Source organism: Schistocerca nitens, chromosome 1, assembly GCF_023898315.1.
Source record: "Schistocerca nitens isolate TAMUIC-IGC-003100 chromosome 1, iqSchNite1.1, whole genome shotgun sequence".
Taxonomy (NCBI): domain Eukaryota; kingdom Metazoa; phylum Arthropoda; class Insecta; order Orthoptera; family Acrididae; genus Schistocerca; species Schistocerca nitens.
Genome location: NC_064614.1, coordinates 598,296,710 through 598,566,332, shown reverse-complemented (window position 1 = coordinate 598,566,332; position 269,623 = coordinate 598,296,710). Strand labels below are relative to the sequence as shown.

At 41.2% G+C, this 269,623-nt stretch overlaps 1 protein-coding gene across 2 annotated transcripts; it reads right to left on the bottom strand.

Moving 5' to 3' along the window:
- Positions 1-32,199: 32,199 nt before the first annotated feature.
- Positions 32,200-218,344, bottom strand: LOC126256239 (uncharacterized). Of its 2 annotated transcripts, none has more exons than XM_049955465.1 (9): positions 218,119-218,344; positions 187,194-187,348; positions 153,033-153,113; positions 119,613-119,702; positions 110,904-111,025; positions 68,476-68,571; positions 54,046-55,853; positions 45,819-45,894; positions 32,200-32,770 (listed from the first exon to the last, which is right to left on the bottom strand). In XM_049955465.1, the coding sequence occupies exons 1-9, from the start codon at positions 218,236-218,238 to the stop codon at positions 32,376-32,378; spliced, it is 2,943 nt and encodes a 980-aa protein (XP_049811422.1). In that variant the 5' UTR covers positions 218,239-218,344; the 3' UTR covers positions 32,200-32,375. The 2 variants fall into 2 exon arrangements, with proteins under 2 accessions (XP_049811422.1, XP_049811423.1); XM_049955466.1 differs by having other exon boundaries at positions 45,828-45,894.
- Positions 218,345-269,623: the final 51,279 nt, after the last annotated feature.

Genomic DNA, 269,623 nt, shown 5'->3' with positions numbered 1-269,623 from the left:
GTGTGTGTGTGTGTGTGTGTGTGTGTGTGTGTGTGTGTGTAGTGATTTAATGTGGACCAACCACGCAAAACTTATCATAGGAAAGACACACAAATTCATTGGAAGAATCCTCAAGAAGTGTAGTTCAGCCCGAGGAAGATAACTTACAAAATCCTTGGGGACTTCAATGTAGATTCTCTGAAAGAGGGTAATAGGAAAAATGACCTTGAAGTATTTCTCAGTTCTTTCAATTTGACACCCGTTATTGATTTTCCTATTCAGGTGGTAAAGGATAGCAGCTCACTGATAGATAACTTCTTTATAGACCAAGATAACTTTAACCAGATAAATGCTCAGCCTGTTGAGAATGGTCTTTCTGATCATGGTGCACAGCTAGTTACAATATATGACATAGCTCCATTCAGCAATACTAAACAGTCCTCCAAAGTAGTACGTTCAGTCAACAATTTAACAATTGCAAATTTCAGGGAAAGTCTACAGCAGTTAGACTGGGATGAGGCGTACCATGAACCTGATGCCAATTTAAAATATAATTTATTTCATGACACTTTTGTAAATGCATTTGAAAACTGCTTTCCCAAGAAAATAGTTAAATATACTCGTAAGAAACCTTGTAACAAACCATGGCTTACTAAGGGTATAAAAATATCTTGTAACCGGAAAAGGGAAATGTATCTGACAGCAAGAAAGAGTAGTGACCCAGAAACTATCAAACATTATAAAAACTACTGTGCTATATTAAGAAAAGTTATTAAAAAATCCAGAAGTATGTGTATCATGTCTGAAATCAGCAACTCTGATAATAAAATTAAAACAATTTGGAATATTATTAAAAGAGAAACAGGTCAACCAAGAGCACAGGAAGACAGTATTACCATCAAATTGAATGAAAACTTTACGAACAAAAAGTCAGAAGTTGAAAATATTTTTAATAATCATTTTCTAAATGTTGTGGATATAGTAGGATCCAGGTGTTCATTAGAAGATGCTAGGCTGTTAATGGAAGAGGCCATACCTATGCAATTTGATACAATTGAAATCTCACCCACTTCTCCCTCTGAAATTAGGAAAATGCAAAAACTCACATGGAATTGATGGCATTTTCAGTAAAATACTAGCTTCACATATCTGTAAAAATGAAGTACTAACAAAATGTCAGTTTGGTTTCCAGAAAGGTTTTTCAACAGAAGATGCCATATATTCTTTCACCAATCAAATTTTGAATGATCTGAATAACCGAACACCACCCATTGGGATTTTTTGTGATCTCTCAAAGGCTTTTGATTGTGTAAATCATGAAATTCTGATAGACAAGCTCAAATATTGTGGCATGAGTGGGACAGTGCACAAATGGTTCAATTCGTACCTAACTGAACGAGTGCAGAAAGTTGAAATAAGCAGTTCTCATAATATGCAAAGATCAGCACATTCCTCAAACTGGGGAACTATCAAGAATGGTGTTCCACAAGGGTCAGTCTTGGGTCCTTTGTTGTTCTTAATATGTATTAATGACTTGCCATTCTATATTCATGAAGAGGCAAAGTTAGTTCTCTTTGCTGATGATACAAGTATAGTAATCACACCTAACAAACAAGAATTAACTGATGAAATTTTCAATACTGTCTTTCAGAAAATTACTAAGTGGTTCCTTGTAAATGGACTCTCACTGAATTTTGATAAGACACAGTACATACAGTTCCACACAGTAAATGGTATGACGCCATTAATAAATGTAGAGCTTAATCAGAAGCATATAGCTAAGGTAGAATATTCAAAATTTTTAGGTGTGTCCATTGATGAGAGATTAAATTGGAAGAAACACATTGATGATCTGCTGAAATGTTTGAGTTCAGCTACTTATGCAATAAGGGTCATTGCAAATTTTGGTGATAAACATCTTAGTAAATTAGCTTACTACACCTATTTTCACTCATTGCTTTCATATGGCATCATATTTTGGGGTAATTCATCACTGAGGAATAAAGTATTTATTGCACAATAGCGTGTAATCAGAATAATAGCTGGAGTCCACCCAAGATCATCCTGCAGACATTTATTTAAGGATCTAGGGATATTCACAGTAGCTTCTCAGTATATATACTCTCTTATGAAATTTGTTATTAACAACCAAACCCAATTCAAAAGTAATAGCAGTGTGCATAACTACAATACTAGGAGAAAGGATGATCTTCACTATTCAAGATTAAATCTAACTTTGGCACAGAAAGAAGTGAATTATACTGCCACTAAAGCCTTTGGTCACTTAGCAAATAGTATCAAAAGTCTGGCAGATAACCAACAAGTATTTAAGAAGAAATTAAAAGAATTTCTGAATGACAACTCCTTCTACTCCATAGAGGAATTTTTAGATATAAATTAAGAAAAAAAAGAAAAAAAAAACAAAAAAATTATTTAAAAAAATAAAAAAGAAAAAAAACACAAAAAATAAAAAATTTGTTGTTGTTGTGGTCTTCAGTCCTGAGACTGGTTTGATGCAGCTCTCCATGCTATTCTATCCTGTGCAAGCTTCTTCATCTCCCAGTACCTACTGCAACCTACATCCTTCTGAATCTGCTTAGTGTATTCATCTCTTGGTCTCCCTCTACGATTTTTACCCTCCACGCTGTCCTCCAATGCTAAATTTGTGATCCCTTGATGCCTCAAAACATGTCCTACCAACCGATCCCTTCTTCTAGTCAAGTTGTGCCACAAACTTCTCTTCTCCCCAATCCTATTCAATACCTCCTCATTAGTTACGTGATCTACCCACCTTATCTTCAGCATTCTTCTGTAGCACCACATTTCGAAAGCTTCTATTCTCTTCTTGTCCAAACTATTTATCGTCCATGTTTCACTTCCATACATGGCTACACTCCATACAAATACTTTCAGAAACGACTTCCTGACACTTAAATCTATACTCTATGTTAACAAATTTCTCTTCTTCAGAAACGATTTCCTTGCCATTGCCAGTCTACATTTTATATCCTCTCTACTTCGACCATCATCAGTTATTTTGCTCCCTAAATAGCAAAACTCCTTTACTACTTTAAGTGTCTCATTTCCTAATCTAATCCCCTCAGCATCACCCGATTTAATTTGACTACATTCCATTATCCTCATTTTGCTGTTGTTGATGTTCATCTTATATCCTCCTTTCAAGACACTGTACATTCCGTTCAACTGCTTTTCCAAGTCCTTTGCTGTCTCTGACAGAATTACAATGTCATCGGCGAACCTCAAAGTTTTTACTTCTTCTCCATGAATTTTAATACCTACTCCGAATTTTTCTTTTGTTTCCTTTACTGCTTGCTCAATATACAGATTGAATAACATCGGGGAGAGGCTACAACCCTGTCTCACTCCTTTCCCAACCACTGCTTCCCTTTCATGCCCCTCGACTCTTATAACTGCCATCTGGTTTCTGTACAAATTGTAAATAGCCTTTCGCTCCCTGTATTTTACCCCTGCCACTTTCAGAATTTGAAAGAGAGTATTCCAGTTAACGTTGTCAAAAGCTTTCTCTAAGTCTACAAATGCTAGAAACGTAGGTTTGCCTTTTCTTAATCTTTCTTCTAAGATAAGTCGTAAGGTTAGTATTGCCTCACGTGTTCCAACATTTCTACGGAATCCAAACTGATCTTCCCCGAGGTCCACTTCTACCAGTTTTTCCATTCGTCTGTAAAGAATTCGTGTTAGTAGTTTGCAGCTGTGACTTATTAAACTGATAGTTCGGTAATTTTCACATCTGTGAACACCTGCTTTCTTTGGGATTGGAATTATTATATTCTTCTTGAAGTCTGTGGGTATTTCACCTGTCTCATACATCTTGCTCACCAGATGGTAGAGTTTTGTCATGACTGGCTCTCCCAAGGCCATCAGTAGTTCTAATTGAATGTTGTCTACTCCCGGGGCCTTGTTTTGACTCAGGTCTTTCAGTGCTCTGTCAAACTCTTCACGCAGTATCTTATCTCCCATTTCATCTTCATCTACATCCTCTTGCATTTCCATAATATTGTCCTCAAGTACATCGCCCTTGTATAAACCCTCTATATACTCCTTCCACCTTTCTGCCTTCCCTTCTTTGCTTAGAACTGGGTTGCCATCTGAGCTCTTGATATTAATACAAGTGGTTCTCTTCTCTCCAAAGGTCTCTTTAATTTTCCTGTAGGCGGTATCTGTCTTACCCCTAGTGAGAGAAGCCTCTACATCCTTACATTTGTCCTCTAGCCCTCCCTGCTTAGCCATTTTGCACTTCCTGTCGATCTCATTTTTGAGACGTTTGTATTCCTTTTTGCCTGCTTCATTTACTGCATTTTTATATTTTCTCCTTTCATCAATTAAATTCAATATTTCTTCTGTTACCCAAGGATTTCTATTAGCCCTCATCTTTTTACCTACTTGATCCTCTGCTGCCTTCACTACTTCATCCCTCAGAGCTACCCATTCTTCTTCTACTGTATTTCTTTCCCCCATTCCTGTCAATTGTTCCCTTATGCTCTCCCTGAAACTCTCTACAACCTCTGGTTCCTTCAGTTTATCCAGGTCCCATCTCCTTAAATTCCCACCTTTTTGCAGTTTCTTCAGTTTCAATCTGCAGTTCATAACCAATAGATTGTGGTCAGAATCCACATCTACCCCTGGAAATGTCTTACAATTTAAAACCTGGTTCCTAAATCTCTGTCTTATCATTATATAATCTATCTGATACCTTTTAGTATCTCCAGGATTCTTCCAGGTATACAACCTTCTTTTATGATTCTTGAACGAAGTGTTTGCTATGATTAAGTTATGCTCTGTGCAAAATTCTACAAGGCAGCTTCCTCTTTCATTTCTTCCCCCCCAATCCATATTCACCTACTATGTTTCCTTCTCTCCCTTTTCCTACTGACGAATTCCAGTCACCCATGACTATTAAATTTTTGTCTCCCTTCACTACCTGAATAATTTCTTTTATCTCGTCATACATTTCATCAATTTCTTCATCATCTGCAGAGCTAGTTGGCATATAAACTTGTACTACTGTAGTAGGCTTGGGCTTTGTGTCTATCTTGGCCACAATAATGCGTTCACTATGCTGTTTGTAGTAGCTAACCTCCATTCCTATTTTTTTATTCATTATTAAACCTACTCCTGCATTACCCCTATTTGATTTTGTATTTATAAATCTGTAATCACCTGACCAAAAGTCTTGTTCCTCCTGACACTGAACTTCACTAATTCCCACTATATCTAACTTTAACCTATCCATTTCCCTTTTTAAATTTTCTAACCTACCTGCCCGATTAAGGGATCTGACATTACACGCTCCGATCCGTAGAACGCCAGTTTTCTTTCTCCTGATAACGACGTCCTCTTGAGTAGTCCCCGCCCGGAGATCCGAATGGGGGACTATTTTACCTCCTGAATATTTTACCCAAGAGGACGCCATCATCATTTAATCATACAGTAAAGCTGCATGTCCTCGGGAAAATTTACGGCTGTAGTTTCCCCTTGCTTTCAGCCGTTCGCAGTACCAGCATAGCAAGGCCGTTTTGGTTAATGTTACAAGGCCAGATCAGTCAATCATCCAGACTGTTGCCCCTGCAACTACTGAAAAGGCTGCTGCCCCTCTTCAGGAACCACATGTTTGTCTGGCCTCTCAAGAGATACCCCTCCATTGTGGTTGCACCTATGGTACGGCCATCTGTATCGCTGAGGCACGCAAGCCTCCCCACCAACGGCAAGGTCCATTAACTTAAGTATGTTGTTAAATTAACTTAATTATGTCATGTATTGGAAAATTTGACTCGTTCCACATCATTACGAAATATCGTATTCACGATCCATGGAACTAGTATTAATCTAATCTAATCTAACCTTGTTTAGGTAACATGTATAATTCTTTACTTTGGGACCCGTAACGGATAGGAACGATAGATGAAATAGAAAAGGTCTAAAGAAGAGCAACATATTTTGTCACAGTTTTGTTTAGTAAAAGTGAAAACTCGCAGAGATGTTCCACTGGCAGACACTAATGAGAAGTATTGTGCATCACAATGTGATTTGATATTAAAATTGCATGTGTGTACATTCCAAGACAGTTAACCAATATTCCTTTTTCCTACCTTTATCTTACAAAAGTAACATGGAGGTACAAGGGATGATCAGAAACTAGGTTACAAGACCAATAGTTTGGAGTTTAGTCTGTTATAAAGAAATTAGTAGTGTGCGATAAGTCTGATACAAATGGTTGGTAACTGCATAGAGAATCCCAATTAGATTTTACAAAGAGTACTCTACAGCATTGGCCCCTTGCATTTATCGGGATACTCTCGTCTCGTACAAAGCTCTAAGCAACTGGAAAAAAGTGCAGATGACTCCAGTATGTAAGAAGGGTAAAAGAACGGACCCGCAAAATTACATAGCGATATCCTTAACTTCTGTTTGCTGCGGAATCCTTGAATGTATTCTCAGCTCGAATGTAATAAACTTTCTTGAGACTGAGATGTTTATGGCCATGAATCAGCATGGTGTTAAAAAGCATCACTAGTGCAAAACTCAGCTTTTCTTACATGATATACTGCAAATAATGGATGAAGGGCAACAGACAGATTCTACATTTCTAGATTTCTAGAAAGCATTTGACATGGTGCCCTATTACAGGCTGTTAATGAAGATAAGAGCATATGGAATAAGTTCACAATATGTGGGTGGCTCGAAGGCTTCTTAAATAATAGAACCCAGTATATTAACCTCGACAGCGAGTATTCATCAGAGACAAGGGCATCATCAGCAGTGACCCAGGAAAGTATGATAGGACTGTTGTTGTTCTCTAAATTTATAAATGATTTGGCAGTTGTTTGCTGATGATGCCATTGTTTATGGTAAGGTATCAAAGTTGAGCGACTGCAGAAAGATACAAGACAACTTAGACAAAATTTCCAGTTGGTATGATGAATGGCAACTGGCCCTAAATGTGGAAAAATTTAAGTTGATGTGGATGTGGTCAATTCATTTACATATCTGGGCATAACGTTGCAAAGTAATTTGAAATGGAACTTTTGTGCCGTCTCGTTGTCACTGTAGGCTTGTACCTAGGGAAGCAAGGAGGGGATGTTATTTGGTAGCTGGTATCCTCTTTCTGTAACACAACTGCATGCATGTATTAACAGAGTACTTTATTAACGTAAACAGGAAGGTACTTAAGATAGTCCAGGTGTTGTGGTACAAGCTTCCCATAATGGTCCATGTTAGCCTCACGGCTGGTGAAATACAAGTCCCTCTACGTACATTACTCTGGTCACTAGGTACTGACTGATTCTGACTGTGAATGGGCTGCAAGTGATGACTCGACTCTTTCTGTGACTGTAATTGTGACTGACTGGACCCTCCGGTCCACAGCAGTGATCTAAATACTAGCAGTCAAGATGCTGTTGGCAGCATGTTTCTTGCGAGTTTGTCTTTGGCCTCTTTCCTGATAGGTTCACTGGCTCCAGCACCTACTAACAATTTTCTCACAGCCTCTTGGCTGTCTGGTGTGCTTGCAACAGCTTACACCAGCACATTCCTCCCCCCTGAAATACCATGCCATTTTCGTGTAGTGAGCGTTCCTGGATCACGCCTCTTTCCCAATGCCCATGGTTGCCATAAACCCTTAAAACTTAAAAGAACGAGATCACATGGCACAAAGTAATGATTGAGGACCACTGGCGGCACCGGATGCTGCAGTGGGTGTAGCAAGTGGAGCAGCATCTGTTGGCAGTGGCCATGCAGAAGTTCCGCCGGTGATGGTCTGTCTTGTGGGTGGGAGTGATAGGAGGCGAGGAAGAGTTGCAGCACCTGTTGCTGAGTGTGGGTGGTGCAAAGCTTGGCCAACTGTTGTTTGAAAGTGCATAGAAAGCATTCTGCTTCTCCGGTGGAATGCGGGTGAAATGGAGCACTTGTGAGAGGGTGAATGCAATTCCGTTCACAAAACTGTTCAAAATCATGTGAAGTGAACTGTGGTCCACTGTCCAACACAAGTTCTTCTGGCAAACCTTTTACGCAAAATATGGAGGACAATACTTGAATGGTGTTACGTGATGCAGTAGAAGCCATAGGCACCACAAATGGGAACTTGCTAAAAGAGTCTACCACTATGAGCCAACAAGTGTTCCAAAATGGTCCTGCAAAGTCAATATGCATGAGTTCCTCACGATGAGGTAACGGATAAGTGTCAACTACTGCCTGTGGGTTGACTGTAGACTTGAAGTCAGCACAAATGGCTTAGGCAACCAAATGAGAGGACTTGCCCATTGAATAGCTAGAATGGGAACAATTACATCATTATCTTGCAATTCTTTCAGTTCACTGGCTACTTTGGCTCTGAAAGCAATTGGAATGGGAAAGGCCCGGAAAAACTTAGGAAAGTACATTGTCATGGATGCTAATTCCAAACAAATCAAAGGCATTTAAACTGAAAATGTTCTCACTGTGTCTTGATTTCAACACAGTAAAATTCAGTATCCTGGAGCGAGACTTATAAGTGGCAGGCAAACTACATTGCCCAAGCACTGGAATTACTTGTCCATTGTAAGCAGTGAGACACGTGCTAGATTTAGAAAGGCTTGGTGAGCCTAACTGTTCGTACATGGCACAATTAAGCAGAGTTACTAAGGCACCTGTGTTCAACTGAAAGTTCACATGATGGCCAGCAGTTCTTAAGGGGACAAATAGTTTGATAGAATGCCGTTGCACAGCACTAGGGCGAGAATGTGGCACAACCTTCATTTTACTTTTGGCAGAAACTGTTGTACACTTTGTAAACATAACATTCATTGCATGTGCACAAACCTGTTTTTTCTGGGAATGGGCAAAATTGGTGTTTTTGTGCCATTGAAAAAAAAAGTGCTTTGACATGGTCTTTTTTTCCGTATGTGTAACATGTTGCATTATGTGATGGGCAATCCTGTCTTTTATGGTGAGCAAACCATCTAGGGCAAGACTTCATTAATTGCACAGGTCTGTTTACCATCCTACATGGCTGTCCGCACAACTGTGTATGTGCTAGTTGTTGTGGCTGCTCGGAGCAGTCGCGAGCATGGAGAGACTCAACCCAACAAATTGGAGCCTGGTCAAACTTATCGGCCGCTCTGGCACTCGAATCATATTGCTCTAAGATTTGCAATACTTGAGGAAGCGATAGATCAGAGTACTTTAGGATCTGTTCCCATATTCTACTATCTGGGACATTGAATGTTACTGCATCTCTAATCATTAAATCACTGTAAAAGTTGCCACAACTACACTTAAATTTACACTTCCTAGTCATGCTTGTCAATTCTGTGTACCACTGACGGTATGTCTGTTCCGACTTTTCCTACAAGTGAAAAAGCTGATATCTGGCTGCAGCTACTTGGACTTGCTGGTCATAATTGAGTGAATGTAGTGATTACTTCATCATAGCTGAGTTTGTTAGGAGACATGGTTGGGAATAGTTTTTGTATTAACCTGAACACTGGGGACCTTGCAATTGACAGAAAGTATTGTAGTTTCACAGTACCTTAGACTCAATGAACTTCACAATGTGCTAGGAACTGTGTCAGGTATTTGAGCCATTCCCCTTCTGTGTCGTTAAATTGCCAGAACATTGGTATGCTGGTCAGTGGCACTATTTGGGCTGGTCATTCAGTTGGTTGTTAGTGTGTGGCCAATGCGGCTTTGCAGCCAGTAGTTGTTGTACCATAATCAGTAAGGTAGCAATTTATTGGTTCTGAAACTGAAAAATTGGTATTAGATCCATCACATTGGCCGTCTATGACTGAGGCACAGGGTAGGGGCAGGGGGTGGATGAGGTGGGGTAGCCATGGTTTACACAGATATGTTATAGCAAAAAGATAAGCAAAGCCTCTGGAAAGAGAAATTTGATTAGTTTTGCAGTTCCCCTCCAGGAATACATGAAAGAACACAACAACATGTTAGCAAATAGAAATGAGCACATGTGCAAGCTAAACCACAAGAGAAACAAGCAAAATCTGCACTGAATTATACTCGTCGCTGGTTTTTGTGTCTTCCCATTTACACTGTAGGCTTGTATCACTGGAAGAAAGGAGAGGATGTTTTTTGGTGGCCGGTATTCTCATTTTATAGCACAACTGTATGCATATACTGACAGGGTTCTTCGTTTGGTGGCCGGTATTTTCATTCTATAACACAACTGTATGCATATATTAATAGGGTTCTTCATTAACACAAAGAGGAAGCTATGTAACTTAAGATAGTCCACGTGTTGTAGCATAAGCTCTCTGTAATAGTCCACATTAGCCTCACGACTGGTGAAGTACAAGTCCCTCTATGAACACTTCTCTGGTTACTAGGTGCTGACTGACTCTGACAGTGACTGGAGCACAAGTGATGACTCGACTCTGTCTGTGACTGCAATTGCAACTGACTGGACCCTCCAGTCCACAGCAGTGATCTAAATACTGGTGGTCAAGAGGGTGTTGGCAGCACATTCCTTGCGAGTTTGTCTTTGTTGTCTCTCATGAGAGGTTTGCTTGCTCCGGCACCTACTATCGATCTCCTCGCAGCCTCTTTGCTGCCTGGTGTGCTGGCGACAGATTGTGCCAGCACAGGAACGAACATGTGAGAACTGTGGCAGGGAAGGCGAATGGTCAACTTCAGTTTATTGGGAGAGTTTTAGAAAAGAGTGGTTTGCCTACAAAGGAGACTGCATGTAGGACACCAGTGTGACCTGTTCTTGAGGACTGCTTGAGTTTTTAGGATCCATACCACATTGGATTGAAAGAAAACAATGAAGCAACTGAGAGGCAGACTGCTAGATTTATTATCGGTAGGTTCGAATGACACGTAAGTGTTATGGAGATCCTGCAGGAACTCAAATGGGAATCCCTGAAGGTAGAGCGACACTCTTTTTGAGAAACACTATTGAGAAAATTTAAAGAACTGGCATTTTTAGCTGACTGCTGAACAAGCCTACTGCAGCCAACATACATTGTGCGTAAGCACCATGAAAATAAGATATGAGAAATTAGGGCTCATAAGGAAGCATATAGATAGTCATTTTTGCCTTGCTCTAGTTTCAAGTGGAACAGGAAAGGAAATGACAAGTAGTGGTACAGAGTACATTTTGCCATGCAGTGTACAGTGGCTTCTGGAGTATCTATGTAGCTGTAGATGTAGTTTCAGTCACCAGCCACCTACATTGTTACTTATAGGCAAAAACAAATGGCAACTCACTTGGAAAACTGGTCTCAGAAAGCAGTCTGATGTTATTTGATTTCTGCGCACAAAACATGTAACTGTGACTGAAATTTATTGGCAGCTGGTGGAGGCTTATGGAGAATATGTTGCAGAATGTCAAATGTTTGCAGCTGGTACAGAAAAGTCACCAATAAGGATCACAGTGACTGATCCAGCATGGCTTCAGCATATCTGAACACAGCTCATGTGGAAAAGCTGATTCAGAACAACAGGAGGGTTACATTATGGTATATGATGGTAGAATTTGGAATGTCATTCGGAAACAGTCATCACACTGTTCATCATAATTTGCAGCACCAGCACAGGTACTGTGAGACCTCGACACGATTGTGAAAAGGAATCATGAGGAAATGGCCATTGCTTCTCACTGAAGGCATCATCTTCCTTCACAACACACAACCGAATACAGCCAAGAAATCTACCATGCTACTGAGACAGTTTCACTGTGACTTCATCGACTACATGCTGGACCTTGCTCCTAGCAACTTTCATCCTTTTCCTCATTCAACGTGTGTATGGAGATTACGGGCACTCAGTGGCAAGGTTATAAGTGCCCTTACACATATTAAAAGAAGTGAATCAGGAAATGACTAAAATTGTTGACACATAGTGAGAAGGAAACCTACAATATGATGCTTACTCACTCCAACCTCACTTGAGTTGACCACACAATCACTCTATGTCACATGCTGTATGACAACGGAGAAAGAGTGAGAAGTGCTATTCCTGGGATTAAAACATAAGTTTAATGACTGAGGAGTTAAAATAACAGCACACGGAAATTTGACTGGCTAACTGCTTAAAATAAAAAGGACCAACATGAGTGAGCCAGTCAATGTATTAAGGGCATCTCCCTAAAATCTTAGGAAACACATTGCACAAAATCCTAACCCCAGTTTCATTTGAAAGTCACTTAAAATGAAGGGCAGAGCTGTTGGCAAAGCTGCTGCTGCACTCTGTTTTGAAAATGAAGACAGTACAATAAAATGTGGTGCACAGTATCTATATGTCACTAGCAACACACATTGCAGGATCCTTTTACCAGTGCAAAAAGTCATGTGTCACAGGCCTGTGGCCCATGTGAAGACACGTAAAGATGACCTTGTCCCACCTGCATCACTGGAAGGAAGTATGCCATGGACGCATTGTGGACTTAACTAGACACAGCTTCTTATCTGTCACTTCCAACTCTTCTTCTCATCAAGGCAAGACTCTGTATCTCAACAGTGAGGAGGCAGCATCCCAGGGGATGGCACACTGAACTGAGGATCAAAACCCACCTCCTTGGCTGCTATATCCATCCTTTCATTTGCTGCAATGCCCATGTGCCCTGCACCCAGAAGAAATATATCTCCTTCTTCAGTTTTTGTAAGTGGAGAAGGGCATCCTGGATATTATGGACTGCTTTATTGGCAGAGAGTGTTGCAGAGATTCAAGGGTACTTGGGAAGTCAGAACAGAAGAGGAATTTACTAAGTATGGCACAATTCATCTGCTCCAGTGCCCTTAAGATCACAGATAATTTGGCATTGTATACAGTGAACTCTGAAGGTCATCAACTCTTGAGGACCCAATTCGGACAAACAACAGAGCAGCCAATGGAATCCCATGGTTTAGACCCATCTGTGAATACAGCTACATAGTTGTGGTGCTCATTTAAAATATTGGAAAACGTTGTATTAAAAACAGAAGCAGGAGTTCAATCTCTCCTGTATTGCACAAAATCTAAAATTACTTTGGGCCTTTGCAGTAACCTGGATGACATCAGTTAAAACCCTGGATTTGAGCCTGTACATGCCCCACATGAAGGGTCTCCAGCATACATTTTCTATGGGTCCCAAATGGCCTCACTGCTGATGGACAAGTGGTAAAGAGGTGTTCCATAGCTGGAGGAGCAACAGTATGGTATGCTGGGGAAGTGGGAGTAGTGAGGAACATACATGCCTGGTGCACCATGGGAAGCTGCTGTTGGATGATAAGTGACAGTTCACCAGGCTCAGCATGGAGGTGGGTATAAGGCTGGTCCTGTAAGTGCCTGATGCCCTCTTGGTGTACAATATCAATTATCTTCAGGTAAGAAGGTCTCACTTACCCTTACACTGTCACCCATAGTTCAGCTGTGATCACATGAAAACCCTACAAAACTGAAGCACATGTGCCCTTTGCACTTCCCAAGACCTGTGGCTAAGATACTTCCAAATGGTCAGTATCCCCTGGACCTTTGCCCTCATGTGTGGTAACGACTACAGTTTGGTGTAAAAAATGAGACCACACACACACACACACACACACACACACACACACACACCTCCAGAAAATGTAAAACCCATCTAACTAGTCTTTGCAGCCCATTCCTCCAGCCTTTTCACTGCAAGTTGCAACTGACAAGTTGCTATTGCAGTAATGGAGGAGGAACAGAAACTGCAAAATCCTCCACTCATTAAAAAAAATGAAATGATTATGTGGCATTGTTGGCCAGGAGGCCCCTATCTGGGCAAGTACAGCCACCATGTCACAAGTCTTATTTCAGGTGATGGTACATTGGGCGACTTGCGTGTTGCTCATGATTATGATGAGGACAATGCAACACCCAGTCCACGAGTGGAGAAAATCTCCAACATGGCTGGGAATTGAACCTGGGCCAGCTGGTAGGTAAACACGTTCCACTCAGCTGAACAGACAGACATCCACAAATAAGGAGCTCCTTACTGTAATGTGATACTGTTGATGGCTGTGGCAAAAAGGGTAACAATTAAAATGCTGCCCTGAGGAACACTTCTCCTGCCCAAAACGATTCAAATACATTTTATTTAGGAGCTGCCTGGTCTCTAACATCCAGACCAGACAATTGTTATCATTTGCTCCAAGGACTTTTCTACACAGCTCATTAAGGCAACAGTCCAGTAACTACTGGGATACATGAAGTCATTTCTAGGTTTGAGGAATAGTATCAAAACTGCCTTCCTCCATGAGTTGTAAAAGTGGCCTGCTGCCATTTTGAACTAAAACATTGTAAGAGGAGTTCCTTTGACACTGTTTTCAAGTTCTGCAGCATGCTTTGTCATATTTGGTAGCGACTCGGCGCAGTATAAAGAGCCGCAGATAATGCCGAAGCCATCTCCCACATGGAGCATGGGCACTTGTAGGACTTGGAATTCTTCGACCTGAAGTCCAACTCACCACTCTCCATGATTGCACAAAAATGACAGACTGCTGGATTCTGGCTGGCGGTGGCAGTACTCATTGCAAAATATTTAGCCATTGTCTGTGCGATGCCTCCAAGTGTTGTTTGGAGACACTCATTTCAACAACACTATAGGTAACTGACTGCCTTCACCGGAAATCCTCTTTGTGGCTTCCCATACTGTAGCAGAACAAGCAGAAGGGTTGACAGACTCCAGGAACACTTGTCATCATCTTTCCTTGCTCTCCTTCATGATTCATTGAGCATTTGCCCTTGCTAAACGAAAGGCTCTGAGTTTTTCTGCAGTCGGTGGCACTTAACGTTGCAGAGCTGCATGTCTTACCTGGATTACTGAACAGCACTCATCAGTCCACAAAGGTACAGTTGACCTCCTAAGACGACAAGGGGACTTGGAACTGGAGAATTCAGTGGCACGACGGATCACTTGTGTGATGTATTCCACCCACCACTACACGCTATTGCAGCATTCAAACACAGCCAGCTGACTGAACAGCACCCAGTTGGCTCTGCTGATCATCCAATTTGGCTGTGTCCTTTTAGGGAGGACTCCATCCAGTACGTGAATCCTGTGTGGAAAGTGGTCACTGGAATAAAGGTCATCAGTGACTTCCTGCTGAGCAGAGTCTGCAGGGGCTGGCGAGCAGAAAGAGAGGCCGATTGCTGAGTATGACCCAGTAGCAGCACAGAAACAAGTGGGATGAGCACAGCTCGTGAGACATCATGAGGCTCTCCAAAACCCTGAGGGCAAGCAGACGCCGAGCTCCATAATACATGATAGGCACTGAAATCTCCCAGTGGGAGAAACAGTCGGCGGAGTTGTCCTATGACACCCATAAGAGCCTCAGAGTGTCACATACTGTGGAGATAAGTACAGCGAGCAAACTTTGACTCTCTGACACACATGAATTTCTACTGCAACTGCTTGTTTGTCAGTAGCCAGGGTGAGACCAGAGGAGTGGTGGGCATTATTGACAAACACAGTGACCCCTCCCTTTGCTCTTTACTATCAGGTCATCCTTTTAATGGAAGGTATAGCCCTATAGTAAAGGGGTTTCCTGCAAACACAAGCACAAGGGATGTTCCTTCTATGAGTTTCACTTCTTCCACTGTAGTACGGGAGCTATTTATCAAGGAGGTAGCACTTTCACCCTGTCTTTCTGCCAGGTAGGGAATTTCGTAGTGGGTGAAGGCTCAGTCTTAGTATGAGATGAGTACTCCAAGCCAGTAGCAAGGTCCAGTAGCTCTGAAGACAAATCATGAGAGATGACAAAGGCAGAGCAACGTTGACATAAACTGCTGACTTCCCATCCTCATCAGTGGTTGATTCTTCGCCTCTGACTATGATTTTTTTTTTTTTTTTTTCCCCTGCGGAGGCTGTGGAGTCACAATCACCACAGCCTCTTCTGATGTTCTGTTGGGAGGTACAGGAGTTGAAATAACTGCAACAGCGCAAGGGCACTGAGAAATACAAGCACTAGTGCTAACACTAGCGACCTCATTTTGTGTAACAGAAGTGATTTCTGAACTGGTTATTGAAGACTTTAGCACAGGAGACAGCGAACATTGGGGGCTGCATTGCCTTATAGATGTTTCTGGCATCACCACATGGAAATGTACTTCAGTGTTGTAATCTCCTGTATCTTCTTTAAGGAAGGATCACCATCCACCCTTTCTTTAAGGAAGACATTGCAGTTCCTACTCCAGGCATGTGATCCCCAGAGTAATTTACACACTTTGGAGGAGATCATCAAGCAACATCTTCATGGGCAGCCTTGCCACAAGTGGGTTCACCACTACATCCTGAGATGGTGTGCCAAAAGTGCTGGCATTCAAAAAACACATTAGGTTGGGGACATACAGCAGCACACTTAAGCAAAACAAACCTAACTTGACATGCTCTGGAAGTTTCGTGCAACTGAAAGTAAGGATAAATGAGTCTAATTTGATCAGATCACCATCCAACCTTTTCCTTGTATTTTGGACATCCGCGTTGCCATGTTGGACCCACTCAGTTGTCAATTCCTCTTAGGGAATACGAGATCTGTTCAAAAACTTCTGGAACATTTGTAATTTCTTGCCAATTGTGTGTTGGAGCATGTGTTTGATGTGTAACTGCCAGAAGTTTCATTGTTGTACGTCTGTTAGCTATTGTTCAGTGCTGCATTCAGTAGAATGTTATGTTGCACAGTTCGCAAATTTAGAGATCGCAGAGTTAGAGGAGTAATGCACCTGCATCAAATTTTGCATGAAACATAAGAAAACCTTTAGAGAGACACACCCAATGATGCAGGAAGCCTACAGTGATACGTGTGTAAGTCGTACTTGGTGTTACAAGTGGTTCACAAGATTTAAAAATGGCTGGATGGAAGTTAAAGATGACCCTCATTCAGGATGCCCTTCGACATCTACCAACAGTGCTCATGTCTGGAACGTTAACGAAATTGTTCGTGCCACTCGAATTCTGATTGTCTGAGAGACTGCAGAAGAATGTAACTTTTCTGTTGGATCATATCATGAAATCCTGACATGGGATATTGCAATGCATTGTGTTGCTGTCAAATTCGCCTCATGGTTCACGAGTCCAGACCTGAAAGACCTTCGCCTTGCAATATGTGAAGAGCTTCTGGATCATGCAAATGAGAATGAGATGTTCCTTCAGAGAATCATAACTGGTGATGAGACATGAGTCTACAGTTATGTTGAGACCAAGGTTCAATCTTCACACTGGGTTGGGAAAGGTTCTCCAAGACAAAAAAACTTGTCAGGTGAGGTCAAATGTCAAAGCCATGCTGATAGTTTTCTTTGACTTTGAAGGGTTTGTTCATTATGAAATTGTGCCACAGGGACAAACTGTTAATCAAGGGTACTATTGGGACCTATTTTGATGTCTGCAAGAAAATGTGAGAAGTAAATGGCCTGAAATGTAGCAAGATAATTCTCGGCTCTCGTGTCACGATAATGCAACCACATTTTTGTCCATGTTGGTACATGACTTCTGGACAAAAGAAAAATCATTGTGCTGCCTCATCCTCTGTACTCTCCAGACCTGATCCCTGCAGACTTTTTTTATTTTCAAAGTTGAAAACCACATTGAAAGGATGAAGATTTTCAATAATAGATGAGATAAAAGGAAATTTGCAGACAGTGATTTGCGCGATCCAGCAAGAGGCATACCAAGGCTGCTTCTGGAAGTGGAAACAACGTTGGGAGCGGTGTGTCAATTGTGGAGAAGAGTATTTTGAAGGAGACCATGCACAATAAGGAAATGGTAAGTGTAGAAAAATTCTGTGGACAACGTTCTGGCGTTTTTTGAACAGAGCTCTTATCTACATCCCTGCACAACAACACCTTTGCCAGAGTTCCCGACGATGTGTAGCTCTGTTTCAATCACATATTTGCTGAGGCAGTTAGCTTTCTGGAGGTTCATTGCTTGCTGGGAATTAGAAGTTTCCATTAACAGAGTCCCACTGCACAAGCACTTGTCAAATTTTGTGCCACAGATTCCCTCTAAATGCGTTTTGATATAGAAAGCTGAAACTCTCACACAATTGTCCTTTCGTTTGGCTGCTATACACACTTTCTGGCCATTGTGTTACTATAAATGGCAGCACTCTGAATAATTACTGAATCAGGAATGGCTGGAGGAGGAAATTTTGAGAGTTCCACCTTGGTCCCATGAGTAGCTAGGGAATAAGTGTCCACTCAGACAGAGCCCACTTGCCTGAGTAAGCCTTATACAGCTTAGATACAGCAGTTTCCTCAGAGGCTGCCTGGTAATGATTGTTCCACCTCAACAGCCACGCATCTCATTGGCACGCAACACGTCTTGAGATAGGGTTTTACCATCTTTGCGATCTGGGCTGTCAAGCTGAGAACCCCATTCCCTGTGGCACATAATATTCCCCTGCCATGCCATGCAGTGGATTTATTCCAAAAACTGTCATTATTTCAAATTATAGAAGTGTGAAAGTTTCACATGGTTTCCCTGGTTCACCTTACTGAAATGTACAGGCAGATAGCAAGTTTATGGAAATGTAGCTTTAGTTTGAAAATGGTGTATCATGTTTAATGGCTGATGAGTGAATATTTATAATGAAGAATGACAATGCTCACAGTGAGGAAGGATTAACTTTGGCATATAATGTGGGAAGTTTTTTGAACAACAACCTTATAGCCACTAGTGATTTCCATCCTTGAAGGATTTTTTGGGTAGGAAGCACCTTGAAAATGAGAACAAACTAGTAGCAACAGTGTATGCTGAAGACCTAGAAAAGCTTGTGGAGTTCTATGACATATCTTTAATGTTGAAGGGTAAAGATGTAGGAAAATAGCTAAGGCATTAAAATATATCGTAGCATAAGTTATCTTTCATTATCTTGAATAAATATGTCTGGAAAAACAAACTTCTTTTACTTTCAGAATTACCACTGTACACTGGTAATGCTATCCAAACACGACTCATGGCCTGCCATCACAGTTTTATTGTCTCCTACATTCCAAATTGCACAGTAATTCTCCTGCATAGGTTGGTTTGGGGAAGGAGACCAGACAGCGTGGTCATCGGTCTCATCGGATTAGGGAAGGATGGGGAAGGAAGTCGGCCGTGCCCTTTCAGAGGAACCATCCCGGCATTTACCTGGAGTGATTTAGGGAAATCACGGAAAACCTAAATCTGGATGGCCGGACGCGGGATTGAACCGTCGTCCTCCCGAATGCGAGTCCAGTGTCTAACCACTGCGCCACCTCGCTCGGTCTCCTGCATACCTTGTGGGACTAGTACTCCCTTCTTCCAGGATTGCTAGTCCCACAAGATACCCATGAGAACTTATGTGAAGTTTGGAAGATAGCAGATGAGATGCTGTCATGAGTAAAACTGTGAGGATGGGTCGTGAGTCGTGTTTGGATCACTCAGTTGGTAGAGCACTTGCCTGTAAAAGGCAAAGGTCACAGGTTCAAGTCCCAGTCCGCACGGTTTTCATCTGCTAGGAAGTTTCAAATCAGCATTCATCTGCAGAGTGCAAATTCATTCTGAAAACATGGGCTTGGTTTCTTACACCACTTGTCTGGAAAACTGTTTGATGCTAATAGCATGTGAAGCTGAACAATGCTTTTTTCATTGTTTAGTATGACTCCTTGGTTATAAATGTATACATAGTAATCACAGCAGCTAAATTTTTTTCTTGCCATGTGCTAGCTGACGTGTTGGCATTTGTGGCTAATATAAATTCTAGTTGAGCACTGTTCTTATTAGCATTATAAATATTAATGTTTTCATTTATTAATAACAACTTTGAACCATAAACTAATTTCCAATAATCATAGGGTGGAGTCTTCTAGGTTCTTGTTCTTCCCTTCTGCAAAAAACATAAATGGCTCTGTATCCTTTACTCTTCACACATGCTTCTTAAATAATCATGCAGAACCTGTACTTGCTATGGAACTATGCACAATGGCCATTGTTACTGACAGAAATACTGCTGGAAAAAATCTTGAGTTCTTTCTTATCTTTAATGATGTCTGATCTTGCACTATGTTGCTTGTCAAAATGCTTGATTTCATGTGGTGCTGATCTTAATGGGGTGGGTTGGTCATTCAGATGTTGGTGGTACTGATTTGTCCAATACTTCAGCTGATTGACAACCTGCTAGAGAATTTCAGTGGGTTCCTGCTGATGACGCTTATGGTTCTGTAGAGAACTAGAATCCTATCTCATATTTTCCGCCCTTCCAATAGATTCCACTTGACAAGATGAGATGTTTATAGGGTGTGAACCTTACTAATTTAATGAAGCAGTATCAATAAAATCTGGCAATGAGTAATACAATGCCACTTATTGAGGGAAGAGCACACACTTAAACAACTCGGAACAAATTGGTTAGCAGATAGTGTTTGTAAATGAGGGCACAATGAGCACTTTGCAAATTAACCCAAACAGTTCACAACAATCACAGCAACTTCCACTTCTAAAGTATGGCCATTAGTAGGCACCTGCCTGCCAGCATTTGACTTCAATACTACCGATATCTAGGATACCATCAAGCAATATGCGCATGGTTTGACCCACCTCTGAGCAATTCCATGCATTTTCGAGTGGTGGTTATGTGATGAAAATGAATTGGTTTGTAGTGAAATGTCCAAAACATTTCATGTATTTGTGAAAATACCTTGGAAGTTACAAAATTCTCATACAATTAAATATGCATGATGTACAAATGGATAAGTACAGAATTCAAATTAAGAACCATGATCCCGGACAGTTTCTATATGATGGGCACACCTGCTTCACGTGTTTACAATGTGATTTTGTAAATGTCTCTATGGCAACACCTCCTCATAGCTTTCTACGCAGCTACTGGTTTCACCTACAGCTATTTGCACTTAGCAGTTGAAAGCTGTCAAAAGCGCTGCCAGGGCCAGGAATTTTCTTAATTTGACACAACTGCGTAAGTGTCTTAGTAGTGAAGAATAAATCTATTAAAACTTTGTGCATGATGCAGCAATCTTCCATGTATCTCATTATTTATGACACCATATCTGTTGTACTGTATGTCGTAAAATGATGTATTTGTGAAGATACATTCAGTGGCATATTTGGATACTGTCTGGAAAATGTGTTAAGAATAGAGTTAGTAGAAAGGTAATAAATTTAAATGTCATTGTTTATGATATCATATCTCCTGAACTATGTGTGGTACATGATATGCATTTGTTAGTACTTTTAATGGCGTATGTGGATACTGTCTGCGAAATTCATTGTGGATACAGTTAGTAGAACAGAAGTAATACATTTAAATGTCATGTATGATGTGGCAGTTTCTCAAGCATCTCATTGTGTCACGTCTCCTGAACTATTTTAGGCAGGTGAATTCTTACTTCCACAGTGATTATTGCCTGACAGTAAAGGCTGCATGTGCCAAGTTAGATTTAATTGCTACAGTGGTTTAGGAGGAGGTGTGGAAAAACCACACACACATTCTCTCTCTCTCTCTCTCTCTCTCTGTGTGTGCACGCACATTATTTAGGTAATAAGCATACACTACGGAAAGTATAAAGTACAAGAGTACTGAAAGTTCAGAGTGGAATACAAACAATGGGAAGAGTAAAGATAAGCATTCACCACAGTGGCAGACTAAGGGATGGGCACAGAAGGCATTGGGCAGCAGTACCAGACATTTTTAATCAAATTCCAAACACCAAAATATGTTCAGTAGATAAGGAACAGTTTGGACTTCGAGGCCCCAAATGTATGTAAAATATAAACATAGGTACCTACATACCTATTATCAGACCCATGCAATTGTAATGGGTGTGTTCGGATTGCATGAAACTTAAAAACTGTAGAATGATAACCAGTTGCCTGCTAGTAGCAGTTATTCTGCATGAAACTTTTTTAATACCTATGCCATCTGAAGATGTGTACTACAAGTACAGTTTGAAAATACGAGCATAAGTACTGTGAAGAGCTTGTCAGTGATCTATTAATTTTTTTTAACTGGAGTATTAAATTCTAAAAATTACTTGGCACAGCACTTGCCCGCAAAAGGCAAAGGTCCCGAGTTCGAGTCTCGGTCTGGCACACAGTTTTAATCTGCCAGGAAGTTTCATACTTTTTTAAAGGTTATATATAAATATTATATAATTTGTTTTATGAATATGAAAACCCAACTACATGAATTAGACGAGAGTCCTCTAGATTTAAGCAATGATTTTTACCAAATGTAGACATCAAGATCAACACTAGAGTCACCTAAATTTTACATGCTGGAACTAACCATAGATAAACATTTTGTAGTCCCCCCCACCCCCTGAACAAATCCAGTATCACACAAATCTTTATCTAGTTATAGTCAGCACCTTAGAGGTGCACACTGTGCCTCTATGGTGACTTCTGTGCGAAACATAAATACCACATTTCTAATTAGGTTATTATTATTTTGAACTTTTCTAACACATACAATCAGAATCAGAAATGCATGGACAGTTAAAGTTCTATAAACCCTTGCCAACATTAGATTATTTTTTTACACTCTTTTACAGAAAATAACAGTTTGTTTTAATATCAAAATGTGTTACAAATTGTAGAATCATGATATGTAACTAACGAATAATGGTTTATTAAATAGTAAAATAAAAACAATCTTTTTATGCATTGAAGATTTCTGCTTTATTGTCAACCACAATATAAACACTACACACAACATGCATTTGAAAATGGCCATGTATTTAGCCTACAGGCTACGTGGAGAGAAAATAATTACTGTTAATGGATGAGTAGGCCATGATCTGTCACTGAAATAATATATAGTGGCGAAAATGATAAAATCTGAATCTTGCTCCAATGTACAGATAGTTGTTGAGACTACAGACACAGACGAAAAGCATACTGCATGTGATTTTAATGAAGACTTTGACATTAGTGAACTGAAATTGATGAGAAAATTTTGTAGCATTGGATAAACTGTTAGAAATTTGTTTAATAAGGCACATGTGCTGCAAGAAATAAAAAGGTTTCACTGGCATCTATGAGGGCATTCTGAAAAGTAATTCCTCTGAATGTTCTATGTAAAAACTCATAAAGGTTTTTAAATAAAACAAAAGTTATTAAAATCCTACATCTTTCATCTTCATGTCTACACGTTTCTTTCTCTGCCGACGCCCTGGTGATGAATGCACTTCTCCCAATGAGAGGCCAGTTTATTGATGCTGTCATTGTAGAATATTTGACTTTGCTGATGGAGCCACAATCTTACACCACTTCATCACTATCAAAGTAATGTCCTCAAATGTGTTCTTTAAGTTTAGGAAACAGATGAAAACTGGGGCCAAGTTGCGACTGTGTAGAGGATGGTCGCCCTACGGTCTGGTATTTTCATGCTGGAGGAGAGGGTGCTCCATGTGGAAACAAACTCTTTAAACTCAAAACTCGATTAAAGCACACTGTTTCTCCACCTTGATGTCACTCTTTACAATTCGGAGCTCGCTACTGGCTTAGGACTGCAAATACACTACTGGCCATTAAAATTGCTACACCACGAAGATGACGTGCTACAGACGTGAAATTTAACCGACAGGAAGAAGATGCTGTGGTATGCAAATGATCAGCTTTTCAGAGCATTCACACGTGTTTGGTGCTGATGGTGACACCTACAACGTGCTGACCTGAGGAAAGTTTCCAACCAATTTCTCATACACAAACCACAGACGACTGGCGTTGCCTGGTGAAACGTTGTAGTGATGTATTGTGTAAGGAGGAGAAATGCGTACCATCACATTTCCGACTTTGATAAAGGTCGGATTGTGGTTCATCGTATCGCGACATTGCTGCTGCTCGAGATCCAATGACTGTTAGCAGAATATGGAATTGGTGGGTTCAGGAGGGTAATATGGAACGCCGTGCTGGATCCCAACGGCCTCGTATCACTAGCAGTCGAGATGACAGGCATCTTATCCGCATGGCTGTAACAGATCGTGCAGCCACGTCTCAATCCCTGAGTCAACAGATGGGGACGTTTGCAAGACAACAACCATCTGCATGAAAAGTTCGACGACGTTTGCTGCAGCATGGATTATCAGCTCGGAGACCATGGCTGCGGTTACCCTTTCTGGATACAGAAAATGTTCGACTGCTGCCCTGGCCAGCACATTCTCCAGATCTCTCACCAATTGAAAACGTCTGGTCAATGGTGGCCGAGCAACTGGCTCGTCACAATACGCCAGTCACTTCTCTTGATGAACTGTGGTATCGTGTTGAACCTGCATTGGCAGCTGTACCTGTTTGACTCAATGCCCAGGTTTATCAAGGCTGTTATTACAGCCAGAGGTGGTTGTTCTGGGTACTGATTTCTCAGGATCTATGCACCCTAATTACATGAAAATGTAATCACATGTCAGTTCTAGTATAATATATTTGTCCAATGAATACCCCTTTATCATCTGCATTTCTTCTTGGTGTAGCAATTTTAATGACCAGTAGTGTATGTAGTAATGAAGAATAAAGATTTACAAAGCAAATAAAATTTATTTGATTTAAAAAGCTTTCAAGAGTTTTCACATAAAAAATTTGGAGGCATAACTTTTCAGCAAGCACTCACACATGCAACTGATGTGAGTGTGGATGTTGCTGATAGATGAACAGTCCAAGAAATGTTTCACTTTTTAATTAAATGGGACTTCAGTGAATCATTACCCTGTACATCACTTACAATACAATATTTCTCGACCACCTGCGTCTCAGTTCCATCATGCGAGAGGTGTTTTTCTAGGCTGAAACCGATAAAAAATTATCTTTGATCTACGATGAATCAGTAATGACTAGCCAATCAGTCCATTTTATCAAATGAAAGAAAAAAAGTTTCAAATGAAATAGATTTCAATGATGTTATTGAGAATTTCAGTAAAATTAAGGCATGAAAACCAACTACAGGGTGTTGCCCCACTCGAAATAGGCCTCACAACCGTGTGTAGTAATTCTACTGAAATTTTGCGATGTAATTTGTGACATTTGATGTAGGAAAACTGCACTCTGCGTCATTTGACGCAATAGTGTGTTTCTGCATGTCAATGTGGCTGGAGCTCAGCAATCAGCGTTTAGTGTCAATGTATCATTATTCTGTTGAAGAGCGTGTTTTTTGTGAAACAATATTGGATTGCTGGTTCCATTAAGACAATGTTTGTTAAATAGTTTGGTGACCAGTTGGTGAACACGATGGAGAGCAGTGGAAAGGTGTTGGATCTTCACGGCAGGTGATGGCCGCCATTATCGGAAGAAAAAGTGACTGACATGAAATGCTTATTGTTTGCCTCTCTTGCAAAGCCTATTCGACATTTATCTCAGGAATGTGGAATGTCATGCAGAACATGTCACAGAGCTGCAAAGAAAGCCGTCATGTATCCATACAGGTTTATGGTTGTTAAGGAACTGAATGTCAATGACACAGACAAACACATTACATTTTGCTGTTGGCTTCAGCAATTTAGTGCTCAGAGACCAGGAATATTGCAGTTCACATGGTTCAGAGATGAAGCGTGGTTACACCTCTCTGGCTATGTAAGCTCTCAGAATGTGGTGTAATGAAAATCCGCATGCATTGGTTGAGCAATCCCTGCACTCACAAAAAACTGGCATGTTCTGTGCAATATCACAGTGTCGAATCATCGGACCAATTTTTCTCGAGTCTACTGTGGCAAGTGCAGTTTACATCAAAATGTTTTGGGAATTTGTGAACCCAGCAGGACATTGAAGAAATTAACCTCGGATGTTACCAAAGGATGGCGCCACACTTCTCAAGTGACCATGGCTGAGGTCGAATTATTTTTCCTCTGCACAGTGATTTCGAAAGGACTGTGTTGCCCGCAAGGTCACCTGATTTAACACCAACTGACTTTTTCCTCTGGGGTGGCCTAAAAGGCAAGGTATGCACGAATAAACCACACAACTTGGAAGCTTTACAAGAGAATATCATCTGTGAAATCCAGGCACTGATACCAGAGGTTCTACCAGCAACATTTGAGAATCTGCAGCATCATGTTCAACTGTGTTTACAAGTTGGGGATGGTCACTTCCCGTATGTCTTGTGATTCACCTTTATTTCCCCATGAACAAGGTATGACATGTTCATTTCATTTTATTTCATTTCCTCGTTTTTATGCAAAGCCTTTACGCATAATTTAAGCAAATGTTAGTTTGTGGGGCTTCTTTCGAGTGGGACACCCTATAGTTATGAAACTAACTGATACTGTAACTGTACAATCGTAGTTTCCAGATACATAACATAAAGATAATGATCTTACTCTATTCTTTATTGTTTCTTTGCACTCTGCCTGATGATTGCTGTGCTAAATGCCGATTCACATTCTGAGTTTCTTGCTTATATATTTAAATATGTATATTACAGTTACTGTGAGCATAGAGTACACACCTTATAAACGGAACCTGTACAGAAAATTGGAATAGAGATCAAAATAAACATAATTTCTGCCCTTTTTATTACTCATGAAAACCACACACTGCATGTTGTACCACCATACAGCGAGAACTTCAGAAGTGGTGGTCCAGACTGCTGTACACACCGGTACCTCTAATACCCAGTAGCACATTCTCTTGCACTGATGCATGCCTGTATTCATCGTGGCATACTATTCACAAGTTCATCACGGCACTGTTGGTCCAGATTGACCCACTCCTCAATGGCGATTTGACATAGATCCCTCAGAGGGGTTGGTGGGTCATGTCATCCATAAACAGTCCTTTTCAATCTATCCCAGGCATGTTCGATAGGGTTCATGTCTGGAGAACGTGCTGGCCACTCTAGTCGAGTGATATCATTATCCTCAAGGAAGTCATTCACAAGATGTGCACGATGGGGGCGCAAATTGTCGTCCATGAAGACGAATGCCTCGCCAATATGTTACCGATATGGTTGCACTACCAGTCAGAGGATGGCATTCACGTATCACACAGCCGTTACAGCACCTTCCACGATCACCAGCAGCGTATGCTGGCCCCACATAATGCCACCCCAAAACAGTAGGGAACCTCCACCTTGCTGCACTCGCTTGATAGTGTGTCTAAGGCGTTCAGCCTGACCGGGTTGCCTCCAAACACGTCTCCGCTTAAAAGCATATGCAACACTCATTGGTGAAGAGAGAATGTGACGCAAATCCTGAGCGGTCCATTCGGCATGTTGTTGGGCCTATCTGTACCGAATTGCATGGTGTCATGGTTGCAAAGACAGACCTCGCCATGGACTCACGGAGTGAAGCTGCGCATCATGCAGCCTATTGCGCACACTTCGAGTCATAACACAACGTCCTGTGGCTGCACAAAAAGCATTATTCAACATGGTGGCATTGCTGTCAGGGGTTCCTCTGAGCCATAATCTGGAGGTAGCGGTCATCCACTGCAGTAAAGCCCTTGGGCAATCTGAGCGAGGCATGTCATCAACAGTTCCAATCTCTCTCTATCTCCTTCATGTCCGAACAACATCACTTTGGTTCACTCTGAGATGCCTGGACACTTCCCTTGTTGAGAGCCCTTCCTGACACAAAGTAACAATGCGGACACGATCAACCCACGGCATTGACCATCTAGGCATGGTTGAACTACAGACTTACGGGCCGTGTACCTCCTTCCTGATGGAATGACTGGAATTGATCGGCTGTTGGACCCTCTCCGTCTAATAGGTGCTGCTCATGCATGGTTGTTTACATCTTTGGGCGGGTTTAGTGACATCTCTGAACAGTCACTGTGTCTGTGATACAATACCCATAGTCAACGCCTAGCTTCAGGAGTTCTGGGAACGGGGGTGATGCAAAACTTTTTTTGATGTGCGTACTTGACTGTTTTTTGTCAGCTATTAAATCTACATTATTCATGTTTTACAAAATATACACTACAAATAAATCAATTTCCAAGCAGACTGAGGGTCTCATTTACTTTCGCCACTCTGCATCTCCGACGGGCTTAGTCCGCCACTGACTCACCATATAGCTGTTTGTTAACCCTGTTTACAAAGTTTAGATACAAGGTCAATTTTGTTTGTGTGTCTGTCAAACAATGACCATCTCTACTACCAGTATATGAAGGCGTCCTTAAGCTGTGTATTGTCTGTCAGCCAATATAAAGTCTGTGAATTGTTGTGAAAGATACCTCAGTTAAGCTCGGGGAAATGTGAAAATTTCTCACTAAACTGCCATAAACAGAATATATACAATACAAAAATGAAATCATACTTAAGATATGATTTTTATTTTGCCTGCAGCAATTACAGCTGAAGCAACTGAAATGTTTGCGCGGCGACTGAGAAGTGATATTCCATGTTGTGGTTAAGAAGGAAACTTTAGGCAAATGAAAACTGGAACAGTAGTATAATGATTTTCAGACTATATTAGTAACCTACAGAGAAATAACACCTACACAGAGATGACATCCTGGTCAGAGTGCATCTCATGTAATTTTGTATCCACTATATTTCTCCAAGCAGACATTTGGCTCAATCAGGCTAAATGATATTTTCACAAGTTCACAGTATGAATAACAATAAAAAAATCATATCTGTAATTCCTAGAATGGTGTTATACCTTTTATAATAAAGAATTTCAACTCAATTAATATGGAAACATAAAAATATGGCAGAGGTTTCTTGAATATCAAACAATAAGCAAATGGGCATAGTATATCCTAGGCTAACCTATACATGGGCCATCTAGGGGAATTCTTCAAATGACTATGGATCCCAAACCCCTCATCTGGTTCAGATTCAATGATGACAACTTTGTAATCTGAAAAAGAGCAAGACGATACCCTATTCACATTCCTTCAGAACCTCTATAACTTCTCCCCCATTCACTTCACCTGGTCGTCATCAATCTTTCCTCGATGTTGACCTCACCTCAAAGAAAGCTACATCAATACCTCTGCCCATATCAAACCTACTAACTCACTGAGGCCTTCACAGATTGTAATTACTCTCTCAACACTGTCAGAAACAGATATCTCATGCCTTATCTCTCCCGTCACTCACCAGCTTCCAAAGTCCCACCGTCTGCCCACAGAGCAGCATTCCCATTATGGCTCAGTACAACCCAGGACTGAAGCAACTGAATTACATTCCACACCAGAGTTTCAACTACCTCTCGTTATTTCCTGAAACAAGGAATGTCCTACCCACTATCCTTCCCACCTCTCCCACAGTGGTGTTCTGGAGCTCACCGAGCCTACACAATACCCTTGTCAATAACTACTCAACCCCTGCTCCCAACCACTTGCCTTATAGCTCATATCCCTGTAACAGACCTAGATGCAAGACCTATCCCATTGAAAGCAGGGTTAGCTGCGGAACATTCATATCATCTTCAAGCTAAGCAGCAACCACTGGGCTACATTCTACGTGTGCATGACAACCAGCAAGCTGCATAAATGGGCACCGACAAACTGTGGCCAACGAACAGCTGGACCAACCAGCTGCTAAGCACATTGCCTGAGACAGCATTCTTCATTTCAATGACTGCTTCACAGCTTGCGCCATCTGGATCCTTCCCACCAACACCAGCTCTCCTGAACTGTGCAGGTGGGAACTCGCCCTACAATATAGCCTATGTTCCTGAAACCTTCCTTGTCTCAACCTTCGTCAGTCACTGTCCTTCACCCACCTATCCCCTTCCGTGTTCCCCACTCCAGCACTACACATCCTGCTATTCCACCAATGCACCCACAATCTTTTTATTTCTCTTCTTTTCCATTCCCCAACCTTTGACTACCATCCTAACTGCACCTATCTGCCCTACCTTCTCCCCTCCTCATCCCTGTATGCTCAAACACAAGTAGTACTTTACTGTCTTTCACCCCTATCCTGCTATCCATCTCCCTTCCTGTCCCAACCACCTCCTGCCCCCATGACGCGCTGCTGTTCGCAGTCTGGCCTCAGTAGCCAATGACGGTGCTTATGTGTGTGAGAGTTGTGTTTGTGTGAATGTGTGTGTATGTTGTCTAATTCAGAAGAAGGTTTTTTGGCCTAAAGCTTACTTGTTTAGCAGTCCTTTTGTTGTGGCTGTCTGTGACTCAACATCTCCCAATATGGTGAGTACGCAGACATCTTCATCACTAAATTTCATGTTCTTCTGTTGAGTGTGCAGTTAATAGTAACTGATGCAAAACTGATTCATATTTTTTGCATGTGGGATAGTTACGATTCTACAAGATAATTCTTACAATAAAGTAAACACAGCAATCAGCCACTGTTAATAACCTACACTACTCTCTCTATACTACTATATTAAGACAAGTTGTAGTTTAACATTGTTACCAAAAATCTTGAATAATTCTCACATTTTTATTATATACTGTAGAAGTAGAAAAGATTGTCAGCAATAATACATTCTTCACTGTTTTATGTCAAATTTTTACATGATACTGTAATAAACAATAGGGCTGACAAAGGCTATATATATTTTAATATACACAATATATAAACACATATATAATATGCAATGGGGAAACGTTGTACCAAAAATCTTGAAAAGTTCTTTACTGATTTACTTCAGATTGTTATACGATACTGTGATGAACATTGGAGACAGGTCATACATTTTTATAATATAAATATATATGCGACACACAAGGGGGAAACATTGCTATCAAAAATCTTGAAAAATTCTTGACTGACTTACTTCAAATTTTTACACAATACTCTAATGAACATAGTCTACAGAATGCACATGAGCTACATATTTTTTAAACAATGTACAAGTATTCAGTTAAAACTGACTCCAATTAAGAAAATACTGTGCTGTAATCTGATGTGAAAAGGAGCTTCCTCGTAGTCAGAGAAATGGTTTCTCCCATATATATTCTTTCCCATTACATTCATTTTTAAAAAACTGTATGTACAATAATTTGTAATTTTGTTTTCTTCTTCGCAATCTTGGTTTTCACAGAAAACAGAAAGTTCTGAGTATGGCTTACAATTAGCATTGTACTAGGGAACACAGACTTGCAGTAACAATAAACAAGGCTCAAGGTAGGGGAAGAATAGAAGAGGAGATGGAGAGAGAGAGAGAGAGAGAGAGAGGGGGGGGGGGGAGAGGGAGAGAGAGTGGGGGGGGGGGGATGGACATAAAGAGGGGGAATGAGAAGATGGACATAGAGAAATGAGAGCAGTAGATGGAGAGAGAGAGAGATGGACAAGAGGAGACAGAGTAAAAGTGAAGGAGGAGGTGATGGACAGAGAGAAGGGGGAGGAGGAGGAGGAGGAGATGGACCAAGAAAGGATGGGAGGAAATGGATAGAGAGGGAAGAGAAGAGAAGAGAAGGAGATTGGAATGTGTATCCAATTTCCATATGTATTTAGCAATTGCAAAGCACTGCTGGGTTCATTAGTGCTATATATTTGTAAAAGTTGCGAACTGACAGGCTTATCATCATAAGGCTCTTCACATTAGAATTCTGGATAGTTTATGCTGCATGCAGTATGAAATGTATGGAATTTTAAATGTGAACAATTGTATGATGATGAATGTGTCAGTTCAAAACTGGTCAAGTGCTATTTGTTCCAAATTAACAGTGGCTGGTTTTACTTTACTGTAAGAATTAATCTCACTATGACCATTTTCAAGAAAATAGCAGTTATGATTCTCTCTCCAATTCCTCACAAACAATATTAGTTTAGCACCTGTCATCTTGGTGTGCAAGTCAGTAGATATACTTTTCACATACATGAGAAACCACATAGTAAAAATGTATTGTTCCAGAAAGAGAGAGGATGTAAATCAGATCCAGAATGAGGAATATATAACTTCTTCTGCTACGGTCCCTTCAAATGTTGCAAACACTTCAATACGTGTGGTTTTTCAGCAGTCACTTGTGAATGTTCAGTGTCCCAATCATATATATTATTTCGTAGTTTTAAGTCTCGATTGGAAAGATAGTCTTCACTGCAGTGATCAATATAATAAATGACTAAGCCAATCACTAAATTCAAACACAATTTGTTTTCCATTTATTGAGTAAGTGCATCACTGAGAACACTTCCTTATTAAAATAGGACTGACAATTGTGATAACTGTTAAATTTAATTGCAATGGAAGGAGACATAGGGGAGAAAATATAGTTGAGAGGTTATTTATGGCCTTCAAAGCCAATAAAACAAGCAGCCTTTACACAGAATTTAGTGGTTAACACAAAACTTATACATCAGAATATGAAACAGCAAACAGTTTTGTATTTTCAAATGAGTGATCAATGGGCAAATAGTGTATCAACTTTATCAATTAAAATAATAATTTTAAATTTGTTTTATTTTTTCAAAATTTTAAAATTTTATTTTGTAGCTGCAAATGCAGTTTGTACTTTAGTGGTGCAAGCTATGAAATAATTTACAACAAATAAACTTTATCAATAGATTCCACAGTTTTAAATATCCCTTCACATACTATTCATTATCTGAAACGTGTGTTACAAAATCAACAGGTGGTGAATATCCCTCATATCTAAGTTCTTCATCTTCAGTTGATCTACTTGTTTCCTGATTGATTGGTGTATACCCTTGTGAAGACTGATTTCCACCTTCATCATCCAAGAGGCTGACCTCATCTTCAATTGAGATACTTAATTCCTGCTTGATTGGTACAGGTAAATGACAAGAGGCTTGTGGAGTTTGACTTTCCACAAGGATATCACCACTGTCACAACTTTCGTCAGAGCATTGTACTTGGTTTTGTACACAACATAATGATGTCACATGAGATATCTGTAAAAATGGCTCAGTTCTACTTTTTTCATTGTTCACAGATGAAATATTTCCAGCATAAGACTGAAGGCGGCATGCTGGAAGAAAGAAGAAGAAACATTATTTTTCTTCATTATCCTATAATATCAAAAAACAATAAAGAATGGATTGGCAGATTCCTCTAATATTACAGCCAAACAAATAAAGGAAAAAGACGCGCCCACAGGATATTTCTCAGTAATGTTCTGCATGATACAAGTAACAACCACCTTGCAACTTTTTATGTGTACCTAAAACACAGACGTGACCATATAAATAATATAAACAGTCTCCTAACAATAAAAGCAGCCTGGTAACATTTCAGTACGAGACTTGCATTCCAATGCATATAAATTCAATACATGGTTCAGTATTGCATTCAACTGCACAGATGCAGCAGGCACAAAAAACAATGAGTAGAGTGCATTCATTCATTTCATTCACACACTGTTTTCCATAAATCCCATAATGAAGAGGAGCCTTTAGGAGTGTGGAGTGAGTCAAGTTACACATTAACAACCAGAATCATAGGAAGAAGCAGGCTACTTCTGTGAAGAAATTATAACTAATGCTAATCTGATCGTACTCACAATTATGAGAACTATTACTAGATTACTGTAGTCATGTATATAAGGAGAAAAACAACCACTTTGGGAGGAAAAACTATTGCTCCATTTTTTAAACTAGTCAGTTGCTATATTTATCTAAAGTGCCAAACAAATCCTTTACTTCATACAGACTACAATCGGATGCCTATACACAGGCAGGATCTAGATCTACCTAATATGAACATTAAAACAATGGAAAGTCCAGGATGGAATAACAACAATATGAAAAGGATAGATTCTATTTACCCCATCATAGTGGAGATGTTAAGCTGCTGACACATACAGTACAAGAGACTGCTAAACATTTAAGCTTTCGGATAAAAATGTACTCCCCAAAAAAGCATGCACACACACACACACACACACACACACACACACACACACACTGCTGTTGTGTGTGTGTGTGTGTGTGTTTTCCACAACTGTGCATTGTGACAATATATATTTATTATATATATTAGATATTATTTAAGATGAACAACTAAATGAAAAATATATTAAGTTTAGTTGTGTTCACTACCCAAGTATGAGGGGCATTTGTAAAGTCTGTGCAAAAATAAAAACTATTTACGTGTTTGGGGGTAAACCTTTTTTATTTTTCAACTTAGTCTCCTTTTAGACTTCTACACTTCGTCCAACACTGTTCTAATTTGTTGATCCCTTCTGAATAATAGGAATTGTCCAAGTCTGCAAGATAGCTATTAGTTACTGCAATCACCTCATCATTTGAATAAAATCTTTGTCCCATCAGCCATTTCTTCAAATTGGGGAACAAATAGTAGTCTGAGGGAGCCAAGTCTGGAGATCAGGGGGGATGTGAAATGAGTTGGAATCCTATTTCCATTAATTTTGTAACCACAACTGCTGAGGTGTGTGCTAGTGCATTGTCGTGATGGAAAAGGACTTTTCTGCGGTCCAATTGCCGGCGTTTTTCTTGCAGCTCGGTTTTCAAACGGTCCAATAACTTTGAATAATATGCACCTGTAATAGTTTTACCCTTATCCAGATAGTCAATGAGGATAATAACGTTGAATAATATGCACCTGTCATACTGGTAGTTTTACCCTTATCCAGATAGTCGATAAGCATGAGCCCTTTTGAATCCCAAAAGACAGTCGCCATAACCTTTCCGGCCTTTTTTGGTGCAGATTCTCCCTTGGTAACCAATTGTTTTTATTGTTGTTTGGTCTCAGGAGTATAGTAATGTATCCATGTTTCAACCACAGTGACGAAACGATGCTTAAAATCCTGCGGATTCTTCCTCAACAGCTGCAAACCAACCTTGCAAAACTTCACACGATTCCATTTTTCGTAAAGCGTGAGCAATCGGGAAACCCATCTTGCAGACAGCTTTCTCATGTCCAAATGTTTATGCAAAATATTACTTACCCATTCATTCGAGATGCCTACAGCACTAGCAATCTCATGCACCTCAACTTTTCAGTCATCCATCACCACATCATGGATTTTATCAATGATTTCTGGAGTTGTAATCTCCACAGGGCGTCCAGAACATTCAGCATCACTTGTGCCCATATAGCCATTCCGAAAATTTTGAAACCACTGATAAATTGTTCCAATCGAAGGTGCAGAGTCACCATAATGTTCATCAAACTTCTCTTTAGCCTCCTGAGGCGTTTTGCCTTTCATAAAGTAATGTTTATTCACCACACAAAACTCTTTTTCGTCCATTTTCTGACAGTCACTCAACTTCATTGATTCACACGAATGCCACACACAAAGAAATAGACCAATATGGCTAAAACTTGGTGTGCGTTCTTTCCAAAGATGCTACTAATTAAACATGACCTCAATACATGCCGGTGGTGTCATTTCTTGGACTTTGCACGGAGTTTTCAAACGCCCCTCGTATAATGGGAACAGAAACTTTAATGTGAAATAGGATATCACTGCAATATTGTTTCCTCTAAATTGATGAAAAAATTTATAGCTGTTCTTTATAAAGTATTAACTAATACATTTTCTATATTTAGTTTTGTTGTCCTTACGAAAACGTTTATGCTAATACTTCTAAACTCCAGATACAAAATTAGACTTGCAACTAGTTATTATTTCTGGAAACAGATTTTTACCACTGAAACAAACAAATTTGGTGGTGTTTAAAAATTACAAATCTTACAAGTTTGGACTGGGAAGGATGGGTGTCAACCAATTGAAGAAAGCTGCAGTTACCAGAGGAAAGGCAACGCATGTGCAAGCTGTAGCTAGAAGTCAAATGAACTATATTTTCCAAATTCTGCCCGATGCACTCAGCCATTACAGAACCTAAGGCAAGTATACTATCAAAGCACTTATTCTAATGCAGGGCTTCCCAACCTTTTCAGCTGGCAGACCCCTTCTTCAGTCGAAAATCCATAGCAGACCCCTAGTCACTCAAGAGCACAGTAACTTTAAATTTCAGAGCGAAACCCATGGGAACTGAAAGCTTCTTAATGCAAATGCCATGTTCCCAGTGACACGACACCCTCCGAAAGTATCAATAGTCTTTGGTTTAGAGATGAATGAAAACAACTTGAAATTAACAATCCAATTTGAATTTCCACTGTATCCAGACACCTACCAGTGGATTTACTCCCATTGTTGAACACACTGTAGCCTGATTAAAATTACTTGGTAATTGACATTTCACACGTTGGAGCTGCCTTCCTCCAAGAGCGATCAACGTCACGTCCAAACTGTTCGCTGTTGACAAACTGTCACTTGTGGTTTGTTCAATTCCACTGTTTGACTACTGTTGTGTAAGGAGCATTTCATAACAGGCGTGTGTGTGTGTGTGTGTGTGTGTGTGTGTGTGTGTGTGTGTGTGTGTGTGTGTGGTTTTTCATGAAATCCGAAGAAAAATGTTAAAATGTATGTAAAATCTATGAGACTTAACTGCTTAGGTCATCAGTCACTAGTCTTACACACTATTAACCTAAGTTTAACTTCCGCTAAGGACAACACGCATGCGCGCGCGCGCGCGCGCACACACACACACGCCCAAGGGAGGACTCGAACCTCTGGTGGGAGCGGCCAATCCACAACGACATGGTGCCTTAGACTGCGCGGCCATTCTGCGCGGCTGTGAAGGAAAGAGGCAGACCCATGACTCGGGATACAAACACATCACGAAAGAAAAGAGGCCAAGGAATTGCCTTTAAAGGACTATTGTGACATCAGTTGTGCAATGTGTGGGATACATTAACCCAGTTTACATGCGTTTCCAAAACCGGATTTCGTAAGCCGATGTCCCAGTTCCGCTTTTGGTTGGTCAGGTAAACACTTCAAAATCAGTTCTGGAAATCTGCTTTTATAAAGCCATTTTCCAGTTCCACAATCGATTTTCGTGCCCGTGTAAACAGCTCGGAAAGTCTAATTATTTCTATGTCTTTGCGTATCTACTGAACGGCAGCTGTCAGTGCACAGCCGACAGTTAGCAGACGGTGTTGCAACAGTGTACTGTCAGTTGGTAGCTGGCAACTGGCAGTCGGTGTGGCAACAGTTTAGCCACACTTGACAACTTCAACTACTACTTGGACACTATATCATGGCAGTCAGCCTCGACTGTAAACAAATTAGGAAAACAAACAAACAGACACTCTTATTTCTATATAAGAAGACAAAGCATTTCACAGAACGTAAGACTTTTTTTCTCAAAGGAAACAATTCTGGCAGAGGAGGTTTACCTTTAACAAGGTGGCATGTTACAAGTCCTCATTTGTTTATGCTCACAGCCAGTTGCCACAATATAGTGTCAGAGTAATAGCAAGTAATTGTAATTGAAGTATAGGCAGGCCATACTTTTAACTGAGAGGACGGAATATATTATAAAGAAAAGAAATTAGCTTTAGAGATCATTTTAATTTTCATAACAAAAATATCAATGCCAACAGAATTCAATTGATAATTATTTTGTAAATGATAGATGACAGAAACAAAATTCCTCTAGTGTTATAGTTCAGGTACGTTCACTGAGCATCTACGAAGAAAAATGCTTTCTTCTTTACTATAGATGAGCCTGTAGGAATAATAATGGAATCCTAATGTGATGGTTGAGGGTGCTTCTGTTGACACAATTTTGAAAAGTTGTGTCCAATTCTTGACGACTGGAGATGGATGTCTGGTTCCGCATCTAGACAGCTTCGTATTTAGTTTTGTGGGCAGCATAGATTGAGAATCTAGATTCACACATGTATGTTGTGGCAAACGGAAGAAGTACACGTTTTGCCTTTTCAACAAGGGGGTAGTATTTCTTGCTATCCAAGTGGATCCAAAAGTGTGAGTAACCGTCAATGTCAAAACTTGATTTCAAGGTAGGGTCTGTGGCAATTTCTAACAACAACTCATATTCATTTGATGATAGAATGTTCAGCTTTTTGGATACAGTGAATGGGTTGACCACCCATTCGTATTTCTGCAGCTTCTCATCTTCAGTTGTCGGGAAATAATGCTCCAACAATGACATAAAGCTTCGGAGATGTTCCAGGATTTGATGAAACAAATTCTTCCCAAGCACCAATGTTTTTTGTTTTTTAAAACCTCCTTGAGAAGAGGAAAACACTTGACCTCCCCTTCCTTGACACTATCTGCCCAAAAATTGATTTTCCTCTTGAATGCTTGAACTTTGTCAATCGCAGTGACCTTTGTTTCACTTTGACCTTGGAGTGAAATATTCATTTCGTTCATTTTGGAGAAAATATCTGACAAATAGGCAAGTATACACTGCCAATTTTTGTCGTTAATAAGGTCTGCTAATTTGGTGTTATGGTCCAAAATGAAAGCTAAGACTTCCAATCTTAATTCGTACAACTGAGAGTGTGCATTCCCATGTGAGAGCCACCTCACTTCTGTGTGGAGAAGCAGGGTACGATGAAGGCTTCCCATATCTTCACACAGTATTGTGAAAAGTCTTACTTCAACAGCCTTGATTTTATGTAGTTAATGATTTGAATGGATTCGTCTAAAACTTTCTTGAACGAAACAGGCATTTGTTTTGTAGCTAAAGCTTATCTGTGGAGAGCAAAATGACTACTGCCGCAATTCTTGGCGTTTTCTTTTATTTTCGTTATTGCTCCGACTGTAGGGCCTGTCATAGCTTTTGCACCATCTGGGCACACATCTATGCAATTAAGACTATGAAACTTCATTAGTCCTTAAAAAATCATCGAACAGATGGAATATTTCAGCACCTGTTGTGTTGGCAGGTAGGGGTCTGAACAATAAGAGGTCCTCCTCAAAACATCCAGAATATTCATAATGGACAAAAGCCAATAAAATTGCTAATCCTGCAACATCAGTGGATTCATCTATCTGCAGAGAAATTGAATTGTGTTGGATGCGAGAAACAAGAGTGTCTTTCACATCATTTGACATGTCAACAATGCGTCTCTTGACAGTATTGTTTGATAATGGCACCGAAGATACAAGCTTTACTGCCTTTTCGTCTAGCATGCAAGAAACAATATCACTAACACACGGCTTTATGAGATTTTCTGCAATGGTATGAGCTTTGCCTGTTTTTACCACTCAATAACTAACCAAGAAAGAAGCTTTTAATGAATTTTCATTAATTGTTTTTGCATGAGTTTTCATGCAATTCTGAGAAGCAGCTAGTTCAGCAATCTTCCTTTTGAAAAAATCAATGTCTTTAGCCTGGAAATCCGGGTGAGTACCTTCAAAATGACGGCGCAATTTAACTGGAACCACTGAACTGTTCGGAAGGACTCGCGCACAAATTACACACTGAGCTTTACCCTCCTAAATAGCTTTTGTTGTACTTACGCTTCTTGGTTATTCCACTTCCAAAGGATATTGCAACCAATAGGGTACTTGCAGCATTTTCATGTAATAAATCCGGCTGTGGAGCTTCTTGTGATTGTTCTTCCTTCGGTCATCCTCCCTTCTCATTCATTTCAACTGGAAACTTCCCTTGTGAAGGCGATGGAGAAACTGCACCCTTCTTCAATGATCCTGACTTCCGCCACCAATCCATGTTAGAGGTAATAAACTAGTCAAAAATCAACTTATGAAATAGGTAGTGCACTGACAACGCAAGTTTAACATTTAACGATGCCTTGGGCTGTATACATGCCAGCAAGTGCTGTGACTGATCGACAAAGCTCACTCCGCGCATGCGTATGAGGTTTCAGCACATATAGCGCCGTGAGCCGGCACACAAATGATCCCCGTACTGTTGCAAAACAGTCACAGAGAAGCTGCATTCTCCGGCACTAAACTGAGTATGCATTCTCACTTAGGAACCGCAAAGGCTGCTTGGGAATACGACCTGAAGTAAAAGTACACGTCTTTCACACGGAAAAAAAAGTGATGAATTTGATTTTCACATTTTTATTCAATAATTTTACTCATTATTTTACACGATTTGGTGAAAGGTGGCCACGGACCCCCTAGAAATAGTCGGTGGACCCCTAAGGGGTCCGCGGACCACACATTAGGTAGCCCTGTTCTAATGTATGACCCAACTCTGATGTTTAACTTTACCCTAATTATTCACATTTGGTATTGGTAATAAATCACTATCTACAATTTTTTACTTCTTTATGGCTATAAATAGCAACCACTACTGGTGTCCAGCCTATTCTTGTGATGTAAAGTCTATTCATAATTGAAGATTGCATTGCTATTCACTTCTGGGTAAGCCAGCTTTCTTTTCCTGGTAATACTATGTTTGCATTGCTATTCACTTCTCATTTCAGCTAGCTTTCTGCTCATAATAGTACTAGGTCAACATTATTATTATTAACAACAACAAAAATAAATAATGGTGATGATTAATAATAATAATAATAATAATAATACAATGGAAAGCACAGGATGGTGTGACAACAACAGCTGTGCCACACAGTTGCTAAACAGATGTCCAACACAATCTGCTTCACTTCAATGACTGCTTCACAATTTACACCATCTGGATCCTACCGACCAATACCAGATTTTCAGAGTTGCACAAGTGAGAACTGTCCCTTCAATACAAAATTAGCTATTCCCTGCCCTCCACTTATCTAACCCCTTCGCTGCTTCCACTACAGCAAAACACAGCCTTCTATTCCACTGGCACACCCAGTCCTTTCGCCCTTCTTTACTTTTCTCCTTTCAACCACCACCCCTCTCTTCACCTTGTTAAAGTTCCTGACTGCACCTAACAGCACTACCCTATCCCCACCACGTCTCTGCACTCCCATAAGCAGCACTACAGCTTCCCACACCACCCTGCTATCCATTCCTCCCTCTCCCATGCCACCTCCATACCCTCACTGCTGGATTGCTGCTTCCATCAGGCAGAATTACAACGCAGTCCACTCACAGTGACTAGAGACAGCTGTCATATGTATGTGTGTGTGTGTGTGTGTGTGTGTGTGTGTGTGTGTGTGTTCCTACTTCAGAAGAAGGTCGCCTTTTGGCAGAAAGCTAAAATGTAAAGCAGTCATTTCCTTGTGTCTGTCTGCAACCCTATGTCTCTTCTATATGGTGAATAGCAATCTTTCATATTGTTGTTAATAACAATAATAATAATAATAATAATAATAATAATGAGTCATGTGACCTTACCCTGGATACTTGGGCAGTTAACTAACACAATAACGACCTTTTCTCTTTCTTTCTCGCAAAGACAAATGTTGTTCCTCTGATTAATGGTTGGTGAACTACTCATATTTCTGAGCACAGTACGAAATGGCCCATTCTAAGATTTCTCTAAATTAAAATCCCAAAGATGCATGATACTCACAGTTGATGACTCCTGAGGGCATTTCCTGCACGTGGTGCACACTTCACTCACTGAGAGGGACCTATGTGTCTTCACTTAACTGAGTGAGTCAAGAAATACTCATCCACAATAAATGCACACTATTCATAGTCTCTCATTCAAGCCCTCTGCCTACCACCAAGCTTGAGGACTACTACCAGTTCTGAGAATGCTGCTGCAGATTGAATTCTGTGCTTCTGCCATGCAAGTATGGCTACTGGTTTTCACTGCTTCAACCAAAACCTTAATGGAAACAAATCAAGGTGATAGGCAATCCTGGTACTGATACAAGCCATTAGTTGCAGCTAGCTGCACCCAGTGTGTTCAACAGCCACCACCCCAAGAGTCTTCCATCTAATGTTTTGGTGAGATGGCTTGCTATAGCTGTCAGGAACTTAAGCAACTGCTTTCCAGCCATCAGCCGTATGCATTATTCTTCATTCTTTACCAGTTTCGACCAAAACAATCATCATCACAGTAAGAAAAAGGAGTACATCAGATTGATAAGCAGTTCATTTTATCTTAAGAAGAACTGCAAATTCTCAAAGTTACAAGATAACCATGTCGTACGCCATGATTCTAAACAGAGTAAATTTGGCTGCACAATAACTCATAACCAAGAACCAGAAGAATTCGCATGAGGACTGAGATCAGTCTTCATATACTCCAACACCCACCTAATGCCGGAGCTCCCAGTAACAAGTATATCCACTCATTGCTTTTGTATGGAATTGGGGAGAAATTTATTTTCAGCAGTGGGCAACACCTCATACCCATTGTGAAAGTGTACCGAGACCACTATGTGGCTGGTGCCGTAATCACTTCCTGTCATAATATTCAATCCTTCCATTGTCTGCCAATCACCATTATGTGAGTATTAACTATCCAAGTAGTCAATCATATTGAAAGACAAACAGTCAGCAATAGGGAGATGATGTCATACTGACACGTAAGGACATAACTTCATTTTGATGAATGAAATGTTTATCTTAAGAGAGTTTATGTTGCATGGACACACATGAATGAAGACATCACACAAGTAAATGAAGATGATGATGATGATTGCGATGGGATGCATGATAACATACTTATTAGTGCCAAAACGTGAATTTATAAAATAGCAATGCGGGTATGTTAATGTAGAAAGCCTTTCAACAAATTTTGCTTGCCGAGCTGGCTAGAATCATTCTGTCATGCAAAAATAAACAATGTTCTGTAACAATACGAATTAGATGAGAATCTGTATAAAAATTTATAGAGTACTTGGCATATGATGCGTGATTGCAAAAGTTCCCACACAAATTAGGGACGATCCTCAGACCATAAAAAAAGCATTCAAACAAAATGTGGCCTAATGATGTCTGCACACAAACTGAATGGTCCACATTACAAAAAAGACTCACACATCCAGTAACAGAATTTTACTTTAATGTAACTTAACCTTGCCTCAGTGGCTAGAAGATACACCACTAAGGTTGGTTGGTTGGCTGACTGCCCTCAACACGTTATCTTTCACTTACAGCAACTTACTCTGTCACTGACATTACATGTACCTGAACACAGTACGGTCACTTCACGTAGAACATGGGTCACCTTTGGATCACACTGTCAACAAAATGTGGAATGTATCTGTTTCTACAATTTCTTCCTTTAAACTAGATTAAAAATTCATTCTAGTAGTCATTAATGGGAACAAGATAAGTCCTAATGTACTTTTGTAAAACCTGTGTTTTCATTACACAGATGAACAAATGATTTCAATGAAAACACCATAGTTTGCATGGAGTGCAATGTATAAAGGCATTTTAACACAAACTATTCACGGTATTACAGACATCTTTCTGAACATGCAAAAACGCAAAAGTAATGCCAAATGAAATTTTAGTTGGAGAAGTAGCAAACTATTTTTATCAAACAGAGCAAAAATAACCAGATGACAACAAGTTAGTCTTTTGGTCACATACAAATTGTAAACAGGGCCAAATGAAGAAATGTGTGCTTGCTGTGGCCAATATCACCTGTTCAAACAACAATAAGACTTTTGAAAGTATCAGCATATCTAGTAATAATACTGAGCTAAAAAGAGGACACACAACACAATTTGTTTGAATAGTCGAGGAGACAGAACACAATTTGTCCGAAAAGTTGATGCATAAGCATTAATTTGATGGAACTCTTTCACATCAGCTGCTCTTCCCAAAAGGCTGAAATTTTGAGTTTGTCAGAACTTCTTTAGTAAGAAACTCATAATCAACTCATCTACCCGTCCCTGTGAGTCAAAGTCTCATGGTCCCCTTTTACTTTCCCCTCCGCCTGTTCTCTGACAGTTCAGATTCTGGGTAAGGCTTGGTTTCTAGTGAACAAACAGAAAAGTTTGTCCAACCCATATGCAGAGGGGGCAGCACGTACAACATCAGTAGGGCTAATGCAGTTCTCCTAGCTGCATCTGTCTTTTTGTCACTTTGGTCACCTCAAATTCCTATGCTATACTCAGCAGAATAACACCTTTCTTAGCCTCCAAAGGTAAAAGATGTGGACCCCTGGATGGCCTGGAGTGCTTGTTTTTGATGGGAACATGCAACAGGCTGCACTCAAGTATATAGCTTGTATGCATACATGGAATGGTCTCCCTAGATTTCTTGCAACAGGAATGTCAACACACCACACCACCTTGGAATCTCCACATCGCAATGAAGGAAGAGTCCTGAATGTATACAGATCATGCATTTCTGCTTGCAGCTGAAACCCTGCTTGCAGTTGATACCCTCCTTGCATTCATGGAGTGATAAATTTTTGTCATGGTATAATGCTGTTCCCAGTACAGCTTTCATTGTGTGTTTCAGTCTATTATTAACAACTCCTGCCACAAGAAGTGAATAAAGTCTGCATATGCTCCAGATACTTGGTCTCTTCCTGTATGCATGCACATGTTAACAAAAACTAGACAAAGTACAACTGATCCTTGGCAATTAACAAACCGATGTAGGACCCAGATTTTGATATGAAGTAAACAGCTGTTTTCTTGAATAGATCTTTAGGCAAAAAGATCACTTGTAATACATAAATAGTTCTAATGGAACGTTCACAGTTACAGTCACCCGACACTCAGTATGTCCCCAGGAAAATGTAAGTCTGTCAGATCAATAATTCACAGTTACATTTCCTAACACAGGTGAAAGATAAGGAATATATCAACATGAAATACTTTGTTACCAAGATATATGTTAAATGTAAGTGGCTACACTTCACTTCATTAACTGACCAACTTAAAATGTAACACAGTGGAATAACCAGACTTGCTCTGACACCACTCGTAATATAAATAATATCTGCTTTGTTTCTTTTACGTGAAGTATCTGTATGCAGTATCTATGCAAGTAAAAATCAAAATAATGATGCGAACTCTATTTTTGTATTAATTTATTCTTCAGTTTGTAACTGAGACTTGGTTGATTACAAAGGTATATATATTTTATATAGAAACATTTTATTTAAAGAAATATTCAAAATTTAACATTCAGAATGACTGGTGCACTTGAAAATGTGACTCCACAAACAACTGTTTGTTTTCATACAGACATACCTAATTTGAAAGTCCTGTTTCTCTGCTATACATTTTCTAGCTTAAACCATTTTGCCACAAGGTTAATGGTAATAATTGCAGCTATGGATGTTTGTAAGATTCAGTAATGTATACTTTTACTAGAAAAACATGTTAGTAAAATATATTAATTTTGTATTCTAGAATATTCTTAGTAGGCTTTATTAAAAAGCATAAGAGAAAAACGCATGATTAACCACCTCCTCAGAAAACAGAATGTCACATTAATGCCATTTTATGAAAACACACTTAATAATTAAATGAAATAACTTCACTGCTGGATGTGTAAAAGCACTTATTAGAATTCTTGCATTTTCCGTTAATCTTAAAATAACATTTCTTAAAACCTTCCCATGTGTCTTTAAATAAGCAATGTGTACCATGTCACAGTTAGTCACTGCCAAGCTACAGTCCAGTAATGTCAATTGCATAAGTTCCATTCTGCTGCCTCTTGGCAATGCTTCTGACTAACTGCTACTGACTTGTATCACACAGATTGTCGTGCTATTCTGGCAGCAACATTTGTTTTTTCTATATATTTTTTGTTAAAGTTTTCCGCTAGAATATTTGTGCAATGGTAGAAAGTTATATTTGACAGCGCCATCTTTATTATTCAGTTTTTCCAAGCACATATCAATTCATCCACTGAACAGGAAAAGAAAACATCATTGAGGTTTTTAAGTTCAGTAGTCATAGAAACTCTCCTAGATATACATATTCCTCTGATATTTCACCTACACTAGGGTAACAGTAGGGTTCACAGACCTAAATTTTGAAGGTGCTCCTCTTAGACCAACAAACTTCACTGAAGTAACTGTCACCCCTTATCCACCATATGCTTTGTTCCTCACTCTGGCTCTCAGCAGTAAATGCACCTACTACAGTTATGTTGCATCATCCAAAACCATGTACAACTCAAATACAAATATACCAACACCACAATGAATGTGTGTGTGTGTGTGCACACGTGCGCACATGCACGGGATGGGGTGGGGTGGGGTGGGGTGGGGTGGGGTGGGGGGGTGGGTGGGTGGGTGGGGGAGAGGGAGGGAGGGAGGGAGGGAGGGAGGGAGAGAGAGAGAGAGAGAGAGAGAGAGAGAGAGAGAGAGAAGAATAATCAAAACAAGTATTACCACTGTCACCTTTAGAGCCAGCAGCAGTAGGCCGATTCAGAGGTTCAGCAATTCTTTTGTCTACGTCGTTGCTATCCTGTAACAAAGGTAATGCTGAAATTGGGAAGACTGCGATACATCCACAATGATCCTATCTTCATGACTACTGTAACATTTAAATAATCAATCTTGCTCAATTTAGATAGTAAAACACACCACAAAAGAGGTGAAAACATCGTTAGCGATGGTAGTTATTCTAAGAAATTACATCAAAACAAGTCAAATGATGACAAAAATATCATATCATTACACTGAAGTTGCTGCATAAAAGAGAGAGAGAGAGAGAGAGAGAGAGACTGCGTGTATCTATCATTAAGGTAGAAAGGCACAACTCTGTAATTCCGACCACAATAATGAATGATGAAATAAATGAGGATCTGGTAAATAAAATTAGAGGCAGAACTGATCATTCACTTAACAGATGGTCATAAACAATAAACATTATTTTCCAGATTATCCAATTTGTTAAAAAAGAACAAATGTGCCTAAAATAGTAGGCAAGTTATTTACACAGGCAAGGCATACAGTCTTAGGGGATTTTTCAATTTTAATTTAATTTATTGCCATGAATTTTTGACCTATCATTTTATAAACTCTAAACAGGTCGTACACATTCAATAATCACGGTGACATACAATAATTTATATTTGTGTGTAGTAGTAAATTATATTAACAGCAACCATTTGCAATATTAATGTAAAAATAAGACATAAAATTGAAAATAAGAATAATAAAAAAGCATAAAATAACAGGAATTAACTCTAGTTCCAAGTGAATAATTTCCAGCTTATATCACTAGATACGTTTCTGGCAGCCTCGGAATAACTCGAGATTTGCTTACTAGCCACAACTATATGTACTTCCAAACCGATTGATGCTACACTATTCTACACTGCTCACACTGGTACATGTATGCATCAGCAATCCTCGAGTCTGCACAAACCTGTGTGGGTGTCTATGGATTTCTTTCTTTTTTTTATGTCCCTAAAGTTTCTCTTAATTAATTTATATGTACCTGTCACTGTAATGGAGGAAATGCTTCTTGTGATCTGATGACGATGTTTGGATATTCAGAGCATCCATTTTATCTTACAGACTGAAAGTTAAGCTGCTGCCTTTTAGAAACTCTTAAGTGCTGTCATACTGACTGTAGTCCACAAGTTTTGATCACTTACAATTGTTTGCAGATCGTACGCAAACTGTCTGCATTCTCCTTTACCCAAAGATGGGGGCATCTGGGAACGACATGATCAGTAGAGCCTTCCTCTCCACATTTAGAAATTGGTGTGTTACTACAGCCCAGTCGATGCAATGTTTGGGATATGGACCATGACCTGTTAATAGGTGCATCATACGTCGAGTATGGGCGATGTCGCACAGTTTGGGCCTGCCCCAACACTTGTGAATACACTGTAAACTCGCATTACAGTGCTTCTAGTATATCAGTCAGGCTTCACAAACTTCCATGCTCAGAAATGTCTTTTATCAGTAATATGAGTACCTTTTATCTTGTATACACAGTCTTATTGTCCATGCCCCAACCAATGCAGCACTGCCCTATAATGTATCACGGTATCCATCAGACATATTCCAAGGGCCAACAGTAATCCATCAACAGGTGTAGTGCGAAAGGCACCAATGAGCATCAAACGTATGCACTGTCAAATTCGTTGCAGTACTGTTTTATAGCTGCCGCATCAAACATATGCACTGTCAAATTCGTCGCAGTACTGTTTTATAGCTGCCTAGTTGATGGCGATTTTAAGTTCCCAAAACAAAGGACCACTTATGGAGCCTTGAGGACAGCCCTTGGTAACTTTTTTGATTACCTTGCTCTGCCCAAAGCTGCTATTCAGAATTTGGGGACACTGAGACCTAAGAGGCATGCGGACACTAGAGGGCACCAAAGATTATTGAATGTGCCACAATGTCAACCATGAGTGTGACTGTTTACATTGATATCGAATTTTCTACGATATGAGGAGCTCTGTCAATCACATCATCTGTACACTTCCCTTTTCTGAAGCCATACTGACACTGGTTTAGACCCAAGACTTCCCTGTGCACCTGCAACCGATCGCAGAGTAGACGCTCCTGAACTTTGGCCAAGACATTTAATAAGCAATTAGATTTATAGCTTTTCAGTAATGTCAGGTCTTTATCCTTTTCCTTTTGAGTCACTACTGCTCTGGTTGTTTTCCGTATCATCAGAATCATACCTACTTGCAACACCTCATTTAGTAAGGCTGTCAAATGTTGCACCATCCGTGGAGCTTCCTGTGGCATGATCTCAGTATAAACACCATCTAGACCAGATGTCGTTCCAGTTTTAAGCTTGAAAATTGTGACAGCAACTGTTTCTTGAACGAAAGGTATCACCAAAATCTGACTGTCAAATTCATTATCTAGTTCACTTCTAGGTTGTGCATGTATTTCAGTCTCTGTGTTAGTGTTATCATTAGGAAGTAGAGCGGTCAGCACATATTTTGCTGGTTCCCTCCATCCAGTCATAATTGAGCCATCCTCCTTACGAATTGTGGACATGATAGTAGGTTCCTTAATGTTTTCAGTCAACAGTTTATATCGTTCCCCACAAGTCAAATTGCAGTTGCCTTCATAGAAACTTCTTCTAGTGTATTATTTTAGTTCCTGAAGCAATGTTTTGTAGTATATCTTAATTGCGCTGTATTCAAGGAACCTTGCAGTGCACTCTGATTGCCCTAAAGCACATTGATCAGCTCTCCTTCTTGATCTTACCCTTTGCTTCAGTGTGGAAAGTTTGGGGCTCCGAAGGATTGTAGCCTGACTTCTTACAATTTTCTTAGGCATATAAATGCCCTATGCTCTTTGCAAGAGTTCAGTTAGAAGCTGCACACACAAGTCAACATGTAGCGAAAGCAATTCCATTGGAAATGCTGCAATGTATGCAACTAAGCCACTCCAATCAATTTTCCTGATGTCTAACCCAATCAGGCTTTCCTCTCTTTGTGTCCCTCCATTACCACCACTTTCCCTTTGATGACAATTGAATTACGGTCACTGGATTGTTAGAGACTGAAGCACCTGCCAACAATTAATCTTAGCTGCTGGTATGTGGTTTGTTAAAGTAACATCTATGTTGGTGGCTTCACTTGCTCATTCCTTGAATGTACGGTTTGACTGCTGTCTCACAGAGAGAATTTCACATTAGTATCTGTTGCCACTAGGAGACACTCTACTCATCCATATTAAGATACTACCCGGAGTTTATCTACATAAGGTATGATGGGATGGGAATACTGCATGCATATGCTTACGACAATCCACTTTGGCTGCACATCCTTCTCTTTTACTGTGACCATGTGCCTGCCACACAACTGAGCTACCTTAGTCACAGTGAATTTCCTACTTGTAGTAACAAGGCAGACATTGTCCCATTGTGGCTTGTAACTATTAACATACCCACAGATAAATAAGGGAGCCTATTGTTTCTACAGTATGGCTCTTGCAACTGGTATGCTGCTACTGAAAGGGCATTTTCCCAAACGAATAACATACGGAGCAGTGACAAAACACAACTTGTTGTAGAAACTAGAAAAGTGGTGTTGGTGACTACAGTGAATTATGATGAAACTTGAGTTGAATGTTTTCATAATGCTGTTGAAGAATACAGACATCATGGTCAAAAAAATTTACAGCACTGATGAATATAACAGCATGTTATAGTCTTAGGTGGAGATTTCAATTTACCAGATATAGACTGGGACACTCAGATGTTTAGGACGGGTGGTAGGGACAGAGCATCGAGTGACATTATACTGAGTGCACTATCCGAAAGTTACCTCGAGCAATTAAACAGAGAACCGACTCGTGGAGATAACATCTTGGACCTACTGATAACAAACAGACCCGAACTTTTCGACTCTGTATGTGCAGAACAGGGAATCAGTGATCATACGGCCGTTGCAGCATCCCTGAATATGGAAGTTAATAGGAATATAAAAAAAGGGAGGAAGGTTTATCTGTTTAGCAAGAGTAATAGAAGGCAGATTTCAGACTACCTAACAGATCAAAACGAAAATTTCTGTTCCGACACTGACAATGTTGAGCATTTATGGAAAAAGTTCAAGGCAATCGTAAAATGCGTTTTAGACAGGTACATGCCGAGTAAAACTGTGAGGGACAGGAAAAACCCACCATGGTACAACAACAAAGTTAGGAAACTACTGCGAAAGCAAAGAGAGCTTCACTCCAAGTTTAAACGCAGCCAAAACCTCTCAGACAAACAGAAGCTAAACGATGTCAAAGTTAGCGTAAGAAGGGCTATGCGTGAAGCGTTCAGTGAATTCGAAAGTAAAATTCTATGTACCGACTTGACAGAAAATCCTAGAAAGTTCTGGTCTTATGTTAAATCAGTAAGTGGCTCGAAACAGCATATCCAGACACTCCGGGATGATGATGGCATTGAAACAGAGGATGACACGCGTAAAGCTGAAATACTAAACACCTTTTTCCAAAGCTGTTGCACAGAGGAAGACCGCACTGCAGTTCCTTCTCTAAATCCTCGCACAAACGAAAAAATGGCTGACATCGAAATAAGTGTCCAAGGAATAGAAAAGCAACTGGAATCATTCAACAGAGGAAAGTCCACTGGACCTGACGGGATACCAATTCGATTCTACACAGAGTACGCGAAAGAACTTGCCCCCCTTCTAACAGCCGTGTACCACAAGTCTCTATAGGAACGGAAGGTTCCAAATGATTTGAAAAGAGCACAGGTAGTCCCAGTCTTCAAGAAGGGTCGTCGAGCAGATGCACAAAACTATAGACCTATATCTCTGACGTCGATCTGTTGAAGTATTTTAGAACATGTTTTTTGCTCGAGTATCATGTCGTTTTTGGAAACCCAGAATCTACTATGTACGAATCAACATGGATTCCGGAAACAGCGATCGTGTGAGAGCCAACTCACTTTATTTGTTCATGAGACCCAGAAAATATTAGATATAGGCTCCCAGGTAGATGCTATTTTTCTTGACTTCCGGAAGGCGTTCAATACAGTTCCGCACTGTCGCCTGATAAACAAAGTAAGAGCCTATGGAATATCAGACCAGCTGTGTGGCTGGACTGAAGAGTTTTTAGCAAACAGAACACAGCATGTTGTTATCAATGGAGAGACGTCTACAGACGTTAAAGTAACCTCTGGCGTGCCACAGGGGAGTGTTATGGGACCATTGCTTTTCACAATATATATAAATGACCTAGTAGATAGTGTCGGAAGTTCCATGCGGCTTTTCGCGGATGGTGCTGTAGTATACAGAGAAGTTGCAGCATTAGAAAATTGTAGCGAAATGCAGGAAGATCTGCAGCGGATAGGCACTTGGTGCAGGGAGTGGCAACTGTCCCTTAACATAGACAAATGTAATGTATTGCGAATACATAGAAAGAAGGATCCTTTATTGTATGATTATATGATAGCGGAACAAACACTGGTAGTAGTTACTTCTGTAAAATATCTGGGAGTATGCGTGCGGAACGATATGAAGTGGAATGATCATATAAAATTAATTGTTGGTAAGGCGGGTACCAGGTTGAGATTCATTGGGAGAGTGCTTAGAAAATGTAGTCCATCAACAAAGGAGGTGGCTTACAAAACACTCGTTCGACCTATACTTGAGTATTGCTCATCAGTGTGGGATCCGTACCAGATCGGGTTGACGGAGGAGGTAGAGAAGATCCAAAGAAGAGCGGCGCGTTTCGTCACAGAGTTATTTGGTAACCGTGATAGCATTACGGAGATGTTTAATAAACTGAAGTGGCAGACTCTGCAAGAGAGGCGCTCTGCATCGCGGTGTAGCTTGCTCGCCAGGTTTCGAGAGGGTCCGTTTCTGGATGAGGTATCGAATATATTGCTTCCCCCTACTTATACCTCCCGAGGAGATCACGAATGTAAAATTAGAGCGCGCACGGAGGCTTTCAGATAGTCGTTCTTCCCGCGAACCATACGCGACTGGAACAGGAAAGGGAGGTAATGACAGTGGCACGTAAAGTGCCCCCCGCCAAACACCGTTGGGTGGCTTGCGGAGTATAAATGTAGATGTAGATGTAAATATCGTGTGTCTGCTCACACTCCTTCATCTTAGACGGTACTAATAAAATACAGATTAATGCACATTTTGTAACAAAGTAAAGTGAGAATTTGAATTAATTAGATTCTATTATGATTTTCCTTGCAGTGTAAAATTTTTTAATGTGTTGCAAATTTGGCTCTAGAAAATGTGGTCACCTTAACAAACAGAACTTTGTTAAGAGGCTACTAGAATCTTAGATATGTATGAACATTATTCCACAAACCATGCTTTTCCACCTATCCCCATTTCTGAAATATATGTGATCAAAGTTGTAAGAGTGAGAACCCACAACAATGAGAAGCCATCAACAATGGGAGATTGCATACGCTATAACATCACCCCAGCCACCAGAGAACTGATTCATTTACGTATGTTTATATTCCTTACTGCAATTTAGTACTGTGTCTGAACATGAACTTCTCTACAATGTGCTTTCACAAATCCTTGTCACTCTCATGTGTAATTTATATCTGCTGATCTGATGGAGGTGCAGCCTGCTGGCATTGCTGGCACTGAAACCCAAGCGAGAAAACATTCACCCTCTCATGTCCCCAATCGTTGCGCAACATTGTGGCCATCGACCAACTTATCCTCTACAGACTGTTTGTGTTCGGGAAAATAATCCGATTCCATTCAGATGTTAGGGGTTTTGAAGTTTTTGTCTGGGGTTGGAAATTTATGTGATGGCAGGCCTACCCAGTGATATGTCAGGTTAAGTAGTTACACATTAATGGCCCCTGGAACAATTTAATCCACAACAATATTTCAGTTTTAAATGATGAAAAGAAAAAATACTCCATTCAGTACATAATTAAATGAACTTGTATACTGCTTATTTTAACTTAGGCATACCCCTGAGATATGCCTCCACTTAGGGCCACACACTGTCAGTATAATGTAGCACTGCTTTAGTTCAACTAAATAAATTACTGCAGGCTGGTTTCACAAGAACAAATGGATAGCCCGGTCATATAAAATACTAAAAAGTGGTTTCAGTTAGAGAACGAACACGTGGTTCAACTGACAGAAAAACTATTGATTGTTTTCACTTGAAAAGAAAGAATGAATAATTCAGTCAATAAGCAAAGCTACCATGATGTCAAATCTTTTCATTGGACTGCTACCTTGAAAAAAGAAAATGAATAATAATCCAACCAACAGGTAAAAATAGATCCAACTGGTTGCTCACACACACTGGTTTCATTCAAAAGAATGAATGAATAATTCAACTGATACAAGTAACTACAACTGAATCAGTTTGACAACTGAATGAATCCACTGTTTTCATTCGGTTATTCCCATCACTAGTTAACTCTGAATAACTAAATATAAATTTAATTGTTAGGAAGTCTTCTGTGAAGGTGTATCAAGTGTAACATTGTTGAGAAGTGAAATGTGGACGATAAGCAGTTGAGACAAAAAGAGAATAAAGTTTTGAAATGCGATGCTACAGAAGAATGTCCAGATTAGGTGAGTTGCTGACTAACTAACGAAGATGCAATGAATTGAATTTGAGGGCAAAAATTATGGCATAACTTGTCCAAAAGAAGGGATCGGTGGATAGGAGACATAAAGGAATTGTCAATTTGGTATGTGAAGGAAATGTGCAGGATAAAAATTGTAAAGAGAGACCATGGTTTGAATACAGTAGGCAAGTTCAAATGGGTGTAGGCTGCAGGAGCGCAGAGGTGAAGAGGCTTACAAAGGATAAATTAGTGTGGAGAGGTGCATCAAGGCAGTCTTTGGGCAGACGACCACCACAGAAACAACAGGTCAACTGTGCAATATGTCTTTTATGCGAAGTCAGTTTCCTGACATTGAAATACTCCATAGTGAAGCTACTTCATAAAAAGGGGGAAAGATATAATACAGACAATTACCAGCATTATTTTTATTATTTGTATTTTCAAAAATTAAATAAACAACCCTCAAACATTTGTCCAGCACTATGTAATGACATTTAGTATACATAGCCTGTCCAATTAATAAGTGAATTAATACCAGTATAAGAACTGTTATTAAGCATAACATGGCAGAAATGTACAAGATGACAGTAGAAATAGAAAACTAATACTTACTGGAGTTTCTGTTACATTCGGCACTAAAACTGTCATTTTCCTTGAGTCCTCAACTGAGCTGCTGTGAGACAGTTCCCCAAAATCCACTCTCTCTGAAGCACCTATTACACAGACTAATTTATCTTTTAACACATTACTTTTATTAGAATTTGAAGAAATAAATTCACTGTTTACAACACTGTTAGACTCTTTTGCTCCACAACGAGCTTCAGTAATTACTTGTTCATCTATTTTGGAAATTTCTTTTTGAACACAAAAACTTTTATTTATATATGTTGCAGCACAAGAATTCTCTCCCTTTAAATTATTGCAACTGTTATTTTTACAGTAATGATTATCTCTTTCACTTGAAGTTGTTATTTCTTTTAGTTTCTCACTGAATGATGGCAATTTGCTGATGTTACCATTTTCATAGTAGTGTACAACAGAATTAAGCCACTGTTTCACATAAAAATCTTTGTAATTTGACACATGCTGGCAATGTTTGTCTCTATCCAGTAGAGAATGTCGTTTGCTGTTTGAATGCTTCTGATGGTATGCTGGTGAAGAAGATTTATCTTTTTCTGGCACTGTAGAATGTTGTTTAGCAGGAGACTCTTCATCCTGGTGTCTATTTGAATACAGTATATTAGTAATTTCAAACTGTGATTTGCATTGCACTTCATTGCTGTCACTGGTTTGCAATTTACGATATTCAGATGACATCTGGCTATTAATGCAGTCATTTACATGATTTGTAGATTTTTCCTCATTCATTTGCAAACTAAGTCCAGAGCTTGTGCTACTTGTACTGAAAGAGGGTGAAACAATACCTTCCTCTGTTTCCATCATGTTTTGCATTGATTTTGCCTTGCTGCATTCCGAAATACACACATTGTTGTTGACAAACCTCCTAGATTCTGTTTTGTTAAATACCTGGAATGCCTTTTTGGGATCTGGAAGTGTTTCCTTAGTTTTGCTTGAATGGTGTGTAAGCTTAACAATTCTTAAATGATCAACAGTAGCTGCAGCTTTGGTTCCTTCTCCGAGCATGCCCTTGCTGGAATAAGCTGCAGAGCCATTCTCGTTTCCATACGAATGGCAGCTTCCATAGACAGTGCTACCATTGTCATCAGGACAACTATTCTGATTCTGTGCTTTGTTATTCAATGTTTCTGGGGCTACAGTGTCACTCTCAGTCACTTGTTTATCAAATCCTGCTGAATTAACAGGGGTAAATATCTGAGGCCACCTCAGAGGAATGCTGAATTTTTTATGGACACTGTTTTTTTTTATGAGACTGATATCCCCAGAGCTTAAACTGACATTAATATCAGATGATGGTAAAACATACAATTTGCGCCTATGATTAGGTTGTGCCCCGTCTTTTACTGTAAACTGACTTTTTGTTTTATGAAATGGTGAACTTGTCTCTCTAAAGTAACGTTTTGGTTCAGTTTCCATCTCAATCTCATCATCACTGTGTGTACTGCTTGCACACGAAAATGATTCTACACTATTTGTATGACACTGTTTCACATCCAGTGGCTTCCCATTTCTCACATAACTTTCTTGGTTTTGCTTTGCTTGAGACTGGACACTACAAGAAAATTTTCTACCAATGCTCTCAACTTGCACCAGTGCTTCACTTCCAACGGCAGTTCCTGCTTGTACCTTCATACGCTGGCTGCAGTGACAAGAGCATCTTAAGTTTTCACTTTCATTTGCAACCTCACAGCCATTTAAAGCCATTTTAGGACAACAAAAGCAACATTTGCCTTTAGAAACTGAGACGGTCAGTGAATTACTATCCTCAGTTGTTGTTTTACCTGAAAAATAAATAAGAGATTTCCATTTAGAAACAAACTCTTGTTCTTCTAAAACATAAAAATAATTGATAACTGAATTTGTTAATCAAATATAGCATATACAAACAGCTGGAGTAAGGAATCCAAGGTAGATGAGGCAGACTTGGTTTTCGCTAAATTTATTAAAACTATATTTATGCAAAATTACATCTGATAACATCTTTATACACAGGGGAAACAAACTCCACTGACGTATGTTCAAATGTCGCTTGTTGTTCAAGGAGGGTTGACACTGCATTTACCGGACTATAAGATGTCCCCCACCCTCCCTTTTCTTATGAGGCTCCTTGAGAAAAATTTATTTTTAACATATTCTGGCTAATCAAAATTACAAACCGTTTTACTGACAAAGTATTTGCCAAAAAGTTAACATTATGGCTATCTTTTACTGTAAACCGACTTTTTGTTTTATGAAATGGTGAACTTGTCTCTCTAAAGCAATGTTTTGGTTCGCTTTCCATCTCAATCTCATCATCACTGTGTCTACATTTTGATAATAATAAGAGAAATAAAACAAACATAAAGAAATAGGTTACATTAACCTTTGGACCATTTTCTTCTCTACATTTTCTGATTACTAACCATGCAGTCTGTGGTATCACTACTTTTAATAATAATAATAATAGTAGTAATAATAATAATAATAACAATAATAACACATTCACATCTAACTAAATTATTTAACAGTTACATTCTCTGATACACTTACACATGGAATAACTTATCTGAAACCTAAAGATCAAGCAGACACACCAAACCCAGCAAAATATCGCCCCATAACATGCCTACCAACAATATACAAAATATTAACTTCAGTCATTACACAGAAATTAATGACACATACAACGCAGAACAAAATTATAAATGAAGAACAAAAAGGCTGTTGCAAAGGAGCACGAGGATGTAAAGAGCAACTGATAATAGATGCAGAGGTGACATATCAAGCTAAAATTAAACAAAGGTCGCTACACTACGCATACATTGATTACCAAAAAGCTTTTGATAGTGTACCCCACTCATGGTTACTACAAATATTGGAAATATACAAAGTAGATCCTAAATTGATACAGTTCCTAAACATAGTAATGAAAAATTGGAAAACCACACTTAATATCCAAACAAATTCAAATAATATCACATCACAGCCAATACAGATTAAGCGTGGAATATACCAAGGAGATTCATTAAGTCCTTTCTGGTTCTGCCTTGCTCTGAACCCACTATCCAACATGCTAAATAATACAAATTATGGATACAATATCACTGGAACATACCCACACAAAATCACACATTTGCTATACATGGATGATCTAAAACTACTCGCAGCAACAAATCAACAACTCAACCAATTACTAAAGATAACAGAAGTATTCAGCAATGATATAAATATGGCTTTTGGAAAAAACAAATGTAAGAAAAATAGCATAGTCAAGGGAAAACACACTAAACAAGAAGATTACATATTGGATAACCACAGTGACTGCATAGAAGCGATGGAAAAAACAGATGCCTATAAATATCTAGGATACAGACAAAAAATAGGAATAGATAATACAAATATTAAAGAAGAACTAAAAGAAAAATATAGACAAAGACTAACAAAAATACTGAAAACAGAATTGACAGCAAGAAACAAGACAAAAGCTATAAATACTTATGCTATACCAATATTGACCTACTCATTTGGAGTAGTGAAATGGAGTAACACAGACCTAGAAGCACTCAATACACTTACACGATCACAATGCCACAAATATAGAATACATCACATACATTCAGCAACAGAAAGATTCACATTAAGCAGAAAGGAAGGAGGAAGGGGATTTATCGACATAAAAAACCTACATTATGGACAGGTAGGCAATTTAAGAAAATTCTTTATAGAACGAGCAGAAATCAGCAAAATACACAAAGCAATCACTCATATAAATACATCTGCTACACCACTGCAATTTCATAACCACTTCTACAACCCTTTAGATCACATAACATCAACAGATACGAAGAAAGTAAATTGGAAAAAGAAAACACTACATGGCAAGCACCCGTATCATATAACACAGCCACACATCGATCAAGACGCATCCAACACATGGCTAAGAAAAGGCAATATATACAATGAGACGGAAGGATTCATGATTGCAATACAGGATCAAACAATAAACACCAGGTATTACAGCAAGCATATTATTAAAGATCCCAATACCACAACAGATAACTGCAGACTTTGCAAACAACAAATAGAAACAGTAGATCACATCACAAGCGGATGTACAATACTAGCAAATACAGAATACCCCAGAAGACATGACAATGTTGCAAAAATAATTCATCAACAGCTTGCCTTACAACATAAACTTATAAAACACGTTCCTACATACAAGTATGCACCACAAAATGTACAGGAGAATGATGAATACAAATTATACTGGAACAGAACCATTATAACAGATAAAACAACGCCACATAACAAACCTGACATCATACTCACCAATAAAAAGAAGAAATTAACACAACTAATCGAAATATCCATACCCAATACAACAAATATACAAAAGAAAACAGGAGAAAAAATTGAAAAATACATCCAACTGGCTGAGGAAGTCAAGGACATGTGGCATCAGGATAAAATTGACATTATACCAATTATACTATCAACTACAGGAGTCATACCACACAATATCCACCAGTACATCAATGCAATACAGCTACATCTAAACTTATATACACAACTACAGAAATCCGTAATTATTGATACATGTTCAATTACCCGAAAGTTCCTAAATGCAATGTAACATATATCGTACAGTTAAAAGGAAGTCACGCTTGATCAAGGTCCGCGTCACTTTCATTTCGAACCAGACCTAAGGTCTGAGAAAGGAAAGAAATAATAATAATAGTCCCCATGCTAATAGTACAGTAGTGAAATTTATACATTTGTTGTCATGAATATTTGGTTGTTTCTTCTGAATATGTTGCTATTTTTGAGGCTGTTATTATGGTGGGACCTCAGAACACAGCTCCTTTTTTTCCATATACATATTGGATTTTGCTTCTATACTGACTTATGCTATAATGTCTCTCACTTCCAAACATACAGCCTGCCCTCTGCTCTTTCGTTGGCTGTGTAGAAATAGCTGACACACTCATTTCATTATCGTCATAACTCATGGAGAGTGTTGACAACATTGCAGCAAGAAACACGTAAAGTACACCAATGGCTACTGTCTAGGCTTTTAACATTTCTTGCAGAGACAAATACTACTGCTGAGTATTTGTCCAATTTTACAGTCACTTCAATTCCAACTACAAATGGATTAAGGCAAACTGCAATTCTAACATGGCAGATGCTCTTTTTGTCTTCTTTAGGGCCAGCAGCATAATATATATCTTATAATGACATGATTATTAGAGTAGATGCACCAAATTGCTGCTATAAATAATAATTTTTATTTACGACAGACTGTTTCGGCTTTATCGTCATTTTTAAATACGTCTAAATTGACGTGACGTCCATATTACGTCGTTAGTGGACTGTCTTATATCTGTCACTGTTTAATAAGATGATAAATAATGTCAATATGTTGAAAATAAAATGTTAATTACAATGTGACAGTAGTTTGACAGTTCCATTCTTATGATGCTATATGTTTACAAAGATTGTGCAGAATCTTTGTAAACATATAGCGTCATAAGAGTGGAACTGTCAAACTACTGTCACATTGTAATTAACATTTTATTTTCAACAACATAACATCATCATTTACCATTTATTAAGACAGTGACAGTTATAAGAGTCCACTAACAACGTAAATGGTTGTCACATCAATCTAGATGTACTTGAAAATGGCGACAAAGCCACAACAGTATGTCATAAATAAAGATTACTTATTATAAGCAGCTGTTTGGTGAATCTACTCTAATAATGGTAGACGTTCATAATAAGCCAAAGTACATGGTATAGATCCTATGGTTGGCAACATGAAGAAATCTGCTGCTCACTCACCGCTCCCCTCCCGCAATCATCCAAGTTCTAAGCCAAACTGGAGTCACTGTTAGCCTTCCAATCCTTCTATAGTGCTGAGCTTGAGCAAATGAGAAAAACAGACTGTGGTATCTTCTAATGTGCTGGTCATATGTAAAAATGCTAATACACAAATAAAAGATCGCAATTGTGATTCAGTCCCATTCTCAAACTTTAACTTGTTCTGCAGTCTAGTGACATGTGTTGGTATTATCTCCATGACAGATCTTGCCACTGTAATTTATTCTCACAATGACAATTACAGTCAGTTTAATATGATTAATTTATTTAAAGACATTTTACTCTGAATTAATTTTCCTTCTTGTTTCAATTGAATGTCTAAAGCTGATTAAAAGCTGGTAATGTTTTTACCCGGTATTTTTAAAACGAGAACAGCAACCAAACTTCTCATTTGCAATCCACTTAGTAAATCATTACAGTCTCTCATAACCAAATAAAATATCTGTCTGGGTTCTGAATCAACTAATGTTTTTCGAAGGACAACATTTCCATTTTTGAATGTTACCTTTGCTTAAAAAGCGGCATTAATGTCTCCTCCCTGATCTCATCTCCCATCCTGTTTATTTGCAGCCCTCTGCCAATGGATCTATCTGTCTTTTCCCACCTCCCTGCCCCACAACCACTTGATGCTGCGCCTGTTGGCAGTCTAGTCCCTGCAAACTCCACCAGATAGCATTCGTCTCTTTCCCCACCCATACACTACTGTCCCTTCCCCTTCCCTGCCTCACTCCATCCTGCTGTTTGCATCCCATGTTATGTTGCATTCCGGTCTGAGATGCGGAAGTTGGCAGTTGTGTGTGGGTGAGGTGTGGTTGTTTCTGTGTGTATGAATGATGTGTGTTTCTTTCTTTTACTGTCAAAGGCTGTGGTTGAAAGCTTTATGTGAGTGTCTTTTAATTGTGTCTGTTGCAACCTGACATGTCTTCTTTACGGTAAGTACCAATTTGTTTTTTCCTACATTGCTGATATTCCTACCTCGAGTCTTCATCTTTTTATCTTGGTGTTGTGACCTCAATAGCCAAAGCTTCATTCCTTATGTAAGATGACCCCCATAAATGTAAGACTACCCTTATAAACCACAATAAACAATGTAAAAATGTTGACCTCAGCAGCAATAGGTTAATCTGTGAATATAAAACAACCCTGTACTTTTTGAATGATGATTTGGAAAAAAGACTTATCCTATAATCTGGTAAATACAGTATAAGGAAAACATGGTTTCCAGTGAATCATTACTAAGAAATATGTTGGCTTTATCTTTCAAGATTGTGGTTTGATTTATTTTCAATATTTAAATTTACATATCAACTACTCAGAACTTCCTGAAGACTGCATATACAGTAACATGAATAGATAACATGAAATTACAAAATAAATTGCATGAAAAATACAAAAAAACTGTCCAGCAATCCAGCAAAAGAGACCCCCCACTCCCCACCCCCAATACAAGCTACAAATCTCTTTAATCAGAGCACACTATGTCTTTAAAGTAGCTGAAAAATACAAAAAAACTGTCCAGCAATCCAGCAAAAGAGACCCCCCACTCCCCACCCCCAATACAAGCTACAAATCTCTTTAATCAGAGCACACTATGTCTTTAAAGTAGCTGTTCAGAATGCTATCATGCCCAAAACAGAACATAAGTGAATATATTAAGGAAGTAAAGAAGGAAGGAAAGAGGGAGGGAGGAAGGGTAAATCCTTATGTCCTGTTAAAGATGAAGTCATAAGAGATGTGCAGTTTCAGGTTGGGGACGCATGTGGAAGGAAATTTTCCTTTTCAAAGTAGCCATTCTATAATTTGAATTTAGGGAAATCAGGGAAAACTTAAATCTGGATGACCATATGGAGATCTAACTGCTGTCGTGAATGTAAGTTCAGAGTCTTGTCACTGTGCTACCTTCCTCAATGAATACATTACAGGTCTGCATACATGTTCTAACTATTCACAAGACTGCTGTACAGCTGCCATAATCCTAGGAACCAGGCGCATGCTAGTGCTGAGATTGTTAACTAAGTTCCTCACACACAACCCTCACCCACCTAAAATCCATTGACATTGCATGATGATCATTTACAAAGCTGTGGAATGGGACTACACCAATAACATCATCACTGCCTAAAGATAAGCAACACTGAAGTTGTTTGTTAAAGAGAGTGTACCATGAGAAACTTGATGCATTTTGTATGCAACTATGACATTTATTATTCCCTCAACAACATATGTATCAGTTTAAGTATGAACTGAACAAAATGAACTTTAGTACCTGACGATTGTCCTTTGGAAAACTGAACCATTCAACAAATATTCCAGAAAAACCATCAATAATTTGTTACAACAGCTCATACCAATGGTATAAATGTGATTAATTTTCTAAAACAATGCTTCTATGTCTTGCGGTATAAATCTGTTTACATTATCGGATACATAAAATTTATTACAACCCAAATCCACCTGGTGAAAGAAAATTTTTCTGTAATTAAATTTCTATCTGTGAACTCTACAGGCAAAGTTACTGGGTACCACGTTCCTTAGAAATGATAATCTGTATTTGACAACCACCAGTCTCATGAGCATGAAGATTTGATGGTTAAGGACTTTTGAATGCAATGCTGGTTTTAAAATGCGAAGTCTGTTCACAAAGACTAAAGAGGGAACTGTAAACATAACCAGGGTCATTCCATGTCAATTCAACCAATCTGAGAAAATGTTCCAGCTGATAGTCTCAGATTTGGCTGAAATTCAGCACACCAATGCTACCAAGTGTGGAACACTCATGTACAAAATTTTTTAAGTTCCCCTGCCAATTAGTTCCAGAATTATGGCTTATGAAAGAAGGTGGCGTGACCTGGAAATTGCAACCCGCATCCGGCAGTCTATCTTCAGACCCAACTTCAGGTCTTAATTACTTTGGAACTATTCCGCACAGTCCAGTGAAATTTTTACAAGCCAGTAACATCCACTTAGAGAACACACTCTATGAATCAAAACACCAACAACATATATCTGAGGGAAAATAAAAAATTCCAAAATGTGATTAAAACTTGTTTCTTATAAACAATGGACACACATGGATCACACAAGTCTTGAAACAAAGCAAAGTACAGGATTTTGTTTAAATGTGTTGTCAAAAAACAGACAAACTGACCACACACCGCTTCACAGTAACAGCACAATCGGCTTATCTCCAGTTTTGTAAGGATAATTTGAAACAAGATGAAATTATAATAATATTAGACTTTTCTGAAAATTATGCATTTATAGTTCAAGATGCTATGCAAGGATATCACTGGGACAACAGTCAAGCAACTCTCCAGCCACTTGCGATTTACTATAGAGGTGAATCAGGTGATGTGTCTGTCATGAACCTGTGCATTTTTAGTGACAGTTTAATTCATGATGCCATTGCAGTTCATGCCCACACTTGCACTGTCATGGCATATGTGAAAAACAAGCTGCCTCACATACATTTTGCGAAATACTTCAGTGATGGGGCAGCTAGTCAGTGCAAAAACTGAAAAATCTCAAAAATTTATGCATGCATTACCATGATTTACAGATTCATGCAGAATGGAATTTTTTCGCAACAAGTCATGGTAAATATGTATGTGATGTTATTGGTGCCGCCATTAAGTGCATGGCATCATGAACTAGTCTGCAGCAACCTACAGAGGGTCACATTCTAACACCTCTTCAATTATTTACCTGGGTACAGAAAAATATTTCTGGCATACAATCATTCTATGTTTCGAAAGATGAGGTGAAATCAGTCAAAGAGTTTCTAAAAAGCAGACTAGAACACATTAAAACTGTTGCAGGCACAAGGAGCCACCATCACTTCTCTCCAGCGGACTCTGACAATGTGCAGATGAGCAGACTGACCTGTTATAACTATAGGTTCATGCACAACATGTGTCTTCACAGTGTGTCTGACTCAGGATTCAGAAGCAAAATACAACCAGGTTGCTATGTTATTGCTGTTTATGATGACAAATGGTACTTAGGATGTGTTGCAGAGTGCTGTGAAGCACAAGGTGATGTATTTGTGAACTTCATGTGCACCAGCAGGACCAGCAAGATCATTTCACTGGCCACGTTTGGCACACAGGTGTTGGATTCCTTTTGAACATATTCTTATGGCAGTTCCAGTTCCTACCACAGTGTCAGGAAGACAGTACAATTTGCCACTCAATGTACAGAGTACAGTAGCTAAAGTGTGGGAGGACTTCTGTTCGAAGCACAATCGACTGGTTTTTAGCAGTTAAGGTGCAGTAAACATTAATGATAGGTTGTGTTAATCTGTCTATATGTTTATGTTTAGTGATTAGACAGTTTTGGGAGAGGATAAGAAGAGGCAGAACAGTTTACAATATGTTTTTACAAAATTGTGTTGTGGAACAATGGCCACATCACCAAATACATCTGTCAACTTCCATTGTACACAAATGTCTTGCAATAACATGATGAAATTTTGAGATATATATCATTATGGTCTACTTATGCAGTGTGTGAAATTTGGCTTGGATACCACTTGTCCCTTTTGTGCTACCACACTTCGAAATCCATGCTTTTCAGGTAATTTTTCAAATTTTTGTATTTTCATGTGCATGTAACTCAGTTTTTGTGACTCATATGGGCATGATGAGTTCTGTGTGTGTTTAGGACATATTAAGCTTACCACAAAAAAATGTATACCCTTTTTGAGTGAATTATATTTGGCATAGAGAGCACCTACAATATGTACCTTTTAACGTATTACATTTTTTTAATCACATTTTGGAATTTTTTATTTTCCATCAGAAATATGTTGTTGGTGTTTCGATTCATGGAGAGTGTTCTCTAAATGGATGTTACTGGGTTTTAAAAATAACACTGGACTGTGTGGAATAGTTCCAAAGTAATTAAGACCTGAAGTTGGGTCTGAAGATAGATTGCCAGATGCGGGTTGCAATTTCCAGGTCACGCCACCTTCTTTCACAAGTCATAATTCTGGAACTAATTGGCAAGGGAAACTAATACTTTGTACACGAGTGTTCCACATATGGTAGAATTAGTATACTGAATTTCAGTCAAATCTGAGACTATGAGCTGGAGCCCCTGGTTGAACTGACATGAAATGACCCACCAACACTTTTTTCATCATAACACGTTATTGTACCTGCATTTATTTGAATTATGAATCCATTAATAACTGGGAAATACTGCAATCTTACCGTGAATACAGTAGACTGTCGGCAATAACAACAGTTCAACTACACTGACAAAGAGTAGCCAAAGATTACTAATTTCATGTCATTGAGAAACTATTAGATTTATGCAATAAATAGCTGCTATATACAGATCAACTTATGTATAACTAATACAACATGGGAGAAGATGCTATTGTTCATGCTACTTGTACTTTCCAGACAATGGTTAGCTTCTGACTAGACTTAACCACACCTTCCCAATAAAAGTATTACAGAAGGTATTGTGTTTGGTGATCATGTAAAAAGCTATAAAATACAACTAACCCCACCAAGACTTCACTGACTGTATGGACATGTAACACTGAACTTCTCTGTCAACAAAAAGAGAGTACCATGAGAAATGAAACTGATGTAATGAGAAAATATGAAAACACAGCAAATGAAGCAGGTGAAAGGGGATACAGACATATATAAAATGAGTTGCAGGAAGTTCAAAGTAGCAAAGCAGGAATGACTAGATGAGAAATGCACCCATAGCTACGGGAAAAACAGATTCTGCCTATATGAAAATCAAAGAAATATTTGGACAAAAGATAAACAGCTGTTTGAATATCATGAGCACAGATGGCAAGCCAGTACTAAGAAAACCAGAGAAAGCTGAAAGGAATACATAAAATGTCTACACAAGGGAAACTAACTTTAAAGCAATATTATAAAAAGGAAAGAGGAAATAGATGAAGTTGAGATGAGGGATATACGGTACAAGAATTCGAAATACCACTGAATGACCTTAAAAAAAAAAGAGGCCCCTGGAGTACATTATATTACCTCAGAATTATTGAGATCCCTGGGAGGGCTAGACATGGCACAAGTTATTGACAATATTGAATGAAAAACCCTCTTTAAAATTACAAAGATAGCAGGGATATGTTATTTACAACTCATACAGAAACCAGGCTGCAGTTACAGTCGAAGGGTTCGAAAGGGCAGCAGTGGTTGAGAAGGGAGGGAGACAAGTTTTAAGCCTATCCCAATGTTATTTGATCTTTGCACTGAGCTCAGCAAAGGAAACAAAGGAGAAAATTGAAGAGGGAATTAAAGTTCAGGGAGAAAAAATAGAAACTTCAAGGTTTGCCGGTGAACCTGTTATTTTGTCAGAGACGACAAAGGACTCAGAAAAGCAGTTTAGTGGAATTAATAGCGTCCTGAAAAGAGACTATAAGATGTATATCAATAAAAATAAAGCAAGGGTAACTGAATGTAGTAAAATGCTGATGGAATTAGATAAGGAAATGAGACATTAAAAGTAGTCAATAAGTTTCATTATTTGGACAGCAAAGTAACTGACAATGGTTGAAGTGAAGATGATACAAAATGCAGACTGGAAAAAGTAAGAAAAGCATTTCTGAAACAAAGAAATTTGTTAACACTAATATAAATGTAGGTGTTAGTAAGCCTTTTGTGAAGGCATTTGTATGGAATGTAGCCTTGTACAGAAGTGAAATGTGCACAATAAGCAGTTGAGGCAACAAGGGAATAAAGCTTTTGAAATGTGTTGCTACAGAAGAATGCTGAAGGAAAGGTCGGTAGATCAAGTAACTAATGAGGAAGTACTAAACTGAATTTACAAAAAGAGAAATTTATGGCACAACTTGACTAAAAGAAAATATCTGTTAATAAGGACATAGCCTGAGGCATGATGGAATCGTCAGCTTGGTAATGGAGTGTGGGGAAGAGGGGGTGGGGGTAAAAATGATTGATACAGTAAGCTGGTTTAAATGTTTTTCAACAGTTACTCAGAGATGAAGAGGCTTGCACAGGATAGAGTAGCATGGAGAGCTCCACCAAATCACAGTCTTCAGACTGAACAACAACACAAGCTGAAAGGAATATAAAAATGTAACACCATAACATCTTTTGACTAAGACCTTAGTCATAGCTCCAAGCAATGTAATATGATCAAATGAATGTTTCACTAAAATACAGATAATTTCATAATGCAAGGTTCAGTCTTTGGGAGAAACAATACTCATCAATAAAACCGAGCATGACATGAGACTGGCTTCAAAATAGTGTAAATCAATGAATACAAAAATATTTCCCGTATTCTTTTATTCAGACAGGCACTAGTAAGCCTATACAGTGCATCTTCCATGATTCTGTATTTTCTTTTTATTCAATGAATGGTCTCACCAATATTATATGATCAGCTCCATGAAATCAGTGCTTGAAAACATGCAATAAGTAATGGGAAAAAAGAGATATCAATGAAGAAATACTGTAAGATTTACTGACAATGTGTATAAATACTAAAGATAACATACAAATACATTTGAATGATTCTGAATGAAAAAGGTGGGAAAATCCTTCAATAAAAATAAAATAATACATATATATAAAACCTTCAATAAAAAGCAGTACTGACACTACATAACTTAATGGAACTGCATGCTGATTCTTAGATTACATTCCCCATGGAGAAATTTTGATTACTGCTACCTTTCCAAAGAAATTTGCTACATATTATCACATTGTCATGTGGGAAATGACACAAGATTGCAATCTTTGGCCATTTAGATTGGGCACAAGCATAATACACATGTTTTGATTTCCCTCACAGAGTAAAGAAAAAACTGAAAATAACAGAATAAAAATCTGTAACACAAGGAAAATTTGTAGCCTTGACCTGTGAGGCAATAGACTGTTCTGTCGATTCAATTATGGCACCCAGTAAACTAAGTGTAAAAATGTCTAAGTGCACTGTAAAAGTGAACATGAAACTATGAAGCACTAAACATTAACTTAGAAGATGACTCAAACAGAATCTGTAATAATGCTGATAATTTATGTGCTTTCTATACTGTAAATCCAGAACGAAACCAGCAGCTAATTAATAAAAGTGAGGGAGCAGCAGTTTTTTAAAGAAACAGATTTGTTGTTAACTTTACTGTCATATGTTGTCTGAAAACTTATAAACAGTCTATGGCAAACTAAGGTCCCAGAAAACAGCTGTGACGCAATGAAGGAATGTGAACTCTCTTAGAGTGGGATGAACTATTGCACCTGCTAATACATAACTAAATACCAGTGTATTAGATTTATTCTGTTGGATACTTTTAACACTGACAATAAACAACAGTTTTAAAAAAATACAATCATAAGGAAGCTATAAAACTGTATTCCTAGGATGTGGTAATTCCCAGCTGATTCATAAGAAAGGTATCAGACACTTTATAAGAAACAGACATGGAAGGTAGAAGCATGATAACATGCAAGTATTTGACAAAGAGTTGTTCAGAAAGAAATAATAAAATAAACCAAAAATGTTTTTCCTTGTGATAAAGCATACCTCCAAGCTTTTTTATATCTTCATCACTTAGGTCATACCTTTCTGGATGGAGACGTATAATACGGAGGCGATTTTTCATTGACTGCCAAGATCTGTCTGAAAATGGAAAACCAAAATGTCAAGCAACTAAGTCTGAAAAGATGGCAATTCAATCTGATCCAAAACATTAAAAGATTTTAATACAAAGGCTTCTGCAAAGGGTGTCAAAGCTGCACCATCTTATAAAATACTGTTAAAAGCAGAGCTGCATAAATTCCATCAGCAGAAACCTATCCATGCAAACAGGTACCTATACACTGAAATCCACCATCATCTGGCTTATAGGTGTTCTGTCTTATATACGTGTACACTGATCATCCTAGCCTACCACATCAGTGATATTCTATGTTCAGTTGGAGCAGCACAACAGATATGCACTAGTGAAGCTCCATCGCAATTGTGGGCAGGCTCTTAAGTTCTGAGAAGCATACAAGACACAATGGATGCACACTCATGAAGTCAGAAGGGTAACTGAAATCCTTAAGCAACTTGACAATTTTAACAGAGAAGACGGCTACAGGCTTCCAGCATCCTGGCTGTGAGCAATTCCAGTAAGATAGGCTGCTTATGGATGCAGGAAAGTAGCCCCAGTAGACACTACTGTGACATGCTGAACAGTCAGTCATTGTTTCTCTGCAACTAACAGCAGGAAAACATGACCTTCAGAAGTTTATCACTGATTTATATAGAGATCTACCAATTACCAGCGTGTCATGTAACCCGCAAATAGTCTGCCACATATCCCCTCCCACTCTTCTTACATCAACCAGTGGCATTTAAAGGTCTTTTAAATTATAAGAAATGTGACATCATTGGTTATAAATGCAACATGTTGAAGTGCCCTACACCCCCCCCCCCCCTCCTCTCCCCCAGTTAATAAATTTATTGCCCTGACAAAAGCCACTGCAAAATGTCTTTATTTTAATATTTTAACATTTGTAAGTATTTATAAGATGATGCAGTAGCACAATCATACGGATTTTAATGAGGTTAAAATGTTTGTTAAGATTATAACACAATGATACTTAAGGATTTTTTCTTTAAATTGAATTACATGCTGGAAGAGTTATTTATATAAATTTAATGTTACGACTGACTCATTGTGAAGATCCGTTCGTTGTACACTAAACAGATATAAACACACTCATTTTATCCCTATTGCAGCTCTGCGTCAGCGAAAACTGTTATAGTAATGCACAAGTAACAGAGAAGCTTCTGCCAAAAGACATTTGTAATAACACTGCTATCAAAAGAAATATATAGGCCCTACTAGAAGGTCTATTCAAGACTTGAAACAGCCTTTTAAATCGAATAAGAGGATCTTGCTGGCCCATGGGAGTACCTTGACATCACGCAGACAGTTCATTGAGACATATGCCATGTGTGAATAGCAATGCCCTATTGAAAAACAGCAACACAATACTGTCACATGAGAGGTTACATACTGTAGAGGCAACTTCTGACACCGAATGTAACAGCAACACCAAATGTAGCGGGAAGAAGTAGAAGGCACCATATTAAGACTCGTCTGAGCTTTCCTAGTGATTTATTGTTTCCAACTACAGTACCGCGTCTCCCTCGTTCTGCATCATCGGGTCCTGCAATGCTGAGGACACCACATCGCTGACTGCGAAACGGCTAGGCGTGGAATGGCTGCCTCAGTGACCCATGCACACAATGCTGTGTATTGGCCTTGTACGGCCACGACGTCAGGATGTGCCGGTAGCCAACTCGGGGGTCTTTGCCTCTGCTGCCTCAGTGCCGCACGCTGCAAGGTAACCCGCAGCGCAGTCCCTTGCCGGCATGGCTAAGAACATGGCGACAATGAGCGCCCGCAATTCAGCAGCTGAATCTGCGACCTTCGCTTTGGATATCTCTGGTGCGTGTTGGGAGCCAAGACGACTGCCCGCGGTAGCGAGTTGTGGAGTGGCCCGTCGCTGGCTGGCTACGGACACCGCATCGGCCTCAGAGGGTCAAACCAGTGACCTGCCGTGGACTGGAATGCTGGCGCCCCATCTGCTGCTGCGTGTAGCCTGTGGTGTGACATGCCCCACCGTCCAGGAGAGCTGCCACACTTGAATGCTTTGTTAGTGAACCGACACCTATTTATATGCGGCTGTGCACCTCTGTTTTGCTATTAAACGCGCCGCTCTGCATCACATACTCATAACACTTAGGTTGGCCAGTGGACCCCTTCTGCCTGTGACTTGCGCCATGCAAGCCGCTGCCTTTTCTGTTTCTGGCAGTGCTACACCCCTGTGGCCTCTATTTTACTTCACAATTGCTGGTGAGCGTAACTCACTGTAAACAGGCCCGCATCTGGCTGTAACTTGTGCGCTCAGAAATATTGTATCAAAACTGACTTTTCCTATCCCAAACGGTAGTGCCACTACATTATTCCCCCCTTCAGAAAGACCCGGCCCCTGGGTCGACCTTCAACTAACTCTTAACTTGTTTGGGTTGGCACCTATGACATACTTCCTTACTTTTAGAAAACTTACATGTGGTCTAGTGCCCCTTAAAACACATGACATGAAACCAAACGTAAAAATTCCTTTCTGGGCGACCACTGCTTGATCAACCCCTTACCTACTCGTCTCACGTCCTCGGTAAGCAATCCACTGGGACTTGGACTATGCTTGGTTCCCTCTTGGAATTGGCTCTCAGACTGATCAGAATAAAAACGACACATAAAAAAGTTAAGGCTGCGAAGGCACCTGGCACAGAGGTGCTCAAACAGATCATTATTAGTCTTGGCCTTTCCCTACACTGAGCGACATGTTGCACAAGCTGTTCGGCTGATATGCGCCCCTCTTGCTCTAAAATGAACCGGTTTACAGATCTCAACAGACCTGGCTCCATAGTTTGATTTAACAAGGTCAGATTCTGCCTTGGCAAAAACTCTAAAGTGGCTTCTGGTCAGTACAGCTGTGGCTGCGTAACATTCAATTGCATGACTCCTGAAATTGACGCTGGCAGGTTGGTCCTATTATGTTACATGCCGCTCTGCTGATTAAAATTCTGATCCCCTCGAGCTCTATACGTTTCGCTTCTGCAAATACTCCCTGCTCAAAACAACTTGCTACTACTATCAAATTTTCGTAGGTGGAGAAGATCCAATGCATCCTGACCTGTTGCAAGCTCAATTTTGGCTCCATGATGTCCCTTGGACAGTCTATTTCTTCCCTCCTTGCTAAAAATAACTGCACCTTTCACATGTCCGGATTGGTGCTTATCGCCCTGGCTGGACATACCATTACCTTCCCTCAATGGGAGCTTCATAATTCCTCCCTTGTCATCTTGGCCTACCAGCTGTTAACTGCTGAGGTCAGCAATACCTCCTCAGTTTTTTACTTCTACCAACTTGCTCAATGCTCCCTTTTTCAGTGACCTGAGGACAGGGATCACCATCACCCTTCCTTCCTCTTCAAAAAGACTGTTGTCCCTAGCAGGCTCACAATACTCGAAAACACACACACCATATGAAAATACAATGCCTAATTAATCTATGCAAACCCAATGATACATAAAAAGAAAACAAAAAACTACAAATACTACTTTCTCGATCGCAAAGTATACAGTATGTCATGGTGTACACTATCTACCTGGTTTTCTCTGCACTGAACACTCTTCACTCTCTCTTTCTTGCTCTTCCCTTCCTGCGAAATGCCTGAAATCACATTGGGACAACCCTTAAATGGCTGCAACCACCCAATGTGTACTATCGTTGTTCTAGTTGGCAGCTGAAGCTTAACATTAACGGGGGATGTGGTTTCAACTAATTGGTATGGCCCTTGATACCTCATGAGGAACTTCTTCGATTTTCCTTTTGGCGGATAGGAGCTGGACAGCATTACCCATTGCCCCATTCTAAACTGCAGTAAACTTCCTTTCCGCTTCAATGCATCTTCCTGCCTTTCCGAAGCCTTCGTATTCGCCTTTTGCACCTATTTCCAAACATTCCGAATTGTTCTCACTAATTGACGTACAGATTCACTGGTCTTTCCTTTCTGTAGCCTCACCAAATCAAACGGTGATGGCATTTTTCACCCGTACACTATCTCAGATGGAGACAAACCAGTATTTGTATGGATTTTTGCATTATATGCGCATACAATATGCTTCAAATACTCATCTCACTGTTGGTGATGAGAATCCACATAAAAACTCAACATCTTCCCGAAATTCCTGTGTACCCCTTCTGTCCTTCCGTTCACCTGTGGATGCAATGCACTCATCCTCAACTTCTTTACATTCAACAATTTACAAAGTTCCTTAATTAAATCCAACATGAAGTTGGTCCCTTGGTCAGTAATTATTGTCTCTGGTACACCAAACTTCATAATCCAGTTGTTTACTAACGCCTGTGCGACCACTGCTGCCTGTTGATTTGGCATAGCCACCATCTCCACATACTTTGAAAAATGGTCTATTATTGTCAGAGCGAATCTGTTCCCCAATGGTGTTTGCCTGAAAGGTCCTAAGACATCAACCCCCAACACAGAGAATGGACATTTCCCTTCCAGCAATGACATGTCGCTTCCAGCAATTGTTGTAGCTGAATCTGTTTCTGACTCAAACCTGCTCTCTGCGCACATGGTATACAATTCTTAGCATATTGATCCACATCTCCACCAATACCTCTCTGCCACTCTCCTATTCGTTGCTCTACATCCGCCATGACCAGATAACATGTGATCATGTGCTTCCTTTAAAACATCATCTCAGTTTCGCTGACACTACTATGGCCCTAACTTCATTTCCCTGCACAGAAGACTGACGTGCATCTTAAATTGTGATTGTATCCGATACAATTTACAATTGTTGTCCGCGCCCTGTAATTCTTGCTGTACTGCTAGGTCATAACCTATGACTTCTACTTTTACCACCTTCCTACTTAGTGCATCCACATTACTGTGCTTCTTCCCAGGCTTGTGCACCACCCCGTAGTCGAATTCACTAAGCCTCACAGCCCACCTAGTGAGTCTAGTGGATAGATCCTTCAACCCCAACAACCACTTCAACGCAGCATGATCTGTCACTTCCTGAAATCTTCTCCCATATAAATAACATTTAAAATATGTGATTCCATAGATTATGCTAAGCATCTCCATCTCTGTTGATGAGTAATTCCTCTCTGCTGCATTCAACTGCCTAGACGCGTAAGCTACAGGATGTCCTTTCCCATCAATTTGCTGACTAAGAACACACCCTAATGCTTGATTCGATGCATCGCTTGCTAAAATAAATTCCTTTTCAAAATCTGGAAACACAAGAACCGGAATTGATGTTAACACTTCTTTCAATTTGTCAAATGCTTTCTGACACTCTTCTGTCCACTCAAATTTCACACCATTCCGTAACAATCATGTCAATGGCTGTGCTAAATCTGCAAAACCCTTTACGAACTTTCAATAGAAATTGCAAATTCCGATGAATGATTGCACTCCCTTAACTGTTTTCAGTTCTCGAAAATCCCTTACAGCCTGTACCAACTGTCTGTTCGCACTCCGTCCTTACTGAAAATATGACCCAAATATTTTACTTCTTCTAATGCAAAATGACACTTCTCCAGGCTCAACGTCAAATGAGCTGCTCTTAACCTCATAAACACTTCCCTTAAGTGCTGTATATGTTGCTCCATACTACTTGAAAACACTATAATGTCATCCAAATAGACAAGACACTGCCATGGTTTCAAACCCCTCAAGACACTGTCTAGCAAACTCTGAAACATTGCCGGACCATTTTTCAAACCGAATGGCATTCTAATGTGCTGGTAATGGCCCCGGGAGTAGAGAACGCAATTTTTGGACGATCCCCTGGAGCCACCTCTAACTGATGATAACCACTTGTCAAATCCATTGTAGAAAAGTACTGGCACTGTCCTAAGTGATCCAAAGCCTCCAATATGTTTGGAATGGGGTATGCGCCCATTACTGTCTTATTATTGAGGTATCGGTAGTCACAACAGAACCTGTATTTCTTAGTTCCATCCATAGATATTTTAAGCACAACAACAATGTCCACTCCACAGCAACTATTACTGTGCTCTATAATGCCATCCACAAGCTGTTGATCAATGAAATCCTCCACAATCAGCTGCAAATACATCAGTATTCTGTATGGTTTACATTAAACAGGTGCTTTATTCCCTGTTGGTATCCTATGTTGAACTAATGGAGTTGTTGGCAACGGCCTTTGTGGAAAAAACAAATCCTGAAATTCCCACAATAATTCTTCCATATGCTCTCTTTCTCCTCCTTTCAAATGCTTAATTTTGTCACGCAATGCAGTTCTATCAGCAGTTAGTGGTTGATCGCTTCGCCTACCTCTCGAACACCAGTCTTTGTCATCTGGCACATGCAAATTTGCTACTTAATCTCCTTTTCTCAAATTCACGTCTACAGCACTAAAATTATCCACATTCATGGGAACTACTCACCTGTCGTCCCCTTCCTGTATGCGTACAATACTATGTTTCACAAAACAGCCCAATGGACCCAAAACTTCATTATCCTCCAATGGTTCAATAACACATGCTGTACCCACCGGTAGATTAGATTCCACACTTACCCAAAGTGACTTCCCGGTGCCACCAGACACACACTCATGCGAATTAAGCCTTAATGCTAATGTACGCAGTTCAATTGGTTTGTTCATTAAGTTGAACGCCCCTTGCGACAGCTCTGCACCGACAACAGTTTCCCCTAGCTGAAATAACATTCCACCAAGTTCCACAGTTTGTTGTCGAAGGTCAATTTTGGTATGATGTTGATGCAAGAAATCTACTCCTAGGATAATGTTGTAGCCCTCGTTTACCAATGGTACTACCACCACGCATGCATCAAATCAGACTTTCCCTATGGGAAAGTCAACTGTCACTGACCCCAAAGGTGTGACCTCCTTATCCCCCACTCCACACAACCTATAACATGGTGGGTCTTAACTTCCTCCATCCTATTAAACTCCTAGTAGCTACTGACACTTGCACCCCTGAGTCCAACAAAATCTTAAACGTTTTAGTTCCTATGGATCCTAACACTGAACATTCCACCTCTGCATACATATTTGAAGCATTGAAATTAAACGGGAGCTCCCTTAGGTGGGTCTACATCTACATCTACGGTGTACATCTGACGGTGTGTGGCGGAGGGTACCTTGAGTACCTCTATCGGTTCTCCCTTCTATTCCAGTCTCTTACTGTTCGTGGAAAGAAGGATTGTCAGTATGCCTCTGTTTGGGCTCTAATCTCTCTGATTTTATCGTCAGGTCTCTTTGCGAGATATACGTAGGAGGGAGCAATATACTGCTTGACTCCTCGGTGAAGGTATGTTCTCGAAGCTTCAACAAAAGCCCGTACCGAGCTACTGAGCGTCTCTCCTGCAGAGTCTTCCACTGGAGTTTATCTATCATCTCCGTAACGCTTTTGCGATTACTAAATGATCCTGTAACGAAGCGCGCTGCTCTCCATTGGATCTTCTCTCTCTCTTCTATCAACCCTATCTGGTACGGATCCCACACTGCGGAGCAGTATTCAAGCAGTGGGCGAACAAGCGTACTGTAACCTACTTCCTTTGTTTTCGGATTGCATTTCCTTAGGATTTTTCCAACGAATCTCAGTCTGGCATCTGCTTTACCGACGATCAACTTTATATGATCATTCCATTTTAAATCACTCCTAATGCGTACTCCCAGATAATTTATGGAATTAACTGCTTCCAGTTACTGACCTGCTATATTGTAGCTAAATGATAAGGGCTCTTTCTTTCTATGTATTCGCAGCATATTACACTTGTCTACATTGAGATTCAATTGCCATTCCCTGCACCATGTGTCAATTCGCTGCAGATCCTCCTGCATTTCAGTACAATTTTCCATTGTTACAACCTCTTGATATACCACAGCATCATCCGCAAAAAGCCTCAGTGAACTTCCGATGTCATCCACAAGGTCATTTATGTATATTGTGAATAGCAGCAGTCCTATGACACTCCCCTGTGGCACACCTGAAATCACTCTTACTTCGGAAGACTTCTCTCCATTGAGAATGACATGCTGCGTTCTGTTATCTAGGAACTCTTCAACCCAATCACACAATTGGTCTGACAGTCCATATGCTCTTACTTTGATCATTAAACGACTGTGGGGAACTGTATCGAACGCCTTGCAGAAGTCAAGAAACACGGCATCTACCTGGGAACCTTTTGGCCCTCTGAGTCTCGTGGAGGAATAGCGCGAGCTGGGTTTCACACGATCGTCTTTTTCGAAACCCATGCTGATTCCTACAGAGTAGATTCCTAGTCTCCAGGAAAGTCATTATACTCGACCATAATACGTGTTCCAAAATTCTACAACTGGTTGACGTTAGAGATATAGGTCTATAGTTCTGCACATGTGTTCGGCGTCTCTTCTTGAAAACGGAGATGACCTGTGCCTTTTTCCAATCCTCTGGAACGCTACGCTCTTCTAGAGACCTACGGTACACCGCTGCAAGAAGGGGGGGCCCCCTCTGCTATTTAAGATTGCCCACCTCTACTGACTCCACGTCTCCATCCTCCACACTGCTGATTTCCACCCCTTCCTCTATTCATCGGTGACTGGGTACATTGCCTCTGCACATATCTTGTATGACCACACTTTTTTTATCCCCACTGTAAACTCTGTTTGTCTATCACGTACCCCTGTTGCCACGTCTATTTCCTCACATTGGATTGCCAGCTGAATGGCCGAATACAAATCTTTCGGAGTCATTTCGTGCACTTTTCACAATATATACACCGGTAAACCCCTCAAAAATACATCAAGTGCCCTTTGCTTGGTCTCCTGCGACAGAACACCATTCGTAAATATATTCATTAACTTCTCTTATTCTGTCCGCAAATTTCTCTACCGTCTCCCCCTGTCTCTTCGTCATTGTACTCAACGTCTCCCTAAAGTACCGAGCGCTATGCTGCTTCTTGTACCTCTGTAAAAGCCCCTCCTTCAACTGCTTACACTGTCCTGCCTTCCTTAAGGCTTCAGAACACCTTACATATGTCTTCGCTTCACCCGTTAATCTAATCTTGGCCACATGTAACAACTGTTCATCCGACCAACCATTCATCACAGCTGAAGTTTCCAAGTTCTCCACAAAGAAATGCACATCCTCAGATGCCTTGTCAGTAAAAGGAATAATCAAACTTGCGGCAGCTGGATCAATCTCCTGCTGCGGCATCCTAGGCAACAACGACTGATCCGATGTGGTTTCCCACTCACTTCTAGATGTTAATTCACTCCTCAACTGCATACTGTCCACTGTCAACAGTGCTAATTTTTCCAACAAAATCCGTACTGCTTCTGGTTCTGACACACCTCCCATTCCTGACTCTGCCATTCTGTTGCTTTCGTTCCCCGTTAATCCCAAAACAAAACAATTAAGCACAAAAATAACCCAACTCCCTACACCTCAGAATCATACTCAAACCATAAATAAGTCTCACTGCCCCAAATACACTAACACTTACTTGCAAACAAAAAATACTATGCCCACACAAAATATCTACAATGGCCTGCCATGAGCCATAATCAAAAACACAAAAAAGAAGGAAACGTCCAACACTCAAAAGAAAACTGGTCAAAACTCACCACATCTTGTGACTGTAATGCAGGCAGTGGGCTCAAACATCGTACTGTACAGACAACATCCACTATTCTGACACCAAATGTAGTGGCAATTTCTAACACCAAATGTAACAGCAACACCAAATGTAGCGGGAAGAGGTAGATGGCACTGTATTAAGACTCGTCCGAGTTTTCAAAGTGATTCATTGTTTCCACCCACAGTGCCGCGTCCCCCACAGTCAGCATCACCAAGTCCCGCAATGCTGAAGACACCACTACGCTGACAGCAAAACGGCTTGGTGTGGAATGGTTGCCTCAGCGACCCATGCACACACTGCTGTGTGTCAGCCTTGTACGGCTCCAACGTCAGGATGCGCCGGTAGCTGACTCAGTGGCCTTCGCCTCTGCCACTTCAGCATCGCCCGCTGCAAGGCGACCCGCGGCGCACTCCCTCGCCGGCGTGGCTAAGGACACGGTGACAATGAGCGCCCGCAATCCAGCAGCTGAATCTGCGGCCCTCACCCTGCATGTGTCTGGTGCATGTTGGGGGCCAAGACATCTGCCTGCGGTAGCGAGCAGTGGAGTGGCCCACCGCTGGCTGGCTACGGACCCCGTGTCAGCCTCAGAGGGTCGAACCAGTGACCCGCCGTGGACTGGAACGCTGGCGTCCCATCTGCTGCTGTGTGTAGCCGGTGGTGTGTCATGACTGCCGTCCAGGAGAGCTGCCGCACTTGAATCCCCTGCTGCGTTGGCCTCAGGGTCGAACCAGTGACCCGCCGTGGGCTGGAATGCTGGCGCCCCATCTGCTGCTGCGTGTAGCCAGTGGTGTGACACGTCCCACCATCCAGGAGAGCTGCCACACTTGAATGCTTTGTTAGTGAACCAGCACCTATTTATTTGCGGCTGTGCACCTCTGTTTTGCTAATAAATGCGCCGCTTCATGTCACGTACTCATAACACTCAGGTTGGCCAGTGGGCCCCTTCTGCTTCTGACTTGCACCATGCAAACCGCTGCGTGTATTTTTCCGGCAGTTCTACGCCCCTGTGGCCTCTATTTTACTTTGCAACTGCTGGTGAGTGTAACTCACTGTAAATAGGCCTGCGCCTGGCTGTAAATTGCACACTCATAAATATTGCACCAAAACTGACTTTTCCTATCCCAAACGGTAGTGCCGCTACAATACACATAGGATGTCCACAACATACTATTGTGCCATCAGAGTTCCCTCAATCACTACCAGCTGTGACCTGAAGTACACCTCGTGGCTCCCCACAGCATGATGCCATGAGTAACACCACTGAGCCTCTCCAAAACATTGGAAAACTGAAATCTCTCCCCAAGAAACCAACATACTTGCCGACGATGGTCATCCAGGATAGTGCAGAACTGTTACTCATCACTGGACTCAATGTGATGCCGTTCATCAGCAGCCCACACTTTCCAGTCACTCAACCAATCCAAAAGCTGCCAATTGTGTAGGGGCATTAATAGTAGCCAAAGCATGGGATGTTGATAATTCCCTAAACTAGTTGCTGCTGGTCTCTAACCAACATAGTGGGATTACACAGAATGTTGCTTTGAGTCCATCATATGTTCTCAGATGACAGATGCAGTATGTGAAGGGGTTATGAAGTGCTTGATGATGATGGTGTTTGGTTTATGGGGCGCTCAACTACAAGGTTATCAGCACCCGTACAAAGTCCCAATTTTTACACAGTTCATTTTCTTTTCACAATCCAATATAGTCACTCTCACAAAGGATGATGATGATGATGATGAAATGAAGAGAAAAAGACAAACATTCAGTCACTGGGCAGAGAAAATCCCCAACCCAGCTGGGAATCGAACCTGGGACCCCGTGATCGAGATGAAGTGCTTGACACACAATACCGAGATCTTCTCTTGTGGTGGTCAGATTTGGCTGACGATAATGTTGATGGCAAGTACCCCTGCTCTTTTCCCGGGCAGTCCAACATTGGGCCACTGTCACATCAGAATGCCCCACAGAACAAGACGTTCACGATTCGACAAGCTGGCCCAAATGGAGATTCACAATGAAGTCCCTTTCAAACTCTGTCAGGTGCAGATAGTGCTGCCTCACATGAGCATGAGTCATCTCCATGTCCATAACATATGACACTGTTTTCACACCTTGCTTACCCTACCTGTTAGCAACACTAAACATGAGCAACATTAATGCACTCTAGTGACCATTCTACACTTCACAGAGAATTCCACTTCTAATCATTTACATACCTGCCAAGGGGGTGTGTGTGTGTACAAAGTTACATTGCCATCCAACCAAGTCTTCTGGGTGCTTCACTTTTTTTTGTCAGGAGTGTACTTTGGCAGTGGTCCATACATCATGATAAACTGCATGGGCACAATTGTGCAACAGATGCCCAGAGAAATCTGTCAAACAATTTGCCTTAGAAAATTGTTGAGCCATAGTGGTGGCAGAAATCACAGTTAATAATGTTGCTATAATCATGCACATGCATCTGTAGTTTTTTTGTGCAATACTATTAGAGTTGATTAAGCTGTCTTTATCAAATGAATGCTTTCTAGACTTCACTGTGAATGGATTACTGGCAGCAAGAACTTTGAAGATTATAACTCGCAGCACCTGACAAAGTCATTAAAATATTGCACTGAAAAATACAACCTTCAGCAAGGATACATATCCTGCAATAGATCTGTCAATCACACTGGGAATCCCACTGTTACTATACACAGAATATAGCAAGGTTTGTGATCTGTCAGCTCGCATCTGATCAGAAGTATATATGAAGCTTGATTTTTAAAAAGCCTCTAAATTAATATCAAGCCAAATACGATGTTTGGCTGCAACAAAGTGGTACATGAAATGTGGGGCATTTAAAAACAGGTGTCACATATTCCTACAGGAGGTAGTAGCAGTCAGAAGCCAATTTTATTGAGATACGGGCCTTTTTACTAGTGACAAATAAGGTGTAGTATTTGGTGGTGTAGGCTGTCTAACTGTTGCAGTTCACTGTAATGAATAACCAGTACTAGTGGAAATAGCACCTTGTCACCCCAACACTTCATGGGCAACGGACTGATAGAGAAGGTACAGTTGCATGACCTCATTCATCAGACCTGATCCATTGGGCTTCTGGCTATGAGGACATTTAAAGGCATTGATGTATACCCAACATATTGACAATGTACATTCTTTGATATAAAATCAGACCAGTGGTTGGCCACTGCAGTCTAGGTCTGCACCAATCGCAACATGGGAAAGTAACATGGCCATCCTGATAATTATCTCAAGTCCCAAACTGGCAACACTGTATGGAGGAGGTCTTGTATTCCTTTTGAGGTATTTTGTGACAATGAAGCCTGTGATCTAGCAGTAAACTTCACGTCATTTGAATGCAATGTCTCGCAATCAAAACCAATCACTGCTACAATTTTACAGTGCCTTTCGTCTGAACGCTGAAGTCTTGTGCATAATGGTAGCACAGCGACAATGTATCACACTTTCTGACACACTGGTAATAATAGTTCTGTTCACTAACATTTTCGTGGCAGACATCTAGGCAGCCAGCCTATGAATACAGCATGTGTCACAGCTCTCTAGGATTCATTTGCTAGACAACTGGCAGGAGCAGCAGCAGCAGCGGCGGCCCTGTGCTCCTTTGGCCTTTGTTGAAAGCATCAGCAATTAATCATCATTTTGGACAGTATAAAATGCTATCCTGTTATTGAGTGATGTTAAACAGAAAATGAGTACAATTTGCATCTCATGCTCAATAGCAATGGAGGCACAGTAATATCCAAGAGATGAGTATGGCTCAAAATTAATCTTATAATTGGTGAAACAATTAAAATACCTCAGTAGATTGTTTAATGCTATTATTAATGCTTTATATTTTGTTTCTTTTCCTTTTTGAGGCGAATATTCATGCCTTTTTTTCGTCAGGAATTCATACTTGTTCCTCATTCCACACTGAATTAGTGTGTTGTTTGATTTCTTACGGTAAATGTATGCAATAAACTATGTGAATACCTTGCAGTGCATGCTCTATAAGTGACACAGCACGCTCCACATTTTTTGGCCCACGTTTAGGTTCATGGAAAACTTAACACTGATCAAAAGTGATATTTAAGGTATTCAACTGGATTCAAACCAACAGAATTGCCAATTTTTGAAGATGCCCAGAGTGATAGGAAGTAGCTAATGCTGGTGTCAGCAAATGTATATAGGGATGCCTAATTGTTATTACAAAGATTTAGCACAGAAGAATTATATTCACTTCAAAACTACTCCCCTGACATACACGTCCTAAGTGACGTACAAAACTCAAATTCATATTGTTGGTGGTCGAATCGCAGCTCTTCAGAGACATCTGTACAGTGAAAACGCTTTGTAATCACGAAGCAGATAACTGTAACCATTAAAAAAAAGTTTACTGAGTCAAGCCTGTGAGAAAACTTAACGTGTAAAAGTTTTCTTCAGATTTTGAAACAGAATTTCTTTTAGCAATTGCAGCTCCATTAAGTAAATTGGAAAATAAAAACATAGAGTGCACTGGTCTGTACCGGGATTGAAACTGACAATTCACACTGCCCTTGCATTGCGAGACATCTGCGGAATCACTCAACTAATGAGACACTGCGGGGAGCATGTTTCCCTCTCATTGTAATATTGGTCACTAAGCATCATAATGCAATGTTAAAAATAAGAACGGCTGTTACTTGTGCAAAGTATGGCATTTCTGCAATCCTAAAATTAAATTCTCTGTCTCAGTGTCTCATCTTACATGATAATTATGTAGCACAAGTCGTCAAACTGGAGAGGGAATGCCATGCGAATTTAGCAGAACAATTCAGGGCCACATGAGGATGCAAATGCACTACCACAAGGTTGTCAAATATTTGCAATGGTATTGCCAATTCTTAGCTGCATTAGGGGCAACTATGTAGCAAAATGCTTGATATGCTGCTCTTACACACGCTCTCAGAGAGGAGACACGAGAGCATTTGGTTTTTATACAGAGTTATCTCCTGATTGTTTCTAATGTCACCTTTCAGGTTCTCTATCTTCAAGCCTCTCAATTACATATAATATAGAAATCATCGTTTTTGAAGCTTTCGGGGTGGAATGGGGCAGTTAAAGACAGTGTTATATAGTTTGAGCACAGGGATAGCAAAATTAGTGATACTTATTTCTCCTCATGCAACATACAGCATGTGAAATATTGAGATAAATAACTTTTTAGACATGATTACAATTTCACCAAAATACAAACAAATCTACATTTACATCTACATCCATACTCCGCAAGCCACCTGATGGTGTGTGGTGGAGCGTACTTTGAGTACTTACTTTAGTAGCCTGCAATGAAAACTTATTTCAGTGGAATAAAAAGTAATTGTATATTAACCTTGCCCCACACATCATGAAACAGTAAGATATCAAACACTCTGCACCTCAAAATTGGCTGTGTTTATGTGTTCTCTTGTTCCACATACAAATAGACTTTCATGACTACCACAAGACCTGAGAAGTATTACGGTGGAGATAGAAGAAAGAAGAAACGTAGTCAACTAATTATTCAATGCCCCACCAGTAATCAATTCATTTGAGGATTCAGAAGAGAAGAATCAGAAAATTATGTTGGTTAACACACGAACTAAACTGTAAATGGGGGTGATGTTGAATTCTGTGCCTTCACTTTTTTTTGTGTGTGTTGTTGCTGTCTATTCTTAAAGCAGTCCACAATGCCTGCTCCCATGAGGTAATGGTTCGAGGTTGCCAGAAGGCTTACAAACTGTATTCAAAATCGACTGTCACAAGTGAATCACACACTCAATTATCCAGAATTTCCATGTTACTTTACACAGCTGGGTGAATAAAGGAAAGAAGAAAACCTAATTTATCCACTGGCATAACTCATCCAAACAGCAACAGAACAAAATTATCTAAATTACGTCTTCCATTTACAGTTTAAATAATATAATCAGAAGCTGAGCCATTGGTAAACCATGGTTGTAGTAATAAATTATTAGCTATTCTGTAGCAGTGCCCTTGCACTCCATGCATATTCAGTTGTTGCGTAATATTCTGAGACATCAATTTATCTGTTGTCATGGCGTTAAATCAACAGAAATTGTTGGACAGCATTGCCTGTGTTGTCTTTTCATATTGGGCTTTTCCTACTGTCCGGGAAATGAGACACAGAGAAAAATGTGTATATTTTGTGTGGTGAAACATCCAGGATTCCATTTTTCCAAGACACACTGGTCATGTGTATTGATACCAAATAAGATCTTGCTAGTGAACAAATAACAATAATAATAGTAACAATGACAAAACAATATTGAATGAAGTTTATTGGATTACAGAAGGTTGTCAATTAAAAATAAAAATAGGCTTATGTTCAGTTGACGCAGCACAAAGGTTTTTTCAGCATTTTATTGCTGAGTTCTGTTATGGCTATTTGTAGAGGGGGTGGGGGAGAGGGGGTGGGGGAGGGGGTGGGGGAGGGGGGGTGGGGGAGAGGGGGTGGGGGAGAAGGGGTGGGGGAGAGGGGGTGGGGGAGAGGGGGTGGGGGGAAGGGGTGGGGGAGAGGAGGTGGGGAGAGGGGGTGGGGGAGAGGGGGTGGGGTGGGGGAGACTGATGCGATAAATATAGGTAGTCAAACGATACCCTTGCACAAATCACAAGACAAGACTGGAATCATGGATCGAACATGACACTACTTAATTTTGTTATTTGCCGTTCCTCTGGCGGTTGTTAATGCAGACAGAGCACAACATGACATGCAGCACATCAAATCTAGTGCACATTCAGCTATGCGGTGTGGTCACTAAAAAGAGCAGAAATCCGAATAATATTCAATGAGTGTAATTACCATTTCTGTGACTCTGATTGTAAGTAATACTCAGCTAGTAATATAGTTTCTCTCTACTGACAACAACCTACACCATTTAATAACAACATTCAGGCTGCAAATACTTTCATAAAAATCTTCCTAACATTCAAATTTATGTTTCATGTTAGCATGTTTATCTTTTCAGAAAATCTGTTCACGCTTTTGCTAGTCTGTATTTTATATCTATGTTACTTTTTCTGCAATAAGGTATTTTGCTGCCTACATAGCGAAACTCCCTCTGTGTAGTCTCACTTAATTTGAGTACAATTTACTGCACTTCAATTTATGTCTATACATCACTTCACTCAGCAAGCTTTGCCAATAAATGTGAACAGCATTGTTAAACAAACTTTTCAATTTGCAGTCTACTTCAAACCAAACGAAAAAAATAAAAAATAAATAAATAATAGGAGCAGCAGATTTACCAACTTGAATGTGGGTAGGGTCAAAGCAGTGCCCTGAATTTGATACATTTTCCTCCCAGTTTACTACCTGGTTGCTCATAAAGGCATCGTTAGAACAAAAATATCAGCACTTTCATACAGGAATTATTATTCAGGTGTAATCATTAAAGTACCTTGCTACATTCCTATTTTGCTGCAAAAGCTGTATTTTATCACTTCCTTTTGCTGCTGTTTTAATTGCAGTGCTAAGTGTCACAAGTAAGTGGTGAATCTTAACACTCCATGAGATTTGTCTCCTGGCAACCTCACTTGACTGCTTTGTGAATATAAAGTTACATCACCAACAAAACAGGAGAAAGTGCCTGACCAGATTCGAAGCAACTGTCAATGGTATAACACATACGACAAAAAAATTGTGGAAGCAATGGACGAGCTTGTTAGTACAGGGTGTGGAATGTAAAACTGCCCCTTAAAGTCATCACATGAATTAACATAACTGACACTCCTCTTCTCTCAAGTTTGAATAAAACTCCTCCAGGATTACCAGATACATGTCATTGTTCACTGTCGTCTCAAAGAATATGGACCCCACAACATATGTGATGGAAATGGCACACCAAACACTAATCTTCTCATCATGCAGGGTACCTGGTGGATAATGTGTTGATTTTATATCGACCAGTACCAGTTTTTTGGGAATTTATGTATGCAGACAGGTGCAGCCAACCTCGTCACTCATGATGAGTCATAGTGGGTCCAAGACACCACTGACATCATTTCTTGACAGCCATGAACAGGAATGCACCCTCCTCTGCAGGTCAGGCTCCTTCAGTTCTTGTACAACACTTATCTGGTACGCTTTTAACTTCAGTCCCCTTGAAACACGTATGCAACTTCTCTCACTTGCATGAATCTGTTGACTCAGTCTCCTGGTTGGCTTACAAGGACTTCTTGCCATTATCTTCTATACCTGCCTCTTTACTTCAGATGTGCAGATGGGTGGTGGTATCTTTCTGGGAGCATTTCGAATGTCATATTTCTGATATTCTATCTGTATATGACACAAGGCTGGACATAGACACAATCTGTTTGTGCTCAACAGTGGATAGTATAGTATGTTTCTTGACAATTTGGAAAAGATTTTTTGCATACATCTTTAGTTTTGCTAAAATAAGCTTCCGAAAAAAGTCGAACAGTATAAGTATGCAACTCATTTGTATTTTTCAATTGCGTAATCTGCTTTCAGTTTCAAGCCATTCCTTATATCGGCATCTGGTAGTGTAGCTCCACTGAAGGCTGGGTGGAGCAGGCTGTGGATAGCAGTGTGGACATTATGAGCTGCCCGTGGAGTAGTTCATATTGCTACTGCAGATGAGACTTGGCAATACTGCTGACGATTTTTTGGTGTGTGTGTGTGTGTGGTGTGTGTGTGTGTGTGTGTGTGTGTGTGTGTGTTAGATCCTATGGGTGCTCAACGGTGAGGTCCTCAGTGCCATTACACTCATTAAAACAGACAAATGTGGAGGGAAGTTGCTATACACGAAATTAAAACACAGAGAAAACAAACCACAGAAGAGCTAAAAGAAAAGCCCAGGGAAATGTGACTGGCTGACCACTTACAAAAAACTTGGATGAGTCCGTCACCCTGTGAACACATCAAAACCACCTCCCTAAAATCTTTGGAAAAATGTTGGACAACTCACAAAACTTTAAAACTGGAACCACATTCGTTTGAACGTTTCTTAAAATAGAGTGCAGATCTGTCGGCAAATCTGCCGCTGCTCGCAGTTCAGAAAATAAAACGCAGTCCAATAAAATGTGGTGCACAGTGATCTGGACACCACAAGTACCACACATTGGAGGGCACTCTCGCCCGAGTAAAGAGCCACCCATCACAGGGCCTCGGCCTATCCAAAGACGAGTAAGAAGGACCTCGTCCCATCGAAGTGGTTGAAAGGAGGTACGCCAGGGCAAGTTGTGGGCTTTACTACATGGAGTTGGTCACGTACATCCACTTGTCTTCCCATCAACGCATGACTTTTCACCTAAACAGCGAGGTTATAGCATGCACAGGGATGGCATACTGAAATAACTGAGGATCACAACATGCTTCCTTGGATGCTAGAACTGCCCTTTCATTCCCTGCAATACACATGTGCCATCGCACCAAGCAGAACGACACCTCCTTCCCCAGTCATTGTAGCTGGAGGAGGGCATCCTGGGTTCCTTTATGAGCTGGATACAAGTGTTCGAGAGAGTGAAGGGCACTCAGAGAATTGGAACAGACAATAAATTTAGCACTTTAAGAACATCTCATCTGCTCCAATGCCTGCAAGATTGCATATAATTCTGTGTTGAAGACAGGAAATTCTTAAGGTAGTTGGACCTTGAGGACACGGTCTGGGAAAACAACAGAACAACCAATGGAGTCTACCAGCTTAGACCACCTGTAAAGATAGCTATACAGTTGTGGTGCTCATATTAAATGTCAGAAAATGTTGCATTAAAAACAGAAGCAGGAGTGCAATCTCTCACATAATGCTCTAAGTCTAAAATGACACTGGGCCTCTGCGGTAACCAGGGCTGCAGGTGGTTAAAAACATGAATTTGGGGTAGCATGTTCTCCACACCAAGTGACCCCAACACATGCTGCACGTAGATCCCAAATGACATTGTGGCTTGTGGATGGTTGGAGACAAAGCATTCCAGAGGCGGATGACCAACAGTATGGTATGCAGGTGAAGAAACTTAGTTACCTGCTGTACCACGAGGAGCTGCCACCGGGTAGTGAGTGGCAGTTCCCCAGCACAGTGACTGGGTGTGGGACTGGTCCTAGACGCACACATGGCCAGCAGAGTCCACTCATGGTGAACAGCATTTATGATTTTCAAAAAAGAAGGCCTCATTGATCTATACACATGAAAGCCATATAAAACTGGAGCAGATATGCCCTGTCCATTCCCCAAGACCTGTGGCTAAGGCACTTTATGATGTTCAGTGCCTCGAGGGTTCTGGGTTTCAGGTCTCTCAGGTGTGGCAACCGCAACAAATTGGAGTAAAAGAAGAGGCCCGGAAACCTCGCTGTGTCTCTAAAATGTAGGATGGTGTCCCTCATACGCAAGTCGGGTAAATTAAAAATACAAAAACAATTGAAATGAACATATACACAAACTTATCTGTGGAAAACTTAATACCCCTCTTTGCAGCCCACTCCTCTAACCTCCGCACTGTAAGCAGTAACTGATGGCTTGCTGTTGCAACACTGGAGGAAGAAAAGAAAACAGCAAAATCATCCACTAATAAGGAGCACTGTACAGGACTCCTTATCATAGACGTGCTACTGTTTATGGCCATGGCAAAGAGGGTAACACTTAAAACACACCCCTGAGGGACACCATTCTCCTGCTCAGAACTATCTGACAGCGAGTCACCAACTGGGTCCCAAAAAACTGGTGATACAGGAAAGACCATACGAAGAAGGGAAGAGGCCACAAAAGCTCCACTGATGAAGACGTGCGAGAATATGGTTTCTTCAAGTAGTACTGTACACCTTACTGATATTGAAGAATATGCCAATACGGTTACGCTTACACAGAGAAGCCTGCTGAATAGTTGCCTCTAGCAGGGTCAGTTTGTCAACAGTGGACCGAAATCTCCAGGAACCACACTGACACAGCTAAGGAGTGGCCTCGTCTCTAACAACTTGACCAGATGAAGGTTAAATGATTAACCATTTGCTCCAGGTCCTTCCCACACAGCTGGTTAAGGCAATACTCCAATAACTACTGGGACATGTGCGGTCCTTTCCTGGTTTGAGGAAAGGTGTCAAAAGTCCCTCTCTCCACAAATTGGGAAAGTTACATGTCTGCAACATAAGATTAAAATATTCGAGGAGAATTTCCTTTAATCATGCTGGCAAATGTTGAAGCATGCAGTACTGGATTTAGTTGTGACTGAGTGCAGTATAATGAGTCTCAGACAGGGCCAATTCCAGCTCCCACGTGGAGAAAGGGTAGCTGTAGATAAGTCTCAGAATTGTTGGATCTTAAGTCCAATTTTCCTCTCTCCACAGTCACATGGCTGCAACTAAATGACGTATCTTGTCTGGCATTGGCCGTATTTTTTGCAAAATGCTCTGCCAGCGTCTGAGCGATATCTCCAGGTGTTGTTTGGAGATACCGCCATTTCAGTACTGCTGCAATTGGTAAACAACTGTCTTTATCGGAAATCCACTGGATGGCTTCCCATACTTTCACAGAACAAATGGAGCAGTTTATAGAGTTCAGGAACGCTTCCCATGGCCTTTTCTTGCTTTCCTGATTACTTGTGGAGCCTCGGTTCTCATGACTCAAGAGGCTATGAGGCTGTCTGCTGTAGGGTGGTATTTAAACCGTCGAAGAGCTGTACCAGTGTCCTGGACTGCTCAATGGCACTCATCTAGCCACCAAGGTACAGGTTGCCCCATAAAGTAACCTGAGGACTTAGGGATGGAAAAGTCAGCGGCATGATGGTGATGTGGTCCATCCATTCCTGAATGCTGTCACGATGTTCAAACACAGTTGGCTGGCTGAACAGCATTCAGTTAGCCCTGCTGAATATCCATTTTGGTGGGTTTTGTTGAAGCAATCTTCTACCCAGTAGGTTAACGCGGAGTGGGAAATTGCCAATGGAATGAAAGTCATGGTGGGAAATGGTAACTGCATTAATGACTTCCCACTGAACAGAGACCGCAAGGGCTGGAGAGCATATATATATATATATATATATATATATATATATATATATATATATATATATATATATATATATATATATATATATATAAGATGGTGAGACTTACCAAACAAAAGCGCTGACAGGTCGATAGACACACAAACAAACACAAATATACACACAAAATTCAAGCTTTCGCAACAAACTGTTGCCTCATCAGGAAAGAGGGAAGGAGAGGGAAAGACGAAAGGATGTGGGTTTTAAGGGAGAGGGTAAGGAGTCATTCCAATCCCGGGAGCGGAAAGACTTACCTTAAATATGTCTGCTTGTGTCTGTATGTGTGGATGGATATGTGTGTGTGTGCGAGTGTATACCTGTCCTTTTTTCCCCCTAAGGTAAGCTGGTTTGGAATCGGTCGGGCATTGGGAAAGGTAGTGTTCAATAGCGGTAAGGCCATGGGCATTATGGACATTAGTGTAAAGGAAGGTGGCATCAATAGTGATGAGCAGGGCACCGTGTGGTATACGGACAGGAACTGGGAGAGTTGGTGGAGGTAACTTCCGGACAATAGGTTGAAGGTGTTGGTCTACAAGAGCAGAGATTCTCTCTGTGGGGGCACAGTAACCAGCCACAATGGGGCATCCTGGGTAGTTGGATTTATGGACTTTAGGAAGCATGTAGTAGATAGGAGTGCAGGGAGAGGTTCTGGGATGGGTCTAAGGATTTGAGGAGTGACTGGAGATTCTGCTGGATTTCTGGGCTGGGGTCACTGTGGCAAGGTTTGTAGGCAGATGTACCTGACAGATGGCGGAGTCCTTCTGCCAGATAATCCTTGCAGTTTGAAACAACAATGGTGGAGCCTTTGTCTGCAGATAAGTTTATAAGGTCGGAATTAGTTTTTAGATGGTGGACTGCACTTCTTTCTGTGGATGTAAGATTAGTTTGCATGTTGAGGGATTTGGGAAATGACAGTGAGACAAGGTTCGAGGTTGAGAAATTCACATTTGAATGAAGGAGTGAACTGAATTAGGCATGGTTCAACTTTGGTCTTTGGTTTAGTCTGATTGGTAGGGTTGATAGAGAAAAAGTGTTTCCACTGTAGGGACCAAGAGAAGGCGAGAAGGTTTTTAACGAGTCCTACATGATTGACTGGGTGTGGGACAAGAGGTGAGGCCTTTGGAAAGGACTGATACTTCTGTGGGGCTAAGGCTTCTGGAGGCAGGGTTAATGACAGTGTTTTGCATTTGTGTAAGTTCTTGATTGTGTGTGGAGGCAGAAGGGATTTTTGGTGGGTGGGGTAAATGTTGTAGGTCTGCAAGAAGTTGTTTGTCAGATACGAGGGGACGTGGAGGAGGTCTGCAACTTGTAGAGCTGGTGGACTGTGGTACTCCAAGGTAGGAGTAGGAAGTGAATAGGTTGGAGAGCTTTTTGAGGCTGCATTGTGCACGTTGCTATAGTTCCTGGAGGGCAAGAATTTCAATGTTTCTTATGGGTTCCAGGAATTTGGGATTGCATACCAGGAGAATTTTGCTGATGGAGAGAAGATACTGCAAGAAGGTTTGGTCTTGGTTGATATGGTTTTGCATGACTATGTTGGTGAGGGCTAAGGACTGGCGGAGTCTGAACAGGTGGATGTCACTGTGGAAGGAGGGGTGGCAGCCGGAGATGGGTAAATTGATGGTAAGTCCATTTGCATTTGGGGGGGATTTACAAGAGCCAAGTAACAACACAGGAACAGTATGTGGGACTGGGTTCTGGCTAGGGATAAGGAAACTTTTCTGTATTGATGCAGATGGAAGGAGCAAGGATCTATGGTGGTGGAAAAATGAGAAAAATTATGTAAATAACGTAGAGTTATGTACCTAGCGCTATTGAACACTACCCTTCCCAACGCCCAACTGATCCCAAACCAACAACCTCCTTACAAGTTGCCGTGACCAAGTACATCGTCATCCACAATTACTTCTCATTTGAAGGCATTACATACAAACAAATCCAAGGTTTGGCTATGGACACCTTGTGTGGCATAATTCTATTCATGAAACATCTAGAGGAATCCTTCCTATACACCCATAATCCTACACCCCTCACCTAGTTCAGATTCATTGATGACATCTTTGTGATCTGGGTCGAGGGTGAGGACACACTTACACATACCTCCAGAACCTCAACAACTTCTCCCCGATTTGCTTCACCTGGTCCTACTCGACCCAACAAGCCACCTTCCTAGAAGCTGAACTCTACCTCAAACATAGCTACATCAGTACCTCCATCCACATCAAACCTACTAACCACCAACAATACCTCCACTTCGACAGCTGCCAAGTCCCTTCCATACAGCCTAGCCACCTATGGTGGTCACATCTGCAGTAACAAGCGGTCCCTCTTGAAATATACTGAGTGTATCACTGAAGCCTTCACAGACCGTAATTCTCCTTCCAACCTTGTACAAAAACAACTCTCCTGTGCCTTACCTTTTCAGTCTCCCTACCACCTCCCAAAGTCCAATTGTCCGGCCATGGAGGATTATTCCCCTTGTAACTCAGTACCACCCAGGACTGGAGCAACTGAATTACATTCGCCATCAGGGTTTCGACTACCCCTTGTCGTGCCCTGAAATGAGAAATGTCCTGCCCACTATGCTTTCCACCCCTTGCACAGTGGTATTCCCCTGTCCAGCAAACTTACATAATAAACTCGTCCATCCCTACACAATCCCTGCTCCCAACCCTTTACATCATGGTTCATACCCCAGTAATAGACCCAGATGCAAGACCTGTCCCATACATCCTCACACCACCACCTACTCCAGTCCATTCAGAAACATCACCTATCACATCAAAGGCAGGGCTACCTGTGAAACCAGTCATGTGACCTACAAGCTGAGCTGCAACCACAGTGCTGCGTTCCACGTGGGCGTGACAACCAACAAGCTGTGTGTCTGCATGAATGGCCACTGACAAACTGTGGCCAAGAAACTAGTGGACCACCCGGTTGCTGAGTGCGCTGTCAAACATGACATCCTTCATTTCAATGAATGCTTCACAGCCTGTGCCATATGGATCCTTCCCACCAACACCAGCTTTTCCAAATTGCGCAGGTGGGAACTTTGCCAGCAAAATATCCTACATTCTCAATATCCTACTGGCTTCAACTTTTGTTAGTCACTGTCCTCACCCACCCATCCTCCCTGTTCCTATTCCAGCACTATACAGCAATCATTCCACCATCGCACCCAGTCTTTTTACTTCTCTCCTTTCCACTACCCCTCCCCCCTGCCCGCCATCTAACCTCCCGACTGCACAAAACTGCCCTACCCTCCCCACCTCGTCCCTGTGCACTGCTCAGCAGCACTGCACTGTCTGCCATTCCCACCCTACTATCCTTCCACCTCCCCGCCCCAGCCTGCTCCTTACCCCCACCCAGTCGCCACTCCCATCATGCACTGGTGCTGCTGCTTGCAGTGTGGCTACAGTTGCCTGAGACGGCATTCGTGTGTGTGAGTTGCATTTGTGTGTGTGTGTGTGTGTGTGTGTGTGTGTGTGTGTGTGTGTGTGTGTGTGTGTGTGGTCTATTTTTGACAAAAACCTTATGGGCCGAAAGCTTTATTTGTTTTAGGCTTTTTGTTGTGCCTATTTGTGACTCAGCATCTCTGCTATATGGTCAGTGGCAATTTTTATTATATTGTTACATTCCAACCTGGATTTTCCATTGATTCGTTTACTTTTAGAATCAATAATAATGAGGGTAGGTAGCAACTCACCATAAATGTGATTGCTGAGCTGTAGACGGGCATGTGGAAAAGACAATCTCACTCTCAGAACGAAATTTTCAGTCACAGATTTTGTCAGAAAATATGTGCGCGCGCGCGTGCGCACACACACACACACACACACACACACACACACACACACACACATTAGCACAGTCACTCAGACACAATTCATGCACACATGACTGCCATCTCCGGCTGCTACATCTCAAGTCTCTGAGAATCAGATCCAAACAAACCACTCCTCATGCCTCCCTGCCTCTCATCGGCAGCTGCTAGGCTATAGTTCAATTCTTTTATCTTGGCAGCTCGCGCATCCCCGCCTAGACGCGGGAGATTGCTGCGTTGCCAGTTGCACACGACGCATGCGCCAAGAGAAGCAGCGCCATAGTATAGCATAGTTCGCAAGCTTACGTTTAGGGGGGAGCGCGCAGTTCATGAAGTAAAGCCACCACGGCCGCATTAACCCTTTCGCTGCTACAAAGACGTGCTCCCTGCATTCCGCGCTGTGGGCGATTTTGTCACTGCACTGCTCGCCTGTGCAGACACATTGTGTTCCGACTGCTTTGACACTCTTTATCATTTGATTCCACAAAAACTATTTGGCTCAAAAATTAGATTTTTACCTATCTTCTTGACTGATACCTTCCCCCCATAAATGACTTAATTTTGTTTCGATGTTCAACGCAGTTATTATGCAGCATTAAATATAGTAAACCATTGCATGAAATTTTGAAGAGTTTGCAGAGGTAAAGTCCATAGAGTATACTTTCCGGATGGTCGATTTTAGTTGCCACAATGTTGAGAATGAAATGTGGACAAGATACCTATATATTTCATTTAATTTAAGTACCACATAAGTGTCGTATGTAATATTGAGAAATATTCCACCTTCCGTGACTGTAACAAAAGTTTTACTTACACTGGGCACGTTTGGCTTTATTTTAAAGCACTTCAATCAACCAAAAGGAAGTAGACAAAATACATTAAACAAAACTGTGGACTTACAAAAACATTAGGACTTGAATATACCGTCTGTCAGTGAAGTGCTCAGAGCTATGTCAAATATAATTTTGTGTGTGGCACACACAAACAGCATTTATTTGCTAAAACACTGATGAGCCAACACAAACGTTGAATATTGTGCTACCGCAGCACAAAACTACGAAAGGTTACTTGGCAATGGAGGACACAAAATACAGTCCTCTTATGATGCTTCAAAAGAGAGAAACGCGTCTGGTCTAAATAAGTCGCTTATTACAGTTGCAGAAGAGGGATATATTTCAATACCATTGGTAAAACTGCGACTGTGGGACAAAAACAAGAAATAGAACATGAATACCATTGTGTATGTGCCATACCTTTCACCGATGGAAGTGCTTTAAAATAAAGCCAAACGCGCCATGTGTAAATAAAACTTTTATTACAGTCGCGAAAGACGGAATATTTCTCAATATTACATACGACACCTATGTGGTACTTAAATTAAATGAGATATTGTTATACAGTAAATATTATATGAAATTTAGGTATCTTGTCCACATTTCATTCTCAACATTGTGGCAACTAAAATCGACCATACGGAAAGTATACGCTATGGACTTTTACCTCTGCAAACTCTTCAAAATTTCGTGCAATTGTTTACTACATTTAATGCTGCACATCAAAACAAAATTAAGTCATTTATGGGGGGAAGGTATCAGTCAAGAAGACGTGTAAAAATCAAATTTTTGGGCCAAATAGTTTTTGTGAAATCGAATGATAAGTGTGTCAAAGCAGTGGGAACACCATGTGTCTGCACAGGCGAGCAGCGCAGTGATGACAAAATCGCGCACAGCGCGGAATGCGGGGAGCACGTGTCTGCAGCAGCGAAAAAGTTAATGAAGAGGCAAAGCACTAGAAATTTCATTCAAACAAATAAAATTCGTGAAGTAAGGCACTCCAATATTGTTTTTAAATAAAGAAAATATTAAGCACCGCACAAGGTTTGAACTCATAACCTTTCACTTGGCAGCCCAACACCTTAACCGTTCCGCTACCTCAGCTCATTGAACAGTGTAACTCCATATGGACTCTAACACCTCACGCAACTACTTATAAACACTGCTGGTATGACTATGAATTACTCACGCTTTGTCGAAGTACAATAGGAAATAAACAATTACCGCTGTTCTTTATTGCGAAAAAGCAGTTCGTGAGATTGAAACAAACACCTTTCCTTGCTATCGCCTGAATTAGGAGTCTTATTGCTTGTTTGGTTTAATTAATAGAATATGAAGCAATTGGTACAAAGAATGCTTTTTCCAAACTTTCTATAAAAGAAAGTCTGCTATCAAGACATTGCTTTTGTTCTATTACTTTATTTATGACTGAACGTTTCTAAAACTGAAGACACTCGTCCGTGCTCTGCACTGCAGTCGAGATCTGGCAACGTCGTTCTCTGTTCATTGGCTGACTGTGTTTTGTGACGTCAGATGCGCAGAACGAACCTAAACTCGGCCGCCAAGATATATGACACGCACTTTAGTGGCAAGAAGTGGTGGCAGCACTGACTGTAAGCTGACGGGTGTGTTAGGAAGGAGTTTAGGAAGGAGAGAAGCAGTAGTAATGAGGGAGTAGGAAAGTAGCGCACGTACTCAGCTGCATCCAGCTAGTGACGATACATGACTCCTCAGTAAACAAACAGTTTCATCTAATGAGACAAAAACAAGATTTTTCCAGTTCTTTTTTTTCCCCTCCAAATTTCCCTGATGTGTTTGAAGTTCCCTGACATTCCCTGATTTCCAGAACGTGTGGCAGCTCTGTTTTGGAATAAACTCCTGAGGCAGGAGGGTTGGCTACAAGAGTTCTCTAGTTATATTGGGTGTTAGTACCTTCCAGCGGCCCACCCTTTGCACTGGGAGTTGGCGAAAAGAAAATTTCAGATGATCCATTTCGGTTCCAGGTGCAGCCAGGGAAATAAGAGTACACTCAGACAGATCCCCGCATGCCTGAGTAAGGCATATACAATTGAGGTGCAGTAGGTTCCCCAGAGATTGCCCACTAATGACTGTTCTACCTCAACAGCCATACATCTCATCAGCGCGCAACGAAACCTGAGGATGAGTTTTTTTCCTATAGAGGTTTATTCTGTCCTCATGATCCGGACAGTCAAGCCAAGATCCCTGTTTCCTGTGACATAAAACATTCCACCGTCACATTGCACGCTGGTCACTGAAGCATGCCCAAAGCTTATGGTGACAGGACTGGTAGTGCTTACCAGTCCCCAGCTCTGGAACCCTGGGGTCACACCAAGCCTGTACCCAGCAAATGAATGCTGAGGGCATGATTTTTGACACCTCATGATTGTTCACTCACTGTTGGGATTGGGGCCGAGTGATGCTGCTAAATTCCTGTAATATTCTCTTTTCATACAGATGACATAATCTGAGTAGTCACCGTGTTTATATAAAGTGTAATGTATCTAGGAAAGATGAAAGAAAAAATATTTTGTCTTTTTTTAATGATAAATTTATTTATTTTTGTAACATCTTAAGGTAAATTATACATGGTCATAGAATTAAGAAGACATATTATCTTTGCAATCATAAACAGAAGTCAAAGATTAGGCTACATTTAATTTTTTAATAAGCTTCTTTTGATTATTTGAGTCACTGCTGGAGTATGTTAAGTGAATAAGCCATATTTAATGACATGTAGTAAAAACTTCATCTTTAAAGGGAAAATATAGGCGTCTTTAGGAACACAGATATTATTCAACTAATTTCTTTACCAACTCGAAATGAAAAAAAGGATTTCTAGTGGAAAGAAGATGCAGCACGGTGAGATGAAAAAGTATGTTTGATTATCGAATCCAGGCCACACGAGAAAAATGCTAGATTCATTTTGGAGGACCATGATTAAATTACAGAGACTGTAAACCACAAAATGAAGAGGTGAAGCATCAATCTGAACTACTTCCAGAAAAATCAGCACCTATAATTATTCCAGAAAGGGCAAACCCTACAAATGTTAGCATTGTATAAAAATCTTTGTAGAAAATTTTCATTGTTCTTTTAGTTTCTGTAAGGTACACCTGTTGTTGTTGTTGTTGTTGTTGTTGTGGTCTTCAGTCCAAAGATTGGTTTGCTGCAGCTCTCCATGCTACTCTATGCTGTGCAAAGCCTCTTCATTCTGAGTAACTACCGCAACCTAAATCCTTCGGAATCTGCTTACTGTATTCATCTCTGGGTCTCCCTCTATGATTTTTACCCTAATACTTCCCTCCAGTATTAAATTGGTGATCCCTTGATGCTTCAGAATGTGTCTTACCAACTGGTCACTTCTTCTGGTCAGGTTGTAGCACAAATTTCTCTTCTCCCAAATTCTATTAAGTACCTCTTCATTAGTTATGTGGTCTACCCATCTAATCTTCAGCATTCTTCTGTAGCAAAGGGACACCTAAAACGACTTAATTCATTGGTAAAAATCAACATAACAGTATAAGAGGCGACTTTATGACTGTGCCTATTGGATTTTGTAAGAACAATTTGATTCAACTACGGTAAAGAATTTGATTGTTCTCATAATAATGATGTGCATTTTGTTCATAGAGAGAGAGAGAGAGAGAAAGAGAGAGAGAAAGAGAGAGAACTATATGAGTACAGAAATGAGCACACTAGCGGAAGTCAAGGTAGAACGTAGTATTATCAATTATCATAATCATTAGCACTCATACCCAGATTCAACAGCAGTAGAACCTTGCACTATTTGTGTAAAAACTAATACTCAAATAGGTAATGACTTTCAGGCCATTTAATATGGGCTCAAGAGAACCATAGCAATATTGTTGCACACAGCTAGCATACTAGAATTTTCAATGAAAATTGAATATAGCTTGTAGTAATATAAACAATACTTAAGTGATCTCTCTCTCTCTCTCTCTCTCTCTCTCTCTCTCACACACACACCACACACACACACACACACACACACACACACACAACAACAACAATAACAAAATGGAACCAAAAGAAAGCAATGGAATAATTGGAAATATTTTTAATAACCAGGAAAAGGAAATAATTAACATGAATGAACAGACTGAAATAACTTATGCAGTTAGGCAAGAAGATGACAGCTACATGAGCAAAGTCATGATTTCAATTTAACAAAAATTTCAGACAGAAACATTTTATTAGGAAATATTTCAATGCAGGCAATAGATGAATTTCTGACACAACAGTCAACAAAAAGTGCTTTTTCACCTAGTAGTTTGGAAGGAGGCATTGTAGCTAATGCTGAAATTTTTGATAGCTCAATAATACACGAACAAAGCATGTTTACAGGAAAAAGGGGATCACCAATATCAGGAAACTGCATGGTACCTGACCCAGGTAATGAGAGCTGAATAATGCTATGTATGCGAAGTATGTTTGCAAAATTGTATTAAAAACTTTCCAATCTGTCGAATGGATTAGTACATCAAGTTTGACAAACGATTTTCCAACTTTTCCCATGATTTCGATCAAAAGTTATCACAGTTATTAGAGGGAAAAAAGAACAAAAAAATGGTTCAAATGGCTCTGAGCACTATGGGACTTAACTTCTGAGGTCATCAGTCCCCTAGAACTTAGAACTACTTAAACCTAACTAACCTAAGGACATCACACACATCCATGCCCTAGGCAGGATTCGAACCTGCGACCGTAGCGGTCGCGCGGTTCCAGACTGTAGCGCCTAGAACCGCTCGGCCACCCTGGCCGAAAAAAGTACAGTACACAGAAGTTAAACGACTTAACCAGAGTGCAAAATAACTTAAAAGGTGTGCATGACGAGCCTTCTAAAACTGTCTCTGCAGTTTGAACAAATGTTTCACAATTGCCATCAGTATGTTATGAGACCCACAATAAGTAGAAAAAATGATCAGAAAAGATTATATTTATGAGAACAGAGCAGAGTATTGATACCATTATAAACAATTGAAGAAAATAGTAGGATAAGTGTGATTTTGCAACATTTTCCATTAGTTTCCCTATGATATACAACACAATATGGGTTCAACATGATTTTTTTTTTTTAATTTAAATGAAAAGTTAAATTTTTAATTTCTCAAAAAGTGCATCTTAAAAAATTTTCAAAAAAGTAGATATAATGCTTCACATTATTGTTAACTAATTCCCTAAGTATGAAAGTTGGACTGTTTAAAAAAACAGAACCATTCAGCGAAAAGCATAAAGGGACTAAGAAATGTGCCTGAATGCATATGTGATATTTTTCCCGACATTCCAAAGATATCAAAAATTTGTGATAATTGTAGGAAGCAGGCTGACTCATTGACAAATTTGAAGAACATAATGATTGTAGAAAATCTTCAGATGATGATGAAAAAAGCTATGTTCTTCCACCTTGAGCTGTTCTGGAGACACTAAATACATCCCTCTAAGAATTAGGAGTATCTCCTGTACGTAAGTCAAAACTTCAGATGAAGCAGTATTCCACCAAAAAATAACGAAACATTGAGTTAGCACTTAAAAAAAAAAAAAACAGTTGCTTGCTAATGCAGAGGATTCCTCAGAAAATTACTGTGAGTCATTGTAATAGTCTGCAATAGGTAACCTGAAAGCTAGTTTTCTTTCAAGTAGTAGAAAAAAGAAAGTAATGCTACTCATTTGTTAGCTTTAGTCTTCGAATATTGGGAAGATAATGCATGAATTCAACGCTCCCAACTACATGGTACGTTAGGAAAAAAAGGGTTTTGAAGGAAAGAGGTATATTAGAAAGTCCTGATCAAAAATGCGGGAAAGAATTTGTCACAAGAAGTTGTGCAAACAGTGCACAATTATTGTTAAGATAATAACGAAATAAGAGCAGAGTGGTGTCAGGGAAGAAGGACAGTGTAATTGTTAAGGGGGAAGATGGAGGTAGAACAGTAATATTTTGTGCAATTTAAAAGCAGCATATAAAAGTTTCAAAGCTGAATTTCTGGAATGAAGATCGGGTTTTCTAAATTTGCAGAAGTGTGCCAAAAACACTCAGCATAATTCCATTGCATATGGGAAACTGTAGTTCTTGCCCAGGAAGGGATCCAATAAAAGAACACTTCAGAATGCATTTGACAATAACATGGTTGAAAGATCACTTTTCGGCAGTGGGTTTCAGTAGACAGATGCAACTTAAAAATACAGAAGACCTCATCGGAGTTCACTGAATTATTTTCTGAAAATCTGATTACACTAATACTCCATTATTTTCCAGCAATGCTCTTTTCTAAATGAAATATAAGAACACTTGAATGAGAGTGAATGTGTTGTTATATGTGACTTCTCGGGGAAATTACACTTTTGTGATCCAAGATGAGGCCCAGGGTTATCACTGGTCAAGTGATCATGCAACAGTGCATCCCTCTGCAGTGCATTATAAAGGAGAGAACAAACAGAGCACAAGTATGTCATGATTTCTGTCTAGAGCATAATATCACAGCAATCTACTGGTTTCAAAAATGGCTGATTCAGTTTTCAAAAAAGAATTTTCAGCATGATACGAGGCGTGTTTTTTTAAGTAAGTACCATTTTGAAATTAAAAAAAGACGTGCTAAGATATCTCGATAATTTTATTTTTACATGAAAGCCTGTACCTTAATCTACGTTTCCGCATAAGTTCCGTCAATATTGAGGCACTTGTCGTATCATTGTACCAGTTTTTGAATACCCTTCTCATAGAAGTCTGCCGCCTGACTTGTTAACCATTGCATCACCACTGTTTTGACTTCGTCATTGTCTTGAAGATGCTGACCGCCCAGGTGTTTCTTCAAGTGCAGGAACAGATGGCAGTCACTGGGCACAAGATTGGGACTGTATGGAGGATGATCTAGAGTTTCCCATTGAAAAGATGTGATGAGATCTTCGGTCTGATTCACCACATGCGGATGGGCATTGTCTTGCAGCAAAACGACGCCCTTACTCAACTTCCATGGACTGTTGCTTTGATTCTGGTGTTACCTAGGCCACCCATGTTTCATCGCCCGTAACCGTTTGGCTTAAGAAATCGTCACCGTCATTGTGGTACTGCTCAAGGAAAGTCAATGCACTGTCTAAACAATTTTTGGTGATTCAAGTGCTCAGTCACAATGCCATACAAAACACTACAAGAAACATTAGGAAAGTCATCCCGCAAGGGGGAAATCGTAAAGTGTCTATTTTCTCTCACCTTATTGTCCACTTCCTGCACCAAACTTTCATTAATGACCAAAGGATGCCCACTCTGTTGTTCATCATGCACATTTGTGCTGCCATCTTTAAATGCTCTCACCCACTTTCTTACCATTCCATCACTCATAATGTTTTCTCCGTAAACTGCACAGATCTCACTATGAATATCGATCACTTTTAGGCCTTTAGCAGTAAGAAATCTTATAACAGCCCGTACTTCAGAGTCGGCGGGACTCACGATTATCAGAGGCATCTTAACACTCAGTACACAATGTAAACAAGGAAGAATCAGACTGTAATGGCGTCAGTGCGTAGATTGTACAGGCTTTCATGTAAAAATAAAACTAATGAGATATCTCGGCACATCTTTTTTAAATTTCAAAATGGTACTCACTTAAAAAACACGCCTCGTATAAAGAAGATATGCGATGGTCACTCCAAAATCCATCTTTTATTCTACATGTTTGAAAGTTTTACAGGAACAATATTTTCATTTCTCCACGTAATTTTACAGGAACAATATTTTCATTTCTCCACATAATTTCCATCCCTCTCAGCTGCCTTACGCCGTCTTGGAAACAGCACCTGTATACCCACACGGTAAAATTCTGAACCAACCTGTTGGAGCCACTGTTTGGCAGCGTGCACAATGGAGACATCATCTTCAAACCTTGTTCCACGAAGAGAGTCTTTCAGTTTCCCAAAGAGATGATAGTCACATGGAGCCAGGTCAGGACTGTAAGGTGGGTGTTTCAGTGTTGTCCATCTGAGTTTTGTGAACGCTTCCATGGTTTTTTTGACTGACATGTGGCCGTGCATTGTCGTGCAACAGCAAAACATCCTGCTTTTGCCAATGTGGTTGAACACGCTCAGTTGAGTCTGAAGTTTCTTCAGTGTTGTCAGATATGCATCAGAATTTATGGTGGTTCCACTTGGCATGATGTCCACAAGCAAGAGACCTTTGGAATCGAAAAACACCATAGCCATAACTTTTCCAGCAGAAGATGTAGTTTTGAATTTTTTTTCTTGGGTGAATTTGCATGATGCCACTCCATTGATTGCCACTTTGTCTGTGGTGAAAAATGATGGAGCCATGTTTCATCACCTGTCACAATTCTTCCAAGAAATTCATCTCCACCATTCTCATACTCTCCAAAATTTCGCTGCATACTGTTTTTCTTGTTTCTTTGTGAGCCACTGTAAACATCCTGGGAACCCACCTGGCACAAACCTTTCTTAACACCAACACTTTCAGTATTCTGCAAACACTTCCTTCCCCTATCCCAACGTAGCGTGACAATTCGTTCACTGTGATGCGTCTGTCAGCAGTCACCAATTCATTAACTCTCTGCACATTGTCTGGAGTGTGTGCAGTACGATGCCTGCCACTGCGAGGACAATCCTCAATATTGCCGTGCCCGCTTTCATCACGTAACCTGCTTTCCCACCGACTAACTGCAGTGCGATCGACAGCTGCATCTCCATACACCTTTTTCAACCTCTTGTGGATGTTTCCCACCATCTCGTTTTCACAGCACACGAATTCTATGACAGCACATTGCTTCTGACGAACGTCAAGTGTAGCAGTCATCTTGAAGACATGCTGTGATGGCGCCACTCACGGGAACAGGTTGAACTAAGTTTGAAAACCAGCAGGAAGGATGTATCTACACACTAAAACTTTCACACATGCAGAATGAGAACTGTATTTTTACAAAAATAGTGTGCATTTCTTTTGGAGTGACCCTCGTACTATTTTTCGGATGGTAGCGCAGACCAGTACAAGAATAAAAATAATTTTGTTAACTTATGCTTCCACAAAGAAGATTTTGGCATTGAAACAGAATGGCATTTTTTGCCTTTGTTCATGCAATGGGACCATGTTATGGTGTCGGTGGCACTGTTTTAGAGAGTAGCAACAAAAGCAAGTCTGCAGAGGCCATACGATAGCTAAACTCTTACTCCACAACAACTTTTTGATTGGTGAGTTAAAAACATTATATCTGTACATTTTGCGTATTCAACACAAGAAAAGTACACTGAAACTGAGAGATTTCTGGAAGAGTGTTTTAGTCAATCTGTTTCCATAAAAAGGACAAGAAGTTACATGCTTTTACACCAACTGTGTGAAGTACATCAAGACTTTTTTAAACACAACAGAATCTACTGTTGAAACAGTTGCAAAATCTTCAGAAAGACTGGTTTTGAAAGACATTAATGGATATGTTATTGTTGTCTATGAGAAGAAGTGATGGTTAGCTTATATTTTAACAAACGATGAAGATCTCAATGAGGTTAAAGTTACTTTCCTTCACCTTTTACTGTCTTATGCATATCCTATATAACTAGATGTTCTGAAGTTATCTATAAGTGATATTCTTTGTAAGGTAAACTGAGCAACACGAACACCAACAGAAGAATATATCAGATTCCTGGGGACAAAACTGCAAAAACAAAAGAAGCATTTAACAAGGAACTCAGTCTTAAAACACAGACTGTTTAACTCAGGTTTTGCTAGTGACATTTTGAATGTGTGTTAACATTAACTTTGAATGTGTACGTAGATATATTAAGAATGAAATTATGCATATTTCTGATTACAGCTATAAATTTTACAAAAATACCTTTTCTTCCAGTGAAACATGAATTTTGGAAATTTTACATAGGTGTGAACCCATGACTGCCTCACTTTCATACTTAGGGAATTAGTTAACAATAATGCGAAGCATTTAAATTTTAAAAAAATTAATCTCGAACCCATCTTGCAATGTATGTCATAAGAAAGTTGATGTCAAGCTGTTGGTATGATATCGTCATATCACTTGGAACGGTTCATTACCCCAGTGATCTATGCTAGACTGCTACTGCTGAGTTCTTTCACACACACGATTCAAAAACATAAAAGTATCCCATCAGGCCCAGTCACTTTTCCTCTGTCAAGTGACTTTAGCTGACTTTGTATCATGCAGTCACTGACTGTGATATGTCATTTTAGTGTTTGAGTGAGAACTGAAAGCAGGAACTGCAATACAATCTTCATCTGTTTAACACTTTTAAAAAATGGAATGTCACCTTACATTTTGGAGCCATTGTGGCAACTGAGTGACTTGGAAGTAGCTTTTTCCTGGTTACTGATTTAAATAACACTGAAGCCTCTAAGATTTTTTTTTTTTTCAGATCAGCAGATAGAATTTTACTTTAAAATTTGTTGGACACTTCCTGCATGATTCTCCTTAGACTCATTTTGACTTAATTTTGTTCCTGTTTGCCCACAAGACGTGGTTACATTTAAATCTGTGAAGAAAAGTTCTTTGCTTTCTGAGCAGCTTTTTAATGCAGCCATTGAACCCATTGTGGATCTTTTCCAACCCTCACAACTTCATTCACCACATAACTGTCTTAAATGTATTGAACAATACTCACGAACTTTTTCCATTTATTCTCAAAATTTTAAGTCTTGAAGATGAATTGACTCCTCACATAAACTGAAAACTGTTTCTTGTCACACTTACTGAATAGAAATGTGTTTCTACCTATTCTTACACTCATACTTACATCTATAATTAGCATTGCTATAACAGCTTTATGATCATAGATTTGCTGCTGTGTGTTAACCAAGTAAACAATTTGTGCTAGTCCCATACATTTAATGTGTTCTACAGATTGCCTCCCCCCCCCCCCCACACACACCTTCAAATTATTGACAATCAGCCACAGCACACTGGAGTTGATTGCTGGAATCACTGATCACGCATAAAGAGTATATTATTTTACAGAGTGTTCCAAAATGAAAATCGGGGTTTTAAGGCTTTGTAGTATTTATTACATTCAACTTACAATTATAGATAATACATCAAATGAAAGAGCAAGTCAAACAGTTTTCCTTACAAGTGTTCAATGTGGGTACCATTCATCACATGGCACACATTGAGTTGATAGGCAAGTTCTTCCCGATCAGTGTGTCTGGAGTAATTGTTGCAACAACTGCTTCAATCCTGTTTCTTAAGTCGGGTATCAGCTGGTAGCAGAGGTACATACACATGATCCTTTATGAACCCCAAAGGTAAAAATTGCATGACATCAGATTTAATGAACATGGAGTCCAAGCGAAACAAGCTCTGTCATCCGATCCGTTTCCTTGCAGCCAATCCAGCGGTCAGGTACAGTGTCATTTAACCAATCATGCTGAGTTATGCCAGTGAGGTGGGAGGTGGTGCACCATCTTGCAGTCATATAAAGTTCTGTGTTTCAGCTTCTTCCATTTGAGGGAAGAGCCATAGTTCTGGCACATCAAGATAAGAAAAACCAGTTACTTTTGCCTGACTAAAAAAAAATAAAAAAGCCAAACCAAAGACTTTCTGCGGGGTATGACTAAAAAAACTCAATTTGAGGAAGTCCTGTTGCAACTCTACCATCTCATGGGGATTTGCTGATCCCTAGATGCACACACTATGTGTGTTCACATTTCCACTTAAGTGAAATGTCAACTCATCACTGAAGATGACGCATCCAGAAGATCTTCAAGCTTGGAACAACTGCATTCGACACTTTCATTTGATGTACAACATCTAACAATAAAGTTCGGTTAATGAAGTCAGAACTGTCGATCGGGCAACACTGGCAACTCACAACGCTGTGTAGCGTGTGTGCACCTGTGTAGCGATCGGTGTTGACAACCTGCCCCCACCGTAGTTCAGTTGAGCAACATGCGCGTTCTATGTTCGCCCTGCTGAACAAAGTGCTTCTTTAATGCGATGGTTCTGAGCTAAGAACAGGATAATGAACGAGCAAAGGCTCAATAAAGTTTTGTTTTAAGCTTGGCAAAACACTGAAAGAAATGCATGCAACACTGGTATGTGTTTATGAGGATCAAGCACTGTCCATGAAGTGAGTGTACAAGTAGTTTGGCCATTTTTGAGGAGGCCAGGAAAGTGTTTCTGATAATCCCCACAGTAGATGACCTGAGACTGCTGTCAGTGAGGAAAACACTGAGAAAGTGAGGATACTAATCGCGAATGACTGTGTGCATGATAATGGATGAACTGCAGATGAACTGTGATTCCATGCAACAAATCCTTACCCAGGAGTTAGGGAAGAGGAAAACGTGTTGTCATCTTGCGCCACATCACTTGACTGACGATCAGCTTGAACCGTATTGTCACTGGTACGATCCTGAAATGAATCGGCAGAGCATGGAATGGCATTCTCTGACATCACCTCATCAGAAAAATGTCAAAGCCAAAAAATCACGCATCAGAACTACGCTAATCACCTTTTTCGATAGTCGAGACATTATCTACAAGAAATTTCTACCTGAGGGAACAAAGTTGAATGCTGCACAGTGCATTGAAATTTTGATCCATTTCATGCAATGCCTATGCAGGGTACAGCCCCAGTATGCACAACAAGGTTCCTGATTTGTTGTTCATGACAACACTCGCCCATCCACAGCCAATATCGTCAAACACTTTCTGGCAAAAAAGGGGCTGGTGCAACTTGTACATTCACCATACTCGACTGATCTCAATCCTCCAGACTTCTTCCTATTCCCTTGACTCAAACTCGCTTTGAAAGGAAAGAGATTTGATGATATTCCTGACATCCAACGAAATGTAATGCAGCTTTTGAACACAATCCCAAAGGAAGACTTTGTACAAAGTTTCCCGGACATGTACTGCAGTGCTCAGTGGTGCATAGTTATGGGAGGTGACTGTTTCGAAGTATAGTACGGTAACTGTAGTTCATAGTTCATCTACGTTAATGTTACACGACTATTCACTGAATTTTATTGTCAGGGGTTTTATTATTTGTAAACATAAGTTAATGTAATAAATGCTACAAAGCCTTAAAACCCCAACACTCATTTAGAAACACCCTGTGTATCGTATATATCATGAATATCTGATAGCTTTCAGGTAAATCCATTGATAAAAGAAATGGTCTTTGGTACTTGATATAATGTTTCAACAACTGGCCATTAAATGAGAGTGTGACTGGACCATAGTGTTGTGTAATTAAAATGGTGAATTTCTACAGCGTCCTGTAATTGTGAAAGGAAGGGTCTACTATAGTGGTTAATGGAGAGATCAGCTCCATCTATAAAGTAAGCTGTGTCTTATATGAGCTGGTGTGTAAACATTGTTCGGCTTTTATGTTGGCATGATACCTGCTAAGTTGTCAGTGAAAGGGAGTCTACACTGGGTATGCTGTGCTGATAAGTGCAACTGGTGCCAACAACTACCAATACAATTTACATTATGGTGGCAGTAATCCAGTCCATGCGAGACAGAAATTCAATCTGGAGAGGTCACACTAGCAGCTCGGGTGACACCTGCGTCTGGGCCAGCAACAACTCCAAGACGTGTGCACCTAACTATTTCCTGCTTCTGCTGAAACTAAGTTTGAGCCAATCAAACAGAAGTGTCACTCTGCAAGATAACTATTTAGGCCTGTGCCGTGACGACAGCTGTCACATTGGGAAGATCTAGCATGGACAATGAGCTACCCTGATCAACTCCTCTACTCTTCGCCAGCACTGTGAAGCAAGACTTTCCCAACAGGACATTGCTGAGTGGAGAGGACTTGGTATTCTGTTTCCACTACATCTCATACACTTGGAAAGAGTCGGACTTAGTGCCACTTTAACAATCTTCATTCATACAGACTCTAGAGGATTCAACCTGTGATTTTTGGAACTCAGTTTATTTGAGCATTCATTCAATCAAATAAGTTTCTGTGTGTTTTCTTTTTCTTCAGAAGGTAATTACTCTGTTAATACCAAATTTTTAAGCTACTTCTTGTGTTGCAAATCAAATTGTTTAATGGTATACCTGGTGAATGTTATCTGTGATATAAACGAAGTAAGGGACAATATGAAATTCTGTTCTAGACAATGCTCGGCAAGTAAACAGCTACAACCTTGTTGTCTGTTTCAGTATACACAAAATTCTGTTCCTTTCTCCTAGTACCAGAATGTCAGAAGAAAACAAGTGATTTGCTTTAACCCCCCCCCCCCCCCCCTCCAGACACACACATGCTTAACTTCGTCACTGTCCTCCCCTAAACTTTTTTTTTTTTTGTGGTATATCTTATTACCAATGTTCTTCCATCCCCAGGCCTTCCCCAATAACCTAAAATATCTGTCAACATTTTACACTTAATTCTTGTCCAGAGACATCAGCGAACTGCAAGAATGCAAAAGAAAGTTTTATGATTTGTTGTGTAACACAAGATGAGACAAAATTAGAAATGAGAGCATTAGGAATGACATGCAAGTGACCTGTGCATGGTTGAAATGGTTTGTGCCATGAAATACTTCCATGAATATCTTATCATCTTATTTAAACTTAATTTCACTTGAATTTATAGCTTAGGTTATCATTCGCATTGTTCTGTTTACATTCATGTAATTAGTTCACATTATGGCATTCATAATTTGAAATATAATAAAGTGATATCAGTACTACAGTTTGCAACATGCAAAACTCTACGAGGTAACCAGTATATTTGAGAAAGTTGACCCACACCAACATAAAGTCTCGCAGTCCTGTTTTCTTGTAAAGTATTTTGTATCATCACAAATTAATTAAAGTATGAAATAATTGATGTCAAAGTTCCAGATTATTAGCATTTTTGATGGCAGATATTGTTATAACAATTATTAGATTCCAAACTTTGACTGTGTACTTTTTTTACTTTAATTTTTCTACACAAAATGACATATGCATTGATAAATTAAATTTTCATCGCATATATGTAAGGAAAGGGATCCACACTGCAGAAGAATAATAGTGTCAATGTATTTTTGTAAATTTTTAACCAACAAGATTTTCTGTTAGCCAAAATAACATTAGTTTTGCTAGTTCACCCAAAGTAGTAAAATCCAGCCTAGATTGTTTTCAAAGCATAATGTAGTTTATGAGATAATGGAAATAATCAACGTTTGAAAATATAATGTAATTGGAAATATAAAAAATCTACTCACCAAGTGGCAGCAGAACGCATATATAAAAGATATTACAGTTTGCAAGCTTTCAGAGTCCGTACTACTCCTTCTGACAGAAGGACTGAAGGGAAGGAAGGGGAGAGAAGTAAAAGGACTGGTGAGATTCAGGAGAAGGGGTAGAGTTTGGGAAAGTTGCTCAGAAAGCCAGATCAGGGGAGACTTACTGGATGAGTTGAGAAGGAAGAGTCTTTCCTGCTCTGCCAGACAGCACTCTTCTGTCCCCTCACCTGTACCTTGCTATATCTTCCTTTTCCCCGTCCCCTCCTGATTACTGCTTCTGTTTCACATGTCAGTCGCATTCTGGTCCATGCAGCCGGAGATGGCGGTCGTGTGTGTGTGTGTGTGTTTTCCTTATATTGTTGATATTCCAACTCGGAGATACATAATTATCTACGACTTCATGGAAATGTTTATTCATTTTAAAACTGATTGGTGAAGTGAAAAAATCTGTGGGAATCCATACTGTGTACAATCTAACACAACCAGAACAGCAGGTACCCAGTGAGTAACATATAGAAATCATTTTTTGCCCTACTAAAAGCTCCTTGCTTGGTGTTATCAACAGACAATGCTAGGTAACCTAGGCAGTCTTATTTTTCTATTTTTCACTTCTGGTGTAGCTAACCACTCGGTGAGGAGGTATACCTGCTTACACACACCATCGCTCTCACAAAGATGTGTGTCATTACCATGTGCTGATGATTGTACAGTAGGCTTATGTGGACAAAACAACAGTGAATTTAATTTCTTTCTGGTATAACCACTAAGATGGTCAGCAATCCGAGGAAGAAGATACTTACCTCTTAAGACTTCCTGCAATTCCATCTCTTTCCATAAAGTATTAGTTCCTGCCTTTTTATAATTGTTATTTTTCAGTAAATATCTAATGATGTTTACATCCTCTTCTCTACTATAAGTTTCTCTGAAAAAGGAGAATGTTGTGAATTAGCATGTAAGGTTCCACATCTATCACAAGTTCTATGTTTTTATTCCATCAACTATTAGAGAGAGATATGATTAACCTCATATGTGCAAGTTTTTACTTTATTTCCCCTTTAAGATACAATGGGACATTTTGTTTCCAACAACAACATATGATAGAACACCAGCAGATATCATTTCATTCATCAATATGTCTTTATTATGAAGAAAGAAAAATAGTACTAACAATATGTAAGTAATATTATTACATTTATAGGTGTTCAGGCATGTGTGTGTCTTGTCTTATCCACTGTAGTTTCCCTGAGTCCATTCTCAGCACAATATCCGAATGGTTCATGTGGAGGGAAAAAATCTAGATTCTTTCTTCACCTTCAGCCACATCTTGCATCAGCATAAACATACATCTCAAGACAGATTCTCTCTGTGTTGCACTGCAGTGTAATGTCTAAGCACTAATTCGACAGCACCACATTCCCTCTTGTATGTGCATGTATTGAATGACTTTTATCCATCTTCCAGACTCTGCCACGCATTATGGCCTTCAACTATATGCACTCATGCTGCCCCTACACATTTTCTAATACACTACTGGCCATTAAAATTGCTATGCCACGAAGATGACGTGTTACAGATGCAAAATTTAGCCGACAGGAAGAAGATGCTGTGATATGCAAATGATTACATTTTCAGAGCATTCACAAAAGGTTGGCGACGGTGGCGACACCTACAACGTGCTGACATGAGGAAAGTTTCCAACCGATTTCTGATACACAAACAGCAGTTGACCGGCGTTGCCTGGTGAAACGTTGTTGTGATGCCTTGTGTAAGGAGGAGAAATGTGTACCATCACATTTCCAACTTTGATAAAGGTCAGATTGTAGTCTATCGCAATTGTGGTTTATCGTATCGCGACATTACTGCTCGCGTTGGTCGAGATCCAATGACTGTTAGCAGAATATGGAATTGGTGGGTTCAGGAGGGTAATACGGAACGCCGTGCTGGATCCCAACAGCCTCATATCACTAGCAGTTGAGCTGACAGGCATCTTATCCGCATGGCTGTAACGGATCGTGAAGCCACATCTCGATCCCTGAGTCAACAGATGGGGACGTTTGCAAGACAACAACCATCTACACGAACAGTTCGATGATGTTTGCAGCAGCATGGACTATCAGCTCGGAGACCATGGCTGCGGTTACCCATGACGCTGCATCACAGGCAGGAGAGCCTGTGATGGTGTACTCAATGACGAACCTGGGTGCACAAATGGCAAAACGTCATTTTTTCGGATGAATCCAAGTTCTGTTTACAGCATCATGATGGTCGCATCCGTGTTTGGCGACATCGTGGTGAACGCACATTGGAAGCATGTATTTGTCATCGCCATACTGGCGTATCACCCGGCGTGATGGTATGGGATGCCACTGGTTACATGTCTCGGTCACCTCTTGTTTGCATTGACGGCACTTTGAACAGTGGACGTTACATTTCAGATGTGTTACGACCCGTGGCTCTACCCTTCATTTGATCCCTGCGAATCACTACATTTCAGCAGGATAATGCACAACCGCATGTTGCAGGTCCTGTACAGGCCTTTCTGGATACAGAAAATGTTCGACTGCTGCCCTGACCAGCGCATTCTCCAGATCTCTCACCAACTGAAAACATCTGGCCAATGATGGCCGAGCAACTGGCTCGTCACAATACACCAGTCACTACTCTGGATGAACTGTGGTATCGTGTTGGAGCTGCATGGGCAGCTGTACCTGTACACGCTATCCAAGCTCTGTTTGACTAAATGCCCAGGCGTATCAAGGCCGTTATTACTGCCAGAGGTGGTTGTTCTGGACACTGATTTCTCAGGATCTATCACCCAAACTGCGTGAAAATGTAATCACATGTCAGTTCTAGTATAATATATTTGTCCAATGAATACCCGTTTATCATCTGCATTTCTTCTTGGTGTAGCAATTTTAATGGCTAGTAGTGTACTATCTTCTCACCTTGCTTAGTCCATCTGCCATTTGCTTTAATTTATTTATCATTACAATCATAATTACATCTTGTACCCCAGTATATTCCTTAATCCATATGTATCCACATCTCACTGGCACCCAAGCTGATGACACATGGCAATTAAAAAACTTTGATTCTGTTTGAAGTACAACTGAAGCTTAGTTTAGAAAATGTTATTTATTTTGGGACACCAGATCATTTCTATTCTTCTGTTTACTTCTTTTACTGTCCATTCCCAAAACTGTCTGAAATACAAAAACTCATCCACTGTCAAATGACAACATTGTTAATCTGCACATATTTTTTTCAGTGTGTTGATTAAAAATTATTCTGATTTTACTGCAGCTGGTTTTCAGTCCTATTTTTAAAATAGTTTCACCATGGTTATTTGTTCACTGGTCTTGTTCATCTGAACTAGAAACAAAATGAATAATGTCATCAGCAAACTGAAATGGGCTCAATTTTGCACCAATAACCCTCTGGTTGCTAGAGACATGCTTGCTAGATGCTGTCTTGTGCACAGCTTTCTTACTGCCTACCTGCCCCAAAAGTCTTATGAGTAGACAGTTTAGTTAAAATTATGAAAACTGTCAGAAATGTTTGAAGGCATGAAAGCTTGTCTTGCTGCCAAAAGGAGAAAACTCATAACAAATGATAATAATTTTGTTTCAGTTTATTTATTACACTTCCTTTCACAAATACCATGATTTCACTTACTTTCTCAGATCAATGTAGTTGCAGAGCAACCAGTCAGATTCAAGTGCTATACACTGTCATAAGTCACTAAACTTACTACTGACGTTGCAGAATTGATCGTAACTGTTAATTGTGGTTGCTCCAAGATTTTTGTCCCATATGATTTGCTTCACAAAAATGACATTTGTTTCAGCTAACCAATGTTCTGACGGCAACTACGATAAAAGAGTCCCATACAAAGCAACAAGGGACCTTAACAATAAATCACAACCACAATCAAGCAGTCCGAACTTTGAAATGCAACTGGGAAGCAGAGTGAAATTCAGCCTGGAATGTTAATTTGTCTGCAGCAAAAAAGTATAATTTCTTCTTGTTCCACTTCATTTCTTCACCTATCTGATATCTTCAAGATCTTTTACTCTTTCCACAAACATCTTTGTGAAACTTTCCCCCTTTGGTACAGGACAAAATAATTTCCATTTTCCAAAGTGAGGAGCATGGTTGTTTAATGAGGTCAACTTGAACACCCTTCTCATGACAGCCACCACAGATAAAATTTGTATTTAAGTGAATCTATTGTTATATGTAACTGATCTTTATTTCAATTTTTTTGTGTCATGTGAGTGATGTGACACAGAAACAGACCAACCATTGTTGCTGCATTTCAGGCAGAGCCAGTCATCCAGAATTAAGAAACAACAGCCAGTGTACATCAGAAGAGGGATAAGTGATGTCGTACTACATTGCCCACTGAAACTTCCTGGCAGATTAAAACTGTGTGCCGGACCGAGACTCGAACTCAGGACCTTTGCCTTTCGCGGACAAGTGCTCTAACAACTGAGCTACCCAAGCATGACTCAAGCCCCGTCCTCACAGCTTTACTTCTGCCAGTACCTCGTCTCCTACCTTCCAAAATTTACAGAAGCTCTCCTGCGAACCTTGCAGAACTAACACTCCTGAAAGAAAGGATATTGCGGAGACATGGCTTTGCCACAGCCTGGGGGATGTTTCAATCTGAGAACTTTGCCCACTATTGATAACAGTTATAAAAACATATTTGTTGTTTATCAACACACAAAACTATCAGAAAAAGTTCACAACCTTCTTGTTTGTTATGAAGTCAACATATTCTGTTTTTGTATGTGTCACTTATGAGTTAAATGCTGTGCTAAATTATTTGAAATAGTGACAGTTGATGCACAATATACCAGTGACTGTTTGCTGTAACTTTTATTTATGGTGATATTGCATGGCTATTTGCAAGACATTATTGAGACCCCATTATGTGAAGTTGTGGGAACATATATGCTAAAGTTCCAATAAGAGAGGATAGGTAACACTGATTAATAGGACATATTATAGCAATGTAAATTCTACACATATGAATTTCACAGAAATATCATTTATGAGTTTAATGTTATCATTGGTGTGAAAAAATAATAAAGGGCAGTTTAATTATCTGCAGATGATTACAACTTATGAAAATAAAGGTTTAAAATTCCACAGACTTACATGTCTCATTTACAAGCTTAATAGGGGTAGATTTTTGCTGTCAATATCTCTTAATTTCTGTAGCAGTGTGTTACAATTGGAGTTAATGAGAACTGCATCATATGGACAGATAATTAAATTCTTCTTTGCTCTCATCACTGTGAAAAGAAGCTATGCATGACTGTGGTCTTCTATTTACTCCAAAGAGCACATACAATATGGGGGGAGGGGGGAGAGGGGGAGGGGGGAGAGAGGGAGGGGGGAGGGGGGAGAGAGAGGGAGGGGGGGGGGAGAGAGAGAGAGAGAGAGAGAGAGAGAGAGAGAGAGAGAGAGAGAGAGAGATTAGATATTAAATGGATACTCTGGGAAATTAGTGAACAAGCACTGGCAGAGGACGCTGAAGGAAATCACATTGTCAATGAAGTTGAAGCGATGTAGGTGTGCCTGTGGCCAACAACACAGAGCAGCTCAACACTGCAGCCATCACATTAAAAATGCCAAGGTTACAGAAGAGGATTAGTAAATGACAATAAGAATTCAGTATGCAGTTCAAAAAGTAGCTCACTGATTCTCAAACTGATATTGATAAAAAATCTGTGAAGTTTGATATAAATTCACCGAGTTATAAAATGAAAGGCTGTATTTGCCCAACCACAAGACTAGGAATTTTTCCAAATTCATCATTTGAAAAATACAAAGTCATCTTACATTTACAAATACAACAGTTGTTCCTTAGGTCAAAATTTTCTCGTTATGTAATAGCTTGGTACAGGGAGTGTGTCACATTTAGATATGAAGCTTTGGCAATAGGCTGTCCTCCTACATTAAAAATATGGACCGCGGTGGCCATGCGGTTCTAGGCGTTGCAGTCCGGAACCGCGCGACTGCTACGGTCGCAGGTTCGAATCCTGCCTCGGGCATGGATGTGTGTGATGTCCTTAGGTTAGTTAGGTTTAAGTAGTTCTGAGTTCTAGGGGACTGATGACCTCAGATGTTAAGTCCCATAGTGCTCCGAGCCATTTTGAAGCATTTTTAAAAATATTGTTCGGATTGTTGTTATTCTGATTGATTACAACATTTAAATAGCATTTACAGTCAATGTTCTCACAAAATATTTGTTATTTTTGTGCAATTAAAGCTTAAAAATCATTAAATATAAAGATCTGGTCACGTGATTGAAAACGCTCTGTTGTTGGCTGATGATCTCATGACGTTACAGGCTAGGAGTAAGACAAAGCTATATGTGCGTTATAGCAGGATTAGCCGAAGTTATGAGGTTTTTACCTACTTTTCTGCAAACAGTTTAGCTATTAAGTGATGGAAAACTCAGTTACAACTTTTAAGTAACGACTGAAAGGAATTTTGTGAACACTGATAGTGGAAGTCTTGCAAAAATCGATGCATTTATGCTCCACCCATTTCAAGTGACGGTATGTGTGACGACGAACATTCTTTTCCCTGCTCCTGGCAACATTATTAAACTCGCTCGAAACTAGGGAATTGAAGAATTTTTGCAAATGGGTCCATATATTAAAACTAAGATTGTCAACTATCAGTCACGAGCTTCGACCTAAAGCACAATAAAATTATTCTTGGCAAAACTTTGCACTGATTTCCTCTGTCAAAGACACTCAGCAGAGAGCCTATTTCTAGCAGGCGTTCTGTGGCACAATGGATAACGCATCTGACGGCAGAGAAAGAGGTGACGCATTTGAATCCTGGAAGAGTAATATATTTTTAAAAGTTTTACATTAAATACAAAAATAGCGTTAGCAACAACTGATTGCAGCTGTTGTTTCGATTGTGGGATGTATTATATATAGCTTCACATTACTGTTAGTCTGAGAACTGGACAACGGAGGATAAACACATTTACTTTGCTTTTGGAAAGCACTGCTAGTAGTGAAGATATTGCCATATGCCTAAAGTACAATGAGGTGTAGGATGATGAGGTTATATGGAGAGATATATAACATGTACAACATGCAGGTGACACAGACATAAGAGTTGTGATGTTTGTGAGAGTAAACTAACATTGTAGTCTGAAGCAGACTTAGTTCATTTTTATTTAAGTTGAAGAAACTGCAAAAGTTTAAACAATAAGAATCCTAGCTGGTCAGTACAAAGATAAAAACATTGTTTCTCATAAAGTAAAAAGTGTGTGGTCACATTAGATAGAAAATAGCTTTTTTGAACATGAAGTGTGTGAATAGTGATTGCAAATGTAAGCGTATATAAACAGCAAGGAAAATATAATAATATTATGTTTCTGATCGGTGTGGTGAAGTTCTGTGATTGTGATTTGGTTATCATATGAGATGAGTTTTAGTCATTTTACAAATAAGTTAAAATGTTCTTTCGTGTTAGATTCGAACCAGCGATCTGTGGACATCAATTCATATAATTCAATGGTCTACACTGTAACAAGTGATCTACCAAAGCTTTTCCACTGACTTTCAGCGGATCGCACAAACTGCTGAACAATATCAGTCAGTACAACTGACCAAGTATTAACATTAGGATGGGTTGGCTTCATAATCCAAAATCAATTTCAGATGCTGTAGTACGCAAATATTACGTGCAACACAACCTTCCTCTTCAGAATGGTATAATTTTATTGCATGCTCCTCTTGAACAAATGTGAGTCACAATTCCCGCATCACTGCAGCAATATGTTTTGGAACTGATATCCAGAAGACTTTGGGGAATCACTAGAACTAAGCAGTTGGCACAAGAGCACTGTACGTGGCCCGGGCGTGACAATCAGCTAGAACAGATGGTGGCCCACTGCTATGCTTGCACAGATAACTGGCAGCATTGCACCAGGAATTTTTCAAGTGGTCTCGATCTAACGGTCCTTGGCAAACGCAACCCCAGTGATTTTGCTAGTCCTTTCTGGAAAAAATGGTGGCTGATTACCATTGATGCATATAGTATATGATTTTGAAGGCCTTTTCTGGAACACACGGTGGATGGCCATTATTGATGCATACAGCATGTATCTATTTGTCATTTCCATGAATTTGACAACTAGCACTGGCACTAGCAGAGAAAGAGCTTCTGTCTTTTGTCTAGAAGGTTTGCCAGGAACAATTGTTTCGGACAAGGGGCGACAGATTCTTTCATTGGAATTTCAACAGTTATGTCAACAAAATGGGATTTTTCACATGCGAATAACACTGTTCTCTCCTCAATTAAATGGTGAAGCCAGACATTTCATTCACATTTTCAAGGCTCACATGTCCAAACTAGATGCCCCACATTCAAGGGAAAATGCTTTGTTGTTGTTTCTCATCACCTATCGTGCTCTGCCTTTTTGTAACACTTTGCCAGCAGATTTATTATATGGTCATTGTTACCACATTAGCTGCATATATTTAACCCCTCACAGCCTACTTTAGATGCCAACATCACAATGACGTTCCACACAATTAACAAAAAACGCTCATACTGCTGCCCAGGAACACCTTGCAAGTGCCCGACGTTCATGTGCATGTGTCATCAGATGACTTTGCCTTGGAGATTGACCCCTGTCCATCTATGCAGCCACTGCCTCGGCATCTGTTGCTATTCACAGTTAGGTCAGCCACGGACATCAAGTCTGCATCAGCCATACAGCATTTGGCATCCACAGCAGTGTCAATGTACCCATTTATGACGTTGGAGGGATGTGCTCCCTCCAGTTCTTTGGCGAATGTTCCTGGTGGTTTGCAAGGCAAATGTGGGGATGCAGGTCAGTTGTCAGTTGGTGAAATTTGCCATTACACAACAGCCAACTCCATCAGCAATCATGGCACAGACCTCTCCCATGCTGTTGCCCAAACTAAAACTATGGGACAATAACGCCCCCCCCCCCCCCCCATCACACACACACACTACTCGGTTATAATGTTCTCATCTCCACACTCGGTTATAATGTTCTCATCTCCACAGAAAAGACATTTGAACTGGCTGCCACTGCTACAGAGGGCTCAGCATATGCTGCCAGGTGCTGCTATGCACACCATCAGATGACACTGAATTCACATTGCATCTGCAATTGTGACTGGACCATGTGTCAGATTACTCTAGGGTCTCACTAAAAGACTTGCAGGGATACAAATCAATGTTGCTACTCTGACTGCTAGTGAATATTGTAATCTAGTACTAGTGGAACAGAGATACTTGAAAGAAATTCAAAGATGCAAAGTTATGTATGCTTAATATTGTATATACTGTAAGGAAATATACTTATGTTTAAATCATTCTACAGTGTTCTATTATAGAAAAATTTTGTTGTGGAACTTTGTGTTGACTAATTCAGATTGCAACCTCAAAAGACGGAATCTAATTTTATTCATTAGCCTGCCTGTAGTTTTTCTTACCTCCATTTCCTTTTCCGTGGCAAAAGCTCTGAATCTCGGGTTTCCTTTACCTTATTAACTGAATTATTTTGGTTTGAATTTCTGAGGCATCTGTGAGAAGAAAACATGGATAATTAATAAGAGGCTTAAACTAATTGTTACCCATGCAACAGGGATAAAATGTAATCCTTAGCAAAAATACTGTGCACAAAATGGCATGGAAGCATAGATCACAGTGTCAGTGCACTTGACAACACTGTGCCATTACTTGTAATACTAGCAATTAACCTTTAAGCTAGATGCAGCCCTCTAATCCTTTTAAACCTGATTTGTACAAATGTGCAGGTCACTTTGTAAAATTATTTTCTGAATTTCCTTTCACTTCAACACCGGTGAAAAGATAATTACTTTTTTGAGAGTGTCACTTAAAACAGTTTTTCAAAAATAAGCCTTAGTCCGTAGGTTTGAAAAGTTTTGTAATCAGGTAATGGACTTCAAAATATACAACGGTGCTTCAAGAAATCTGGATGATTCAGAGCTGGGACTTGGTCCTTCTGTGGTTCTTTGGATATTACAGATCATTCCTTGTGGAAGCTACTTGTATTTCGACAGCTATTTCACTACAATATCCTTGTTGGAGAAATCTGTTGACACGGGATATCATGGAACAGGATCAAATATAACAACCAGGATAGGAGTAAATTCCCATGATAATACGAAATTAAGAAGAGGAGAATCAGCATAGACTGTTCGAAGCGATTAAAAGACTGTTGAATTCACCCAGAACAGAAGATGGATTGGTGGTAACACATTCATTCCACGTATCTCTGTTGTACGCAGATATAACCAGTCAATGGGGGTGGAGGAGGAGGGGTGGTGGACCTCTGGGATCAACAAATGGAGTGCTACCAAAGTTGGTTTTGGGCAAGGAAATGGACTTTTATGAACATTCTCCAATTCCTCAACTTGGTTTGAGTGAGCAGCTGGATGGAATACAGAATACCTGAAAAATGACCCAAATTTCACAGAAAGATATTCAGGACAAAGCTTGAGTCTGAGACATTTGAAATATTCAAATATTGCAATCCTCCCGCCCTTGTTCCTTGCAATGAGAAGAGATTAGATGGTTATGATCATTTCCTTGTCACTGATCATTAATTTCCCTATGAATGCTTAGGTTAACATCATGTAACAGAAAAACCAAAAACCGTTGTAAAAAGTGTGTTTTGTATTTATATCTTTTGAGACACGAAAATTGTTTCAAGCAGTCACACAAAGAAGTACTGAGCTCTTGGTCTGTTATTGTCGATGATTTTTCAATTATTGTTTTCCGGCTACTTTAATCAATCACTTAAATTTCTATTTTAGTATGCACAGAAACTAAAACTAATAACATAGTACACAATGGTATATGGATAAGACAAGAACACAGTTCATCTATCAACCACAGTCCTGTGCCTGTCCTGGCCCATTGGTGCCAACCGATTGCCATGTCATCCTCAACAAATAGGTGTCACTGGATATGGATATAGAGGAGCATGCGGTCAGCACACCACTCTGCCAGCCACTGTCAGTTTTTGTGGCCAGAGTCGCTACTTTTCAACCAAATAAGTCCTCAGTTGGACTCACAAGGGTTGAGTGCACCTGACTTGCCAACAGCACTTGGCAACTCCAGGCGGTCACCCATTCAAGTGCTAGCCAAACCCAACAGCATTAACTTTGATCATCTGACAGGAGCTGTTGTTACCAACGAGGTAAGGGGGCTTCCTGTGTACTAGTGAACCCTAACACAAATACTTTATAAATAAACCCTAACTTGCACGAATGGGTGGGTCATCTTTTTAGTAAAAAGGTTTAAAAAAAATATGAAGCACCGTAATGACTCACAAATTACACAAGTTTTTGTAGATAACCAACCTACTTCAGAGGTCTGAACTGTTTTTAAGCATGTCTCAACATACTATATTTCCTACGAATAGTAATGTAACCACTTTATGTTATGAAATATTAACTAATATCTAGGATTTTATTTGTTATTAGTGTTAATTCACAAAATTTCTATACACAGACTAGTAGGCATAATCCGTATCACTTCAGACAGGAGGGTTACCTTCACAGTTTCAGATGTTATTGAATTTAGCACATGTTAAAATTCAGGAGTAAGTAAGAAACATGTATTTTTTTGTTTTCCCCCCAAAAAATTCCTGCCCCAAGATACAGGCCTCCAAAAATGACACTGCAAACATCATTTTGAAGATGCAAAATTTGGAAAAAAATTTTAAATGTTGTATCTCTGAAATATAATTGCTTTATGATTACAATGGTATCCTCCATTGGGACATACCTATCAAAGTTCTTTTATTGTCACCTTCTGATTTTTTTTTATAATTTACAGAATTTTTTTCCTAAAAAATGCCAATCCAGAAAAGTTAGATTAAAATGATTAGTACCATGTAGTGCTATATTGTCTGTAAAGGAGTGCTTCCACTTTTAAGTTGGACAGGTTTTATTTTAAAAATCATTTTTTTTTAATTTTCAAGGTTACAGTAACTTCACTGAAGTCGTTTTTTACTAATTTCTTTGTTGCAATGTTTATTTCTATTGTCTTTGTTGCAGTTATTTCTTATCACTTTCTTTGCTGCAATTATTTCTTTTGACTTTCACTGTTGCAGATATTCTTTACACTTTGTTGCAGTTTCCAGTCAGTTTCTTTGTAGTGGTTGTTCATTGCAGGTTTCTGTATTGTAGTTGTTCAGTGCTAATTTGTTTACTGAAGAGGCTTCTAAGAAATCTGAGACCATTCAGTGAGTTCTGTGTTTTGGTGAAGAGTTTGCCAGTTGACATAGTTGCTGTGTGTTTTATGAAAAGGACTGTTTCAAATGTCCTCTGACTGGCTGACCTTTGCATATCCATAAAAGAGTGATATGTAAGACAAACAAAAAAACAGACTTTGTTCAGGTTGTGAATAAGTGTTCGCGTTTGAAGACTCTGTTTCGAGGTGAAGACATTTCTCATGCTGGCTTTTTGTGTTCGAAACATTTTGACAGAATAACAACAATGATAGTATCTGAACAAGGTGATGCCTCCCATGGTGCAGATGATGCAGATTTTGCACCAATAGAGGAAGAATTAAATACCCTGAATCAGTCAACGACAGAGGTAGGTGTGAGTCCTGTTAAGAAACCATGGTCAGTGAAGTCAAGTCACAAGCTCTACGCATCAAGAAAGTGCAGAGAAATTACTAAAGCTATTGATGAATAAACTACAGCAAAACTGACCACACTCTTCAACTCTTCAAAGTAGAAATTCGATCTTAAGTAGAAAATGAACCAAAGCACTCTTGCACCTCTTGCCAGGAATTTTTCACAAATATCAAATCAGCTGTTGAATATTGTGCCTAGTGAAAAGGTGCAAGTTTGAACTAATATAACCACGTTCCATCAGTATCAAAGTACATGGTAGACAAATCAAGAAATGTGAGGTCTGTAAAAGGAGTCTTTGGACGACCAAACCCCTATTACGGTCATCCTGTAGAAGCAGCCCATGTTCAAATAGTGCAGTCATTTTATCTGGAAGATAAAAGGGACTGTTCTTGCCAGAGTGCCAACCAAAAAGGCACTATAACTGCAACAGTTCAAGGTCAAAAAGTTGTGAAAGGGAAGAGGTACATGACTCGCAGTATTAAAGAAACTTTTGCAATTTATAAGAGCAACAATAAAACTTCACATACTGAAAGATCAAAATTTTATGCACTATCACCTAAGGGTAGTCCCACACCCACCTAGAGATGTCTGTTTATGTGTGTACTGAATGAATTTTGAACTTTGTGTGGTAACTTTGAAGAACTTACTGGAGCACGTGACATATGACACCCCTTGGTCGGATGTGTGAAGTCATTAGTAGTCTGTAACGTAAAGTGAGAGATTTGTTTGTTTCAAGAATGCGGTGACTTCCCTGGAAAGGGAGGACAGTCTGTGACACTTGGCCTGGAAGACGTAGCAGGAAACTCTGCAGAAATTACATATGCGACATGGGAGCAAAATGAACTATTTAAGAAAGCTGTTGCCTTTGACAGTTTCATTGATGAACTCGGTAAATGGTCAGTGAACGCAGTAACAGACCAGTGTCTGAAGAATTTGCAGCAACAACACATTGCTGAAGTGAAAGGGTGTGTGCAGGCTGCAGAACTATATTTAGTACTTCACTGTGATTTTGCTGAGAATTGGTCTGTAATTCTCCCACAAGAAGTACAAGGATATCACTGGCGTAATGACCAGATTTCAATTTTTACAGGAGTGACACATTTTCAAAACAAGACCAAAAGTGTTGCAGTTATAAATGATGACACAGAACATGACTCAGCACATCCTTTGCTAGCAATGTGCAAAATTCTTCAACTGCAAACAGGAGCAGAGGAGATCATCATCAGTTCTGATGGTGCTCCTAGTCATTTTAAAAATCGTTACTAGCTGTTTAAATTGAGTTAAGTCACTTGTGCCAACTGACAGGGTATACAGTGCAACTGCTCACGGGAAGGAGCCTTGTAATGTTGAAGCACCATGCTACAAAACATAATCTTTCCCGACCAAATACAGCTGCGATTCAGAATGCTTATGATTTTACGAGAGTCGTGAAATCTTACACACCCACAACCCTCATTCTTTTGTCCAAAGAGAAAATCAAAGAATTCCATGAACAGAAAAAAGAAGAATGGTCCAAACAAACTACTCCTGTAAAAGAAATTTAGAAGACACATTTTTGGACTCAAAGTGACGGGCGAACTCATATTGCATGCACTTTAGAACGCAAAAAAGAAGAAATTTCGTTTGTTCAGCGAACAACTCAGAAACCGCAGGATAACATTAAGATTCACAATCTGAGAAGCAGGTGTTTGTGGCATGTATGTACGACTGTGACTAGTGGATTATTTATTTATTTATTTATGCATTTATTTTACCTGGCAAGATTAGGGCCTTCAGGCCCTCTCTTACACCTAACCAGGCATACTCAAATTGAACGAATTTCAGTTTGTACAGAACATTGAGGACATATAACGTGTTATACAGAATTAATGTTAAATAAGAAAAAAATAGAGATTACAACAGTAGTACAATGATAATTATAACAATCAAAAAAGTAATTATAACAATCAAGAATAATAATAATAATAATAATAATAATAGTAATGACTATGTATATGAAAGTAATCATATTTTTCTTTTATGAATGTCTGTCCTATTGCTAGTTGGGAATTTTCTCGTTATGTTCTTGCAGCTTTTGAGTTATTCTCATCGAGCAGAGACATGAGACGATAGAATGGGGTGAAAGAGATATAGAAGAGGTAGCTAGGTTAGAGGAGGAGAAATAGAGTGGTAAAATTCGAAGCTATGATGAAGAGGAGAAAGAAAGAGATGAGAGGGGCACAACAATGGTGGCTATACCGTCCCTAATATGTAAGTTTTGAGTTCCCTCTTGAATGCTGAGTGGTTCTGGATAAGACGCAGATCACAGGGGAGCGCGTTCCATAGTCGTATGGCTGAGATGGAAAATGACACGGAGAAAGATTTTGTGTTATGTAAAGGTACCGCCAAGATACTAGACATATCCGATCTGGTATTGCGGTTGTGGAATGATGATAGGGGTTTAATGTGAGAAGATAATTATTGGGGGCACCAGTGGCTAAGAAATCGATGAAGTAAGCACATCGTGTGGATATCGCGTGGGCGCATCCAGCCTAGCTGGGAGTATGAAGGACTGATATGATCATACAACCGTATATTGCACTTGTATCTAACGCAAGCATTCATCACTAGCTCGAGGCATCTCGAATTTTCACTATTTGTGCCGTGTTGAACTACATCACAGTAGTAGAGATTAGGCAGGACTAGTGTTTGGACTAATTTTTGTTTAACATGGGTTGGAAATATTTTTCTAAATTTTTGGAATGCATGTAGGGAGGAGAGCGATTTCTTGCAAGCCGTGACTGTTTGTTCTTCCCAGTTTAGGTGTTCATCCAAGATTATTCCAAGGTCTTTTAATGTTTTTTGGTATGGTAGTTGGGTACCATTGGGGAGTATTTGAGGGACTGTTTCGCGAAAGTACCAGCTGATTAACTTTGGATGAGATATATGAATGACCTGGGATTTCTTGGGGTTTAGTTTCAGACCTAGGTTCTGTGCCCATCGAGAAACGGAGCAAAGATCTGCATTCATACTCGCTACTGCGACAGCAATGTTCTTGGGGCTTGCACTTATGTACAGTTGGATGTCATCGGCATATACATGGTAGTTGCAGGAGTGAATCACTGAAGAAATATCATTAATGTACAGTGAGAAGAGTAATGGACCAAGGACGGAGCCTTGGGGAACTCCAGAGCGCACGTTTTTCCATGATGACTTCTCCGACCCACAATTGACTTGTTGACTTCTGTTTTTGAGGTAGCTGTCGAACCAGTGTATTGCGCTGTTTCAGACATTCAGCTGTTTCATTTTAATTAGTAATATATCAAAGTCAACTGTATCAAAAGCCTTGCTAAAGTCAAGCAGTGTTAGGATGGTAGCTTCACGTCTGTCCATAGCATGTTTAATGTCATCAGTTACTTTGATTAATGCAGTTGCTGTACTATGGTGCTTTCGAAAGCCTGACTGATATTTATCATGGGTGTTATGAGTTTTGAGGTAATCCGTCAGCTGTTCATGGACGACGTATTCTAGGGCTTTAGATATTGCAGGTAGTATGTTGATCGGCCTGTAGTCACCTGGCGACTTAGGGTTGTCAGTCTTGGGTATAGGTTGAATTAAACTTTGCTTCCACTCAGTAGGATATGTGCTACTGACAAGAGACAGGTTGAAGATGTCTGTGATAACTGGAATAATAGTGTCTACGACGATTACAGAGATTATAGACACCAGTTATGATTAAATGAAATTGTAGTGAACTTTATGCTACCACATGGACCAGCTACAGGATATAGGTTTGCAGCTAAAGGACAGCAACAATGCCATCAGTGCTCATTTCCTGTTCACTATGTTTTGAAGACTGTAAGAGCTCCAGTTCCTATTGGTTCAATAGAAAGGCTCATACTCTATCACAGGAAGATACTGAAGCAGTGGAACACATTTTTAGTTCATTGATTGGCTAATTTCAGTACAAAACAGAGTGCACAGACGTTCTATAAATTGAAACCTTTAACTCTTTGGACCTTTCACATACATTTTGGAACCATTTGAAGTGCTGGAAAAATGAGTCTGTTACTCATCTTTCGAAACTAAAATTAAGTTACAATAAGGCTAGGTTTTGATTTTTATGAGCCTGTTATGGGATAATGTGGTAGTAAAACAGGTTTTATGTATGGCAAAAATTTCAACTGTTTATAAAACTTGTTCAATCTAAAAGTGGAAGCTCTTCTTTTCAGGGAATGTAGAACTATATGGTAATAATCAACAGAAAAAAAAAATCAAAATTTTATGGATTGGTATTTTTGGAAAAAAAAAAAGAATTCCATAAATTACAAAAAAAAGTTCAGAACACTATGGTAGAAGAACTTTGACAGATTAAGTCCAAATGTAGGATTTGTTTGTAATCATAAAGCAATTATCTTTCAAATTAAAACACGCAACAAAATATCTAGAACTGTTCCAGAGATACAGCATTTTAAAATTTTTTCCAGAATTCGCATCTTCAAAATGGTATGCGCAGTATCATCTTTGAAGGGCTGTATCTTGGAGCAGAAATTTTTTTTGGAGAAAACAAAAAAATACATGTCCCTCACTTAGTCACTCATTTTAAATATGCTAAATTCAATAACATCCGAGACTATGAAGGTAAGATTTTTTTTTTTTTTTTCCTAACCTGCCTGAATTGATATGGACTATACCAGTAACAATATCGAGTTTTGGCAATGGTAAGAATGGTAATTAATGAGAAACTAGAATCGGAACATAAAGACCAAATACTAAATGCACCACATACACAAATATGACCTATTTCAACACTATATGGTCCTGATTATGATTTTCATTAAGCACAGCCTGTGGCTTGTGGTTCAGATAAAACTGTCAATTATATTTCTGAATATGAAGCACTACTACTATTACTATCACTAATACTACTACTGTGTACATGATGTACACATTAAATTATATTGGTAAAGATGTAGGGCTACAGATATAGATAAACCTGATTCACCATAAACTCAATCTATGTCAGGAGCATGCACACACGCTATAATCTCGAAACTGACAACAGTGTGCTTTAGGCCCTTATGGTTTGCAGCATTTCACAGACTTCCTGGCCTAACTGTACACAATAAATCAAATTAAATGTAGAAGTTAATGAACTTAAAACAAAAATAAATAAATGAATAAATAAGTATAGCAAAATAAAAAATCAGGACAGAGATGGCTAAAAGTTTTGGACCTGGGAAATTTATTCAGTTTATTATTATGCTGCTCTGTTCACTATTGTTTATCTCACTGGAAAATGCATGTGTATGTGTATGTGTGTGTGTGTGTGTGTGTGTGTGTCAGGAGCGCTCAGCGACGAGATTATCGGCACCCTTATAAAATTATTAAAAATGAATGTGGTCAAAACAGCCAAGATGCGAGAAAAGAGAGAAAAAGCAAACTGAGATAAAAATACACCCACTTACCCAAAATAATCTGCACAACCATGCTGGCTCGCATAAAGGAAGATAGTGTTAAAATTGTTCAGGTGTTCTAAAACTGTTAAGTAAAAGATACTAAAATAGGTGCACAGGATTACGTGGCTGCCTGACATGAAAAACTTGGATGAGCCAGCTGCCCTGCGAACACATTAAGAAAGTCTGCCTAAAATTTTAAGAAACAAGTCGAAGAATTCAAAAATTTTAGAAGCTGAACTGTACTCATTTTACTTTCAACTAAAATAGAGGGTAAATCTGTCGGCACATGAGCTGCTGCTCTATGATCTGAAAATCAAACGCAGTCTAGTAAAATGTGGCACATTGTGATCTGTACACCACAAGCATCACACATTGGAGTGTCCTCCCACTGCAGCAAGAAGCCATGCATCATGAGGCAATGGCCTATGTGAAGACGAGTAAGGAATACCTCACCCTGACTGCATGCCTGGAAGGAGGTACTCCACGGCCGTGTTGTGGTCTTTATGACACACAGCTTATTGTCCATACCTTCCAGCCACTCATCCTCGATGCATGACACTCTATTTCAACAGAGAGGCGACAGCATGCAGGGGGACGGCACAATGAATGAACTGGGGATCTTGACACAGCTCCTTGGCTGCTACATCCATCCTTCCGTTCCCTGCAATACCCAGGTGCCCTGGTACCCAACAGAAAGGAACCTCCCTCCTCAGACTTTGTAGACAGGGGATGATGTCCTGGATATTATGGACTACTTTATCTACTGGGTGCAAGCACTGTAGAGAGTGAAGAGCACTCAGGCGATACGGACAGACAAGAAATTTCACACTCAAAATATGTCTCATACACTCGAGTGAGAGAAAGCTTTTGACAATGTCGACTGGAATACTCTCTTTCAAATTCTGAAGGTGGCAGGGGTAAAATACAGGGAGCGAAAGGCTATTTACAATTTGTACAGAAACCAGATGGCAGTTATAAGAGTCGAGGGGCATGAAAGGGAAGCAGTGGTTGGGAAAGGAGTGAGACAGGGTTGTAGCCTCTCCCCGATGTTATTCAATCTGTATATTGAGCAAGCAGTAAAGGAAACAAAAGAAAAATTCGGAGTAGGTATTAAAATCCATGGAGAAGAAGTAAAAACTTTGAGGTTCGCCGATGACATTGTAATTCTGTCAGAGACAGCAAAGGACTTGGAAGAGCAGTTGAACGGAATGGACAGTGTCTTGAAAGGAGGATATAAGATGAACATCAACAAAAGCAAAACAAGGATAATGGAATGTGGTCGAATTAAGTCGGGTGATGCTGAGGGAATTAGATTAGGAAATGAGACACTTAAAGTAGTAAAGGAGTTTTGCTATTTAGGGAGTAAAATAACCGATGATGGTCGAAGTAGAGAGGATATAAAATGTAGACTGGCAATGGCAAGGAAAGCGTTTCTCAAGAAGAGAAATTTGTTAACATCGAGTATAGATTTAGGTGTCAGGAAGTCGTTTCTGAAAGTATTTGTATGGAGTGTAGCCATTTATGGAAGTGAGACATGGACGATAACTAGTTTGGACAAGAAGAGAATAGAAGCTTTCGAAATGTGGTGCTACAGAAGAATGCTGAAGATAAGGTGGGTAGATCACGTAACTAATGAGGAGGTATTGAATAGGATTGGGGAGAAGAGAAGTTTGTGGCACAACTTGACTAGAAGAAGGGATCGGTTGGTAGGACATGTTTTGAGGCATCAAGGCATCACAAATTTAGCATTGGAGGGCAGCGTGGAGGGTAAAAATCGTAGAGGGAGACCAAGAGATGAATACAATAAGCAGATTCAGAAGGATGTAGGTTGCAGTAGGTACTGGGAGATGAAGAAGCTTGCACAGGATAGAGTAGCATGGAGAGCTGCATCAAACCAGTCTCAGGACTGAAGACCACAACAACAACAACACTCGAGTGCCCACAAGATCATGTATAATTCCACATTGAAGACAGTAGAGTCTTGAGGCAGTTGGATCTTGAGGACATGACCACGGAAAACAACAGAGCAATCAATGGAGTCCCCCGGTTTAGACCCATCAGTAAATATAGCTCCAGAGTTGTTAAAATATCATGAAATGTAGAATAGTGTCCCTCATATGCAAATTGGTAGATTAAAAATACGACAAGAATGATTAAGATGCACACACACTTAACTGCAGAAAAATGCAAATCCTTCTTTAGGGTCTATTCCTCTAACCCCTGCACTGTAACCTGCAACTGACAAGTCACTGTTGCAATACTGGAGGAGGAACAGAAGACTGTAAAATTGTCCACAAACAAGGAGAATTGTACAAGACTCCTTACTGGAGAAGTGATACTATTTATCGCTACAGCAATGAGAGTAACACTTAAAATGCTGCCCTAAGGAACACCATTCTTCTGCCCAAAACGATCTGACAGCGTATCATCAACTTGGGACTGAAAAACATGCTTAGACGGCAAGGACCACATGAAGATGAAGAGGTGGACATGTAAGCCTCATTAGTGGAAATGCCCTAGAATACGATGTCTTCAATTAATGTTATACTCCTTATTGATACCAAAGAATATATCAGGACAGTGATGTTTACGTAGTAAAGCAAGAACCACAATCCAAGATTAGTAAAGGCCCCTATGGGAGGGAGTCCAAGTGAGTGATGCCAGAGAAAAGATAAGACAGTCAGAAAATTATTGCTGCCGCACCAATTCTCATGAACTCCCAATTGAATGGGGGAGGGGGGGGGGGGATATCCAGATATCCAGGGTTGTAGACGCAAATACCAATGGCCAAGAAAGTGCCAAGTGCCACATCAGAGTATGTGGGGAATCCAGAGTTGAGGAGGTAGAGATCAAGCCCTGCCAGCAGGTCTTCAACAACCCTGTCCCAGTCAGTGGTCGTACTGTACTAAGGGTTATGGGTGTTAAAATCCCCCAGGAGAAGGAAGGGGGAGGCAGCCATCGAAGGAGGGCACGAAGAGCAAGAAGTGTAGGAGGCCAGTCCAGGGGTACATAAAGATTGCACCTCATTACTGCGGAATCTAAATGGATATGAACAGCCACTGCTTCCAGCACAATTTGAAGAGGAACCCAGGAACTAACAATGTCCATGCAGACGAACAAACAGACACCACTGGAGGCCCACTAAGGGCTGATCCGCTTCTGGAAGAAGGCATGGAAATCACACAGAGTCGGCAAATGAGAATCCCTAAAATGAGATTCCTGCAATACAACACAAGCTTCAGAGTAGAGAGAAAGAAGAGACTACAATTCTAGAAGGTGACGACAGTGGCCTCTTACAGATCCATTGGTGGACAGTAGTGCAAGAGGCCAGATAGATTTCGAAGGGCCATAATCAGTCACTGTGCCGAAGCAGTGCCCACCATCAGTAAGAATGGAGAGACATCCATGAATGTGAGTTCAGATGCTGATTGAGAGGGAGGAAGTGACATCCCCTGGGATATGAAAAGGGGGGGGGGGTAGAGGGGGGGAGAGGCCTCATCTCAAGACTTACGCATCTTCTTCTTTTTCTTCTCCTCCTTCTTCAGAGGGTGATTCCTACAGGGAGCCCCATCCCAAATGCGTGCCAGAGAAAAGGACTTCTGCTCCGGCTGAGGAGAAGAAGCAGTTCTGGGAGGATACGGAACAGGTACTGACAGGGAGGGTGAGAGGGAAGGGAGACAGGATGGAGGTAATGAGGAAAGAGGAGGAGTGAAGGACACAACAGAAGCAAAGGTAGATGTTAAAAGAAACTGGGCGGAAATGGAAAATTTCTCTCAAGCCTCAGAGCAGGACAGATAGTCAAGAATTTTAAATTCCTGAATTTTCATTTCCTTTTTATAGATTGGGCAATCTGACGAGCAAAGAGAATGTGGGCCAAAACAGTTCAGACTCTTGGTTGGTTGGGTGCAAAGACTCCCCACATGGAGAGGACAGATGCAGTAACTGCAACCAAGGTTCACCTCACATCGCGAAGACACGGGATCAAAACAGTGACACTGAAAACAGCACATGGGATGCTGGATAAAGGGTTTCAGGTCACAACAGTAAACCATAATTTTGACTTTTTTTGGAAGAGTATCCCCCTCAAAAGCCAGGATGAATGCAACAGTATCAACGTGACTGTCCTTAGGACCTCTTTGGACTTGCCAGGTGAAATGAACACCGTGCTGTGCAAGATTAGTATGGAGTTCCTTGTAAGGTTGAAGGTGGAGGTCGTTGTGGAATATAGTGCACTTGATCATATTTAAGGACTGGTGATGGACAATGCATACTGGGATGTCTCTTAAGTTATCACAAGCACAAGGGGAAGCTAATTGACTGGCAGAAGAGGTTTAAATCAGTAGGGAACCAGATAGCATCTTACTAAATGAGTCAACTTCACGAAACTTACCTTCAATATGTGTTACCAAAAAAAGCAGTTTGGTAGCAGCAGAAGTCTCCCCGCCTGTCCTGGGTCAAACCAAGTCAGGGGAAAGGGTTTTGCCCCAAGCCGGCGGGCCTGTGCTTCCTCCAAGGGGTGGAAGGCCGAGGAAGCGAAACTAGGAGCAGAGGGAAAATTGTTCCTGTCTGAAGAGACAGCTGTGGAAGAGCGACCAGAAATAAGGAGCTTAGCATGTTTCATGTGCGCAGTGCCCACACCGGTACCACCCACGCTGATCAGGGACTCACCCGTTGGGTGCCATCCAGCCGCAGCAAGGGCCACCTGGTACAGCGGTCAATGCCATGAGTTCCAATGTCCCAAAAAGACAAGCAACCTCTCTTAGGCATACATGAGGCATTGACAGTTCAGTTGCTCAGATAGCAGAAGTGTGATTCCTGTGCTGTCAGGGGGCTCAGTCAGATTGGTACATAACAGTCCCTCTACATGGGCTTCCTATGTGTGCTGGCGACCCAGCAAGCGGTGGGGCAGGTAAGGGGGGGGGGGGTTTACAGCATGGAAGGAAGGGGGGTTTGAGGGGGCAGGCAGAGGAACCCATGCTGGAGACGACAAGGAGGGAGTTGTTCTCCAAATGGCTCACACTACCGAAACAGAATTCAGAAAGCAAAGTCAAACCCCGAGACCAGGGGGGAAAAAATAAATAAAAAAGGTGAATGGAAACACGAGACACAAAAACAAAAATGAATAGCTAAACCGAGGGAATGGCTGGGTCGCCATAAAAGTAAACACTGAGGGAGAAAGGGAGGAGCTAGGATGGGAAGAAGTGGATATGGAGAAGCATGCACACCACACAAGAACCCACAAAAAAGCTGTGGGCCACCTATCACGAGAGGGGAAGGGGGGGGGGGTTCTGTTGGGAATGGTTGACAGAAACTACTGCAGCAGTGGTAGAGGCAATGCTGGACTGTTTACTATTCTCTGCCTTCAGAGGTGTTGGGAGCTCTGCAATGCTGGCAACTGACTTCTCGAAAGGGGGTATAGACTCCAAAATAACTGCAGCTGTAAAAAAAGTATTTACAACTGCAGGTACTAGTGCTGACACTTGCAAGCTCTGTGTAGAAGCATAGAAATGAAGTAAAAGATGTGGATATGTATGGCCACATGGCTTTATAGATTTTGGCCTCACCATATGGGATAAGCTTTGTTGTTTTCAGCTCTTGTATCTTACATTCTTCAAGGAAGATACTGCAGTCCCTACTCTAGATGGGATGATCCTCAGAGTGACTGACAAGTTTCGGAGGAGATGGTAAACTGACTCCTTCTTCAGCAGCCTTACCACATTTGTCACAAATGGCTTCTCACTTACAACTGAAAGTAATATGCCCAAGGTGCTGGTATGTAAAATAGTGCACTGTGTTGGGAGATATGGCAACACACTTAGGCAAAGGAAACCTGCCTTGACTTGCTGTGGAAGCCTTGTGCTGTTGAAAGTAAGTATAAAAAGAGTCTGATTTGATCAGATAGCCATCCACCCATTTCATTATATTTTGCACAGAGCCTTTCTAGGACCACTCAGCTTTCATTTCCTTTTTTGGAACATCTACCAGATCTCTGCATGACACAACACATTTGCTGTAGTTCAAGGTGTTGTATAGCTCATTTGTGATTGCATACTGTCCGAGGCATTTAGCTGTAGATTCTTTAGTTGTTGGGAACTAGAAGTTTCTACCAATAGTATCCCATTGCACAACCATCTGAAAGATTTTAAAGTGCCAGCAATGCCTTCTAAATCCTTCTGAACACATCAAAGATCCTCTCTGTCATTTTAACTATTAAAAACACATTCTGACTGGCAGCTTTCATACAACTGAGGTTCAGCAGTCTCCCCAGAGATTGCCCTCTAATGACTGTTAACCCTCAACAGTCAAGCATCTCATCAGCGGGCAGCACAGCTTGAAACTGAGGCTTTTTGTTTGGAGGCTTTTACAATCCTCGTGAACCTGGCAGTCAAGCTAAGATCATCATTGCCTGTGGCACACAATGTTCCACTGCCGTGCTCTTTGTTTGTGTCTGAAGCTTGTCCAGAGCTTATGGTGATGCAGGACTGACAGTGCTTACCAGTCCCCAGCTCAGGAACCCTGAGGTTGCTAAGCCCGTAACCAGCAAATGAATGCTGAGCCCCTGAGGGCACTCTAACATCATTGTAAGCACTTGAATGGCACTGTTTCACACGAAGTTCAATTATACACTGGACTAATAGAAATACTGCAAATTCTTAGTAATACTCAAGAAAACAAATTGTGAATCCAGCAGTACAGAGAGCTGACTTGTTCACATTACTTTTGAGACAGTCAAGTGTGAATTCCAATTAGTGTGCAATTCCACCTCATGGAGAAAACCTGAAAAAGATCATGGATAATGTCTTCACAAACTGATGAAGTGACATACTATAAATGTCACAAAATTTATTGACAATAAAACAGAGAAAAGAGCAATACTGCATGTTTGAAAATGTTAAAAGTTGGTTAAGGGGGGTACAACTTTTTAATCTTTGGATGGAAGGATACAATGTCAAAGAGCGAGATTACATTATCTACTCAAAAAAAAAAAAAAAAAAAAAGTGATGATCCCACAGTAAATATTCTATTAACAGGTTGCATAATTGTGTTATTAGGCAGCAATTTCTACAATACTATGAAGAAATGCTAAATCTACAAAAACTTCATTGTTTTTGTTGCACAATACTTGAAGATTAATGAAAACACCATCAAAAAAGTTATTCCATGTGGGGTATTCAATTTTTGAAGGAGCCAAATTACACGAAGGAACATGCAGAACTGCAAAACAATTTTGCAGAGAGAGCACATCTGGGGTTCCTATGAAAAAATGAAGCACAATATTTCAAAAATTTTAATATGACATGAATCTACTTATTACATGGTGAAAAAATAGTGACAAAGTGAGAAAGATAAACAAATTTGCTAACAAATGTTTTGTATTCACGGTGTCTTGCAGACTTTGTGCAGTTGATAAACATTTTTATTGTATATAGAGACAAGGCTGCTCACTTATAACAGGAAATATTATAACATTTTGCTCTATTAGAGAAAACAAGCACGCTAACTAAAAGGAACCTTGGAAAGAAAGGAGTACACAGAGGGAGTGGGATAATAAATTTATTTGCCAAAGATGGTTAGTCTAATTCTACTCTGGGGGTACAAACATCAGTTACAACCTCAGCTCATAATATGGAGACTGAGGTGTGTGTTGTGAATGATATTTTCAATAAATATCCAAATTAATACACTGAAAGTGTGATACAAGACACAAGGCAATAAATATATAAAAATACATTTATGATTTATCAGATATGACAAAAATATCATGTACAGTACTCATAAAAGTCAAGACAGAACTTTCATTCTTGTAAACAATGAAAAAAATATAAATACAATTCACATGTAGACTCTGCATCCTCTTTTATAGTTCACTAAGGAGTTTTCTATTCTGGCACAAAAGTCTATATTTTTGTAGTTAATACAGACACAAGGCAGGAACCTTGCCAGTAGTAGCAAATGGGAGGCATATCTTTCTTACCACTTAAAATCATGGTAAATAATTTTAATATTTTAATTTTGGTAGCAAATTTTTGATACTTCTGTATTTAACAATGTACCACACAACTCAAATTCTGAATGAATTTTTCACTCTGCAACAGAGTGTGTGCTGGTATGAAACTCCTTGGCAGATTATAACTAGGTGCTTGACTGAGACTCGAACTCGGGATCTTTGTTTTTCGTGGGCAAGTACTCTACCAACTGAGCTACCCAAGCAAGACTCATGACCCGTCCACGCAGCTTTACTTTCACCAGAACCTCATCTCCTACCTTCAAACTTCACAGTTCTCCTGTGGAACTTGTGGGACTAGTATTCCTGGAAGAAAGGATATTACAAAGATATGGCTTAGCCACAGCCTGGGGGATGTTTCCAAATGTTCCTGGAAACAGCCTCCAGGCTGTGGCTAACCCACATCCTACAATATCTTTTCTTCTAGGAGTGCTAGTCCCGCAAGTTTTGCAGGAGAACTTTGGTGAAGTTTGGAAGGTAGGAGATGAGATATTGGTGGAAGTAAAGCTGTGATGACTGGTTGTGAGTCATGCTTGGATAGCTCAGTTCGTAGAGCATTCACCAGCAAAAGGCAAATATCCTGAGTTCGAGCCTTGGTCTGGCATACCGCTTCAATCTGCCAGGAAGTTTCAACTAAAACCCTACATTACACAGATCAATATTTTAGTTCATTAACACACAATGATGATCTACAGCATCATCACCATGTGCTTAATACTGTGTTTTCCCACCTTAGGAATGCAATATGGTCATTTGTGTGGCATAGCTTCAACAAAGTGCTCGGTAGGTGGTTAGTGGGTGCAGTGCTGATGCCTGATAGTGCCCCAGATGTGTTCCATCAAGTTCATATCAGGTGAATCTGGTGGTCAAGACATCTATATGTGTTCACTATTATGCTCCTCAAAACATGGTAGCACGTTTTTGGCTATATGACATGGACAGTTATCCCGCTGGAAGATGCTAATGCCTTCAGGAAGACATCAAGCACGAAGGGATGTAAGTGTTTTGTAAGATGTCATGGTGCCTTCAATTAGTAGCACATTTCACATGGTAGAATACTACATTGCTGCCCCTGCCGGCTCACACCGATGTGTTAGTGCTTTGTATTCCTTGTTGCTTCTTCAATTCACAAATTCAATGGCAGTGGAGACAACGAGTAACCTAGCCTTAGACCTTGCGTGATGTTGGTCTCATGGCATTCCATGAGTGCTGCCTAACACTGTTTGCTTCACATAGAGAGAATGGATTACCTTTCTATCCCTGCAGTTGATACAACACTGTCTAAGAATGGGAAACATTTTATTTCATTCCACATGATTAAAAGCCATCTACAAATGTCATGTATGTTCCTTGGGTTTCCGTAACCACTGACTATAATAAGCTTCACTGTAAAAATTACTTCTCAATTGCCACTGCTTGTAATATGACCTAACTGGTTCTTCCCTAATCTACTACTAATTTTTTTCTTCATTTTTTTTAAATAAAATACTTTCATGAGCATTTTTGATGCACACAATACTAGACTGATTATGAGGTAACCAACATGATTATTTAAACATGTCAGATGAATATTGTGTGAACAGAGTGGAGTAGATTTATGACTGCAGTACAAGGCATGGGGCTGAGAATGCAAGATGCAGCCCTTTATATGAAGTAAACAATAGTCAGATAATTTGAGGAAATCAGTCCATGCAGGATAGTGCAGGGTTCCAGCATGTTCCAAAACTCTGTGTGCAAAAATGCGATTTTTCAGGTGGTCATACCTCAGGTTCTATTGATCGTAGAGATAGAGGTCAAGTGTTCTGGACAACCCAATCATTTGTATACTTGTCAGAAGAATGGGTATATTGTAGCTATTTTTGTAAGCCCTTGTCACCAGTTTAGTAAAGGCCTCATTGCTACTGGTGTGGAGGCCAAGTTGCCACTGTTGTTACAGTAGGCCAAGTGTGAGATTTTGTGAAACAGCTTCTGGTGTAGTACACCGCTAAGACAATTTCTCCCTGTCAATATTACGCAGCTATGCCCCAGGGGCAGGTAACAGGATAGGAGAATGAAGGATCTATAACACTCCAACAAATTAGTAACAAAGTCACACAATTCAGCTAAAAAGGTTTACTTATATTTGTGACTTGTCGAATAATGAAGTCTGGACTACTGCATTAATATAACACAAAAAAGGCCCTCAATGGCTAAGTGCAAATAATCATAGTAAACTTCACAGCACATAGCAAAATGAATTTACAAAAATGTCTGCTCAGTTTTAAGAGATCATTAAATGTTGTTCCCTGTTTAAGTAAGGCCTGGACAATGATCTATAACCAAGTGGGTGGAGAGCTGCTCTTCTATCTGCCAAATAGTCTTCTCCGTTATCATCCAGTCATTGGCACATTGTACTCAGCTGGCAACAGGCCGAGGCAAAGTCGATATCTTCATCCGCAGCACCACCCGTGGCGAAGGTGGAACTCGCGCAAGTGGCACATCTCTATGGCACTGAAACCACCTTGCATCTTTGTGCCTGTGGCGCTTTTGCCATGGCTGTGTCTTGTTCGAACGACACAGCATCTACCCTACAGTACAGGGCAAAATTCACACATTAACACTTCCTCCAGCCCAGATAAATTGAGCAAATTGGTTGGTTCCTTAGCATTAGTTGTGATCTATAGTGGAGTTTATGCAGCATATAAATGCACATTTGTTCATTGGTGGTTCCTGAGGAGGGTGAATGGAGGACGTGATTTTTGGCTACCAAAAGTACCAATCATCGGGATGACCACTTCTATAATTTCTACTCATGGCAAATCGTTGAAATTTTTAGCATATGTTCTTAAGGTGATATTCTTGGGAAAATTCAAAACTTTTTTCAATATCATGATCTGTTACTGAGATCCAGTGATTCAAATTTACCGCACTATCGCAGAAAATGTCAAAAACCTGTTTTTTGATATGGTTGCACCTTGGGCCACAATTACCTGAATATCAGCATAGCAAATGGCTCAAATTTCATTCAAAAACACTGTTTTCCCATTTTCTAAAATCGGTATCTGTGACCAAAATACACCCAAAAAACCATGATTTTTGGATACGAAAAGTACCAATTGTGTGGATGGCTATTTCCATCATTTCTATTCTTGGCTATTGTTCAAATTTTTACCATATGTTCTTAAGATAATGTTCATGAGGAACCTTGAAACTTTTTTCTATATCATAATCCATTACCAAGATTCTGAGGTAAAAAGTTACCATACTCATGCACGTATCACAATATCCAGTGTGAGGCACGAATGTAGTATTAACTGATGTAGTGAATACGTGGAAAGGGTTCTAAGGTCATTGCAAGGATCTGTGGTCACCAAACTATGTTTTTAGTCAGAATTTTTTCACCAATATAACTTTATGACCAGAAGTCTCTTTATAATGGGCACTTTACACCTATACAAGTATGCCCACAACGGTACTGTAGTGACATAAAATGGGCTAAAAAGAATCTTAACATCCCTGAAAAGAACTTTCAATGTAAAACAGAAAAGGTTGCAAATTCAGTAATGTGTTTCTAACAACATTTTTACTCTTTTAAGATACAAATCATAAGGTGGGTGATTTCAGTGAACCGTGATCAATGAGTAAAGTATCTAGAAAAAATGTAAAGCAAACAATTTTGTGTTAACCTTATATTACATGTATATTATGAAAAGGATAGATTGCTACTCACCATATAGCAGAGATGTTGACTCGCGCACAGGCACGACAAAAAGACTACTAAACAAGTAAGCTTTCGGACAGAAGGCCTTCTTCCGAAATACACACACAAACACGCAAACACACAAACACACACACACACACACACATTTCACACACGTCAGCACTGTCTTTGGCTGCTGAGGCCAGCCAGACACAGTGGTCATGTGTGTGAGCTGTTTGTGTTAGTGTGTGTGTGTGTGTGTGTGTGTGTGTGTGTGTGTGTGTGTGTGTGTGCAGCGCACGCACGCATGTGTGTGTTTTTCAGAAGAAGGCATTCTGGCTGAAAGCTTACGTGTTTGTAGTCTTTTTGTCTTGCCTGCCTGTAACTCAACATCTCCGCTATTTGGTGAGTAGCAGTCAATCCTTTTCATATTATTGTTGTTACTGCAACTTGTATTTTCCATTGTTTGCTATATTATGTGTACTCATTTGTTGCCTATATGTACCAAATTAAATAAATGTATAAAAGTATATAAATAAACTGCCAAAACTTTACTGACCTACATAACTATTAATATATAAGCACCAAACCCTGATCTAGCAGGGAAAGGAAGGGAACCAGCAGAACAATGTTCCTGTAGGAGCACAAAAATGGTGATTATGTTCCTCTTAAAACACTCTTAACTCTTACAGAAAAGAGAGGAACCAGCTGCCTCAATCCTCATTCCATTTTCCTCAGCAAAAACATTATTGCATGCAAACAACGTTCACACTTTATTGTGCTGAAAGACAGTAGCAGAGAATGAGAGACAATGGAAGAGGGATGAGACAGTGCCAGTGGAGAGAGGAGGGAGGGAGGGAGGGAGGGAGAGAGAGGGGGACAGAAGTGAGAAGGGGGGGAGAGGGGAGGGGATGGAGGGAGGGAGAGAGGGAGGGAGGGATAGATAGATAGATAGACGAATGAAGACAATAGCAGTGAGAGCAAAGGAAGAGAGGAGATACTGGAAATGGAAAAAAAAGAAGGAAAAATACAATTTAGTGGAGACCATACATAGGTTTAGCGGTGAGGGGACGGGGGGGACGGGGGGGGGGGGGGTGAGGAGGGTAGGGAGTGATGATGTTTGGACCCTCCCAGACCAGCGAACTCTGACACCTAGTTTTTGAGCTATTGAGGTATGATGGAGACAATGGCACTGAGAAAGAAAGACGAAAGGAGACAGTGCTAGTGAGGGAGGAGGCAGAGGCTGTGAAACATACTGAGAAAGACGAAAGGAGACAGTGCTAGTGAGGGAGGAGGCAGAGGCTGTGAAACATACTGAGAAAGAAAGACGAAAGGAGACAGTGCTAGTGAGGGAGGAAGCAGAGGCTGTGAAACATACTGAGAAAGAAAGACGAAAGGAGACAGTGCTAGTGAGGGAGGAGGCAGAGGCTGTGAAACATACTGAGAAAGAAAGACGAAAGGAGACAGTGCTAGTGAGGGAGGAGGCAGAGGCTGTGAAACATACTGTAAATCAAAGACAGAAAAAGGAGACAGCAGGAGAGACACATTATGCATACAGTGGCAGTGAGAGAGAGATGCTGACAAGGGAACCTCCCCATCGCACCCCCCTCAGATTTAATTATAAGTTGGCACAGTGGATAGGCCTTGAAAACTGAACACAGATCAATCGAGAAAACAGGAAGAAGTTGTGTGGAAGTATGAAAAAATAAGCAAAATATACAAACTGAGTAGTCCATGTGTAACATATGCAACATCAAGGAGAAGGTGAGCTTAGGAGCGCCGTGGTCCCGTGGTTAGCGTGCACAGCTGCGGAATGAGAGGACCTTGGTTCAAGTCTTTCCTCGGGTGAAAAGTTTAATTTTTTATTTACAGTGTATGTCACAAACTCCTGTTTTCATCACTTTTTTGAGGGGTGATTATCACATCCACAAGAAAACCTAAATCGGGCAAGGTAGAAGAATCTTTTTACCAATTCGCCAAGTGTATATATTTTTTTTTAGTCTCATTTTGTTCGCTTTCATTCGTTGCATATGTTCGGGGTGGTCGTCGTAAGACATCCGTTTAAGTTCGTTGTTGATCGATTAACTCAGTATTTTTATTACAGAGGGCTGCTAACACTCTGACCGAACACGCTGAGCTACCGTGCCGGCGAATACGAGTGGGTCGACAACATATTCCTGTCATGTGACGCACATGCCGTCACCAGTGTAGTATAGAATATATCAGACGTGTTTTCCTTTGGAGGAATCGGTTGACCTATGACCTTGTGATCAAATGTTTTCGGTTCCCGTTGAAGAGGGACGTCCTTTCATCTACTAATCACACGTTTTTGCTGTGCGGTCGCAAAACACACACTAAACTTATTACAGTGAACAGACGTCAATGAACGAACGGACAGATCATAACTTTGCGAAAATAAAGGAAGTAAAATTTTTCACTCCAGGGAAGACTTGAACCGAGGACCTCTCGTTCCGCAGCTGCTCACGCTAACCACGGGACCACTGCGCTCTTGAGCTCTCACTATCCTGGATGTTGCCTATCTTACGCATGGACTACTTGGTTCGTATATTTTGCTTATTTTTTCATAGTTCCACACAACTTCTTCCTGTTTCCTCGATTGATCTGTGTTCAGTTTTTCAAGGCCTATCCACTGTGCTAACTTATAACTAAATCTGAGGGGGGTGCGATGGGGAGGTTCCCTTGTGAGTAAGAAGGTGTAACTACAAAGAGAGAGCGAGTAAGAGGATTTTGAATGTTCTGTATTAAATGAACACAAATATGTTCGCACATCCAAATTTTTGGTGAGGAAGGCAGAATGAGGATTTAGGCAGCTTGTTCTCCACTTTTCTGTCTGTCTTTTAAAGAGGAACGTATTCGCATTTTTGGGCTTTGACAGGAGCATTTTACCTCTGGTAGTAGTAATATGCATGATTAAAATGGGGAGCACAAGAATATCTTCAAAAGAGGAATGAACATAAGACAGAATTTTTCTTCTATGGAGAATAGAGAATTTTGGACCTAAAGTATGGAATTGGTGAAGTGTGTGTGTGCGCGCGCGCGCATGTGCAACAGATAGATAGAGGTAGATAGATAGATAGATAGAGAGAGAGAGAGAGAGAGAGAGAGAGAGAGAGAGAGAGAGAGAGGGCAGGGGGCCTGTAAAAGAAATAGATTTGAGTCTGACAGTTCAATTGCTCTGAACTGTACTATGAAAGTGCACGAAACATCCAGTTATGATAATATTACAAGGTGTACAACTTTGCTCCCACCATTTGCCGATAGGTGGCGACAACGGTAAGTAGCAGGCGAAAGAAACAGATCGCAGACATCAGGCAGCTAGCTTGGACCTCTGTCAACATAACTTCATTCAAACAACAGTCAATTTATGTCTGCATCATAAAGTTGTTCTTGATTGAAAATGTCAGTTTACGAACCTATTCTCATCATTTGTGGGAGGTGTTACTGTTTTGTTTCAATATGAAGAAAACAGCGGCTGACTCTCATCGAATGTTCTCAGACATGTATGGTAAGGATGCTATTACTGAAAGAACATGGCGTGAGTGATTTCAAGCTTCAAGAATGGTGACTTTAACGTTGTAGACCGGCATAGTGGCGGAAGAGACAATGTTTTCAAAGATCTAGGTTGAAGACATTGCTGAGTGAAGACTTGCATCAAACTCAAGAAGAATTGGCACAATTAGTGGGAATGACACGGCAAGCCATTTCAAAATGTCTCAAGGCTATGGGCATGATTTAGAAAGAAAAAACTTGGATCCCATGTGAGCTGAAACAAAGAGATGTTGAACGGTGTTTGTGTGTTAGTGAACAGTTACTTCAGAGGCAAAACCGGAAGGGATTTCTGCATCGCATTGTGAACGGGGACAAAAAATGGGTTCATTACGATAATCCTAAACGCAAAAAATCATAGGGATATCCCGGCCATGCTTCCACATCGACAGCCAAACCGAATATTCACGGTACAAAGATCATGCTCTGCATTTGGTGGGACCAACTCGGCGTTGTGTATTATGAGGTGATAAAACCAAGTGAAACAATCACAGGTGCTCATTATCGAACACACTTAATGTGTTTCAGCAGAGCATTAAAAGACATACGGCCACAATACAGGGAAAGGCACAATAAAGTGATTTTGCAGCACGACAATGCTCGACCCCATATTCAAAAGAGGTCAAAACATGCTTGGAAACGTTAAAACGGGAAGTCCTACCCTACCCACCGTATTCTCCAGACATTGCTCCCTCTGACTATCACTTGTTTAGATCAATGGCACATGGCCTGGATGACCAACACTTCTGATCTCATGAAGAAGTCACAAATTAGATCGATTCGTGGATCGCTTCAAAAGATGAACAATTTTTTCTATGTGGGATTTGTACACTGCCAAAAAGATGGGAGAAAGTAGTGGCCAGCGATGGAAAATACTTTGAATGATACATGTGAAACCAATTTGTTTCATTAAAGCCTCAAATGGTGGGAAAAATGGTGGAAGCAAAGTTGTACACCTTGTAATTTTTCTGTTATTTAGTCCTTTAATTACCTTCATGTAACTGACAAAATGTGGAGACAATCTGACATTAGAAATTCTTGTTATGCCAGTGAGACCCAGAACTTCTAAAGAAGGTTATAATAGACGTGACAAAAGATGGGTATATGTGTATTATGTCAAAACCAAGGCCCAATTGTCCCAATGAAAACTGTCTCAAGAACCAAGACTGAAAAAAAAATTTGAATAGTTCGATCACACATGAAGGTTCCTCTAACTGCTTTCTTCGATTACAATGCATGTCTGTTGAGTGATAAAAATATGCACAGATGATATGAAGATGTCAGAAGTCTTGTCCATATGGGAAATGAAACCTAATTAGTATAATGACCAAAATTGTACATAAAGGAGTGTGGAAAGTGAATACAGAGGCACGGAGGAAATCTGCAGGTTGTTTGTTTAAGAAAACAGCCACTTAAAAAAGTTAATCTTAGGATTTTATTAAATTTGTCAATGTGTCTATGTCCCCTGGGGTTAAAACTGGTGCTTGGGGGTAGGATTGTTGCAGGGATTAGTCATGTGGAGCATTGAAGTGACGGGAAAATAGTAGAGATATGAAGATGTTTGCATTTATATATTATTTATTTTTTTATTGTTACCTGAATAAGCCTTGCTTAAAAGCAGTGCATACCAGACACATGATGATCCAGGGATGGGCTGATATACAGTGAAGCCCCGCTTTTACACTTTCCAAGGACTTCAAATAAAATGGTGTAAAATGTGGGAAAAACCATTTTAAATTGTAAAAGTTATGTATAGGATACCCCCCTTGTGTTTTTGTACTTTATTTATGAGATATGTACATAACAGGATCAAAATAATTGTCAGGAACTCGTTTATTATCTAATAAAAACCGCTGTTGTAACTGGAACTGATAACTGTCTGGGAGGTAGAAACGTCCTACTCACTTTCATGCATCGTAATCAATGTTTCTGGACAACATGCATCTGCCATTGATTATTTAAATAATGAAACACTGCATTAGTTATGTATTTTTTCATGATTAGCACGATGCGTTTCGAATATTTTTTTTTCGTTGTCAGGTACAAATATCTACATAAGTATTTTGTGTGGTATTTTCATACGTGTTGTTCTGCAACCCTTGCACTGTAGTAATCTATTTGAGGTTATCAGGTACTTTGGCCCTCAGTTACGTAGAAAACCACACTCACACAAGTCTTCACTCACATTGTTTGTTTGTGTAGCAGCACAAAAAACACACACATAAATACTCTGCACTTGACAATGGGGATAGATTCTCTGATAAGTTTTGCTCAGCATGAAAAAATACGTAATAGGCACTGTTTATCCAAAAACATTTGACCAATGCTAAGTGAGTGAAGGTATCAACCAGCACTACAAGTGGCCAAACGACGAAACACGCTAAATATGGTTTGACAAAGGTGTCAAAACGATGACAACAGTCATGAAACTGTGCATGTGCAGTAGAGACAGTTTGGAAATGGTTGTGATGGGTCATGATATCTTTATTTGAACAAACCTAGTTACTCTCATCGGCCACCATGCCGGATAGAACTTGTCAGTGGCAGGAGATACTCCACTAATTTTTCTAACTTTTACACATTTATCAGTTCAAACCTGCTGAGTAGAGCACTCTAGTGTCACGAAACTTAACCATGTAATGTTTGTAACCACTATGAGACACCCAACGTCACACCAGTGTCATTTTTTTCTCCATAGACATTTTTTCTTAAAGCATAAATTGTGGGAAAATTATGAATATGTTGACACAAAATCGGGTGTGAATTACCATTGTGGACATAGGAAATTGGACAGAAGCGATAAAAAATGTCATAAATGGTGGGAAAACGTTAATACCAGGAACATTAAAGTGAGGTTATACTGCATCTTGATCACCGTTGGGTCATGGGTCTCCCTACCTGAGCTATCACTGATTTGGGAAGCTTGTCATGTTGTCTGATGATTTGGCAGGCAGTAGAAACACAACAATACTGCCTGTGAGCACGAGTGGGTGGAAGACAATCTGCAGAGAACTAAAGCAAGAACTGACAGTCTCGACCTGTAGTGACCACTGGCAACATAGAGTTGCTGCAAAATTAGTGTTGGTGCGATGTGAGAGAAGTGTTCAAAAGGGGCAAGTGAACTAGTAATTATATTAGACGTAATTGAATGACTTGATCTGAATATAATTGTTTATAAGTGTGTTATTTATGTTATGTCATATAACTGATTCATGCAGAGGTGTTATGTTCTAATAATTATCTGTTATTTCCAGTAATACAAGTGAGGCAGTGTTTGGTGCTACTTCATGTAGCCATTACGAAGGTAATTTCTCCACAAACTGGGTATATGTAAGATTACAAGTGGTTATATTATGACTGATTTGATGGCTATGGTATTGTCATCTGCCGTGGAACTCAGGTGGGTGCGGCAAACAGAGATCGGGGTGGAACTGTATGTATAAAACAGAGATTGCTGCAAACATATAAAGACATTAAAACTTCTGTGTGGGTAATTTGAACTGACTGTACAGATATTCAGTTTCCTATGTTTATTTAATAATAAATTTACACATTAATAATTTTAGAGAAATTTGAATAACATAATGTGAAACAGGCAAGAAAGAATAAACTAGTCAATGAATAAAGGATTACTGCATTTGCAGTGAATTAAGGAGTAGTTTTGCAGGTACGCAAAATATTGTTTTGTTTTAACAACCAAACATGTTTCACCATAGTTGTGGCATCCTCAGTGTGCCTTTTTTTATTTTTCTGAAATACATAAAATCAGATTATGTTTAGATTAGGAAATATGTTGCATTATGTACTTGTATGTATTAAAAAAAATAAAACACTGAGGGTTCCACAATTGTGGTGCAATATGTTTGGATGTTAAAACAAAACAGTATTCTGTGTACTTGCAGAAAGGTGGACCCATCTTTAATTCATTATTTTTCTGTACACATGGGAACTGAGCCTAAAAATCCAATATGAAAATAAAGCAGTTGTTTTGACAAGCAATTGCTATTCTAGTTTCTGCAATGTGTTTAAAAGAAATAACAGTGACAAAAAAATATAATAGTATATGATAATAATAGTGTATAGAATTGTGTAATGTGTTCAGTTCAAATACTTGAAAATTATAAAAAATGGTTGTAAATATGTATGATCACTATGTTGTTGTTGTCTTCAGTCCTAGAGATTGGTTTGATGCAGCTCTCCATGCCACTCTATCCTCTGCAAGCTTCTTCAACTCCAAGTACCTACTGCAGCCTACATCCTTCGGAATCTGCTTAGTGTATTCATCTCTTGGTCTCCTCCTACGATTTTTACCCCCCACGCTGCCCTCTAATACTAAATTTGTGATCCCTTGATGCCTCAGAACATGTCCTACCAACCGATCTCTTCTTCTCGTCACGTTGTGCCAAAAAGTCCTCTTCTCCCCAATCCTATTCAGTACCTCCTCATTAGTTACGTGATCTACCCATCTAATCTATAGCATCCTTCTGTAGCACCACATTTCGAAAGCTTCTATTCTCTTCTTGTCCAAACCACTTATCGTCCATGTTTCACTTCCATACATGGCTACACTCCATACAAATACTTTCAGAAACGACTTCCTGACACTTAAATCTATACTCGATGTTAAAAATTTCTCTTCTTCAGAAACGCTTTCCTTGCCATTGCCAGTCTACATTTTATATCCTCTCTACTTCGAACATCATCAGTTATTTTGCTTCCCAAATAGCAAAACTCCTTTACTACTTTAAGTGTCTCATTTCCTAATCTAATTCCCTCAGCATCACCAGACTTAATTTGACTACATTCCATTATCCTTGTTTTGCTTTTGTTGATGTTCATCTTATATCCTCCTTTCAAGACACTGTCCATTCCGTTCAACTGCTCTTCCAAGTCCTTTGCTGTCTCTGACAGAATTACAATGTCATTGGCGAACCTCAAAGTTTTTATGTCTTCTCCATGGATTTTAATACCTACTCCAAATTTTTCTTTTGTTTCCTTTACTGCTTGCTCAATACACAGATTGAACAACATCGGCGAGAGGCTACAACCCTGTCTCACTCCCTTCCCAACCACTGCTTCCCTTTCATGTCCCTCGACTCTAATAACTGCCATCTGGTTTCTGTACAAATTGTAAATAGCCTTTCGCTCCCTGTATTTTACCCCTGCCACCTTCAGAATTTGAAAGAGAGTATTGCAGTCAACATTGTCAAAAGCTTTCTCTAAGTCTACAAGTGCTAGAAATGTAGGTTTGCCTTTTCTTAATCTAGCTTCTAAAATAAGTCGTAGGGTCAGTATTGCCTCACGTGTTCCCATATTTCTACGGAATCCAAACTGATCTTCCCCGAGGTCAGCTCCTACCAGTTTTTCCATTCGTCTGTAAAGAATTCGCATTAGTATTTTGCAGCCGTGACTTATTAAACTGATAGTTCGATAATTTTCATATCTGTCAATGCCTGCTTTCTTTGGGATTGGAATTATTATATTCTTCTTGAAGTCTGAGGGTATTTCGCTTGTCTCATACATTTTGCTCACCAGATGGTAGAGTTTTGTCAGGACTGGCTCTCCCAAGGCTGTCAGTAGTTCTAATGGAATGTTGTCAACTCCCGAGGCTTTGTTTCGACTTAGGTCTTTCAGTGCTCTATCAAACTCTGCACGCTGTATCATATCTTCCATTTCATCTCCATCTACATCCTCTTCCATTTCTATAACATTTCCCTCAAGTGTGTCGCCCTTGTATACACCCTCTATATACTCCTTCCACCATTTTGCTTTCCCTTCTTTGCTTAGAACTGGGTTTCCATCTGAGCTCTTGATATTCATACAAGTGGTTCTCTTTTCTCCAAAGGTCTCTTTAATATTCCTGTAGGCAGTATCTTTCTTATCCCTAGTGAGATAAGCCTCTACATCCTTACATCTGTCCTCTAGCCATGCCTGCTTAGCCATTTTGCACTTCCTGTCGATTTGATTTTTGAGATGTTTGTATTCCTTCTTCTACTGTATTTCTTTCCCCCATTCCTGTCAATTGTTCCCTTATGCTCTCCCTGAAACTCTGTACAACCTCTGGTTTAGCCAGATTATCCACGTCCCATCTCCTTAAGTTCCCACCTTTTTGCAGTTTCTTCAGTTTTAATCTACAGTTCATAACCAATAGATTGTGGTCAGAATCCACATCTGCCCCTGGAAATGTCTTACAATTTAAAACCTGGTTCCTAAATCTCTGTCTTACCATTATATAATTTATCTGAAACCTGTCTTTATCTCCAGGCTTCTTCCACGTATACAACCTTCTTTTATGATTCTTGAACCAAGTGTTAGCTATGATTAAGTTGTGCTCTGTGCAAAATTCCACCAGGCGGCTTCCTCTTTCATTTCTTACCCCCAATCCATATTCACCTACTACGTTTCCTTCTCTTCCTTTTCCTACTATCGAATTCCAGTCACCCACGACTATTAAATTTTTGTCTCCCTTCACTATCTGAATAATATCCCACAACAGCCTGTGGATGCATGTGCTTCAGGCACGCAAGCCTCCCCACCAACGGCAAGGTCTATGGTTCATGGGGGGATGATCACTATATGGATATTAATTTGAATAGAGTAGTGTGTCATGTAATAAAACTCGGGACAGAACATGCAAGGCACAGACTGGTGGGAGCTGTGCAGGTAAGGTGGGCTACAAAAGCCTGTGGGATGCATGTGCTTGAGTTCTAAGGTACAAATATTACTGTAGCCTATAGTATTATTTGGAAGTTAAGTCTTTGGTGTGGCAGTTTGCAATCTGAGACTTTGAAGTGTGGACTTTTTGCAACTTGCAGAACTGTTTACTTGCCTTCAGCTGCTCTGCTAGAATTATTTCAGATTCTGTTTCACCGTTGTATATAGTATTTGTAACCATCATTCATATCAAAGTTGTCTTTTGTGAATAAAGCAACAGTATAATTCAAACGTGTGCTAAACATACATTAATACCCCACGGACCATAGCCTTAAATTCCTATTTTATTACTTACTCATGTATTATATATCAGTGTCTGACTGATATCTTAGGCCACCTTAATAATCATTATTCAGTTATGAGAGGGCATAATGCAATGGTGTGGAACAAAACCCCTGTACAGACGAGCCATTTAACACGTTGTGCACTTGCCCTCTGTTGGTATGGTAGCTGTAGAGTTACAATTTTTACCTGTCCTCATGTGCTGCAGAATGAACCATCTTCCTCTGAATTTCTAAGTATAGTAGAAAGGCCTCAATACTCTAGACTTGTCTCACTGCTGGGTGAATGTGCAGTATAACTTAGCACGTACTCATGAAGTTGGAGCAGACAAGAAATTTTGCAGCCCGAGTATTTCTTACAACTCCAGTCATATGTATAACTAAGCATCCATACCAGGTGAGTTGGAGTAGTGTTTAAAATTCTAGACTTGCGTTTGTGACATGATGAAGTCAAATTTAGGTTTTCAGTATCCCTAAACTGCCAACAGCTTTGCCACAGTGATAATGTGGGTTCCTGTCAGATCACCGAAAATAAGTGCTGTCAATTTTGGCTAGCACTTTGCTGGGTGACCGTCTGGGTCAGCCGAGCACTGTTGGCAAGCAGGGTGCACTCAGCCCTTCAAGGTCAATTGAGGGGCTACTTGACTGAGAAATACTGACTCCAGTCACGAAAGCTGACAACGCCTGGGGGAAGAGAGCATGTGTGTGTGTGTGTGTGTGTGTGTGTGTGTGTGTGTGTGTGTGTGTGTGTGTGTGTGTGTGTGTGTGTGTGAGAGAGAGAGAGAGAGAGAGAGGGGGGGGGGGAGAAAGGAGGAGGGGGAGGGAGAGAGAGTATGCCTAAACCTCTTCAAGCAAATGTCAATATTATTCCTTTCAATAAGACAAATTTGCTAATCCATCCCAGTCCCTTTCAGCTATTGTTCCATCTTCAAATGAAAACAGGATTAATTAAATACAAAGTTCGAAAAAAACCATGAACTCAGTTTGTAACAAAATCTAGAGGATAAATCCATGGAATAGCCAAAACAGCTTAAGGGAATTCCAAATGTCATGATAAAATTGAGTTGTGCCTGAAGGTAACTAATTTGGTCTGATGAACAGCTCTCCAGTTGACTTTGTGATATATCACAATGTGCTACAATGGAAATAATGAAGAATTTAAAACCACACAGAGTATTAATTTTTTAATAAGCTGTCATCAAAATGTATGAACTGTTTTAAAGTCAGCCATAATTATATGAAACTGAATGCAAACCTGATTACACAATAACATCTTTCGGGGCTAAAGAAGACTGCTGAAGATCAGATGGGTACAAAATTGTGTATGTTGTGAGTTCACAATCTCAAAATTTTTTCTTTAAAAGACTTCAGTTTCGCCACTGACTGTACATTTATTCAAAATTCCTATTACAATTTTGACGTTGTGGCCATTTTCAAGTAGGTAACAAATGTTGCAAGCATAGCAGTAGTCATCAGCAAAAGCAATAAAAAATGATGTGAGCCCCTAGTGATCATGTCAGCCTTAGTTGTAAAATGATGGTGTATGTGACTAAGGCTGACATGAGCACTAAGAGGCTCATATCATTTGTATTGCTTTTACTAATGACTACTTCTGTGCTTGCAGCACCTGTTACCCATTTGAAAATGGCCACAATGTCGAAATTGCAATAGTGAATTTTTAATAAACGTACAGTCAGTGGTGAAAATGAAGTCTTTAAGAAAATTAGGTGGGTAGATTGAATATCAAATGGAGATAATGAAACGGAGAAAAAAAATGAAATTTATGGTACAACTTGACTAGGACAGATTCTGAGGAATCAAGGAATCGTCAGTTTGGTAATGGAAGAGAGTACGGCGATAAAAATTGTAAAGGGAGACCTAGGCTTGAATACAGTAAGCATTTTTAAATGGGTATATGTTGCAGCAGTTACGCAGAGCTGAAGAGGCCTGCACAGGATAGACTAGCACAATGAGCTGCATCAAACTAGTCTTGGACAACAAAAAACTCATTTAAAATAAAAGAATGTCGGAGAGAACACCAAAAGACATTCAAAAAAGAAGTGAATGTCTAAGATAATAAAAATAATAATAAATAAAATAAATGTCAACTTCTGGAAGAAAATACCTCTGACTAATAATACAAAGTCCTCTACTGAGCTAAACACTGGATGAAGCAGGGGTTGAGGCAACATTATATTAATGTTAAAAGAAACTTGACTGAAAAACAGAAAATGGACAGAATATTTTTAGGGTGCATATAAGAATGTATTAGCCGTGGTCACTCTGATAATTGTATCAACAATGATCACTTTGAGAAAATTCTGTCTTTTAACCACGATGATACTGCAAAACCATAAGAAGCCTCAATCACCACCATCAGAGTGTGACACACATCCATTACAACTGAGTCATCATTTTATCATTGTGATATCAAACTGAGAAAATTTAAAGAGTATCTTTTCACTTTTCTTGGCAGTACTGATTTTTTGGTCAGTTGTTCACGGGATAAATTGTCATAACTTCTGCTATAACCATTTGATGGCAGTTTTCTTACCTCATATTTTTTGGCCATGATGCAATACCTTTAAGTACTTCCAATGGATCCACATTTGAACAGTCAGGATTTTTTCCAAGCCTGAAAAAAAAAAATATATATATATTCATTGTAAGAAACAGTTAACACATTCAAAAAACTAAAATGAGTTAGCTTAAAGACTGTGTGGATCATTATTAAATTTTGGTTTGTATCTTATGACATGGATCCAATCACATTATTTAATGAATAGAAAAAAATCATTAAGAAGAACCTTCAGGCCATTTCACCAAGTCAAGAACACCATTAACGAACAGAAGCAAGTTTGACAAATTTTCCGACTGCCATACTAACAACTATAATTAATGCCAACTGCTCAAGTCATTATTAAATTATCTGTATACATGCATTTGCAAAACTGTCATCTACATGCTAAATGTTTTTGTAAATTAATATCTTCATTAACAGAAAGAATCCTACTAACAAAGAAGTAGCTGTTTTTCCAGTTAAACTGTTTCTGTGTGGTAGAATCTTCCATATTTTTGGATGCATATACAGTTGAAAAGTAAAACTGCAAAAACATATGCCAAATGATCTTAAATAATCAAGTACAGTAACTTCTGCACTTTGTATCACTTCATGTCTCTGATACAAATCGGTAAATTATTTTACCTATAGTGCATCGAGTGGTTGACAGAGGCACAAACATGATCAAAAATATCATCAATCCTTAGAATAATGTCCTTCCTGGGAGCTACAAGACTTGTTGAGCTGCAGCACTGAGAAAACAACACGAATCTCTTCTATTATTGCGAAGGCAAGTACAGTAGGAAAGCACGTCTTACAGCACAAAAAACAAAACAAAAAAAAATAAATAAATAAATAAATAAAAAATACATACGCATTTTGCATGTACAATACATATGTAATTAATTAATGCTTAAAAAATTCCTTAATTCTGATCTGTCTGAGCAAGCCTTCCCACCTTTGAGCAGCTAAGTCACACACTTTTTCAGGACACACATCCTATACTGGTCGCTTTCAACATGAGCTTCAATCCACTGCAAGGCAGTATCTCAACATCTAAATGATTCAGAAGCAGACTATATTTTCGTTATTCTGCATGGTTTGGTATCATGGATCTGCATTGTTGACACTCATCCATTTCTGAATAGCTAATTCATCAGATTCATACAAGTGGTTCTCTTTTCTCCAAAGGTCTCTTTAATTTTCCTGTAGGCAGTATCCATCTTACCCCTAGTGAGACAAGCCTCTACATCCTTACATTTGTCCTCTAGCCATCCCTGCTTAGCCATTTTGCACTACCTGTCGATCTCATTTCTGAAACGTTTGCATTCCTTTTTGCCTGCTTCATTTGCTGCATTTTTATATTTTCTCCTTTCATCAATTAAATTCAATATTTCTTCTGTTACCCAAGGATTTCTATTAGCCCTCTTATTTTTACCTACTTGATCGTCTGCTGCCTTTACTACTTCATCCCTCAGAGATACCCATTCTTCTTCTACTGTATTTCTTTCCCCCATTCCTGTCAATTGTTCCCTTATGCTCTCCCTGAAACTCTGTACAACCTCTGGTTCATTCAGTTTATCCAGGTCCCATCTCCTTAAATTCCCACCCTTTTGCAGTTTCTTCAGTTTTAATCTACAGTTCATAAGCAATAGATTGTGATCAGAGTCCACATCTGCCCCTGGAAATGTCTTACAATTTAAAACCTGGTTCCTAAATCTCTGTCCTACCATTATGTAATCTATCTGAAACCTGTCAGTATCTCCAGGCTTCTTCCATGTATACAACCTTTTTTTATGATTCTTGAACGAAGTGTTTGCTATGATTAAGTTATGCTCTGTGCAAAATTCTACAAGGCGGCTTCCTCTTTCATTTCTTCCCCCCAATCCATATTCACCTACTATGTTTCCTTCTCTCCCTTTTCCTACTGACGAATTCCAGTCACCCATGACTATTAAATTTTCGTCTCCCTTCACTACCTGAATAATTTCTTTTATCTCGTCATACATTTCATCAATTTCTTCATCATCTGCAGAGCTAGTTGGCATATAAACTTGTACTACTGTAGTAGGCTTGGGCTTTGTGTCTATCTTGGCCACAATAATGCGTTCACTATGCTGTTTGTAGTAGCTAACCTGCACTCCTCTTTTTTTTATTCATTATTAAACTACTCCTGCATTACCCCTATTTGATTTTGTATTTATAACCATGTAATCACCTGACCAAAAGTCTTGTTCCTCCTGCCACCGAACTTCACTAATTCCCACTATATCTAACTTTAACCTATCCATTTCCCTTTTTAAATTTTCTAACCTACCTGCCCGATTAAGGGATCTGACATTACACGCTCCGATCCGTAGAACGCCAGTTTTCTTTCTCCTGATAACGACGTCCTCTTGAGTAGTCCCGGCCCGGAGATCCGAATGGGGGACTATTTTACCTCCGGAATATTTTACCCAAGAGGACGCCATCATCATTTAATCATACAGTAAAGCTGCATGTCATCGGGAAAAATTACGGCTGTAGTTTCCCCTTGCTTTCAGCTGTTCGCAGTACCAGCACAGCAAGGCCGTTTTGGTTGATGTTACAAGGCCAGATCAGTCAATCATCCAGACTGTTGCCCCCTGCAACTACTGAAAAGGCTGCTGCCCCTCTTCAGGAACCACATGTTTGTCTGGCCTCTCAACAGATACCCCTCCGTTGTGGTTGCACCTACGGTACGGCCATCTGTATCGCTGAGGCATGCAAGTCTTCCCACCAACGGCAAGGTCCATGGTTCATGGGGGAAAAGTCACGCAGAACAGTTATTACTGACCCACACTGTGCAAAATGTAGAACAGAAAATGTTTCCTATTGTCCTGACACCACTTTTACTAGAACTGAAGTGGCCGCACACCGCTGCTACCTATCTACACTGCTCTGTCGTGGTCTGATGGGAGCCACTGTGTCGTCGATAATGTGCGCTCTATCACAAGTTCCAATACCCAGCTACTCCACCAGAATAATGTTGCATAGAACAAGGTGTAATTAGATGAATGATGAACACTAACTTCACTTAATGAAGGTTTATTCAGCACTTGCACATACAAGAACATGCAGCGAACTGCCTCTGGCCAGAACACATATGGTATATATACAGTTACAGAACATTCCAGTACAATGATTCTTGACATTTATGGATACTTCTAGAATGTACTCAAACAAAAAATGGAAATTAAAATTTTACAGTTCAGGTGAGTTTTGAACTCACAGCCCTCCATGCAACAGACTCATAAACTTACACCATGGTGACTGTGCTACTCAGCTTCTTCTGCGACAATATACATTCCAAAATAGTGCGGCAAATCGATGTTAATGATATGAGCCTGTAATTTAGTGGCTTACTCTTACTGCCTTTCTTGAATATTGGTGTGACCTGCGCAACTTTCTAGTCTTTGGGTACAGATCTTTCATCGAGCGAGCAGTTGTATATGATTGTTAAGTATGTAGCTACTGCATCAACATACTCTGAAAGGAACCTAACTGGTACATAGTCTGGACCGAAAGACTTGCTTTTGTTAAGTGATTTAAGTTGCTTCACTACTCCAGGGATATCTATTTCTAAGTTACTCGTGTTGGCAGCTGTCCGTGATTCGAATTCTGGAGTATTTACTTCGTCTTCTTTGGTGAAGTAATTTCAGAAGGCTGTGTTTAGTAACTCTGCTTTTGCAGCACTGTTGTAGATTCCATTGCTATCGTGCAGAGAAGGCATTGATTGTGTCTTGCCGATAGCACACTTTAAATATGACCAGACTCTCTTTGGATTTTCTGCCAGGTTTCGTGACAAAATTTCACTGTGGAAACCATTATAAGAATCTAACATTAAAGTCCGTGCTAAATTTCAAGCTTCTGTAAACAATTGCCAATCCTGGAGATTTTGTGTTTGTTTAAATTTGGCACGCTTTTTTCATTGTTTCTGCAACAGTGTTATGGCACATTTTGTGTACTAGGGAGGATCAGCTCCATTGTTCGTTAATTTATTTGGTATCAATCTCTCAATTGCTGTCGATACTGTTTCTTTGAATTCAAGCCATATCTGGTCTACACTTACTGGTATATTGCTAATTTGAAAGGAGTGGAGATTGTCTATCAGGAAGATGTCAAGTGAATTTTTATCTGATTTTTTGAATAGCTATATTTTTTTGTTTACTTTTGGGAGTTACAATATTCAGTGTCACTATGACAACCCTGTGCTCACTAATCCCTGTATCCATTCTTATGTTCGTTACTACATCAGGATTATTTGTTGCTAAAAGGTGGTCAAGTGTGTTTTCACAACCATTTATTATTCCGATGGGCTCATGACCTAACTGCTCAAAATAATTTTCAGACAACGATAAACATAAGTTTTTGTTACACTCTGTAATTCTTTTTTTCTCATCCATCTATTGAGCAGAAGGAGTTGTCATTCAGAAATTCTTTTAATTTGTTTTTAAATGTTGGCTGGCTGTCAGTCAGACTTTTAATGCTATTTGGTAAATGACCAGAAATTTTTGTGGCAGCATAATTCAACCCTTTCTGTGCCAAAGTCAGATTTAACCCAGAATAGTGAAGATCATTCTTTCTTTCTTCTAGTGTTGTAGCTATGCACTTTGCTATTATTTTTGAATTGGGATGGCTTATTATTAACAAATTTCATAAGTGAATATATGTATTACGAAGGGACTGTGAATATCCAGAGTTAATAAATGTCTGCAACATGATCTTGAGTGGGCTCCAACTACTATTTTAATTAAATGCTTTTGTCCAATGAATATTTCTTCCCTTTATGACGAATTGACCCAAAATATGATACCATATGAAAGCAGTGAATGAAAATAAGCATAGTAGGCTAATTTACTGGTATGTTTATCACCAAAATTTGCAATATCCATAATAGTAAAGTGGCTGAACCTAAACATTTCAGTAGATCATCAACGTATTTCTTCCAATTCAATTTCTCATCAATGAACACACCCAGAAATTTTGAATATTCTGCCTCAGCAACAGACTTCTGTTCAAAGTCTGTATTTATCAATAGTGTTATGCCATTTACTATACAGAACTTTATATACTGTGTTTTCTCAAAATTTAGTGAGAGTCCATTTATAGAGAACCATTTAATAATTCTTCTGAAAGACGTTAGTTACAATTTCCTCAGCTAATTGTTGTGTGTTGAGAGTGAGAACTGTACTTGTATCATCAGCAAAAATAACTAGCCTTGCATCTTCATGAATATAAAGTGGCAAGTCATTAATATATATTAAAAACAATACAGGACCCAAGACTGAACCTTGATACCTCCACAGTTAGAGGACTCTGCTGGCTTTTGCAGACTATCTGTACTTTTAATTTCACCTTCTCCATTATTCCAGTTAAATATGAAGTAAACCATTTGTGCAAAATACCCCACACATACCACAATAGTTAAGCTTATCTAGAAGAACTTCATGATTCACACATTCACATTGAGAGATCACTAAAAACCCAATGGGTGATGTTCAGTTATTCAGAGCATTTAATATTTGATCAGTGAAAGCATATACAGAATTTTCTGTAGAAAACCCTTTCTGAAAAGCAAACTGACATTTTGTTAGTACTTCATTTTTACAAATCTGTGAAGCTACCCTTGAATACATTGTTTTTTCAAGGATTTTGGATAAAGCTGCCAGAAGTGAGATTGAGTGGTAGTTGTTAGCATCAGACCTAATCCCTTTTTTATGCAATGGTTTAACAATAGTATATTTCAGTATATCCGGAAAAATGTCCTGCTTCAGTGAGCTACTACATATGTGGCTGAGAACCCTATTTCTCTTTTGGAACCAAGGTTTTAGTACTCTGTTGGAAATGTCATTAATTCCATGCAAGCTTTTACTTTTGTGTGAATTTATCATTTTCCTAATTTCAGTAGGAGAGATTGGTTGAACTTCAATTTTATCAAATTGCATACGTATTGCCCCTTCCATACACAGCCTAGCATTTTCTAATGAACAGCTGGATCCCATTTTCTCCACAACACTTAAAAAGGATTATTAAAAATATTTCCTACTTATGACTTTTTGTTAACAAACTTAACAATATTCCAAATTGTTTTAAGTTTATCATCATAGGTGCTAATCTCAGACATAATGCAAATACTTCTGTACTTTTTAATAACTTTTCTTAATACAGTGCAGTAGTTTTTACAATGTTTGACTGTTTCTTTCTCCTTCTAGCTATAAGACACATTTTCCTTTTCTGTTTACAAGCTATTTTTATCCCTTTAGTAAGCCATTTGCTGTTTGTACCTGAAGCTTTTGATCAGGTGCCATTACAGTTCTAGTACAACTCAACATTATTATTTGAGATTATGCATACAGACTTTGAGACAGAGCAAGTTGGATTTTCATCTGCTCTAGTTACACGCCTGCTAATGATTTTATTTCTCTGTCTTTACTTGCTATCTGGTTCTGGCTTTCTGTAACATGTATTTATGTAATATAGGCATGAAGCTGTCCAATTACTGATTAGGTCATGTTTCATTCCATCTCATTACTCCAATTATAGAATCAGATCAGCTGCTTGCAAAAATATAACTACTTTTGATTAAAACCAAGCTTATTAAAAGTTATGCCTGACTAAACGTTTTACTACAGTAGGTGAAGGTAAGTTTCATGAGAGCTTTTTTTTTGTTTGGTTGGTATGACATCTGCCAAAGATATTTAGTATACATCAAGTCATGGAACAAACAACACCATATGTTTTCATCGTGTTATCAATGTCGAAATTTGTACCAGAAAGTGATGATTTGCGGAAAGCATTAATTTTTTTGTTTTCATTTGAAAAGAAGTGCTGCAGAGTCGCATCAAATGTTGTCGAGGCATATGGTGATCATGCTCTATCAGAAGCAACATGCAAAAGATGGTTTCAACAGTTCAGAAATAATGATTTTGATGTAAGAAATGAAGAACGTGGAAGACCACCAAAAAAGTTTGAAGACGCCGAATTGCAAGCAATATTCTACATCTACATCGATACTCCGCAAGCCACCTGACGGTGTGTGGCGGAGGGTACCTTGAGTACCTCTATCGGTTCTCCCTTCTATTCCAGTCTCTTACTGTTCGTGGAAAGAAGGATTGTCAGTATGCCTCTGTTTGGGCTCTAATCTCTCTGATTTTATCCTCATGGTCTCTTCGCGAGATATACGTAGGAGGGAGCAATATAATGCTTGACTCCTCGGTCAAGGCATGTTCTCGAAACTTCAACAAAAGCCCGTACCGAGCTACTGAGCGTCTCTCCTGCAGAGTCTTCCACTGGAGTTTATCTATCATCTCCATAACACTTTCACGATTACTAAATGATCCTGTAATGAAGCGCGCTGCTCTCCATTGGATCTTCTCTATCTCCTCTATCAACCCCATCTGGTACGGGTCCCACACTGCTGAGCAGTATTCAATCAGTGGGCCAACAAGCGTACTGTATCCTACTTCCTTTGTTTTCGGATTGCATTTCCTTAGGATTCTTCCAATGAATCTCAGTCTGGCATCTGCTTTACCGACGATCAATATTATATGATCATTCCATTTTAAATCACTCCTAATGCGTACTCCCAGATAATTTATGGAATTAACTGCTTCCAGTTGCTGACCTGCTATATTTTAGCTAAATGATAAGGGCTCTTTCTTTCTATGTATTCGCAGCACATTATACTTGTCTACATTGAGATTCAATTGACATTCCCTGCACCATGCGTCAATTTGTTGCAGATCCTCCTGCATTTCAGTACAATTTTCCATTGTTACAACCTCTCGATATACCACAGCATAATCTGCAAAAAGTCTCAGTGAACTTCCGATGTCATCCACAAGGTCATTTATGTATATTGTGAATAGCAACGGTCCTATGACACTCCCCTGCGGCACACCTGAAATCACTCTTACTTCGGAAGACTTCTCTCCATTGAGAATGACATGCTGCGTTTTATTATCTAGGAACTCTTCAATCCAATCACACAATTGGTCTGGTAGTCCATATGCTCTTACTTTTTCATGAAACGACTGTGGGGAACTGCATCGAACGCCTTGCCGAAGTCAAGAAACACGGCATCTACCTGGGAACCCGTGTCTATGGTCCTCTGAGTCTCGTGGCCGAATAGCGCGAGCTGGGTTTCACACGATCGTCTTTTTCAAAACCCATGCTGATTCCTACTGAGTAGATTTCTAGTCTCCGGAAAAGTCATTATACTCGACCATAATACGTGTTCCAAAATTCTACAACTGATCAACGTTAGAGATATAGGTCTATAGTTCTACACATCCGTTCGACGTCCCTTCTTGAAAACGGGGATGACCTGTGCCCTTTTCCAATCCTTTGGAACGCTCCGCTCTTCTAGAGACCTACGGTACACCGCTGCAAGAAGGGGGACAAGTTCCTTCGCGTACTCTGTGTAAAATTGAACTGGTATCCCGTCAGGTCCAGCGGCCTTTCCTCTTTTGAGCGATTTTAATTGTTTCTCTATCCCTCTGTTGTCTATTTCGACATATACCATTTTGTCATCTGTGCGACAATCTAGAGAAGGAACTACAGTGTAGTCTTCCTCTGTGAAACAGCTTTGGAAAAAGATACATAGTATTTCGGCCTTTAGTCTGTCATCCTCTATTTCAGTACCATTTTGGTCACAGAGTGTCTGGACATTTTGTTTTGATCCAACTACCGCTTTGACATAAGACCAAAATTTCTTAGGATTTTCTGCCAAGTCAGTACATAGAACTTTACTTTCGAATTCATTGAACACCTCTCGCATAGCCCTCCTCACACTACATTTTGCTTCGCGTAATTTTTGTTTGCCTGCAAGGCTTTGGCTATGTTTATGTTTGCTGTGGAGTTCCCTTTCCTTCCGCAGCAGTTTTCTAACTCTGTTGTTGTACCATGGTGGCTCTTTCCCATCTCTTATGATCTTGCTTGGCACATACTCATCTAACACATATTGTACGATGGTTTTGAACTTTGTCCACTGATCCTCAACACTATCTGTACTTGAGACAAAACTTTTGTGTTGAGCCATCAGGTACTCTGAAATCTGTTTTTTGTCACTTTTGCTAAACAGAAAAATCTTCCTACCTTTTTTAATATTTCTATTTACAGCTGAAATCATCGATGCAGTAACCGCTTTATGATCGCTGATTCCCTGTTCTGCGTTAACTGTTTCAAATAGTTCGGGTCTGTTTGTCACCGGAAGGTCTAATATGTTATCGCCACGAGTCGGTTCTCCGTTTAACTGCTCAAAGTAGTTTTCAGATGAAGCACTTACAAAAATTTCACTGGATTCTTTGTCCCTGCCACCCGTTATGAACGTTTGAGCCTCCCAGTCTATATCCGGCAAATTAAAATCTCCACCCAGAACTATAACATGGTGGGGAAATCTACTCAAAATTATCCTTCAGATGCTCAGCCACAACAGCTGCTGAGCCAGGGGGCCTATAGAGACATCCAATTACCATGTCTGAGCCTGCTTTAACTGTGACCTTCACCCAAATTATTTCACATTTTGGATCTTCGTTAATTTCCTTCGATACTACTGCACTTCTTATCGCTATAAACACGCCTCCCCCTTCACTGTCCAGCCTGTCTCTGCGGTATACATTCCAATCTGAGTTTAGAATTTCATTACTGCTTACAACTGGTTTCAACCAACTTTCTGTCCCTAGTACTATGTGGGCATTGTGACCGTTTATTAATGAGAGCAGTTCTGGGACCTTTCTATAGATGCTCCTGCAGTTTACTATTAGCAGATTAATATTGTTATTCCCTGTTGCATTTTGCCTACTCCTACCTTGCTGCGTCTCAGGAGGCATCTCGTTGGGCCTAGGGAGGGAATTCTCGAACCTAAAAAACCCACATGTGCACTCTACACGTACTCCGCTACCCTTGTAGCCGTTTCCTGCGTGTAGTGCACGCCTGACCTATTCAGGGGGACCCTACATTTCTCGACCCAATAGCGGAGGTCAAGAAATTTGCACCCCAGATCTCTGCAGAATCATCTGAGCCTCTGGTTTAAGCCTTCCACTTGGCTCCAAACCAGAGGACCACGATCGGTTCTGGGAACAATACTACAAATAGCTCAGATTCCACCCCGCGAGCGAGGCTTTCCGCCTTCACCAACTCCGCCAACCGCCTGTATGAACTGAGGATGACCTCTGAACTCATATGGCAGGAGTCATTGGTGCCGACCATGTGCAACAATTTGCAGTTGGGTGCACCCAGTACTCTCTATCGCCGCCGGCAGGGCTTCCTCCACATCTCGGATGAGACCCCCCGGCAAGCAGACAGGGTGAACACTGGCCTTCTTCCCCGACCTTTCCGCTATTTCCCTAAGGGGCTCCATCACCCGCCTAATGTTGGAGCTCCCAATCACTAATAAACCCCCACCCGTGTGCCTGCTCGGACCTTGCTGAAGAAGCGGCCACATGTCCACTCACAGGCAGAGCGGGCGATGCCACAAGGCCAGTCTCCACACTGACCCTCCGCCTTGTGCGCCGCGAACGCCGCTGAACCCACCACTCCCCTTGGGGAGAGGGTGGCCCAACCACTCCCGGTACCCGCAAAGATGTCTCGACAGCAGGGACAGTGGGTGAAGCATGTAACACCTGGGGTGTACCATGCGATACACCAGACTCCCCAATGCCGCTACACTCCGAGGCAGCAGCCTGAAGACGGCTGACTGCGGCCCTCAACACGTTCAGCTGTTCGCGAACAGTGGCCAGCTCCTCCTGCGTCCGTACACAGCAGTCACACATCCTATCCATCCTAAGAAATCAATTTACTGTAGAGAGTTAATCAACTTTTAACTAGACTGCTAATTCACTAAAGGCGGCTGATTGTTGACTAAACTGTGATTGCTAGCCACTTGTAGAAAACAATGAAACTAGCACTACCTGTCTCTGGACTGTATTCAAAACAAACACTAGCACTACTGGCACTGTGGCTGACTAAAGGGACTCTCTCTGACTATTCAAAACAAACACGAAATCTATGGAACAATATTACTAGCACTCGACAATTAAAGCTTCCTAAAAGCAAAAACACACGGAAAAAGAAGTGACAAGTAAGAAAAATACAGTTAATACTTAAATTAACGTAGCTCGCTGCACAGCAGACGTGACGCAGACGGCAGTTACAACGACACAAATGGCACCAATGCTAAATGTTGCACAACAAACAATTTCTGACTGTTTGAAAGCTATGGGAAAGATCCAAAAGTGTGCAAAATGGGTGCCACATGAATTGAATGAAAGACAGATGGAAAACCGAAAAACCATTTGTCAAATTTTGCTTCAAAGACATGAAAGAAAATCAATTTTGCATCGAATTGTTACTGGCGATGAAAAATGGATTTATTTTAAGAATCCTAAATGAGAAAAATTATGGGTTAATCCGGGACAACCATCAACACTGACTGCAAAACCAGACTGATTCAGCAAGAAGACAATGGTCTGTGTTTGGTGGGATCAAAAAGGTGTGGTGTATCATGAGCTTCTAAAAGCCGGTGAAACTGAAATACCAATCGCTACAGACAACAAATGATCAATTTGAAGTATGCATTGATCGAAAAAAAGACCAGAATGGGCCAGAAGACATGGCAAAGTAATTTTTTACATGACAAAGCACCTGTACACAAAGCAAAACTGGTTCAGGATACAATCAAAACACTAGGCTTGGAGCTGCTACCCCACCCGCCGTATTCACCAGACTTGGCCCCTTCCGACTACCATTTGTTTTCATCAATGGGACACGCATTGGCTGAGGAACACTTCAGTTCCTAGGAAGAAGTCCAAAATTGGGTGTCTGATTGATTTGCTTCAAAAGACGAACATTTCTATTGGAGTAGTGTCCACAAATGAAACTAAATGCCGCTTTATTTACCATTAGAACAGTATCTGAAATAAGTGACATTTCAACACGAAAAGTAGTATACTTCGCATATTTTCATACGCTTATGTCATATGGTATTATTTTTTGGGGTAATTCTTCTGATTCAAAAAGGGTATTTTTGGCTCAAAAACGGGCTGTTCGAGCTATGTATGGTGTAAGTTCGAAAACCTCTTGTCGACCCCTATTCAATAGTCTGGGAATTTTGACATTGCCCTCACAGTATGTATTTTCTTTAATGTCGTTTGTTGTTAGCAATATTAGCTTATTCCCAAGAGTTAGCAGCTTTCACTCAGTTAATACTACGCAGAAATCAAATCTGCATGTGGAATGCACTTCCTTGACTCTTGTACAGAAAGGAGTGCAGTATTCTGCTGCATCCATTTTCAATAAGCTACCACAAGAACTCAAAAATCTTAGCAGTAGCCCAAACACTTTTAAGTCTAAACTGAAGAGTTTCCTCATGGCTCACTCCTATTCTGTCGAGGAGCTCCTGGAAGAGCTAAAAAATTAAGCAAATTCCAGTGTTACATTCTTGATTTTCTTTATTTAAACTAACGACTTGTCACCTGAATATGTTTCTTATATTTCATTTTATCTGTTTCTACAATCGTGTTATAATTTCATGTATTGACTCATTCCATGACCATGGAGACTTCTCCTAAATGTGGTCCCACGGAACAATAAATAAATAAATAAATAAATAAATGCTATGATAACTATGATGTCACCCTGGCCTCCCTTTCTGAAGGAGATTAACAGAGCTCTACCCACCCAGCCTGTTCTGCAATGGTGGCCTGGCCTAATTAATTCGTAGTTCTAACCAGTATTTTACTTATGTTATTTTTATTTATGTTATTTATGTGTTATGACACACTTAGTGGTCGGACAGCAGCTCTATGTTCAGTACCAATACAGTTAACACCAAACAAGAATATTGTATGAAGAAGTGATTGCATTAAGTAATTTTCCCATTTGAACCCTGATACCGCGAAGTTGCAAACACATGCGCTCTGCCTGTCAGAGTCAGCTGTCAACCAGGAGTTGCACATACGGCAGCTTTTTTGTGCGGGGCAGAGTCATTTCAATCACCTGACACTGCAGTTACCCCCCCCCCCGTCCCCGTCCCTCCCCAACCTGCGCTGTCCCACTAGCCGCGTCAGCTGTCGCCGCCTGAGTCCCCTCCCCGCTTCCTTCCTCTCTTTCCGCGCGCCGTATTTGCTGCTGCCTGCCGCTGTTAAAGGGATCATGCAGTTATTAGAATTATCTTCGCTATCAATCCATGCATAGCAACTTAACAAAGAAAGGTCCCATATTTTTTACACAATACCTATTTTAACTGTGATTTCTTACAGCCTTCCGTCTCAATGCCTGGGTCACTTCAACCACTTGGAAACCCACCCGTAAATATATTTGCACACCTAAGCCCTTAACGTGTACACTGATCAGACTGTAACTCTGAGGGGAGTTTAGAAGCAAGCGACCTCCAGCTGATGGAATGCGAAACGGAAAAGCATCACAATAATGAAGCACACCGCCATTTAGTTTGGTGGTGCTTTGCATTTCCGAGCCTCCCTCGAAGTATAGTACCACCCTACCACCTCCTGTGTAGTTTGACACACCTTAATAACCGACTACCTGGTCCTTTTCCAAATTCGTAAATGGCTTCACCTTTATGTGCCCATCACGGCCCATTAACTCATATTTATCGATTAATTCGTGAATGGAGTTGGAATACTCTTTACAACAATTACTAAATCCACTCTAATACTACTAATTTAAGTGGACTGCATTTTGTGAATGGTTCGTTCCAACACCCCAAGGCATTGCTCACTCAAAACATGTGCCGCTGCCCAGCTAGCTCAGCGTTACACGCACCGCACAGCTCTTCTGCTATCTCAGTGCTCCACTCGTCGCACTGCTGCTCTGCAATCTCAGCAATAACTTGAAACCTGCCTCTGTCCGCTTCTGCCTCTCACCAGTTTTATAACACTACCGGCCTACAAGTACCGAGTTTGATAAATTATTTTACCACTCAGTGTTAGGCGCCTTTTGTATGATTAGAGGCGTTGAGCGATGTCCGACCCACTGTGCGTTACCAGTTGATAGCTGATTAATAATTGGTACCAAATAACTTGCATTTTTCTCCCCTTATGGTTTTATGTTAGGTTTAAGCATTTGACAATCATTCTGCTCCGCAGCAACACCATTGCTATATCATATACGTTATTTCATGCATGTATTTTTATAATTTATGCCATTGGTGTTGTATAATATGCACTTGTATTTTATATTTACGACTCCAGTAGGTAAAGGCCCACCACAGCCCTGGATTTTAGATATGTTGCACTGCAGCAACACTCCCATTACATTAGATTCCCCTTTTGTCGTGATACACGACTTTATGAGTTAGTGATTCTGGAATCCTATTATGCACCATGTTTGTGCCCAGAGCCAGATTGGTGTGTTCAGAGGAGAGTGAAGCACCCGAGTTATATAAAATACCCAATAGAGAAGAATTGAATGTGCCCCTGAAGTTGAGAAGAAGTGCGCTACCCTCTCGCTGTAGAGAGGTAAGTGAGATAGATTTTGTGGCAGGACAGAAGTAATTAAGTTTCACCCAAGTAAAAGAAGAATAGTAGTTAGCACTCTATGTGTGTGTTGCACATTTAAGAGTTCATCCAGACCAATACAGGTTTTGTTATTGTTCACCCTACTTCTTATGAAGTAATTTATTGACAAAGTAAAGATGTTACGAGCGAGCACGGAAATCGACACAGCTACTATTTGGCTACAGTGGCCCGCCGTGCGTTTAGAGAGTGTGAGTCACCTTTTTGTTTATTCCAACAAACACACCCATGATGTAACAAGACTGAAGCACCCACTGAAATAAGCACTAGATTGTTGTTGATTAGCATCCAGGACGTGACGTCATCTCCCAAGCGCAGTGACGTGTCATCTTGTTAGAAATACAGTTAGCACGAGATTTTCACCCTAATGAATAAAAGTTTTATGGTACAATGTCGCAGTAGTTCGAGATATATTCGCCCCATGTCTTCCTTGCCCATGCATTGCACTGGGTTACTACCATTGCTCTCAGTCGCTTGTCTATTCGTTCCAACCTCAACCATTACTTTGTACCTCCCTCCTCCAGGCCCGTGTGCCTTCCATGATGTGATTAGTGCTCACAGAGTGCCCAGCTGACTGGTTTATTCTTTCAGTTTTCACTTTCATAAACTGATCGGCTACCTATCTCTTTGCTCTATACTTCATTGACATTTCACGAGGCTCGGCTTAGTCTGCACCCTGGTCAGTAGCCAATGCTACTGAGACATATTGCCCCCCCCCCCCCTCCCTCAGAGGGAGGGGGAAGAAAAACCCTATGACTAGTGGATATATCACCGCTTAATCATTCTTATTCTGAAACCTTTTACCTGAACTTGTTCCCGATTATATCCAATTCCTTATTCTTTAACATCAGCACCCTTCCGGTTCGCCATGGGTGGGCCACTCGGCATAAATGGCCCTTACATCGTGCTAGCCTGGCGTTGTGATCACGGACAGCTGCCCATGATTATACCCAGAAAAACTCTGCATTAACGCAACATGATTTTTCCGTTGGTCAAATCCCTTTACCTCCTAAGCCACAACATCCATTACTAAAGCTTCCAATTCAGCAAATCACTTACAAAACCACTAAATACTGCAAATTCCACCTATGCATCAAGTGTAGGCATTGATTATTGCAACCCCACATTTTTGCACAAATGCCAATCAAGATGACGAGTAAGCCTCTTTCCAGCACGACCCCCTCATTTCCTCGCTACCCCGTTGCTACTGATACACCTGCAGTTCTTTGGAATCTTTCCTGACCATTTATTCTTTTTCTGTCAATGCCTTCCGTTTTTCGTAAGTGATAGTTCCTTGACTGGTTAACTCAATGCACAAAGCTATGAAAGAAAATTGATCTGCTCTACCACTGTAAGTTGATAAGAGAGGATAGATGACTTCCAGCTGTTATACCCCAGAGGGCAGCAAAGTTTTGTTGATATGGGGATATGTAATATGTTGTTTTATTGAGGTTATTTGTGAACAGGCAAGAGTTCCTGTGTGTGTTGTGGTAAGTGATGTTAAATAGTCTGTTTTATGCTGCCACTCCAGAGGTCAGAGCAGAACCGTTAGCCATGATTCATTTTACCATGCAGCAAGTTTCCAATTGATACAAAGTTTTGGAGTCATTTAAATTCTATGTTATGTTACCACTGAACGCTTTCTATAAGCAGAGCATGGTGCAAACACATGTACTTGCACAGCTGTTGCCTTGCGATAAACCAGTCATGCCCCGAACGCTACTACTTCTCTCCCTATTCTTTGTCTTGTCTGCCGTAATTAAGTCTAATTTTCATACGATTTATGTCATAGTTGCGTGACATAGTGCACACGAGTCTGTTAACCTTCTTCACCTGCCACTACAGCCTCAGGTAATTACTTACTACTTTTTCATCCTCTGTAATACTTCCCCCCTTTCATAACAACTACCAGCTGGAGCTAACGAGATTAGTTCGTTGCTATAGGCAATAGTATTTTCCACACTGTACCCCACCCAGTAACAGCCACTACCGTATGTTATGAATACTTTCGAGCAACCCAGTTCTACCATGTGCTACTCAACAGTAGCGGTTTACTATTTAATAGCTCCCACTGTGATGTCACTACCCCCACCGAGGAAGTATTTGCACACACTTTTCTTACACCCGTAATGTACAACTTCCCCCTCTCTTGTGGTATTTACCAGAGCAACCGATGGTACTACCGTCACTTGACAATTGGCCATCTCTCCCCAATCACTCACATTCCCAGCTGGTCCAGTCTTTAATTGACTTGGTAAACAAAGAGTTAGGGCAGATTATGCTAGACCGTGCCACCGCGCACATCATCAAGTGGCACCACCACCAGTATCTCAGTCATATAGTTATTCCTAGTTCTGTATTTACCCTTTAATAATTATCCTAATTGGTTTATCACTATGGGTAGCGTTTAGAAAAGGACTTTTTGCACAACTTCGGTCACCTCCTCCTGCTGTCCCTGAACAGCAGCCTCATGGGGAATACCATGCTTAAGTTGTCAAATGGGAGCAAGAGTGTTCCTTGCTGCCCCCATACTATAGTAGTCCGGTAGGAAATAGTAGTGAGTAGAAAGCAATAGTAAATAAGTAAAGTACACCCAAAAGCAAAGGCATGGCCCTTTTTTAAGTGTAAGAAACAAAGTATGCGTGTGAAGTGATTCGAAAGTGTCAACCCTCTTCCCCCTCCCTTTTGATCTGTGCATCGCCCCTTCCGGAACCCACACTTATACGCTCTGGTGGAAGACGTAGTACACCACAGCGCGCCACTGCTAGCACCAACAGCTGATCGCCGCACCTTGCACCACCACTCCCCGCATCTCACAACACAGCCGCATCATCTCCCGTCGACCAAATTCTGTCACGCAAGTCTTCATCACCCAACGCAATCGTTGTCATACATTCTTAAACAGGTGCAAATTTAAAAACGAAATCAAAGAGTATTGTCAAAATTATGTAAGGCTGTCCTTCGCAGGAGCCCATAGTAACTGTCAATTTACCACCCCTCCACGCTTCACCCCTGCGGAGGGGAGAAGGGTGTACAGTGGAGGCTGATACTGAATGGATTTAATAGTATAAAATTTGGTTTTTTATTTTTCACTTGATGATCGCCAGTGCCTTCTGCCTGGCAGCTAGTTGCAGCGTCTCAGTCATGCTGCCCACAACCGGACATAACCACTTTGAAACTCACGTGTTAAACCATCAGCAGCTAAATTCACATGTTGATGACGAGGTAATGCTAACAAACTGTGCGTCTTCAAGTTGGTCGATCAATAGGGAGGTCTGGAGGTGTTCAAGTGGGGGTGGGACCGTGGTGGGGCCGTCCAGTCTCTTATGCTGGCAGCTTCCAACCCGACCAGACGTTCTCCTCTCCTACTCTCTTGGGTGGCAGCCCATTCAGTTTCAGCGGCTTCTCTAGGCTTTCCTATCCTTTTTATGGCATTAAACATTCATGCAGTTAAAAATATGTTTAATTTTTCACCTCAACAAGTGCCTACTGCTTTTCCCTCCCGGCCAATCCTGACGCATTAACAGCAGCTACACTAATCTAAAGGAACACATCATATCCAGGGACAGGAGCATGTCATTACACTACTCAGATGGTAATAGCTCTGGCTGACTATTCAACCACTGCTCTCATTTCATTTCAAGCCACCATGTGTCCGGCATCACTCATGCCACCTGCTGCTAACAACCCTCCACCTAGCACACAGGCCCCTGATCTCAGATTCTGACGTGAATGAGCTCCGAGATGGCAGCATTTACCACCACTGTCAGCCCCCTACACCTTACGCACCTGCTGCCAGTCACTGAATGCCCCCATATACACAATGCAGGCCCAGTCGAAACCATCCATCCCAGCCAGTGCATTTCTAAGTGCCTCCCTGACAACCACAACCACCGTGAACTGGGCACAGCTTGGTGGTACCACAAGAGGTTCGACGTGAATGTGACCAACTGCAGCCCTCCATGCTCCTGGTCCCCAAACTCCAGTAGCCATCGGCAGTAGGGGTGCCCAGTTGCTGTACCACTTCACTGTACCTATTCACACGGCATTTGACTGAAGCTAGTCCCCATGTCCGTAACCTCATCGACACCAGCTCCAACATATCCATATTCGCCTGCAAAGTACTAGAAAATCTCAGCCCCCTCCTCTTCTCTCCTCATCACTGCTGCCAAGAACTCAGCCATCCCTCAGGGTGAGTACCCGGTTGCTCGATCCAGGCTTCCAGTGCGAACTCCCATAGATCTTCACGATTGTGGATGCTACCGACCCCATTCTGCGTGCCGGTCTCCTAGGTCCTACTGGCCAATGTAGCAAAGTGCCATTTAGCTGACGGCACCTACAGAAGGCCTGTCTGCTGCAGCTCCTGCCCCACCACGTGCTTCACTGTGAAACAGCTGGCAGTTTCAGGCCCATATGCTTGGCTCCTTGCAAAATTTCCACTCCTCATCTAGCCAATGAGCGCCCTCGGAATGTTCAGCACAACACTTTGCGTTATGCCACCACTACCCCTGGCCCCACGATGTTCTGCTGTGCCTGCCCCCATTTCCCCTTACAAGCACAAAATGGCACGAAAGGAGTGTGAAGAGCTGCTCACCACCAGTGTACTTCAACCTTACAAAACCCCTGGGCTTCAGCTCTCCACCTCACCCCCAAGATGGACGATTCCTGATGCCCTTGTAGCGATTACTGTAAACTCCAAGCCCACCCTATCCCTGACCTCTAACCAGTCTCACTCTTTTGGTACCTACGATGACGCCATCTCAGGAGCTATTATCTGCAGTAAGATAGATTGTGCTAAAGACTATACACAGATCCAGGTCACTTTGTCGGACACTGAGAAAACAGCTATAATCACACTTTTCAACCTGTTTGAGAGTGCTTTCATGACATTCGGGCTTCACAATGCCGCACAAACATGGCAGTGATTTTCGGACATCATATTCCGAGGAGTACCAGAGTGTTTTGCTTACGTAGATGATATACTCGTCTACTCCTGACACCCTAATGAACATCAAAAACACCAACATGAAATTTTTTCCTGACTACAGAAATCTGGAGTGATCCTCAAAATGCCAAACTGCGTTTTCGGAGTGAGGGAGGTCGAATTTCTCGAACACTTAGTCTCTGTCGCCAGCTCTTGCCCCCTCCCCGAGAAAGTACAGGCAGTAACAGACTTTCCATGCCCTACTACCTTCAAAGACCTCCGTCATTTCGTCGGCATGGTCAACTTTTTCCACTGCCAGCACCCAACAGCCTCTTAATACAGCACTCCATGGCAGTAAAAACAAAGGCAACACGTTGGTCCCTTGAACCCAGGCCATGATCAAGAGCTTTGAAAAAACAAATGGGACCTCACCAATGTGGCCCATTTGGCCCACCCAACCCTAATACCTCCCTTGAAATAGTGATGGACGTGATCCGGACGGCTGTTAAGGCTCTCCTACAACAATACGTAGACAACGTCTGGCAACCACTCACCTTCTTTTCGTTCAGGCTCTCTGATACACATCACCATTGGGTGCATATGACAGTGAGCTGCTCACAGTCCACGAAGCCATCCACTATTTCGAATCTCCAATCAAGGAATGCGTCTTTACGATCTTCACACATCACCTTCCCCTCACCTCTGGCTTTGGCAGGAAAGACATTGACCAAATCTCACCTCAGCAATTTAGGCTACAGTAGTATATTCCACAATTCACTACCAACGTCTGGCATGTTGCCGGCATTGATAACATTGTGTGACTTTGCCTTAGCCACTCTTGCACCATCATTCCATCCTTAAGACTACACGTGGGGGACCTGGACCTAGCCCACGCCCTTCAGAATGGACTCTGGCCTCAACCTCCAGCTAAGATCCCTTCCCAGCTTTGACCATAAGATCTGGTGTGATATTCTCATGGATCATTCACTACCTGACGGTCCCAACGATCACACCCCCCACCCCCCCTCCCACCTCCCTCCCCCAGTCTTCTGGCAGGTCTGCATCCAGGGCCTCACACATTCAGCCATCCACGCCTCCACTACCCTCATGAACAACACTCCGTCTGGCCTGGCATCCAACGTGACTGCAGCAACTGGGCCCAGTCCTGTGTTATGTGGCAGAGCTTCAAGGTCAGACAGCATGTTCAATCCCCTGTGGCTGGCTTCCACACAGTACCGGTTCATGCAAGTTCACTTATACTGTGTCGGCCCCCTACCCTTCTCCAATGCATATCAATATCTGTTAACAATTACTGACAAATTTACTTGCTGGGCAGAGGCCACCCTTATCCCCGAAATTTCAGCCAAAGCTGTGGCTGCAGCCTTTGTTTGGACCTGGATGTCCCATTTCAGTTGCCTACTCGACATCACTACAGATCATGAGCACCAGTTCACCTCATTCCTCTTCCAATTTCTGACAACCATCTGCGGCTCCTATTTCCACCATACAACCAGCTACCATCCTGCAGCTAACGGCAATGTGGAGGGATTCCATCGCATACTTAAAGTCGCACTCACGTGTTATTCTTCTGAATGGTCTGTTGTTCTTTCCCTCGTACTCCTAGACCTTTGCATAACACTCAAAACTGACGTGGGGACTTCTGCTGCCGAGCTGGTATACTGACAGCTGCTCGCCATTTCTGATGATTTTTTGGAAGCAACCACTCTCTCTCCTGACAACACTGTCCCAGGTTTAGTGCAGCAGCTCCAGAGTTTCATGGTCCAGTTGCAACCAAAGCCTCTGCAGCATCATGGTGAGCACTGTACATTCATCCACCGTGACCTCACAGGATGCATACACATCATGTTTGGGTGGATGTACACCAGCCGCCTCAGTATTCGGGCCCACACTTGTGATGCGTGGACAAGACAATGATGATGGTGATATTTGGTTTGTGGGGCACTCAACTGCATAGGTTATCAGCGCCTATACAAATCTTTTCACTGTCCAGTCTCAACACCTTCCCGAATGACTATGAACTGATTACGACAACACAAACGCCCAATCTCCAGGTGGAGAAAATCCCTGACCTGGCCAGGAATCGAACCTTGGGTCCTGTGAGCACCATGGAGGTGAAATTGCAGTCGCAACACCATCAACACTTCGCCCAAAATGACGCAGGCCAACACCGTGCCCTCCGCTGTTCTTGATGTGCCATCAACCAACGCCGTGTCCGAGACATCACCAGTCAATGCCAACCCCGACGTTGTGTCCGACACATCACCAGCTGACGCCGTCTCTCGTCCAATACCAACTGACTGCATGACACCCCCAGTCAGCTTCAAACACCCCTCTGTGCAATTGCAGGTGAGAACTGTGTGGCGACTCCTTCCATTGCCTCCACCTGTAGCAGCAGATGACGGGCGGCATTGACTGAAAGCCAGTCCAACAACACCCTCACTGATAACTTCTGCTGGAGAGAGAGCTTAGACAGCCACACTTTCCATACGCCACGCATGCTGAACTGCCGCTCGACCAGAACTTTGTTCCACCCCGACGAGACAACACCTCCCAGCTGTGCTTTTGGCAGCTCGCCTGCACGTCATATGGCTCGCATCGTCATTTTGGCAGGGTACACATGAACAGTAGAATTCTTACCCACATTCAGTATCAGTGTACTGTCACAGTTTGTTTAACTAGTGGTGGAGTGCCACATTTCCAGGCTGCATCCTGTGGAGGTGCTTCCATTGACTATGGGTATACAAAGCCTGATGACAGACACCTGGTTCATTCTCATGATATCAGCAATTGGCATACTGCGTACAGTGTAGTGTAAATAGTGCAGTGTAGTGCATTGCACATCCCATCATTTGTCGTCATCTTTCTCAATTAGTACACCACTTAGGCATGTGTGTCCCTTAGGAGAATAGAAGAGTACTTAAATCGGTCCTTCCTGACTTTTGTAAATTCACCAGCTTCATAGGCAAAAGACGCAAGTGTTTCTATCACAACAAATTTAAAAATAAATGTATCATTAATGTTGGTGCTTGGCAACACATTTACTTACCTTATTTGAGAAACATTTAACCAATCCTTACAAACTGAACACTTCTTTTTATAAAAAGAGGGTATTTTCAAAGTTATTAAAGTAGTACTGCAGCATGGATGCATTAATTTTTTTACAGTAACATCACATGAAAACTTTGTTGATGCCATTTCACCCATAAGATTTGAAGAAACTTGTATCGCATTGCTTAAATTAAAGAAAACCATTGACTACCACGAAGTGATGAATGGAAACATGTTTCAGAAGCAATGTTTGAGATTTTGCTGTTAACAAATTTACATAGCACTTTGATACTTGTTATGGGTAACAATTCATATTATTCCACGGCACTTAACAAGGCAACTACAGTAGCAAACACATGAAGAAAACACGCTATTATTGATCGGGAGGGGGGGGGGGTAAACAAGGATTTCCATTTGAGCCAACTATAGAAATATTAGATTTAAATATTAGATTTCATGGCTAAGAATAAACTTATATGCCTCCAAAGTAATGTAAGTAAAACTACTAAGAAATTTGAGCGCACAGTTCTGAAACTTTCAGAATACTGTCTATAGGCCTAAACTGCAATTAAAATGTCTATAAAACAGCAGTCTACAGGGGCCACAATCTCATCATTGGATACAAAATGCTTTTCAGTCACAAACTTCTTTAAATGTGAGAACAGGTGACAGTCAAAGTGTGCCAAATCTGGTAAAAAGAGTGGATGTTTCAACAATTTGTATCTCAAATCCCCCAGTTTTCCCAATTACAAGCTTCTTTGTGGTCAGCTTGCTACATAAGACTTTTAAAGAATTCATCAGCACTTTTTATCCTTTGAAAAGTAATTAATGAGAGGAATCCTCACCACATCCCAGGAAACACTGACCCCACCCCAAATTCACTGGCCAGTATCCAGTGGTTTCATGGTTGTTTTGCTTCTGGTGTAAAATAGGGGACCTGTGAGTCGTTCACAGTAAGTAATTGGCACACAAAAGAAGAGTGCTTGTTTTCAAAATGTCCAGACATTGCTGATAAAATTTTAAATTGTTTTTCATTTGATTTTGTTTAGCACTCAACAACTGTGATACCCTCCTGGCTTTCTCATAATGAATTGGTTGGTTGGTTGGTTTGTGGGATTGAAGGGACCAGACTGCTAGGGCCATCGGTCCCTTGTTCCAAAACCTTCAAACACCCATAAAGAATAAAAACGAACAATGGAGATGACAAGAGACGACACAGGACAAGAAAGACTCAGACAGAGAGCAGACAAAAGGAATTAAAATCACAAAGAGTGTGACAGTGGTTGGCCGACCATAGAGACAAAAAAGGAAAAGCCAACCACCCAGAAACACACTAAAAAACCCAGTCTAAAATCGTAGGCCAAAGGCCAGACTCAACACAAAAGAACGACAAACACTCTGATTAAGTGATAAAAGACCCCTGCCCGAATAAAATGCAAAACTAAGCCTGCCATAGCAGTGTCATCCGTTAAAAGGGCAGGGAGCATATCAGGCAGCGCAAACGTCTGCCTGAGCACATTTAAAAGGGGACAGGCCAACAAAATATGGACCACTGTCAAGGCTGACCCGCAGCGACATAGAGGCGGGTCCTCATGGCGCAGTAAATGGCTGTGTGTCAAGCGGGTGTGGCCAATGCGGATCCGACAAAGGACAACTGAGTCCCTGCGAGTGGCTCGCATGGATGACCGCCACACATTCGTCATCTCCTTGATAGGACGGAATTAGTTTGGTGTGGTCAGGTTGCGCCATTCAGTGTCCCAAAGTTCGAAAATTTTGCGGCGTAAGACTGCTCGCAAATCAGTCTCCGGGAGGCCAATGTCCAGAGATGGTTTACTGGTGGCCAGTTTGGCCAGGCAGTCAACATGTTCATTGCTGGGTATCCCAACATGGCTTGGGGTCCACACAAAGACCACAGAGCGGCCACAACGGGCAAGAGTATGGAGGGACTCCTGGATAGCCATCACCAGACGAGAGCAAGGGAAACACTGGTCGATAGCTCGTAAACCACTCAGGGAGTCGCTACAGATAATGAAGGACTCACCTGAGCAGGAGCAGATATACTCTAGGGAACGAAAGATGGTGACCAGCTCAGCAGTGAAAACGCTGCAGCCAGCCTGCAATGGGTGTTGTTGGTAAAGATCCCCTAGAGTGAGAGCATAACCGACACGACCAGTAACCGTGGAACCATCAGTGTAAACAACGCCAGAGCCCTGATACGGGGCAAGGATGGAAAGAAAGCGGTGGCGGAAGGCCTCCGGAGGGACTGAGTCCTTCGGGCCCTGTGCCAATTCAAGCCGAAGGCAAGGATGGGGCACACACCATGGTGGTGTATGCAGAGGGGGCCGAAAAGGAGGTGGAAGAGGGAAAACCCCAACCCCGGAGAGAAGCTCTCTGACGCAGACCGTGATCGTACAACCCGACCGGGGCCAAATTTCTGGGAGATGGACAACTGACTGAGGGAACAGGAGACGATAATTAGGATGCTGGGCAAGCTACAAACATGTGTAGCATATGCGGCCTGTAAACATTGGTGCCGTAACCACAGTGGAGGGACACCTGCCTCCACAAGTATGCTGTTCACAGGGCTGGTCCGGAAAGCTCCAGTTGCAAGTGAGATCCCGCTGTGAAGGATGGGGTCAAGCACCTGCAACGCAGAAGGGGAGGCTGAACCATAAGCCAGGCTCCCATAATCCAGATGGGACTGTATTAACACCTGGTAGAGCCGTATGAGGGTAGATGGGTCGGTGCCCCAGCTGGTGTGGCTCAAGCATCACAGAGCATTAAGATGCCGCCGACACATCCGTTTAAGCTGCCGAATATGAGGGAGCCAAGTCAACCGGGCATCGAAAACCACATCCAAAAACCGATGTGTCTCCACCACAGCAAGAAGTTCGCCGGCAAGATAAAGCCATGGGTCAGGGTGAACTGTGCGTCACCGGCAGAAATGCATAACGCAGGTCTTGGCAGCCGAAAACTGGAAGCCATGCGCTACAGCCCAATACTGCACCTTGCGGATAGTGCCCTGCAGCTGACGTTCAGCAGCTGCAATGCGAAAGGAGCTATAGTAGAGGCAGAAGTCATCAGCATACAAGGAAGCTGAGACAGATGTTCCCACCGCCGCAGCGAGCCCATTAATTGCAATTAGAAAACAGGCAGACACTTAAGACAGATCCCTGCTGTACCCTATTCTCCCGAACTCGGGGGAACTATGGGAGGCCGCAACTTACGCGGGAGGTACGACGCGACAGAAAATTTCGTATTAAAATCGGCAGTGGACCCTGAAGACCCCAATCATGCAGCGTAGAGAGGATGTGATGTCGCCATGTCATATTGTATGCCTTCCGCATGTCAAAAGAGACAGCGACAAGGTGCTGATGGCGGGCAAAGGCTGTACAGATGGCTGACTCCAGGCTCACCAGATTGTCGGCAGCAGAGCGGCCTTTGCGGAACCCACCCTGAGATGGAGCCAGAAGGCCCCGAGACTCAAGTACCCAACTCAATCACCGGCTCACCACGCGTTCGAGCAACTTGCAAAGAACATTGGTGAGGCTAATGGGGCGGTAGCTATCCACCTCCAGTGGGTTTTTGCCAGGTTTCATAATGGGGATTATGATGCTTTTCCGCCACTGCGACGGGAACTCACCCTCGATCCAGATACGGTTGTAAAGGTCGAGGAGGCGTCGCTGGCAGTCCGCTGAGAGGTGTTTGAACATCTGACAGTGGATGCGATTGGGCTCGGGAGCTGTATCAGGGCAAGTGGCTAGGGCACTTTGGAATTCCCACTCACTGAATGGAACATTGTAGGATTCAGGATGGTGCGTAATTTACAGAAGCCGAACTCTGAGCAAAATGCTCTGCTAAGCGGTCAAAAATTGTGTCGGTGTCAGTACAAACTGCTCCATTCAGTAAGAGTGCAGGGACGCCGACAGGGGTCCGATAGCCATAGAGGCGCCTAATCTTGGCCCAAACCTGCGATGGAGAGATATGGAGGCCAATGGTGGAGACATACCATTCCCAGCACTCCTGCTTGTGTTGGTGAATGATGCAGCGGGCCCGCGCACGGAGCTGTTTAAAGATGATGAGGTTTTCTAAGGAGGGATGCCGCTTGTGACGCTGGAGCGCCCGCCTACGATCTTTAATCGCCTCAGCGATCGCGGGCGACCACCAAGGCACAGACAGACCTCCGCTGAGGGGACCCAGAAGAACGGGGAATGGCAGATTCTGCAGCAGTAACGATGCCGGTGGTGACCGAGTGAACTACCGCATCAAAGGCTTCATCGGAAAGAGACTCAATAGCGGCAATGGAGGAGAACAAGTCCCACTCAGCCTTATTCATAGCCCATCTGCAAGGGCGCCCAGAAGACTGACGCTGTGGCAGTGACAGAAAGATCGGAAAGTGGTCACTACCACACAAGTCGTCACGCACACTCCATTGGACAGACGGTAAGAGGCTAGGGCTGCAGATCGAAAGGTCGATGGCTGAGTACGTGCCATGCGCCACACTGAAATGTGTGAAGGCACCATCATTTAAAATGTAAAGGTTGAGCTGTGCCAATACATGCTTAACGGTACTGCCTCTGCCCGTTGCCACTGATCCACCCCACAGTGGGTTATGGGCGTTGAAGTCGCCCAGTAACAAAAAAGTTGCCCCAGGACATGCTGCGGGACATCACCATCCAGTGGAAGATACAGACTGCAGACAGTAACAACCTGAGGCGTCCACACCCGAACAGCGACAGCCTCTAAAGGTGTTTGTAGTGGGACAGACTCGCTGTGAAGAGACAAGGACATAGATGCAGATGCCACCAGATACCCTTTCATAAGCTGCCCGGTTCTTATAATGACCCCGATAGCCACGGAGGGTGGGGGTTCGCGTTGCTGGAAACCAAGTTTCTTGAAGAGTAATGCAGAAGAAAGGGTCAAGGCTGAGAAGTTGTCAGTGCTCAGCAAGATGGTGGAAGAAACCGCCGCAGTTCCACTGGAGGATGACATTGTCCATGGCCGAGAAAGGCGTGAAGGGACTGAGGAGATAAATTACATTGCTGGGTCACCTGCTGCCACTGATTGAGTACTGACAGGAGCGACATCCATGTCCTCAGCAGATGCGAGAATCTCCACCTCATCCTCAGATGCAGAGCTTGTAAGTAGCGGAAGAATAGGTGCCACCGCACGTTCTTTGGTCTTAGAGGTCTTCAAATTCGCTTTCTCACGCTGTTCCTTTGGTAGTCCATGCTTGGAGGGCTTCTTGGAGTCAGCTCCAGGACTGAAGACGATCGCGAAGCCTTATGACCAGTGACCTGTGGCTTCTTCAGCCACTGGTGGGTGTCTGCTGTGCCGCTGCTAGGAACCTGGGAATGGAGTGACCCAAGGGATCCCTTCCTAGCAAGAGAAGCTGAAGAAGGCTTATGCTTCTCCAGCTTAGAAGTGGGGACTGGTGTCCCCGGTGGTTGAGGGGGTGCTGCTCCCGAGGTAGGTGGTGTGAGAGCAACAGAGAGAGAAGTGGCCCCCACCATCAAGGGGGCAGGTGTGGACCTCTGGCTCTGAGAGCTGGCGGTATGTGGTGCAGCTATGGGAACTGTAGCAGGAGTGACAGTGGTGGCATAAGATGACGTCATGCGAACTGGATGAAGTCGTTCAAATTTCCGCTTAGCCTCAGTGTAGGTCAGTCAATCCAGGGTCTTGTATTCCATTATTTTCCATTCCTTCTGCAGAATCTTACAGTCCGGCGAGCAAGGAGGATGGTGCTCTCCGCAGCTGACACAGATGGGAGGCAGGGCACATGGAGTATCAGGATGGGATGGTCGACCACAATCACGACAGATGAGGCTGGAAGCACAGCGGGAAGACATATGGCCAAACTTCCAACACTTCAAGCACCGCATTGGGGGAGGGATATATGGCTTGACATCACAACGGTAGAACATCACCTTGACCTTCTCAGGTAATGTGTCACCCTCTAAGGCCAAGATGAAGGCATCGGTGGCAACTTGATGAACCCTTGGACCCCGGTGGACACGCCACACGAAATGGACACCTCGTCGCTCTAAGTTGGCATGAAGCTCGTCATCGTACTGTAAAAGAAGATCTCTGTGGAAAATAATGCCCTGGAGCATATTTAAGCTTTTATGGGGGGTGAGAGTAACAGAAACATCCCCCAGCTTCGTACAAGCGAACAAGGCTTGTGACTGGGCAGAGGATGCTGTTTTTATCAAGACTGACCCTGACCGCATTTAGGACAAGCTCTCCACCTCTGCGAACTTGTCCTCTAAATGCTCTACAAAGAACTGAGGCTTCACAGACACAAAGGATTCATCAGCTCTGGTACAGACGAGATACTGGGGTGAATACTTTTCACTGTCATTCATAGCCTTTTGTTCCTCCCATGGTGTGGCCAGGGAGGGGAACGATTTCGGGTCATACACGTTAGCTTTGAAGTGAGCCCTCGAACGCTTAGAGACTGCTGGTGGCTGGCCACCAGCAAGAGAAGATGTGCCACGCTTCATTGCGTGTCATCCACCCTATATGCCACCTACTCCGACCAAGGGCCCTCCCCACGGGCACCACCCAGCCACAGCAAGGGCCACCTGGCAGGATGGCCATTGCCGGGAGTCCTGATGCCCGAGGGAGATGGGCATCTGCTCCTTGGCATATGTGGGGAGTTAACGGCGCAGGCATCAGTAGAGCAATCCCTGTGTTGTCAGGGGGCTACAACCAACACGGACTGGCTACCGTGATGGATATTAGGTGCAATAAAGTCAATGGTCGTCGCCTCTGCAAAAAGCAACACTGCACAGTGCATAGTGGAAATTGCACTCAGGAATGCATCCTCGCCCAAGAGATGGAGAATGAGTGGGGCGGCAATGCAACGACTATAAAAGCTGGCTGGAGGTCTCAATGCACGATGGACAAAATGCACCATGTAAGGCGCTGTTCCCCAATTGGCTCGCTCTGCGGAAGAATTTGGAAAGATGGAGGTCAAACCCGAGAGGGGACCATCACATATAGGCCGAATGTTTGAAACTCCTTTTAGTCATCTCTTATGACTGGCAGGAATACTGCAGGCCTATTCTAACCCCTGGAACCCGCAGGGGGATCATAATGAATTCCTCATGTAATACCACACAATTTCTTGTAATATGCCTACCAGTATGGCATCAGTTGTACCATATTTCTTTAACTGCTGATCATACCACACCACACAGCATTCTCTTTCCTCATTCCCATTTGTGATTTGTAGTTTTAGAATATTCTTCAGGTGGATGGCATTCAACAGAAGTACAACACATTTGAATTGAGTCCTCTGTTTTGAAACTGCCAAAAAAATAAATCCTCGCCAAGTTTGGATACCTTTCAGTTAACAATAAATGACCCAAAAAGAAAGAACTTTTCAGCAACAGGTTATATCAGTTTAGCTACTTGAACTAAATACATACAACACAGATTTACAATGCCATATATATGTAAAAGAAAAAAAAACTATTTCATTTATCCTCTCTATTGTCAACTAAGATGACAGTAACAAATGAAGTGCATGGCCTTCCTTTCTTTTTGCAGTGTCACACCATTGTCAAATGCACGAGTATGGATTGTGCTGTGAATTAGCCATCAGCCAATTAAAAATGGAGAAGATTTACTTCTGTAGATATTGTTCACATCATCAACTGACATTAGTTTCAAAAATACTGTCTCTGAGGATTCATTAGGTTCCAACTGGACAACAATAATAATTCAGTAAAAGCAAGCAGTAAACTGAGTAAAGTAAATAATGCAGTGGAATGGTCTCTTCAAAGACACTGGAATATTCAAACTAGCTTCCCAATTCAATGGTATTTGTTGCTAATATTGAAAAAATAGTTTCAGTTGAACTCTAATTTACTCCAGTGTAATACAAGACAGACAAGTAAATGCTATGTAGTCTTTGACTCCTTACCCAGGTTCAGAATTTTGGCGCTATTATTTTCGATGAACTCCCCTCAGACACAAATTGAGAATCCTTATCAATTCAAAATAAAATTAAAAAAAAAACATTTTTTTAAAAGCCAAGCCTAAAAGTTATCTGATTATGTAGAGTCTAGAACTTTAATGATCTCTATGTGTGTGATATGTAGCAAATGTCCATGTAAATGAGCCTCTGTTCTTGTAAGAAAGATATAACTATTGTTCTTTATTAAATAGCAATGTGATCACATAATACATGAAGCTAGAAATGGAGCTTTGAGTGATAATGAACAACTTAAAGTAGTCTAACAGTAGTTAATGTAGCTGCTTCACTTTGTTAAGGGGAGTTGGAATGCCCTATCCCGACAATGTTAAATTTAGTGACCTAGCTTCCCTGTATTTCAGGAAACTCAGTAGCCATTGACATGAAACTTTTATAGGCCATTAAACTGTATGTCCAGAGTCTACTGAACTACAATAATTGCATTTCAGCCACTGCTTTCAGAAATACAATTTTTTAATTATACAGTTAAAATTTTGTGTACTTTTTTGTACATTATCCTAAATAATTTTAATTATGCATAACATTATGATCTTCTTTTAGTTAGTAGACTCAGGATATGCATGTTATTACTCCCTCAAAATCTGAATATTCTACTCGAAGTGGTTTCTGAGATTTAGGGAAATATGCAACAGTTTTTTCTTCTTTTCTTCTTTCTGGACTCCTTAATGGCCAACTATGCTGCATACTCTGCTTTATCAATGCGAACCTTGTCCATCTGTTCAAGTTCTCTGATGCAGTTTGCTCCAGGATTAATTCCCATATGCTGTAGCACTTTCACCCTACCAATGTTGCCATCATTAAAAGCAATAACAACATCACTGACCTCCCACTTTAGTGTTTTCATTCCAACAAAAACATTTTTTTGGTAAGCGAGTCCATATAAGATTATTGAACGACTCATTGGGATTTTGAGTCTGACCACTTCTTCAGTAATTCCGGATTTGTCAGGTCTCTGTAAATCGGTTTTAGAATATCCATGACTGCTGCTGGGATGGAATGTTTATGGCTGTATGAACTGTTTGAGTACTGGGCATTGTGGTAATTGCACCATGAATCAGGTCCAGGAGGGCGAAGGTGGTGTACTTGTTTTTCATCAGTTGACAGTCTGTGGAAGAAGGTAGCCCATACCACCTGCTTCATTTTCAACAAATCCCCAGTATTATATCTAATGGCCATCCCATAATACTGCTGTAGTTCATCGATCACTTTGTCTGTCAGCCTGCCTCTTACGGTTTTACCACCATAAAGTTTCTTGTCTCTCAAACTTTGTTTCAACTTCCTCAATCTGGTGCCCATCCCCTTCTAGACATGACCAACACATTCCAGTTTTGTGATAATCTTCTAACCAAAAGGCTGAGCAGCTACTACACTGTTATATGCTTTTGAGTCTCCATCACCTAAGAATTTTGTGTAAAAAACTCCCCTTTCGTTCACAGATCGACTAAAAATTTCAATAGCTGCAGAGGCCTCCCTACCACCCCTTGTTCCTTCATAATTTCTATCACAGATATGCCCTTCTTCATTCCCTGATTTACACTTATAACAATGTTTGGTTAAAATCTGGAAACCTATTACCTTTCTAGTTTCCACACTGGTCATCGTACAACAGAATTCTTAGAATTGTAGCCGGGCTTCTCCCAAGTGCCATCAAATGCTACTAGTATGTCAGTCATACCATCATTTATCTCAACAGCTTCGTTTGCAGCATCCTTCATTGACTCACATGAAACAGATTCCACAGCAGCTCCAATAAGTCCCGCATACTTGTCGATTTTACAATGTGGGTGTGGCATATTCATCTCGGCACACATTGTTTCTGCTGCAGTGTGTCCTTTGCCAAAAGCTCTCAATCCATAAAACCACCTAACATTTACTTCAAAATACTTATCTTTACACTTATCAGAAATCCAAAATGAATGAGTATATTTACAACTGGCACAATTAATGGTAAGTTTCCTGGCTAGTCCGTTTGATACCTCACCGTCTTCAAGTAAACTAACTCGTCCTCCACATATTTTACAACACACACATTCACCTAACATCCTTGTTAGGATGTGTAAATCTATCAGAATAAATCTATCAGAATATAACCTAACCTACTATTTACATCACTTCCGTTTTTTAAAAACTGTGTATCACAACATTTTATTTTAATCTTCAAAGCACTAATGGGTGTTTCTCTAGATACTGACGAGTTTGCCTGTATTTCATTGTCTGTAACTTTGCATGCCACATGTTGAACACAATGTTTCCCTTTATTCAAAAATCTATTACCATGAAACCCACATTTCTTAAACACACTTCGTTTTGGCATCATACTTTACTTTTTGAGAGATTTACTAATCTATTCGTCACTTTTCCTCGGAAAAACGTTAGCACTTCGACATACAACACGTGTTTATACTATGAAATGATACGATACTGTTTTTGACAGGGCTACTAATACAAACACGCAATTTAAACTTTATAACACAGCAAGGTATTACATCTTGAAGTAATGCACGTAAAAATTTTAACATTTTCAACCGGTGTAGATTATATTTTAAAAAAATAAGATAAAATACTTCCCATGCGAGTTTATTAAGTGAAATATGTATCATTTTATCCGGAAAAATTGCAGATTTTACAATGAGATAAAAACCTGAAAATGTGAAAAAAAAAAAAATTCACATTTTCGGATTTTTATCCCCCTTAATGCACAGCTTGACTGAGTCCACCAACCTAGAGGTTCCCCATGATCGTATTTATGGAATACAATGAATGAATGAAATCTACAAATGAATGTAGATGGTCAACAATAAAGACTGTATTCACACAAAAGTCAATTGTATTTCTGCTACATATAGCAGGAGAACAAAAAAAAATCTTTATTTTCCCTGAAATCAGTAAGCATATAGAAAACTCACAAATTTCTGATACATGCAAATAAGTCTCCTACTGGTTTTATACAGTAAGAGTCATGCTTTGACCACCCTTTCAATACTGATAAGTTATACTTAGCAATGATGGGGTTAAAGTTATACTTAGGCACTATTTACAATGTAAGCATGTTCTGAGGATAGACGCTAGTCAACTGAAACTGGTTATCATCTAGTTGTAACTTCAGTACATTGCAATCAAGACTATATTATGAGAAGGAAAGTTGCTACTCACCACATAGTGGAGATGCTGAGTCACAGATAGGCACAACAAAAAGACTCACACAATTATAGCTTGCAGTCATTAAGGCCTTCGTCAACAATAGCCACACACACGCACACACACACGAAAACTGGTTTCAATTGAATGAGACTGCAGTCGTGTGTGTGAGTTGCATTTGTGTGAGCATGTCCGTATGCATGTCTATTGTTGACAAAGGCCTTAATGGCCAAAAGCTATAATTGCGAGAGTCTTTTTGTTGTGCCTATCTGCGACTCAGCATCTCTGGTATATTGTGAGTAGCAACTTACCTTCTCATAATATTGTTACATTCCATCCTGGATTTTCCATTGTTTGCAATCAAGGCTATTTAATTTATACATGGAAACAAGTAGTAAATATTAAAAAATGCAAAAGTCTAAATTCAGTTGTCATCAGTATCATGTACCTATCTTTAAATCAATTACCTGAATTTCTTCAAATCCAAAAGTACGTTGTTTTCACAACATTGTTTTATGTATTCTGTAGAAAATAGCTCACCACCATCCTCTAAATCTTGACATTGCCTTGCGAAACAAACAACATGTTCCCCTTTTGTTTCTACCACAATTCCACACCTCTCCTGAAAAAACAATTACCATCAAACAGAAAGATCCCAAAACAGTGAAGATATTATGAAAACACAAAATTATAGAAGCATAATATTAGAAGTTTATCTGCTCTTCTAGAAGGATGGTGTGAGTGTATAAATGATAAATATATTTGAGTATGATGCAGTTAGCTATATATTACAAACAGAGACCATCACTTTTATTACAATATCCAATATCTTTGTATGGCTGGTGACAACTAACAACATTCATAATGAGAAAGTGATTTCTTAAAAAGTTTAAACAGAACTTGGTAAAAACAGCAAAAACTTCTGGCACTGAAGTGCATTACAATATTTTTAATTTATTTTCAGAGAATAAAAGAAACAATCAACAAGAGGACAGACTTTCACAAGAGCTTACAGAATTGTCTTTAAGAGGCAATGATCTATGTATCTGAGATACCTGTCAAAAATCACTGGATCACATTCCACAAAGTTGCTCATTAATCTTTGTTAACTAGTTTCATATCATTTTTAGGTGTAAAAAGTTAACGTTTCAGTTGGAAATCATGTATCCATGTGTGTCTCATAGCTGAAATGTGTGTAACAGGCAAAATTGAAAAGTCCACTTTGCATACCTGAAGTTGGACTGTAATGTTACTTAATCTTGTTGTGTGGAGATTATTAACATATAGCTGTGTGGACTGCGACACCACGATTTCTGATAAACTTACAGTAAGTATACTGATGGTGGAGAAATGCTAACTTATGACGATGGTCACGTCAATGGAAGGTACAGGACAAATAATAATACGATTGTGACTGAAATACAAAGTTGTAACAAAAACCTAATAAAGACTACAAAATCCTCATCACTAACTACTGTTATGATATTTTACTGCTTTACTTATTACTGGGGTGATTACAGTAGCTTGGGTGCAGCAGACCAGTTTGGATGCAGATTTAATTACCATTCCTGAAGCTAAGAGCCCAAGGTTCACTCTGATACTTATCAACAAATCTCATCATAGTAATTAAACCGAGTGAGGTGGCGCAGTGGTTAGCACACTGGACTCGCATTCGGGAGGACGACGGTTCAATCCCATGTCCAGCCATCCTGATTTAGGTTTTCCATGATTTCCCTACATCACTTCAGGCAAATGCCGGGATGGTTCCTTTGAAAGGGCACGGCCGATTTCCTTCCCCATCCTTCCCTAATCCGAGCTTGTGCTGCGTCTCTAATGAACTCGTTGTCGACAGGATGTTAAACACTAATTTCCTCCTGCATAGTAATTAATATGCACTTTACTTTTTTCCTTGCTGTTTTTAAAATTTAATTTAATTTCAACATTCAGTAGCAGCATAGTTTTTGTTTGATAGTTTCTTTCCTTGAAAAAGAAGTTCATGTGGATGAAAAACTATCTAGTTTCATGTATACTAGACGTGTAGTGGAGACAATAAGTTGCAGATAGGCATAACAAAAAGGCGTCACAAAATGAGTTTTCAGCCAAAAAGGCCTCTGTCGAAAATAGACAACACACAAACAGATAGACAAACGTGCGCGCGCCAGAGCGCGCGCGCGCGCGCGCACACACACACACACACACACACACACACACACACACACAAATGCAACTCATACACACGTGCACACAGTCTCTGGCAGCTGAAGCCAGACTATGAGCAGCGTCACATGATAGGAGAGACAATGGAGTGGGGGTAAGGAGGAGGCTGGAGTGGAGAGGGGGAGGGGTAGCAGGGTATGGGTGGGGGACAGTAAAGTGCTGTTAGTGGGGGTGTGCACGGACACAGTGGAGTGGGGAGGGCAGCTAGCTGCTGTCGGTAGGTTAGATGGAGGGGAGGGGGGATAGCTGAAAAGGAGTGAAGTAAAAAGACTGGGTGCATTGGTGGAGCAGAGGCCTGTGTAGATCTGGAATGGGAACAGGGAAGGGGCTAAATGGGTAAGGACAATGACTAACCAAGGTTGAGGCCAGGACGATAATGGGAACAATATATATTGCAGGAGAGTTCCCAACTGCGCAATTCAGAAAAAAGCTGCTGTTGGTAGGAAGGACCTAGATGGAACAGGCTGTGAAGCAGTCTTTGAAATGAAGAAAATTGTGTGGGGCAGTGTGCTCAGCAACGGTGTGGTCCAGCTATTTCTTGGCCACAGTTTGTTGGCAGTCATTCATACAGACACACAACTTGTTCATTGTAATGCCCACGCAGAACACATCACAGTGGTCACATCTTAGCTTGTAGATCACATGACTCATTTCACAAGTCGCCGTGCCTTTGATGGGATAGGTGATACTTGTGACCTCACTGGAGTAGGTGGTGATGGGAGGATGTATGGGACTGGTCTTGTATCTAGGTCTATTACTGGGATGTGAGCCATGAGACAAGGGGTTGGGAGCAGGAGTTGTACAATGATGATGTGTAGGATTGGTGGGAGGGGTGGAAAGGATGGTGGGTTGGACATTCCTCAGTTCAGGACACATCGAGAGTTAGTTGAAACCCTGGCGGAAAATATGGTTCAGTCCCTCAAGTTCTAGGTTCCATTCTGAGGGGAATGCTCCTCTGTGGCGGTACGGTGCGACTTTCAGAGATGATGGGTGACTGGAGAGAGAAGACACAGAAGATCTGTTTCTGTAGATGTTTGCAAGGGTCATTATGGTCTGTGAAGGCCTCAGTGAGACCCTTGGTATATTTTGAGAGGAACTTCTTGTCAGTGCGGATGTGACAACTACAAATGGCTATACTGTATGGAAGGGATTTCTTGGTATGGAATGGATGGCAGCTGTTGAAGTGTGGGTATTGCTGGTGGTTGGTAGCTTTGATATGGATGGAGGTACTGGTGTAGCCATCTTTGAGGTGGAGGTCAAGTTCAAGGAAGGTGGTGGCTTGTTGCATTGAGGAGGACCAGGTGATGCAAATGGGAGCAGATGATGTTGAGGTTCTGGATGAATGAGGAAAGCGTGACCCCACTCTCAATCCAGATCATAAAGACTCAGAAGTCCATATTTATACAGATGGTTGTGGGACCAAGCCTGTTCAGTATAAAATGCCGAATCAAACACCTTCAGCTGTCTAAATTTCCTGTTGTTATTTTACTTGAGCAACCAGTTTCAGTGCTATGTTCTGCCACCTTCAGGTCCCCAGATCGATGTGTATGAAGAATTCCACCTATGGTCAAGTCAAAATAGCACTTGGTGGAATAGAGGAATGGGAACAGGGAAGGGGCTAGAGGGTATGAACAAAGACCAATGAAGTAGAGGCCAAGCAGGTTAGGGAACATAGGATATATTTGTAGGGAGAGTTTCCACCTGTCCTATCGAAAAAGCTGGAGTTGGTGGAAACGATACAAAAGGCACAGGCTGTGAAGCAGTCACTGAAATGAAGAACATTGTATTGGGTAGCATGGTCAGCAATGGGGCAGTATAGCTCTCTCTTGGCCACAGTTTGTCGGTGGCCATTCATGCGGACAGACAGTGTGTTGGTTGCCATGCCCACATTGAATGCAGTACCCTGGTTGTAGCTTAGCGTGTAGATCATGTGATTGGTTTCACAGGTAGCCCTGCCTTTGATGGGATAGATGATGCTTGTGACCGGACTGGAGTAGATGGTGGTGGGAGGATGGTCCCATTCCAGCACTATTCCACCAATGCACTCACAGTCCTTTAACCTGTCTCCTTCTCCGCTAACCCTCCCTGCCATCTGTCTAACCTCTCAACTGCGCCTAGCTCCCGTAACCTCTCCACCTCGATCTGTATGCTCCCAGAAGCAGCACTTTACTCTCCCTCACCCCTCCCTGCTATCCCTCCTCCTCCGCACCCCAGCCTCCTTATGCCCACCACCTGGTTGCATCTTCCATCATGTGCTGCTGCTCATAGTGTGACCTCAGCAGCCAGACTCTGTGGTCACGTGTGTGAGTTGCATTTGCGTGAGTGGGTGTGTTCTATCTCTGCTGAAGGCCTTGTTGGTCGATAGCTTATTTTCTGATAGTCTTCTTATTATGCTTATCTGAGACTCAACATCTCCACTACATGGTGAGCTGCAACTATCTTTTTCATAATAGTGTTACATTACATTCTGGATTTTCCACTGAAATTAAGTTTTAAATATAAGTAATTTGATTGAGTGCTTGCCCACTTTCTTAATGATGAGAATGTTAGTTGATAAGCTGTTTTCATCTCAATGATAAGATTGCCATTTCTGAGTCACTTAACAGTTTTCTGTGGATACACAAAAGTCTCCAATTTCTTTCTTGTGAATACACAAGGAGCTAAATCAGAAATAGCTGCTGTACTGGAGCAGGTCGTCTTATGTCATCATGGGGGAATAAAATGTTTCAGATTGTCATTTGAGAGCGATATCATCAGCCTTTATACAGGCTCCCTGCATGGCGGCAGACTGCCAGAAGCTTTACACACATTTATCTCTGTTCAGAGAAAGCTGTTGTCATTGGAGTAAAATGTCATAGTCAACAAAGTGTTGATTTGTTTTATTTATTTGTCCACAGACCATTCAATGCAACAGTACTGGACATGTCAAATACATTACAGAAATAATTCACACATACATAAAATATTAACAAAGTAGGGTAGGATTAGGTGAGGATAGGAGTCACTTTTATCTTGAGTTGCAACAGTAGATGGATAAGCCTCTGTGCAACAAATGACTCACAAATTCAATGTTGAACAACAACTACTGAGCAGACATAGCATGCAGAAATAACTCCTTGCTTTAGGATACTGAAGCCACTGTTGCACATTTTTACCTCTGTTTAATGCTCTTCACAGGGAAGAGAGATTAACATGGGTACAGGTATAACACAACTAAACTCTTAAAGCATACGAAAAGTTCTTCTAGACTGATGAGTCATGGTATACGTTGTTGCCTACCAAACACAAGCTACAACAACACAGAATACAATGTGAAGTAACAGATTCCACAAGCCAGAAAGGCACTGTACAGGCAGGTAATAAGAGTATTCTCATGTTTGCAGAGAATGAAATGTGATCCTCAATTTTCCTGACACCGTCTCTCATGGGCAAATTACACAAGAACTTACTGTCTGATAATATATGCATCCTTTTTGTTTACCTACAGGACACTGCGGGGCACCTGTGGATGAAACACCATCTACTGATTCTGAACAGTGACAGAAAGGTTTTAGGAACACTCCACAGTTATACGAGTACTTCTTGCCTACCTAAATAACATAATCTCATTCCTACAGAATATATCTGGTGGGCTACTGTATGAAGTTTGCATTCCTTGAACACAAGTCCAACCAATCTTCCAGACTCAGACTGAAATCAGGATGGCTCCCAAATGACTTTGGTGCCTCTTGGAGTCCATGACAGGATCCACTGTCATCACTGTTAGGACAAAAGGGGGTGCCACAAGATCCTAAGTAGATGTTTAACAGAGTCGGTGACACAGGCAATTTGTTGCAATGAGTAAATTAGCAAAGAATACTAAGTAAAATTCTAGAAATATAATTTATTTTAAAATTTCATACATTGAGAAAATGAACCACTCAGTGTCACAAGAACACAATGAAACTGATGCATATTTTGTCTAGAAGAACATTCACCTTGCTTCTAATTTTACCAATGAAGATCAGTAAATATTTGAATGCCGCACACATGCTGTCAATGTGACACAACTGTGAGTCGTTTAGCATAATCCTGAACTCTTTTGGTTTGCGCTGAGTTTATCAGACAGACAGATTATGGACCTTAAAAGAAGTCAAGGAAAAGTGATGCGAGAGTGCTGTACATTATATTTTGTACATGAAATCTTAACATTACAGAATCTATTATCAATGTAAGTATTCCACTCACTCTATCTCCAGTTGGATTTACGTAGTAAACTACCCTGTAACGTAACACACGATACCTCCCAAATATGATGACTTGAGGTCCTGAGATCTACTGCAGATAGGGGTGGGGATTTTACTCATTCCAGTTCCTCCGGGACAGCTTCGGTTTGCTTTCAAATGAATACAGGACATCTTTCCTGATGGTAAAAGATGGCCAAGGTGCTCGGCTCGACACCCGCATCTCCTAGTGCTGCTGCTGAGAAAATCTGTACCCTACCTACAATCAGGCGAATAGCCCAGTCACAGGCTTACACCACAAATCTCCAGCACAACACACACGCACACACTACAGTATCATCTTTTTGGATCTGCTCTCTTCTTTTATTTATCTCCATGCTTCTCAGATTACTAGGCAGAGCTGGTCATAATACAATTATTATTTTATTATACCAATCAAAAGTACTTTCCATTCCACCCATGTGAACCCTAGGTAGGAAAGACCTACATATTTCAACATGTGAAGTGATTAAACTAGTGTGTTAGGTTTCCATATTGCCAGTTAATCCAATTTTTTGCAAACATTGCACATTCAAGCAATATACCACCACACTAGCAAAGGCAGAACAAAAATCTTTAATAGGTAGGTTCAACTGTCAGGGTACAATTACCCAACATTTTACATATATGCCCTTACTTTACAACATGCTAAACATGCTACTGATCAACCATACAGCTGCAGATATCTACACTGTTACTGATATCTGTATAACGAATTTTAATGTAGAAAATTCCAGCAATTTTATGTAGTGTGATAGAAATAACTTCCAACTTTTGACAGTCAATAAAAATGAAATAAAACACAAGGTGCACAGATAATTCTTTTATTTACGTATGAGGGAACAATAAATAGTTCTCTTCCTTACACAAATATGACAATGACAACAACAACAATTTGTATAGGCTGCACAATAAAGTGAGTCAAGTGTCGACCCGGTATGTGGGAAGTTTTGCACATACAGTGGTTTTTTTTTTTTTTTTTTTTTTTTTCCTTCAAGCAGTTGTGTTGCATTTGTTTCGTTCAAATGGATGAGCTAGGATATTTGACATCATTAAATTCTGTATTTTGGATAATTTACCACCAATGAAAATTAATCCACCATTTATAAGAAGTCCATTTCTTCATTTTCAACAGTTTACAGATGGCTAATGCAATCCTTACCTGGCCAAACCTTCCTCAAAAATTATCAATATGAAGAATGTGTCAAAACTGAACTGATGATGATGATGTTGATGATGATGTTTGGTTTGTGGGGCGCTCAACAGCGCGGTTAACAGCACACGTACAAATTCCCAACCTTTGCTCAGCCCAATCTCGCCACTTTCATGAATGCTGATGAAATGATGAGGACAACACAAACACCCAGTCATCTCGAGGCAGGTGAAAATCCCTGACCCTGCCGGGAATCGAACCTGGGATCCCATGCTCGGGAAGCGAGAACACTACCGCGAGACCACGAGCTGCGGACTCAAAACTGAGCTGAGAACTGAGTAAGTGTGTATATTGCACTGGGCATTAAATAGCTAAAGGGTTACGAAATAGCATGCAGAAATAACTCCTTGCTTTAGGATACTGAAGCCACTGTTGCACATTTTTACCTCTGTTTAATGCTCTTCACAGGGAAGAGAGATTAACATGGGTACATGTATAACACAACTAAACTCTTAAAGCATACGAAAAGTTCTTCTAGACTGATGAGTCATGGTATACGTTGTTGCCTACCAATCACAAGCTACAACAACACAGAATACAATGTGAAGTAACAGATTCCACAAGCCAGAAAGGCACTGTACAGGCAGGTAATAAGAGTATTCTCATGTTTGCAGAGAATGAAATGTGATCCTCAATTTTCCTGACACCGTCTCTCATGGGCAAATTACACAAGAACTTACTGTCTGATAATATATGCATCCTTTTTGTTTACCTACAGGACACTGCGGGGCACCTGTGGATGAAACACCATCTACTGATTCTGAACAGTGACAGAAAGGTTTTAGGAACACTCCACAGTTATACGAGTACTTCTTGCCTACCTAAATAACATAATCTCATTCCTACAGAATATATCTGGTGGGCTACTGTATGAAGTTTGCATTCCTTGAACACAAGTCCAACCAATCTTCCAGACTCAGACTGAAATCAGGATGGCTCCCAAATGACTTTGGTGCCTCTTGGAGTCCATGACAGGATCCACTGTCATCACTGTTAGGACAAAAGGGGGTGCCACAAGATCCTAAGTAGATGTTTAACAGAGTCGGTGACACAGGCAATTTGTTGCAATGAGTAAATTAGCAAAGAATACTAAGTAAAATTCTAGAAATATAATTTATTTTAAAATTTCATACATTGAGAAAATGAACCACTCAGTGTCACAAGAACACAATGAAACTGATGCATATTTTGTCTAGAAGAACATTCACCTTGCTTCTAATTTTACCAATGAAGATCAGTAAATATTTGAATGCCGCACACATGCTGTCAATGTGACACAACTGTGAGTCGTTTAGCATAATCCTGAACTCTTTTGGTTTGCGCTGAGTTTATCAGACAGACAGATTATGGACCTTAAAAGAAGTCAAGGAAAAGTGATGCGAGAGTGCTGTACATTATATTTTGTACATGAAATCTTAACATTACAGAATCTATTATCAATGTAAGTATTCCACTCACTCTATCTCCAGTTGGATTTACGTAGTAAACTACCCTGTAACGTAACACACGATACCTCCCAAATATGATGACTTGAGGTCCTGAGATCTACTGCAGATAGGGGTGGGGATTTTACTCATTCCAGTTCCTCCGGGACAGCTTCGGTTTGCTTTCAAATGAATACAGGACATCTTTCCTGATGGTAAAAGATGGCCAAGGTGCTCGGCTCGACACCCGCATCTCCTAGTGCTGCTGCTGAGAAAATCTGTACCCTACCTACAATCAGGCGAATAGCCCAGTCACAGGCTTACACCACAAATCTCCAGCACAACACACACGCACACACTACAGTATCATCTTTTTGGATCTGCTCTCTTCTTTTATTTATCTCCATGCTTCTCAGATTACTAGGCAGAGCTGGTCATAATACAATTATTATTTTATTATACCAATCAAAAGTACTTTCCATTCCACCCATGTGAACCCTAGGTAGGAAAGACCTACATATTTCAACATGTGAAGTGATTAAACTAGTGTGTTAGGTTTCCATATTGCCAGTTAATCCAATTTTTTGCAAACATTGCACATTCAAGCAATATACCACCACACTAGCAAAGGCAGAACAAAAATCTTTAATAGGTAGGTTCAACTGTCAGGGTACAATTACCCAACATTTTACATATATGCCCTTACTTTACAACATGCTAAACATGCTACTGATCAACCATACAGCTGCAGATATCTACACTGTTACTGATATCTGTATAACGAATTTTAATGTAGAAAATTCCAGCAATTTTATGTAGTGTGATAGAAATAACTTCCAACTTTTGACAGTCAATAAAAATGAAATAAAACACAAGGTGCACAGATAATTCTTTTATTTACGTATGAGGGAACAATAAATAGTTCTCTTCCTTACACAAATATGACAATGACAACAACAACAATTTGTATAGGCTGCACAATAAAGTGAGTCAAGTGTCGACCCGGTATGTGGGAAGTTTTGCACATACAGTGGTTTTTTTTTTTTTTTTTTTTTTTCCTTCAAGCAGTTGTGTTGCATTTGTTTCGTTCAAATGGATGAGCTAGGATATTTGACATCATTAAATTCTGTATTTTGGATAATTTACCACCAATGAAAATTAATCCACCATTTATAAGAAGTCCATTTCTTCATTTTCAACAGTTTACAGATGGCTAATGCAATCCTTACCTGGCCAAACCTTCCTCAAAAATTATCAATATGAAGAATGTGTCAAAACTGAACTGATGATGATGATGTTGATGATGATGTTTGGTTTGTGGGGCGCTCAACAGCGCGGTTAACAGCACACGTACAAATTCCCAACCTTTGCTCAGCCCAATCTCGCCACTTTCATGAATGCTGATGAAATGATGAGGACAACACAAACACCCAGTCATCTCGAGGCAGGTGAAAATCCCTGACCCTGCCGGGAATCGAACCTGGGATCCCATGCTCGGGAAGCGAGAACACTACCGCGAGACCACGAGCTGCGGACTCAAAACTGAGCTGAGAACTGAGTAAGTGTGTATATTGCACTGGGCATTAAATAGCTAAAGGGTTACGAAATAGCTTGCACCATAGACACGTCAAAAGAAGAAGTATCATGCATTTTATATTATAAATTAACTATGAGAAAGCTTTGTGCAAAGTGAATGCTACATTTACTGCTTGCTAATGAGAAGGGAATGTAAAACCAAATTTCTCAGTAATGATACAGCAATTTAAAACTCAGTCCACCTTTTCTTTGTGAGCTGGTTTGTTACTGTGGATGAGATGTGCACCTCATCATTTCAAAATAGAAACAAAACAGTAATTAATCTGAGGTAGTCTCCCCCCCCCCCCCCAATCCCTAAGAAAGCAAAACTAATTCCATTTGTGGAAAGTTTTCTAAAATATAGAAGGAATGAAGATTATGTTAAACGTCCTATCAAAAAAGAGGTCAGTAGAGATAGAGCACTTTTGGTTTGGGGAAGGAAACTGAAATCTGGATGGCCGTACATGGATTTTATCTGCCAACCTCCTAAATGCAAGTCACATGTCTTACCACTGTGGCACCTAATTCAATCCAAAACATGAAAGGGATTCAAGGTAGCACTCTACTTTTTCAGTGTAGGCTCATGAGAAAACTTTATCTTAACATTTCTAAAGGATAAAATAATAACTATCAACTACTATCCAAGTCTTTTGGAGCAACGGGATAAAGATATGTGTGCAACAAGGCCAGGATAGAACGGGAGGGAAATTTCTGTCAGCAAAATTTATCTGCTGTCAAAGTTGATTTGTCAATGGCAAAACTGAAAGATTTTAAATACAAACTGCTGAAACATCCACTACGTCTTTCATCTATAGCCACATCCAAAGCAATTTGTAACTGGAAAATATTTAGAGCTCAATGCTGAGGTTATCAAAGATGCAGAGAGGCATTTCACAGAGCTTTACAAAGCAGACTTCAGTGATGGCATCTACCCACAGAAAATTTTTTGGACAAAATGCATTCATCTAAGACAATTAAGTCAATAAATTAGAGTAGTTTTGATCTACAAAACACTCTGACTTCCAGTCCAAGAACATTTTTCCTCTCCCCAATAAGGAGACCTCTTTTTTTCCCAACCTATGATAAAGGTAATGTCATTCAAGTGGTAGCTACCACTGTCACAGTGTTTAAGCCATTTTAGAAGTTGTCCATAACTGTTCAGGTTATCACAGGTGAAATGTTAGTAACCTCATCTTGTTTTCTTTTCACATTCAGCAATTTATTGGCAACATTGACAGACCTTTAGTTTCATACATCCCTTGGGAAGCAGAGAAAAGGGAAAATGTCAAAGTAGAGAGTTTTCTCATAAGCTCAACTGTCATAGGTCCATCCCAGTCATGACAACAAATGTGTTAAAAAAACTGTGAATTTTTGGTTTTCACAAAGAGTCTTATTTATTCATTACATCAATGTTATCCCCTTCAAAGTAGTCCTCATTAGATATCATACACTTATGGCAGTGCTTTTTCCAATCCCTAAAATACTTCTTGAACCTGATATTTGGAATAGCTCTTATCTTCCTCAGTAACACATTTTTAATCTCATCTTTGATTGTAAAATTATTGTCCTTCAAGATTTTCTTTACTTTTGGGAACAAAAAGAAAGTAACTTGGGAAAATGTCTGGCAACTACAGAGACTGGGGCATAATTACAGAACTGTTTCTGGACAAAAATTCATGAACAAGCAACAAAGTGTGAGCAGGTGGATTATCATGGCACAAACACCATGAATTCTTTCAATACAAGTTCAAGCTATTACTGATCATTCAGACCCGTGATAAGAACTCATGGTGCCCTACACCATTAAAATCAAAGAACACATTGAGCATAACCTTCACATTTGATGACACTTGTGTAGCTTTTTTTGGACTTGAGGATCCACAATGATTTCAGTGGGAGGATTGACTCTTAGTTGTAATGTCACATCCTTATACATATGTTTCTTCCCCTGTTATGACATGTTTTAATAGGTTCACACCGTTGTTGACTAACGATTCCAGAGGAACTTGGACTCACCGCTGATTTGTTTGAAATACAACAACTTTGTAAAAAAAAAAAAAATGCTGTCACACATTTCATACCCAAAACGTTCAAAAATTTTACATAGTGTGAGTCAACTGACATGCCACATTAGTGATCATTCACAATCATTACTTTCACTTTTCCTAAATTTCATCAACTGATGATGTGTGGACATCAAGCACCCAACATCTTCACAGCCTTCTTCGAAATGCTTACGCTACTCATACACCCTTGTGTTATTCATAGAAAAATTTAATACAAACTTTCTGATCCATTTTTATGTAACATACATAAACACTGACACTACTAAACACATACAATATTTTTGACAGACAACAACATTGTTAACACTGTAAAGACACTTTTCAGAAATGTTTACCAACACAACAATGAAAAAACTGTGCAAATTGGATGATCACAATATGCAAAATCAGACAATGCCAGTTAGTATCTGAGCACACTTCACATAACATTTACTATGCCTTCATCTAGCTGACAATCCATTACAGACAGCATCTTTGCTTCCAAGGACTTCTTTAAGACACAATTTCAGGCCAGAAGATGATGATGATGAGAGTATAAAACACTGTCAGTTGCTCCAGACCGAGCAGCGCCTGTGGTAAGACCACAATGAGAAAGTGATGTTAGGGACTGAAATTGTGAAAGTTTTAAAATGTATCACATGCCCTGTATCCACAAAAGATATATGTCCTGATCAAGACACATTATGTTCCTATAGATTGCCAATTTTTCTGAAGAGCTTGCAATTCAGGAAAACTGATCTTACCTCGTTAAGTCAGGGTATTCTAAAAGACTCAGAGATTTCACCCATTTGTTGTCTGAAAAAAAAATTGTATTGTTCCATTTTATTACAATCAGCAAGCAAGATTCTGCTCTAGACAACAACTGTTCATAGAATCAACTTGTAATGGAAACCAAAGCAGTCCACTGAGTTGGAATAGTATTTATTATTGAGTCATAGCCTAATCCAACATGCTTGTCATCCTTAAGGCTCACAAAACAGTTCTCCACTCCTTACAGATGCAGCATGTGTCAGAATTTGTCACATAACTGTGATTTCTTCTTTAAAATTTCGATTTTTGTCCAAGACAGTAGACAACAATAAATTAAAAGTAAGTCCAATCCCACTGTTTCGATTGAGGTTTTCAAGTTGTCTTCCTCGGTCGCCAGGTAAATGACGGAACTGGAAAATCCCTCCCTAGTATTTCCATTAGGATTCTCTTTGCCCCATCCCCAGTCTACTGGGATATTTGGCTCATAAGATTGAAGTTCTGCAATGGGTTGCCTAGCTCCCCCAAGGACGAGGTGCTTCTCTTTTGTTTCTATAAATATGGATAGATCACTTGTTGTTTACCACCACTGGATATTCAGATTTCCTTTTCTTTCCTTTTTCTGTCTTTATTAATAATTTCAATACAGATTAGTACTTCATGACATGGCGTACCCTCAAATTGGTAGCGAGCACTGTCAATAAGGCAACAAGTGCCAATTTTGAAACAGGATCCAGTGTTATCCAACTCTGTTTATATTTCTTTGACATGATGGTGATTTGAAACATGTTTCCACAAGGATTTATCACATGCTTACGGTTGTTGCACAATAATTCGTTAGAACATGGAATGGTGCGAAACAATTACAACACTCAGCTATCTAACACAAGAGGGTGAGGCACTAACTTAAAATAAACTACTGTATAATTTTCATTTCAAGCTAATGCTACACAGCCACAAAATTCTCCATCGGTGTACTCCAAAAATGTTTACTACATTTTTCTCTGTTCTGTGTATACATGAGTTAATCAGATAGAACAGAAAAAATCCTACACCAAAATTCACCTTCTATGTTATTTAAAGAATTTTTTTGATCCTACATTACCACCACCACCATACAAATGTTCTCCTCTTCAGTCACCTACATGACACAAACAAATAAATAGCATTAAATACCAGACTATGTTTCATTTTTCTGTGGTATTTTATCTGCTTGAAACAGTATTGTCTTACATTTTGGAAGAATATTAAGTCTGAGGACAATTATTCATTTTATTTCTTTCTACTACAAAATGAACAGGTTTATTTACATTTAAAGCAATTTCAGCAATTGTTATCACTGCTTTATTTGGTATTGCCACAAGAAGCAAACTCACACGGTATTCAAGACTGCTTTATTGTGACTATAAGCAACACAGCTATTTTGAAGCCACTACAACTAAATCAAAATGACAGCCTCAGCTTTCTGGGTAGTTAGATGTGGATGACATTACTAAGGAAAGAAAAACTGTGGACAACTGTATGATCTAGTTGCCAAATACCAAAAATTGTGAATATTCTGGTACACAGTCCCCTCCTCCACCCACACACAGCTCTATGATAATCATACTGAAAACAGGTAGAAAAAATATTTTAGACCTAGTTATAAACAGACCCAATCTTTCTGAGAGTATCACCACTGAGAAAGGGATTAGTGACCATGATGCTATTAGAGAATTGACGGTCACCAAAGGCAAATAAGTCATCAGGAAAGATAAGAGACTGTTTGTGTTTGAACAAACTGGAAGGATCACTATCGAACTATTTAAAGGATGAAATGAGAGCCCAGAAGAATTGTGGCTAACACTGAATGCATTTACAAAAGATGGTGAGGATCCACCCTGTTTAAGTATCATTTGTAGCCTGTTGTTTAAGCAGAGACTGCTACACTTTTGCTTTTTCAACAATCTCTAAGGTATTCTGAAAAGTTGGGTAATTAAAATATACTTCCTATGCAAGAAAAGTGTTCTACCAACTGTGAGAGTGAACATACATGTCAATCACCAATCATTAAATAAATAAAAAGTGTGTGGCTCCATTACCTCTGGACAGGCATTCTAAATTAAAAATAACTTTACCTGTATTTGAAAGTTCTGTGACAAGGTAGGCTGCGAGCTCCTGGACTTGGGTTTTAGGGTTAAGAACTTTAGGGTGCCCCTAAATGGGTCAGGTGTGTACTATACATCAGACGCTGCTACCAGGGTATCTGACTGTCTATGGCATACACACAAGGATTTTTTAGATTACGCAACTCTCCATCCAATCCAGATAATGATAGCAGTAGGAAACCCAGAAGTGTAAGAGTAATATGGAGAGAAATGGCCCCCATAAGTGAAGGTATTAAAATCCCAGTGGTGAACTGCCAAAGCATTTGCAACAAAGTACCACAGTTCGAAATGCTCCTAAAAAGTGTTGAAGCTCACATAACACTAGGTACAGAAAGTTGGTAGAAACCTGAGATTGATAACAGTGAGATTTCTGAGCAAAATTAAAGTGTATATTGAAAGGATAAGCTGATGGGAAATGGAGGCAGTGTATTTGTCCCATTACACATGAATCTCAAATCCACTGAGATAGAAATTGAGGCTGCATGTGATACTGTTCGGGCAAGACTCAAGATCAGGTTTGGTCATAAAACTATAATTGGATCCTTCTTTCACCCACCAGACTCATCTCCTGATGTAACAAAAAACTTCAGAGAAAAAACCTCAGTTCGCTTGTAAGCAAGTTCCCCAAACATGCTGTAATCATAGGTACAGATTTAAATCATCCAACAATCAATTGAGAAAATGACAGTTTTATTAGTGCTGAATGATGTGTTGGCAGAAGAGCCAACACTGTGTTGCTAGAGGAGGCCGAAATGCACGCGTTTAAGCTCAAGCAGACTGGCGTGAGGTCTGGAACAGTTAAAGGAGTTGAGTCTACTAAATAAAGTACGGAGTTGCTTGAATACTTAACTTTAATCCATAATTGGAGAACATCGCTCTTGTTGATACATGAATTATAATCTCAATATAAACTGGTAATGGCGCCTTGCTAGGTCGTAGCAAATGACGTAGCTGAAGGCTATGCTAACTATCGTCTCGGCAAATGAGAGCGTATTTGTCAGTGAACCCTTCCTAGCAAAGTCGGCTGTACAACTGGGGCGAGTGCTAGGACGTCTCGCTAGACCTGCCGTGTGGCGGCGCTCGGTCTGCAATCACTGACAGTGGCGACTCGCGGGTCCGATGTATACTAACGGACCGCGGCCGATTTAAAGACTACCACCTAGCAAGTGTGGTGTCTGGCGGTGACACCACAGTGAACATGCGAAAACTACCTAGAACAGACAGTTTGAAACCCACTCATGATGGAACTATATTAGATCTAATGGCATCAAATAGACCTGATCTCTTTGAGGATGTCCACATCAAAACTGACTATCAGTGATCATGGTGCAGTTGTGGCAACAATGATTACCAAAGAACAAAGGGCAACTAAAACAAGTAGAAAGATATACAAGTTCAGTCAACCATACAAAAAAATCTGTAGTGTCATATCTCAATGAGGAACTTGAAACTTTCAGCACAGGGTAGCAAGAGCATGTAGAGGAACTATAGCTCAAGTTCAGGCGAATTGTTGACCACGCATTGAATAGACATGTATCCAGTAGAACAGTTCATAATGGGAGGGAACCTCCATGATACACAGTCGCTGTAAAGAAACTTCTAAAGAAACATAGATTACTGCATAATAGGTGCAAAGCAAAGTGTAGATAGACATAGGCTGAACAAAACACATTTGAATGCCAATAGAGCAATGCATGAAGGCTGCAATAACTACCATAGCAGAATATTGTCAAGTGATCTTTCACAGAACCCAAAGAAATTCTGGTTGTATATAAAGACTGTTAGTGGCACCAAAATTAGTGTCCGGTCCCTAGTGAATGAGACACAAACTGAAATTGTGGGTAGCAAAACAAAAGCAGAAATGCTTGACTGTTTTTAAATGTTCCTTTTCAAAGGAAAAAACAGGAGTATTGCCCCAATTTAATCCTCGTATCACTGAAAGGATGAGTGAAATCACTAGTAGTGTCAGCGATATTGATAAACAGCTGAACTCATTAAAACTGAGCAATGCTTCAGGGTCTAAAGGAATCCCTATCAGATTCTGTACTGAATTTGAGGCTGAGTTCACCCTTTTCCTAACTATGATCTATCATAGATCTCTCAAATAACGAAGTTGTTGGAAGAAAGCACAGGTAACACTCACATACAAAAAGGGTAGTAGAAGTGATTCACAAAACTACTGTCCAGTACCCCAGACATCCACTCGTAAAATCTTAGAACATATTCTGAGCTCAAACATAATGATGCATCTTGAAGAGAATGACCTCCTCTGTGCCAACCAGCATGGATTCCAAAAACAATGATCATGTGAAACCCAACTCACACTTATCTCACATGACACACTGAAAGCTTTGGATGAAGGCTGTCAGATAGATGCAGTATTTTGCAATGGGACCACTACTGCTCATGTTGTATATGAATGATCTTGCAGACAATATTAATAGTCTTGATGCAATAATTTACCAACAGCCGTATGTATTGTAGAAATTTATTTTATGAACTTCTTATGCGCTACCAGTTTCGGCATTACATAGATGCCCTCTTCAGGCCCCACATGTCATAGTCAAAAAATCGCTATATACGGAAGAAGCCATATAACTGGAGTCGTGAATCAAATTGCTATGCAACAGCTCTTGGTAGCCAGGCGACACTGACTGTGTTTCAGCCCATCACAGGGGCCATCTTCAGGGTGAACATATGGTCGACTGCTGGTGGCATCACATCTACCAAGGTGTGGCAGGAGGTGTGACAGTCTCCTGCCACACCCTGGTAGAAGTGACGCCACCAGCAGTCAACTATATGTTTGCCCTGAAGATGGCCCCTGCGATGGGCTGAAACCGGTTGGCACAAAATAAACAAAAAAGTGATTAAGACTGTTTTCTTAATACTAAGTTAATTTATACTAATCGCTGTTATTCCACAACCATGTTGTCCAAATATTTTAACTGACACTTAGATATAAATGAATGTGCTTTAAGTGCCTATAATTTTGTTACCAACTAGTCCGTGTATTCATCAACAGTTGCAGATTGCTTTACCAATTCTGCCCGATGATCTGTGTTTATCCACTGGCTAAACTCAATTTCATTATCAGTATCTTTGTAAACTAATTTCTGTTTTAACAATTCTGACAGTTTGTCATCACTGGAACAATTATCACAATGATTAAGCATCACAGTCACAGTTCTCAGAGTCACATACAAGAAATTTTATAAGTTCTTTGTATGTTTGTTCAATGCGTTCTGCAGCCAAAAGCAGTTTTACATTTTGGTGGATAACACACAGACAAATACTGAATGAGTGCCGGTGGCACCAGATAAAATACGCCACTTCGGTCTTAGGGAACAAAATTTAGAAAGACCAATGTTAACGTTTGATTTCTCCCATTTAAAACAAGAGTACAGTTCTCTTAAGTTGCAAAGAATGAGTCTTTTTAGCATATACACATTCTTCTGAATTCTAACTTTGTCTTTTGCTTCTGGTAACACTCAAGTATATTCATCACTTTGGTAGAAATCAGTGACAGTCTTTACGACTTCTTCAAAACTCTTTTAGGTTTAGGAATTTATACAATGCCCATTTCTGTTTTCAGATTCCTTGCTTGTCAAACCACATACACACTAACATTGAATTCTGACATTATGTTTCCTCTTGACCAAGAGGATGGAGCTAAAGTTTTTGAATTTTTTCAGATACTCTTACACTAGGCACTTGGATTTTATTAACAATATCATGGCATCAAAATCTTTGGCTTTCTTGACAATTTCATCAACAAATTTTTCTTCTCTAAGGTCAGAATCTTCAATACTGCAATCAAATGCCTGGCACGCTTTTCCTTCCCAAATATGCTTCACTTTTTCTAGCTTCTTTTTGCCAAATGAAGCCTTGCTGTGATTTGGAATGCAGTGAAGTTTTAAGAAAAAGCACTCCAAATCATGTAGTTTTCTTTGCGTGCTCAATACTTTGACTTTTTAGTACTAATTCATGAAATGTCTCCCCTGGGTCATCTGCATCACTTCCATTTCTATCACTGATGTCAGTTTTCTGTTCACAAATCTTACAATGTGTTGTGCACAGTTTTTGGCCTGCTTTTACATAGATTCTTCTAACACTTAATGATTTAGATAAAGACAAGCAAACTGACCTTAAGGATCTTTTAACTATATATGACGGTAGCATCTGTTCCCGAAAGAACAGTTATCGTAGATGACCATGCAACTTTGCTAGAATAAAATGATAATTAAATGGACACCCTAGCTGCAACCAGGTGTTGATATACTTCATTGGTGGTTGGGTTGGGTTGTTTGGGGAAGGAGACCAGACAGCGAGGTCATCGGTCTCATCGGGTTAGGGAAGGATGGGGAAGGAAGTCAGCCGTGCCCTTTCAAAGGAACCATCCCGGCACTTGCTTGGAGCGATTTAGGGAAATCACGGAAAACCTAAATCAGGATGGCCTGACGCGGGATTGAACTGTCGTCCTCCCAAATGCGAGTCCAGTGTCTAACCACTGCGCCACCTTGCTCGGTTACTTCATTGGGGACTTGTTGAAAATGTGTGCCCCGACCGGGACTCGAACTCGGGATCTCCTGCTTACATGGCAGATGCTCTACCCATCTGAGCCACCGAGGGCAGGGTCATTCCATATCAAATCACCCAATAAAAAATAAATTTTACACCCACCTCCTTAGATTTTCATGAAATTTGGCTCAAATGGTTCTAATACCATCCTGACAACACCTGCAAAATTTTTTTTGCTGTATCTCTTATAGTTTTTTTTTAAATAAATTTTTAAAGTTTTTATGTTTTGCGTTTTCCAAACCTTCGGAAATGGTAAATTTAATTTGTATTCAAAACTTTACAATTGCTTATCTTAAAAACTCTTTTAGATAACATCATGAATTTTTGCAGCAAGTTTATTTATTATACATATTTTAAGATAAAAATGATACTATTAAAATATATTAATATTTTCTATGAAAAAAAATTATGTATATGTATTTTTTTCTTATTTTTAACGGATGTTTTGTTTTATAAGAATTGCAATATCTAGAGTCTCAGACCTGATGTTGTTGTTGTTGTGGTCTTCAGTCCTGAGACTGGTTTGATGCAGCTCTCCATGCTACTCTATCCTGTGCAAGCTTCTTCATCTCCCAGTACCTGCTGCAACCTACATCCTTCTGAATCTGCTTAGTGTATTGATCTCTTGGTCTCCCTCTACGATTTTTACCCTCCACGCTGCCCTCCAATGCTAAATTTGTGATCCCTTGATGCCTCAAAACATGTCCTACCAACCGATCCCTTCTTCTAGTCAAGTTGTGCCACAAACTTCTCTTCTCCCCAATCCTATTCAATACCTCCTCATTAGTTACGTGATCTACCCACCTTATCTTCAGCATTCTTCTGTAGCACCACATTTCGAAAGCTTCTATTCTCTTCTTGTCCAAACTATTTATCGTCCATGTTTCACTTCCATACATGGCTACACTCCATACAAATACTTTCAGAAACGACTTCCTGACACTTAAATCTATACTCGATGTTAACAAATTTCTCTTCTTCAGAAACGCTTTCCTTGCCATTGCCAGTCTACATTTTATATCCTCTCTACTTCGACCATCATCGGTTATTTTACTCCCTAAATAGCAAAACTCCTTTACTACTTTAAGTGTCTCATTTCCTAATCTAATTCCCTCAGCATCACCAGACTTAATTTGACTACATTCCATTATCCTCGTTTTGCTTTTGTTGATGTTCATCTTATATCCTCCTTTCAAGACACTGTCCATTCCGTTCAACTGCTCTTCCAAGTCCTTTGCTGTCCCTGACAGAATTACAATGTCATCGGCGAACCTCAAAGTTTTTACTGCTTCTCCATGAATTTTAATACCTACTCCGAATTTTTCTTTTGTTTCCTTTACTGCTTGCTCAATATACAGATTGAATAACATCGGGGAGAGGCTACAACCCTGTCTCACTCCTTTCCCAACCACTGCTTCCCTTTCATGTCCCTCGACTCTTATAACTGCCATCTGGTTTCTGTACAAATTGTAAATAGCTTTTCGCTCCCTGTATTTTACCCCTGCCACCTTCAGAATTTGAAAGAGAGTATTCCAGTTAACGTTGTCAAAAGCTTTCTCTAAGTCTACAAATGCTAGAAACGTAGGTTTGCCTTTTCTTAATCTTTCTTCTAAGATAAGTCGTAAGGTTAGTATTGCCTCACGTGTTCCAACATTTCTACGGAATCCAAACTGATCTTCCCCGAGGTCCGCTTCTACCAGTTTTTCCATTCGTCTGTAAAGAATTCGCGTTAGTATTTTGCAGCTGTGACTGATTAAACTGATAGTTCGGTAATTTTCACATCTGTCAACACCTGCTTTCTTTGGGATTGGAATTATTATATTCTTCTTGAAGTCTGTGGGTATTTCGCCTGTCTCATACATCTTGCTCACCAGATGGTAGAGTTTTGTCATGACTGGCTCTCCCAAGGCCATCAGTAGTTCTAATGGAATGTTGTCTACTCCCGGGGCCTTGTTTCGACTCAGGTCTTTCAGTGCTCTGTCAAACTCTTCACGCAGTATCTTATCTCCTATTTCATCTTCATCTACATCCTCTTCCATTTCCATAATATTGTCCTCAAGTACATCGCCCTTGTATAAACCCTCTATATACTCCTTCCACCTTTCTGCCTTCCCTTCTTTGCTTAGAACTGGGTTGCCATCTGAGCTCTTGATATTCATACAAGTGGTTCTCTTCTCTCCAAAGGTCTCTTTAATTTTCCTGTAGGCAGTATCTATCTTACCCCTAGTGAGACAAGCCTCTACATCCTTACATTTGTCCTCTAGCCATCCCTGCTTAGCCATTTTGCACTTTCTGTCGATCTCATTTTTGAGACGTTTGTATTCCCTTTTGCCTGCTTCATTTACTGCATTTTTATATTTTCTCCTTTCATCAATTAAATTCAATATTTCTTCTGTTACCCAAGGATTTCTATTAGCCCTCGTCTTTTTACCTACTTGATCCTCTGCTGCCTTCACTACTTCATCCCTCAGAGCTACCCATTCTTCTTCTACTGTATTTCTTTCCCCCATTCCTGTCAGTTGTTCCCTTATGCTCTCCCTGAAACTCTCTACAACCTCTGGTTCTTTCAGTTTATCCAGGTCCCATCTCCTTAAATTCCCACCTTTTTGCAGTTTCTTCAGTTTCAATCTGCAGTTCATAACCAATAGATTGTGGTCAGAATCCACATCTGCCCCTGGAAATGTCTTACAATTTAAAACCTGGTTCCTAAATCTCTGTCTTACCATTATATAATCTATCTGATACCTATTAGTATCTCTAGGATTCTTCCAGGTATACAACCTTCTTTTATGATTCTTGAACCAAGTGTTAGCTATGATTAAGTTATGCTCTGTGCAAAATTCTACAAGGCGGCTTCCTCTTTCATTTCTTCCCCCCAATCCATATTCACCTACTATGTTTCCTTCTCTCCCTTTTCCTACTGACGAATTCCAGTCACCCATGACTATTAAATTTTCGTCTCCCTTCACTACCTGAATAATTTCTTTTATCTCGTCATACATTTCATCAATTTCTTCATCATCTGCAGAGCTAGTTGGCATATAAACTTGTACTACTGTAGTAGGCATGGGCTTTGTGTCTATCTCGGCAACAATAATGCATTCACTATGCTGTTTGTAGTAGCTAACCCGCACTCCTATTTTTTTATTCATTATTAAACCTACTCCTGCATTACCCCTATTTGATTTTGTATTTATAACCCTGTAATCACCTGACCAAAAGTCTTGTTCCTCCTGCCACCGAACTTCACTAATTCCCACTATATCTAACTTTAACCTATCCATTTCCCTTTTTAAATTTTCTAACCTACCTGCCCGATTAAGGGATCTGACATTACACGCTCCGATCCGTAGAATGCCAGTTTTCTTTCTCCTGATAACGACGTCCTCTTGAGTAGTCCCCGCCCGGAGATCCGAATGGGGGACTATTTTACCTCCGGAATATTTTACCCAAGAGGACGCCATCATCATTTAATCATACAGTAAAGCTGCATGTCCTCGGGAAAAATTACGGCTGTAGTTTCCCCTTGCTTTCAGCCGTTCGCAGTACCAGCCCAGCAAGGCCGTTTTGGTTAATGTTACAAGGCCAGATCAGTCAATCATCCAGACTGTTGCCCCTGCAACTACTGAAAAGGCTGCTGCCCCTCTTCAGGAACCACACGTTTGTCTGGCCTCCCAACAGATACCCCTCCGTTGTGGTTGCACCTACGGTACGGCCATCTGTATCGCTGAGGCACGCAAGCCTCCCCACCAACGGCAAGGTCCATGGTTCATGGGGGAAGTCAGACCTGATAGAATGCTCAAATTTGTTTTAATTTACTCTTAAACATATAGGCTACTTGATAAAACAAAAATAATGATGGCTTTTTAACATGTTTATTAATTATAGTAGATGACATTAGAATTATGTACAAAGATAGTGTTCTTACAACACTTATGTATAACCCAACTGATTGCTTGAAACATTCAATTTTTGAGTAATTTTGTCTTTTTAATAAACATTAATGCTGATTCAAACTGTTTTTCCACTTCATCCAAGAGCTTTCAGCTCTTTTGATACAGTCTTTTTTGAAGTAATACATTCTTCCAGTGCCGCTTGATTGAGGTGCGTCTACTACACAGACTATGTGCTCCAAAGGCACTATGCAAGAATCTTCTCTTTCAGGCCAATAAAATGATGCAGCTGGTCCTGAAGGATGTAGAAATAGAATTTCTGCATCTTCTTCATCATTGAATATTGTTTTTACCTGTCCAAAGTACCAGTTACCATCATGATTTGCATGGTTCAACACGAACCCAATCAGAAGAAAAATGGAAAGAAAAGACTAAGGAGGGTTTTACACTATCTGTAGTCCTTCTAATTTCAAGGTTGTTTGTTGGAAGTGGTTTGAAGTTATGAAAACTTCTTGTTCCAGGAATGGTTTGGGTTGCTGAAAAAACGTTTTTCTAGTTTTAACCGTAGCAAATCAGCTTCTTTTTTGTCAATAAAGTGAAAATGAATGTTTTCAATATTTTTTCACAAAACTTGTACACATTGATTGCTGTCATTATTCGTTCTTCATCTGAAAGCTGTAGACTGGCTTTCCTTAAAATTCTTTTAATAGTTCCTCCTAGGCCATCACAAATTGACTTCCCATGACTTGTTGCAAAAAAAGAGTGTTGGGCCTTCAAATTAAAGTCTCTCAAGTGTTCAGTCAAATTTTTAAAACTCTTTCTATTTTAGTACTGCCCAGCACAACCATCTGTAACGTAGTGAACTGAGTCAATGTCAGTATGATGTAATGACAGCCACTTTGTAATTTCTTTTTGTACGAAGTTAACAAAACCAGTGTCATATTCTTGGTCATCACTAATAAAACAGTGGTTGGAAACAAAAAACATTGTTTTCCTCATTTCCTAGGAAAACTCCAACTGGGTGTAGAGTACAACCACCTCTATTCCAGCAGTAACTTTGGATCTCATTTTGTATAACAAAGGAATAATTTTCACTGAAATCCATCACAATAATTGCTGGTTTGGGTGGTGGGTCTTCTTTCAATCTTTTAAAGGCTGCTAATTGGGATTTTGCTATAAACGAGTGCGGGGTGAGCTTTTCCAATGACCTAACCAATAAAGAAATGTAGTCTTCAACACTGATAGACTGTTTAATCATTTCTGCCCTGTCTGTGTTAACCCACTGACTGATTACAATTTCTTCTTCTACATCATAATCTTCACTTAGTTTTTCAGTTAAGTACTCAGTTAGTGCAGCATTTCCAGGACAGCTGTCGCAATGTTGTAGCATGCAGTTTTGGTTTTCCGTGTTGCACACAAGCATCTTAATTAGGTCTTTATAAGATTCTTCAATTTTCACAGCATCCAATTATAGTTTAACATTCTGGTGGATACTGCATACACATACAGTGTGTGTGCCTGCAGCACCAGCAAGGATACACCATTTAGGTCTCAAGAAACAAAATTTTGAAAATCCTACTTCTACCTCGGGATTATCCCATTTGAAAGAATAATAGAGTTCTCTCAAGTTACACAAAATGAGTCTTTTTTTGCATGTACACATTTTTTTGAACACTTACTTTGTCTTTTGTTCCAGGTAGCACTCTGGAACTTTCATCCTTTTCATAAAAATCTGTTACAAGTCTTACTGTATTTTCAGAAAGAGTTTTACCTTTTTTTGGACCAGGAGTTTCCAAAATACCCTTTTCAGATTTTAGCTTTCTAGCTTGTCGCACCATGTACTCACTCACATTAAATTCTTTCATCACTTTATTTCGACTCCAAGAATCTGGAGCCAAGGTCAGAATCTGGATTTTTCTAGACCTCCAACAGATGACATCTTCTCTTTCATAGAGAAATCATTACATCAAAATCCTTTGCTTTCTCAACCACACTTTATCTTCTTCGTCATCATCAGAACTTGGTGCATCATATTTTAATGCTTTTGAAACCGCCTTTTTTGCAGTCTTTTCAATACTACTAACCTTCCTTTTAAAATAAGACCCTTTACTTTGTTCTGACAAGTCATGAAGCTTTATCAGTGTTAAACCTAAATTATCAAGAGCAATGTTTGTTTGTACAAGGGATTCATTTCTGGATTCCAATGATTCTAATTCAACCATGACTTCATCATCTGTTTCACTTTCATTGACTTCAACTCTTAATTTTTCCTCACAAAAATTACGGCATGTTGAGCAAAGCTTTTGTCCAGGTTTTATGCTACTATATTTTGTCAGTAATTGTTTAGAAAGATCCAAGCCTACACTTCTCAACGACTTTTGATGGGCTTTTTGTGTTTTTTTTTTTTTTTTAGTGGGTCTACACATGTTGTTTGATACTTTTCAAAAACATTTAAAAAGTAGTAGCTGTGGTGTGAACATATATTCTTAAATTCACACAGATTAATTCCAGATCATAAGTGGATCAAATTTTTTTCTTCCTCACTCAATTCAGGTACCGGTTGTAACTTTTTTGAAGGTGTGTAGGTTGTTTGGAAACAGATTTTTTAAATAACCCTACACTACAGGTTTGAATATCTGACATACTGATTTCACTTTTGGTCTGATTACTGTTCTGGTTACTTTTATAGGATATTGGAAAAGAATCTCTGTAAACTAAGTAACAGTACTTACTGAAAGTTCGAATAAACTTAATAAAGTACTATCCAAGCACTATTTAACACTGTAATAATTTTTTACTTCAAAACACAGGAATAACAAAACAAAATCCAAGCATACATTGTTACTCCAAGAAGACAAAAACTTATTTTTGCTGTCTAAGTCACTTGGTACTTTTAATTTTAAAATATAATTAATATTATTTAAAAAATTAGATAACTATTGAACAGGTTAAAAAGCCAACATAATTTTTCTTTTATCTAATAGCCTATACAATTAAGAATATTTTAAAACAAATTTGAGCTTTCTATCAGGTCTGAGACTCTAGATATTGCAGTTTTTGTAAAAAAAAAAAAAAAAAAAAAAAAAACCAACCAACAACTACTTGTAATTTTTTTTTCATTTGGAAGATTTTAATATATCTTTATGGTAATTTTTTTAACATTTAGATATAATACACAAACTTACTCCGAAATTTCATACAGATATCTTGAGTATTCTTTAACATACAAATTTTTTTAGTTGTGAGGACACATTTAAGTTACGATTTCCGACTGCTGAAACAACGCCAAATCTAAAACCTTTAAAATTTTATAAAAAAAAGTATAAGAGATAGAGCAAAAAAATTTTACAAGTGCTTTCAGGATGATAAAAGAAGTAATTGTACCAAGTTTCATCAAAATCTGACATGAGTGGTGTCAAGGCCTGGGTGACTTGACATGGAATGACCCGGCACAGAGAATAGTGCGCCTCCAGGGACTTATCCCTTGCACGCTCCCCGTGAGACGCACATTCCCAACACGTCCACACCACTACATTTGTAGTGCGCGTAATAGATGTTTGCCCATCATACTCATTACAGATTAATCTACCAAGTCCCGTACGAGTTCGGGCAGACCGTGTGCGTTTGCACAAGAAGGTCAATGGCCGGGAAGCCATATTTTAACTATATATGTAGTATCTGTTCCCGAAAGAAAAGTTACCGTAGATGACCATGCAGCTTTGCTGGAATGAAATGATAATTAAATGGGCACCCTAGCTGCAACTGAACTCGTACGGGACTTGGTAGATTAATCTGCCATGAGTATTGAGTATGATGGGCAAACTTCTATTAGGCGCACTATGAATGTAGTGGTGTGCACATGTTGGGAATGTTCATATCACAGGGAACGTGCGAGGGATAAGTCCCCGCAGGAGCACTATTCTCTGTGCCCTCAGCGGCTCAGATGGGTAGAGCGTCTGCCATGTAAGCAGGAGATCCCAGGTTCAAGTCCCGGTCGGGGCACACATTTTCAACATGTCCCCAATGAAGTATATCAACGCCTGGTTGCAGATAGGGTGTCCATTGGATTATCATTTCGCTCTTTTAACTATATGTCTGTGTTTTTTGAAAGGATCACAACAAGTTCCTTGACGACTTTCAAAAACTTTATCTGTGATGTCCACATACAGTAACACTTTCTTGATCTTGTGGAAAGCATATATTGGATCACATCAATACCAAATCTTGTTCATATTCACTTGGCTCTTCTACTTTTTGTAGAGTTTTGACTAAGGTATAGGTTATCAAATGACATGGTGTTTTTAGTAGTTTTCCAAAATTGTATGAATTCACATTTTCCACTGAAATTAACTGAGCACTAATTCACTTAAAACATAGTTTATACAAGTGGAATGAAACAGCCACATCACAAACATATACAAACTTTCTCACAGAAAGACAAAAGAAAAACTAAGGCCAAATACACTAATTGTTGCATGCCAGTTATTCTCATCAATGAATTTTCACAATTGTTAATATTTCTTTCATATCTATAAAGGTTTGAAAGAAGCTACTGCTGTCTAAGAACACTTTTTTACTAGTGTGAGCAGGTGATTTGCTGATCACATAGATTACAGTCTTTAAAAAATAACTGAATTAGTCAAATGAAAGGAAATAAATTTGTCACACTTAAAGTTAACTGGCCTGGCTAGAATGAATTTGATGCCCTTGTATCTGAGGCAGGGAGTGGATGAACTTACTTAAGATGACCCTTTTCCACACAACAAAAGGTATTTTGGTTTCAGATGTGTGTGTCAACTAGCAGAAGACCCATTACAATTTTTATTTTATTAAAACGCTTACAATCTAGGGGATTATTAAAGGCCAAACTCAGGTTCCCAGTACGTTGGAGAAATGTGATATAAACGTTTTTCCACATCCTCACAATTTTTCTGAAATCAAAAATTGACATACATCAACATTTTTAAAAAAATTTCTTTGTAACTTTATTGCTTCAATAACTGGGTATCTGTTAACTGTATGCCTTAGTTAATGTCTGGAAAAAATTCCACATCAAAAGCTTCGTACACACCCTCGTTATGGGCATTTATGTAGATAAGTGCCATTTTGCATTGACATTCTTACAGAGCCCAGTTATCAGAATATCACTACATTTACAATTCAATATAAAATAAAGTCGAAGTCTCAGACCAAAAAGATTTTGCAGAAGTTCCTATGTTATAATTATAAGCAGATGTGCAAAGTTTTGTGAAAATCTGAGATAGAGGGCTACCAATCCTTGAATTATTGTGTGTTTTGGCATGGAATGGCCCCTGTCTGACCATCCTGACTTTGAATTACCTCAAACATTTCGAGCAGGTGCTGGGGTAGTTCCTTCAATGAGGACACGGCCAACCACCTGTCTTGTCCTGCCCTTTTATAATAATAATAATAATTATTATTATTATTATTATTATTATTATTATTATTATTATTATTATTATTATTCAGGTGACAGTTCCAGCATCATTGTAAAATGACGCTTGGACAAATAAATAACTGATACAGCCAAGTCATGTAAATACCCATTAATTTAGTCTTGTCAGTTCTAAGGGAAGTTGACAGATATTTTAATTGGGAAAATGAAGAAAGAATACATGTTAATGGAACATACCCTAACGATCTCTGCTTTGATGATGATACTGTATTGCTTACATCTAGATAACATAAATTTCAACTACAAATGGAGCAATGTGCAAGAAAAGATTGCAAGTAAATCCACAAATAAATTACAATCAAACCACAATAATAACATATCACGAGTACAGAAGAAATGAGAAAAAGTTAATAAGAAAATTAGTGGAATAGGCAATGAAAATATGGAAAGAATTTTTTGTATCTAAGGCAGTTAAGAAGCATAAGATACACACCAAAATAAATTTAAAAATGGAGTAAAAACATGGAGTGCTTTTGGCAAATAAAATAGGATTTCCAAAACTTTAGCTCCAATGTGTTTGAAACAGAAAGTTTGCAGTTAGTCTGTGTTGTCAGTTTTGAATCATGACAGTGAGGCACTTAGCCTGCTTTTACTACAATGTCTTTCAAAAAACTAAAAGCACAATGAACAAAAGGAAAACAAACAAATTGGTCAGTAAACACAATAGAGTCCAATATGTAATTATGACTGTAGTCCCCTAATTAAAATGAAATGGAGACCAGTAGGACACGTTGCCAGACAAATAGAGAGTAGATCGTCCAAGAAGTTCTTTGCTGAAGTCCAAGAGGGAATATAAGAGAGAGGTGATAATCAAATATAGTTTATGATGATATTAGAAAACATCCAGGAGCAGCATGGATGCAAGAGATTGTAGAATCTAGAGGAGGGATGTATCCAGTAGTGGATGTCAAATGGCTGATTAAATGGAAGCAGAGAGTGGAGGCAGAGGTAGGAAGGTGATGAGTCCTTAATGCACCTAGGTGTTTCAGTTTCAGTTGACAGAGGTAACGGCATATGATGATATGGAGAAAAGTAAAGAGGAAAAAAAAAAACACTAGGCCTATTTAAAAATTCATAACAACAGATGTCTCCTTTCTGTTTGGATGTTTACAAATTGCTAAATGGAATAAACACACCCACACTGGCAGAGAGAGGGAGAGTCTGTAACTAAAACAAATAATAATACGAAGTTGGCACTGCTTTAAATAGTGTCATGCATGGAGAAGAGAAATTTGTAATAATAACAAACCACGGTGTTTGTGCTAGTGCTTTTGGGTTAACAACATCAGCAGAAATCACGAGGGTGGGACACAAGAAATTGAGTATAACAATTTTAAGACCGCAAGTTTGATAATTTATTCTCAAAATGGGTGTACTGAATATCCCATTCTTGGCAATTTTAATAGCAAACAATGCGATAAAGATTTATACTGTGAGCATGATTCCCTCCCAGGGGACATGACTATTATTGCAGTTTTTTTAAAATTTTAAAGACAAATAATGCTGACATAATTAAGTCGGCACTGTTTACAAGAGAAACTGACCGCTAGCTGACGATAGTCTCAATCAGCGTTAACTTATTGAAACAGTAACATTTTTCAGTCGCCGACTCATCAATTCTAGGCTTTTACTTTACAATTAAAATTTTGTGTAGACATATATTGTAGACGGTAAAAAACAATTTCGTGACAACTCTAACAACATATGTGAAATGTATCAAACACGATTAGTAATAATGACTACTTCAGTATTTCAAAATTGTCAATTTATATAAGTGTTCTGTTCTGCACACACCTGTATCATTGATTTTAAAGCATCCCTTTCCGCACATTCGTAAATGTAGAATTTCATACGATGTAGGCGCACACCATCCCGAAACAAAAAGAGTGTTCTGTTCACACATTTTGAAACCATTATGATTCATTATGTGAGCCAAGTCGTACGAAAAAACGTACAAATAAACATAAACAACGATTAAAAAACGAAATCACAAGTCCCGCTAAGAATTCGAACACACCCAATGCACTTCGACCACAACAACACACTACACAGGCAACCAGTGTAGAAGTAGAGAGAACACACTTCGAGTATCGAAACTACTGTTGCCAAGATGATTGACTAGTCCACACGCTACGTGTTGTCCGTTCACGTATCATCTGACGTGCATAGTCAAGTTGTAGAGAGGGGACCAGAATTTTGCGCATATTTCAGATGTGCCAGAAACTCAAACCTGGGGCGCAATTCACACCTGCGCATACAAATAGTAGCGTGTGGATTGGAAGTTGCCGCAAATATGGCGAGCGCAAGTGTGTGACTCGGGTTTATTAAAGTTGTTTGAAATCTGCTTTTGCATCTACCAAAATTACGGATTTGAAATACTTTCAATAATCACAAAGTAACTACAAACACTCTGACTCATCTGTTTGTTCAGTGTAGAGTTTCTGTCTTTACGTGCACAATGCCGATGTGCGTCAGTGCTCTAACAAGTAAGGTCTGGAGAGTTCATTATTGAAATGGTTGAATTTAATATTAAACGACTGTTGACAGCCACGATAACCGTATTAATACACGGTTGTTATGTCACCACCGGTCTCGTTGTTTTAGAACATCATAAGGTTGCAGAGTCGTGCCTATATCATGATGTAAAAGGTCTGATTGAAATATGTAACGTCAGAGGCACAGTCCAGAAACAACGATACGATCTGCAGACCACCTGGCGAGCAATAAGTGTATGCGATACGTATTTTGTGCACACTAGCACTTACTGCTCTCCATACTTCTGCCAGGCGGCCAGCAGAAAGTTTGTGTGATCGTCGTTTCCTGCTTTTGTTTCATATGACACCTAGACGTTTTATATCAACGTCAAGGGCGCCCATGTCCTTGGGATAAGAAGGCAGCGGCTTATAATTCCCGACTAGAGAAAATTAGAACAGTTGAGCATATGGGAAAAAGGGAAACATTAGTATGGTTCTGCAACTGTTTAGTACTACAATGAACACCCAAAGAAACTGGTAGACCTACCTAAAATCGTGTAGGGCCCCCACGAGCACGCCCAAGCGCCACAACACGACGTGGCCTGGGCTTGACTAATGTCTGAAGTAGTTTTGGAGGGAACTGACGCCATGAATCCTGCAGGACTGTCCACAAATCCCTAAGAGTACAAAGGAATCCCAGATACACTCAATAATGTTCATGTCTGGGGAGTTTGGTGGCCAGCGGAAGAGTTTAAACCCAGAAGAGTGTTACTGGAGACACTCTGTACCAATTCTGGATGTGTGAGATGTCGCATTGTCCTGCTGGAATTGCCCAAGTCCGTCGGAATGCACAATTGACACGAATGGATGCAACTGATCAGACAGGATGCTTAGGCCTATGTATGTATCACCTGTCAGAGTGGTATCTAGACGTATCAGGGGTCCCATATCACTCCAACTGCACATGCCTCACACCATTACAGAGCCTCCACCAGCATGAACAGTCCCCTGCTGACATGCATGGTCCATGGATTCATGAAGTTGTCTCCATACCCATGAACTCCCATCAGCTCAATACAATTTGAAACCAGACTCATCTGACCAGGCAACATGTTTTCAGTCATCAACAGTCCAATGTCGATGTTGACAGGCCCTGGCGAGGTGTATAGCTTTGTGTTGTGCAGTCATCAAGGGCACATGGGTGGGTCTTCAGCTCCAAAAGCCCATATCAACGATGTTTCGTTGAATTGTTCGCATACTGACACTTGTTGATGGCCTATAATTGAAATCTGCAGAAATGTGCGGAAGGGTTGCGCTTTTGTCACACTGAACGATTCACTTCAGTCGTCGTTGGTCCTGCTCTTGCAGGATCTTTATCCGGCCGCAGAGATATCGGAGATTTGATGTTTTACCGGATTCCTGATATTCACGGTACACTCGTGAAATGGTCGGAAGGAGAAATCCCTACTTCATCGCTATCTCAGAGATGCTGTGTCCCATTGCTCGTGCGCCGACTATAACACCACGCTCAAACTCACTAAATCTTGATAACCTGCCATTGTAGCAGCAGTAACCAATCTAACAACTGTGCCAGACACTTGTTGTCTTACACAGGCATTGACGACCGCAGCGCCATATTCTGCCCGTTTACATATATCTGTATTTGAGTACGCATGCCTATACCAGTTTCTTTCGCACTTCAGTCTAATATTCGTTTTATAACTTCAGACGCATTTCTTCGCTACAGTAGGCCTATAATATTTATTTATATTCCAAAGAGGTGTTGCCTTTTTATGTTAAAGACATTTTCAGTGGATTTTTTTTCTGAAATAACACAGTTTTATTTTTACTTGTAGATCCGAAAACAGATCTCGCCAAGGAATCTGTAAGTAAAAACCAACTGAATGATTCTAGCCAAAAACCCACTGAAGATACCTTTAATATAAAAAGGCGAAAAGCTATGCTTCAGGAACATCAATAAACATTATATTACAGCCAGAAAAAGGAATTTGAAGTTATAAACGAATATTTATGTACTTATTGCGCAAAATAACCACACCAACAAACTTCTGCAGTATTATGATTTGCCCATACAGGTATATTGCCGTACCATGTGAGGAGCTAATGCGTGGGCTTCAATAAATAATTGTGCGTTTTTTAAAAAATTGTGGTAAGTTCTAAGGGACCAAACGGCTGAGGTCATCGGTCCCTAGGCTTACACACTACTTAAACTAACTTACGCTAGTGACAACACACATACCCATGCGGAAAAGAAGGACTCGAACCTCCGATGGGGGCAGCCGCGTGAACTGTGCCAAGGCGCCTTCGACCGCAGAGCTACCCTGCACGGCTGTGCGTTCTTATGCGAATTCAAAAGGAGTTTATATAGTCTTCGGTTAGTGGTGAAACTCGCGAATTAAATTGATGTGGGACAATTGCTGTTGCTTAAGGAGTCACCGTCTTGACCATTTAGCCCATTTTTCGCTCTTCTGAAACTTTATTTTCGAAGACAGGTTGCGAACACTGACCACAGAATAACTTCTTCCATTACGAATTGGTGTCCTGAACTGAGTGTAAACTATCCTTAGCGGGAGTGTGCCACTTAGTGCCGAAAGCTTCCTCTTTTAGAGCGAATTAATTATGGGGAGATGGCAGTAGCTGGAAACTGTGACACGTGTGGAAAACCAAGATTTACGGCGATTTACTGCAAGCAAAGTCACAGTCCATAATTGTGCCAGGGCACTAATGTGATATGCTCTTTACCTGTTCAAATGGCTCTGAGCGCTATGGGACTTAACTTCTGAGGTCATCACTCCCCTAGAACTTGGAACTACTTGAACCTAACTAATCTAAGGACATCACACACATCCATGTCCGAGGCAGGATTCGAACCTGCGACAGTAGCGGTCGCGCGGTTCCAGACTGAAGCGCATACAACCGCTCGGCCACACCGACCGGCTCTTTACCTGTCACCTAAACTATTGAGTGTGGGGGAAATGACTCCAGACTCTAAGTAAGCCTATGAGTGTGATAGTGAGTGGTTCAATATTGATGTATTCTTAAACAAAGAAATCTTCACGTTTTAAAACAGATATTTCGTTAGTGAACTGAGAGTTGTTAATGTTTCTGTCAGTGCAGATGTTTCACTGTTTCTGTAATATTCACGGAAGACTGAAAGAAACAGGTAACGATCTCTGTTTACTATAAAAGTTAAAAATCCTCACAGTGGTGACCATGTAAAATGAATGCAAGAGTATTTGGAAGTACTATATTAATGGCTAACCTTAACACTGGCAGTGCTGTCAAGCAGGAGGCAATGCAACAGAGCACGCCAACCATATGGTAAGTTCATCAACTGTTCAGCACTTTGGGGTGCTTTCAACATCGACGCAAGGTAGCTGTTGCCAGAGATACAGCTCTAGAGATTACTTGGGGATGAGTCATTAGAAAACAAGTCACCCAAACAGTTATTCAAGGAACTTAGACTGTCGATGTGGGCAAATTTGTTGCTTATATATATCATCCTCTTGTTGCTCAAATGACTACCACCTAACGTTTGGACCATTTTAGCAGCTAACACTTAGATGACTGTCGGTGTTCTGGCAGATAAAGCGGAAGTCATATCAAACAGTTTGCAGTATAATTTTTTCATTGCAGAGGCAAACAAAAACATTGTGGAGGATCCTGAACCACGCATACTAGGTGTACAGCTGCTCAGTGATCTCAGACTTCGCATTTTATCCAGTGCGTCAGTAGCAACTAGTGATTAGCTGGTGGCTAGTATAAAAGAGCTGCACTCACAAATATGTGCAACACATAGGCAGCAGACTACAACCAAATGACTTACCAAAACTTTTCTCCAAAATAGGACGACAAGGAATGGGTCGATTTTAGTGACTGGTGCTGGTATCGTCAAAGATTTTGTAGTGAGGTTCAAAATGTGTTGCATCCTCTGGTCACCCAAATGCATCAGACAGCCACTAAAGGTTACCACTGCCCATCACAAACACTGATTTAGTCGCTCTCTGTCCTACCCTCTACTCGTGGCTACCACATTAGGTTTCCAGGAGAAATACGTTCCTGCTCATGCCCAAGGAGCTCAACAGGTTGCAACACACAAGAAGATGCCTCCAAACAATTCGTTGCAACGACAGTCCATCGGCATTCATGTCAAGGAGCCAGAAGGTTAGACTGGTTCATGACAGATCCAAGAATCATATGTTGAGGTTGTTGGTTCATCAGTGACTACTGAAAGAAAAAAGTTGATCAGACACTCTCAATACAGTAGTTTTTCAGAATCTGCAGAGGCGAATGATTAAACTTTTGTTCAAATTTTTACAGTTCTACTACTTCTACTGGAACTTCCAAGGTGAAGTTCACGCTATCCTCAGGTTGTAATACCACTGCAAAGGATGAAATAACCAAACTAATCAACACGAGACGCCATTACATCACAGTTAGGGACGGATTTGAAAACATAATCTTCGAAGAATTGCATTTCAAAGGCATGTTGACTATGGTGAACCTCCAGTACAAGGTGGTGGATAGATTGCAGAGAATTGGTCTCAAGCATACTGCCACGGGGGTGGGGGAGGGAAGGGGACTCGAGACAACTTTGTACGAAAGGCAGGTTATCAGGAACCACATTCCCAGTGGATACACGATCAGACCTCAACATTCTTCTGCAGCTCAGTCACGATGTTGGGGATACTTCTAATATATGGTTACTGATGTCTGCTAACAACTCACATTTTCAGACTTATGGTAGTACGTGTCAAGAAGTGAACATCAAAATGAACAGGAAGTTTCAGTGGAGATTCGTAGTAGCTGACGCCACAGAACCTATCACTAAGTCTGATTTCCTCCCTAACTGTGTATTGGCTGCTAACCTCTACAGTGGGAAGCTTCTGTTATTAGCAGAGATTGATTCAATGCCCGTCAAGCTCCTTTCAATGTACAGAAATTTTACGGTGATCACGTCCACAGACAAGGCCGGGCATATGCGTAAACACCGTATAATGCACTAAGTTTAGACATTTTTCAGGCCACCATTTGCTACTAAGCCTCGCCGATTAACACTGCCAAAATTTTTGGCACCTCAGGAGGACATAAGCAGGTAAATTCTGGCAGCTACAATGGTACCCCCCAATATTTAGTGGGCCTCGCCACTCCACGTGGTTTTGAAGAAAAACAATACATGACATCTATGTGGCGACTACAGAGCTTTAAATACAGGGACAGTTCCCCCTGATAACCCTTTCCACATGCAGTGAATTTCAACCATCCAACTGCGAAAGTACAGGTATTTGGCGTCACTGATTGTGGGAAAACTTACTCGCAAATACCAATTGTTCCAGATGATGTCAAAAGACAGTTGTCATTATCCAGTTCTGCCTAGTAGTTTGAAGAAAGTGGTGCAAACCTGGCAATGACTCACCCATCAAATACTTTGAGACTTAGATTTTTGTGTTCTGTTACACTGACGATATTTTGAAGTTACCTGTTCACCAGAACAGCACAAGGCTCATCTCAGGCATCTTATCCAAAGCCTATGACATTACAGTATAGTCATCACCAAGGACTAATGCATCTTGTATAGGGTCAATGTGGACTTTCTCAGCTTTAACGTGTCTGCAGTGGGCATAGCTCTTATGTTGCATAATGAGTCAGATATATGTAACATGCTGATGCCACAAACCTGCAAAGATCTGAGGCGTCTTTTAGGAATGCTTAATTACTACAGACGGCCTATGCCCGAAGCAACGGAATTACAAGCACCACTCACGGATGTTTTAAAAGGTAAATATACACTGATGTGACAAAGTCGTGGGATAGCTCCCAATATCGTGTCAGATCTCCTTTCGCCAAGTTTAGTGCAGCAACTCGATGTGGCATGGACTCAACAAGTCGTTGGAAGTCTCCTGCAGAAATATTGGGTCATGCAGCTTCACCCATAATGGCGAAAGTTTGCTGGTGTAGGATTTTGTGCACGAGCTGACCTCTCGATTATGTCCCATAAATGTTTGATGGGATTCATGTAGGGCAGTTTGGGTGGCCAAATCATTTGCTCGAATTGTCCAGAATGTTCTTCAAAACCAATTGGAAACAATTGTGGCCTGATGACATGGCGCATTGCTATCCATTAAAATTCCAACATTGTTTGGGAACATGAAGTCCATGAGTGGCTGCAAATGGACTCCAATCAGCTGAATGTACTCATTTCTAGTGAATGGTCGGTTCAGTTGGATCTGAGCTACCAGACCATTCCATGTAAACACAGCCCACACTATTATGGAATCACCACCTGCTTCCACAGTAGTGGGGCAAAGAGTGTTTCTGCAGTTTGTTAGTGCAGGATGCCACATCAGGGGCAAGTATGCACTCAGGGGCAAACCTATTGTTCTCTGTTCATTAACAGGTAATAACACCCTGGGAATAATCCTTCCTTTTGATTAACAGGTCCTTAACCTATTCTCACAATCTGTGACATGGTCATGAGTAAAACAGTGACCTGAATATAGTATAAATTTTCTTTACTTTATGTCACAAATTTTTTGTCATCAGACTACCGGTTTCATTGTACTTCGAAACCGGTAGTCTGATGACAAAAAATTTGTGACACTAGACATAAAGTAAAGGAAATTTATCCTTAACCTATTGTTCCCCAACCCACCCCCTCCTCCTTCCCATCCCCTCAGGAAATCGCCAATCCTCCCCCTTCCCTCTCGCTGATACAGATACACTTTCCGGCCTGAGTTATTCGAATAAGCCTCTCTCACTTATCAATTAGATTAGCTATTTAATTAAATTGATCACTAAACCCTCCCCCTCTGGTAAACTCCCAACCCTCCCCGTACCCTCTCTCCTATATGGAAATTGGCGACTCTGTACTGGAGAGGAAGAATCTCATGACAGGAAATTCAGTTAAGTAGCAGAGGATATATTGTTTATTTATAAAAAATTCAGTTTGCGGGGGTTGGATTTCTCTTGCTCACCATTCTCTGGTGTTTGGAAAGATGCAGATCTTCTAAGAAATAATTACATCGATCGCTTCTTTTATTCTGACTGTGCAAGGAATATCATCATGAAACACACATCACACGTATTCCGCAGGGGTTTACTGGATAAATGCTGCTTTGTCTGCAGTTAGGTCTGACCATGACCGACAGTGCGCACATATCCAGCAGGATATGAGGAGAAACAGAGAAAGAGCATGTCTCAAAACAGCTCAATGTCCTAATTACACATCACGTTACCAAATACCACTAGCCACAGACTGGATATCGGCCTCCTTTGATCTCACGGCTTCCAAACAAAGCATCAAGTGGCAGCGTTCTGTTAATCATCAAATTCTGGACTTGCTTCCTGTCTCTGTTGCTCTGAAGATGTTACTCCCTGCTTGTCTGTGTGAACAAATGTCTCCAAACATGCAGATGGAGGTTTTAGTCTCTCCTCAGAAAACTGTGTTCCTTTTGGCTAATGCTGAGACAAAGTGAAATCTGACACAATTTCGATATCAAAAGTAGAGTGAAATAATGCATTTGCCCTACCCTGTGAAATTAATTGTTTAACAATTTACAGGAGTCAAATAGATCGCTTAAAACACTCATTTCCACCTTACAATGATCCTTCTTCATAATAAAACATATTTTCAACATTTGAGTATCAAAGCAAACATTATACAAATCAAGTAATGATATTTCCATCATAAATACATCGTAGCACTAAATACACTCCTGGAAATTGAAATAAGAACACCGTGAATTCATTGTCCCAGGAAGGGGAAACTTTATTGACACATTCCTGGGGTCAGATACATCACATGATCACACTGACAGAACCACAGGCACATAGACACAGGCAACAGAGCATGCACAATGTCGGCACTAGTACAGTGTATATCCACCTTTCGCAGCAATGCAGGCTGCTATTCTCCCATGGAGACGATCGTAGAGATGCTGGATGTAGTCCTGTGGAACGGCTTGCCATGCCATTTCCACCTGGCGCCTCAGTTGGACCAGCGTTCGTGCTGGACGTGCAGACCGCGTGAGACGACGCTTCATCCAGTCCCAAACATGCTCAATGGGGGACAGATCCGGAGATCTTGCTGGCCAGGGTAGTTGACTTACACCTTCTAGAGCACGTTGGGTGGCACGGGCTACATGCGGACGTGCATTGTCCTGTTGGAACAGCAAGTTCCCTTGCCGGTCTAGGAATGGTAGAACGATGGGTTCGATGACGGTTTGGATGTACCGTGCACTATTCAGTGTCCCCTCGACGATCACCAGTGGTGTATGGCCAGTGTAGGAGATCGCTCCCCACACCATAATGCCGGGTGTTGGCCCTGTGTGCCTCGGTCGTATGCAGTCCTGATTGTGGCGCTCACCTGCACGGCGCCAAACACGCATACGACCATCATTAGCACCAAGGCAGAAGCGACTCTCATCACTGACGACGACACGTCTCCATTCGTCCCTCCATTCACGCCTGTCACGACACCACTGGAGGCGGGCTGCACGATGTTGGGGCGTGAGCGGAAGACGGCCTAACGGTATGCGGGACCGTAGCCCAGCTTCATGGAGACGGTTGCGAATGGTCCTCGCCGATACCCCAGGAGCAACAGTGTCCCTAATTTGCTGGGAAGTGGCGGTGCGGTCCCCTACGGCACTGCGTAGGATCCTACGGTCTTGGCGTGCATCCGTGCGTCGCTGCGGTCCGGTCCCAGGTCGACGGGCACGTGCACCTTCCGCCGACCACTGGCGACAACATCGATGTACTGTGGAGACCTCACGCCCCACGTGTTGAGCAATTCGGCGGTACGTCCACCCGGCCTCCCGCATGCCCACTATACGCCCTCGCTCAAAGTCCGTCAACTGCACAAACGGTTCACGTCCACGCTGTCGCGGCATGCTACCAGTGTTAAAGACTGCGATGGAGCTCCGTATGCCACGGCAAACTGGCTGACACTGACGGCGGCGGTGCACAAATGCTGCGCAGCTAGCGCCATTCGACGGCCAACACCGCGGTTCCTGGTGTGTCCGCTGTGCCGTGTGTGTGATCATTGCTTGTACAGCCCTCTCGCAGTGTCCGGAGCAAGTATGGTGGGTCTGACACATCGGTGTCAATGTGTTCTTTTTTCCATTTCCAGGAGTGTATATCCGACGTCTCGTACACGTCATCCTCTACCACAGAGTTTCCACTAAACATACCTGGTGAAAAAAAATCCCGATGATCACACAAATTCACGATCATGAAGTGCACTGTCTGTCGACTGCAGGGTAGTCCTGTCCATACTGGCTGGGAGAGAGAGAGAGACCCACACCCATGCTGGTCATGCCTGTCCACACCGAATGCATGCTTCCACGCAGTACAACTATCGGAAACAATGAACTGACCAATCGGGAATTTAACGACGCGATTTGGGTTTTAAAAGTACTATAGACTTCCTAAATTGATTCTCTCCACTACATTTGGAAGGAAGGAGGAAGCTTATACTGCATGATACAATAGAGACAACAGCAAATACCATTACGAGACAGATTCCACTGTGATATATTGAGAAGCACTAAAGATGACACACTTAAACCATAATCCAGTCTGTAGCAGTAAGCTGTCAGGGCTATATGTCGGAGACAGCTGGAAACGCTCGCATATGCCCTCGTGCTTTTGTCCTGAAGTCCACACTTGGCATACCCCATCCCCATGTACATGGCCAGTGCCGACGTAAAGAGGTCAGTGAAAATTTGCACCATGGCCGCAGTCACAGTCATGGACGTATGTGTATGCCAGAGGGCACCAGTCATGGCCATGGAGAGCATCCAGGGATGATTGGACTGCTAGGAATTCGGATATCATCAATATGTCTAGCACATCGTCCATCATTTTGAATCTTCTCTCATGTAACACACACACGTCCGCTTCTGTCAGCTCACCCAGCATACTGGTCACTTCGCCAGCCCTCGTTGTCGTGGGCAAGATCAGACAGGTAGGTGCATCTTTTGCACACCAAAGGATGAGCTAATCCAGTACTTCCAGAGCCAACTACTCACGACCGCCTTTGCGGGCAGTCACGGTGCACTGCAAAACAAGCAGCTGCAGCTTGGATGTATACAGTAGTTCTAAACAATCCCACACCTAAATAAACCCACCAGTTAAAAAATCTACTTTACCATGTCCGAGGCAGTGATGTTGTTGACCACACATCTTGAATTTCTCATGCGACATGTAGATTCCTCCAGTTTATACGAGTTATTTTCGAAGATATAAGAAATCGGACAATACACGCGTTTTCATGTCGCTAAAGTATCAATACTTATGAAAATTCTGTAGAGGACTATGACATAGACTACATTTCTTCTAACCGTTTTTTCCTCAAGTAGAAAAATATCTTTTCTTATCTGTCACATCATGCATCATGGAACTACAATATTAAACTCGTTTTGACTCATGATGGAGTGCTAAGATCTACCATTGTCACAGGACGCGCCCTCACTTTCGAACTCTTTCTTAAGGTAACCAAATGTCTCGCCACACATGTAGTCTCTTAAGGCAACTTACAGAGAAGCTCCAAATGTAAGTTTCATACTACGTATCACTTTATAACACATCTGATGTTATTACGATGGTTGTCTCTCCCTCTGTAGGTGGAGACTGAAATATCGTTAAAAGATATCGCCACAACGAAAAAAACACCAAGTGAAGATTCATATTTGTGGTGCCCTAGCCATCGCCTACACCCCCAGGAAGCATGTTTCTGATATCAAATTGATAGGCTAATTAATTAAACTGATCATGGGAGTCACTTTGCATGGCGAGTAATTTTTCTTTTCCAGTAGTCGGATAACACTCACCAGGTAGTTCAAATGGGAATTCCTGGAGGGAAGGCGATGTTCTTTTTGAGAACAGTATTGAGAACCTACATTTGAAGCTGACCACAGAAGGATTCTACTGCCGGCAACAATTATTACTCGTAAAAACAGTGCTATTAAAAACATGATCACAACGACTATATTACTGTCATCGTGCATAAAAAGCAATCTTGGTTCTACAGGCACACACAAGAGTCGCTGATAGTGTAACGCTTTCTGGTAGAAATCCTGTCATCGATTTGGAATCAAGTCTCTCCATTCAGCCACATACCGGGCGATCAAAAAGTAAGTATAAATTTGAAAACTTAATAAACCACGGAATAATGTAGATAGAGAGGTAAAAATTGACACACATGCTTGGAATGACATGGGGTTTTATTAGAACAAAAAAAAAAAACAAAGTTCACAAAATGTCCGACAGATGGCGCTGGATAGCAAAACGTCAGTGACTGCGCATGACAATCGTGTATAAAAGGAGCTGTAATGAGAGAGAGAATCAGATGCGCCAGCAGTCGCAGCATGTTGACGTTACCTGAAAAGGCGCTTTTAGTGAAGCTGTATTATCAGAATGGGGAATGTGCTAGTTCAGCGTTACGATCCTATCGCCATAGGAAGGGGATTCGAACGGATAAAGGTCCGTTTACAAATGCAGCTGTGGCGAGAATGATTTCGAAGTTCGAAGCCACGGGTTGTTTTGATCATAGACCCCGTAGTAGCCGACCGAGCACAAGGCGTAATGCTGCTGAGACAGGTCAGGAAGAAATGGAGACTGTAGCGAGTTCGTCTATGCACGGGGAAGTCAGCGATCGTGCAGTCGCGCGTCGCACCGGCATTCCATACACTACTGTTTGGCTGGCACTTAGGCGTACCCTCCGATGCCATCCGTACAAAATCCATCGGCATCATGAACTGTTACCTGGTGATTTAGTGGAGCGGAGGGCATTTGCGGTGTGGGCGCTTCAAAAGATGGCGGAAGATGACGATTGGTTGAGTAACTTGTTGTGGACCTACGAAACTCATTTCACGCTCCGAGAGTCTGTCAACGATCACAACTGCAGAATTTGGGCTACCGAAAATCCTAGAACTGTCGTGGAAACTCCATTGCACGACGAGAAAGTCACGGTATGGGTTGGATTTACCACATCTACCGTTATCGGGCCTTTTTTCTTCGAGGAAATCCGTGATTCTGGTTTTGTAACTGCTACCGTGACGGGTGAGAGGTACGCCGATATGTTACAGAATCGCATCATCCCCAGCCTGGCTGATAAACACCTGCTGGAACATACGATGTTTATGCAGGATGGCGCTCCGCCCCATATTGCTAGACGCGTGAAAGGTCTCTTGCGTGCGTCGTTTGTTGATGATCGTGTGCTCAGCCGCAACTTTCGTTATGCTTGGCCTCCCAGGTCCCCAGACCTCAGTCCGTGCGATTATTGGCTTTGGGGTTATCTCAAGTCGCAAGTGTATCGTGATCGACCGACATCTCTAGGGATGCTGAAAGACAACATCCGACGCCAATGCCTCACCATAACTCCAGACATGCTTTACAGTGCTGTTCACAACATTATTCCTCGACTACAGCTATTGTTGAGGAATGATGTTGGACATATTGAGCATTTCCTGTACAGTACATCATCTTTGCTTTGTCTTACTTTGTTATGCTAATTATTGCTATTCTGATCAGATGAAGCGCCATCTGTCGGACATTTTTTGAACTTCTGTATTCTTTTGGTTCTAATAAAACCCCATGTCATTCCAAGCATGTGTATCAATTTGTACCTCTCTATCTACATTATTCCGTGATTTATTCAGTTTTAAAATTTATACTGACTTTTTGATCACCGGTACTTGCATTGGATCCTATGAATACGTCTTTTAATGATTACAGCTACTGGCGAATAATATTCACGCCACTCTCATATCTCGAAACAAGTTACCTTTTTCGAATCTATTTGCTACAGCAAAATTCCAACGCAGTTTTAGTTCCTCTGCAGCCTGTAACTGTTCCTCAGTCTCTGCCCCAGCCTCCCTGCAGCTTCGTCCATGTGATCATTCCAATTTAAGTTGGAACTGAACGAAAGTCAGGTAGCGCTATATCCACCACCTTCTGCAACCCGTATAGAAACAGTTTGAGCTGAGTTAATATAACAAGACCGTCTTTTGGCCACCCAGTAGAAATGGGAACATGTTATCGTAGCTCCACCAACGAAGCTAATCACGGAAGGATTTTACACCGGCAACATACATTACTTGTAAGGACAGCACTATTAAAAACATGATCACAAGGACTATGTTACCGTCGCCATTCATAAAAAAGCGGTCTTGGTTCTACGGATACACACAAGAGTCGCTGATAGTGTTACACTTTCTGATAGAAATGCTGTATGCGATTTGGAATCAAGACTTTCCATTCAGCCACATACCTGCGTTGGACCCTATCGAGATGGAGATTACAGCCACTAGTGAATCATATTGGTGGTACTCTCATATCTCTAAACGAGTCACCTTTTCCGAACGTATCTGCTACAATAAAATTCCGACGTTGTTTTAGATAGCCCCTATGCATCTTGTAACTGCTCCTCAATTTCTTCCCCGCCATCTCTGCAATTTTGTGCATGCGATCGTTCTAATTTAAGTCATAACTGAGCAGAGGTTGGAGGGTACTGTATCTACCACATTCTGCAACACATGTAGAAACAGTGAGCTGAGTTAATGCGACCGTTTTTTGACCATTCAATGGAAATGGGAACATGCTATCATAGCTCCACCAACCGGGTACGACGCGTAAGGCCAGCACCAAACGAAATGTCCAAATATCCAAATGTGTGTGAATTCCTAAGGGGCCAAACTCCTGAGGTCATCGGTCCCTAGACTTATACAATACTTAAACTAACTTATGCTAAGAACAACACACACACCCATGCCCGAAGGAGGACTCGAACCTCCGGTGGGAGGGGCTGCACAATCTGTGACATGGCACCTCAAACTGCATGGCCACCAAACGAAATCTGCTCCTGCAACACAAGGTAGATAAAAGGGAGAACGAACGGTGGTGTTTCTTATTGGGAAAATTAGGAAGATTCCACATCATATAGGTACTGCAGTCCGAAGGAGATGTGCATCCCTCAGGCTCCATTCACGTCTATCACCCACACATCCTATCATCGTTATTCTGTACCATCCAAAAGAAAAAAAATTACGAATTATAAAAGCTCCGCTAACTCTATTTGATGTAGAACTAGATAAGACTTCTACCACATCTCTCTCTTCCGATATATCGAAAACAAATACTGTCTGCATGCTGGCATCGAGCATATGTGGCGATCCTATTAAATATACAGATACTGATCCATTGGAACAGGTGGGCAGTGATTGAAGTCGTTTGCACAGACCAGTGTAAAGTTTCATCGCCTGTAGTGCAGGAGGACCATATCCCATAGACTATCAGTCACAAGAGAGGGTCCCTCTTTTGTTGTTTGATACATTTTTTTTATGCTGTAAAAGGCTTTGTACATAGCCATACATTTTGTATGCCCTCCATGGCTGGGGCTGGTGCACTCTGGCATACACACATGTCCACGACTGTGACTGTGGCCATGATGGAAATTTTCAGTGACCTCTTTATGTCAGCACTGAAGGTGTACATGGGGACAGAGGGACCTGGGGACAAAAGTACAAGGGGAAGCGCGCGTGTTTGTAGCTGTCTCTGACATCTTGCCCTGACAGCTAATTGCTACAGACTGGATTGTGGTTTGTGTCACAGTCAGTGCTTCTCAATACATCGCAGTGGACTCTTGTCTCACAGTGGTATTTGCTGTCGTCTCTATCCTATCACGCAGTAGAACCTTCCTCCCTCCTTTCGAATGTAGCAGAGAGAATCTGCTTAGGAAGTCTATAGAACTTTTAAAAACCAAATGCCGACGTTAAATTCCCGACTGATCAATTCATTGTTTCCGATAGTTATTTTGCAGGCATACACGTATTCGGTGTAGGCAGACATGGTCGGCTCGCCATGATGAACAAGAGAAGTGCCCAACATCAAATGGCGCATTCTTCGTGATCGCAAGTTTCTGTGATCGCAAGGATTTCTTTTCACCAGATATCTTTGGTGGACACGTTGTGGTAGAGAAGGTTGTATACAACACCTCAGATATATTTAGAACTACGATCTATTTGTGATAGAAATTTTATTACTTGACTTACGTAATGTTTGCATCCGATACTCAAACGTTGAAAATATGTTTTATTACAAAGAAGGATTTTCGTAACGTGGAAGTGAGTGTTTTAAGCAATCTATTTGACTTCTGTAAATTGTTGAACAATTAAATTGAAGGGTAGAGCAAATGGATTATTTCACTCTATTTCTGATATCGAAATTGCGTCAGCTTTCCCTTTGTCTTCAGCATTAGCCGATGTTTTTGTTGCGGTCTTCAGTACAGAGCTCTCCATGCTACTCTATCCTGTGCAAGCTTCTTCGTCTCCAAATATCTGCCGCAACCTACATCCTTCTGAATCTGCTTAGTGTATTCATCTCTTGGTCTCCCTCTACGATTTTTACCCTCCACGCTGCCCTCCAATACTAAATTGGTGATCCCTTGCTCCCTCAGAACTTGTCCTATCAACCGATCCCTTCTACTATTCAAGTTGTGCCACAAATTCCTCCTCTCCTCCATTCTATTTACTACCTCCTCATTAGTTATGTGGTCTACCCATCTAATCTTCAGCATTCTTCTGTAGCACCACATTTCGAAAGCTTCTATTCTCTTCTTGTCTAAACTATTTATCGTCCATGTTTCACTTCCATACATGGCTACACTCCAAACAAATACTTTCAGAGAAGGCTTCCTAAAACTTGAATCTACATGTTAACAAATTTACAAATTTCTCTTCTTCAGTAACGCTTTCCTTGCCATTTCCAGTCTACATTTTATGTCCTCTCTACATCGACCATTATCAGTTATTTTGCTCCCCAAATAGCAAAACTCATCTACTACTTTAAATGTCTCATTTCCTAATCTAATTCCCTCAGCATCACCTGATTTAATTTGACTACATTCCATTATCCTCATTCTGCATTTGTTGATGTTCATCTTATATCCTCCTTTCAAGACAATGTCCATTCGGTTCTACTGCTCTTCCAGGTCATTTGCTATCTCTAATAGAATTACACTATCATCAGCGAGCCACAAAGTTTTTATTTCTTCTCTGAATTTTTCTTTTGTTTCCTTTACTGCTTGTTCAATATACAGATTGAATAACATCGGAGACAGGCTACAACCCTGTCTCACTCCCTTCCCAACCACTGCTTCCCTTTCAGGCCCCTCGACTCTTATAACTGCCATCTGGTTTCTGTACAAATTGTAAATAGCCATTCGCTCCTTGTATTTGACCCCTGTCTCCTTCAGAATTTGAAAGAGAATATTCCAATCAACATTGTTAAAAGCTTTCTCTAAGTCTACAAATGCTAGAAACGTAGGTTTGCCTTTCTTTAATCTATCTTCTAAGATAAGTTGTAGGGTCAGTACTGCCTCACGTGTTCCAATATTTCTACAGAATCCAAACTGATCTTCCCCAAGGTCGGCTTCTACCAGTTTTTCCATTCGTCTATAAAGAATTCATGTTAGTATTTTGCAGCTGTGACTTATTAAACTTATAGTTCGGTAATTTTCACACCTGTCAACATCTGCCTTCTTTGGGACTGGAATTATTATATTTTTCTTGAAGCCTGAAGGTATTTTACCTGTCTCGTACATCTTGCTCACCAGATGGAAGAGTTTTGTTAGGGCTGACTCTCCCAAGGCTATTAGTAGTTCTAATGGAATGTTGTCTACTCTCGGGACCTTGTTTCGACTTAGGTCTTTCAGTGCTCTGTCAAACTCTCCGCTTAGTACCATATCTCCTATTTCATCTTCATCTATGTCCTCTCCCATATCCATAATATTGTCTTCAAGTACTTCACCCTTGTATAGACCCTCTATATACTCCTTCCACCTTTCTGATTTCCATTCTTTGCTTAGAACTGGTTTTCCATCTGAGCTTTTGATATTCATACAGGTTGTTCTCTTTCCTCCAAAGGTCTCTTTAATTTTCATGTAGGCAGTATCTATCTTACCCCTAGTGATATATGCCTCTACATCCTTACATTTGTCCTCTAGCCATGCCTGCAAACCATTTTGCACTTCCTGTCAATCTCATTTTTGAGATGTTTGTAATTCTTTTTGCCTGCTTCATTTACTGCATTTTTATATTTTCTCCCTTCATCAGTTAAATTCAATATCTCTTCTGTTACCCAAGGACTTCTACTAGACCTCGCCTTTTTATATACTTGATCCTCTGCTGCCTTCACTATTTCATCTCTCAAAGCTACTCATTCTTTTTCTACTGTATTTCTCTCCCCCATTCTTGTCAATCGTTCCCTAATGCTCTCCCTGAAACTTCCTACAATCTCTGGTTCTTTCAGTTTATCCAGGCCCCATCTCCTTAAATTCCCACCTTTTTGCAGTTTCTTCAGAGAGAGGGGCCAGAGCTTTTGTCAAATACTGGATCACAAGGTTTGAGATGTCTCAGACAATGACAACAGATCGTGGGAGGCAGTTCAAGTCACTGTTGTTCCATTAGCTTCCATGCATATATGGCTGCTCACATATTAGAACCACAAGTTACCATCCCCCAAGCAACGGGAAGGTAGGAAGGTTCCACAGAACTTTGGAGGCAGCTGTAATGTGCAGAGGAGAGCTGTGGACGGATTCATTATTGTTGGTTTTGTTAGATCTGTGAACAGCTGTTAAAGAAGATCTGGACTGCTCCGCAGCCTGGTGTACAGAGAACAACTATGACATCTGGCTGAGCTCATTTCCGACAAACCAAGACACCTTCCAAATGAAGAAGCCACAATAGACTTCAGCCAACATCTTTAGAGAAGAATGGTTCAGATTCGGCCAACAGCACCAAGAAGGGGCCATTTTCAGGCGTAGAATGGAAACAACCTCCTCCTTATCATCCCACACTGTTTAGAATCTGTTGACTCCTTTCTGGAGAACTCTGCAAGGCTCCATGTAGGGAAGTCATAATGGTGGCTACTGTCGTCCCTCTCTCAGCCAGACGTGTGTCATTGTCAGCAGGTTCTTTGGACGGAGATTGATGGAGATAAATCAGTTTTCTTCCACAAGGACCTGCTGACATGACACACGTTTGGCTGAGAGAGGGACAGCAGTATTACAGCCGCCTTTATGACCTCAGTACACAAGGCATTATAGAGTTCTCCAGCGAGGTGTCAATACATTCGAAATAGAGTGGATGCCACAGTAGAGACTGTTTGCATTGAACGCCTGAAACCGGCTCCCTTAGAAGAGGACATGATGTCCTAGCAACCACCAGTTCTCTCCACCTCACAAGCCAGCAGCCGCCGAAGATCTGGAGGACGCTTTGGCCTCTACTCAGACCTACCAGCGGTTACAGACATTATCTCCACCACGGCCAGCACCGGCTGCAAAGATTGGAAGAACGGTGAAACACCAGTTTCCTGGCATAACAGAGGAGGGCTGGTGTAGCAGCCTCAGAGCCGACCTGTCAGTCGACGACAGTGAAACATACACCTTAAAGATCACGTCCTTTTGTTCTGGCTTTTGACATGTGCTTCTCTACTGTGACATGCTTTTGTTGATATTCAATTATTGAGGGATAAAAGTGGGTTACTCGAGATAGTGTTTGATTCAGTGGAGTAGTTGTCTACTTATATGTCCTTCTCTACTGTGACATGCTTTTGTTGATATTCAATTATTGAGGGATAAAAGTGGGTTACTCGAGATAGTGTTTGATTCAGTGGAGTAGGTGTCTACTTACATTACAAGCTAAAAATCTTACAAGTGTAACAATTTGTACTACTGTTCTTTGTTGGTGTCCCTTACACACTGTCAGCTCAATGTGATATGGATTCCAAATACATGAGTACTCTGTAGTACCCTAGTACAGATTGCACAAATGTAATTTAACCAGTCTCTTCTATCAATTAAATGTAGCATCCCTATACATGTCAGTTACCTGAGCTTGCCATTTAATTTTTCCTAAGTTGGTAGCGTGAACCTCTACAGTTCTTCGTCAGCTGATAGTATGTAGCGGATCGTATGTAGCGTGTTGGTGGATGATGTTGTTGACTGCCAGCCTCAGCAAATTCGTGTTAGGTGTCCCGCACGTGACGTTTTGGAATAGATCGTGACGCTTTTCATGGCTGATTCCGCGGGGGTCATCATTTATTAGCGCTGGCACTTCTGAGACTTGTGGACAACGATGCTGCGGAATTTCCTAAGTTGGTAGCGTGAACCTCTACAGTTCTTCGTCAGCTGATAGTATGTAGCGGATCGTATGTAGCGTGTTGGTGGATGATGTTGTTGACTGCCAGCCTCAGCAAATTCGTGTTAGGTGTCCCGCATGTGACGTTTTGGAATAGATCGTGACGCTTTTCATAGTTGATTCCGCGGGGGTCATCATTTATTAGCGCTGGCACTTCTGAGACTTGTGGACAACGATGCTGCGGAATTTTTTTGTGAGCTTGATCTCGCTTTATGAGGTGACGGCGACAAACTAAGCGCCTTTTTCTGTGTACATCATCACTGAGGAGGGTGGTGGGTAACAAACTACTGATATAACTACTGTATCAACATCACTGGACATCTAGGTGCTCGAGTCAGATGATGGCGTTGATTGACATCAGTTGACTGAGGAACACAAAAAAAGGTTCAAATGGCTCTGAGCACTATGGGACTTAACATCTGAGGTCATCAGTCCCCTAGAACTCAGAACTACTTAAACCTAACTAACCTACAGACATCACACGCATCCATGCCCGAGGCAGGATTCGAACCTGCGACCGTAGCGGTCGCGCGGTTCCAGTCTGAAGCGCCTAGAACCGCTCGGCCACAGAGGCCGGCAACTGAGGAACACAACATGGGCTAGTCCTGTTAAGCTATTCAGGACTAATGTTACCGTCAAATCACTTGCAACAAAGCTGTTTTTTCGTGAACTTTATAAATTTTTAGATCCTCACTCAATGTTGGATCCGATCACTCTAAAGCCTTTGATCTGATTTCCTTGTCCAGGGTTACACCTGTGATAATACCTTGAATTAAAGGTTCAGCACAGGGTGCGCCTCGCTGTTTACATGAAAAATCACACTGTGAGTGAGTGCTGTAAGCCTACAGCTGATTACTGAGTGGGGTAGTGCAGTCGTTAGCACACTGGACTCGCATTCGAGAGAAGGATGGTTCAAACCCGCGTCCAGCCGTCCTGATATAGGCAAAAGCCGGGATGATGGCTTCGAGAGGGCACGGCCGCTTTTCCGAGCTTGTGTTCCGTCTCCTCCTCCTCCTCTTCCTAAAGTTCATGCTTGTGTAAGTTTATGTTATGTTATGTTAACCGGGGACCTAGAAACGACGGAGAGGCTCCGTCCCCGTCGCAGCCGCAGTCGTCCACAACCCCACGACGACTATCGCAGTCCACTTCAACCCTCGGCCGCCCCACACCGAACCCAGGGTTATTGAGCGGTTCGGCCCCCAGTGGACACCCCAGGGAACGTCTCACACCAGACGATTGTAACCCCTATGTTTGCGTGGTAGAGTAATGGTGGTGTTGCCGTACATGGAGAACTTGTTTGCGCAGAAATCGCCGACATAGTGTAGCAGAGGCGGAATAAGGGGAACCAGCCCGCGTTCGCCGAGGCAGATGGAAAACCGCCTAAAAACCATCCACAGACTGGCCGGCTCACCGGACCTCGACAGAAATCCGCCGGGCGGATTCGTGCCGGGGACCGGCGCTCCTTCCCGCCCGGAAAGCCGTGTGTTAGACCGCACGGCCAACCGGGCGGGGTTGTGTAAGTTTACTTAAGGTTGCTTTATACACTGATTAAACTTGAGCCTAGTTGCTACCACATGAGTTTGATGACTGTAGCATTCAACAAACCATGAATATTAGAAAAACTTCCCTATTATGGTGCGAAAGCGGTCGTGATTTTTGCACCAATCCATACAGCATAAGTTAGTTTAAGTAGTGTGCAAATCTAGGGTAGGGACGATGACCTCAGCATTTTGGTCCCTTAGGCATTCAGACGTTTGAACATTTGAGCGAAACGACAGAAATAGGCCTCCAAACTCCAGCTTGTTTTGTCACAACAAGCTAATGGCTGAAGAGGGATTGGGGGGGGGGGGGGGCTTCTGAAGGCTGTCATTGTTGTTGCAACAGCTGTAACAAACAGCTGCTCTTGTTTGACTAATTGCTGCTGCAACCCTTGAGGCTGTTACTGTTGCAGCCCTGACTGCTGCTGATGCCGCATTCTCTGTTTCTCTTGCTATTGTTGTTGGATGTTGAACAATTGGTGGAACATTTGGCACTAAATTATGCAACAAATTGCAGAGACTCATCGACATTGAATATTAATTTTCGTTGTTATTTGATGACTAGTTTCCGGCCTAAGCTCCTTATCAAATGAAACAATAAGCTATGCTATAACATACATCACAGCTCCAGGGCTGTTCGTTCTAGTCAGACACATCTTGTAAAGCAGTGTGGGACTGAACTTCATTCACCAACCGTGAAATTATAAAATTCAAACAGGAAAGTAACAAATCATCCAATAAGCTATGAAATAACATCCATTACAACAGCCACATGACAGTTCATTCTGGTTAAACACATCTTGTAAAGCAGTGCACACCTGAACTCACCAACGGTGAATAAAGCTCAGCGCTGCACTGTTTTACAAGAAGTGTGTAACTAGAATGAACAGTTATGTGGCAGTCATAATGGATGATATTGCCTAGCTTATTGGACAATTTGATAATGAAATTAGAGTCGAAACTAGTCATCGATTAATAAGGAACATTAACGTTACAGCTTCGACAGTTCTCTGCAATTTATTGCATAATTTGGTAAACCACACAGTTGCTGGCACCATGCCTTCCAAATGCTGTAAATTAATAAACATTTGCTACTGTTACCCTTGTTGCCACATCAGCTCCAAATGCTGTTGTCACAACTTCAAAAACCCAGGACCCTACTAAACACTGTTATTTTCCCACTGAGAAGTGTCCTCCATGCCGCTTCTCTATCGTGCAAAGACCTAGACAGAAACAAAGATTGTATTCATTCGCTAGGAGTGTAGCATGGAGATCAGTGGAGCAAACAGGCAGTACTGTGTGGGCCTTTTTTTTCTTTATTGTTATTTCACTCCCCAAAATGGGGAGGGCTGGCAGTGTCACAATACACCACTCTTCAGCCACGAGAGTTACAGAAAAACATAGTCAAAGGAGGAAAGAACACATAACATAGAATGGTACAAATTGGTGAATAAACAAGAACAAAAATAGATGAGTATAAATGGTAGATTTAAAAACAACATAGACGAGAGCCACACACACACACATGCAGGGAATGAGCATTGTGGGTCAACACGAAAGCAAAGAAGCACCGCAGTGGGAACACATATGAATGATGCTGGCGACACTGTTGGTGCTGGTGGAATGTAGTACTGCACACAGCACTGGAAAAACACTGACACCACAACGAAAACGTTAAATATCACTGCACCGAAGGGGACCTAGTACCGGGTGAAGGGTTGGAGGGGGGGGGGGGCGAAGAAAAGGGGGGGGAGATATGATAGGGGAAACAAGGAGGGGGGAGGAGGAGGGTGGTGGAGGGGAGAAGGAAGGAGCCAGAAGCCGAGGATGGGGGGAGGGGGGTCGAAAAGAAGAGAGATGGTGGTCGGCAGGGGGAGTTGGTGGAAGCCATCTTGGGCGTGGGTATGGAGCATGTGGAGATGGAGATCAGGCTGACACTGTGGTACAGGTGCGGCAGTGGGCTAGGGTGGGAGAGAATGGGGGAAACCAAAGGATGGGGGGGATCCAATTTGCGGGAGATGTGGAGGGTCTGTATTTGTTCAAGGAACAGGAGGAAATGGGGGAAGGGAATCAGATCATAAAGGATCCACGTGGCGGATGGGAGATGGATGCGATAAGCGAGGCAGAGTGCATGGCGCTCAAGGATTTGGAGGGATTTGTAGTAGGTTGGGGGTGGGGGGGTCGGAGATCCAAGTGGGGTGGGCATAACATAGGATGTGGCGGATGAAGGACTTATAGGTATGTAGGATAGTGGAAGGGTCTAATCCTCATTTTCGACCAGAGAGGAGTTTGAGGTGGAAGGGTCTAATCCTCATTTTCGACCAGAGACGAGTTTGAGGAGACGGAGAAAGTTACATGCCTTGGCCTGGACACTGAGGAGATGGGGGGGGGGGGGGCAGGAAAGATAGCGGTGGAGGGTGATGCCAAGGTACTTGAGGATGGGGGTGAGGACAATGGGGCGGCCATTGATGGTAAGGTAGAAATCCATGAGGTGGAAAGGGGGTGGTGCAGCCTATGATGATTGCCTGGGTCTTGGAGGGATTGATCTTAAGGAACCATCGGTTGCACCATGAGGTGAACAGGTCAGGGTGGGACTGGAGGCGGCGCTGGGAACGTTGGAGGGAGGGGGCAAGAGCGAGGAAGGCAGTGTCAAAAGCATTTTGCAGGAGATGGGTGTTGGGGGCTGCGGCATGTCTGCTGTGTATAAGAGGTAGAGGAGAGGGGAAAGGACGGAGCCTTGGGGCACGCCTGCAGAGGGGTAGAAGGTGTAAGAGTTGGAGTTGTGTATGGTAACACAGGAGGGGCGGTGAGAGAGGAAGGAGGCTATCAGGCGAACATAGTTGACAGGGAGGGCTTAAGTCTGTAGTTTGAAGAGGAGGCCAGGATACCATACGCGGTTGTAGATGCGTTCAAGAACAAGGGACACAAAGATGGCGGAGTGATGGGAATTGAGGTGAGTGGAAAGAAGGTGTATCAGGTGGAGGAGGATATCATCGGCAGAGAAGGAAGGTCGGAAGCCATGTTGGGTCAAGGGAAGGAGGCGGTGTTGGTGGAGGTGGTCGTGAATGTGGCGGGTAAGGATCTACGCCATAACCTTGCTTAAGACCTATGTGAGACTGATAGGGTGACAGAAGGAGGTGTCGGAAGGGGGTTTAGTAAGTTTGGGAAACATAAGGATCCGGGAAGTCTTCCAAAGGTCGGGGTAGAAGCCGGTGGAGAGGATAACATTATAGAGGGTGGCTAGGAATGTAAGGAAGGAGAGGGGGCTTCTTTGAGGTGGTGGTATGTAATACGATCGTGACCGGGAGCCGTGTTGCTTTTGGTGCATAGTGTGGTGACGATGTCTTGTGTGATGATGGGAGTTGTGGGCCGTCACGATGTACTTACTGTAGTGAACGGCTGACCAGAAGCAACGTCAGGAATACAGCGACGGTTGTAAAAGTGCGATAGATACGTCCAGAGAGAAACCCAGAGAAAGAAACCTAAACAGACAAGATCGAGCTTAGGACATTCGTAAGGCGCCTAGACAAATGCTTCACAGACTAAAACCAGAAACACTGACAAGTGGCCGGTCACGGTACTTACCAGCGGTCTCGCGTTATTGTCCACGCCCACCTCCCGTGCTGGCTACACCCTCTACGTGAGCGTGAGTAAACTTGGCGGGTAGACAACACGAGAATCTCTGTACGAGCGTCTGTATAGATGTTCGGTTTGGGCGGAGTATCTAAATCACCGTCAGATACAAAAAAAAGTAACTTTTCTTAATGTTAAGTCATTTCATTTCATTGTATTTAAAGTTTACATCTTAGAATTCTTTTCAGATCCCAAGACTCCTGTCCGCAGAGTCCATTAAATGTAGTAATGTGGATCTATCTATAGGTCATCATGTAATATAAACAGATATACTTGCACTGAGGTCTCATCAGGTTTTTTTCTAAATATACACTCTAAGACAAAAAAAGACGCAATACGAAAGAATTATCCGAACGGTACGGAACTCGATAGACGTTATGTAAATGCACAGACGAACAAATATTTGCAATTTCAGATAAACACGATGATTTTTACAAGAGAAGGAGCTATGCAACCCGAGTAAGTCAATAACGCATTGGCTCACCTCTGGCCCTTATACAAGCAGTTATTCGGTTTGGCATTGACTGATAGAGTTGTTGGATGTCTTCATGAGGAATATCGTGCCATATTCTGTCGAAATGGCGTTTAAGATCCTCATCATCCAAAAATTTCAATTGGGGAGAGATTCGACGACATTGTTGACCAAGGTAGGATTTGGCAAGCACATAGAAAAGCAGTAGAAATTCTTGCAATGTGGAGGCGGGCATTTCTTGCTGAAATGCAAGCTCAGGATGGCATGCCATGAAGGGCAATAAAATGGGGCATGGAAGACCGGCGACATACAGCTGTGCTGTAAGGATGCTGGGGATTATAACCAAAGGGGTACTGCTGTGACAAGAAACGGCACCCCAGACCATCGCTCCCAGTTTTCAACAAAAGTAAAAAGGAAGATAATGGAGAGCAGCCAAATTAAATCAGGTGATGCTGAGGGAATTAGATTAGGAAATGAGACACTTAAAGTAGTGGATGAGTTTTGCTATTTGGGGAGCAAAATAACTGACGATGGTCTAAGTAGAGACGATATAAAATGTAGACTGGCAATAGCAAGAAAAGCGTTTCTGAAGAAGAAAAATTTGTTAACATCGAGTATAGATTTAAGTGTCAGGAAATCCTTTCTGAAAGTTTTTGTATGGAGTGTAGCCATGTATGGAAGTGAAACATGGACGATAAACAGTTTAGACAAGAAGAGAGTAGAAGCTTTCGCAATGTGGTGTTACAGAATATTGCTGAAGATTAGATGGGTGGATCAAGTAACTAATGAGGAGGTACTGAATAGAACTTGGGAGAAGAGGAATTTGTGGCACAACTTCACTAGAAAAAGGGATCAATTGGTAGGACACGTTCTGAGGCATAAAGGGATCACAAAATTAGTATTGGATGGAAACGTGGAGCGTAAAAATCGTAGAGGGAAACCTAAATATGAATAGACTAAACAGATTCAGATGGATGTAGGTTGCAGTAACTCGAAGATGAAGAAGCTTGCACAGGATAGAGCACCATGTAGAGCTGCATCAAACCCGTATCTGGATTGAAGACCACAAAAACAATCTCCATCACGTTTTATGACCTCGTGCCCTCATTGTGTAAGAAGTTCTGCTGATAGAAGCTTTTTCCTGTGCTTGTAACCGTGTTTTAACTGCGTGAATTGCGCTCTCATCATCTTGAGAGCGTATCCCATGGGGAAAAGTGGGCCAAAGAAATGGAGTCTAGGCAGTCTGTTATGGGCTACAGGATGGATGAGGCAATGATGTTCAACCCAGTTTGGTGATGTGTTCCCAGGTTTTGAGGCTTGTTCATGGGCGTGCGTTGTCATGTTCGAGCGAGATTTCTTTTGGGTACTTGTCGGACTGAACACATAGGATGTAGTTCTTGAGCTTGTCCGCCCCTGAGTTTATTGTTTACCCTTCTGGCAACACGAGTGCCGGCCGGAGTGCCCGAGCGGTTCTAGGCGCTACAGTCTGGAGCCGCGAGACCGCTACGGTCGCAGGTTCGAGTCATGCCTCGGGCATGGATGTGTGTGATGTCCTTAGGTTAGTTAGGTTTAAGTAGTTCTAAGTTCTAGGGGACTGCTGACCTTAGATGTTAAGTCCCATAGTGCTCAGAGCCATTTGAACCATTTGGCAACACGAGTATGACACCACCACTATCCCAAAAAAACTATCATCTTGACTTTATCGGCGGCCCATGTGTCTGAGAGGTTCTAGGCGCTTCATTCTGGAACCGCGCGACCGCTACGGTCTCAGGTTCGAATCCTGCCTCGGGCGTGGATGTGTGTGATGTCCTTAGGTTAGTTAGGTTTAAGTAGCTCTAAGTTCTAGGGGACTGATGCCCTCAGATGTTAAATCCCATAGTGATCAGAGCGATTTGAACCATTTGACTGTATCGTGCAGAGGGAGCTGTCTTGAATTTCTTCTTTTTTGGTGATCGCACATGGCGACACTCCAGTGACTGCCGTTTTGTTTCCAGCTCAGTGTGACACGCCTAAGTTTTATCAGCCGTAATGTTACATGACAGCAATGTGTCTCAGTTGTCCTTATGCTGCTCCAACAGTTCAGATGAAACGGTTTTTCTTTGAATCTTGTGGTCTGTTTGTGTGCATTCGTGGAACTCAAGTTGAGCACAGCATTGAATGTACAAGAGTCTCAGTCGTTACACACTTACCTCCAACGCTCATCAATAACAATAGAGCCAATTGTCGATATGTGAATCACCGGTCTGCGCAAATAACGGCATCCGTCTGATTCACCATGTCGAGAGCAGTGTCCGCTACAGGGCGTCCCGAACGTGGCCGACCCTGGAGCTCAGTTTCTTCACTTCCTGACACTTTCACTCTCTTTACCCGTCGCCACTTAACTTGACCAACTTTTGTTTTTCAAATTATGATCAAAAAATTATTATTTTTTATTTATGAAAAACATCCTATAATAAATGACAGTACTTATCTTATCTTTTAAAGCTTGAGTTCCGAAATTTTGAAGAACACCAATAATAAAAACCTAAGTATACTTGTGCACTGGATTTTATCTAAAATATCCTGAAACTTTAAGTCATTTTTTAGTTTCTGTGTAGATATAAAGTCTAACCATGTATTTCGCAACGGTCTTCTGTGAACACAAACGTTGGAGGAACTGTCTGGAGCACAGTGGATATATTTATCTCGTACCACTGGCGAGCATTTGTCACTCAGCTGACGGGCTGTCGTCACTATCAGTCTCTAATGAAGTAAAATGACAGTCTTACTCACTTTTCCGAGTCGCTAAATTCAGTGCCAAACTCAGGATCACTATAGTCATCCTTTTTTGAAAGCACAGGAGAAAGTCTGAATGTGTGCGTTTTGTTGTCGAGTATCCAAAGCTGCGCACAGTAAAGACGATATCTCGTGGCAACCACCACAACGAAAACACGACAGCCAGACTACAAATCTAATACCAGATGCTCTCTAGCGGCCGAACATTTACCTGTCAGTGCGATGTTTCATTTTTTCGGTCTGCAGGCAAGTTGCCGGAGTATACTCCGGATTTTATGTTTCTGTAGAAATAGGAAAGACGAGATATCTCGGTGTTTCACATTAACAGGTTAATTCTCTTTACCCATCGCCCAACGGTCATCCTATCAACTTCATCATTACCATAAACTGCACATAAGCTTTATTTTTTTAGTGGTTGCCATTGCTAAGTAACGATTCAGCGAAGAGAAATGTGGTACAAATCTAATGGAGAAAATGTCTACCCACAGGTAATTGTAGTTCGTCTCGCTCTATCTTGCCATCCAAAAGTGGCTTCCAGTGAGTCACTCAGTATTCATTCAATGTCAATGTGATGTTGACATCAATTCCGAAGCTATGTATCTTGTCCTTGCAAAATTAGCACGTCTGCTCACCAAAGTGGTAAAAATGGAGTTAGAAAGTCGGGTAGTTACTTCATACGAGGGGAATGAGCGCAGTTTTTAAAGCTATTTGAGTGTCACTTTACAGCCTTAATCATCATATGCGTCGATATTTCACGGTAGTTGCTAAAAGACCCCGTTATATTCCATATACCTCTCCTACTGAGAGTGCAAACAATGCTTACTCTATTGTTAACATGGCCCGCAATGAACACTGTTGACAAGGAAACAAATACGCTATTTTTACTCATGGAGACTTAATAATACACTGCTGGCCACCGTAAATGCAACACCTAGAAAGACAAGAGGTAGCACAACAAAATTTATTTTGTAGATAACATGTTGACCAAGTATCAAATGATTACGTTTACAGACGTCTGTGACATGTGGTTCCTGCCAGAATCAGTAGACAGAGTAGCCGCCATTGTTGGAGATCACCGCTGCCACACGTCTCGGCATTGAGTCAAAGAGACGTTGGGTGTGTTCCTGGGGTACAGCAGCCCAAGCAGCTTCCACACGTTGCCAAAGATCATCTGGTGTGGCAGCTGGGGATGTAATCTGGGTCACTCGTTGAGCAACCATGGACCACATGTTTTCTATCGGCGAAAGATCCGGAGAGCGAGCCGGCCAGGGAAGCAATTCAATCTGGTTATTGACGAAGAACCTTTGGACAATGCGTGCCACGTGTGGTCGCGCATTATCCTGTTGAAATATGGCTGTGGCCGAGCCCTGAAGGTAAGGAAGGACAACTGGCTCCAGCACCTCGGATATGTAGCGCCGGCTATTTAAAGTACCGGCAATGCGTACTAGAGGCGCGCGAGAGTAATATCCAATATCGCCCTATACCATAATACCCGGTGCAAGACCAGTGTGGCGGTGCATAATGCAGCTGTCCAGCATCCTCTCTCCACGGTGTCTCCACACTCGAATCCGATCATCGTGGTGTTGCAGACAGAAGCGTGCCTCGTCAGTAAAGACAACGTCATTCCATTCTGCCGTCCACATCCGTCTGTCATCACACCATTGGCGACGGAGACGTCTGTGGTTCTGCGTCAATGGTAGACGAAGCAATGGACGTCTTGCGGAAAGACCACTCTGCTGTAAACGGCGTCGAATGGTACGCGCAGACACTGGGTGATGCGTTACAGATGCATTGTGCTGTGCTATGGTTCGGGATGTCACTGAGCGATCCGTCACTGCCATGCGCACAATTTGCTTATCAGCACGTGCAGTGGTGCACCGAGGTGAATGCGATCGACCACGTCGGTCCGTCGTACCCTCCTGCATCCAACGGTCACATATCCGCATTACAGTTGTTTGGTTTTGTCCAACACGACTAGCGATTTCTCTGTATGATAATCCACAATCTCGGTAAGCCACTATCCGTCCTCTGTCGAACTCGGATACTTGACAAAAATATGTTCGCTGTTGTCTACGAGGCATAACTGATCGTCTTGTGAAACAACCACAAGGTAAACACACGTGCCGAACGTACACTCGTCGAAATCGCCAAGCCTTAAATGGCGCTATGAGGTGGCGCCACAGGCGCGCGTGATGTGCGTCTGCGCTGAAATTCTAATCAGTTGCATATCTCATCGCTGCAAACTCATGGTGTAAATTTCACTTGATTCGGATGCTTCCTTCAGGGTGTTGCATTTACGGTGGCCAGCAGTGTATTATCAGATTTGGGGTGTTGGAAACGAAAAGCGGTTGAGAGGTAAACGTCGCAAAAAATGTTAGAGTGAGGGCCACGGCCTATTCGAGATCCAGGACAAAGTGATCGGGTTTGAACCCAACTATCTCGCCGGCCGGTGTGGCCGTGCGATTCTAGGCGCTTCAGTCTGGAACCGCGTGACCGCTACGGTCGCAGGTTCGAATCCTGCCTCGGGCATGGATGTGTGTGATGTCCTTAGGTTGCTTAGGTTTAATTAGTTCTAAGTTCTAGGCGACTGATGAACTCAGACGTTAAATCGCATAGTGCTCAGAGCCATTTGAACTTTGAACCCAACTACCTCTGGAATGCAGTATGATGACTTGTGTTCCGATTCACTTGCTTTCATTTTTGTAAAGAAATAAGTACTACTGATTCTTTATTTATAGAAACCAAATACATTTTTGTTTCCTGTTTGCCAGACATTTAACTTTCAGCAGACATTAATGATTTCTCTTTGTTTTAAAAGTATCTCTGTTCGATTTGTAACCAAAAATATTTTCCAACAGTTACATAAGCATATGAGTCAACTGATTTGTGCAACTGCCTTGGCTTCCGCGGCCAGTCAGTTTACTTGGTTAATGTACCGCGTTGTATGGTAAATAACTGTCACTAATGAAACAGGCGTTTCGGTCACGGCTGGGCCCAATTCACACAGAAATGGCGGGACGGTCGTGCTACGAATGGATCACAATATGTCGTCTTCATCAGAGGAAGAAAACGATGTACTGGATCTTTTGTAACCCGTAAATGATGAGCTGCGAAGAAGATATTGGGTTGAAAAAAGGAAAGAAATGTGGCACATTCGACATGATGACAGAACTGAAAACGTTTCCTAAACGTTTCCAGCATTTTTACACAATGTCTCAAGAATATTTCTGTAGTGCCTTAGAGAAAGTGAAGGTGAGCATTCAGAGAAAAGCAATGAAATTGGAATGTTTTGACCAGAATTCCTATTTGTCATATGATTCTTATCTGAAGGTAAGCGTAAAAATTATTGATGTTGTGAGAGATGTTCAAAATATTGCCACATTCTTCCAAAATTTGATCAGGTAGATATTTCACTGCTGTAAACTAGAAATTGCTCGATACAGAGCATATTTTCCAACCAAGTGATGGAGATTTTGCCCTTATAGAGAGAAACAAAATAGTCATTACCCCAGAAAACTAGATACCGGCCATTGCCAGTGCCAATGACAACGGGTTCCTCGTTTGCAAGCTGGAACCAGAGAACTTAAAGGATCTTAGGACACTAGATGGCGGCTTGCATCTAGATGTACATCATACTCCACAAGCCACCTAAGGGTGTGTGGTGGAGGGTACTTTCGGTACCACAATCTGATCCCTCCAACATTGTTCCACTCGCGAATAGTCAGTGGGGAGAATGGTTGTCGGTAAGCCTCTGTATTGGTTCTAATTTCTCGAATTTTCTCCTCGTGATCAATACGTGAGATGTATGTGGGGGCAAGTAATATGTTGTCTGACTCCTCCTGAAAACTGGTGCCCCGAAGATACTTATTCGCTTATTCAAAATAATTAAATATGTCTGGCTACAAAATTTATCTCACAAGGCTACTACGCTAAGGGGAAGAAAACTTATAGCATTCAGCAAGCGTGCATTTGTCAAAGCGCTCCAGAGAAGCCCAGATGTGCCGGGAAAGAAATCTGCCGCTAGAAAATATTACAGTTTTTTCCTATATTGTTTGATAAAGTACTGCCAATAAAAAGTGCCAAGAAGAAAGCTTTCCTTGACATGTGAGAGTATATCCCAGATGGAAAGCAGAATTCATATGAGCAAGTGTCAAGTTAATGGCCATCGGCCATGCGGCAGTGGTAACACCGGTTCCCGTCAGATCGCCGAAGCACTGCCGGGCAATGCAATGAACACTGGGTGACTATATGGTCTGCCGAGCGCTGTTGGCAAGCGGGTTGTACTCGGCCCTTGTAAGGCAAGCTGAGGAGCTATTTGACTGTGAAGTAGCGGCTCCGGTCTCGGAAACTGACATACGGCCGGGAGGCGGTGTGCTGGCCACATGCCCCTCCATATCCGCATCCAGTGACGCCTATGGGCTGAGGATTACACGGCGGCCGGTCGGTACCGTTGGGTCTTATGGCCTATTCGGACGGAGTAGCAAGTCTGCCTGCAAAATCCATTGAGTGAAGACAGAAAATGTAATGCTGACGGTACATGCTTAGTGTAACTGCAACAGGAATAATGTTAAATTTTTCCGCATCTTCTGCTGCCGCTTGTGCAGATTTGTACTGCAGTAAACATTATGTGTTTTGATCTGTGTTGTTGCACTCTCTCAAAATAAGGTTTCTATTACTGCAATAAGTAACAGAGGAAAACCAGAACGTTTCAGCAGCGCAACGTTGTAATTGGGCAGATTCAACGTTGTTCGTACAGAAAAATAAAAAAATCGTGCTATTTTTTTAGAGCTAAAATAAGTAACAGTGTAATAATAGTGGAGGTAAAAAAAGAAGGGAGTTGTCATTACATCACAAACTTGAAGCGAACGTCCGCTGTCTTATGTAGCCCAAAGCATTAGGTTCACGGCATTTATACCTTCATGGTTCACCCTCGTGATTTCACTTTGACGCGCTCGTGCCCAGTTTCGAACGTTGGTGACATCTGTTGACTTTTGTGGTCGTATCCCAAACAGCGTCTGGTGCTTTGATTTGTGGAGATATAATTGTTTCATCAAAAATGCCAGCTTGCGTCGTTTACGAGTGTACTGATCGATACGATCGTAATCTTAAGTTTAAAGGAATCACACTTCGTTCGTAAGTAGAGCCGTTGGAGCAATATTTTCTTTTGTATATGTGAATTATGGCTGCACTGTTTACTTCTGTTCTGTCATGTGTTTTTAGCTGCCTACCAAACCGCAAACGTTCCGATATTCGAGCCACACTGTATCAACGGTCTCGTCCCCTCTTAACGCACGGCTACGTGACTCGCCTTATTGTTGATGCAGCATCTCATTTGCTAAATTCCTCCCGCCGATAATTATTCAAGATTCTGGCTAGAACAACCGGAGATAGCAGTTATGTGTGTGTCATTTTCGTGTCTATGATTATATGGATGTGTGTGTGTGTGTGTGTGTGTGTGTGTGTGCTTTGCTTTGTTTCTGAAGAAGGCTTTGTTCGAAAACTTACGTGAACACACTTTTCATAGTGCTTGCCTTCTATTCGCCACGTGAGCAGCAATCTACCCACTTCACAGTATAGTTATCCCTCAAGAAGATTGTTGTAAATAATCCACTGCATTTCAACAGAAGCAGTGATGTATATAATTACGATACCAGAAGAAAAAAAATTACATTCGTTGCGCCACGTCAAGGTTGTCGGTAGCATAAACATGGGTTCACAATGCGACAACTAACTGTTTTGGTCATTTATCCAACCAAACTTTTTGATCACTTACTCAGTGATGTAAAATGCCTGGCAGATAGCAAAGTAAAATTTGAAACTAAACTGAAAACGTTTCTTTTTAACAACTCATATTCCGCACAAGACTATCTATATTGTAATACGCTAAGGCGCTGCAGTCAAGGACTGTGTGGCTGGTCCCGGCGGAGGTTCGAGTCCTCCCTCGGGCATGGGTGTGTGTGTTTGTCCTTAGGACAATTTAGGTTAAGTTGTGTGTAAGCTTAGGGACTGGTGACCTTAGAAGTTAAGTCCCATAAGATTTCACACACATTTGAACATTTTATTGTAATACGGAAATGGTGATAGGTAGAAATTACTGACTGTCTGTCTTTAATTAAAAAATAAAATTTTTATAAAAGATCAGCATGGAGACATATTTAAAAAATTATTTGAATATAAAATGACTCATTCCACTCCATTCCGAATCGTGAATGAAACTGTTAGTGTAGAAAAGAAAACTTAACGTATACAGTATATAGCTAACTCTGCCGCTGGATCTGCGATTGCCTGCCGCTAGTTTTAAAATGAAAATAACTCTTAACACAATATTAACTTAAAATATGATTATAACTGACTTCATGAATTACACACGAAAGAGAAATAGGAGCTAAAAACACACATATCGCGTGGACATAAACGTCGAGTGTTGCGCGTTGTAGCTCGTCGTCAAAATACATCACTTTTTACCCGGGACTGTAAAAAGATATCGCTCTCCTTCCACCGTTAAAAACAAATTCGATATGTTCGCTATATTTCGTAGGCAGTAACTTATTTCCAAAAACCCACTACACGTACCCTGGTCAGCGACTGCATTCTTCCCTGCAAAATTTGCAAAATCGCCATTTCTGCGTGAAATGAGCCTTACAGTGGTCTTCTGGATCTATTCAAGCTGGTCACTTCATTTACAATATGACATGGTACCACACCAAGAAAACTTTCTTGTTAAATGATTCATCGTTCATTTCAACCCCCGTCCAACTACATAAATTTTAAAGTGTTTTCTTCTCGTATGAGAATAAGTCTAGATACTAGAGCTCTACAGATGTCGGAATAGTACCACATTATTTATTCACACTAGATACCCAACATGAAACAGCGTAGAAAAAGGTTATTGGTGTCCTATCGTATCTCTGTGTCTAACTCCGTAGCTGAGTGATCAATACGACTGACTATCCTGTGGGGGTTCCGGATTCGATTCCCGCTACTGCCGGAGATTTTCCCTTGGTGAGAGTACCGGTCCGGGGTGCACTCAGCTTCGTGAGATCAACTGAGGATCTGCTCGACAGATTAGTAGCGACTCCAAGGTCAAGAAATCCGAGAACGATATGGGGAGAGATGTTGTGACCACATGGCCCTCCATAAAGCATACAATGACGCCTTTGGCACAAGATGACACGGCGGTCGGTCGGTCCCGATTGGCTCGTCTAGAGCAATAACGTAAAACAAGGCACTATATCTCTGTACAATGAGTAGGAAACTTACTAGGGCATGCAACTTAGGCAATTTATTTTATACACAGTTTTGTAATAATCTTTAAGACAGATGGTTCAAATTTACCGCAAATTTAAATTACGAATGTTGGTACGTTTTTCGCACTGTGATATCCTCTAATGATTTTGTTGTCAGTGTACATCAGAGTGTGACCATCGTTTGTATCTTATACCTGTACAAGGTGTAACAAAAATACACGGCATAAATTGCAGGATACATTCCTCACACGTAGTCGAAGAAATTATGTTACATAAACATAGACCTGGAAACGCTATGTTTCCATCTTACAACTCATTTTCTCCAAGTCATTAATCATGGGAAACAAACACGAACAGAAGGCATCAACATACCACATGCAACCCTTTCTCACAGGAGATGTTCAGTACGCCCTCGCCATTATAGTGAATACCGGATGCACTGCTGTATCCCTGGAGTATTGCGTATGGTTTCGCAGCCTTCCATAAGGTGGACGGGAAGACTCTGAACATCTTGTACTGGGTTTCCATAGCCAAGAGGTTCCAAGTGCCCCCACAAATAAAAGTCCAGTGGGTTTAGGTCAGGAGAGCATGGAGGCCAGGCTGCCCTGCTGCCCGAAATTCAGGAAGGCCAATATACACAACCACAACTGTTGGAAAATGCTTCACTGTCCTCATTACACATCGAAATTGTCATGGAAAAAATCACCACACGTAAACAATGGGTCGCAATGCAACACATCTACTGGGGATTGTGAAAAATCATTGTAGTAACCCAGCTACCGCAAAAATCGACCCCAAAAGATTGCACCAGGAGAGAGGGGCGGCAGCTGAACATGTGTTCTCCTCGATGTGTGGTCACGAACTAACCAGCTAAGAGCCAGTCTTATGTCCCCAACTACCACCCCTCATCCCTCTCTTCAATGTATGTAGGAACACATGCCCTATTTTATCTTGTCGCTGATGGTACACAAAGAGATCCATCTGGTGGCACTGATATACTGTCTCCTGTCTGCAGAAATCAGACAAAAGACAAAAACAGGATACCTCCTGCCCCCCCCCCTCCCCCTCTGGAACAACAATGAAATTCCAGAGAACTCTGCAGATCAATTTCTCAAACATCTGCTGCTTGGAAAACAGGCAGCAGTCACTGCCTATGCTGACTGCATTCCCTGCCGTATCTGGGAGTACAGTCTCTGATCCAGTGCTTTCCTGGTGGAGCAAGTAATTTTATTTACATGGCACATAACCATGCAAATAAAGTACTTTCACTCATATTTCGGCTGCGTATCGTCCGGCCATCGTCAGAGTGAAAGTAATTTTATTTGCATGGTTATGTGCCCGAATTTTAATGGACTGTGTTGAGTTTTGTCTATTGGGGATTCTTATTGGCACACGTTACTACCCAACAAACTAAATTATACGTTATTACCTTGACAAGGGCAACTGTAAGAAAAGAGAGGTACAAGTGAACGCTATCGGCACTACGCTGAAGTGATTACAAAATTTGCAAAAGTGAAATGTAGGAAGAGAGAGGAAAGGAAAAGGATGGGTGGGAAATCGTAGCGGCTAACCACACAGGGCACTGTGGTATTGTAAGGTAGCAGTATTTTGCACCTTACTGTAATATAATAATTGTTGCAAAGACGAGTTAGATACCGGTTATAATGTTATTTATCAGGCAGTCAGCCTATTGAAACTAATATAGGGAGTATCAGACGGCATAAGATGCGTATTAACGTCAAGAAATTCGCATGTTGCATGAAGTTGGGGTTCAGGTAATGTTTTCACGGAGTTTGGCTGGAGCGGACGAGCGGCACTGCTCAAAGGCAGGGCAGAGGGGTGCGGAAGTTTACAACCGACCATTACGAGTCGGCATGCGAAAGCGTCCCACTGGGGGAGACGCGCCGCCGGAGCAGGTAGGCACCCATTGCGCGGACAACACAGGCAGGGCTTCGACGGATGGCGCCTCGCTGGCGCTGGACGTCACGCCGACGCCACTATGTCGAGATGAGCTGGCGCCTAAGGGAGTCTCCCCACGAATCTTAACGTTTTCTGGGGCTTTCTAAGAAACGCGGTTAAGCTGGTGCAATGACCTATTCCCGCGCGAGGGCGAACAGAGAGACACGATTGGTGGGTTCAATTTTGAACGGAGTTTCAGTTTGTTCCAGAACATTCTAGGCGCAGTAAAGAGCAGAATGTTTTAATTGGCTGGAAGAAGCCAGGAAATAATAGTGGGAGCAAACTGAGCTGGTCTAGAGCCACGGGATTGGCCAGCTCGAAAAATAGCGTGGGGGTGCTGATTTTTGCAGAAGGAAGCTTTTGGAGCTGTTATCGAGAGAAGCGTCTTAGCTCCTGTAGCGAGCGGACGTCGTGCTTTCGGCTCTGCTGTAGGAGAGTAAATTATTTTCAGTGTGCTGTGCAGAACTTTGAATAAGTCTGCCAGCTGCAACTGAAACTAGTATTCAGTTAGGGGTACTGCCATGTTTTACCGTTAGTGACAGGCTGATTCCGCTAATTACGGTTGGGAATACTGTCTCACAGGAAGCAGGCAGGAGTAGAGCAATTTCCTTGAGCCACACTTTATTAAAGACGTTACTGGATTCCGCCTTTGGGCTGGTGAGTCCCCTCTTAACGAGTGCGAGACGATTGGAAAGAAAGCAGAATTAGATTTTGAATAGGAGTTTACGAACAGGAGGCCGGTTCGCGAAAATAAATTCATTTTGTTGCAGTTGAGGCTCCTCGACGACGCAGACGCCATCGGCAGCTTGCTGACGTGTCTACGACGCTGCATTTGGTAACGTGATGGTCAGCTTCGCCATTTAATCCGATATTACGCACTCCTGTGATTACCAGAGCTCAGTTTTCCAGCCACGCTCTTACTGAAAATTTGGGAATTGAAATAGGTTTGTCTGACGTATTTTATCGACCTTAAGAGTTAGTTCTGGAATTTAAGGGCCATTGCCATTACTAGCTTCATTTTATCAATTATAAAGGTATGTCTTTGCTCACTTTGATGTTAGGAAGATTATTGTTAAATAAATGTGTTCAATGCTATCCTTGTTTGTTTAGTAGTGATGAGTTCCCTGAACACTATTTAATTATTACATATTAATCGAAATTAGTAAAGGGGCAGTGTTAATCAACAGGTTGGGTCTCATAACAGGACTTCATCCAGATCCAACGACCCGATCCAGTAGGCAAAGTGAACAAGTAAAATCATTCTTGTTAAAACCACCGACATTTGGCTGACCTGCTTAGGATCCCTAATCAGCATTTTATTGAAAGAAACCCCTTCTACGTGGCTGACCCTGCCTAGGATGTGTAGACAGCTGTAATCTTCTGATCAGTAATCACGGCGGCAGTTATTTGTGCGCGGTAAATTCTTTATATTTGTGTTTGTGTATTTATGTTGTGTGTTTGTTTCATTGTTTGTATGTATTGCTGGCGCGTCGTTAATTTGTTGTTGTTGGGATTACTGTGTAAGTAGGCTGTTTAGGTTTTTTTATTGGTAACGCCACGTAGCGCTCTGTATGAAAATCACTGACTGTGCTGTGTGCAGTCTGTGGATTGTTTGCATTGTTGTTTGCTATTGCAGTGTTGAGCAGCTGGTTGTTAACAGCGCGTAGCGTTGCGCAGTTGGAGGTGAGCCGCCAGCAGTGGTGGATGTGGGGAGGGAAATGGCGGAGTTTTGAGAGCGGATGATCCGGACGTGTGTCCATCAGAGACAGTAAATTTGTAAGACTGGATGTCATGAACTGCAATACACATTATGACTTTTGAACACTGTTAAGGTTAATACATTGTTTGCTCTCTATCAAAATCTTTCATTTGCTAACTATGCCTATCAGTAGTTAGTGTCTTCAGTAGTTTGAATTATTTAGCTAGCAGTAGTGGTGCTTGTTGTATTGCAGTAGTTCGAGTAACGAAGATTTTTGTGAGGTAAGTGACTTGTGAAAGGTATAGGTTAATGTTAGTCAGGGCCATTCTTTTGTAGGGATTACTGAAAGTCAGATTGCGTTGCGCTAAAAATATTGTGTGCCACTTTAGTGAATGTCTAAGTACGTTCAGTTTTGCTCAGTTGCTTGAAAAGCAAATAATGTAAGAGGTTTATCAGCACAGTAATTCATTAATTTTTCTAAAGGGACGTTACAAATGTGTTGTTTCGTGTTCTCTGTTTTGTCACAGACTGAATAAATATTTTGGATTAGGGAAATAATGAGAGTAATTGGTTAGGAATAGGATCCGCAGAGATCGGGAAGATTTGTGGGATTTGTTGGGTAACCTGTTTGTGAATATTGTAGAGGTATTGGGAGTTAATGATTATAGTGTGTATTTTGTGTGTAAAGTTTTGTTAGTGTGTAACGTTAGTGGGTAAGGAAACATAGATGATTACGAGGGCTAAGGCGCGCTTAATAGAGACAGTTCACGGCGCAACAGGGGTTGACCGAATGGCAGTCATGAGAGGAAGCAGCGACAGCTTACACGAATTAGCGGCAGCGGAATTCGAAAGAGAAAACAGCTATTTTCGGGAACGAACAGAGCGCATGACGTCACCGGACAACATGGAGCATGATGCAGGGATTGGTGGGCCACTGGCGAGTCCAAGAGGTGCAGTCAGGCCCATTGAACAGGTGATACTCACGCGCGAGTTCGGCAGTGTGTCACCGCGAGGGCAAACGTCGCCCACGAGAAGCATGAATGGGTTATGTACAGGAGGATCGGAACGGAATAGTCCTACACTGTCGTACCGAGCAGGGTTTGGACCTTACTCGACAGGAGACGGAAGAATGAGCAGGGGATCACCTGCAAGTCGTGACAGTAGTTGTCATGCGGAAAGAGGAGATTTGGCGGTAGACGGTTCAGGTATCGCTGGATTTTTGGAGCGTATGATGCAGAAGATAGACGCTAGTACGAAAGTGATGCAGGAAAGAATTTAAACGTGTAGAAAGGAGAGGCAAGCTAGTCTGGAAAGAATCAGCGAAGAAACACAAAGCATCATACAGGAGTGTAGAAAGGAAACCCGGGCGCAGCTTGCCATCATAAAGCGTGAAACATGCGGTGTGAAGGATGAAGTAAAAGCGTTGCGCGAGAAGTTAGAGCGAGAGATAGCCGAAGCGAAAAGAACCGCCAATGAGGCGAAATTAATTGCGCGGAGAGCCAAGACAATAGCGAGAGAAACGAAGGAGGTCACAGAGAACAAGACCAAGGTCGGCAAAACTGTTATAAATAATCTGCAGACACGAGTGAAAAAGATTGAAGAAACCGTGTCGAGCAGGAAGGAGGAAGCCGGAGAGGCACCACTGATGGCAGAATCTGCCAAATTTAAACGACAAATCGAGAGCAGGGTAGAGGCACTGTCAGTCGACAGAACTTCTACAAATACAGGACAAACTGGAGCCGATATTCAGGCGGTATCCACGGAAGAGGTAACCTCGGAAGTACGGCAACGGGACACAGTATTTGTCACAGGAGTTGTGAACCGACGTGATAATGAAGCACGCATGCTGGAAACCAGACCGTTAGAACGTCAGGGCAGCTATGAACTGCGAGTCACACGTACGGAGGTACCGCGTGTAGTTAGTGTTTTGCCGGAGGCGGAGTTCAGTAGCAGAACAACTGGCGCAAGTAATTGCTACCCGCTTAGGCGATCCACCTCGCACTTGCAAGAGCCACAGGATATCCAGGAGGCGCACACGGAGGTAGTTTATGAAAACATCGAAACGCCACCGCAGAAAGATGAAACAAGGCAGTTTCATTATAAACACTTTCTGTCGGTACACAAGTTCCAGCACTGTAAGGATGATAATAATACGTTATATCCAAAAACGTTCATTGGACAGTTTGATCTAACGTTACCACCACAGTGGCCGTTAATGTACAAACTTGACTTTGTGTGTGCGCACTTCGAAGCTGCATCAGCGGAAAGTATGCGTAGTGTTGCTAAAGGTTGCAGAACATACCAAGAGTTCCGCGATGCATTTATGAGCAGATATTGGTCAAAGGAGACCCAAAACAGAATTAAACAAGAAATCCTTATGACACGCGACTTCGAGAGCTCAGGTTTCCGAAGTGTTGTGAAATTTTTATAGAATATGCTGAAAAAGAATCAGTATCTGGACGAACCGTGCAGCCCTGGGGAGATTATACGCGTATGCTATATGAAGTTGCCACTTACATATCAGCAGATGCTAGCTGGCAGATGCGAAAATGAAGTAGAAGCATTTAAGGGCATTCTTAGGGAACTGGGGTTTGCCTATAACGAGCAGCAGGTGCGTGAGAAGAAGAAGCAAAGGGAACCGCATGAGGAAGGCCAAGACGCGAATATAGAGAGAAACAGAAACCAGATGAGGAATAACTATGCCGGTAACAGTAACAATAGGGGAAACAACCCACAGTGGCGCGATAATAGAGGACAAAAATTTTCCGCCACAGGAACGTAGGTGGAACCAGGGTAATAATAACTGGAACCCCAGCCAATCAAAATGGAAGGGATCAACCAGTGCAGAACTGGAGAGCGAGTGAAGACCGCAATCCAGAACCTGCACAAATAATCGAAATACGTCCGGCGAACCCTGGCCGTACGCAAACTGCGCAAAACAGACAAGAATGACTATGGCGGCACACTCGGCAGCGGAAGAACGCGGCCGGGAACAAAGTAGTGTATAATTAGATTAGATTTTGTGATTTGTTGGAGATGTTTATTTGTATTAGTACAGGCAGTGTTTTATTTGTGTTTTGTGATTATTTGTTTTATGTTGTGTGTATTTATTTTCCTATTTTCCATGTGCTTGTCTTATTTTGGTATGGATTGTGTGTATATATTATGTGTGTGATGTTAAATTTTGTTGTATGGGGACCACTGGGTCGCTTAGTATAGAAAATTTGCTTCAGCTGACACAAACAATATTTAGAAGTATTAGATTAATTATAGAAGGGGTTATCTTATGTAGATAACTTCCTATACAAAATTTTATGGCAAGGCTATTGGACAGGAGAACTTTCAGGACAAAATCTGGATCTGTGGTGGATGGATTTGGGGTGTGTTGAGCGTGTTGTGATGTGGTAGGTGGATATTGCGTCCCACCGAATGTGTTGCGTTTCTTGAGACGAGTGCAGGATATGATGTCCGACGCGGTAGTGTTCAGGACCCACCCGTTGCGTTATCGGCGTATGGCGATTGTGGGTGTTTCGGGTGATAATTATGAGGTGGTCTGTCCGACGCAGTAGTGTTCGAGACGCACCTCTTATCTCAATTGTGTTGATAGTGTGAGTACGGTGATCAAAACGATTATCCGGTGGCCAGTCAATCGAAATTAGGCGATAGGGACGCACCAAACATGGATAATTCGTAATGGGTGCGATGAGGATGTTGTGGTGTCACCGCCAGACACCACACTTGCTAGGTGGTAGCCTTTAAATCGGCCGCGGTCTGGTAGTATACGTCGGACCCGCGTGTCGCCACTGTCAGTGATTGCAGACCGAGCGCCGCCACACGGCAGGTCTAGAGAGACGTCCTAGCACTCGCCCCAGTTGTACAGCCGACTTTGCTAGGAAAGGTTCACTGACAAATACGCTCTCATTTGCCGAGACGATAGTTAGCAAAGCCTTCAGCTACATCATTTGCTACGACCTAGCAAGGCGCCATGACCAGTTTATATTGAGATTGTTATTAACGAATCAACAAGATCGATGTACACCAATTATGGATTAAAGTTAAGTATTCCAAGAACTACGTTCTTTTCTTATTAGACTCAACTCCTTTAATTGTTCCAGACCTCACGCCAGTCTGCGTGAGCTTTAAACGCGTGCCTTTCGGCTACCTCCCAGTGACTTGGCTGTCTTACCAAGTCACAACATATGGCGACGAATGTAAAAACGGCCTACTTCTTTATACTTGCTTAAATTACTTGTGTCATGGCTTCGCCACAATCTCCAGATGTACTGTCCGAATTTTATCGATTGCAGAATCAGCAGACGCAGGCCTTATTGGATGCCCGTGGACAGCTCGTGCAGGGTCAACGTGCAATGCAAAACGATGCGGCCGCCGCCGCTCCACCGCTCCCGCAGCTACAACACGCAGTTGCACCACCTATTCGTCCTTTTGATGCGGCACTGGAAAGCTGGACGGAGTGGTCACGCCAATTTGGATTCCATCTCGCCGCCTACAGAATTCAAGGTATTGAGCGGCAGCCTTTTTTGCTTTCGTGTGAAGGCGTCCAGACGTGCCGAGTGATAGTGAAATTGTTTCCCCGACACGACGTAGCAACTCTGTCCTACGACGAAATTTTGTCTGCGTTAGATGCATATTTCAAGGAATCAGTCAATGTAGTTGCCAAACGGAATACGTTCTTTCGTACAAAACGAACGGCCGGTCAGACTAATAGGGAGTGGGTTGCCACTGTGCTTTTGAGAGTGAGTGTGGCCTCCCTTATTCAGATACTATGGTACGTGATGCAATTGCACAGAACGTTTCTGATGTTCGTATAAGGGAACAGATTTTGAAACTAGTCAATCCCTCCCCTCAACAAGTTATGGACATATTGGATGGGCAAGACACACTTGAATTTGTTCAGGAATCATTTGAACCTTCACCAGCTGTGTGTCACGTTAACCGGCCTGCCGGGCAAGCTGCACGGAACAGTAAACAGCACTCGCGCCCGTCCGCGCAGCTGCCACCAAGCTCTCCGCTACGTGTGCCGCGCAAGCACGCACATGCAGTGCTAAAATCATGTCCGCGGTGTGCTACTAGACATTCGCGTGAGAATTGCCCGTCACGCCAAGCTATTTGCTTTTTCTGTAATAAAAAAGGACATGTTCAGAGTGTTTGCCAGAAAAAGCTTAGATCGGACACTCACAACCGTTCCAGGCCCTTTGCTTCGCGCCGGAATCGAACCAAGAATACTCAGGCTCGTGACCCTTCGCCTATGGCCATTCATGTAGTTAATTCCACTCCGCCCAGTGCCATTCTCTCTCGCTGTGACTGTGTTCGTCCCACAAATCGAGTGCGTAGACATCGACGGAAATCCCGTCGAGTAGCACGTGATTCTGTACCAGTGTCTGTTCACGTTGCACGAGACAGTCGCTCTTTTCGTCAGCAGTACAATAAACTTTTTGTAGATTTGGACATTCATGGCACCGTGATACCATTCCAGCTCGATACCGGAGCTGCAGTTTCACTAATCAATAACGACACGTACAAACAGCTGGGCACACCTCCGTTGCATGCCGCAAATGTTAAGTTAACTAGCTATTCCAGTCAGAATATCCCTGTGTTAGGACAGTGCAGCCTTCTTGCAACACACAAGGGACAAACAAAACTTGTGTCATTTTACGTCCTTCGTTCTTCTTCTGCAGTGAACTTGTTTGGTTTAGATTTATTTCAGTTGTTTAACTTGTCTATAGTCAATCAGGTCCTATCAGTGAACCAGACTGTGCCTTCAGCCAGTGTTTCTCGTCTATGTGAAGAATTTGCAGACATTTTTGCACCGGGCCTTGGTTGCGCTAAGAACTATGAAGCCCATTTGGAACTGAAAGTAAACGCGCAACCGAAATTTTTCAGAGCGCGCAATGTTCCCCACGCATTGCGTGATGAGGTCGCAAGAACATTACACGATTTGGAATCACAAGGTGTAATTGAACGTGTGCAGGCTTCTCTCTGGGCATCACCCTTAGTAATTTTGCCAAAACCTTCCGGAAAATTGAGACTTTGTGTCGACTTCAAGGCAACAGTGAATCCACAACTAGTGATTGCAACTTTTCCTTTACCCCGCCTGGAAGATCTTTTTGACAAACTGTGCCCGGGTAAATTTTTTTCGAAGTTGGACCTAGCAGATGCGTACTTGCAAATACCGGTGGACGAAGAATCCCAGCGCGTTTTGGTGGTTAACACGCATCTTGGTTTGTATCGCTTCAAACGACTGCCATTCGGGTGTGCATCCGCCCCTGCATTGTTTCAGCAATATTTACAAACTGTTTGTGCCTCGGTCCCTACTGCAGCAAACTATCTTGACGATATTGTGATCTCCGGAAAGACGGAAGAAGAACATTTAGCCAATCTCAGAACATTATTTCAGGTCTTGCGACAAACTGGTCTTCACTTGCGGAAGGACAAATGTGTGTTTTTTGCTCGTGACTTACCCTATCTGGGACATGTAATCAATGCCCACAGCATACATCCGAGTCCAGAGCACCTCCGTGCCATACAAGACTTGCCTTCGCCGCAGAATTTGAAGCAGCTACAGAGTGTGCTGGGAAAAATCAATTACTATAACAAATATGTGCGCCACGCCTCTTCCATTTCAGCTCCGCTTCATCGCTTACGCCGTAAAGGTATTCCGTTCGTCTGGACGACGGACTGCGAACGCGCCTTTCGCCAGTTGAAATCGGCGTTGCTTTCACATACTTGCCTTACGCCATTCGATCCTCAGAAACCCCTTTTGTTGATGGTAGATGCATCGGATTTCGGGATCTGTGCTGTGCTTGCGCACAAAGATGGATCGCATGATCGCCCTATTGCCTTTGCGTCCAAATTGCTCTCGTCTGCGCAAAGAAATTATTCACAGATAGAGAAAGAAGCTTTGGGTCTCGTATTTGGTGTTACTAAGTTTCATGATTTCTTGTATGGTCGTCACTTTACCATCATCACAGACCATAAACCCCTGACGTCGCTTTTTCATCCGAACAAGCCTGTACCTCCACGTACAGCGCAGAAATTCATTCGCTGGTCTATTTTCCTCTCGCAGTACCGCTACAATATCTTGTATCGGTCCACTGCTAAGCACGGAAACGCCGATGCGTTGTCCCATTTGCCTGTTGCTGAGGATAGAGCATTCGATTCTTCCGAACTTGCTTGCATGTTCATTGACTCGGAAACCGATGACGTGGTCGAATCGTTTCCGATTGATTTTCGTCGTATAGCTACGGCCACAGCTGCTGACCCTGTCCTTGCTACAGTTTTGCGTTTTGTTGCTACGCAATGGCCCTTGTCAACGTCATGGATCGAGGATCCGTTGGTTCGCCGATTTTTTGCTCACAAGGAGAGACTTTTTGTTCGACGTGGTGTTTTGCTGTTGCGTTCTGATAATGATCGTCGTGGTCCCAGGTTCGATTTTGCTGGTCCCTTCTGGAATGCTCGATGGTTGGTTGTAGTCGATTCCTTCAGTAATTTTCCTTTTGTTGTGAGGATGTCTTCCACGACGTCATCTGCCACCATCCAAGCGTTGTCTGCTATCTTTTGCATTGAAGGTCTTCCGCAGACTATTGTTTCCGACAATGGCCCACAATTCATGTCCGCAGAATTTCAGTCATTCTGCAAGGCCAATGGTATTCAACATCTGACATCCGCGCCGTTTTCGCCTCGGTCAAACGGTGCCGCTGAACGATTGGTCCGGACTTTCACGTCACAGATGTTGAAGTTGAATGAGTCGCATTCTCGGGAGGACGCGTTATTGCTCTTTTTGTCTTCATATCGCTCTCAGCCCCTAGATGGTCGCTCTCAGGCTGAGTTGCTCCACGGTCGTCCTCATCGAACCTTGATGTCTTTGCTACATCCACCGCATCAGGTTCCTGTGCAGTGGCAGACGCCTGCTTTTGCTCCAGGCGACGTTGTATACTATCGCAACTATCGAGGTTCACGGCGTTGGCTCGCAGGGCGCATTCTTCGCTGCCTCGGCCGCGCTATGTATCTGGTTTTGGGGGCATCTGGTGAGGTGCGTCGGCATCTCAATCAGCTGCGCCTCTGTCGTCGCACGGGTTCTGCCGCTCCCTGTCTGCTTTCAGCGACGGTGCCGTCAGGTCAGCGCCCTGGGGACCCATCTACTGGCTCGCCTCATCCCCAGGTGTTACCGACGCTGCCTTCCATTTTGCCCCATGCCGACGCGCCGCCGCCGCCGCCGGTCCTCCCGCCGGCGACGCCCGCAGTGGCCGCGTCGCTGCAACCGCCGGGCGCCTCCCTGGGTCACGCGCCGCCGATCGCTTCCCATGACCAGCTGTCCTCCGACATGGAACTCTTGCCCGCTCCGGACCAGATGTCGTCTTCGCCCGTCGGGTGCACCGCCCCGATGGAGGTCGACCCTTCGGCCCCTCCTGTCTCTCTAAGGACGCATACACCGCATGTTGGCGTGCACCCTGGACTAGGTTTTCAGGCGTTTCCTAGCTCCCCTCGGACCGAATAGCCGGGTGCGGGTGGCACAGCCTCGCCTGTTGTTAGGCTCCCCACCTCGTCGCATACGTCAACATGGGGTCCTCCCCACGGCGGGCGGAAGCCTTATAACACAACCGTACGCCGATTTGCGGGGGAGGAATGTGGTGTCACCGCCAGACACCACACTTGCTGGGTGGTAGCCTTTAAATCTGCCGCGGTCCGGTAGTATACGTCGGACCCGCGTGTCGCCACTGTCAGTGATTGCAGACCGAGCGCCGCCACACGGCAGGTCTAGAGAGACGTCCTAGCACTCGCCCCAGTTGTACAGCCGACTTTGATAGGAAAGGTTCACTGACAAATACGCTCTCATTTGCCGAGACGATAGTTAGCATAGCCTTCAGCTACGTCATTTGCTACGACCTAGCAAGGCGCCATGACCAGTTTATATTGAGATTGTTATTAACGAATCAACAAGATCGATGTACACCAATTATGGATTAAAGTTAAGTATTCCAAGAACTACGTTCTTTTCTTATTAGACTCAACTCCTTTAATTGTTCCAGACCTCACGCCAGTCTGCGTGAGCTTTAAACGCGTGCCTTTCGGCTACCTCCCAGTGACTTGGCTGTCTTGCCAAGTCGCAACAGATGTGTGTAAAAAGGCGAGTTTTGAGCCGTCATAGAAAGACGTAAATCATGTGGCTGGTCGCACGCAATAGCGTGATCGACAGAGCTTATTGATGATTTGGGCCGTAGGAGTGTTGTAGAGACGTATTAGCTACGCTAGCCAAGTCTGGGCTTAACTATTTGAGTTAAGCAGAGACGCTAAAACAACACGCCAGTCAGTTTAAAGGATGATAATGAAGGTCACCACAAAAGATAGATGCTCTCAAGTCCAGCCATGAACCTTGACCACTATCACTGATTTTTACTTGCTGTAACGTGCAAAACTAACTCTTGTTTTGTTCAAGAGATAAGCATGACGTTGAATTGAGCCTACCGTTACAGACAGAGGCAGACTAGGAGCAGAAGACCAATGCCATAACCAGTCAAACAAGCACAACATCAAAGGGGTATCGGAGAAATTCGGAGTTACAGTAACCTACAATAATGTGCAACAAATGATTTTAATTGTTCACAGATAATAGCAGCAATTGAGCGACGCCAGGGAAAGGAGTTTACTATAAAAGGTCACGGTATGTAGTAGTAGCATGTTGATGTCAACTGTAGAAAGTAGAAATAGAAAAATTAGTAGTTAGAGACCATGTGGTGATGGGATGACTAAATTAATAAACGTTTATTTTATCCACAGGAACAGACCATCATGATTGTTTTTATAATTTTGTTTCGAAAATTTTGTTTAAGAAATGTATTTCTGTAAAATAATTGTAATGTATTGTACGTGATGACGTAAGAGGAAGTGGCTTAGGCAATAAGTAATCATGTATAAAATATAGTATCCTTAGTGAGTGCAGTTACACTTTGTGGCGCTGACTGGCCAGCTGACGACGAGCGGGACAGCAGACGAGAACCACGAGGGAACTTTGTCCACATGAGCACGTTTGCTGCTGCTGCCACTGGCGGATCGTAAACGCTTCATTTTTACACTTTTAATTACGAAGACGTGACAAGTACTGGACGAACGAAGTATACGAGCATTGTGAGAGTGAGGTGGACCGTGCACTGATTTATATAGGTCCTGCCTAGCGCGTGTATGTAGGCGCGGGGTTGTGACATAGAGAGATCACGCTCTCTCTCTCTCTCTCTCTCGCACCACGCCACGGCAATAGGGACTAGACACGCACCACGTGGTGGATACACTGGGTGCGACCTTGTTGTTGTCGAATTACGGTACTTTGGAATGGTGACGGTGTTATGAAAACATTTCATGCCTAGCGCGTATATATGGCCGCCATCATGGATAACGGTACTTTGGAATGGTACCGGCAATAGAATGGGACTGGCCTTGTTCCAATACTATTTTGCTGCGGGAGCTACTGATCACTGTAGAATGTTCTCATTATTTCGAAGCTTTCATCGGAGTTGAGAAAAAGCAAGAATTTAAAACCTGAAGAAAAAAAGAGACATCTATGTTAATTGATTTCTTTCAGTTTGAAAGACAAAATAACATGGCGTTCAAACCAGTGTCTGTAAATAAACTGTCCTGTATGTGAGTATTGCAAACATTTCAGACACTTGAAACAACATTACGGAATACAGCCTTTCATGCCGTTTATTCGCAGTTTAGAAAAAACACAATCATTTTACACTCACCAACAACAGGCTACAATTCAAGAAGACATTGTTCTTTTGTACACTACTGCTGATCTCGTTTAACCAATGCAATGCTATATCACACTGACATTTACAAAACATAAGAAACAAATCGTGAGAGCGTGCCTTGTGTTAGAATCTCCTAATGTCACCGAGTAGAGAACCCTATAACATTCCTCCGCTACATCAAAAACAAATATCATCTGCGTGCAGACATCTGATATTTTTGCTCCATAAGTCCCCTCTATCGAACCGTGTGTAAAGTTTTTGTCACCTGTACTTGAAGAAGTCCACATCTGGCAGACTATCATTTGCAATAGCAACAGATTCTTTTGCTGTAGTTTTGTAAGCAATTTGGTCTTCAAAGCACAGTCTGTTTCATACTATCTACTCATATATCAAAATAAACACTATCATTTCTAGGTTCCACAATGCGCTATAATTCAAGTAGTGTCTCCTTTATAATTAGAGGTTATGAAGTATGAAATAATACTGGACTTGCAGTAATACATATTTTCAACACACAATCGTGATGATAATAATAAAATCAGTCATCATTCTGCAAGAATAGATACAGTCGATTTCTATTAGTTCCATGAGCAAAATCTGTGTACTCTGAGAGAATTCCGCTTGTACAAATTACAAATTGTCATGCATGAGGGCATTCCATTCGTTTCAAATGTGTGAAATACCGATACAGATCAGCATCTATAAAGATATTTATTATATCTGAGGGCACCCATCATCGTTATTTTGTACATTCAGAGTAGGTAACAAAAAGAACTACGAACTATTTGCATCCAGACTTTAACCAGTTATACCACTACTTGTAATAGTACTTCCTATAAGATTTTACCACGTCTCTCTCTTCCAGTATATCGAAAAACAAATACCATCTGTGTGTTGACATTGGGCATATTACATATACATGTACTGGTCCAATGCAGCAGATGCTCAGTGATCGAAGTAGCTTGCACAGAACTGTGTAAAGTTTTGTCGCTTCTCCTGGAGGAAGACAATATCCCACAGGCTATCAGCCATAAGAGTGTTCCTATGTTGTTCTTTCATCAGAAGTCTGATACAGTATTTTTCTGCTGTATTACATCCAAGCAGTGTATGATTACAGCTTTGTACAACTGTCATACGTTTTGTTTTTCTATCATGACTTTGAAGTCTATGTCAGGTGATAAACTGACATTAACACATTTTGATCCATTGGCTCTCACAGAAAGCTGGACTTTGTTTGATGTAAACTATCCCGCTCCCACAACACACATGATGGTAGAATTAAACACAGAGGTGATGTTTCTTATTGACAAACATGTGGAGGACGTCACAACATATGTAAACTGAAAGACGCAGAAATACAGGAAGTAGAGCAAATGCACTGCATCTGTAGAATATATTTTTGCAAATGACTGGGTGCATTCATGTACAGTGCTATATTATACTATCCGACTAATGTGCTGTTCTATCTCGTACATAAGAATAACGCTCTCGATGGACTATCTCCCTCCATCTAACAGAC

Coding starts and splice junctions, on each gene's coding strand:
- LOC126256239 (XM_049955465.1), bottom strand. CDS start 218,238: ATGGTTTCAAAATGTGTGAACAGAACACTCTTTTTGTTTCGGGATGGT. Junction 187,349..218,118: donor CTTTAAAATCAATGATACAG/GTGTGTGCAGAA, acceptor TTGTTTTTTCAG/GAGAGGTGTGGAATTGTGGT. Junction 32,771..45,818: donor TGGCTCTAAAGGTGACAGTG/GTAATACTTGTT, acceptor TCTTTCTTCCAG/CATGCCGCCTTCAGTCTTAT.